This window comes from Nyctereutes procyonoides, unplaced genomic scaffold (assembly GCF_905146905.1).
Source record: "Nyctereutes procyonoides isolate TBG_1078 unplaced genomic scaffold, NYPRO_anot_genome, whole genome shotgun sequence".
Lineage (NCBI taxonomy): Eukaryota > Metazoa > Chordata > Mammalia > Carnivora > Canidae > Nyctereutes > Nyctereutes procyonoides.
In genome coordinates, this window is record NW_026575131.1 from 52,036,400 (window position 1) to 52,279,478 (window position 243,079).

Sequence of the window (243,079 nt, forward strand, 5' to 3'; positions counted from 1 at the left end):
GGAAGCTCCCAACTGTCTTAAAGTTGCTTTTCTCTCTAATAAGCCATTAACATTAACAATGGCAAAGGCTCCAGTATCTTGTAGGTCCTCTTTAGCCTATGTAAGTTCTTTTGAAAACTTCCCTTTTCCTTACCTCCCCCAAGTCCCCCAAGTATATAATCAGTCACCCCTTACAACCCAGGTGCAGTAAGCTCCTTCTGCCCACAGGTCCTGGCCCCATGCTCTAATAAAACCACCATTTTGTTAGGAAGACCAACCATAAGAGACTCCTAACTCTGGGAAACAAACAAATGGTTGCAGAACGGGAGGTGCATGGGAGGACAGGGTAACTGGGCAGCAGGCATTAATTAAGGAGGGCACTTGAGTGGATGAGCACTGGGTGTTATACTGTATTTTGGCAAATTAAATTTAAATAAAATAAAATTAAAAATACATAAAATCACCATTCTGCACCACAGACTCAAAAATCTCAAGAATTTTTTCTTGGTTGTCTATTCTGGACCTCACCCCACCAAACCTCACCTACATTCAAAAACTACATCAATAGCAAAGATTGAGTAGATGCAATAGAGACCATATGACAAGCAAAGCTGAAAATATTAAGTTAAACCATGTTTTAAAGTGTAAATGAATGGAATTCTTTTAAAAAACACCCTGTCCTTTAGTGATTAAAATATAAATATCTCCAAAAATATACATCTGGAGTAAAATTTCATTCAGAATCCAAATTTTTCAGAAATTTTTAATCCTTAAATGGAATCATTGATTTAATGATTAAAATATCAAATTCTTTAAAAATATTTAACAGCAATACAATTTCAATCAGATTCTTAATTTTTTTCAATTGCTGGAAAGATAGAGTAGAAGGGATGAGTGAGCTCAGGAGCCATGGACATATTGAGACCAATGCATATATTGCAACTCTCACCAAAAACAACCTGACACCAGCAGAATAGGTCTTCCACAGCTAGTCCTAGACATAGGCCACATGGAAAAGGTAGAAAGGGTAAAGATGTAATTGGGAACCAAACAAAGGAGCAAATGGCCACCAATTTTCTTGCCCTCCTCCAGCCTAGATAGCCAACTGCTTGTGGGAACAGAGAACTGAACCAAAGAAAAAAGAGGCCAGGCATCAACAGAACAGGCAACACGTTGTTTTCAAGTACATGTTGAACATTGTCCATTAGAGATGGACTAACCGAGAAAAAAACAGGACTCAAAATCAGAAATGAAAGAGAAGTTACAACTGATACCACAGAAATACAAAGGAACATGAGAGACTGTGAACTATGAACAATTAGTTATATGGCAATAAACTGAATAACCTACAAGTAATGTATAAAATCCTAGAAACCTACAATCTTCCAAGACTAAATCATTAAGAAACAGAAAATCTGAATAGATTACTAGTAAGGAGATAATAATAATAATAATAATAAACCCAACAAATAAAAGAGACCAAAGACTCCAAGATGACATCAGTCACACCAACAAAGGAGAAGGAGCTCATTGATGTCAAAATTAGAGAGCTGCCAAGCTGGATACTGACTCAGGATTTCACCACTGAAGGCATTGCTGGAGTGTTTCTACAGGTATTAACAAGTATTTTAATGTAAAGAAAAGGAGCATTGCTGGGATTTCTATGGTACTGGCAGTGTATGTGTTTTTCAGCTACTCCCATTCTTAACAAGGAACTCAAATGTGAGTGGCTGCACAAATAACACTGAAGAGGGCCCAGGATAGAATGTGCACTCTATATTCCTGACCATAACCTTTGCCTGGCATTCCAAATCCTTTCATGTCCTAATTGAACATTAACATCCAATAAAAGATGACTGGCACATGGGGTGGGGGGACTCCCAACAAACAAAGGTCAAAGACCAGATGGATTCACTAGTGAATTCTACATTCAAAGATTTAATACCTATCCTTCTCAAATCCTTCCAAAAAATTGGAGGGAATGCTGCCAAACTCATTTAACAAGGTCAGCATTACCATGACGCCAAAACTAGAAAGAAACACTAAAAGAAAAGCAAGTTGCAAGCCAATACCCTTGATGAACAGAGATGTAAGCATCCTCAACAAGGTATCAGTAAACTGAATTAAAAAAAAAAAAAAGGATCACACACCAGACCAAGTGGAATTCATTCCAGAGATGCAAGAACGGTTCCACATCTGGAAATCAGTGTGCTAGATAACATTAACAAAATTAAGGATAAAAATCATATTTCAATACATTCAGAAAAAACATTGGACAAAGTACAATTATTTATGATAAAAACTATCAACAAAGTGGGTGTAGAAAAAAACATATCTCAACATAAGAAAGGCCATAAATGACAAACACAGAGCAAATACCATGCTCGATGGTGAAAAGCTGATAGCTTCTTCTATAAGATAAGGAACAAGACAAGGATGCTCACTCTCCTCACTTTTATTCAACATAGTATTGGAAGTCTTAGTCACAAAAATTTCGCAAGAAAAATGAATAAAAAGCATCCAAATTTTAGGTATTTCCATGGCATGGACCATGGGAATGTGGTAAAAAAGCAAGCAGATGAACATATGGGAAGGAGGAAAAGAAGAAAAGAGAGGGAAATAAGTCATAAATGACTCTTAATGATAGAGAACAAACAGGGTTGATGGAGGGAAAAGGGTGGGGGATGGGCTAAATGGGTGATGGGTATTAAAGAAGGTACTTGGGATGAGCACTGTTATATGTAAATGATGAATTACTAAATTCTACTCCAGAAACCAATATTGCATTGTATGTTAACTAATAAAATTTTCAAAAAGTCAATTTAAAAAAGTTTTAGGGGCACCTCTGTCCACTGAGCATCTGCCTTTGGCTCAGGTCATGATCCCAGGGTCCTGAGATCAAACCCCATGTCTGGCTCCCTGCTCAGCAGGGAGCCTGCTTCTCCCTTTCCCTCTGCCATTCTCCCTGCTTGTACTCTCTGGCTCTATTTCTCTGTCAAATAAAATCTTTTTTTTTTTTTTAAAGAAAGCTTTAAAAAAAATTATAATTGTTCCAAAATCCAAATAACTCCATTTAAAAAAATAGGCAGAAGACAAGAATAGACATTATTGAGAATGTGGGCCAAGAGTCTCCCTGTTGGAAAAGAGATTTATATATAAGGAAGTGGGAAGGCTAGAATAATCTGTGGTTATTAGATTGGAATTGAAAATATCAAGCGATGGCTTTTAACATAAATAGAAGATACACATAGATATGTATAAGCATATGGATATGTATAGATGTTTAAATATATACCTATATATTTTCACATATATACATATATACACATACATATGCATTATATATACATATATACATTATGCATATAATATACATATATTTATACAACATGCACACAAATAAGTTGCTAAGTGTGTACATATTTATGTATAGTCATATGTATAAATACACATATTTTTTACTTTGTTAAGAGAAAAACCCAGAAAAAAATTGTTCCCAGTATCAATAAATACCCCTAGCATCTAGAGTTGGTTTATATATATCATTAAAAAGTGACAGTTCTTAAAAGAAATGGCTGATTCCACGGCTGAGGCAAGAAAAGGACAGAATGAATCTGAATCAATTTATTGTGCCAGAAGTAGGGAAATGCTCAAAAAAATAAGGGACACCTGTCAATAGGATATAGAAGCACATCAAAGAGACTCCTAGCCTGATCTAGGATAATTTGAAAAACATAATATAGTAAATGAATTTGAACTCTTTGATTAAAATAAGATTTCATGAATCCATGCTGAAATAAAACATAAACAAGTGGAAAGGAATATACAAACTCTTGCTTACAGTAGAATGCCAGCTATTACATATAGAAGGAACAATGGAATTAGAAAAATCCCCGTTTTGCAGTCATTGCAGTAATATAATTGATCAAAGTATCAGTTGCTGCTAAAGTAGTCAGTGGAATTTTGATAAGAACAGGATAATAATATACTTTCAAAGTATCTCCCTACAAATTGCTTAATTAAAAAGGGTAAGATAGCAACTTGACAGTGAACCAACTTGTCAGACAATGCTTTAACCAAGTCATCCCAGTTAATACAATTCATAATGGAGGCAAGTCAACATACTATTCCTTTTGCTATGATGTACTGAGAAAAACATGACATAATTTATACCAAAAAATAAATAACCCTGATCTAATCCTAAGTAAGTACCCGTCCAACCTATTTGAAGAACATTCTGCAAAATTCTACAAGAGTTGGCCTTCATGCTTCAAACATGTCAGTTATGAATGACAACGAAAAACAAAGAAACTTCTAGATTAAAGGAGACTAAAGAGGACAGAGGTAATTCTACAAGGTGATGGCATTGGAAGATCCTGAACTCAGTTTCTCCCATAGACACACCAAAGCCACAACTATATATGGCTCGTTTTTCCCTCTGAAAAAGATCTCAAAACTAAATGATCCTCTTCTCAAAAAGAAAAATATATATATATAAATACCACATCAAGGGATCCCTGGGTGGCTCAGCGGTTTGGCGCCTGCCTTCCCCCCAGAGTGTAATCCTGGAGTCCCAGGATCGAGTCCCACATCCGGATCCCTGCATGGAGCCTGCTTCTCCCTCTGCCTGTGTCTCTGCCTCTCTCTCATGAATAAATAAATATTTTTTAAAAATACCACATCAAGATGAATAGGAGAGGCAAAGACACAGTCTCACTGAAAATGCCACCGATGGCATGGAAACCCAAAGTAGGGAGGGATCTCACAGTCCACACTTCTCCTAGAGAAGTGTAGAGTTGATGCTCACACATTAAGCACCCCAACCCCTGGCATCTGCACTGGAGAGATGACTCCCCAAAACATCTGGCTTAGAAAACCAAAGGGACTAACGTCTAAGGGACCTAAATTTTCATAGGAAACTGAAATTCCCCTTTAAAAGGGCTTGCCTGGGGCATCCCCGGTGGCTCAACGGTTTAGCGCCTCCTTCAGCCCCAGGGCCTGGTCCTGGAGACTGGGGATTGAGTCCCACCTCCGGCTACCTGCGTGGCGCCTGCTTCTCCCCCTGCCTGTGTCTCTGCCTCTCTCTCTCATGAATAAATTAAAAAAAAAAAACTTTAAAAAAATTAAAAGGGCTTGCATGTACTCTCACTTGCCCCTAGCCCCAATGAAAAAAAAAATAGTTTAAAAAATGCCTAAATTATGTGTTAAAAGAGATTTATTTGTTGATCTAAATGCATCTGCTTGAAGGGCAGGGAACGGCTGAAGCTCTCCCCAGAGACAGAGACTCTGGTGGACGCCATTTCTGCACTCCACATACCCTGTAAGCACAGATGTGTGAGCTTGGATGTAGTACCCTATTGCCACCTTGCTAAAACATGTGGGGTTGAATGGCACAGTACTTTCATGCTGCCTTGCTGACAAGAGAGAAAGGACAGTTGCAGCACTCCCATACTCAATCTCTGGTTGGGGCTGGCAAGTGTAAGTGGTCATAGCCTTCTCCCCCTCCCAGCCTAAAGCCAGCCTGCACTCCCCTGGCTGCATTCTGGAAACCTATGAGAACATGCAGTCAAGACATTTTCCTGCTGTCTTTCTGAAGCCAATAAGCATGCCTCACTTTCTATCTTTCCAGCTATCTAGCTAAAGCAACCAGGTACATGCATTCTATATGGAGGATGTCCCTTGATTGCCTGGCCCTGTGGCCAAGGAAGCTGGTGTTCCAGAGTTCCATGGGACTCTAACAGTTAGACAATTCTAGGCAGGTGACTCCAAAGACTGACAGAAAATCAGTCTTCCAGTGAAAAAAGGCCTATTTAATTAGCCTGGAGATTCAGCCTGAGGGGCAGGCTTCAGCTTCCCACATATCCAGAGGCTAAGAAGATACTCTCAAAGAATGTTTGCAAGTAGACACCATCCTTGTGCACCCCCAGCCTCATTACAGCTTAACAAACCTCCCAGAAAGGAGCTTATACACTTGCCTGGAGACTCAATTTTTGCAAATGTCACCTAGATGACGACACCTGATATCTTGGTCTGCAGGTGAATAAGGATTACAATTATGGCCCCACAGGATTGTATATATTTGCATACTTAAAAAAATTACTGCCTGGGGATTTGGTTTCTGAAAAACTTGAAACTAAATATTAAATAAGATTTCCTCCCTTTAAAAGGAGAGAAAATGAATGAAAATATCAGTGAGGGTGACAAAATATGAGAGATACCTAACTCTGGGAAATGAACAAGGGGTAGTGGAAAGGGAGGTGGGTGGAAGGTTGGGGTGACTGGGTGATGGGCACTGAGGGGGGCACTTGGCAGGAAGAGCACTGGGTGTTATGCTACATGTTGGCAAATTGAACAACAAAAAAAGATTTCCTCCCTTTAGAATACTGACAACGCATGGCATACCCTCCACAATGGAGGTATATTAAAAAAAAATCAGGCAGTTTAGGCAATCACAAGGTAGAGAGGTAACAAAGTGCTAGGACAAAGTTGTACAAGAAGGACCATCACCTATGCAAAGCCACTCACTTTAAGACAGATAGTAGGGCACCAGGATGGCTCAGTCAGTTAAATGTCCAACTCTTGGTTTCAACTCAGGTCATGATCTCATGGATCATGAGATTGAGCCCCACATCACACTCCATGCTTAGCAGGGAGTCTACTTGAAAATTCTCTCCTTCTGCCCCACCCCTCCTCTTAAAAAAAAAAAAAAGACTGATAAAGGAAGTTGTTTGCCTAATACACAGAAACAGAATCAGGCAAAATGAAGAAACAGAGAAACATGTTCCAAATGAAAGAAAAAAGACAGAAAAAGGCCTTAATGATATGTAGATACCAATCTACCTGATAATTCAAAGTAATGGTTATAAAGATGGTCAATGAACTCTGGAGAAGGACGAACAATCAACAAGAACATCAATAAGGAGAAAATGTAAGAAAGCACCAAACATAAGTCACAGAGCTGAAGAATATAATATCTGAATTGAAAAATACACTAGACAGTTTCAATAGCAGAGTGTATTAAAGAGAAGAATGAATCGGCAAGTGGGAAGAACTTGGAACTCGCCCAGAGCAGCAAAGAGGGAAAAAAAAAAAAGTTTTTTAAAATGAAGATAACTTAGGGCACTTATAGGACAACATCAAGCATAATAAAAAGAAGAGAGAGAAAAGGCAGCAGAAAACTTATTTGAAGGAATAATGGCTAAAAACTTCTATAACCTAGGAAAGGAAACAGACATCCAGGTCAAGGAAGCACAGAGAGTTCCAAATAAGATGAACCAGAAGAGATCCACACCAACACATACTATATTTAAAATGCCAAAAATTAGAGAGTAACCTAAAAGCAGCAAGACAAAACAAATTTTCAGATACAAAGGAAACCCCTCAAGGCTCTCAGCAGATTTCTCAGCAGAAACTTTGCATGCCAGGAGGAAGTGACATTATGTATTCCAAGTGCTGGAAGGAAAAACTTCCAACCAAGAGTACTTCACCTTTCAAAGTTATCATTCAGAACTTGAGAGATAAAGAGCTTTCCAGATGAGCAAAAGCTAAAGCAGATCATCACTACTAAACTAGCCATACAAGAAATGTTAAGAGTACTTCTTTAAAGCTGAAAAGAAATACCACTAATTAATAACAAGAAAACATAGTAAAGTAAAAACCTATTGGAATAGGTAAATATATAATAATGGTGCTTTTTCGCAACGGGTTTGCCGCCAGAACACAGGTGTCATGAAAACCACCACTAAACCTAAACCAAAATGGGAAAGGAAAAGACTCACATCAACATCGTCATCATTGGACACGTAGATTCGGGCAAGTCTACCACTACTGGCCATCTGATCTACAAAATGTGGTGGGATCGACAAAAGAACTATCGAAAAATTTGAGAAGGAGGCTGCTGAGATGGGAAAAGGCTCCTTCAAGTATGCCTGGGTCTTGGATAAACTGAAAGCTGAACATGAACGTGGTATCACCATTGATATCTCCCTGTGGAAATTCGAGACCAGCAAGTATTATGTGACCATCATTGATGCCCCAGGACACAGAGACTTTATCAAAAACATGATTACAGGCACATCTCAGGCTGACTGTGCTGTCCTGATTGTTGCTGCTGGTGTTGGTGAATTTGAAGCAGGTATCTCCAAGAATGGGCAGACCCATGAGCATGCCCTTCTGGCTTACACACTGGGTGTAAAAAACTAATTGTTGGTGTTAACAAAATGGATTCCACTGAACCACCCTACAGCCAGAAGAGATACGAGGAAATCGTTAAGGAAGTCAGCACCTACATTCAGAAAATTGGCTACAACCCTGACACAGTAGCATTTGTGCCAATTTCTGGTTGGAATGGTGACAACATGCTGGAGCCAAGTGCTAACATGCCTTGGTTCAAGGGATGGAAAGTCACCCGTAAAGATGGGAATGCCAGCGGAACCACACTGCTTGAAGCCCTGGATTGCATTCTGCCACCAACTTGTCCAACTGATAAGCCCTTGCGTCTGCCTCTCCAAGACGTCTACAAAATTGGTGGTATTGGTACTGTCCCAGTGGGTCGAGTGGAGACTGGTGTTCTTAAGCCTGGTATGGTGGTCACCTTTGCTCCAGTCAATGTTAGAAGTAAAGTCTGTTGAAATGCACCATGAAGCTTTGAGTGAGGCTCTTCCTGGGGACAATGTGGGCTTCAATGTCAAGAACGTATCTGTCAAAGATGTTCGTCGTGGCAACGTGGCTGGTGACAGCAAAAATGACCCACCAACGGAAGCAGCTGGCTTCACAGCTCAGGTGATTATCCTGAACCATCCAGGCCAAATCAGTGCTGGATATGCACCTGTGCTGGATTGTCACACAGCTCACATTGCTTGCAAGTTTGCTGAGCTGAAGGAAAAGAAAGATCGTCGTTCTGGAAAGAAGCTGGAAGATGGTCCCAAGTTCTTGAAATCTGGGGATGCTGCCATTGTTGATATGGTTCCTGGCAAACCTATGTGTGTTGAGAGATTCTCTGACTATCCTCCTCTGGGCCGTTTTGCTGTTCGTGACATGAGACAGTTGCTGTGGGTGTCATCAAAGCAGTGGACAAGAAGGCAGCTGGAGCTGGCAAAGTCGCCAAGTCTGCCCAGAAAGCTCAGAAGGCTAAATGAATATTATCCCCAATACCTGCCACCCCAGTCTTAATCAGTGGTGGAAGAACGGTCTCAGAACTGTTTGTGTCAATTGACCATTTAAGTTTAATAGTAAAAGACTGGTTAATGATAACAATGCATCGTAAAACCTTCAGAAGGAAAGGAGAATGTTTTGTGAACTTTTTTTTTTTTTTTGTGCGTGTGTGGCAGTTTTAAGTTATTAGTTTTTAAAATCAGTACTTTTTTAAATTTTTTTTAAATCAGTACTTTTTAATGGAAATAGCTTGACCAAAAATCTGTCACAGAATTTTAATACCCATTAAAACAAAAGTTTAATGAGAAAAAAATATATATATAATAATGGTAGCAGATTAACCATTTATAAAGCTACTATGGAGGCTAAAAGACAAAAATAGTAAAATTAAAACTGCAATAGCTAAGGGATACATGAAATAAAAAGATATAAATGTTAAATTAAAAACATAAAATGTGGAGTGGAAGAAAAAAGTGGAGTTTGGGAAGGTTTTTGAATTTAAGTTGCTGTCGACTTAAAATAGTTGGTTATAAACATAGGACAATATAGAAGAACCTCATGGTAAACATGAAGTTCTTGAAAACAGTATGGTGGTTCCTCAAAAAGTTAAAAACAGAACTATCCTATGACCTACCAATTACACTACTAGGCATTTATCCAAAGGATACAAAAAGAGTGATTCAAAGGGAAACATGCACCCCCAACGTTTATTGCAGCAATCTCCACAGGAACCAAAATGTGGAAAGAGCTCAGATGTCCATCAGCAGATGAATGGATAAAGAAGATGTGATAGATGATAGGCAATAGATGATAGACAATAGACAATTGATAGATATAATGGAATATTGCTCAGCCATCATGAAGAATGAAATCTTGCCATTTGCAACAATGTGGATGGAACCAGAGGGTATTATGCTAAGCGAAATAATAGAGAAAGACAAATAGCATATGACTTCATTCATATGTGGAATTTAAGAAACGAAACAGATGAACATAGGGGAAGGGAAGGGAAGACAAAATAAGATAAAAACAGAGGGAGACAAACCATAAGAGGCTCTTAACTATAGGAAACAAACTGAAGGTTGTTGGAGAGGAGGTGGGTGGAGGGATGGGGTGACTGGGTGATGGGCATTAAGAAGGCCACTTGATGTAATGAGCACTGGGTGTTATATTTAACTGCTGAATCTCTAAATTTTACCCCTGAAACTGATAATATACTGTATGTTAACTAAATTGAATTTAAATTAAAAAAAAATTTTAAGTGCTTCTATCTACATGAAAGAAAAAATAGTAAATACAGTCAAGCAAATAAGAAAGAAATGTATACATAACACTAAAGGAAGTCATCAAACCACAAGGGAAGAGGCAGAAAAAAGGAATAAAGAGTAACTACAAAAACAGCCAGAAAAACAATGAACAAAATGGCAATGAAGACATATCAATAAGTTTACATCTAAATGAGCTAAATTCCCCTATCAAAAGACACAGAGTGGCTGAATGTATTTAAAAAGAAACACATATACGCTGCCTACAAGAAAAATCACTTCAGAAGTAGATACACAAAGAAGGGATGGAAAAAGATATTCCATGTAAAAGGAAATGAAAAACACCTGGGATAATTATATAAAATAGATTTTAAAACAAAGATTGTAATAAACCAAAAAGAGAGGCACTAAAAAATGATAAAGGGGTCAATCCAGCAAGAAGATATAATATATATAAGTATATATCGATTAACAGATGTTAAACTATCTTCACATTGCTTTCGTTAAGACTCTCTTTGTTTCATTCTTTTTTATGGCTAAGTAATATTCCATCATGTATATGCACCATATCTTCCTTATCCATTCATCAGTTGATAAACACTTGGGTTGCTTCCACATCTTGACAAAACAAACAAAAACAAAAAACAGACTTTAATACAGAGAACAAACTGCTGGTTGCCAGAGGGAAGTAGGAAATGGATAAAATAAAGGGAATTAAGAGGTACAAATTTCCAGATGTAAGATAAATAAGCCATGGAGATGAAAAGTACAGCATAGGGGATATAGTCAATATTTTAATAACGTTGTATGACAGGTGATGACTACATTTATCACGGTGAGCGTTTGTGATGTGCAGAATCGTCAACATGTTGTATACCTGAAACTTACTAGAATATTGCATGTCAATTATACTCCAGTTTTTTAAAAGGCTATAGAAAATGGATACATCAAAAGAATGAATACATTCATGAATTGAGAACAATGGTGCACTACTTGTCAGTGTCTTTGGTTTCCTTTTCATTAAGAAAGAAGTAACAGGAATTATTATAGGGTAATCATGAAGTTTAATGCCTGTAGGATTGGAAATGTCTCTCTCTGGGCAAAAAACACAAGCAAGACAACACATAGGCCTTTCCTTCTTGTGGATTGTTTCTGAATTCCAAACTACAACTCTGGCTACACATAAATTTAGGTGTCTAATCTGGAAAATAGAGAATCATTGGTCATAATTTTACACATTATTGTATCCATGAGAGGATACCTAGATTTCTCCCATAAAGAGAGAGAACATTTTACCTGTCATTACATCACTATATCGCCTTCTAGCCCCACCTTGTTGATATTATCTAAATAACCTAATTATAGATTATTAGGTTTTGTTTCCTCTATTTGCAAAGAACCAAAATTTTACCAAATTATTTTATCATTTTTATTTCATACGTTATGGGCAACATAACTTGATTTTCTTTTATTTAACCACTTCATCCAAAAATTCTTTCAATGTAGATATATGTGTGGTCATGATACACTGGCCGTCTGTGCCCAAGAATATGTTATTATGCTCTCATACTTAAACATAACTATCATTTATACATAATGTATATTATGTATATGTATACATGTGTATAGGTATACGTGTATACATGTATACATATACATTATACGTAAACATAACTTATCATTTATAAATCAGACTCAGGGTATCTGATATATCCATTAAGTTCATTGCACTTTCACAGCCGCTACATGAATAGATATACTCAAATTAAAAATAATAGCATATGCAAATCTGCTTTTTGTAGACATTGACTCAGAATACCTGTAAGATTACATAGTATGAAGATGTTGCATTTGAAATGTGAATTTAGTGCTGAGTTAAGTGAGCGTATACTTCATCTCATTTGAGGATTCTGCTCTGATACCCTTACGATAAGTACATCTAATCTTGAAAAGATGTCATATCTCTTTGAATACAATAGGCCATTCTATCATCTCTTCATTGATGACCAAGCCTTGATCATATAGACTATTAGAGCCAAACTCTCTCACTTTACCCAGGAGCCCAAGACCAGCAGAAGAATTCAGTGTTCAGCATATCACATTGCATCAGATGGTTTCTTTCCTTATCTAAGGACATGTGCTCTCTGGCGCTGTTTCTAAATTGGATTTTATTCAGGAATAGGAGCAGCTAGTGGAGAGCAAAAATTGAAAAAGATAGCATTCAAATTAGAGATTGAAGGCTCGTGCTTAAAAAGCAACCTCTTCTTTCTCACCTCCCCACCTTCAGGGTTTCTTGATGATAGAAGCCAAGTTGTGTTTGGGTGTTTACCATCTCATGGACTCAAGTGAAATAAACTTTTCCTCTCGTGGTAAGACCAATGGGAAAGGAATAGAACATAATCATGACATGGCTCAAAGCATGGCTTAGTCAAGGGCTTTGGTGCAACCCTGACCCATAGTTGGCTTGGAGCATCTGGAAGGAAATACCTGTATTGTAAAAGGATTATAATATGGGAATTTTTTCTCTTACTGCATTTGGACATTTTTGGCCAAGAATAGGATTGTCTATGACCATGGAGAGAATCGTCTCACTATGAGAGTAAATCTACAACTCCTCAAGTATTGATGAGGTTATTACCTTTTAATCCTTGAACCAGGGTGGTTCTTGACATTGTTGTGGGAGATAATTAACTATTTTTTGAACTAAAGTAAAATTCAAATAATATAAAATTCACCACCTTAAAGGGTACAGTTCAGTGGGTTTTAGTACACTCACAATGCTGTACAATTATCACTACTGGCTAGTGCCAGAATATTTTCATCATCCCAAAGGAAATCCCATACTAATTAAACACTTACTCTCCATTCCACCCTAAATCCAGCTGCGGCAACCATGAATCTACTTTCTATCTAGAGATCTACCTGTTCTGGACATTTCATATCAATGTAATCATAAAATTTCTGTTCCCTTTGTGTCTAGTTTCTTGCACTTAGCATAACATTTTCAAAGTTTATAAATATATCAGTAATTCATTTCTTTTAATGGCTGAATCACATTCCATCACATAGATAAACCATATTTTGTTCATCCAGTTTCAGTTGCTGGATATTGGGGTATTGTTTCCACTTTTGGCCATTAGGCACAGTTCTGCTATAATTATGCATATACAAATTTTGGTTTGGAGACCTATATTCAATTTTTTTGTTGTTGTTTTTTGGGGTTTGTTTTTTGTTTTTTGTTTTTTTGTATTTGCACATTATTCAGTTCATTTTATTTTTTTTATAATAAATTTATTTTTTATTGGTGTCCAATTTACCAACATACAGAATAACACCCAGTGTATATTCAATTTTTTTGAATAAATATCTAAGAGTGGAAATGCTGGGTCATCTTTTTCTATGCTTGCTTTTTTAAAACAAAATTGACATTTTATTTAAGTTGAAATAAACTACATAAAATTGATGCTCTTCACAAAAATAATAACAGTATTTTCTGTATTATAGGTAAACCAAAAAACACTTAATTTTGTAGGTTTTCTAGGTTTTGCTTAAAAATCAAGATAAATCAATAAATACAGTCTTTGGGGGGAAAAAGCAGAAAAGACATATTGGTTGGCAGTATCTATGGTCTCTGATTGTATCTTGACCATGAAACATCAATATTCAACATATATCTGCTAAAAACCTTATGAAGATATACGCTCAACAAAGGAATGTGAACAGCAACAACCAGATAAAGCATTTGTCTAGTAACCCTGAAGACTTCCTGTTCTTATTAATTAATTTTAATTATTCTATTAGGGCTATTCTTATTATTTTTTCCTATGTATGGACCATCCTATTTTGTCTCTTTGCATGCCTTGTTATTTTTTGTTGAAAACTTAATATTTGGAATACTATAATGTGATATCTATGGGAATCAAGCTCTCCCCCAACCCAGTGTTTGTTGTTGCTGCTTATTATAATTGTTGTTTGCTTAGTGTATTTTCCGATCAAATCATGTATATTCTGTAGTCTTTGTCATGGGTGACCACTGAAGTCTTTGTTCCATTAGCTTAGTGATCAGTTAGGAATTTTTAAAAATTCCTTAAATGCCATTAAGCATTTCCCTTGTTGTAAGCTTTTTTTTTTAATGATTTTATTTATTTGACAGAGGAAGAGAGAGAGAGCACAAGCAGGAGGAAGCTGCAGAAGGAGAGGGAGAACCAGGCTCCCCACTGAGCAGGGAACCCAATGTGGGGCTTGATCTCAGGACCCTGAGATCATGACTTGAGCTGAAGGCAGATGCTTAACTGACTGAGCCACCCAGGTTCCCCTCCCTTGTTATAAGCTTTTGATTAAATGTCAAAATTCTGAAAAAAGTTAATTCTGACATTTTGGATCTAGCTTATTTTTTAATTTTTTATTTAAATTCAATTTCATTAACATATAGTGTATTATTAGTTTCAGGGATAGAACTTAGTCATTCATCGGTTGCATGTAATACCCAGTGCTCATTACATCAAGTGCCCTCCTTAAAGCCCATCACCCAATTACCCCATCCCCCCGCCACTTCCCCTTAATTTTTTACTTTTTTGGAAGGACACACTTTAAGAGTTCTCTGCCATTTTCCCTGACATCCAATTCTTATTGTTTAAGCAACAGATGTTTAAGTTTTCAATCACCTTGGTAGAAGCATCCTAAATAATCCGGACTCACATCTATGAAAGTCATCTTGGAAAGGCCTCTTTCTTTTCTAAGAGTGAACACTAGGGATCCCTGGGTGGCGCAGCGGTTTGGCGCCTGCCTTTGGCCCAGGGCGCGATCCTGGAGACCCGGGATCGAATCCCACATCGGGCTCCCGGTGCATGGAGCCTGCTTCTCCCTCTGCCTATGTCTCTGCCTCTCTCTCTTTCTCTCTCTGTGACTATCATAAATAAATAAAAATTAAAAAAAAATTAAAAAAAAGAGTGAACACTAAATGAGCTCTAAGGTATATATCAAATATTACTGTTGTTAATAAAAAATTAAAATCAGCTAGTAAATTAACTTTCTGATACAATTTTACATGTACATGTTTGCTTTAAATTTATATGAAAAGATACTAAACTTATTTGACCTGATAAATTTATTGAATTTAATTAAAAAAAACTTGATTAAATGCATTTTTCCTTTGTGCATAAAAACAGAAGTTCCTAAATATAGAGGAGTTATGGATTCAGATATGCCTGGGGCAAAATTCTGACAGATTCATTTACAACCTGGGAAGATATCCTGAGTTTATATGCATCATTATTGTTGTCAGAGTTAAATATAGGATCACATCCCTGCTCTCATGTTTGTTGCAGGTTTTGTAAAAATGTTCTGAAACTGGTCCATGTTCCATGGACCATGTAGAACATCATGTAGACACTTGGGTTTTCACCAAAATAATTTCATGGGACACTTGGACCACAACATACATAGCATTATAGATGAAATAGCTGGAGTCAGGTGTGGTCATTATTTCAGTATTTTCTGCCATTGGATGAATTCCCAAAAAGAGTATAGATTTTACTAACTTTTAATTCCCTTACGCTTCATAGCATTTTTTTTCCTACATTAGGAAATATTTTTTGGTATAATTTCTAATTAGTTTGAAATTAAAGCCCCCAATGGTAGAATTCTCAAAATAAATGTGACAATTATAGATAAACATACAATCAATATGCAAGAGCTACCCATTTGCCTAATCCTGTTGACCTTGAGACAAAAAATATAGTCATGATGTTGTATCACAAGGAAATACCTCCAGGCAGCAACAGGTTGTCTATCTACATCTGAAGAACAATTACCTTCCAGGGAAGAAGCATAGGTTATCTACATCCCTTATAGAACCTACTTCTGTTTCCACCAAAAGCATTGATGGAGGGCTTGGGCCATGGGATACACAGCATCATAGATGAAATAGCTGGAGTCAGACAATGGCATTAAGTCAACATCTGGCATAAACTCAAAGAATTTTGGCTCCAATTTTTCCACATAGTGATCAAGCAAGCAAACAATCACACATTTCAAGCCAAAATTTAGTGAGGTTAAAGTCTTCTGGATACTGGGAAGGATTGTTCAAAGGTTGCCTTGAAAAGTGCATAAAAGCCAGGATGTCCCTCTTCTGGGTGAAATGAGGAACTTCCATGGAAAGAATGCAGTATGTGGCCCATCTTCTACAAAACAATATTGCACTCCGCTATCATGATCCATGCCTTCTCCAAGTTTAAATAGACTTCTACCATCCTGCCAAGGGTGATGAAGCTTGCTACATCGCCCTAAATTACATGCACCTTTGCAGATGAAACTATGGTCTTTGTCATGAAATGTATACCACTTGGTCCCTACATTCTCTTAGCGGTAGAGAGTTTCACTATAAAGGCACACATACACCATTCTGTGCCTTCTCTGCTTACAGGTCCTCAAGGGGCAGCTCCCCTTGCCTATCACCAGAGAAAAAGAGTGCCACCCAGGTCCAGCCAAAATGCAGCAATAACCAGATTATTCCATGAAGGGGAGAGCTGTTCCTGGGGACCATGTGATAGAGAGATGGGAACTGGTCTTTTATCACTCAGGATAGGATCAAAAAGGACCATTTAAGACCTGAATAAGAAAAGGAAAATATGATTCTGAGCTTAGTGGACTTTGGGATGTCTTCCTTGGGAAGAGGGTGAGCAACTTCTCTATGTGAGAGGAAAAGTGACCAGATTATTTGGTGAAAAAAAGGGGGGGGGATTCCAGGGGACATTATACAGTTCTTATTTCATTCTGGGCACATAGAAGACCAAGACCATGTTTTCTAGACCCCTTGCTTTTAGACTATGTGGTTAATTCTAACCAATGGTATCACTTTTAAGCCAAAGAATAAAAGACGATGTGTGATATCCCTATGTGCTTTTTATCTCCTTCACTGGCATGAGTTCCAGATCATATGCCAACAAGATCATGGTATGTCCATAAGCTTTGTCCTATGTGGCTTGTAAAGAAGTCCAATGTTTGATGCAACAACTCTTTACTTATTAAACTCTTAATTATTGGACTTATCACCACAGCATTACCTAGGTTATCCTACCCTCTCAAATTTTCTAAAAAATATTTTTTCCAGAACAGAACTCTTTTAATCTAATGCTGCTATGTTCAGAAGCAATGTCCCCCTATTGCTGTTGGTCACAGATAAGTCCCTGGGAAGACACTCAGAGAGTTCCCGTGGGAACTGAGCAAAGGCAGGAACAGAAAGGAGAAGCTGAATCACAAAATAGTTGCAACTGAGGGTCAACCAATCCCCAAAATCTCTGGACAGGGACAGCCCTTCAGTGTTGCCCAAATGAAGTCCAGAGAAACAAGCTTCATATTCCCATGTCTGCCAGACATTGGCCTTGGGATGGTCCCTAAGAGAGTTGCATCCTTGGGTAAGGTCACTCCCAATGATGTGGGCACTTCCTTTGGGGTAGAGCTATGAGCTGTCATCAGTCAATAATCTCAGTAGCTGTGAGATGGATGCCTCAGCCCTGAGCACAAACCTGGGCTAACACTCAAAGTATCTATTGCATTTCTTCACCTTCTTTCTCAACCCAGTTAATAATCTCACAATCTGAGAAAGTCCCTGGGATGGCATACATATACACAACTCCTCCCTTTTCTTTTGATTGGGTGAGAGGGAAAGGCATTGGGGAAGAGCAAATTCTCTCTCTTCAGAACTCAGGCCCACTTAGCTGTGGGCTTTTGTAGAGCCCTAGGAATGTTCCAATCTCAGCTGAAAATTCCGAGGTTCTTCCTGGAACAATAGCCATAGGTTTTTATATGTGAATCTCCTTATTTTTCTCAATTACATTAGCTAAAAATATAGGTTCTTTGATATTTAAAATATTTGACTTTTTTTGGTATTTCCTAAAGAATTAATGTTGCCTTTCTGTTAGTTCCTGTCTTCTCCTTTCCTTGAGAAATACTTTGGTATTTTTCTAATCATGTGAACTTCAAACCGAATTTAAACATTCTAAAAGTCGGGATCCCTGGGTGGTGCAGCGGTTTGGTGCCTGCCTTTGGCCCAGGGCGCGATCCTGGAGACCCGGGATCGAATCCCATGTCGGGCTCCCGGTGCATGGAGCCTGCTTCTCCCTCTGCCTGTGTCTCTGCCTCTCTCTCTCTCTCTCTCTCTCTCTCTCTCTCTCTGTGACTATCATAAATTAAATAAAGTAAAAAATAATGATAAAAAATAAATAAACATTCTAAAAGTCAATTCTTGGTTGTTAATAAATTATAATAAAATATTTTCACACAAACAGCACTCTGGCTATTTTCTAGTGGTTCTTTCTTACATTTTTTCAATATTATGATTTTCTAGATAATGTACAAAATTTTATTTTCGGTTAATTCTTTACCTAAATATCATGAGATGTTGTTTTAGTAGCTCCTAAGTAGTAGAGTTATATTTCAAATTAAAATCTGTCATTCCATTGTATTCAAATAATTTTATTACTTCTACTTTGGGAATTTTAGCTTTTCTTCTGTTGCCTAAACATGTGGCCATCTTATTCCTCTCCAAAAACCCTTAAAAGAAAACTGTATACAGTATAAATAGAGGACAGACTTGATATATATAAAATATAGTTGACCCTTGAACAACATGGCTTTGAACTGCACAGGTCCACTTATTCGTGGACTTTTAAAATAAATTCAGAACAGTACTGTAAATATATTTTCTCTTTCTCACGATTCTCACTGACATTTTCTTTTCTCTAGCTTATTTTATTGAAAATATAATACATAATACATATACAAAATATGTGTTAATTGACTTTATATTATTGCTAAAGCTTTTGGTCAACAGTAGGCTATTAGTACTTAAGTTCATGGAGAGTCAAAGGTTGTATTTGATTTTCAACTATGCATCGGTTTAGTGCCCTTAACTCCCACATTGCTCAAGGGCCAACTGTATATACTCTGCACTAATTATCCTCTTAAGAGCTTTCTTCCCCTTAGTTTCATGTATTTCATGAACAATCGTATACTAGAAGAGCTGAATTCACTTTTTTTTACTTTTAAGATTTGCCTCATATTTTCTTTTCTTTATGGGGGGAATCTTTTTATTTGCTATTAGAGTATAACACCTGAAGACAGCTTTAAAGTGTACTTGTTTCATTATCTATCCCCCAGATTTAACCTGTCAAGTGTTCAGTTCATGATCTCGTGCCTAATGGGTAGAAAACCTGAAGAGATTCATAAACATCAACAAGGTTAGATTTGTAATCTAATTTTCCACACAGCACACAAAGCCACAGATAGAGATTGCTTTACCAATAGTCTTTAATAAATTTCAGGGTACATATAAAGTGCAAGTTATAAAACTTATGCCAGAAAATGAAATGAAGGATTCCCTTACCTATTTTCTTGAGGCTAGAATGACCATGACACAACTCCAGATGATGAGGAAATAATTTTTGTCCCATTCCACTGATAAATCTAGATGTGACCATTCTACAAAACACATTAGCTACTAAAATCCAACAAGATACTAAAAAAGAATAACATTGGGTGGGAGGAGTTAAGGTGGCAGAGGAGTAGGGGGACCTTAAGTTTGTCTCATCTCTCAAATACAACTAGATAGTTATTTATCATATCATTCTGAACACCCAAGAAATCAACTGGGGATATGAGAAAACAAATGCTACAAGTGTGCAAGTAGAAAAGTGACCACCATTTGTAACATGGGAGGTGCAGATACTTGAATCATATGTGATATAGTAGAAGATATGGCAGTAAGGAGGGAGCCTGCGTAAGGAGGCTACCACAGAATCAGAACTTTTAGAAGTCTACTACAGTGGGGGGCATGCCTGGCTTAAAGGTGCTCAGATGGTAAAGAGGACCGAATCCCAGGTGCGAAAATGTGGTTCAGGATCTCCAGAGTCACAAGAACAGGGATGCCTGAGTACAGCAGAGTTCCCAGGCAATAGGAGCTGGGAAGCCAGCTGAGAACTGTGCATCTAGGGGCTGGCTTTCTGCTCTGCGTTGCCATAAACTACAAACCACTGCATGGCCCTGCGACCATTTTCCTGGGAGGGATCCAGCCAAAGGCAGAAGCATGGTGAAACACGCTTCCCCGCTACCTAGGAACAGCGTGGGTAGACATTGGCAGGAGTCCCAAAAATGTGGAATTTTGAAACTCAGTTGTGTGCCTGAGATAATGCTTGGTCACAAGCCAAGTGAACACAGAGTTCTGATGGGAACTGAGGAGACAAGAGTGGGTGATTGCTTTTCTGTGAGGGCTCACTAAAGAGTAGGGGACATGAATTTTCAGATCTGGGGCTAGAGAGCAGGGAACCCCCCTACTCATCCTGCCCATCAGTACTGAAAGTTTCAGGAAGCAAAACAGCGCCACCTAGGGCCATCTAGAGCCACTTACACTGAGCCCCGCCTCTGTGCACCTGAGGCGCATCTCCACTAGGGCTAGTCTACCTGAGAATCAGCACAACAGGCCCCTTCCCTAAAAGAGCAGCACAAACAGCTCGTTCTCACCAAGTTTACTGACCATGGCTGCAAATCTTCACTCTTGGGGAAAACAGTGTATAGCAATCTTTGTATTTTTATTCTTAAGTCTCAGTTATTTTCTCATGTTTTCAATTTCTTTTTTTTTAATTTTTATTTTTATACATTTTATTTTGTTTCTTTTCATCGCATTTATATGTGTGTGTATATATATGTGTGTGTACATGTGTGTGCGTATGTTTGTCTTTCTTATTTTGAGATCTAGTTTCTTTTAACAAGGAGACCAAGATACACCCAGGATCTAGTTGCTGGTTTTTGTTTTTGTTTTTTCCTGTTGCTGTTGTTTCTTTCTTCCTTTCTTTTCTGGACAAAGTGACAAGATGGAGAAATTAACCCCAAAAGAAAGAATAGGAAGTAGTAATCACTGCCAGGGATTTAATCAATATGAATATAAGGAAGATGTCTAAACTAGAATTTAAAACAATGATTATAAAGATACTAACTGGGTTTGAAAAAAGCATAGAAGACACTAGAGGATCCCTTACTGTAGAGATAAAAGAACTAAAAATCTAGTCAGGCTGAAATTAAAAATGCTATTACTAAGATCCTGACACAAGTGGAGGCCATAAAAATGAGGATGAATAAATCAGAAGAGTGAATCAGTGATATAGAAGATAAAGTGATGGGAAATAAAGAAGCTGAAAAGAAGAGGGAAAGAAAACTATTAGATGACAAAGGTAGACATAGGGAACTCAGCAATTCCATAAAGCAAAATCATAACTATATTATAGGAGTCCCAGAAGATGAAGAGTGGGGAAAAGGGGCAGAAGGTTTGTTTGAACAAATTATATCTGATAACTTCCCTAATCTGGGGAAAGAAACAGGCATTTAAGTCCAGGAGTCACAGAGAAGCCCCCCCCCCAACAAAATCAACAAAAGTCAATCAACACCTCGATATATTATACTGAAGCTTGGAGCTTGGAAATTACAAAGATAAAGTCCTGAAAGCAGCTCAGAACAAGAGGTCCTTAAACTACATGGGTAAACACATAAGCTTGGCAGCAGACCTGTCCACAGAGATCTGGAAGGCCAGAAAAGACTGGCATGATATATTCAACATGCTAAATTGGAAAAATACACAGCCAAGAATACTTTATTCAGCAAGGCTGTCATTCAGAATAGAAGGAGAGGCAAAGAGTTTCCAGGACAAACAAAAAGTAAAGTAATTTGTGAACACTAAGCCAGCCCTGAAAGAAATATTAAAGGGAATCTTTTGAGCAGAGAGTCCCAAAGTAACAAAGACTGGAAAGGAACAGAGACAATCTACAGAGACAGTGACTTTACAGGTAATACAATGGCACTAAATTCATGTTTCAATAATTACTCTGAATGTCAATGGACTCAATACTCCAATCAAAAGACATGGGATATCAGAATGCATTAAAAAATAATACCCATCAGGACACTGATGAGTGTCTGCCTTCAGCTCAGGGCATGATCCTGGTGGTCCTGGATCAAGTCCCACATCAGGCTCCTGATCAGAGAGCCTGATTCTCCTTCTGCCTATGTCTCTGCCTCTCTCTGTGTGTCTCATGAATAAATAAATCTTTTTTTAAAAACAAGCAAGCAAGCAAGCAAGCAAGCTGGGATAGCAATGCCCCGATCAGACAAACTAGATTTTAAACCAAAGACTGTAATAAGAGATGAAGAAACGATGTCATGATAAAGGAGTCTATCCAACAAGAAGATTTAACCATTATAAATATTTATGCTCCTAACATGGGAGCAGCCAATCATATAAGCCAATTAATAACAAAATTAAAGAAACTGATTAATAATAATACAATAATACTAAGGGACTTTAACATCTTACTCACAGCAAAGGACAGATAACCTAAGCATAAGATCAACAAGGAAACAAGGGTTTTGAATGACACACTGGACCAGATGGACTTAACAGATATATTCAGAGTGCTTCATCCTAAAACAGCAGAAGACACATTCTTTTTGAGTGTACATGGAACATTCTTCAGAATACATCACATAGTGGGTCACAAATCAGGTCTCAACCAGTACAAAAAGATTGAGATCATACCATGCATATTTTCAGAACACAATGCTATGAAACTGGAAGTCACCCACAAGAAGAAATTTTAAAGGACCACAAATACATGGAGATTAAAGAATATCCTACTCAAGAATGAATTGATCAACCAGAAAATTTAAGAATTTAAAAAATATATGGAATGAAACTGAAAACATGACAGTTCAAAACCTTTGGGATGCAGCAAAGGCAGTTCTAAGAGTGAAGCATATAGCAATGCAGGTCTTCCTCAAAAAAACAAGAAAACTCTCAAATATACAACCTGAATTTATACTTAAAAGAGCTGGAAAAAAAAGGCAAGTAAAGCCTAAATCCAGCAGGAAAAGAAAAATAATAAAAAGTAGAGCAGAAATCAATGATACAGAAATTTTTAAAAAACAGTAGAACAGATCAACAAAACTAGGATCTGGTTCCTTGAAAGAATTAGTTGTGGAGGCCAAGAAAATTAAGGCCATTCCACCTCAAGTTTAGCATTAGCACAAGTACAGCCATCTCAGGCCCCTATGAATAAGAGCTGAACTTTACAGGAAAAACCGCAGAATGCCCTTGACAGAGAGTCCCATATCAGAATGAAAACAGAGCTCAGAACACCCTTGACAGAAACAGAAAGTCCCGTATTGGACTGAAAACAGATCTTAAGAAACTCCCCCACCCTTTCCCCCCATATCAGAATGAAAAAATTCTTCCACGCCTTCTGAAAATCCCCTAGACTAGCCCATAAAAACCCAGCTGTAACCCACCTCGGGGTCCAAGTCCCTGCTCCGCTGTGTTGGGTATACTTGGACCCAAGCTCCAGCTTGTTAATAAACCCTTGTGTACTTGCATCGGTGTCAGCTCCTTGGTGGATTCTCAGATTCGCAATCTTGGGCACAATATAGTAAGTTTGACAAAACCCCTAGCCAGACTTATCAAACAGAAAAATGACTGAGATAAGTAAAATCATGAATGAAAGAAGAGAGATCAAAACCAACACTGAAGAAATACAATTATAAGAGATTATGATCAATTATGTACCAAGAAATTAGGCAATCTGCAAGAAATGGATGCATTCCTAGAAACTTATAAACTACCAAAACTGAAATAGGAAGAAGTAGAAAACCTGAACAGCCCTGTAACAAGCAAAGAAATTGAATCATTAATCAAAAATCTACCAACAAACAATAGTCCAGGGCTGGATGGCTTCTCTGAGGAATTCTACCAAACGTGTAAAGAAGAATTAATACCAATTTTTCTGAAGCTGTTTCAAAAATAGAAATGGAAGGAAAACTTCCAACCAAACTCATTCTATGAGGTCGGCATTACCTTGATCCCAAAACCAAAGACAAAACAAAAAGAATTGTAGACCAATAACCCTGATTAACATGAGTGCAAAAACCCTTACCAAGATACTAGCTACTAGGATCCAATAGTACATTAAAAGGATTATTCACCATGACCAAGTAGGATTTATTCCTGGGCTGCAAGGGTGACTCAATATCCACAAATTAACCAATGTGATATACCATATTAATAAAAGGACAAGAACCATATGATCCTCTCAATAGATGCAGAAAAAACATTTGACAAAATACAGCATCCTTTCTTGATTAAAAAAAAAAAGCCCTCTACTATGTAGGGATAGAGGGAACATCCCTCAACAATACAAAAGCCATATACAAAAGACCCACAGCAAATATCCTCAACATGGGAAAACTGAGAGCTTTTCCCCTAGGGTCAGGAACAGGACAGGGATGTTCACCCTACCACTGTTGTTCAACACAGTACTGGAAGTCCTAGCCCCAGCAATCAGACAATGAAAAGGAATAAAAGGCATCTAAATCAGCAAAGAAGTCAAACTTTCACTCTTTGCAGATGACATGATACTCTATGCAGAAAACCTGAAAGACTCCACCAGAGAATTGCTAGAACTGATACAGGAATTTAGCGAAGTCACAGGATGTCAAATCAACTTACAAAAATCTATTGCATTTCTATACATTAACAAGGAAGCAGCAGAAAAAGAAATAAAGGAATCGATCCCGGTTATAAATGCACCAAAAACCATAAGATACCTAGGAATAAACCTAACCAAAGAAGCAAAGATCAGTCTCTGAAAACCATAGAACACTTATGAAAGAAATTAAGACACAAAGGAATAGAAAAACATTCCATGCTCATGTAGTGAAAGAACAAATATCATTAAAATGTCTGCATTACCCAAAGCAATCTACACATTCAATGCAATATTTACCAAAATACCATCAGCATTTTTCACAGAGCTGGAGCAAACAATCCTAAAATTTGTATGGAACCTGATAAGACCCTGAATAGCCAAAGTGATGTTGAAAATGAAAACCAAAGCCAGAGGCATCACAATTCTGGACTTCAATGGAACAGAATAATGAACCCAGAAATGGATCCTCAACATTAAGGTCAACTAATCTTCAACAAAGCAGGAAAGAATATCCAGTGGGGAAAAAAGGAGTCTCTTCAACAAATAGTGTTGGGAAAATTGGACAGCCACAGCAGAATAAAACTGGACCACTTTCTTATACCATACACAAAAATAAACTCAAAATGAACAAAAGGCCTAAATGTGAGACAAGATCCATCAAAATCCTAGAGGAGAACATGGGCAGCAACCCCTTTGACCTACCTCAGCTGCAGCAACTTCTTGCTAGGCCCATCTCCAAAGGCAAAGGGAACAAAAGCAAAAATCAACTATTGGGACTTTATCAAGATAAAAGCTTTTGCACAGCAAGGAAACAGTCAACAAAACTAAATGGCAACCTACAGAATGGGAGAAGATATTTGCAAATGACATCTCAGATAAAGGGTCAAAATCTATGAGATTTATCAAACTCAACGCTCAAAAAACAAATAATCCAATCAAGAAATAGGCAGAAGACTGGGTAGCCCAGGTGGCTTAGCGGTTTAGTGCCGCCTTCAGCCCAGGGTGTGATCCTGGAGACCCAGGATCGAGTCCTACATCGGGCTCCCAGCATGGAGTCCTACATCGGGCTCCCAGCATGGAGCCTGCTTCTCCCTCTGCCCCCCCCCTCTTTCTTTCTCTCTCTCATGAATAAATTTTTTGAAAAAAAATTTTTAAAAAAAGAAATAGGCAGAAGACATGAACAGACGTTTCTCTAAAGAAATCATACAAATGGCCAACAGACACATGGAAAAAATGTTCCACATCACTTGGCATCAGGGAAATACAAATCAAAACCATAAAGAGATACCACCTCACGTGGGTCAGAATGACTAGATTTAACAACTTAAACAACAGGAAACAACAGATATTGGTGAGGATGCAAAGAAAGGGGAACTCTCTTACATTGTGGTATGAATGAAAACTGGTGTCGCTGCTCTCAAAAACAGTATGGAGCTTCCTCAAAAAGTAAAAATAGAGCTAACATATGTATGACCCAGCAATTGCACAACTAGATATTTATCCAAAGGATACAAACATAGTGATTTGAAGGGACACATGCACCCTAATGTTTATAGCAGCAATGTCCACGATGGCCAAAATGTGGAAAGAGCTCAGAGGTTCATTGACATAGGAATAAAGAAGTGGTATACAGCTGAATATTACTCCACTTACAAAAAGAAGGAAATCTTGCCATTTGTAATGACATGGATGAAACTAGAGAGTATTATGCTAAGCAAAATAAGTCAGAGAAAGACAAATAGCATATGATTTCATTCATATGTGGAATTTAAAAAACAAAACAGACGAACATAGTGGAAGGAAAGGAAAAATAAAATACGGTAAAAAACAGAGGCAAACCATAAGAGACTCTTAACTATAGGAAATAAACGGGTTGCTGGAGGGGAGGGGAGTGAGGGGATGGAGTAATTGGGTGATGGACAGTAAGGAGGACATGTGATGTAATGAGCACTGGGTATTGTATCAACTGATAAATCACCAAATTCTACCCCTGAAACTAATAATACACTATTTGTTAACTAAATTTAATTTTAAAAATTTTTAATAAAATTTTATGATATAGTAAAATGTATCCCAGAATCCAAGGGTTAAAAGAAAATTTATGACTTTTCCCAAATATTTCTATACAATTCTATACAAACTCCTCCAGAAAACAGAATAAAATGTAATACTTTCTGACCCATTCTATGCAACTAGCATTACCAAAATATCAAAACCAGAAACCAGAAAATAATACCACAGCAAATGCCTTTCAGTAACTTAGGTGCAAAATTTCTTAACAATATTTCAGCTAATTGATTCATATATATATTTGATAATGCATGACAACTCCATAGTTTATCTTAGGAATTCAGGGTTGTTCTAACATTGAAAAAAATCAATGTAATTTACTATATTCTCAAAAAAAAAAAAAACCACATGATCATCTAAGTATATGCAGATAAATGTGTAGCAAAAACTCTGGCATTTTTTACTAATAAAATCTTAGCAAATTAGCAGCAGAGGGAATTTCCTCAACTTGGTAAAAACACATCTACAAAAAACTTACTACATAGATCCTACCTCATGGGAGCACCTAAATATATTAATACTAACAAATCAGAAGGGAGAAATAGACAATACAGTAATCGTAAAGAACTTCAACACCACACTTTCAACAATAGACCATCAAGACAGGAAATCCATAAGGAAAGTAAGTGAAAGAAGCCACTCACAAACGACTGCATATGACCTAATTCCATTTATATGAAATGTGCAAGATAGGAGAATGCATAGCAACCATTGATTAGTGCTGGGAAGAGAAGGAAACTGAAGGAAACCAGTAGCAGGTATGGGATTTCATTTGAGGGTGATGACAATATTCCATAGTTAGATAGTAGTGACCGTCACACGACTCTGTGAATATACCAAGGACTATTGATTGTACACTGCACAAGCCTGGATTTTATGTTATGTGACTTATACCCCAATAAAGTTTATTTTAAAGGGTGCCTGGATGGCTCAGTAGTTGAGCATCTGCCTTTGGCTCAAGTCAAGATCCCAGGGTCCTGGGATCAAGCCCACATCAGGCTCCCAGCAGGGAGCCTGCTTCTCCCTCTATGTCTCTGCCTCTCTCTGGGTCTCTCATGAATAAATAAAATCTTAAAAATAATTAAAGCTTATTTTAAAAATTCAACATTGTCGTAACTCTTGAGTTCCGTGAAATAATAAAGCAGAAGTAGAAAAATAAAAGACTTAACTATATAAATGTGAGCACTTTTTAAATTCTCCACACCATCACACAATCAAATGGCAAAACAGAAGCTGGAAAGAAACAATTAAATCCATGACAATGGGCTCAGGTCATTATGACATAAAGAGTATGATGGATAAATAAGCAGAAGACCCAACACCCCAGGAGAAAGATCATTAAAGATAAGGGCTATGAATACTTATTCACAAATACATACGATGACCTATAAACACAGGGAACAATATTAAGTTCTTGGCAATATTGCCTAAAAATGTAGGCAATAATATTTGTACCTCAGCAAAGAGGCACAAATTAAAATAATGTCTCTCAAGTGATGCAAAAATTAGAATATCTAGTTTGGCAAGAATTTAGGAAATGTCTCCCAGGTTATACAGAAAAACAGGATATCTAGTTTGGCAAGAATTTAGGAAATGGGTGACTCTACTTGTGGCATTATAAACTGCTGTTTCTCCCAGCTGGCACTTGGCAACCCATACCAAAGCTTTATGTATGTTTCTTCGGATCCAACAATTTTACAAATATCTACATCTGAGAAATGTTCAGAGTTTATTAAAAAGAATTGATCATAATTTATTTACTGTCAACATAAAATAAGGAAGAATGGTGAAATAAATATTGGCATATCCATTTGAAATGACATTGGAAGGTATTAAAATAATGTAAATTTACTTAAATTACGTTCATAATGTATTATTATGCATGAGAAGCTACTGATGCAATGAAGTTGACAGTATTTACCCACATTGTAGCCCACAGACTTTAGGAAAGGAATATTCCAGAGCTTGACAATCGCATGATGCCTGGGGTGCCTCTGCCCAGGAGATGGTGTACTGTATGGATGGGGGTTTCTGGGATGCGTCCTGCATAACCCACCCACCCCCCACCCCCCGACCTGCATAGAGCAGGCAGGCTCAAGAATGTTGTGAGACTCATGCTACATAAGTGACCCTGGGAGCCTGATTACTTAACATTAGCCGGTCAAGATTGGGCCTTCTGGTCTGGACGCCAAGAGCTATAAATCTTGCCTTATATCCCCTCCTGCTCCAGGCTGGGCTGCCCTCCCCCACCCCACCCCCAGAATGGAATCCAGGAGGGAAGGCAAGCACCCGTAGCCCAGGCTCCTTGAAGATGTAAAGGCATGATGACACAGAAATGCAGCCCGCTCCAAACTCTAAGAAGTCACACAAATGTTTAACTTCAGACCTGGCCACCTGCCCTATTAATATGCTCAGTTGGAAGTCTCCCCTGGGGGAGGACACGCTTGGCCCAGGTCTCTCAATCAGGGCTCCAGCCCAGCTGTCTCCACGGGGCTTCACTGGCAAATGAGGCTGGATGTTGTAAGTACCCCATTTGCTGTAACTCTTTCTTATTCTCCTTTACTTCATACAATTGCCCCATCTATATGCAGATTTCCCTTTTTTCTTCTTTCTGCTTCTATTCGATTTTTCCCCCTTCAAAACCAAGAGTATGGGGGGGGGGGCACCTGGGTGGCTCAGTGGTTGAGCGTCTGCCTTTGGCTCAGGTCGTGATCCCGGGGTTCTGGGATCAAGTCCCGCATCAGGTTCCCCCCAGGGACCCACTTTTCCCTCTGCTTATGTCTCTGTGTCTCTCATGAATAAATAAATAAAATAGAAGAAAAGAAAAGAAATAAAAAGGAGAGGGAAGTGAGGGAAGGGAGAGAGAAGGGAGAAGGGAGGGAAAGGGAAGGGAGAGGGGAGGGAAGGAAGAAAGAAGATACTGGAAACCCTAATTCATAGGGAGCCGTGATGTTTAGGGAACAAGACCCAGCTGTAGCCTGGAAAGCTGCATCACAAATCACTCCCTCTGATAGGGAACAAACAGGAAAAGGAATTCAGAGGTCGTGGACAAGGCTCCCAGGAGACTCACATGTAGGTAAAGGGTCAATCAGGGAGCCCCTAGAGGGGCCTGAGGATGGAAAGTCCTGCTCGCCCTCCCGCTGGCCTTGTTCCTTCCCCATGCACATTCTGACCTTCCTTTTTTTTCTCTCTCTCTTGTTCTTTTTTCGTTCTGACCTTTCTATATTGTTTTCCCTTACTGCTGATGCAGTTCCAGAGGCTGAGTGAGGAAACCACGGTTTCCTAATATTTGGTCCAAAGGAACCTCAACAAGAGAAGCAGAACATGCTCCCCTGTTTCTGGAGCTGCTGCAAGGCCGTCACCATCCTGGTGCAGGACATGGCCCTGCACTATTTTTCAAGATGCCCACATTTCGGTGGTCGCTGCTCTGCCCAGGAAACTGCCTCCGACCTCAAAATCCCAGGAGTTCTGAGGGGCCATCTCTGCTCCTGAGCCCGATGAGAGACACTGAAGTGAACCTGCCCCCAGAGTCAGGGGACTTAGGTGGTCTTCAGGAGCCAAGGGCTGGCCCTTCTCCCCAATCAGCTGATGTCCCAAAAGATTCTTTTTTAAGATTTTATTTATTTATTCATGAGAGACACAGAGAGAGAGACATCCAGAGGGAGAAGCAGGCTCCCTGGGGGGAGCTTGATGCGGGACTCGATCCCGGGACCCCAGGACCACGCCCTGAGCCAAAGGCAGATGCTCAACCACTGAGCCACCCAGGTGTCCCATAAAAGAGTTCTTAATTCAAGGAGAAAGGTGAGATTCTGTATGCCTAACAAATGAGCCCAGGAAGTGAAAGAACCACACCACAACTCCCAGGCTGTAAAGAAACAAGCCTCTAATATTTACAACTTACAACAAATGTTGCCCCTCCCGGGGGGAGCTAGGCACCGAGGTAGGGATGTCAGGGAGCTGGGGCATGGTGGTCCCCACACTCACGATGGAGGAAACTGTGTTCAGGAAGGTGAGGGGGATCACCCATCATGGGACTGGTGAAGAGAGGAGCTAGGGTCCCTGTGCCAGCTGCCAGAAACCCCCGACCCACCCCCCGCCCAGAGCCTTACTGAGCACCTGCATTCAGCCGCGGTGGCCAGGATACTCACTCAGCCCCCCACTTGAAGATGGCAAGTTCTTCTCAGCCCTGAAGAACCGCCCAATCTTGCTGACCCACTGGCAGGGGCTGTAGCTGCAGCACAGAGGGGCACCTACCTGTGAGCTACCAGGAGCCACACCTCAGGTGGCCCTCCCAGAGCGTGCCGCCGTGCAGCCAGGTCTCGGCTGTGCCCGGGCCACAGCCACAGGCTCTCTAGAGCTGGCCATCAGGGAAGGTCCACCCTGCCCTCACCGGAATCGTGTGCAGCCTCCCCTCTCATCCTCGCTAGGGGGACACCAAGCCTGAAGCCATGCCCCCAACTGCTCCTTAGCTCCAGGTTGTAATAGTTTGCAAACTGATCTCCCTAATTATTCCTGGGGCAGAGAACAGGGTGTAGACCCAAGGAAGGAGGCCGGAGAAGATCCTCCCCCAGGAGAGTCTGTGGTTTCCATACTCCACTGTCCGTGCAGTGAGGCCACAGCTGCTGACCTCGCTGTTTTTCTAGAAGTTGATCATTTTCCCCTGGAAAACCACATCCAGATTCCATCAGAAACGGTCCCCTAGCCCATCACCAACCAGTATCCTCACTGCTTCTTCTGTTGCGCTACATCCAGGGTCCATCAGGGGGCAGGCACGTGCAGAGACGGGACACTACCTGCTGCCAGGCTCTGGGCTTGAGAAGGGGGAGAAAGGAGCTGGGGTCCGGACCTTCCAGCTCAACCCTCTCTGATGACAGACAGGGAGACTGAGGCCTCAGACAGAAAGGGGTTGCTCGCCCACTGGTGTGCTTCCTGACTTTGAAGGCCCTGGCTTCACTCCTCTGATGGCAGGGCCTGAGGGAGAGGCCAGGTCCAGCTCGGACACAGCCTCCTGCAGCTCTGCAGTCAGGCAGCACTGAGCTCCTTCTGCCCCGAGAACCAGGATGGTGGCTTATGTGGGCCCTCCCCTCACTCATCCCTAAGATGGGCATGACACCCCGGCTTCCAGGATAGCTTATGAGGTGTTGAGGGGCCCCAGAGGCCACAGGCCCTGTCCTCCTGTTCCCCTGCCTTACCCACCCCCAGCCCCATCACTAACCAGGGGCCCATCCTCTGGGTTCTTGATGGGCATCCAGGCCCCCCAGCCAGGGAGAGGGATGGGGTGTCAAGAGGTGCCTGGCTGAGTGGCTCCTGCCTGCCCCAGCCCCCCAGGGGTCTCTAACCCCAATCAAAGCCCAGAGTCATGCCAAAAGCCTCACCTCCCTAGGAGTTCCTCAGGGCTTTCCCTGCATAGAACCCTTCCTTCATCCACTGAGGAAAGAGACCCAGACTGCAAGAGTAGGGGGTGTCCAGGGTGTGGTAACCCTTCGCTTCCTCTTTTACATGGAAAGTTCTGACTTCCCATCAGGAAGGATCCATTAGGAATCTATCCATTCTGTGGATACTTCTCATCCCCATGTGGGGGCTATGTCATTGCCAGCTAGGCACAGGCTGAGACTCCCACTGGGATTGGTTAGCAGTGACTGGTACAGGGGCAGAGTGGGCAGCTGCGGAAAGCGCTGTCCCATGTCAGAGATTCAGACCCAAGGCTAGGCAGGCTCTCTGCTCCCTGGCCCATGGGATCCCGCAGCACCCATCCCTGGTGTAGGCAGTGTGCCCTCCCCTGGGGTTTCAATGAAGACAGAAGGAGGAGTGGGGGCCTGCCTTCCTGAGGACAGAATGAGCTGGCTTAGGAAGAAAGGAAATCAAGCCCGCCCTGTCCACCCACCAGCCGGGAGGAAGATAACTGCCAGCTGATGGGCCGGCATGGAAGCCAGAGACCTGCTAATTCTGCTAACTTCTCACCCTCCCGGAGCCATCCAGCCAACACCACTACATCCCACCACCAGGGCCTCCTGCTCTCAAACTGCTCCCATGTGCTCAGGACCAAACACACCCCTTTTCCTGTCAATCCAGACAACACAGACTAGATGTCTGGTGTGAATGTCTGACTGTCCAAATAGAATTAGGGCCCAAGAACTGTGTCTGCCTCACTCACTGAGTTATGCTAAGTGTCTAAAATAGTGTCTGGATGTAGGGAGTGGGTACTTAAGATATATTGTTGACTGAATTAACTCCAACCAGAACCTTCCCAGATATCTGAGTGGGCCAGGAGCCCTCTGCTGCCCCCAGAGATCCCAAATCTGGCCACACCACGGACAAGGACCAGGACCCGCTAGATAAAATCTCAAACTTCTTTTACTCATGGGGAGTAAACTTTTCTTAAAAAATTGTTTTCCGTATGATTTTCCAAACTTGGAAAGGCCACAGGCCAGTGATGGCTTTTCATGGGGAAGAGAGAAATAATAACCAAGAACAACCACAGCACGTCCAGTAGCCCTTTATGCAGAGCCAAGCACCAGGTAAGCACCTTCCGAGGATTATCCCATTAGTTCCTACAAGAATCCTTTGATATTGATCATCTGTGACCCTACTTTCCAGAGGAACAAACTGAGGCTCAGAGAGATGCAGTGATGTTCGCAAGACACACACACAGCATGCAGTGGGCAGAACCACCACTATGCAGAGGAGGGGCGGGTGCTCACCTGGTGAACAGCGGGGTCCACACCTGCTGGGTGGTGTTGAAGGCTGGGCATGTGAGCAGGAAGGTGGTGATGGAGAAGACTAGCACGATGGGCTCTCCCATTTTCCCCATAATGCTTGCCCATATCTTCAGGTATCATACATGTTCAGGATGGACCCATCTTCATAGTGGGTAGGACAAGGAGAGACCTAATGTCAGCAGCATCACCATGAACCCCCAAGAGGATCATGACCTGGAGTCTACCCAGGGACTCCCAGCCCCACAGTGATGTAAACAGGAGGTAGGACAGGAGACCTCACAATGATACAGGTTCTAGGCTTTAGAAGAACAATTTAAATTTAGGGAGAATGTTTATACAATTAGACCCTTCAAGGCATTTCGTGAGCTGGGGAACAAGAGCCCTCCCTGCATTAATAGCTTGTATTAAGAGCATTGTCCAAGTGCATCTTCAACAAACATCCCCATTATAGAGAAGAGAGCACAGAGGCCTAATTCGGGATGTCAAATGGCTGCTCGCAGTTCTGTGGGTTGGAACTGAGACCACCCAAACCAGAGTTGCGCGACATCCCCCTCTAAGCTGAGGGTTGATCTGCCCCTGACATGGAGGGAAAGACCCTCCTCAGTGTGGAGATGGTGTACAGGGTAGACACACTCTACGTGATTCCTGCTGACTTTAAATAAAGCCACTGGTTTTTCTTTCACATTAAAGGGAGTTTTGAGACCCTCAATCTGGAGATCCCAGAATCAGAAAGAGAGCAAACTATGACCCAGCAATTGCACTGCTGGGGATTTACCCCAAAGATACAGATGCAATGAAACGTCGGGACACCTGCACCCTGATGTTTCTAGCAGCAATGTCCACAATAGCCAAACTGTGGAAGGAGCCTCAGTGTCCATAGAAAGATGAATGGATAAAGAAGATGTGGTTTATGTATACAATGGAATATTCCTCAGCCATTAGAAACGACAAATACCCACCATTTGCTTCAACGTGGATGGAACTGGAGGGTATTATGCTGAGTGAAGTAAGTCAATCGGAGAAGGACAAACAGTGTATGTTCTCATCATTTGGGGAATATAAATAATAGTGAAAGGGAATATAAGGGAAGGGAGAAGAAATGTGTGGGAAATATCAGAAAGGGAGACAGAACATGAGAGACTCCTAACTCTGGGAAACGAACTAGCGGTGGTGGAAGGGGAGGTGGGCGGGGGGTGGGGGTGACTGGGTGACAGGCACTGAGGGGGACACTTGACGGGATGAGCACTGGGTGTTATTCTATATGTTTGCAAATTGCAAACCTACAAAAAATAAATTTATAAAAAAAAGAAAGAGGGCGAAATTCAAAGATACTCATGCCTTATTGATTTATTTGTTTATTTTTAAGATTTTATTTATTCATGAGAGACAGAAAGAAAGAGAGAGAGAACGAGAGGCAGAGACATAGGCAGAGGGAGAAGCAGGCTCCCCACAGGAGCCCGATATGGGTCTCGATCCTGGACCCCAGGATCACACTCTGAGTCAAAGGCAGTTGCTCAACCGCTCAGCCACCCAGGTGCCCATAGTTGCTTATTTTAAAGTGAAAACATTATTTTTTTTCTCTACTATTCATATTAATATGTGAAAAGTATCTTTCCATTCTCCCACATAGCTGGTGGGGGGAGTGCAGGTGCAGCCTCCCTTGGGAGTAAGACCATGAAACTGTTGAAGAAACCCTAGGAAGGCCCAGAAGAATCCCCAGATTTGGGGTTCTGGGCCCTGCTCATTCATCAGAGCATCCTGGGTATAGAGACTCGGCCCCCGCTCTCACCTCAGTCCAACCCTGGCTGCTGGTGGTGGCCTGATGCACCTGCCCCCTGAGATGGAATAGTTGAACCTATCTACCAGCTCTTTCTTGATCTCCTGGGTGGAGCTCTGCCAAGACAGTGTCTGGTAGCTGAGGAGGAGGCTTTAGAGGCTTGTGTAAACACCTCCACAGGGGGGCTACCCCACCACAAATTCTTCTTTCAAGATCCAGCACAGAGGAGCATCTGCATGGACCTCCAGCCAGGGAGGGAACAAGATGACACCTTGAGTGTTGGGTTTAACATGTGGGTGGAGGGGCTTGGTGCTCAGAACCCACCTTTCCATCCTGCCAGCCATGAGCTGGGGAATGAACATGACAAATTGCCAGGTTTCATTTTTTTTAATTTTTATTTATTTATGATAGTCACAGAGAGAGAGAGAGAGAGAGAGAGAGAGAGAGAGAGGCAGAGACATAGGCAGAGGGAGAAGCAGGCTCCATGCACCGGGAGCCCGACGTGGGATTCGATCCTGGGTCTCCGGGATCGCGCCCTGGGCCAAAGGCAGGCGCCAAATCGCTGCGCCACCCAGGGATCCCGATTGCCAGATTTCCTACACCTAATAACCTGCTCCTGCCCAGGAAGGCACATCCCACCTCATTTCCTGCCTTACCCCCATCCCTTCCCTCACCCCACACACAGAGGAAAGGGCAAAGGGCATGGGGCTGCCCTGGTGGGAGCACAGCTCTGGTCTGGCCTGGACTGACCTGTCCTGGGCTGCCCTGTGTTACCTTATAGTACTCTGTACCAAACAGCCAGAGGTGTTGGAAATCAGAGCTGAGCCAAAGTCTACAGTGACTGATAGGGCTCTTACTCTTGGCTCTCCTGAGGCCAGAGCCTTGGAAAGTTAGGGAAACAACAGGATCACATGTTGCTCTGTTGAGCATCTCTGGTCAAGTGAGTTGGGTGAGGGGCTGTCTCTCTAGAATGTGGGTGCCTCATAATGAGAGTTCTAAGTCCTATTGGGGGTCTGTTACCAAGGAAGTGAGGTTACTTTTTCAAAGTTCCACTAATTGGGCCCCTTCTGTCATTGAGACCCACCCAGAGCTTCCACTGGGTTGTTACCCTCCTTGGCTGTGCCATCTCCATAACTGTACACAAATGTCCACCACAGCCCGCCCTGAGAATGTAACCAGAGTCCCAGCTTGGTGAGGACAGAGCTGAGTTCAGCCCTCTTTTTTTCTCTGTTAGTTCTCTGTCCTGGAAGAACCTTTGTGCCACTGGGGGCCTCTTCAGCCTCTTAACCTGCTCAAAAGACATCATGCTAGAAACTTCTTGCTAGCAACATCTTCAGGTATATGTGACATAACAAGTACAACACCTTTGGGCTAGTGTCACATGTGTCTGATAAGGACCCAGCAGAATGACTGCAACCACTTTGTTGGCTTTCATCCCCTCAGACCTTGAAAGTAGGTCTGAGCCTGGGTGGCTCAGCGGTTAAGCGTCTGCCTTCGGCTCAGGGTATGATCCTGGAGTCCTGGGATCAAGTCCCACATCAGGCCCCCTGCATGGAGCCTGCTTCTCCCTCTGCCTGTGTCTCTCATGAATAAATAAAGTCAAGAAAGAAAGAAGAAAGAAAGAAAGAAAGGAAGGAAGGAAGAAAGGAAAGAAAGGAAAGGAAGAAAGGAAGAAAGAAAGGAAGGAAGGAAGAAGAAGGAAGAAAGGAAGGAAGAAAGAATGTCTGAGAAACTACTTTCTATTTAACTCATGGAGTGGGAAGGGTCTGCATTTGTAGAGCCTTTTAGGCAAACAGTGTGTTCCTAAAAGCTGAGTAAAAATTGAATCTCTGTAAATCAAAGGAGAATGATGTCAGCATCATAGAATAAGAGGCCACTCATTTTTCTCCCTTTACTTCCCTGCCTACAATAATTTGGCATCCATCCTTAGACAAAAGTGTCTTTATGGGAGCAGTGAGATCCAGAACTATACAACAAAGGACCTGGAAGGTGCAGACAGAACTTGGTCCCAGGTGTGGACCCTACAATGCTTAGATCATGTCTTAGACTATGACACATAGTTAAGAGCCCCTCTGTGAAAGTCCAGGTTTCCAGAGAGGTTTCAGCACACAGTTAAGCAAAACTATATGAGTTTGCATATGGTGAAGACTTTGGATGCATTGGCAGATGCACTGGTACTCCTGGAGGGCTTTAGAGAGATGCAGGTCCTATACTAGCTGCATTGATGACTCCCTCCGGAAGCCCACCCATGTGTCACTTAAAATGACCCAACTGGAAACCCCCAGTTGGATACCCCCAGTGCTCTGTGTGCCTTATCCAAAGACACCACCCTAACTACTTGTGCCCTATAGGTGCTCCCAACAGTGGCAGACAAGGCGAGTTTTGGCAGACCGCTAGTGAACATGTACAGAAAGCTGGCCCAAATCTGCAGGCCAGTGAAAGACCACAAACTTGAGCTATCACATCACTTTTGGAAAAACAAAAGAAAGGCTGTCAGCACCTGATGTATCACCAGATGTATCAGACAAGCTGAAAAATTCTGCCATGAAAAACAACAATGAGGGATCCCTGGGTGGCGCAGCGGTTTGGCGCCTGCCTTTGGCCCAGGGCACGATCCTGGAGACCCGGGATCGAATCCCACATCGGGCTCCCGGTGCATGGAGCCTGCTTCTCCCTCTGCCTATGTCTCTGCCTCTCTCTCTTTCTCTTTCTGTGACTATCATAAAAAAAAAAAAAAAACAACAACAATGAGCATCGAGGTATATCCATAGTGGGCCAAGCAACCCAGGATCCCTACCAGGGCTGCGGAAGGTATTTCTCTCCTGAAATTAGTTAGTGAAGATTAGAGGATGTGACTGCTACTTCAATACAAAGACAGCAGTGCAAAACTTTAAGGAACATAAAAAGCCAAGGAAACTTGACACCAATAAAGGATTACAATAATCTTCCATTAATTGATCCCAAATACATGGAGATGTGAGATTTACTGGATAGAGAATTCGAAATAGCTGTTTCAAGGAAACTCAATGAAATAGAAGATAACAGTAAAACAATCAATGAAATCAGGAAAACAGCATAAAAATAAAATGGAAAGTTTAACAAAAAGATAGAAATCATTTAAAAGAACCAAATAAACCTTCTGGTACTAAAGAATACAGTGAACGAACTTAAAAATGCAATAGAAAATATCCACAGCATAGGCTGCCTGAGTGACCCAGTTTGTTAAGCATCTGCCTTTGGCTCAGGTCATGATTTCAGGGTCTGGGATTAAGCCCCACATCAGGCTCAATGCTCTGCAGGAAGTCTGCTTCTCCGTCTCCCTCTGTGCTCTTTCTCTCTCACTCTTGCTCTTACTCTTTCTCAAGTAAATAAAATCCTTAAAAAAAAGAAAAAAAAAGAGAAAATATCCACAGTAGAATGGATCAAGCAGAAGAAAGAATCCATGAGGCAGAAAACAGGAATTTTGAAACTATCCAGCCAGAAGAGAACAAAGGAAAAAGAATTAAAAAGAGTGAGAAAAGAGGAAATGGTCTACAGCATACCATCAAAAGAACCAACTTGTGAGTCTGGAATTGGAGTTGCAGAAGGAAAAGAAAAAAAATTTTTTTGGCAGAAGGGGCTGAAATCATATTTAAAGAAGTAAAGGCTGAGAATTTCTCAAATTTGGAAAAAGATTCGGATATCCAAGTTCATGAAGCTCACAGGTCATTAAACAAACTCAACATTATAATAAAACTGTCAAAAATTGCAGACAGAGAGAGAATCTTAAAAGCAGCTTATAAGTTACAAGGGAAACCCCCTAAGGCTATCAGTGGATTTTGCAGCAGAAACTCTACAGGCCAGGGCAGAATGGAATGACATAGTCACATAGCTAAAAGAAAAAATCACTAACCAAATATATACTCCATCCAGCAAAGTTACCCTCTTCAGGAGGAAGATTGAGACAGACTTACCTAGACAAATAAAAGCTGAGAGTATACATCACCATTAGGCCCTGCTTTAAAAAGATGCTGAAAGGAACTCTTCAAGATGAAATGAAGGAATGCTAATTCATAATACGAAAACATAAAACACACTGATAAAGGTATGAAATTCAGAACACTCTAATAATGTGATATATTAACATGTTAAGATTCTAGTCACTTCTCTAAAACTGTAAAATTTCTAGTAGAAAACAGAGAAAACACTCACTGGTATCGATCATGGCAATGAATTTTTGGATACAACATCAAAAGCACAAGCAACAAAAGCCAAATTAATAAGTGGGACTACATCAAACTAAAAAGCTTCTGCATAGCAAAAAAACAATCAAATAAATGAAAAGACTGTGGATTGAGGGACAAATATTTTCAGATCATATATCTGATAAGGGGTTAATATCAAAAATATGTAAAAACTCATAAAAATCCATAAAAAATCCAATTAAACATCAATAGAGGAATGAATAGATTTTTTTCCAAAGAAGAAATACAAATGTCCATCAGGTACATGAAAAAGATGCTCAACATCACCAATCACCAGGGAAATAAATCCAAGCCAGAACCACATATCACCTCACACCTGGTGGAGTGGCTATCATCAAAAAGACAAGAAGTAACAAGTGTTGGCAAGAATGTGGAGAAAAGAGAACTCTTGTGCATAGTTAGTGGGATTGTAAATCGGTGCAGTCACTATAGAAATCTGTTTAGAAGTTCCTCAGAAAATTAAAAATAAAACTACTACATGATCTGGCAATCCTACTTCTGGGTATATATCCAAAGGAAATGAAACAGGAGCTTGATGATTCATTTCAGCATTATTCATTTCAGCATTATTCACAATATTCATTTCAGCATTATTCACAATAGCTGAGACACAGAAACAACCTAAATGTCAATGAATGAATGGACAAAGAAGATATTGAGTCATATCTCAATAAAAGTGGGGAAATTTTTTAATAAATTAGTAAGTAAAAATGCTGAGATTATACTGGTATAGCACTTCAAAAATAAACATATTTTTGGGTTCCTGGGTGGCTCAGTTCCTGGGTGGCTCAGTCAGTTAAGCACCTGCCTTTGGCTCAGATCATGCTCTCAGGGTCCTGGGATTGAGCCCCAGGTCAAGCTCCCCACTCAGTAGAGAGTCTGCTTCTCCCTCTGCCTCTCTCCGCCCCACACTCATGCACGTGTGCGCACAGTCTTTCTCCTACACTCTCAAATAAGTAAGACTCTCAAATTCTCAAACTGTTCATGTGCACTCCTTTAGGTACTAATGCATGTTCTTTTTTTCCTTTTCCATGAGGCATCATTCCTTCTTCTATGTGTTCCTTTAAAACTTGCTTTTCACATTTATAACTACAATCTGCCTTCTAATGACTTTTGTGGATGGTGTGAGCTAGGATTAAAGTCATTGTTTTCTCCATGCAGATAGCTAATTCACCCAACACTGTTCATTGAAAAGTCTTTTTGTTTTCCCACTCCTCTTCAATGTTTCATTGTCATAAATCAGATATCCATATATGGGGCCCTATATGACTAGTTTGCATCTGAACTTGCCATTTGTTTATGGCAAGTCTATCCTTATGATGAAACCATCCTACTGTGGTGGTTTAATACTTAATATCATGAGGAATAAGTCCTCCCACACTATTCTTTGTCTTCGAGATTATCCTAGCTATGCTTTGCCTTTACCATTTCCGCATGGATTTTATAACTTGTAATTTCCACAACAAAACATGAGACAATTTTTACTGTAGTTGTGTTAAATCAGTAGATCAATTTGGGCAGTACAAAACTAGATTCTATTACATTATTGAGACTGCACAATATTGAGTCTTTCAGCCATGAACATTGTTGATCCCTCTGCTAATTTCAACCTCTATTTTTCTAAATGCTGTTCTATAGATTTGTAGACAGAAGTCTTTCAAATTTTATTGGATGTATTTCTAGGTATTTCATACTTTTAAAATGTTGTAAAAATAATCTTAAAATTTAAATTTCAGAGGTGCCTGGGTGGTTCAGTCAGTTAAGCATTAGGCTCTTGGTTTTGGCTCAAGTCATGATCTTAGGATCATGGAATCGAGCCATGGGTCAGGCTCATCTCGACGGGGAGTCTCCTTGAGGATTTTCTCCTTCCCCCTGTACCCCTCTCTAAAATAAATAAATAAATATTTTTTAAAACAAAATTAATTTTCAAATGACTTGTGACTGGTAGAAATAAAAATTTGTATATTAATCTTGTATTCAGTCACCACTAAACTCAGTTGTTAATTCATTAATTTATCTGGATTGTATACTTACACACCTGAAAATAATGCCAGTTTTATTTCTTCCTTTCCAATGAATTATTCCTTTTATCTCTTCCTGACAATACTGCATTGGGAAGCATCTCCAGTGTAATGTCTAAGAGAGGCAGTCATATTGAACATTCTTATCTCATCTTTGCTTTCAACACTGTACCATAAAGTTTGATGTTTGCTTTACTATTCTGTAAATACTCTTTATGGGATTAAGGTAGTTCCTTTCTATTCCTGATTTGGTAAGAGTTGTTTTTGTTATAGTTTGTCTTTAAATCATAAGTGAATGTTGAATTTTATTATGGTTTTTCTGCAGTTATTGAGATTATTTCTCCTTTTTCACAGACTGGTATACTGAATTACATTGTGTAAACCAAAATTGGTCATGATACAGCCCTTTTATAAAATACAGCTGGATTTTCATGTTAATTTTTTTAAGGTGATGGGAATTTAGTTCAAGATGGAGAGTGTAGGGGCACCTGGGTGGCTCAGTGGTTGAACGTCTGCCTTCAGCTCAGGTTGTGATCAAGTCCCACATCTGGCTCCCCACAGAGAGCCTGATTCTCCCTCTGCCTGTGTCTCTGCCTCTCTCTCTCTCTCTCTCTCCCTCTCTCTCTCTCTCTCTCTCTGTCTCTCATGAATAAATAAATAAAATCTTAAAAAAAAAAAAAGGAGAGTATAATTTTCCTTTCCTATAATGACCTTGTTAGATTTTGGTACCAAAGTTAAACTATTTTCATTCAAGTTTTCCCATTTTTCATATTATGGAAGAGTACATTATTTCTTTTGTAAATGTTTGATAGAATTTACCAGTGAAATTGAGGATTGCTGGAGAGGGGGGTGGGTGGATAGGGCTACTGGGTGATTGATGGGCATTAAGGAGGGCACTTGATGTAATGAGTGCTGGGTGTTGTATACAACTGATGAATCACTAAATTCTACCTCTGAAACTAATAATACACTATATTGAATTTAAATTGAATTTAAATTTTAAAAAAAGTTTTAAAAAAGAATTTACCAGTGAAGCTGTTAGCCACAATAAAATTTTTGTGGGACTGTTTTAAACTATGCATTTGATTTCTTTTTTTTTAAGATTTTATTTATTTATTTGAGAGAGAGAGCTAAAGATACCACACGCAGGGGGCAGGAAGAAGGAGTAGTAGTCTCCCCACTGAGCAGAGAGCCTGACCCGGGGCTTGATCCCAGGACCCCAGGGTCATGACCAGAGCAGAAGGCAGATGTTTAACCAACTGAACCACCCAGGCACCCTGTTTTGATTTCTTTAACAATTATGGAACTATTCAGATTTATCATTTCTTCTTGAGACAGTTTTGGTAACTTTTATTTTCCTTGGAACTTGTGAACTTTATTTAAATTTTCAAACGTTATCATTTGAAAATTTATCATTTCCTATCTTTGGGACTTCTCTGTGCTTAGTTTACTGTTGTTTTTCTAGCTAGTGCTGAATGTCTGGAACTTAGAACGTCAGCCTTTAAAAAAAAAAAAAGATTTTACTTTAAGTAATCTCTGCACCCAATGTAGGGCTCAAACTCACAACCCCAAGATCAAGAGTTGCATGCTCTACCAACTGAGTAGCTAGCCAGGCACCTCAAAACTTCAGCCTTTCTTAATCAAATATACATAATATATAAACATATAAAATCTAAGATTGCACATTTCTCACTAAGAATAGCTTTAACTCCATCTTATAAGATCTGTTAAATAATATTTTCAATCAGAAAATAATTTATAATAATTTAACTTTATAATTTCTATTGTAGTTTATTCTTTAACTTAGGAGTTGTTTAGAAGTATACTGCTTATTCTTTTGGCATGTAGGAACTGAGGTAAGAGAATGCGATGTTCTTTGTAACTGCACTTAGAACATATGCCCAAACTTATACAACAAATGTCCACATGGTACCTTTACCCAAGTTGATTATATGCTGGACTCTATCATCAGTCTCAACATAATTTTTTAATTAAAATCATACTAAGCATATGCTGAAGTTAAGCTACATATCAAACACAAAAAGAAAATCAGAAAATGTCATCAGAGGTGATTCTTAGCATTGCACCATTTAATATCATGCATATGAGGAATCCCTAGATGTTAATTATGGTATAAAAAATTGTTAATACTTGTTTTCTGTCTCTCTTCTATACTCTATTCTAACGCCCATCTTCACATTCTCTGTGTTCCAGTCATGATGAAACTTTTTTAGGTTCACTGAATATTAAATACAACGCTAATTTGCCTTTTTTGTCATTTATAATAATTTGACCAATAATTTATCCCCCCCCTTAATTAGGCTGATGTAATCCTTAATGCTACTGCTTCTACTAAGAAGTCCTTGACACTCTCCACAAAATGTAGATACTGTCACCTATTTTATCCCACAGCTCTCTGCATACGATTATTGCAGTTCTATTTCATCACCTTGAATTCACACCACTGTATTTTTTTTATTTCATTTATTTATTCATGAAAGACACAGAGAGAGGCAGAGACATAGGCAGAGGGAGAAGCAGGCTCCCTGTGGGGACTCCAATGCGGGACTCAATCCCAGGACCCCAGGATCACGCCCTGAGCCAAAAATAGACAATCACTGAGCCACCCAGGTGCCCCTCATATCAATGTAATCTGTCTCCTCTACTCACCTGTGAACTTGAGACGATCAGGGACAAAGTCTCTCATTGAGAGCATGTTGAACCATAGGTACATTTTACACCACAGAAATATCTATTTTTTCCTGTGTTATATTAGTTTTACATATAAGAAATACCTATTTCTGGCTGCAGCGCGCACGGCGGGGCCGGAGCAGCTCGGAGGGGCTCGGGCGGAGGCTCCGCGGAGGGGGCTGCGGGGCGGGAGCGCGAATCCACCAGCGCAGGCCCCGGAGCACAGGGCGCCGGGACACAGCCCAGGATCCGGCCTCCCCCGGGACAGGCAGAGGCCGGGAGGGCCCAGGACAGCAAGGACGCTCCTGCCCCGAGCTGAGCAGATCAGCGGCCCCGCCCCGGAGCCTCCAGGCCCTGCAGACGGGACGGAGAGCCCCGGAGTTCCTGCGGGGGCTGACTCCAGGGCTGCAGAGCTGGCCCCGCCACTGGGGCTGTTCCTCCTGGGGCCTCACATGGTAAACAACCCCCACTGAGCCCTGCACCAGGCAGGGGGCAGAGCAGATACCCCAAGTGCTAACACCTGAAAATCAGCACAGCAGGCCCCTCCCCCAGAAGACCAGCTGGACGGACCAGTTCCAGGGGAAGTCAAGGGACTTAAAGTCTACAGATTCAGAAGATACTCCCCCGTGTTTTTTGTTTTTTTTTTTTCTTTTTTCTTTTCTTTTTGATTTCTGATTGCTGCCCCCACCCCCCTTTTTTTTCACCTTTCTTTCTTTTTCTTTCTCTTTTTCTTCTCTTTTTTTCCTTTCTTTTCTTCTTTTTCTTTTTTCTTTTTCTCTTTTCTTTCCTTCTCTCTCTTTCTCTCCTTTTCCCAATACAACTTGCTTTTGGCCACTCTGCACTGAGCAAAATGACTAGAAGGAAAACCTCACCTCAAAAGAAAGAATCAGAAACAGCCCTCTCTCCCACAGAGTTACAAAATCTGGATTACAATTCAATGTCAGAAAACCAATTCAGAAGCACTATTCTACAGCTACTGGTGGCTCTAGAAAAAAGCATTAAGGACTCACGAGACTTCATGACTGCAGAATTTAGATCCAATCAGGCAGAAATTAAAAATCAATTGAATGAGATGCAATCCAAACTAGAAGTCCTAACGACGAGGGTTAACGAGGTGGAAGAACAAGTGAGTGACATAGAAGACAAGTTAATGGCAAAGAGGGAAACTGAGGAAAAAAGAGACAGACAATTAAAAGACCATGAAGACAGATTAAGGGAAATAAATGACAGCCTAAGGAAGAAAAACCTACGTTTAATTGGGGTTCCCGAGGGCGCCGAAAGGGACAGAGGGCCAGAATATGTATTTGAGCAAATCCTAGCTGAAAACTTTCCCAATCTGGGAAGGGAAACAGACATTCAGATCCAGGAAATAGAGAGATCCCCCCCTAAAATCAATAAAAACCGTTCAACACCTCGACATCTAATAGTGAAGCTTGCAAATTCCAAAGATAAAGAGAAGATCCTTAAAGCAGCAAGAGACAAGAAGTCCCTGACTTTCATGGGGAGGAATATTAGGATAACAAAAGACCTCTCCACAGAGACCTGGCAGGCCAGAAAGGGCTGGCAGGATATATTCAGGGTCCTAAATGAGAAGAACATGCAACCAAGAATACTTTATCCAGCAAGGCTCTCATTCAAAATGGAAGGAGAGATAAAGAGCTTCCAAGACAGGCAGGAACTGAAAGAATATGTGACCTCCAAACCAGCTCTGCAAGAAATTTTAAGGGGGACTCTTAAAATTCCCCTTTAAGAAGAAGTTCAGTGGAACAATCCACAAAAACAAGGACTAAATAGATATCATGATGACACTAAACTCATATCTGTCAATAGTAACTCTGAACGTGAACGGGCTTAATGACCCCATCAAAAGGCGCAGGGTTTCAGACTGGATAAAAAAGCAGGACCCATCTATTTGCTGTCTACAAGAGACTCATTTTAGACAGAAGGACACCTACAACCTGAAAATAAAAGGTTGGAGAACCATTTACCATTCAAATGGTTCTCAAAAGAAAGCAGGGGTAGCCATCCTTATATCAGATAAACTAAAATTTACCCCAAAGACTGTAGTGAGAGATGAAGAGGGACACTATATCACACTTAAAGGATCTATCCAGCAAGAGGACTTAACAATCCTCAATATATATGCCCCGAATGTGGGAGCTGCCAAATACTTAAACGAATTATTAACCAAAGTGAAGAAATACTTAGATAATAATACACTTATACTTGGTGACTTCAATCTAGCTCTTTCTACCCTTGATAGGTCTTCTAAGCACAACATCCCAAAGAAACAAGAGCTTTAAATGATACACTGGACCAGATAGATTTCACAGATATCTACAGAACTTTACATCCAAACTCAACTGAATACACATTCTTCTCAAGTGCACATGGAACTTTCTCCAGAATAGACCACATACTGGGTCACAAATCGGGTCTGAACCGATACCAAAAGATTGGGATCGTCCCCTGCATATTCTCAGACCATAACGCCTTGAAATTAGAACTAAATCACAAGAAGAAGTTTGGAAGGACATCAAACACGTGGAGGTTAAGGACCATCCTGCTAAAAGATAAAAGGGTCAACCAGGAAATTAAGGAAGAATTAAAAAGATTCATGGAAACTAATGAGAATGAAGATACAACCGTTCAAAATCTTTGGGATGCAGCAAAAGCAGTCCTGAGGGGGAAATACATCGCAATACAAGCATCCATTCAAAAACTGGAAAGAACTCAAATACAAAAGCTAACCTTACACATAAAGGAGCTAGAGAAGAAGCAGCAAATCGACCCGACGCCCAGCAGAAGAAGAGAGTTAATTAAAATTCGAGCAGAACTCAACGAAATTGAGACCAGAAGAACTATGGAACAGATCAATAGAACCAGGAGTTGGTTCTTTGAAAGAATTAATAAGATAGATAAACCATTAGCCAACCTTATTAAAAAGAAGAGAGAGAAGACTAAATTAATAAAATCATGAATGAGAAAGGAGAGATCACTACCAACACCAAGGAAATACAAACGATTTTAAAAACATATTATGAACAGCTCTACGCCAATAAATTAGGCAATCTAGAAGAAATGGACGCATTCCTGGAAAGCCACAAACTACCAAAACTGGAACAGGAAGAAATAGAAAACCTGAACAGGCCGATAACCAGGGAGGAAATTGAAGCAGTCATCAAAAACCTCCCAAGACACAAGAGTCCAGGGCCAGATGGCTTCCCAGGGGAATTCTATCAAACGTTTAAAGAAGAAATCATACCTATTCTACTAAAGTTGTTTGGAAAGATAGAGAGAGATGGAGTACTTCCAAATTCGTTCTATGATGCCAGCATCACCTTAATTCCAAAACCAGACAAAGACCCCACCAAAAAGGAGAATTACAGACCAATATGCCTGATGAACATGGATGCAAAAATTCTCAACAAGATACTAGCCAATAGGATCCAACAACACATTAAGAAAATTATTCACCATGACCAAGTAGGATTTATCCCCAGGACACAAGGCTGGTTTAACACTCGTAAAACAATCAATGTGATTCATCATATCAGCAAGAGAAAAACCAAGAACCATATGATCCTCTCATTAGATGCAGAGAAAGCATTTGACAAAATACAGCATCCATTCCTGATCAAAACTCTTCAGAGTGTAGGGATAGAGGGAACTTTCCTCAACATCTTAAAAGCCATCTACGAAAAGCCCACAGCAAATATAATTCTCAATGGGGAAGCACTGGGAGCCTTTCCCCTAAGATCAGGAACAAGACAGGGATGTCCACTCTCACCACTGCTATTCAACATAGTACTGGAAGTCCTAGCCTCAGCAATCAGACAACAAAAAGACATTAAAGGCATTCAAATTGGCAAAGAAGAAGTCAAACTCTCCCTCTTCGCCGATGACATGATACTCTACATAGAAAACCCAAAAGCCTCCACCCCAAGATTGCTAGAACTCATACAGCAATTTGGTAGCGTGGCAGGATACAAAATCAATGCCCAGAAATCAATGGCATTCCTATACACTAACAATGAGACTGAAGAAAGAGAAATTAAGGAGTCAATCCCATTTACAATTGCACCCAAAAGCATAAGATACCTAGGAACAAACCTAACCAAAGAGGTAAAGGATCTATACCCTAAAAACTATAGAACACTTCTGAAAGAAATTGAGGAAGACACAAAGAGATGGAAAAATATTCCATGCTCATGGATTGGCAGAATTAATATTGTGAAAATGTCAATGTTACCCAGGGCAATTTACACGTTAAATGCAATCCCTATCAAAATACCATGGACTTTCTTCAGAGACTTAGAACAAATTATTTTAAGATTTGTGTGGAATCAGAAAAGACCCCGAATAGCCAGGGGAATTTTAAAAAAGAAAACCATATCTGGGGGCATCACAATGCCAGATTTCAGGTCGTACTACAAAGCTGTGGTCATCAAGACAGTGTGGTACTGGCACAAAAACAGACATATAGATCAATGGAACAGAATAGAGAACCCAGAAGTGGACCCTGAACTTTACGGTCAACTAATATTCGATAAAGGAGGAAAGACGATCCACTGGAAGAAAGACAGTCTCTTCAATAAATGGTGCTGGGAAAATTGGACATCCACATGCTGAAGAATGAAACTGGACCACTCTCTTGCACCATACACAAAGATAAACTCAAAATGGATGAAAGATCTAAATGTGAGACAAGACTCCATCAAAATCCTAGAGGAGAACACAGGCAACACCCTTTTTGAACTTGGCCACAGTAACTTCTTGCAAGATACATCCACGAAAGCAAAAGAAACAAAAGCAAAAATGAACTATTGGGACTTCATCAAGATAAGAAGCTTTTGCACAGCAAAGGATACAGTCAACAAAACTCAAAGACAACCTACAGAATGGGAGAAGATATTTGCAAATAACATATCAGATAAAGGGCTAGTTTCCAAAATCTATAAAGAACTTATTAAACTCAACAGCAAAGAAACAAACAATCCAATCATGAAATGGGCAAAGGACATGAAGAGAAATCTCACAGAGGAAGACATAGACATGGCCAACATGCACATGAGAAAATGCTCTGCATCACTTGCCATCAGGGAAATATAAATCAAAACCACAATGAGATACCACCTCACACCAGTGAGAATGGGGAAAATTAACAAGGCAGGAAACAACAAATGTTGGAGAGGATGCGGAGAAAAGGGAACCCTCTTGCACTGTTGGTGGGAATGCGAAGTGGTGCAGCCACTCTGGAAAACTGTGTGGAGGTTCCTCAAAGAGTTAAAAATAGAGCTGCCCTACGACCCAGCAATTGCACTGTTAGGGATTTACCCCAAAGATTCAGATGCAATGAAACGCCGGGACACCTGCACCCCGATGTTTATAGCAGCAATGTCCACAATAGCCAAACTGTGGAGGGAGCCTCGGTGCCCATCGAAAGATGAATGGATAAAGAAGATGTGGTTTATGTATACAATGGAATATTCCTCAGCCATTAGAAACGACAAATACCCACCATTTGCTTCAACGTGCATGGAACTGGAGGGTATTATGCTGAGTGAAGTAAGTCAATCGGAGAAGGACAAACAGTGTATGTTCTCATTCATTTGGGGAATATGAATAATAGTGAAAGGGAATATAAGGGAAGGGAGAAGAAATGTGTGGGAAATATCAGAAAGGGAGACAGAACATAAAGACTCCTAACTCTGGGAAACGAACTAGGGGTGGTGGAAGGGGAGGAGGGCGGGGGCTGGGGGTGAATGGGTGACGGGCACTGAGGGGGACACTTGACGGGATGAGCACTGGGTGTTATTCTGTATGTTGGTAAATTGAAAACCAATAAAAATTAATTTATTAAAAAAAAGAAAGAAAGAAATACCTATTTCTAGGGGCACCTGGGTGGCTCAATCAGTTAAGCCCCTAACTCTTGGTTTTGGCTCAGGTAATGATCTCATGGGTCATGGGATTGAGCCCAGAGAGACATCGGGCTCTGTGCTCAACAGGGAGAGTCTGCTTGGGGAATCTCTCCCTCTGCCCCTCCCCCCACTCATGTGTACACTATCTCTAATGTAGATAAACAAATCTTTTTTTTTTTTTTTTTAAAGATTTTTTTTTAAATTTTTATTTATTTATGATAGTCACACACAGAGAGAGAGAGAGAGGCAGAGACATAGGTAGAGGGAAAAGCAGGCTCCATGCACCGGGAGCCCGATGTGGGATTCGATCCTGGGTGTCCAGGATCGCGCCCTAGGCCAAAGGCAGGCGCCAAACCGCTGCGCCACCCAGGGATCCTAGATAAACAAATCTTAAAAAGCAAAACTATTTCTTAAGTCAAATACAAACTTTCTGAGCACAAACTTTCTGTGCAGAAATATTCTGTGTCAAGAACAGTACCAGGCACTGTAAAAATAAGGGTGCTTAAGATCCATGTCTTCAAAGGAGTTTTAAGAAGATGAAAAGTGGGTACTTATAAATACCATGGGTTAAATTTCATGATGGAGATGTTACCTGGAGTTGTCAAAAGAGCTTCCTTGAGAAAATGTCTGCTAAGGCTGTAAAACAATGAGTCAGGTAAGCTAATTCAAGGCAGAGTGTCATTGCAGGGGGAAATATTGGTTTATAAAAGTTTATAAACCAATTGGTTTATAAAAGTTAAATTATTACACATAAGGAAGCATTTTGACTCTTGCAGTCCTCATCCAGAACCTTCCCATTTTCTTGGGTGGGTGGAAGATATAAAAGAGATGGGGAATTTGTCTAAAATGTACACTAACCTGTTGCATTGGAAATCTCATTCTCTGGACAGGGGCTCCAATTAAAACAGCAGGCAGCCTTCCTCTCCTGAGGAGTTTTCCTGAATCCAGGACTATAGTTCTCACTGCATGTGGAGTGGGGAAGCTGGGGAAAACCAGATACCTGGTGGTAACAGCTGTGACTTTTACCTTGTTTCCCAGTAATGAATGTGTTTTAGATTATTGGGCCACTGACAAATTTAATTTTTTTTAATTTTTTAAAAAGATTTTATTTATCCATTCATGAGAAACACACACAGAGAGAGAGAGGCACAGAGACACAGGCAGAGGGAGAAGCAAGCTCCATGTAGGGAGCCTGACATGGGACTAGATCCGGGGTCTCCAGGATCACGCCCTGGGCTGAAGGTGGCGCTAAACCACTGAGCCACTGGGGCTGCCAGACAAAATTAATTTTTAATATCTAAAATGATTGATTGGATGCTGTGTTTACTGCATGATATGGAATGTGCAAACATTCAGAAACATACAGTTGAATAAATACGTTCTATTTCTATCCATCAGATAACCGGTAAATAAAATTCCTCAGAACACCTGGGTGGCTCACTGGTTGAGTGTTGCCTTTGGTTCAGGTTGTGATCCTGGAGTCCTGGGATGGAGTCCCACATTGGGCTCCCTATGGGGAGCCTGCTTCTCCCTCTGCCTGTGTCTCTGCCTCTTTCTGTGTCTCCCATGAATAAAAAAAATCTTTAAAAAAGATTCCCTAAGTTAGAAGTGAGTTGTTAAATGCCCATGTGTGGCCATTTACTGAGCTCTGAGTGGGCACAAGATTTTGGTTACTTATGTAGAGTGCAAAGCATTGTGCTAGCGTCCAACCCACCTCAGTAATTCTGGAGACCCTTCTATCACCTCCTCATCCAGAGGAGATAAAGATAATTCTTGACCATGTGGAACATGTGGTGTCATGGAAAAGCTTCATGGGAGACATCTGGATAGTTCCTATTGCAAACATGAAGTCGGCAGGTTGTTGAGACATTCTTTGTAACATCAAGCATTGATACTGACTCATAGCTTATTTCCTCCTTGCCACTAGCATCTTCTTGATGACCATCACTACCCAGGATTAGTGAGTTTTCCTCCTAAAGAGGGAAACAAGCACAAAAACTCTTGTGCTTTTGGATAAAGATTCCCAACTATTTGGTTTGAGCACCTGTGGAACTCCTTAAGAAAGTCACATTTATGACAGTCTGTGCCGACGTTCCCCCTTCCAGTTGGCTGCATTCCCGATGGTTGCCTCCTCCTTTCATTCTTTTTAGGTGCCAAAGGAGACATGGTTTAAACTCTCCCTATCCCACCCAGACTTACCTGTGAAAACTTGTAGGGTTCCAGCAGTGCTCCAATCTGGGCGGAAATTGCCCACATTGTTCCTATAAGTACTGCTACAGACTTGCTCTCTCTCCTACAGGTATACTTAGGGATGCCCTTGTTCAGTCCTGAGAGCCAAATGAGGGAATCCTCCAATGTTCTCTGTTCACTGTGCAGGGCATTATGGAGATCAAATCCCAGAGACAATTTGGGTAAAAGATGGGGGTTCCTATTGATTTCCTTAATGGTGAAAACCAAGGCCAGAACATACTGGTTGTTCTTGAACTAAACCTGCATGGAAGGATAGGGATCCTTAGGGAAAAGGATAAAACCATGGTTATCTTTTTATCTAATCCAAGGATTTAATTAAGGATGAATGCCAGGCACCTGAGTAGCTCACTGGGCTAAGTGTCTGCCTTCGGCTCAGGTCATGATCTCAGGCTCCTAGGATGGAGCCCTGTATCTGGCTCTCCACTCAGCGGGGAATCTGCTTCTCCCTCTCCCTTTGCCCCTCCCCTCATTCATTCTCTCTCTCTCTCTCTCCTCTCAAATAGATAAATAAAATCTTTAAAATAAATAAATCTATGAAAATTAAATAAAATGAAACATTCCATTCTTTGATCCTATTAGCCTTATTTCAATTGCTCAGTAAATACTTGTGACTGACTAGCGACTACAGTTGATCCAGAATATGTCCATCATCGTAGAAAGTTCTGTTGGAAAACCCTGTCGTACTCTTCCTTGCTCTTTCTCTTAGGAGTAGGTCTTGCAAACCAAGAGCAGCAAAATTTGTCAAGCATGGAAGATGGGTGATGGGTACATGGGTGTTGGTTGTACTATTTTCCCTACCTTTGAATGTCTAAGTATTTCTATAATAAAAAGTTATTAGGATATGTTTGGGGTGACTTTCCAAACCAATCCATGTAGACCTAATTAATACTTTTGAACAGCTGTGTAGTTTCCATTGTGTCCATGGGCATTAACTGTCCCAGAGATGGCTTGGTAGTCAAAAGTCAAGCAGAAACTCCATACTCCCCTTTCCATGGTCTGGAACTGTCACTAGCAGGCAGCTTACCCATCACAGGCTAATTTCCCAGCTCACCTTGTGTCCAGGTATGGTCATATGACTGTGACCAAATAGGACATGCATCACGCATATTCCCTTCTCCCATGGTCCACAGAAGACTCCGAGACCCTAGCATGACTGAGCCACAAGACAGAAGAAGTCCAGGTCTCTGAATTACTACTTGGAGGAAAGCCTCTCCCTCTGCTTATGCTGTCAAATAAATAAAATTAAATCTTAAAAAAAAAAAGGATGAATGCCCAGTGAGCCCATTGTGTCTGTGGCAATAGTTGACTCCTGAAGCCTTAGAATTTAGAACCACAGAAAATAACATAACTTAGGCTCTGGAAGGTCCTTACTGAATTCAACACATGGAGGGAAATGACTGAGTTTCAACAGGGCATTTCCTTGACTTCCAGCTTATGGTGGTGGCTTTCAATCTTTGGGACTCCTTGGCTTGTTGCTGATCACTCCACTCTCTGCCTCTGCCTCACATAGTGTTTTCTTATAAGGACACACTAGTCATACGGGGTTGGGGGTCATCCTAATGACCTCATCTTAACTTGATTACTTTTGCAAAGTCTTTATTTCCAGATAAGCTCACATACACAGGTACCAGGAGTTATCACTGAAGTATATATCTGCGGGGAGACAATTCAACCTATAACAAGACCTTTACCTCAAGTGAGTTTGAATGCTGGAAGCTGAGGCAGGATAGGGGGCAGGGAGGTGGAGGACACTGTTGGACAGGGCTGTCTCACTAAGCTTCCACTCCTGAAAAGGGAGAATGGAAAGGGCAAAAAAGATAAAAGAAAAAAAACATAAAAAATTCTCTTCCTTCCTTTGAAGGAAACAACAAAGTCAGCAGGAAGAGAGGAAATTAATTATGGACAGTCTGGGACACAGGAGTGCAGGGGAAAGGACAGAACAGGTGAAGGAAACTGCAGGACCAGGAGGAAGGTGAAAATCAAAGAGGACATCTTAGAAGCATCTGCAAAGTCCTGTCTGTGTGAACTGCGGGGCAAGTGGCCCAGAAGTACATGTATGATGCCTAAAATTGGAAATATGAAAACATAATATATATTGCTTGACCCAAACTGAACAGTTATTAGATAATTGACAAATTGGAAAGTAGTGAGACATGTGCTGTGAACACAGAATAGTGAGAAAGAGAAGAAAAATACAAAAGAAAAGAATTGGGACTTCATCAAGATAAAAAGCTACTGCACGGCAAACAAAAAACAGTTGACAAAACCAAGACAACTGACAGAATGGAAGAAGATATTTGCAAATGACATAGCAGGAAAAGGGCTAGTACCCAAAATCCATGAAGAACTTATCAAACTCAACACCCAAACAACGAATTAATCCAGTCAAGAAATGGACAGAAGACATGAACGGACATTTCTCCAGACATACACATGGCCAAAAGACACAAGAATAAACGCTTCACATAACTTGGCATCAGGGAAATACAAATCAAAACCACCATGAGATATCACCTCACACCAGTCAGAACATCTAAAATTAACAAGACAGAAAACAACTCTGGGTGTTATTCTGTATGTTGGCAAATTGAACACCAATAAAAAATAAATTTATTATTTAAAAAAAAAGACAGAAAACAACAAATGTTGGTGAGGATGCAGAGAACACTGTTGGTGGGAATGTGAGCTGTACAGCCATTCTAGAAAACAGTAGAGGTTTCTTAAGAAGTTGAAAACAGAGCTACCCTACCATCCAGCAATTGTACTACTGGGTATTTTCCCCAAATATACAAATGTAGTGATCCAAAGAGGCACCTGTACCCCAATGCTTATAGCAGCAATGTCTGCAATAGCCAAACTGTGTAAAGAGCTGAGATGTCCATTGAAAGATGAATGAATAAAGAAGATGTGTTGTATATATACCATGGATAACTACTCAGCCATCAGAAAAAAAAAGAAAGAAGAAAGAAAAGAAAGAAAGAAAGAAGAAAGAAAGAAAGAAAGAAAGAAAGAAAGAAAGAAAGAAAGAAAGAGAGAGAGAAAGAAGAAAAGAAAGAGAGAAAGAAAGAAATCTTGCCATTTGCAATAATGTGAATGGAACTAGAGGCTATTGTGCCAAGCAAAATAAGTCAGTCAGAGAAAGCCAATTGTATCATCTAACTCATATGTGGAATTTAGGGAACAAAACAGAGGATCATAGAGGAAGAGAGGAAAAAATAAAACAAGATGAAATCAGAGAGCAAGACAAACCATAAGAGACTTAATCATAGGAAAGAAACAGGATTGCTGGAGGGGTGGGGGGTGATGAGACAGGGTAACTGGGTGATAGACACTGAGGAGGGCACATGGTGTTATGTAAGACTGATGAACCCATGACCTCTACCTCTGAAACCAACAATACATTATATGTTGATTAATTGAATTTAAATAAAATAAAGAATGAAAAATAAAATAAAATTAAATTAAATAAATGAAATAAAATAAATAAAATAAAATAAAATGAAGTGAAATATCCAGGGAGTGCTAAGGAGAATAAAAATCAATCCACCCACAAGTATAACATGGTGAGTTTGCTGAGTATGAAGTATAGCAACTATAGAGAGAAAACAGATTACCTACAAAATGTCAAAGAGTGAGAAAGTGAAAAAGAAGAAAAAGTTGGCAATGAATTTAGAATTTAGGAAATTGACAGAAGGATTTAATTACCTTATTCGGCCTTGGATAAGTGCATTCTCCAACTATTTGTAAATATTAAAAATAGTAGAAGATGACAGGCATGTGAAGTGCCACCCTTCCTTTAATGCCAGAAGGCTGGTGACCATCTGGCCCTCATTCTGTCCCCTCTACTTGACCCTGAAATAGAGGGCCATCGAGGCTTACTGCCTGGTGGGTAATTAATCACAACGATACAGTTTTTGTCAATTACACCATAACAAAGCTGGGGGGGAGGGGAAGAGAAAGGATTTAACATTTTACTTTTGCAAATTCTACAAAATATCTGACCATATCAGCATAGGGATGAGCTATTTCATAGTTGTGTCTTCACTGCATTACTTTTTATATCAAGTAATTTAAGTTATATCATTAATATTTGCAAGAAGTGTCCCCAAGAAAATATAATCTCTCCCTTCTTGGAATGCCAAGAGCACTGCACTTTGCCCTTAGCACTGGTGGGCTGTCTTGTCTAGCGCTATAACTTTGCCAACAAATTGTTCTCACATAAATGCTGCCCTTCTGGAGATCAAACTGCTTCATTTCTCTTCAGGGGAATTTAACAAAATGTCTTGCAGAAGTAGATCTTCTCAAACTTCTAAACTGAATTAATATTTAGGTTTTACATTTAGGCTTAATCATTTACAAAATAAATGTACTTGACTGCTTCCCTTGGAAGATAATTACTATAAACAAATACTACTACAGATTTGTGTTTTGCAAAAATATGAAGCAATACACAAATTCAACATGAGAAGGATAAAACACATAGTAACCTCAATTAGTTGAAACTGTTAATCTCTGGAGGCTCATTTCTTCATCCCCAATGACTCCTAAATACCCTTCAGGTCTGGAGTTTTATGGTTGTATTACTACTTATCTACATTTCTAACTTAATCCTGTTATTGTGGCTATCCACTCCAAAATACATTGACTTGAAAATATCTGTGCATTTAAAAAGATAATAAATGCACACTGCAAAATAGTCCCAAACAACTTTGAATGGTTGGATTATCATGAGTTTTTCTCAGTTTCTTCATATTTTCTTTAGTACTTTGTATTTCTTTGCTATTTTGTTATCACAGAACCACTTTGTTTCTCATTTAATTCTGGTCGCAATTACCTGTAACCTGATGCATATCTTGCGATATTTGTTTATGATTCCAGTAATCCTCTTTGCTCATCTTTCGTGCAGATCTTTCCCTACAATAATTAATATAATGACACTTTCCTGTTATAGAATACTAAATTGCTGAGATCACACCTCTATTCCAGATCAATTAAAAGCTCAAAATCTAAGAAATGGATCTATAAACTTCTAGAGGAAAAAAGTAACCTTTTATATAGTCATGGGTTTTATAAGATCTAAATTTGATGTGAAATCCATAAGCCATTGAGGCAAAATTTGATTCTATAAGATCTAAAGACTTCCTTTGTCAGGAAATTCCACGATAAAATGAAGAGGCAAATGACATCTTGGCTAAAAAAATAAAAATAAAAATAAATCTGGCAAACACAGAATGTAGATTAATAGCATTGATGTGTTTTGGACTCTTACAAATCAATAAGGAGGAGTTAAGAATCCAAAAAAAGGGACAAAGAAGAAATAGAACTCACCTGTGAATATATTAAAGTACACTTACCCTCAAAGAAATGCCTTTTCCAACCATTTGCAAATATTAAAAAGTGATAAGACCCTTGTGTGCAGAAAGTATGCGGACACACTCACACTAGTTTTCATTCCTGATGGGAATATAGAATTAAATAGCAATTTAGAAGTCTTACTTATCAGAAGTCTTAAACTAAACATACCCTCTATCTAGCTATTTTCTAGGGGCTTCCCCAAAGAAAATAATCCAACAAATGAGCAGAAATGGAAGCTTACTGATGTTCATTTCAACCTATTATTATAATACTGAAAATTTCCCAAAATTCCAAGTATTGATAGGATGCTGTTTAAAGCAACAGTGATAAGTTTGAAGGACTCCAGACATTAAGAACCACATATTTATGAATATGGGGGAAAGTTCAGTCTATTTTTTTTTGAGCAAGAACTTAGTTATTATGCAATATCAGCGCTGTGTTTGTTTATACATATAGCAGGAAAATCGCCTAGAAGAGGATGCACCAAAATGTCAATAGCAAATACCTCTTAAAGATGAACTTATAGTTAACTTAGTTTTCATTTTTTTCTTTCCTTGTTTACGTGCATTTCTAGCAAAATGATCACACAACCTTTGGGTTTTTTTTTTTTTACAACCTTTGTAATAAGGAAAATCATGTATTGCTTTACGTAACTAGATCATAAACCCTGACATCCCTGATAAAACATGAGGGAGGAATCTAGGATCATGTGTGTCCCCGACTTTTGTCAAATAGCAGCTCCAAAACTAGGACTGCAAGAGTAATCTTGCTTTTCTGGAGTAAGAGTTTTAAATAGCTTCTTGTCTGCCCAAACAGAAAAAAAAAAATCTAATATGTAGTTCAAGCCTACAGATAAAACAGCCTAAAACACAGTTGTTAGGAGGCCTCTCTTCATCTTCTGCTCTCCTTTTTTTTTTATAATAAATTTATTTTTTATTGGTGTTCAATTTGCCAACATACAGAATAACACCCAGTGCTCATCCCATCAAGTGTCCCCCTCAGTGCCCGTCACCCATTCACCCCCACCCCCCACCCTCCTCCCCTTCCACCACCCCATCTTCTGCTCTCCTAACTTGCAGCACATCTTTTGTCCGGGTCCATGCACCCCTGCTGTTGGCACTGGCATGAGTAATGCTTTTGCTGTTGGTGTTGCTGTTGCTGGTGGTGGTGTGTGCGTGTGTTGGGGTGGGGGGTGGGGGTGGAGGCTAGAAGAGAGAAAAATGTTCTGCGTTGTCCGAGTCACCTTCCTCCCCATCTACCAAAGCACCAAGCGCAAAGTCATGGTGCTGGTGGAGATCTCAATCTTGGCTCCAAGTGCTGGATTACTGGGCGGAATCTCTGCCCCAAAGTGCTGCATCATCCTAAGACCCACCCAGCACACTTCCAAAGATTTAAGGAATAAATAGGTCGCAGGAGAAATAAGCATTCTTAGGTTTGATCTCATGGGTCTCTATCACATATTTAGGTCTTTACACAATAAACCACCCCGGCTTTTCACTCAGATATTACAAAACTATTCTCTTTATTTATGAGATTCTCTCCTCTATTTTTTTTAAAGTTTTATTTATTCATGAGAGACACACACACAGAGGCAGAGACACAGGCAGAGGGAGAAGCAGGCTCCATGCAGGGAGCCCGATGTGGGACTCGATCCCAGGTCTCCAGGATGAAGCCCTGGGCTGAAGGCAGGTGCTCAACCCCTGAGCCACCCAGGCATCCCTCCTTTAGAGGCTTTAATTTTACCTTTCCAATATATTTGGCACTTTTTCCTGAAAAATTCAGTTAAATTTTAAATGTGTACTATATACTCCTCAAACCATGATTAAATCATTTCCCAGCTTCTGAGATGCTAACTTTCTCACATATCAAGCTTCCATTATACAAGGATTGTCTCTCCACCCACGGTATTCCTCTTTCAATTGGTTATTTTCGTTTTGGGTTTTTTTCCCCCTCCAATAACAAAAGTTAGAGATGTTTCGGTATCTCGCTTTTTCCATATTCCCCTCACGGATTTTTGTCAAAAAGTTGTCTTTTCTTGTTCACTAAAAAAAGTAAAGCATCAAGGCCTGAGACCGGGCCTCCCGCTGCCCTACCCACCCCCCCACCCCACCCCCCCGCCAGCCCCAGAGGCCCACCTGCCCTCGCAACCCCCTCCCTGCCCCTAGGCGCCCCCGCCCCCCTGGGCCCAGACCCCTCTACCAGCCAGCCCCCCACCTCCCCCCTCCACCCGCCAGCCCCCGCCGCCCTATTCCCTCCCATCCTATCCCCTCCGGGCGTCCCCCGTCGTCCCCGCCGTCCCCGCCATCCCCGGCCTCTGCAGGAGACCCGGGCCGCCCCTCCGACCACTCTGCGCGGCCCCCAGACTTCTGGGCCTGTCGGGGGACAGTGCGGTGGTCACATCCTGCATCTAGAGGGCAGTGGCCAGGGATGCTGCTCCACATCCCCCGATGCACCGGGCCACCCCCACGACAAAAAAATCACCCCTCCGCAGTGTCCCTAGGACCAAGGTCAGGAAGCCAGCCCTACCCGGGGCCTTACGTCTCTGCAGTCCGTCTTGTGCAAATCAAAATCAGCTGAGTCACTAATCCGATGGGCCCCTAAGTGATGAGCCCAGGAAGCTGCATCCCAAGAAACAGGCTGCGCAAGGCGAATGCACAGCCTGAGGCCGCTTTCCCCCACCTGGGAGCAGACGGGGCTGGGAACCAGGCGAATTCAGTCGCTGCCAAAACAGGCTGGGTTTTGCTACATCTTAAAATCAGTAAATTTTAAAAATGATGTATTGGTGTTCTTTCTATATCCAACAACTATTATTTTCTATATAAAAGCTTCCAAAGCACTCTTCCTGCCGTTATTTATTTTTCCCCCAGGCAGGAGAAGTGTCTCTCCAGTTTGAGTTTGTGTTGAAACCAGCCTCGAGTTCCACGTGTCCTCAGGGATCCGTGGATTTCTGTGTGACCAGGTGAGTACCCTGAGGAACTTGTAGAAACAGGTCCCAGCTGCTTCCACTGTGCAGCACTGCTGAGGGGCCCTTTATGTGCTCAGGTGACACCAGGAGTCCCCAGGAGTGAGGGTTAAAAAGTAAAGTATTTCACTTTCTTCTAAAATACTCACATGTTTAAAATTCTGGTTAAAATTTTTCTTTGCATTTGGTTCAAGACCAAGACGATGATACGGGGGCTCCTGGGTGGCTCAGTCCGTTAAGCATCTGCCTTTGGCTCGGGGTCCTGGGATAGAGCGGTCCTGGGATAGAGCCCCATGTGGGGCTCCCTGCTCAGCAGGCTTCTCACTATCTCTGTCTCTCTCTCAAATAAATACATTTTTTAAAAATCTTAAAAAACCAAGATGATGTGAAAAGGTATATGTTACAAAATCTTGCCCTCACCTGTTCTTCCATCCTATTCTTCCCTTAGCGACCTATAGGTAATGACTTTTCATGCTTTATCATGCATTATACTTCTAAGTTTTCAACTGAATATAAGCAAATATATTCTTGTTTCCACTTTACTCATACAAAACATTGTAGTACCGTGTGCATTTTTCTTTGTCTTACTTTTTTCCCCTTAACATATACTGGAGGTTTTTCCATTATTAGTTCATGCTTTGCTCCTTGTAGTGGTGAATATGTTAAAAACCAAGATCTAAAAAAACAAAAAAACAAAAACAAAACAACAACAGCAACAACAAAACAAGATCTAGATGCCAAGTATGCTAACTAAGTGGCCCTGGAGTAGCATTCCTTCTAGGACTTTCCTTGGATATAGTTAGGAAATATATGTGTGGTTTTGGCAGGAGGGTGCTGTTGTTGCTTAAGATTTTATTCTTAAGGAACTTCTACACCCCAGGTGGGGCTCAGACTTACAACCCCAAGACCAAGAGTCCCATGCTTTACCTACTGAGCTAGCCAGACACCCAGGAACTAAATGTTTTTTAAAATCAGGAGTTTAGGGGATCCCTGGGTGGCTCAGTGGTTTAGTGCCTGCCTTCGGCCCAGAGCATGATCCTGGAGACCTGGGATCAAGTCCCACATCGGGCTCCCTGCATGGAGCCTGCTTCTCCCTCTGCCTGTGTCTCTGCCTCTCTCTCTATGTCTATCACAAATAAATAAATCTTTAAAAAAAAATCATGAGTTGAACATGGTATTTTTAATTCAGTTTTAACTTTGCAGTGGTGTTTCTCCTTAACTTTTTAATTTTATATTAATTATTTATATGTCATATTTAGCATATTGGCTCCTAACAACTTTGATTTATTCACTGAATGGTATTCTCCTGCACTATGTATAAAGGATGACACTCAGAAACATTGCTACACATATCTAGCAGCCCCACTTCTGGAAATACACTGTGCATGTCAACCTCCCAAAATACAAGACAATATGAAGTTATTCATGGGAGCATTATTTCCAAACAGCAAAAGATGAGAAAGAACTCGTGTCCATCAGTAGGAAACAGGCAAAATTAGCAATATACTTTGTCCCCAGTTGGTAAACGGTTGTGCTTGGGAATGTGTGACGACCACCTGGATGGGAAGAAGGTGCCCTGGGACCCAGTGAAGCTGGGGACTTGAGTGGGGTGGGACAGGCATGTGCTGGTCGTACCGGTCAGGACAGAAGAGGACAGGTTATGCCTTCACATGCCCTGCGCCCATCACCTGCTAAGCAAAGTGAAGACCCAGGACTGGAGAGCGCACTTGCATTTTGAAGGAGGACATGGCGGGCAGGCTGAGGCAGGTTCGTCCTCAGGAGAGGGAGAGGGAGAGAGACTGGGAAGGCTTCCTGTTTCCCGTTTCTTCCAGAGCCTGGCCTGCGTGCACTGTGGGGACAAGAGCACGAGCATCCAGGTTCTCTGTCGGGGTCACAGGATGGCGGCCATGGTTCTGTCTCCCACCTGCGGTAAGTTGGGGGCCCCCAGAGCCCCGGTGTTAAAGGCGCCTGCACCACAGAGCAGGAAAGGAGGGGCTGAGTGGTGAGGCAGGAGTAGAGGCCCGAATGTCCGGGGGTCCCTGGGACCCCAGGTGGTTCTTGGGATTTGGGGATCTGAGCGTCGCAGGGGTGTCACCTGTGTGGTGAATGTGGGAGAGCCTTTGAATTATACCTTTCATTCTTTCTATAAACTTGATAAAGTAACAGTGCTGTCCCTTGAACTTCAATCTCCTCATCTGTGAAATGGGAATAATAATGTCTTCCTCCAGGGCAGTAAGAGCCTTGGGTCTATTTTCTGGCCCTGGTGAGACAGGGCTGTGCCCTCGTGTCCTGTGAAAGCTGTGTGTGTGTGTGTGTGTGTGTGTGTGTGTGTGTGTGTGTGTGTTGGGGTATGGCCAGTTACAACTAAGTGGGGGAAGCCTCCAAACTGGTGAGTGCCAGAGTATAGAGCAATCCTAGATTCTTCTGACCCATTTCTTCTTCTCCAGCTCAGCCTTCCCTGTACTCGGCCTCCCCTCAGAGAGGATGCGTGGAGGGGGAAGGGTTGGCTCATGGCTTCCTGACAGGCTGGTTACCGGTGAGTCACATACTCGTTTTTACAAATGATTATTCTTTTGACTGGAAGTTGGACTTACCTTTCTCAGCCTGGAGCCCCACCACCAAACCAGGTTCTCAGGCATTCCAAGATCTTTGGCATCTGATGGTGGATAAAGGGCTGCTCAGAAAATGTTAGTGTTTGTCAACATTTTCTGCATTTTCATAGCTTCCTCCAGGGTCACTTTATACATTAGATTATGCTGAGAGTTTTAAAAGAAAAGACATGACTGTGTCCTATAGTCAAGCAATTGATGAAGGCCACTGGGGAGTATTTCTCTGACATCTACCATGACCCGATCTTATGCTCAACCCTGAGGTTGAGGGAATAAGACTGCAGTGTCACCGTCTCACTGGAATAAGAGAATCACCTACGTGTTAGAGGTACGTTTAGCCTTAGGAGTGGGAGTAGGTTGACAGGAGAGGAGCACTGCAGGCTGAGCTCCGAACCGCACCCAGGCATCCTGTGCTTTGGGTTCCCTGTTTCAATCCTGTCATCCTCCTGTTAACTTGGTGGGGGTGGTCCTTGGCTAAGCCATGATGTTTGTGACCACTCAGGACTCGGTGACCTTCGAGGATGTGGCGGTGGAGTTCAGCCAGGAGGAGTGGGCCCTGCTGGACCCTTCTCAGAGAACACTGTGCAGAGATGTGATGCGGGAAAACTGCAGGAACCTGGCATCTCTAGGTAAGCCTGACCTCAGCCCTGCATTTATTTCTTGACCCAAGTAATAACTTTTTTAAAAATTCATGTAACACTTGGGGATCCCTGGGTGGCTCAGCGGTTTGATGACTGCCTTTGGCCCAGGGCGCGATCCTGGAGTCCCAGGATCGGGTCCCGCCTCGGGCTCCCGGCATGGAGCCTGCTTCTCCTTCTGCCTGTGTCTCTGCCTCTCTCTCTCTGTGTCTATCATGAATAAATAATAAATAAATCTTTAAAAAATTAATGTAACACGGAACAGAAAATATTTTTAACGACTATTCAGTGATTTTTAGTAATGCCACAGTGTTATGCAATGATCTTTAATTCCAGAACATTTTGCACCAAAAATAAACCCTGTAATCATTAAGGGGCCACACCCTTTCCCACCCACTCCGGCCATTGACTACCATGGATCTACTCTGTCCTGTGATTTTACCTATATTGCATATAAATGGAATCATACAATATATAGTCTTTTGTATCTGGCTTCTTTTGCTTCGAATAATGTTTTCAAGGTTCAGCCATGCTGTAGCATGTAACAGAAGCTTATTCCTTTTTCTGGCTGAACATTATTCTATTGTGTATAATAACCACTTTTTGAGTACCCCCTCATCAGTCGATGGACATTTGAGTTGTTTCCATCCTTTGGCTACTGTGAAAAGTACTGTGCTATGAACATTCACGTTTTTGCTGGAACATTTTCTTTTTTTTTCTTTACATATAGCTAGAAATGGAATTTCTGGGTCATATGGTCATTCAGTGTTTAGCTTTCTGAGGAACCTCCAAACTTTTCTTTTTCTTTTCTTTTCTTTTTTTTTTTTTAGATTTACTTATTTATTTTAGAGAGGGAGGAGGAGCAGAGGAAGAGAATCCTCAAGCAGACTCCCTGCTGAGTGTGGAGCCCCATCTTGGGTCTCAATCCCACAATGCATGAGATCATGACCTGAGCCAAAATCTAGAGTCTGACGTTCAACTGACCGTACCACCCAGGCATCCCCCAGGTGAGACCTCTGTTTTAACATTTTCAAACTTTTCCCCATGGTACCTATGCACCATTTACATTCCCATCAGCAATGTGGGAACACTTGGTTATTTGCATTTCCCCAAAGAAGATGGATGGATGGATGGATAGGTAGGTGGGCAAGCAGATGGACAGACTGATGGATAGATGAATGTGTGAAAGAATGGGAAATTGGGTGATGAGTGGACAGGTGGATGGATGGATGGATGGGGTGAGACTGTGACCGGAACACCCACCCAGCCAACACACAGAACTGTGAGAAAGAAATGTTTGCTGTTTTAAGCCACAAAGTTTTGAGGACATTTGTTACACAGCAACAACTAACATGTGAAGTCATGTGACTCATTCAAAGCACAGGGAGCTGAAGGCAGGGAGTCTATCTCCTTACCCACTGCACTCTGTGTATAGTTTGTGCAAGGCTGTTCAAAATATTCTTTCAATCTGTGGTCCCCCACTGACCACCCACCCTGGGGTCAGGTTCATGTTGCCAGGATGACATTAAAAGTATTCAATAGGTAAGTCTTCAGCATGGTGGAATGGAGTAAGATCCTGGAGATTCCCTTGTACTCTGCAGTGAACCCCTTAGTGCTTGCATCATGGGTACTGATTACTTACCAACTGGTATGTAAATAGTTCAATATTTAAACCACCAGTTCAACTGTACAGGTATGTACCAGCAGATCATCAGCCCTGATTATAAAATATTTAACCTCCTGCTTCATTGTTCTGTAGAACCCATAGTTTTGTTCCTTCTTAAAACAGATACCCATAACTTCTAGATTTCCCTTAATACAGCCCAACCCATAGCCACAACCCCACACAGTTCACAGGTCCTTGCTTGAACACCACGCAAAAACAAGTCTATTCTCAGATAATTTATTCAGAATTTTCATATAAACAGGTAATTATCCCATATTTTACATGCAGAGCAATTTCAATATTTCAAAAAAAAAAGGCATATTCTGTACATGGTGCTACTTGGCTCTTGTAGGAAAACATTGAAAAAATAATTGAGCTTGTGGTGGGTTTTGTGTTTCTGAGCTGTTTTCCACATAAGCCGAGGCACATTTGATCCTGTGCAGCTGACAGCAGATGGGAAGTGTCTGCTGCTGACATGCAGGGCCAAGACCCTCCAGGCAAACAAAGTAGAAAGACTAAACAAGCAAGCCATTCCTGAATGTGTGCATAGATGCACACTTATCTTGGAAGTTGTTCCTTCCTTCTCAAAGGGAACCAAGAGCCTCAGATTCATGATCTTGTTTTTAAGAAGGACTTTTAGGGCCTATATCCAAATAAGTATTTGGCTGGAGATTGGTTCTGGACCCTAACAGGTATGAGTTGTCAGTGAGCTCAAAAAGTCAATGTTTCCCTCTGCTTCTGGGGGACCCCTAAGGAAACATTCACTTTTAGCTATAGCCCCTGAAAGTCCATCACATTCTTTCAAACACAGGAACAAATCAGCATTTGTTCTTTCCATTTCAACTTCACCTCTGGTGTAAAGCAATAGTGTAAAGAACATTCTGGAAGGCTCTCTGAAGGGACACCATTCTACATGTACCGTTTATATACAATCAGCATTTCCCTGTTCCCTATCCCCAACAAAATCATAATTCTGAAGAGCCTGAGGTGTCAGAGACTCGCCAAGTGGTATCCAAAAGACATTTAACACCAAACTTTCACTCACCGTGAAGTAGAAAAGCGATTGTACCTGGGACTACAGCACATCCATCACCTACCCAGATGACTAGCATGGACCATGCTCTGAAGGCAGTGCTGCCCACTGACCACTGTTTTGACAGCTACAAATGAACACCTCTCAACCCAACAAGCACGTTTTATGGCAGATTGCTCTGGTGGGAGAGAATGGAAGATTTGTCCATCAATTGGCAGCAGTCTCCGACAGTCCCAGGATTGCATGTGCAGACCCTTGCATCAATTCCCATACTTTCTCCCTTGTGCTCAACATCTCTCCAAGAGAACCAGCAACATTTCTCCCTACTAGCTTGAATAACAGGAAAGCACCAAGGATAGCTCCCAGAATACAAACATTTCCAGAAGTGTGTTTGACATCACTGGTCCTGGGAGAAAGTAATGTGCTTGCTATTCTCCTCCCGGAAGAAGAAATTACTATGTGGATTAGGCCACATTAATGAAAACGGTTTTAATAATAATGAGACATCTTTAAAAGCAAACAACAAAAAAGTGTCAACTTAAGCTGGCTGTTGCCTTTTTTATAGCCCATCACTATAAGTCCCCCCCAGTACATCCCATCACTGCAAACCCCCTCCCCAGGGCAGCCATGACTTTCCAGGACCAGAGCCATTGTTAGTCAACATTATGTGATGAAAAAGGCTTGGGACCCAATGGCTGCTTGCTCTTCTCACTGCAGTAGTAGAGGCAGCTAAGGAAAATAGATGAAATCCCATTTGTGCAAGTGGGCCCAGCTCTCTCCTCTACCCCCCCAGGGTAAGTGCAGAAAGGTAAGTAAGCCTGTGGGGGCAGTGTCTGAAAGTATGACAAGGGACAGTGAGGTCTGGCAAGTATGACAACAGCCCTGCTGGTCCTTCCCAAGCTTACACATGGGTTCTCAAAGCCCCACAAGTTCAAAAAAGCATTGGCTTGAAGTCAACCAAACACAGGGGTCCAAGGTTTTGTTGCTAAAAAATATACCCAGCATGCTGGTGGGTTTTGGATTGGAGTTTAACATTCCCCTTTCCACTTAGAGAATAGAAATGCTACATCAGGTGTTTGTGTGTGAGGTGCCCACCAGTGCAATTCGTCATTCCACTCCCAAAAAGCATCTGAGCTTAAAAGGAATAGGAACAAGCCATGGGGAGCCCAGGGCACCTCTGTGCTCACTTCAGGGGGATGCAGTGAGACAGTAGGGATGGTGGCTTTGCACCACAGCCTCTCTTTTCCCCAGCAGGAGATGGAGTATCCTCTCCTCACCAAAGGAAAGTAGCTCAGGCCTGGGAACTGCACACATCAGATACATCATGATGGCCTGAAATTTTGCTCATGTTTGGGAGCATGGTGTCAATGGATGGAGGATCAAAACAAAGTGGAGGGGGATTGAATTCAGAGAAGACTATCAGCCAGAAAAAAGATCAATGCTCACATGAAAGCCACACTTTATCCCACTCCCTCCCTCAAAATTCTTACTGGTCCCTGGCATTTGGAATCAGCTGATACAGATTTTCCCTGATTCAGATTGGATCCAGGCAGAATTCTGAAGTCTCAAAGATGTCCATTATTGAACCACATCCTAATGATACACTGAGGTAGACTGTGCTGGAAAAAAAAAATCATTACCCCACATTCACCTGTTTATTTTTCTTTTGATAAAAATTTACATGCACTCCATTTTTTTTACGAAAGTGATTTTTACAGTGATTTTTTATATATTAAAATAAATAATTTTCCCCTAATATAAGAAAACCTTTCTGAATTAGAAAAATGTGAAAATTGTTGCTAGTTTCGTATATGGCCACTACAAATTTACTATGAAAAGAACAAAATACCTAGATCTACATGTTTTCAATTTACGTACAGACCCTCTTATATGTACAAAATAAATTTGGCGAAAATAATTTCTGTACTCTTGTTCCTTGTACCCAATCATTGAGGCTCCCCAGAAATATTTCATGTGCTGTAATTTCTCAAATCATATAAATAAGAGAGTAATAGGCAATTGGGATTTATGTCTACCTGTGTTCTTAATCAAGAAGGTTCAGAGGTCGCCATTGTCTCTATCCTGTTCTTAAGCCCACAACTTTTAAGAGAAGAGGAGAAGGAAGCAATCAAAAACTCATGAGAAAATGCTCTCAGGGATAACCCGTGGGTGATGATTTTGATGAACCAAGGTAATGAGTTCACCATGTTCTTTATTTGAGCAGCTGTGATTCTTTCCCCCAAAGGGAAGAAACTGGATTCACGCCCATTCAGAAGTTCTCGGTGGCGTGAAGGTCCTTAGCAGTTTCTCCTCCAGGCTCTACTCTCTTGGGGACTGCAACATCATAAGCACCTGAGAGTTCTGCTCAGGCCCCACATCTGGCCCAGCTGAGGTCACTGGGCACAGAGCAGCTTCTGGGAGGTCATCTCTGAGGACAGTTGGATGCCCTGAGGGTGGAGGGGACCAACAGGTGCATCTCGCTTCATATTGCTTAGTGTTCTCAAAGTCCATCTGGGCTGTCGCACTTTGGGATTTGATTCGGTTGTTTGCGCAATAATTGTAGGCTGTGCACACCCAGTTGAGGAAGCGTGCGAGGTACACACAAGGAACCAACAGATCCAAGAGCCACAAGTATGTCTGAAGGCAGGACTCAGCTCCAAGTGGCTATCGGCTTACCCAAACAGAAATCAAACCATCCACCAAACCCAATGGCCCACACCCTCAGCATGGCCTCATCACGTCCAAAAGGGTCAGCAGCTAATGTGGCTTTATTCCCAGAAAAGTGGATGCCTTTAAGACCAAACAAATCAGCCACTGGTGCCTCGCACGCACCCCCTCTGCACACAGGCAGACCAATCCACAAGCCCTCCCCCCACCCCAGGAAACAGGGTAATAACTTATGAGGCTGACGTTGGAGAGTTTTAAAAAATTAAATATGTTACAATATATCCTCAAAACTCTTAATCATCTCAGTTCTTTTTTTTTTTCTTTTTTTTTTTTTTCTTTTTTTATGTCCTAGCTTTGTTTGGTCTTGAAAAGATCCACTATCACTCCAAACTACTCCCTTGGCTCCCGGAAAACATTTTTCACCAAAGTTAAGGGAGAAAAGACTCCTGAGACTAGGCTTGGGGCAGAAGAATCTGTGGAGGGCACAGTCTCCCAGTAAATAAGAAGGAAGGAGATGGGAGGATCAGGAGCTCGAGAAGAACAGAACCTTCATGAGCCGACCCCCAAAGCATCAACTCGGCATGAACACTTTGCACACGCATGACTGTGTGCACATACACACACACACCAGCCATGTCTAGCCTGGACATACACACACACATATACACACAGACACACGTGAGCCACACGCTGGGACTGCAGATCCTTATCAAAAGTATAAAAGCAGCAGCTATTGGTCAATTTGAGGAACTGATTTTTGTGAAGAAAAAAAAAAATCCTTCAGCCTGGATGAGAAAAACCTTCCCAAAGCCCGCTCTGTAAAGCCTGAAATTCTACTGGAACAGGGTTGGCTTTTTTTTTTTTTCTTTCTTTCAAACTTTTGTTCCACAAACAAGTTTTATGCTTTATACTGTAGCTCAGATACCAGGAAAAAAGAAAAAAAGAAAAAAAAAAAGAAAAGAAAAAAGAGATTTGTAAAAACAGGTGCTTGCTTTCAATCTACTAAAAAAAAAAAAAAAAAAGTAACATCCTGGCTTAAAACCTCAGTTGTCTACAAGGACAGCAGCCAAGGAAACCCCTTCTCTTCCAGGGTCACAGTTAAATTCTCCGACAGCTAGTCAAATTGGCAATCAAACAAATGTGTTTTTAAGTCATAGATGAACAGCAATGGATAGTAATGATCTCTGAGCTCCGTTTGACACTGTGGCAGATTCGTATGAGAATCCTGAGTTTTCTGGAGGCCTTCAAAGCAGAGGAAAGTGAAGACGGGATCCCCTCCCCCAAGACAGGCGCTGTTAGGAAGGATTCGACCTTGGCAGAGTCAGAATCCGTCCATTTTTCTTGCCCCCGTTCATGTGAGTGTAGGGGATGTGCTCCTCGTAGCTCCGCTTTAGGCCCAGCGAGGACCCTGCATCCCGGCCCCCGGCCTCCTCCCGCTGAGAGTGTGAGGCCCGATCCAGGGGGACACTCTCCATGTCCTCAAACTCCATCTCCAACTCCTCGCTCTCGGGTGCCTTGTTCTCCTCGCTGTGGAAGAAGGAAACTTCTGGAAAGCTGGGGTGCAGGTCATCCTTGAGCAGGTCGACGATCTCCAGGAAGGTGGGCCGCATCTTGGGATTGAACTGCCAGCACATGCGCATCAGGTCAGTGCTGCAGGACAGAGGGACACGTCAGGAATAGCCCCGGGGCATCCGGCCAAGCAGTCCCCACCCCGACCCTGTCCTCTGTGTCCCACACCCATGATGACAAGTTCCAATATCAGAAGGCGGCCACCAGCGCAGGCAACGAGCAAGACAGAAACAGGACTTCCCAGGTGAGATCAAGAAGGGCCCCTCTTGATGCAGCCACATGTTTTTCTTTTTTTTTTTTTTCTAGTTTTTTTTTTAATATTTTATTTATTCATGAGAGACACAGAGAGAGAGGCAGAGACACAGGCAGAAGGAGAAGCAGGCTCCATGCAGGGAGCCCAATGTGGGACTCGATCCAGGGATCCCAGGGACTCGATCACTACCTGAGCCAAAGGCAGACACTCAACCACTGAGCCACCCAGCCATCCCCATTTGGTGCATTTCATAAAACTTAATACCTACTGGGGCTGTTGAAAGGCTCCCCTGTGCCAATGAGCACTCTTTCTAGGGTCCAAGATCCTTCAGGGTTGAGATGCTTGAGGCTTGATGGGGCAGCTAAGTGGACTGAACCTAGCGAACCAGGGTCTCTGAGCAGCCATCCTGCAGGCCTAGCACTCGTGACTTGCAGGGTGCTGGCCAGGGGTTACAAGAGCACACAATACAGGTGCTGGGGGCTTGGGATTTCTATTTTACCGCTTCCTCTCCCCACTGTAACTTCTAAGGCAGGGTTTGACAAATTTCCCACCCGTGGACCAAATCTGGCCCCCTGAAGTGTTTTTGTAAATAAAGTTTTATTGGCACACAGCCACACCTATTCATTTATGTACTGTTCGTGGCCATCTTCATTCTACAGTGCAGAGCTGCATCACTGCAACAGAGAGCCACATGGCCCACAAGGCTGGAAATACTTATAATATGGCCCTTTAAAGAAAGTTTGTGGGGATGCCTGGGTGTCTCCGTCAGTTAAGCATCTGCCTTTGGCTCAGGTCATGATCTCAGGGTCCTGGGATCGAGCCCCACATCAGGCTCCCTGCTCAACTGTGTTGAGTCTGCTTCTCCTTCTCCCTCTGCCCCTCCCTGCCGCTTGTGCTCTCTGGCTCTCTATCTCTGTCAAATAAATAAAAAGAAAAAAGAAAATTTATGTACCTCTGCCCTAGGGCCTACTTCATTTCCCTGGTCCTGAAACTACAGCCAGCTGCTCGTGGCTAGGAAAGGACTTTCACGAAGCAACATTTAGAAATAACTGCTCAGAGTTTCTAAATAACTCTGCTTCATACTTTTTCCTATGAGGTCCCCTTCCAAAAGAGTTTTCTAAATTAACAGTCTTATTCTTTGGTGGATGAAGCCTCCAAATGGTCTTTCCCCCTGGATTTTCCAGGAGGAGAAACTTTTTTCTTAAGAAACATTGATAAAGGACATTATATGCAAACAATCTCGTTGTAGAACCAAAACATGAAGAAAATTTAGTCTGCACTCAACTCTCCTACAGATCTCACCTCTTTTGTCTTTTCTATCTGGAGACATTTGGAAACAATAGATGCACACTTTTTACACTTAACATTTTAACATAGGCTTATCCACCAAGTTGTAAAATATTTTTATAAGCATCATTTAAAATTTCAATTGCTACATCATTTTAATTTATAAATTTACTTGGCAGTTCTCCTGTTGCTGGGTATTTAGATCACTTCAATCTTTTTGAGACTTTAAATAATATTGCTCAAGGGGCACCTGGTGGCTCAGCCGGTTAAGTGTCTGCCTTCAGCTCAGGTCGTGATCTCGGGGTCCTGGGATCGAGCCCCATGTCGGGCTCCCTGTTTGGCAGGGAGTCTGCTTCTCCCTCTGCCTCTGGCCCTGGTCATGTGCTCTCACTCTCTCAAATAAATAAATACAATTTTAAAATAACATTACTCTGAGCAGCTATTAACAACAGGCGGATAAAAATGATTATCTCGCCAAACCACTGCCAGCACAGAGTATTAAAGCTCTCTTTTCTTTCGTTCTTCCTTCCCTTTTTTTTTTTGCTAATTTAGGAAGATAGTATTTTCCTTCATTTTACTTTATGTTTATCAGACTATTAGTAAGACTGGACGAGCCTGGAAGTGTTTAATGGCCTGTTTGTGTGTCTTGGTCCTATAACAAAAAAATTGTTTTTTCTATGACTAAAATTTACAACAAAAATTGGGGGAGTGGGGAGATAGGTAACACATCTCCCTGACCAAAAAATAATTCTAATGTTTATGCTTAAGATTTTTTTCCCCAATTCTGTTGAGATATAATTGATATGTCAGATTATATTAATTCCCTGACAAAATGTAAAGTATATAAAGGATCGAGAGTTAAACAGAAATAGAAACCCACCCCAGCCACCCAGTTGCCTTCTCCCGTGGTAACCACTGCTGCGGGGTTTCTTTATAGCCTTCCACAGACATGATATGCAAGACAGCATACGTGTAAAGATGTGACGTGCATACATGTAGCATGATGTGCAAAAAAGTGTCCATGCGAAGACACAACATGCTAACACCAGCTCACGTGTAGATGTAAGACACACAAACCAAAGGGCGATGCCTTTTTGATGAAGAGCCCGCGCACTGCACTCTTTCTACACTTACACTCTCTCCGGACAATTGTCAGGTTGATCCAGATACCCTCCGTCCATGACAAATTTCAACACCTGTTCATTAGACAGGCCTTGGTAAGGCTGCTCTGCCAAGCTGGTGATTTCCCAAAGGACCACGCCAAAGGACCTGGCAACGACAGTTGAAAGTAGTAACAAAAAAGCCATTAGAGCGCACGCACACACACACACACACACACACACACACACACGCCCCCTTTCTTGGTTTCCTAGAACGCGGTTGGCCAGTTAATTAAACAATTCATGCTGCATTCAGAAATGCCTATATTAGTGTCAATCGGATCACAAGTAGCCGTGCAAGGGTCCTCAGACAGGACATCCCCTTCACTTCCCAGATCAAGAGCCTATGAGGAAGGAAGGCGGGTTTTAACTGGCCCCCTCTTGCCGGTCACACTGGTGGGAGGACCTGGTATTCAAGCCCAGCATTCTGTCCGCCAATCCATGCACAACTCACCACATGTCAGAAGAAGTGGTAAAGACCCCGTCCTTCAGGGACTCCGGTGCCATCCACCGCACGGGGAGCAGACCCTTGCCTCCTTTCCGGTAGTAATCCGTCTCATAGATGTCTCTGGTCATCCCAAAGTCTGACAACAAATGATTCACATGGTCTTAACCCTTAGCCTACAGTCCAGGTGTCTCCATCTTTACTGCCCCATGCCTTGGAGAACCTTCAGATGGGCTCACCTGCCCCAGGTGTATGCTCACCTAGGTGGCGGTCAAGTCCAGTGAGAATGGATTCTGAGGGTACTCACGGGGAAATGGAGAAGGTGGACCACCAGGTAAGGGGAAGGATAAGGAAGCACCAAGTGGCCAAGAAGCAACATTCTGGCCCACAGCCTGGGAATCCCATTCTCAGCAATACTTCCTTCCCACCCATGACCTTGCAGTTATCCCAAACCGAAGTTTTGGGTCTCTGCAGCCAACATGCTCTTCTCTGCTAGGTATGGGCCCCCCACCACCCAGATGCCCAGCTTAAAACCCAGGATTGGGTCCCCTTTTGACCACCCCTCTCTCCTCATACCCACATCTACAATAGCAGCGCGTCCTACACACTCTTCTTCCACATCCCGCTCTAATCCAACTCTTCCTCTCCATCACTCCAGCCCCGCCCCAGGCTCACTGCCAGTTTCACCTGCAGGACCTTCCCCCCATCCTGACCCCAACAATCCACTGCACAAGAGAAGCTACAGGATCATACTATTTCTTGCTTCCCATGGCTAAGGGAGGAGGTCTTTGGGGATTATAAGGAGGATGCCACCACTTCTGGCTTCCCTTGCTGATAATGTCGTTTTGGGGTCATAAATAGGATCACATCACTTCTAGCTTCCTACTGGCTCCTTGGGATGATACCTCGGTGACTAATTGACTAATAAGGCCCTTCCAGGTCTGCCTCCTGCCTCTCTCCCTAACCTCACATCTCATTCTGGTCTGTTCTCCTCCACGTTCCTTTAAATTCACCCCACATCAACCATCCTTCTGGCCTCAGGCCTTGGCATATGCTGGAGTGCCCCCTGGCATGCTGTCATTCAGGTCAACTCATCCTACAAGTTTTGGCCCAAAGCCTGCCTCCCTGCAGAGAGAGGTGTCTCCTCTCTACGAAGGAACTCTGTTTTCCCTTCAGGACTCCTTTCCCAGCCTTCCTTATCTTGTTTATACAAGCTCTATGTTACTGTTCACCCTTGAATGGCCCTGTCCAGTGGAACGTTCTGTGATGATGATGAACACGGTCTACGTTTACACGGCCCGATATGGCAGCCAGCAGGCTCAAGGTGGCGACTGAGCGCTTGAAATGTGGCCAGTGCACCCAAGGAACACATTTTCAATTCTATTTAATTTAAGTTACCTTAAATGTAAACGGCCACAGGTGGCCAGGGGCTACCCAGGGGCTGGGGGGTGCAGATAAAGAGCACCTGCTGCGGGAGGGCAGGAAAATCGTGGCGACTTATCCATCACCAGTCACATCTATGGGCTCCTAGAGTGGTGGCTTCCACCGACGGGGAACACAGTTACGCAGAGCAGTAAACACGCACGCCCACGTGCAAATGCAATTAAACTACAGTGTGAGGACCAGAGGCCCGCTCTGCACTACTGGAAAAAGCTGAGCTGCTTGGGTCAGACAACCCCTTCCGAAATCGAACCTGGCCTGGGCCACATGCTTCAAAGCAGAAGGCCAGACAAACCTCCAATTTTGACAGTGAAATCGTGGGCGACCATGCAGTTTCGGGCTGCTAGATCCCGGTGCACAAACTTCTTGGCGTTCAGGTAGGCCATCCCGTCGGCGATCTCCGCCGCCATCTGAATCATCTCTTGCAGGGTAGGCGGAGGGCGGCCGGGGTTATTCTAAAGTCAAAACACGGGTTTGGGTTCAGGGTCTCGGATGCCCGTGGCCAGTGGGGGGGAAGGGGGCGGCGCCCTGCTGGGTCCCCAGGGCCAGCTCACCTCAGCCTCCGGCCGCAGGGAGCGGAGGTAGCTCTTCAGGTCTCCGTGAGCCATCAGCTCCATCACCACCAGCGTCGGTTGGCCTTTGGACACCACCCCCAGGAGGCGGACCTGTGAGGCAAGCACGGGGGTCATCTTGGGTGAGGGCCTGGGGAAAGGTTTCCACCCACCAAGGTCTCCCCCGTCTGACGTCTGTGTTGCACACGGCACCCCATGTGGGGGGCCCTGGTCTGTCTGGCTCAAATGCCAGGGTCAATGCCTTGCTGGGACGGGGGAGGGAGGAGGGATTCTGGACTCGTGGTCTGGGGGGGGAGGAGCAGACAGCAACACTCTGAGGCGGCCCCTCGGAGAGCTCCTTGGTGTCCCTGAGCACATAAGGCATGTCCCCACCTCCAAGGCTTTGCACCTGCTCTTCCCTCTGTCTGACTCTCTGGTCCCTGACATGTCCATATAGCTCAATCCCTCCATCCTTTTTTTTTTTTTTAAGATTTTATTTATTCATGAGAGATGTGGAGAGAAAGGCAGAGACATAGGCAGAGGGAAAAGCAGGTTCCTTGCAAGGAACCTGATGTGGGACTCGATCCTAGGACCTCAGGATCATGACCTGAGCCAAAGGCAGACACTCAACCCCTGAGCCACCCAGGTGCCCCTCAATCCCTCCATCCTTAAAACACCTTCCCTACCCCCACATTCCCAGTCCCCTGACTCTGCTCTGCTGTTACATCCTGCCACAGCATTGACTCCTAACATCCTCCATAAGGAACCCATGGGTTTATAGTCAGACTCCATGGCTGTACAGGAAGCTCCACAAGGGCAGGAATTGGCTGCATCCAAGAGACGAGAATGGGCCTTAGCATGGGGCGGACCCCCTTTAACAACGCACGGTGAGGAAGGACACAAGGCTCATGGAGAAGCAATGGGACCGCCATGGGTGCAGAAGAGCATGAAGAGGCTGTGCTGACTTGGGGGGGATGAGGTGAACCGCATGAGGTGGGGAGGGCCGCTGTGGCCTTGGGGGGCTCTGCTGCCACCCTGTTCTCCCAAGCCTCTCTTTCCCTCCATCCCTCGCCCCTCCCCCACGCTGTGCCCACAAACCCGCCAGCCAGCCTTGGTGTCTATACAAGGCCGCTTGTCACTGCGGTATTCCTGTCCCCCTCCCCCAGAAGCCCCTCCTTGTTCCTTGTGAACCTAAACCTAATAAAATTCTGAGCAAATTGAAAAAAAAAAACACATGAGGTGGTTCACCTCATGTTTAAGGGTTACAAGGGGGGCCAGGAAGAGGGAAGACACAAAAGATTCTGGAGAGCAATGGGATGAGTCTGGCTCCGGGCAAGGTGGGAGAGGATGGGATTAGAGAAGGACAAAGGGGGCGTCTGGGTGGCTCAGGGGTTGAGCATCTGCCTTCAGCTCAGGGCATGATCCTGGGGTCCTGGGTTCGAGTCCTGCATCGGGCTCCCCGCAGGGAGCCTGCTTCTCCCTCTGCCTGTGTCTCTGCCTCTCTCTCTGTGTCTCTCATGAATAAATAAATAAAATCTCTAAAAAAAAAATGAGAGAAGGGAGAAGGTAGGCACCGGCCCCCACACCTTTAGGATGCTTGGCAGAGTCGGGGCCAGGCCGGTGGCAGGCTGGTGTCCTCCTGCACTGTGCAGTCGGAGGAGGGAGGACGGAAGAGGTGGGATGGGGAGCGTGCACGGAAGGAGGCCTCTGGCCGCTTCCAGGGCAAATGCAGGACTCACCACGTGGTGACAGGTGAAGCCCTTCATGACTGATGCCTCGTTGAGAAACTCGATCCTCTCTCGCAGGCTGGCAGACTCGTTGACGGTCTTGACGGCCACGCGGGTCTCGGGCTCGCCCTTGACGATGTCCCTGGCGTTGCCCTCGTACACCATGCCGAAGGAGCCCTGCCCCAGCTCGCGCAGGAGGGTGATCTTCTCCCGCGGCACCTCCCACTCGTCCGGCACATACACAGAACATGGAAACACTGCTCCTCATTTATCTACGCGGCATCCTCGGCCGACCCGCTGGAGGGACCCCCAGCTGCCTCCCACCTGAGCCCCCCAAACCACCCCCCCGGCAAAGGTCCACTAAGTGACTTCTGTGGTCCAGGACCTGTGCCGGGCACTGGGCACAGAGCCAAGGACCGGACAGGTGTGGGGCTGTTCCCTTCTCAGAGGGGACAGCCAAGGCTTGGGAAGGAGCCACAACCCATCCAGGGTCCCCGCCAGGAAGTGCCGAGCTGAGCCTGCCTCCTCATCCTTTCGATCTGATCTCAGAGCCCAGCCACCGAACGACCCTACTTCCCGTCTCAGGCTGTCGTTTCTGTAAAGCGCCAAGGGGATGGGAGGCCACCCAGCCTGCCAACCCCTGGACATGTGACGGAGGCCATGCAAGACCACCCAGCACCAGCTGATGGGTCAGCAGGCAGCCTGCAGCCATGTGAACGAGCCCCAACGAGACCAAAAGATTAGCCCAGCTGAGCAGATCCCAGGTGGCGGACCCACCAAATGGTGAGCTGACAGATGCCGGCTGTTTTAAGCCACTAACTCTGGGGTGGTTTGTTACACGGCCAACAATTTGCAGACGAATGCACAAAGGCCTCATAAGAAAAGCCATTTAAAATGGTTCCTGCCTTCTTCCAAACGGGGGCTAAATTGTGTGTTCCCCCCAAAAAAAATTTATGTTGAAGTCCTAACCCTGGTAGCTCAGAATGTGACTGTATTTGAAGACAGGGCTGGTCAACCAGGCCCAGACTGTACACCCCAGAACCCACTGAGATCATTCAAAATAGCCAGTCCTCGATCTCACCCTGCCTTGCCTTGCCCTCCTGAGGAGACCACAATGAAGATGCTCATCCACCTTCTCCCACACTCCCTCTGCCTCCTGCCCGACCCCAGGGCTTCCCTGTGTGGTGCCCCATGCCTTATCAGACCTGATCAAAACAAATCCTGGGTATCCTTAAAAACATCACCCCTGTATCCCACGGCAGCATCCTGCCAGGCAACAGTGCCCATGCCTCAAAAGTCACCTTTGGATTTTTTTTGGCTGCATGAAGTACTTTGGAAACATAACGTGACACATGCTTTCTCCTCTGAAGGAACAACCAAGCTTTACCTCTAGGGGCTGCTCAATGCCCTTTGGTACAATCAAGGGAAATTGAGTCGGTCCTATACTCCCACCACCAGCATCAGCGTCACATCTGTGTTTGGCTACTGCTAGCAGCAGGTGTGTCCCCGGCACCCACATGGTCCCCTGTCTGCCCCATCTTACCCTTCATTCTTGTCCTTCCCACCCCTCATCTCCCGTCTCTCATTTTGGCTTCCGACTCCCATTGACCAGCCTGGATGGCAAGTCCATACATGGCTCTCTGACTCTGACCCTCGGCACCGTCCCTGGCACAGGTCCCAGGATCCACACTCCTACAGCTGAGACACTAGATTCTCAGCCCAGTTCACGGGTCCCAGACCAGCTAGACCAGCCCAGCCATACACCAGGTGCTTGGCTGCTCAGAGTAAGGCAGTCTGCAAGGGGCAGGTCTGCAAGGGGCAGGTCTGCAAGCTCAAGTGAACAAGAGAGCTTGTGTCAGCCTCCCCCGGGTGTCAACCCCTGACTCCACTTGACAGGGATGGCCAAGGAGCCCAAAAGGCAGGATTCTGGCCACCGAGGGGTAAGGGGATGGTACTCACCATCACTGGCACTGAGGTACTCAGGGTTTGAAGAAGCATACAGCGGTCCCAGTGGCCCATCCGGCTGCCTGGAGGAGAACAAGGAGGACATCCCAGCTTGATATTCTCACAGGACTCTGGGTCACTCGCAGGGGGAATATAGGCTCCTCAATGCAAACGGCAACCCTTACCAGGAGCATCCATGTGATCCTGGATACGGTCCAGGGTGTTAGGAGTGGGAGCCCATCACATGGCTACTTCAGTGCATCAACATAGGACCACAAATCATAACTTACGGTTGCCCATATAACACCTAAAGGCCACTCACCCTTTACTGTTCTCATCCCAGCTCATGAGAAACAACTGCTAAATTTTCAGGAAGTTTGAGAGCAGGCTTTGAATACAGCCATCGTCCAAAATTACATGATATCAGCTTATAATTTAATAAAATGACATTAAAAGCAAAACTCACCACTTCCTAATTATCATGTTACTTCTTACTACCATCAGCGTCATGTCTGTAGCTTGAAACTGGCCACAGTGGGAATATTTACATCACAGAAAGAAACAGGAATGCTACAAACCAAGACTCCATCTATCATTCTGTTGTCTGTCCAGGTTTGAGGAAATGATGGCAAAAAAATGTAGACAATGCAGAATAAGCGTAAAAGTGTGTCATTTCAGGGCTCCTGGGGGCTCAGTCAATTAAGCAGCTGACTCTTTTTTTTTGTTTTTTTTTTAAGATTTTATTTATTTATTCATTAGAGACACACAGAGAAAGGCAGGAACACAAGCAGAGGGAGAAGCAGGCTCTCTGCGGGGAGTCCAATGTGGGACTCGATCCTAGGACCTCAGGATCATGACCTGAGCCAAAGGCAGATGCTCAACCACTGAGCCACCCAGGCATCCCAAGAGGCTGGTTATGATCTCAGGATCCTAGGATCGAGCCCTGCGTTGGGCTCCCTGCTGAGCATGGAGTCTGCTTGGGATTCTCTCTCCCTCTCCCTCTGCCCCTCCTCCTGCTTGCTCTCTCTCTCTCAAAGAAATAATCTTAAAAAAAGAAAGCATGTCATCTCCGTAGCCACGATGTTGCAAATGGCAAAAAATTTTTGAGAAAATGTTCCTCTGGCATTTAAGAGTTACTCCTTGATTGAGTGAAGTCACCTCTCTATTGATGAACCTACACATCTTAGTTCATTTTTCCCTTACTCTTTAATGAAAATAAGACATCAACCAACATTCAGGTTGGAACTACACTCATTCATCACCCGCAGCCATAGGTGGACTGTAGATACAAAGGTTCGGGGAGGGGAAGAAAATCAACCAAAACATTTGGGGAGAATCAACCAACTAGAGGGAATTTATGATAAAGAGCATTATGTACTGTATTATGATCATTACCTGTACGTTGTGTGCTATCTGTATCCCTCGTGTCAGCAACATTTTGGGGGGAGGGGGTCAGCAAAATTTATAATGAGCTTAGCTATAGCTCTCTCTGTATCTAGGCATACTTTCTTTTCTGGAGAGCCAGTCTTTCACCATTTACCAGTGCACCACTGTACCCACCTCTTTCTCAGGAACAGGTAAATACTTCCAATCACAACACTGAAGAGAAAGACAAAGATGAGGGGGCCGATGATAATTTTTGCAATATTCGATGGGACATCTACTGAAATGGAATAAGAAAATATATAGTTCGCATCAAAATGTGTTCACATCACAAATCACACCTATGCCTATAATGGTGGGAGCCACACACACCTGCCCCTTCTCTTGTCCCCGAGCCTCTCTGCTGGTCTCCCCAACTCTTCTTTTCCAGCAGTCCTGAAACACCGGCTGGCTCCCAGAGGCCCTGACCCCCAGACCACTGCCCACTGTCAGTCTTCTCCCCCCATACCCCACAGGGCCAGCTTCACAGACACATAGCCCACGCCATCATCCAAGTCCCCACACTTGGCAAGGCACTGCTCCCTAACACTCCACTGTCACCATCTTGAAAGTCTTAATAATTTTTAGGGGTGCCTCAGTCAGCTAAGCATCTGCCTCGACTTAGGTCATGATCCCAGGATCCTGGGATCAAGCTCCAGATCGGGCTTCCTGCCCAGTGGGAAGTCTGTTTCTCCCTCTCCCTCTGCTGCTCCCCCAGCTTGTGTTCTCTCTCTCTCTTTCTCAAGTAAATAAATAAAATCTTAAAAAAAAAAACACCCAGAAACAAAAGACTTGCCAATCCGATTCGTTAAAAATTACATGTTGTTTTAATTTGCTTCTTTTTTCTTTTTCTTTTTTGATGTGATTTTGGTTGGACATTTTCTTATGTTTTCTATCTTTTATATTTCTTTTTAAATTGGCTATTTATAAAAAAAATGGCTATTTATGTTCTTTGCATATTCTTGTGTTGGGATTTATATATATCTTCTACTCACATACTATATATCTATATATCTATAATATAGATATTCATTTTATATCAAGGAGATTAAATCTTTGTCAATGACGTTACAAAAATTTTTCCCATTTTAATATTTTCCTTGCCATTTTATTCATGGCGTCCCTGGTTCTTAAGCAAGAGACTCCAAATCCTTGAAATGTCCTGGGTAATAGGAGTGTTTTTGTTATTGACAAGCTTCTTGGAACATACCTGAGCTTAGGCTATGAGAGGAGATGACCCAGGATGGGTGCTGGTCACCAGCAGACCAAGCATGTGATTGGAAGGTTGGGACCTGAGCCACCCTGACCTCCAGAGCACCGAGGGCCTGGGGATGGAGTTCCGTCACACAGCCAACGATGCGATCAGTACTGCGTACGCTAACGAAACCCTCAACACCAAAGCTCAGAGGAGCTTCCTGGCTAGTGACCACATCAGAATGCCGGGAGGACAATGGGACACATCCTGATTCCAGGGAGAGAAGACTCAGGAGCCCAGTGTCCTGGACTCTCCTGGCCTTCCCCTATGTGTCTCTTCATTTGGGTGGTCCTGACCGATAGCCTTTATAATAATAACATGGTCATTGTAATATAACACTTTCCTGAGCTCGGGGAGCTGATCTAGCAAATGACTGAATCTGGGGGAGAGGGTCATGGGAACCCCTAAGTTTGTTGCCAGTTAGAAGTTCAAGGGAGCTTGGAGAACCCCCAACTTGCATCTGGCATCTGAAGGGACGGCAGACTTGCTGGGATCCCTGCTCCTAACCTGGCAGGGTCTATGCTAACTCTACTAGGCACCATCGGAATCATAGCATCGCACACCCAGCTGGTGTCACGACGCTCATCGCAGCCCTGACACTGGCCAGCAAGAATCACTTCCCACTTTCCAAAGCCCCACTGTGCCCAGTATGTTTGAAAATCCAGCCAGCCAAGCAGGAGCCTTGTTTCACCCCTCCCACCCAAGCTCCCACTCCTCCTGGTCTAGAATCTTCCCTGCTTCTCAATCATTTGTTTGCTTGCTCATTCAAGTGTCTAGGCTCCTACCGCATGCCAGGATAGCCATCTTCTTTTGTCCCCACTTGTACATTCTTCTAGGTCTGGGTCAAGATGTCACCACCTCCAGGAAGCATTCCTTGACCAGCTCAGCCTTCCCCAGCCTCCCACCCTGTCCAGTGTACCCTGCTCACCCAATGGCAGCACTTACTGCCCACATATCAAGAACACATCTGAGACTAGCAAGCTCAGCAAGCTCCCATGTCCTCCCTTGGAGAGCACAACCCATGTAAAAACAAATATTAAGACACTAGTAACAGGAGCTAATGTTAATCAGACATGCTCTGTACAAGCTATTTGACATTCATAATGTCACTGAAATCTCCTTTCACCTCCAAGGCGGGGAGCAGTGGGGATCTTATTATTATCCCCATGGTCAGACGAGGAAGTACAGGCTCAGAAAGGGCAAGCACATTGCCCAGGTCACACAGCACCAGCCAACAGACCCAGAGGTCCAGGCCACGGCCGGCGGGCATGGCCTCCACGCTTCCCCAGCCATCCTCTGAAATGCTCTGGCATGCAGACTTACAATAGTCTGTCACGTAGAAGTAGGTGGCTTCTGTCCAGGAGCCATTGCCCGCCAGGGAGGTGGCCCGGACTCGCACGCTGTAATTCCCCGGAGGCAGCCCGCGTAGCCTGCAGCCACGCTCCAGAGCAAAATGCCTCCGGGAGACACACAGGTGCAGCTCCTGGAAGACAAGAAGAGGAGAGAGGGCAGGTGTGAGGGTTGTTCTTTGTCACTCGGGAATGTCCATCCTCAGCAGGAATGTCCCCTGCTCCAAAATGACACCGAGGAAGGAAGCCACAGTCCGAGTACCATGCACATGAGCCACGCTGGTCCGGTCAGAATCTCCGCATTCTGGCTCTCCAGGTAAGGAAACTCACGTGGAAGCTGTCGTTATTGATAACAGCCACCCCTTCCTAAACCACAAGCCAGGTGTTTGATCTGGATCATGTCATTTCCCTCTTCCGACAACCCCACTGGGGCTCAGCCTCATGTCAGAGACCAGAAAGAGGCGACCAGGGCAGAGGTCAGCAAACTTTTTGCCATAAAGGGCCAGAGAGCACATGTTTTTGGCTTCAAGGGGCCAGGCAGTCACTGGGACCAACTCAAATGACCCACTCAACTCTGCTGTTATAGCACAAGAGCAGCCCAAGGCCAATCGCCAACCTGTAGCATCCATCCACAAGCAGATGAGGCCATGAGCCCACTGAACACGGCGGATGCCAAAGCTAAACTTCGCCCAGGTTGACATGGGTCATGACACTATTCCCCTCTCGATGTTCTGAATTCTTTTTCCAGCCATTTGAAGATATGAAAGCGATTCTTAGATCTCGAGCTGGACAAAAACAGGCATAAAAAGTTTGCCGACACCCCTGGTTGAAGAGATGACATGGTTGGTTGGAGATCTTATAGCTGGTACATGGCAGGGCCAACCCTTGAATACAGAACCATCTGGCTCCTGAGCTTTCTGAAACCACTGGGGGACACAGTCACCAGGCCTCTAGAAAGTCCAAGAAGGTCGGGGAAGAAGAGACCTACATGACCTAAACCGAATTTTAGGCTTTGCCACCCACCTGCTAGCCTCAGATCCAAACACATGAATGTACTTTATGTCTTAAGGACACATTTTATTTAAGATTTTTAAAATTTTATTTATTTATTCATGAGAGACAGAGAGAGAGAGAGAGAGAGAGAGAGAGAGAGAGGCAGAGACACAGGCAGAGGGAGAAGCAGGCTCCATGCAGGGAACCCATGTGGGACTCAATCACGGGACTCCAGGATCACACCCTGAACTAAAGGCAGATGCTTAACGGCTGAGCCACCCAGGCGTCCCAAGGACACGTTTTAAAGCTCCTTCCCACCTCTAGATTTGATTTGACTGATTTGACCATTCTGAAAAAAAGAGATGGGATCTACCTCAATCTCTGAAAACAGAGAGAAGATAAGTAGAGCATACACAGCCCAGTGATAACCGTGTAAACAGAGATCATCCCAGAGCTTTCTCAGGAGAGGCAAGATCACTGGGAAATGAGACCATGAAACCTGCACGAGTCAGGCCAAATTTTAAGAACTTTCCAAAACAGCTCCAAGTTCCTGGGCTTATCATGTGACAATAGCAGCCAGAAAACAGATCAGGCTGGATTGGGCTGGCAGCAGGGGTGGGGGCTCTGATCCAAAGGTTCTTCCAAGTAGAATGAGTCACCAAGCAGAAAGGGACAAATAAGCAAATATAGCAACCAAAGGTAGCTGCTATCAGGAACAAAGTGGAAATGCATCCTCCAAGGCTGGCAACAGGTCCCACAAACCTCAAGGGGTGAGAGGACCAGGAAGGGAGCATGATGGAAGGAACAAGAACCCAAGGCGGCTGTCTTTCCATAGGCACTGAGAAACAAAAGCAAAAACGAGAAGAAAAAAAAAAAAGAGAGAGAGAGAGAGAGAGAAGCAAAACCTGACAAAGAGCAAAGAAGCCAAATATATGAAAGTTTGTGCCATCAAGAAAGAATCTCAAAACTGTGAAAGATACTGAAACCAAGGACAGGAGTACACCAAAGTTCAACATCGATGCTCCTTCCAGGGAGGGGGTGGTCCCTGGGGCCAGGGTCTCCTGGGAAGAAAGGGGATGAAGTAAGAGGGCAAATGACTCCAGCAAGATGCTCAAGGACAGAGAGATTCGAAGGTGATGTAGCTAGAGGGAATTTCAGTTATTAACCTACAAATACCAAAAAAAAAAAAAAAAAAAAAAAAAAAACACCTCCCACCAAATGCTGGAGAGAATTTTGTAGAACTGGCAAATTCATACCCCAACAGTATTAATGGTATGCTTAAAAAAATTGGGGTGCCTGGGTGGCTCAGTGAGTTAAGTGTCTGCCTTCGGCTCAGGTCATGACCTTGGAGTCCTGGGATTAAACCCCAAGTCCGGCTCTCTATTCAGTGGGGAGCCTGCTTCTCTCTCTCCCCCTCCTGCTCCCCCTGCTTGTACGCTCTTGCTTTCTAACAAATAAAATCTTTAAAAAAACTATTTTTACATTATTTTCTTACTTTATCAAAGCAATGCCAGGTAATAAAGGAAAATGTTGGAGATAATCGCCATCTTGTCTATGACAAGGTTTTGTTTTGTTTTGTTTTTGTTTTTGTTTTCAAGAATGTTTTTTTAATAATAAATTTATTTTTTATTGGTGTTCAATTTGCCAACATACAGAAGAAATATAAATAATAGTGAAAGGGAATAGAAGGGAAGGGAGAAGAAATGGGTATGATATATCAGAAAGGGAGACAGAACATGGAAGACTCCTAACTCTGGGAAACGAACTAGGGGTGGTGGAAGGGGAGGAGGGCGGGGGGGGGGTTGGCGTGAATGGGTGAGCACTGGGTGTTATTCTGACAAGGTTTTTTAAAAGGTGACTGTAATCTTTCACTGTCTCCTATTTTCCCCCCATCTCTCTGTTCCCCTAATGGGCAAACAGGGCCAGTCTGAAGGGAAACAAAAGCAAAAATGAACCATTGGGACTTCATCAGGATAAAAAGCTTCTGCACAGCAAAAGAAACAGTCCACAAAACTAAAAGACAACCTACAGAATGGGAGAAGATATTTGCAAATGACCTATCAGACAAAGGGCTAGTATCCAAGATCTGTAAAGAACTTAACAAACTCAACACCCAAGAAATAAACGATCCAATCATGAAATGAGCAGAAAACATGAACAGACATTTCTCCAAAGAAGACATAGACATGGCCAATAAGCACATGAGAAAATGCTCCACATCACTTGCCATCAGGGAAATACAAATCAAAACCACAATGAGATACCCCCTCACACCAGTGAGAATGGGGAAAATTAACAAGACAGGAAATAACAAATGTTGGAGAGGATGTGGAGAAAGGGGAACCCTCTTGCCCTGTTGGTGGGAATGTGAACTGGTGCAGCCACTCTGGAAAACTGCATGGAGGTTCCTCAAGAAGTTAAAAATAGAGCTACGTCACAACCCAGTAATTGCATTACTGGGGATTTATCCTGAAAGATACTGATGTAATGAAACACTGGGACACCTACACCCCAATGTTCATAGCAGCAATGTCCACAATAGCCAAACTGTGGAAGGAGCCACTATGTCCTTCAACAGATGATGGATAAAGAAGATGTGGTGTGTGTGTGTGTATATATATGTAGGCCTCTCTTTTATATATATATATATATATATATATATATATATATATATATATATATATATTATGTTGAGTGAAATAAGTCCGTTAGAGAAGGACAATCATCATATGGTTTCACTCATACACTGAATATAAGAAATAGTGAAAGGGATTATAAGGGAAAGGAGGGGAACTGAGTGGTAAAAATTAGAGAGGGAGACAAACCATGAGAGACTCCCAACTCTGGGAAACAAACAAAGGGTTGCATAAGGGGAGGTGGGTGGAGGAATGGGGTAAGTGGGTGATGGGCACCGAGGAGGACATTTGGTGGAATGAGCACTGGGTATTAAACTATATGTTGGCAAATTAAAATTTTTTTAAAGATTTTATTTATTTATTCATACAGAGAGAGAGAGAGGCAGAGACACAGGCAGAGGGAGAAGCAGGCTCCATGCAGGGAGCCTGACACAGGACCCGTCGATCCCGGGTCTCCAGGATCACACACCGGGCTGCAGGTGGTGCTAAACTGCTGTGCCACCAGGGCTGCACGGCAAATTAAATTTAAATTAAAAAAATGTGAACAAACAAAAATGAATAAAATAAAATAAGTATTTAAAAAAATAGGGCCAGTCCGTCCGGGATTGGTGCTCGGCCATGTGGGGCAGACACTCTTATGGGGATTCCTACTGGTGACCCTTGGGCTCCAGGAACAGGGGAGGCAGTCCAGTCAAAGGCAGCTGGGAGAATTTAGGGTTAAGCCAATAGGGTAACCAACTGTCCCAGTTTGCCCTGGACCAAGGGGTTCCTACGATGTAGGACTTCAGTGCTCACTACTGGCAAATTCCAGGCAAACGGGAAAGAGTTGGTCACAGCAGCACAAATAAAATCAAGGAGGGTCTGCAGTGGAAACATGCTGCCCACTGCAAAGAATCCACATGCTCCTCCTTGCTGCCCAGAACATCCCAAACTTCTTTTGGGAGCTGACCCTTCCCCTTGCAAAGCTCCTGCCTCCCATCCTCAACCCCACCCTGGTTCTAGGGCTGACCCTAACTTCTGCCTGCAGCAGAAGAGCCCCATGGGTACATGGAAGAGCACAAAACTCAGGCCCAAACGAGCCATCAGGAAAATGCAAACCAAGACCTCGATGAGATACCACTGGCACCCACCAGCATGGCTCTAATCAAAAAAATTAGCCCAGAACAAGTGTTGGAATCATAGGAACTATAAAATGGTGCAGCCACTGTGGGAAGAGTGGGCATTTCCTTAAAAGAGTTAGCACGGGATCCAGGGACCCCATCCCTTGACATGCACCCAGGAGAACTGAAACCACACATCCACACAGAAATGCTCTGAGCTCTTACACACAAATGCTCTGAGCAGGATTACTCACAAGAAGGTGAAAATGACCCAAATGCCCATCTATGGATGAGTGAATAACAAAATGTGGTCCACCCATATGATGGAATATTTCTCAGTCATGAAAAGGAATGAAGCCTGGACACACACCACTGCATGGACGGGCCTCAAAAACATGATGATGATTATAGAAGCCGGTAACAGAAGGCCATATATCGTATGATTCATTCATAGGAAGTGTCCAGAACAAGCAAATCCATAGAGAATTCAATAAAATTTTACAATAAAATCGTAAAAATCTTTTTTAAAAATGCTGAATTATATATAACTCAATAAAACTTTACAATAAAAAATTATAAAGTTCTCTAAAGGGCAGCCCGGGTGGCTCAGGGGTTTAGCTCCGCCTTCAGCCCAGAGTGTGATCCTGGAGACCCGGGATGGAGTCCCAACATCAGGCTCCCTGCATGGAGCCTGCTTCTCCCTCTACCTGTGTCTCTGCCTCTCTCTGTGTCTCTCATGAATAAATAAATAGAACCTCAAAAAAAAAAAAAAAGAAGGAAGAGATCTCTAAAAAGACGCCATTGAATTATACACAATAAAATTTTACAACAAAAATTGTAAATATCTTTTTTAAAAAAACCACTGAATTGTATACAATTCAATAAAATTTTACAATAAAGATTGTAAAGATCTTTAAAAAGACGCCATTGAATTGTATACAATTCAATAAAACTTTACAATAAAAATTGCAAAAGTCTTTTTAAAAAATACCATTGAGTTGTGTATTTTATTTTATTTTGTTTTATTGTAAAGATTTTATTCGTAAGCAATCTCTACACCCAATGTGGGGCTTGAACTCACAACTCTGACATCAAGAGTCGCACGCTCTACAGACTGAGCCAGCCAGGCACCCCAAATTGTATATTTTAAATGGGTGTATTTTATGGTATGCAAATGTATCACAGTAAAGCTGTTATTATAAAAAACAAAACAAAAAAAAAAAAACCTCATGCCCAAGCCTGACTCTATGGCTCCCAAAACTAAAAACTTCAGGGACCCCTGGGTGGCTCAGTAGTTGAGCGTCTGCCTTTGGCTCAGGGCATGATTCTTGGGTCACAGGATGGAGTCCCACATCGAGCTTCCTGCATGGGGCCTGCTTCTCCCTCTGCCTGTGTCTCTGCCTCTCCCTCTCTGTGTCTCTCATGAAAAATTTCAAAAATCTTAAAAAAAAAAACTAAAAACTAAAAACTTTAACTTTCTGGCCATATATAGAAAATGACCTCTGACCTAAGTGACTGCCCTCAGGTGTGGATAGCAGACTCCAGAGCCCAACAGTCCAGTTTAAGTCCTGAGTCCGAGCAAGTCCACTCAGCTCCTCCAATGTCCATGCTCCTGCCCAAAAAAGGAGGCACTAACAGATCCCACCTGGTTGGGTCGTTGTGAGGTTCACATGGATGGTTGCAAAGGACTCAGTGCAATGTCTGGGACGGGGGAAGGGCTCAGTCAAACCCAAGGAGGTGAGGTGACTCATTTGCTCAAAGTCACACGGTAAAGGGGAGAGTTGTCCCTTTAGATTCAAGCCCCCACCAGTGACTCTGAGCAGCCCAAAGCCCTCCTAGGGACGGAAATCTACCCCCACGGTAGTTACAGGCGTGGCTTAGAGCGCCAACTGGCCAACTCCAGCCTGCTGCCTGTTTTTGTAAAAAAAAATGTTTCACTGGCACACGACCATACCCATTAGTTTACACATCCTCTATATGGTGGCTTCCGAGCTACAACAGCAGAGTTAAGTATTTGCAACAGAGACCATCTGGCTGCAGAGCCAAACATGTTCACTCGCTGGCCCTTTACAGAAAAACAGTTGCCAACCCTTGGATTAGAACATCAGATAGTCTTGGGTTTGAATCCTGACTTTATTCTCATGGACCCTGGACAAAACTATTTAAATTCTGGCTGCCTCAGTACCAAGGTCACTGGGCTATTCTGAGGATTTATCGCATTTCATCGGTCCTGAGAGGCATATTATTTTCACATTTTGGCATTTCTGAAGTTGCAATGCATCTTATAAGCAACACAGACTTACAATTAGAATTGGCAGCGTCTTTTTTTTTTCTTTTTTAGCAGTCCACAAAAATCATGGGGCTGCTTATCATGCCTTGGACGGGATAAAACACGATAAATGAGATACTACTGTGTGTTCCCTGCCTCCTGTGTGCAAGACACCCAGTAGAACCCTCAGGATAGCCTGGACACTTTTTTGTTCTCAGGTTACATATCTTGCACATCTCTGTGTTCACACACCACCCTGCACGGTGTCTGGTAGCAAACAAAAGGTAGCAAACAAAAAATTACTTATCAAGATCTTAAGTGACTTGTCCCCAGACTCAGATAACTCTGTCTAAAGGGAAATGCGTCTCCTGCCGTGTCAGGAGGGACACACCATCATTCATCTTGTAGGACAAGGCTGAAACGTGAGAAGCAATGTGGGAAACAGGAAATAAATAAGTTTATAGATTGGCACTTCTGAGCCATCGCCCTGGAAAGTTGTAAATCTGAGGCTTTGAGTCCTAATGACAACACATCTGATAGGAGAAGTGCTTGGGCCAGGGTTAAGAAGAGGAAGGAGGGATCCCTGGGTGGCGCAGCGGTTTAGCGCCTGCCTTTGGCCCAGGGCGTGATCCTGGAGACCCGGGATCGAGTCCCACGTTGGGCTCCCGGTGCATGGAGCCTGCTTCTCCTTCTGCCTGTGTCTCTGCCTCTCTCTCTCTCTCTCTCTCTCTCTCTCTCTCTCTCTCTCTCTCTCTCTCTCTCTGTGTCTATCATAAATTAAAAAAAAAAAAAAAAAAAAAGAAGAGGAAGGAGGTCCCAGTGACAGCTTGGAGGCCCAGGCCCAAGCATCAGGAGTCTTACCTCATCGCCATACCGTCGGTAACTCACTTCATAAAGCACAATCAGACCATTGGGTTCCTTTGGCTCCTGCCACATCAAGTGAACGACATTGTTCTCGAAGATTTCGTGGGTCACGGGGCCAACGATGTCGTCTGCCTTGGCTGTGAGGAGCAGTGGTTAGAGGCAGGCACCTAATCCCTGGACCCGATCCCACCTCCACCACCTACCAGCTGGGCAACCACCCTCAAGCTGCTTGCTTAACTGTCCTGTGTTCCACTTTCCTCGTGGAAAATTTCCTACGTGTAAAACTCACTTCTCTACGGGACTGCCTATGTCCCTATCTCTCCATCTGTCTATCTCATATCCCATCGGTTCTATTGCTCAGGAGAACCCCGATTAATGCCATACATCTATGTATTTCTTAATTTCGCTTTATTTTTTCTTATGTGTATATCTGCGTGTGTAGATTTGTTAACATTTATATAATGGCTATGCACGACTCGTGCAATCAAATGATCATACAGGCAATATGGACAGACCCTCAGGGCATTCTGCTCAGTGAAATCAGCCAAACAGAGAAAGACAAATACTGTGTGATCTCACTCATATGTGGAATCTAAAAAAAGCAGAACTCACAGATAACAGAGTAGAATGGTGGTTACCAGGGGCTGGGGGGACCTGAGGGGTAATGCAAAGATATTAACCGAAGGGTCCAAACTTCCAGCTTAGACGATGAATCAGTTGTAGGGATCTAACAACATACAGCTTGGTGACTACAGTTAACAATACTTTACAACACTCTTGGAAGTTGCTAGGAGAGTAGATCTTAAGTGTTCTCACTACAGAGAAAGGAATGTAATCGTGTACTGGGATGGAGGTGGGAGCCAACGCTACAGTGGTAATCACACTGAATACGCACGTGTATCAAATCCACACGCCGTACACCTTACGCAATGTTATATGTTAATGGTATCTCAATAAAGCTGGGTACGAATAAAAATAAAAAATGACAAAGACAAATAAGTTAAAGTACACATCTCCGCTGCCTAACGGGTGGAGGGCTTCCCCTCGGTCAGCCTGGGGCTCCTGGGGCCACGATGTGACAACCCACCTTCAGGCATGGTCCTGGCGCTGACATAGGCCGCCACGCTGCACCTCTCCTCGGGGGAGTCTTGGTTGCAAGCCTGCAGCTCGATGCGGTAGCCAGTGAAGTGGCGCAGACCGGAGATGACCAGGGATTCTTTGTTCACCACTTTCTCGAAGGGCTTGTGCTCCTCCGGGCTCGTGGGCGCGCTGGTCGAGGTGTTGGGGAAACCGGGAACTGTGGGTATAGCTGCTGTCACGTTGCCAGCATCACTGAGCGCCCTGCGTTTCCTCGACGGCCTGTCACGACAACAGGACACACACGGTCATGCAATCACCACCCTGAAGACAAAACGCTGTGGGGGAAATCAGAAGGCTCAAAATCACAGGCTGGTGCAGTGGGGATGCAGGGAGGCACACAGATTAAATGCAGGTTGCCAGGAATTACAACGCGGAGCAGCTTCCAGGATGCCCTCCAGGCGGGGCAGGGGGCAGGGGGGACTCCAGGACCATCTGCAGAGGACACACACCAATATTCCCCCTCAACATGCTTGATTTCAGGTCGTCATTTTGCAGATTAATCAGCCACCCAGGGTCAGTGTTAAAGATAAGATGCCCAAAGCATGGAAGAGTCTAACTTTTCATGAACCCTGTCAAATGGCAGGAGCCCAGCAGCCCCAACTACTGGCCAGCATCAGTGGTCTAAACAGGAAAAACGCATCTTCTAATTCTTGTGACCCTATAGGACATCTTGATCATAGTAGTGACTAAATTTCAATTGTTGGGTGAAAAAAAGAGAAAAATCTTATCACTCAGGTCGGTAAGGGTAACTCCAAAAAAACAAACAAAAAACCCAATGCAGTCAACACACATTTCCCCCCAATTAATTAAGAAGAAATTAAGAAATGAACCTAATGGCCTAAAAATGTATAGACACGCATACACAAAAAGCATAGAGAAAATTTCAATTACTCATCATGCCACCGCACACTGTTTCCTGTGCGCAACTTGGTTTTTTTTTCTAGAAATATTATGAGTAGGTATAATGAGGACCAAGCTAGTTTTGTACGCCTTTGTTCGCTTGTGGAAACATTCATCAAAGAGCTTCCTTAAACCATAATGCCCTAAGTACTGAGCATGGAATTTATGTTTTGTCTTTTGTCAATGTGGAAGTTTTCCTTCCCTGCTACAAATGTTCACCTCAGAAAACTTGGACGACGAGAAAATATTCAATTGATGCATGAGCCATAAATGACTAAGCATCGTCCTCTTTTATTTCCTGCACACACACACACCTCATTTTATTGTACTTTGCCCTATCGTGCTTTGCAGATCCTGCACGTTTACAAATTGAAGGTCGGTGGTGGCCCCACATCGGGCAAGTCTACCAGCACTCTTTTTCCAATAGCTTTTCCTCACTTTGGGTCTCGGGGTCACCTTCTGGTGATTCTCACACTGCTTCAAACATTCTCATTATTATTGTGGTTGTTGCAGTGATCTGTGATCTGTGATTACGACTCAACGAAATCCCAGATGATGGTTTGCGTTTTTTAGCAATGTTTTTTTAATTAAGGTGTGTATGCTGACTTGTTAGACATAATGCTGTTGCACACCTAATAGAGCACAGTCGAGTCGCACGGAACATTTATACGCACTGGGAAACCAAAACTCACGCGACCTGCTTTCCTACAATATTCATCTTACCACGGTGGGTCTGGAACTGAGCCCTAAGTACCTCTGTACATGGATGCCCGCATGAGGGCATCCACAGGGCTTTTTGCTATTATAAATTATTATAATATTATAATAATTATAATAAATATTGCTATATTTAATATTTAATAAATGTTTATAATAATATTATAAATATTGCTGTGATCATTGATTATCTTAAGAGATCCTAAAACTAGACTCTTTTAAGAAGGGAAATCACCGGACTGTGCCAATTTGTCCATAGGGCAAAATTGCTCTCCAGGGCCTTTAGACTGACTGGGGGGGGGGGGGTCTTACCAGTAGCCTCTGAAACTGCACCTCAGGGTAACCTCATCAGTGCACTGGGTTAAAGGATACTTTGGGATTTGTTCGTTTGCAGATTTTCAGCACAAGAGATTGACCAAAAAACAGGCACTGCTGCTTTGTTTGCATTTCTTAGAACCATTCTCTGTGAGCTTGTCTTTCCTTCCTCGGTTCCTCGGTTCCTCGTGTTTCTCTAGGGAAGTGCCCGTCTCTCTCCTCTGTTTCTGGGATGTTCTAGCGCTTTCTTCACTGTTCCTACTCCTGCCCTGTTTATTCACTAAGGATATTAACACTATCAACCATGCTGCACAATTTACCCATCTGTCGATCGCCAGTGGGTTTTCTTTAAGTGGTGCGAAAAAGTCTCCCACACGTATCTGGACAATCTTAGTGCTCGCCAGACTTTAGAATTTTTTAATTCTCCACTGGGTTACCAAGGTGGTAAGGCAATTACGAAAGGGGTTTTCTCTGTTTTCTAACTATTGCTAATATATCGACTGGTTTTTTGTTTAATTTTATTGTACCTTCTTTCCCAAACTCTCTTCTAAGAGCTTCAGAGCTGAGTTTTCAAGGAACGTACTAGAAAAAGAGTCGGCTAACTTTTCCTGTCAATGGTAGAAAGTAACTATTTTCGATTTTGCGGGACACGTGCCACACGCACTCTTTGTCTCAACTCTCAATGGCTTTCCAGCTATTGTAGCTTGAAAGCAGTTGTAGGGATCCCTGGGTGGCGCAGCGGTTTAGCGCCTGCCTTTGGCCCAGGGCGCGATCCTGGAGACCCGGGATCGAATCCCACATGGGGCTCCCGGTGTATGGAGCCTGCTTCTCCCTCTGCCTGTGTCTCTGCCTCTCTCTCTCACTGTGTGCCTAGCATAAATTAAAAAAAAAAAAATTAAAAAAAAAAAAGAAAGCAGTTGTACACAAAATTTAAACAAATGGGAGCAGCTGCATTCCAATAAAACTTCATTGACAAGAAATGGGTGGCCAGCCTGTACGCCGTAGCCCATAGCGTGTTTACTACCCTTGCGCTAGGCTGTCTGCGAATATCAATGACGTTATTTCCTCACAATCCATTCTTTGCTATTCTAATTTCTGTTTCTTGTCTTATTGCATTGGCTAGACACCCAGGGAAATGTTAATTAGCGATGATGACACCACGACACTGGGGTTCCTTCTAAATATAACAGGGACAGTTTAAGTACAATGTTAGGTTGGCTATTGGTTTCACTCAAGTAATATTTACCTTGTAGCAGAAGTATCCTACTCCCATTTTTATAAAAGGCCTCTTTTTTGCTCATTTCTGTAAATTAGGAATTCTTCATTAACATTGTCAAATGAGATTATTACGTGATTTTCCTTACTGGGTCCCTTGATGAACTATTGTATCTCTCTCTGGGTCATAAACCATCCTTGCACTTCTGAGTTAAATGATACCATCAGCACACGGTTTCATTTAGGATGTTTGGATCTAAAGTCTCATGTTAGCTGGTCCTGGGGTTTCTGTTGCAATGGCATCTGCATCAGGTTCTACTAAGGGGTGTTATGTTAGCTTCATAAAATGAGCTGGAGGGACCCCTCAGTGGCTCAACGGTTGAACATCTGCCTTTGACTCAGGTCGAGATCCCAGGGTCCTAGAATCAAGTCCCACATCAGGCTCCCCGTGGGGAGCCTGCTTCTCCCTCTGCCTATGTCTCTGCCTCTCTCTCTGTGTCTCTCATAAACAAATAAATAAAAATATTTTAAAATAAAACAAAAAACAAAACAAAACAACCTAGAAAGATTTCCATAGATTCCTATGCTCAGAAAAGTTTCTATATTACAGAGTTTGAAATAACTCATCTATAAAATTCTCTGGGTCCAGGGCCTATTTGAGACATAATTTTTAGTCATTTACCAAAGAAATTAGAATATTTAATTTTTTCTGCTTTGTCTTGAATCAGATCAAATTAAGACTTCACTTCTCACCAAAAGCTTCAAATTGGATAACACGAAATTGTCCAGAGACAGTTCAACATTAAAATCTTCCTTGGATCCAGTAGTATATCATCTGCTTTACTTCTAGTTATTTGTGGTTTCATCCTTATATTTGCAAGTTCAGCAATCTTGATTTCCCCTCCCCTGCAATACATTTCTATTTTTACCTTTTCAGGTTTTTTTTCTTAAGTCACAAAATCATTTAAGGCTACTAATTTGCATCAGAGCCCAGTTTTTGGCAATATTCTACAAATTTAAGCTATGTGATATTCTCCTTCCCACTATTTTCCAAGTGGACTTTAATGAAAGTCCCCACATCTGCCTCTCCCAAAAGGTATAAAAGTGATCGACTTTAAATCACCAGGAAACACTTGTCATTTCAAATGTTTCAAGTCAATTTTTAGTTCCTACTGCACTGTAGTCAGAAAATAAATCCTGGTGGGGGTGGGGGTGGGGGGTATACATTAAGATTTTTTGCATGGTCCTCTCATATGCAAAGAGCAGTGACGTTCCTGGACAAAAAAACAAAGATGGGTCCATGTTAGTGAGATTCAGAACATTTCCATCCACGCACAGGTGGGGTTCCCAAATGACCATGACACAGTGCCTCATGAAGAACCACTGAGAAATGGCTGTCCGGACCACTAGAAACATGAAAAGGTCTCATCAAAGAAGCCGAATGTACTTGCAGTCATCCCCCCTTATCTGTAGTTTGGGGTTCCCACAGGCTCCACTGCTTACACACCCCACAATCTCATGCCAAACCAGTGGTCCTCAACCAGGGGTGGGTCTGCCCCTCACCCCACCACTGGAGGACATCTGGCATGTCTGGAAACATTTTTGGCTGTCGCTACTTGGGGAACGCATGAACTACTGGCATTGTGAGACCAGAGACCAGAGACCAGAGATGCTGCTCAACATCCTACCACACCCAGGGCAGGCCCCGCTACTAAGAATACTCTGACCCTAAATGTAGGTCCCTCTGAGATGGAGAAACCCTGATCTGGACCAAAGCCTTAAATTTCTAGGCCTTTCTTTTCTCCAGATTATATTCCAAATGGCCACTAGATGTCAGATCGGGGCCACACAAACATGCCTGAAAACAAATAAAGCAAACCTTCACTGCTGAGAGCATAAAATCCCTCCACATGGCCCGGACTGGCCATTCCAGTCTCCTGGCTGGTTCCGGGCTGGTTCCTCCCAAAAGCCCGTGATTCACCCCAGGGCCTCCCTCACCCCAGCTTCTCTCTGCCTGTCCTCCCCTCCAGGACAACCCATCCCCCTTTGCTCTTCAAGACACAAGTCAAAGGCAAGCCTGCCCGTCCTCCGTGGACTTCAGTGACATGCACACCTGTGCTCACACCTGCAGTCCCACATTTGTCACCCCAAATAAAAAACGTTCTGCTAGCAGATCAGGCTCTCCCACTACCTGCTGCATGTGGCTTCGACTCTGGGTGTCAGGCATAGCTCTGCCCACACCGTAGGTGTTGATAAATGTTCAGCGAATGAATGCATGGAGGGACATGTGGGGCATCTAAGAGGTGCCCAGAAAGCTTTTCTATTCTACGGTTTGTTTTTTTAAGTAAACTCCACCCCCAACGTGGGGTTCGAACTCATGACCCAGAGACCAAGAGTCACAAGCTCTACTGACTGAGCCAGCCAGGTGCCCCTTGATTCTATGTTTTAGTAAGAATGTGTTAGTGAAGATTTGTTCCCAGCATTCATGCCCAGATCCCATTTCAGGGCGAAGGCAGTTAACGTTTGGATTCACGAAGCCTCTGGTGTCGGCAGAGCAGCCCATCACATGCATTAAGCCACAGAAGCCCCCGGAGTGTCGAAGGCACACAGCGTGCTTCCTGCCCTGCCTGGCCTGGCTCTGCACTGAGCAGCCACCAGCGGCCACGCAGACGTCCTGCAGGTGAGCCATACCTAGTGTCCTCAGCACCAGGGCTCGAAGAGGATTTTCTGTGAAAACAAAACCAACCACTTTGAGGACACACAGAACTCTTGCAGACCGACGACTTCCTTCTGACACCCTGGAAGCCACATTCCCTCCGAGCAGCCCAAGGGTGCCCTGCCCTTGACTGTGGACCACTTTTCCCAACACTCAATTCACATCGGCTCCGGCAGGTGCAGAGAACACAGCAAGAAGAATATCAGAGAAAATCCCCCCTCCCCGCACCCCCTGCCGGAGACCTGGCCAGCTGGGGTTCCCCCCGGATGTCAAACCTGACTACATTTAAACATCACAACTGACTCAGCCATTTCCTTGAGACCGGCCGTATTTTGTTTTTAATGGGTAAAACAGTAACTGCCTCCATGCCTGGGCTTGACACTTAGTACTCTTGGACTCAGGGTCATGGGGTGGGGGAGAAACACAAGGAAAAGAGGGTTTTTTAGAATTTTACACACCGATGGCTCTGGAAAAACATCTATTTGTATGAGAAGGGGTGGAAGGCATTTGAAGGGACCCATCTTAGCATCTTTTTTTTTTTATCCCAACGTCAACCATGTGGGGTTTCGATCCACTTTGGAAACCTCCCATTGCATCAGATATTCCTGGGTGGCCCGCCTGCTGAGGGCTGTAAGGGGAGCGGGATAGGAGGTGGCTCACCAGCTACCGTAACTGGATCACTCGCCAGCTCAGAAACACTGGCTTTGGACCCATGGAAGGGAGGTGACAAGGAGGTCGGTAGGTTACTATAAAGATTCATGAGCTGATATGATGCATACAGAGCTGTTGACATCAGGTGGGTCGAGGCAGGGATGCTGCTCAACATCCTGCAGCGCAGAGGACCACAGCCCCACAGCAGAGGAGGAACTGGCTCTAAAGGTTGGCAGGGCTCAGGCTTTACTGTGAAGCCTGAGCGACTCACGTGCTCTCACGTTCCTAAAAAATAGGAGCTATTATTGTCTGCACTTGGCAGATAAGTAAACTGAGGCATCAAGAGAAATGTGCCATTTACCTAAGTATCTCTGCCCTGGGAAAGGCAAAGACGGGTGAGTAGCATGGGGTCACTACAAACCCTCTCAGATCAAATGTACATAAATAAATCCCTTCATTCACTAAAGGAAACTCAACATATTTAAACAGGAGAAGCCTTGGGATATTGAAAATGCCATAGAAATTTCCAGAACGGTTGAGAAGGCTGTGGAGACGGACAAGTCTCGGAGTGCACCGAGCCTGAGACTTGAAGGTAAATCAAGCATGGGGCCAGGTGGGCATCCCTCAGGTTGTGCCTCAAAATCTAATGGAGCTCGTCTAAGAACGCAGATGGAGGCCTGAGGCTGGGACACAGAGGTTGGGCCACGTAGGGAAACAAATATTAGGTGTTTTTGTTTTTTTTTTTTTTAACCTTTCCCCATTTAGGGTGTTTATGTACTCTTCCTGGCAAGGTTGCTACTGAATCTCCTCCTTTACCCACCTGCCCACCCTCTGGGTCCCCTCTTCATCCTCTTCCCCAGGTAATGACCCCCAACACCGAGCCTAGGAACCGTCCTGACCTGGGGACGAACACCACGTTGTGCAGGTAATCCTCAAACGTCTTCCTAAAAGAGGACTCCTCTAGCTCCTTGAGGATCTGAGAGTCCGTTTTGGGGCAGGAGCAGCATTCGCCGGCAGACTCCTCGTATTCACTCTGGTTGTGCTTCTGGGAGCCCTCGGCCTCGAACGGCGGAGACCAGGTCCGGGAGGGCAGCTTCAACCCTAGAGAGAGGCAGGACAGGTGGCCTCGGCTCTTCCTCCTGACCCCGCAACACACACACACAGCAGAGGGGGCCTTCTCAGAGGGGCCGGGCATGTGGGACACCTGTGCAGCTCAGCGTGTTCCAGAAACTGTAAGACGCCGTGAGCACGTTGGGCTGGGAGACCTAAGGTGCCCAGGTATGTCCCTGCCCCATGGAGCTTACAACCCAAGGGATGAGAGGGGCAGTGGGCGGGAGGGGGGAGCTGCCGGTTGCTGCCACACAATAAACACAAATGCCTATGCCATGGGTCAGCCAGCAGGGTAAAAGCACAGAGGATGTCGGGCGTGATGCTTTTCCCGGGGTGGTCTCGGAGAAAGTGACCACTGAGCAGTCCCAAATTAAGTAAAGGAATGAACTACCCACGTATCTTGGTGTAAAGCAGTTCAGATGCAACAAAAAGCAAGAGCCAAGGCCCCATGGTAGGAATTTCCTTGGCCTGCGGAGAGACACCAAGAACCCAAAGCAGCTCGAAGGACAGCATGGTGGGAGGTGGGATTAGAAAAAGATGGGGGGGGGGGACTGGAGGGTGAGTGACAGTTGCATGAATGAATCAACCAGCCAATCAACCACATAAAGTGACGGGAGGCCACATGAAGGATCCGACCGACAGACCCAGTGGTTACAAACCAATGAATCTACAGTTCATTCGGGAATCCCAAAGTCAGAGTAGAGCAGTGGTTCTTCCCCAGGGTCAGGGGAGGGGTGACTCTGCACTGTCCCCCAGCCCAGGACACTGGGCAAGGTCTGGAGACATTCTGGGTGTGATGAATAGTAGGGAGGGAGGAGACTCTGGCAGCTGAGGGGTGAGGCCAGGGGTGCTGCTCACCATCCGACAGGGCACAGGACAGCCTGCCCCGCCCCAGAGAGAGACCTGGCCCCAAATGTCAACAGTGCTGAGATCAAGAAACTCTGGACTAATGACATGAGGGGAGACGAGGAGGGAAGATAGTTTTCAAAGAAGCACAGAAAAGGGAATTGAAAAAAGAAAAGAAAAAAAAAACAGAGAAAGAGAGAGAGAGAACCCCAACTTCTAGAGGGCTGTGTCCTAAAAACACAAAGTTGCGAGCAGCCCGGTGGCTCAGCGGTTTAGCGCTGCCTTCAGCCCAGGGCCTGATCCTGGAGACCCGGGATCAAGGCCCACGTCAGGCTCCCTGCACGGAGCCTGCTGCTCCCTCTGCCTGTGTCTCTGCCTCTCTCTCTCTCCCTGTGTCTCTCAGGAGTAAATAAATAAAAAAATAAAATAAAATTTAAAAAACCCACAAAGTTGCTTTTTTGAGTACGGGTGGAACACAGCCACACTTCTGGGATGACCATGAGGATGGATGCTCCTCTCTGTGGGCAAAAGCCACCAAGGGCCCTGGGGTGCACCTCTCCTGCCACCAGCCCTCGTGCCCACAGCCTCCTGGGGGCTGCTGAGCACTTCTTTCCTCTCCCCTACCATGGTCCGGGAGACAATGGGCTCAAAGGGCCTTCCCGTGACTGGCTGAGTATCCACTCGGAAGCCAAGTATTTATACAGCTGTCAAAGCCTACCAGGGACTCTTAAAAAATATTTCTGATATTTATTAATAGACACAGGCTAACCTGGCTGGATTAACCATTACGGACCGGTAATGGCATTAGGGGTGGGAGAAAAAGGTTGGGTTTCCTTAGTGAGGGAGGATCCTGAGAATTTTCTGGAGAGGAAAGGACTTTTGGATCAGGCCAGACACAGCTCCTCGATCCTGTTATTCCTTCTGGCCCCCACCGCAGGGCACTTAGAGTCCTGTGGGTTTTTTTCTGTGACTATGTAGTAAAAGTATAGGTAATGAGTTGCCTCGGACAGTCCTGTCCACAGAGATGGAGGAGATGGTGGGAACTGGTGGGCGTGAAGGCCAAAGTTTCATAGGGACAGAGGTTCAGGTCGGGGGAGATGAGAAAGTTCTGGAGACAGGTGGTGGGGGCAGATGCACAGCAATGCGAAGGTGCTTCTTGTCACTGAGCCACACACTTAAAAATGGTTAAGGGACCCCTGGGTGGCTCAGTGGTTGAGCATCTGCCTTTGGCTCAGGGCGTGATCCCCGGGGTCCTGGGATCGAGTCTCGCATTGGGCTCCCCACAGGGAGCCTGCTTCTCCCTCTGCCTGTGTCTCTGCCTCTCTCTGTGTGTCTCTCGTGAATAAGTAAATAAATCTTTTTTTAAAAAATGGCTAAGATAGTCAATTTTATGTTATATACATTTTACCACAATTTTTAAAAATGCAGTTGATAATGCCGAGCTATAGAACTGAAATATGCTAGGGGCGTAGAACTTAAACGTTCTCTCTCTCTCTCTCTCTCTCACACACACACACACACACACACACACACAAAGTCAAAAATATGAGATGATGGAGAATTAACTAACTACCTGGGAGAAACGCCTTTAGAGCATACAAGCAAACCAAAATCATCCCGATGGGCACGTTCAGTATCTTACAATTTTACCTTTCAATATCTTATCATTCAACCACACACCAATAAAGCTGGGAGAGAAAAACCCCACTGGTGATACGAATAGGAAACCATCACAAGTCCTAGTTAGAAAGCTTATTTATTTTGTGCATTTTTTTTCAAAATTGTGGTAAAATGCACATGACATAAAATTCACCATCTCCATCATGTCTAAATGCACAGCTCAGCGGCATGAAGCACAGTCACACCGTCTACACCCACTCCCACCATCCATCTCCAGAACTTTCCATTCCCCCACACGGAGACCCTGTCCCCCTGAAACACTGACTCCCCACTCCCACCCCACCCCCGGCCCCCCACCATCTGCCTCCTGCTTCTTTGGACAGGACTCCCCTGGGGACCTCCTGTGGGTGGAATCCTACAATATCTGTCCTTAGTTTATTTTTAACTACATAAACTTTGTGGTCATTACAAATTACGTTTAAATAGGCACATTGTAATGATAGATTCAGACTTCCAGAATAAAAGCTGTTATTCTTTAAAAACAAAAAAACAAAACAAAAAAACGAAAGCACTGCGGGCTGCTCCTGGTGGTGGTTCAAGCTGGTGGTTTCGGTTACTCGAATGCAGGGCCAACAGCTCACAGCTAAGCCGAGGCCTGTGCTCGCTCTTGAGTTATATAAAGCATCTGAGGAGATAAATCACGTTTGCAAGCCTCAGCTCAGGCGGGAGATGAGGTCACAGGCATACATATAGCACATGATCTTAGAGTTGGGACGGCTCCCAGAGATCATCTGGCCTCCTGCCCCTTCTCCCGAAAAGGAGGCAGCCAGTGACCAGCTCGGTGACTTGCCCAAAGCCCTACAGCAGGTCAGAGGTCCAGCCAAGAGTAGCCCGCAGGCTCGGGCCTCATCCAGGCCTCGCCAGCAGACACTGAGCCTTTGCCTCCAAGGTCAAGAGCTGAGGAAATGATGAACTCAAAACCAGCCACAGAAAAATAAATACAGACAAACGTAAAAAACAAACAACAAACAACAAAAACCCAAAGGGGGAAAAAATGACATCTGTTTCTCCGGTTGGACAGGATGGTTTTTTAATTCAGTTTTAAATTTTTAAACTAATGTATACAAACCAGGTTGAGGCTCAAATAATTTTCTGTTTTCCTGCAAAGGGATGAAGCCTATTAAGTAAACAAGATTAAAGACCGTGTGGGTGGTAAATCATCACTAGTATGAATTCTTCACGGAGAGCGTAGAGGAAAACACATGATCACTCCTCGCTACCTCAATCCTTAAAACTTTAGTGTCTAAATGTAGCGGCTAATTGGATTTAAATAAAATAAAAATAAATAATTTTTTTAAAAAAAGAAACGTAGGGGATCCCTGGGTGGCTCAGCGGTTTAGCGCCTGCCTTTGGCTCCAGGATCCTGGAGTCCCCGAATCGAGTCCCGCGTCGGGCTCTCGGCATGGAGCCTGCTTCTCCCTCCTCCTGTGTCTCTGCCTCTCTCTCTCTCTCTCTCTCTATGTCTATCATAAATAAATAAATCTTTTAAAAAAATTTAAAAAAAAGAAATGTAAAAAAAAAAATGTAGGGCCTGAAACTCTTCCCTGGCTTCGTCAATAGCCTCTCAACTCCTAGCTTAGCCCTAAAATCCAGGGGATTTACAGAGCCGCATCCCCAAAGCAGGGAAGGAGGAGGAGGAGAACATTTCAGAAGGAAATGGTGTCAAGACATGGGAACTATCTGGTTTTGACATGAGTCTTCATAGTGTCATTAGGTGAGGATTTTTTTTTTTAAGATTTTATTTATTTGAGACAGAGCATGGGAAAGAGAGAGCAGGACAGGGGGAAGGAGCAGAGAGCAGAGGGAGAGGAAGAAGCAGACTCCCTGCTGAGCAAGGAGCCCAACACAGGGCTTGATCTCAGGACCCTGAGACCATGACTTGAGCCAAAAGGCAGACACTTAACCGAAGGAGCCACCCAGGCGCCCCCCTGGGGATGTTTAGAAATGTGTCTGTGTGTTTTTGCACAAGAGCCAATGGAGTGTGTGTGCAGATGCCCCGGCACCTCCCAGCCCACCCCTGCTTCCACTGGGAAACAGGATGTGGAGAGATGCTTCCCTGGGAGCAGGACAAAGTGGCTCATCTGCTCCCCACACCTGCCGGCACTCACCTTTGAGGCAATAATCCAACTCATAGAGCTCACTGTCTTCGGCCTGCCTCTCCCAGAAAACCAGGTAGTGTGTGATATTGCCATTGGGGTCAGAGGGAGGCTTCCACTTCAGAATAATCTGGGACGAGGAATTCGAAACCGAGATTGGATCCAGGGGACGGAAGGATCTGCAAAGGAGAGAGGAGACAGGTCCACCGTGAGCGGGGGGGACTGGCTGTCAGGCGGGCCTAGGAAGGAACACAGCAGGTAACGAAATCATGAGGATGTTCACCGCAGTGTTATTTAACATCAGAGAAAACTGAAGATGCGTGGAAAGCTCCCGGGGCAGGTGCAAGCGTTACCCAATCACAGTCCATTTGTACCACAGATCATCACACAGCCACTCGTTCGTTCTTTTAGGCAACACACATTTACGCACAGAAGGCCCCAACTGTGTGCCAAGCTATCTCTGTGCAGAGCACCGGAAAGACGCTGGGGCAAGGGAGGATAGTGGGGAGAGACAAATAAACTCACATTTTCTGGCTAATGTTTGCTCCAAATTGAACCCAGTTGCAGGGCAAATGCCAGTCATCCGTTTCACGGAAATGGCATCTCATTCTGACATCCCCCGAGACGTGCCACCTTTGAGCTCCACAAAACCTGCCCCTCGAGAATGCAGGTGGCTGAGGGAGTCAGTGAGGTGTGGGGGTAGGGGGCCTCAAGGCAAAGAGCATTGTGTGTATACAAAGATCCGGAAGCTGGAACTTTCCAGAAACTGTGAAGTCCTTTGGTATTGCTGGAGGATACGAGATGGCGGGGGGGGGGGGGGGGGGGGAGGAGCCCGACTCATAAAGTCTGGACTATATCCCATGGGACAGGGCTCCTCGCTCTCAGTACTACAGACATCTGGGGCCAGGTAATTCTTGGGTATGGGGCTGTGCCCTGTGCATCGCTGGATGCTGAGCAGCATCTGATGCCGGTAACCCCACCTCCACTGTCATGACACCCAAAACTGTCTCCAAACCTCACCAGATGTCCGTGGGGGTGCAGAATCACCCCTGGATTGAGAACTTCCACCACAGGAGAATGACTTAGGCTTTATAAAAATACAAATACAACTAAATCGCTATGAAATATTCCAGGCCCCCCCCAAAAAATGGAGGGGGGTAGGGCACAGAAATGAAATAAAAATAGCACAACACTGTAATTGTTGAAGCTGGGAGACAGTCCATGGTGTTCATTTTTTTTCCGACTTTTGTGAATTATTTGGAAATTTTCCAGAATGGGAAGGAATATTTATAGACTCCTCAGGTGGCTTGTTGCTACTGCCTTGTCTTTTGAAATTACAAAAGAACAGCCGATGCTTTCAGAAGCCAATAACCACATAAAAGAGCACTTCCTACAAATGTTACTGTGTCGACCCGTTCAAGGCAAGATGTCCAGGCCACGGAAGAAACACTTACTAGTGGCATCTGTCTGCACATAGATGATGTCACTCTTGGCTCCATACGTGCGGCGTTCATCAGAAAAGGTGACCAAGGTCTTGACAAAGATGGCATATTGGGTCCAGGGCTTGAGACCCCGCATCAGCCACCCCGGGTGGTTCTGCGATTTGGGGTCGTTGGACCGCAGAGGTGGGTCAATGTCCACCACCGTCCAGCTGTTGGAGCCACACGCATCCTGCCCATCAAACTCGGTCACATTCTGATAAGGGCTTTCAAGACAAAGCAGGAGAAGGCAGGTATCATTCCATGACTATGGCTCTGAGGACAGATATGCAGCAGGGGAGGTGACATCCTATAGGGTTGTCTCCTGTTCACCAAAAATCTGACGCCACCAGGAAAAATGACATAGGTCCCGAAGAGAGGGGACTCTTCCCCTTATCATTCAACTTTCCGACTATTGTCAGTAGTGATGATGACACCAACTACCTCGCTACCTATTGGTAAGACTGCATGAGAGGGGCACCTAGGGGGCTCAGCCGTTAAGCATCTGTCTCTTGATTTCAGCTGAGGCAGTGATCTCAGGGTTGTGAGATCGAGCCCCATGTCGGGCTCTATGCTCAGCACAGAGTCTGCATGAGATTCTCTCTCCCTCTCCCTCTGCTCCCCCCCCCCCGTGTGCATGCTCACTTGTTCTCTCATAAATAAATAAATAAATAAATAAATAAATAAATAAATAAATAAATAAATAAAATCTTTTAAAAAGAAAAGACTGCATGAGAGATTGTGTGCTACTTCTCAGCACACAGACACATGATAAATCTTCAGAGATGGAACAAGTATTACTAGGAATATAATCACAACTTCCACCATCTCCCTTTAGAATTTCAGGAAAGTCAAGGATGCCTGGCTGGCTTGGTGGGTGGAGCGTGTTTAACTCCTGACCTTGGGGTTGTAAGTTCGAACCCCAAGTTGGGTATAGAGATTACATAAAAATAAAATCTTTTTTTTAATAAAATCTTTTAAAAAAAGAATTTCAGTACAGTCGTATATAGTAGACCCTTGAACAACATGGGCTGGACTGGGTGGGCCCATTCACACATGAATTTTTTTAAAGTACAAGGCCATAAATGCATTTTCCCTCCCTTACGGTTTTCTTAAGAACATTTTCCTTTTACTACTACTAGCTGACTTTATTGTAAGAATAAGTCAATAATACATATAATATACAAAACACATATCAAACGGTTTATGTGATCGGTGAGGCTTCCAGCCAATGGTAGGCTATTAGTAGTTAAGTTTTAGGGGAATCAAAAGTTATATGCGGATTTTTGACTTGGGTGGTGGTCAGTGCCCCTAACTTCTGCATTGTTCAAGGCTCAATTGTACTCAAAATGAACAAGTTTTGCTTTTTGTATTTTTGTGGTTTTTTTTAAGATTTTATTTATTTATTCACGAGAGATGCAGAGAGAGAGAGGCAGAGACATAGGCAGAGAGAGAAGCAGGCTCCCTGTGGGGAGCCCAATGCAAGATTCGATCCCAGGACCCCAGGATCATGCCCTGAGCCGAAGGCAGATGCTCAACCACTGAGCCACCCAGGTGTCCCAAAATGACCAAGTTTAATGGAGACAGTTTTAGTTTGAGAAGATGAGAAAGTTCTAGAGATGGATGCTGGTGATGTTTGCACAACACTGCAAATGTACTTCATGCAACTGAGCAGGACACGTAAGCATGGTTCAAATGGTCAATTTTACATAAGACATGTTTTGCCACAATTAAAGGTTGGATTTGCTTCGACATGAATGGAACTGGAGGGTATTATGCTGAGTGAAATCAGTCAATCAGAAGACAAACATTATATGGTCTCATTCATTTGGGGAATATAAAAAATAGTGAAAGGGAATAAAGGGGAAAGGAAAGAAAATGAATGAAAATATCAGTGAGGGTGACGAAACATGAGAGACCCCTAGCTCTGGGAAATGAACAAGGGGCGGTGGAAGGGGAGGTGGGCGGGGGGTTGGGGTGACTGGGTGACGGGCACTGGGGGGGGGCACTTGGCGGGATGAGCACTGGGTGTTATGCTCTATGTTGGCAAATTGAACTCCAATAAAAAAAATAATAAAATAAAAATAATAAAAATGAAAATAAATTCTTTAAAGGTTGGAAAAAAATAGAAAATGGATACAAAAATAAATTTTTAAAGACCCACTCAGCGAACTGAGCAAATTTTGTTAAGGACGTCTTGTTGAGGTATATGAGGCAAAATGGAATATTGCCGTAGGAACTTGGCCAAAAGAAACCTGCTTCAATTTCTGGTTTTGACAAATGAGGATGTTACTAACTTCACATGCCATCAGCTTGTGAGATGATAAAAGGGAACCTGTAATCGCTATTCCACAAGGAAGAGAGAGATAGAGGCACCTCAGAGGGGAACCTCTGAACACACAAACCCACACATGTCTATACCCTTTACTTACGCCTCTTTGTAGAAGAGCATGAACCCCAGGAGGTCTCGGAAGTCGGGGGGCCAGTAGGGCTCCCATTTCAGCAAGATCTTGTCATAAGACGTCCGAATGTAAGAAAATTTAAGTAGTTCGTTTTCACCTAGAAAAGTTTAAAAACAAAAACAAAACAAAACAAAACAAAAAAAGCTTAAAAACATTAACGACATCAGCATTAAAAACTTGTTTCAGGCCCCAACAGGTGACCCAACATTTCCAAGAGCATCTGCGAGAAGGGAGGTGTCGGCCTGCTGCTCCCCGGATGGGTCTCACCCCCACAAGCCTCCTCCTGGTGTTCAGAGGCAAGAACTGGTCACGCGAGTTGGTCCCCACGCAGCCAGATGCTCAACACAGGAACAGTAGTCAGCACCGAACTGAGAAGGACAACTGGCTGATAATTATTGGGAAAAGTGATTTTTCAAGAGTAACGACTGTCCTGGCACAATTTTCTCACACATGTGGACTTTCAAGCCTTCCATGTCGGAATATATGACTCCAGTGCAAACTGAATATGGGCCAAGTGAGTTTAGAGAGCACGCAGGCCTTGGAGAGACGATGCCTTAGAAAGAGTGGGATGCAAGCCCCCCCTAAGCTCCACCCCAACCTTGCTCTCTCTCCCTCTCCTGAATTCCCACAAATCTGTGGCAAAGACCCAGCTCTTGGAAGCCTTGGCACCTCGCTGCTCTGATATTCCCTTGAGAGAGAACCTGTCAGAGGAGTGAAGTCAGCTGGTAGCCTCCAGCTATGCAGCAGCTGCAGGACCTGCTGGAGCACTAGAGCCAAGGTCACCTATAAGGAGAATTCCATTCATTCATGCATGCATTCATTCATTCATTCATTCAATGCAGATGTGGCATCTTCCAAAATCAGGCACTGTCTCTCTGAAATCACAGAGATATGATAGACCTGTCCTTGGCATTGCAGAAATAGAGCTCTGAGCTGCTTTAGCTTGTGGGGGGCAATCACACCTGCCACCAACTCCACCCCACCCCACCCCGCTGAGGACCCGTGCAGTGCTCGAGGAGAAAGGCAGCCGCCTTATCTGGTCCTCGGGCTGGAAGGACCAGGACATCACCACTTACAAGACGCCTGGTCCCCGTTGGTCTTCAGGGCAATGTCGTTCCTCTCCTGGCGCCCCTTGGTTCCTGAGACTTCCTCCATCTTGTGGATCTCAGACAAGCAGAGTTTGGGATTATAGTGGAAGAAGAGTTTCCCCTGAGTGATGGTGAGGTTGTGTTTGCTCCAGTCCCATAGCTGCCTTAGGTTCTGGTTGTCCAAGGCATAGAAAGAGTAGTTCCTACGGGAACACACACAAACCTTGTCATTCCCTGGCTTGTCACAGGCAGAGAAAGAATGTAAGAAACCTCCTCTTTCATTTTCCTAGTTTGAGTCCACGTCAAAATAACATCTCAGATGGAACAGTTTCAGTAAAATGCATTATTAAAATTCACTTCCCTGATTCGTTTTGAAGACTTTAAAATGTGGCCACTGGATTATTTAAAGTCACTTGTGTCACATTTCTTTCTTTTTTTTTTTAATCTTATGGGGAGGTACTTTGAGACTCTGTAAATATCCTGTTACTCATCAAATTTTCACCATTTACTATCTATTCATGTCTGAATTGATTATTACTCACTGATTTTTTTTTTTTAAAGCAGGCTCTGTGCTCAGTATGGAGTCCAATGCAGGGCTTGAACTCACAACCCTGAGATCAAGACCTGAGCTAAGATCAAGAGTCAGACTCTCAACAGACTGAGCCACCCAGGCACCCCTGACTTGTACCATATCTCTAGTGGATGGTACGGGTCTAGTTCTAGGACACCTATGTAGGGGGTCATAAGAACAATCCAAATGAAAGGTCTAGACCTCAGCAAACAAGGCAATTTTATGGCAGAAAAATCAGCATGAGCTGGTGAATGATTCAAGAAGGTGGTCTAGGGGATCCCTGGGTGGCGCAGCGGTTTGGCGCCTGCCTTTGGCCCAGGGCGCGATCCTGGAGACCCGGGATCGAATCCCACGTCGGGCTCCCGGTGCATGGAGCCTGCTTCTCCCTCTGCCTATGTCTCTGCCTCTCTCTCTTTCTCTGTGTGACTATCATAAATAAATAAAAATTTTAAAAAATCCATATTTAAAAAAGAAGGTGGTCTAAACAATTCAGTGCAGTGGCTTCTCAAATGCCACTCATAGTCCCCTCCCGCTTCTCTGACTTCCTCTACTATACAGATTGGAAAAGGTAAATATTCATGCATCCAGCCTTCCTTGCAACTGGGAGCAGCCACTTGACCCTGTTCTCGCCAAGGAGACATGAGAAATCAGTGTTGGGGTTGAGAGTGTGGAAGGGTCCAGGCAGGGTTTTATTTCTTAAGGAGACATTCTCAATTGGCATGGGCCTTTGTCCTTCCCCTTTTCCCACTGGTTCCTCAGTTGTGAGGCTGGAGGCGAAGCAGCCATCTTGAGACCACGAGGAGCACAAAAATGGACAGAACCTAGATCCTAAGTTGGGGTATCTGGGGAGCTCAGTCAGTTAAGCATCTGCCATCAGCTCAGGTCATGATCCCAGGGTCCTGGGATCAAGACCCACATCAGTCTCCCTGCTCAGCTGGGGAGTCTGCTTCTCCCCCTCCCTCTGATGCTCCTCCTGCTTGTGCTCTCTCTCTCTCAAATAATTAAATACTTTTTAAACACCCTAAGTTATATCATTGTAAGTATAGTTAATAATACTGTACCGCATATTTAAAAGCTAAGAGAATAGATCTTAAAAAAGTTCCCAACACAAGAAAAAAATCCTGTAACTATATGGGGTGATGGTTCTTAACTAGACTTACCCTGGTGATCATTTTGCAATGTATGCAAATATCAATATATGCAAATATAGAATCATTATGTTATCACCTGAAACATAATATTACATGCCAACTATACCTCAGTAAAAAAAATAAAAAATAAATAAATAAAAACTAAAGTTTTCTCGCCCCACCCCCAGTTTTATTGAAATATAACTGATTAATAAGACTGTATTAGTTTCAGGCATACAATATTACAATTGATATCTGTAGATATTACAAAACGATAAAAAAAAAAACCCACCCTAAGTTCAGTTCACATCCATCACTTCACAGCATTTAAAAAAAAAAAAGTTTCTGGGGCACCTGGGTGGCTCAGTGGATGAGCGTCTACTTTCAGCTCAGGGTGTGATCCCAGGGTCCTGAGATCGAGTCCCACATTAGGCTCCTCACAGGGAGCCCACTTCTCCCTCTGCCTGTGTCTCTGCCTCTCTCTCTGTGTGTCTCTGATGAATAAATTAATAAAATCTTTAAAAAATAAATTGTTTCCTGTGATGAGAACTTTTAAGATTTACAGTCTCAGCAACTTTCAAATGTAAAATACAGGTTGGTTAATTACAGTCACCGGGTGGTACATCACCTCCCCAGGATGTATTTATTTTATAACTAGAAATTCGTGCCTGTTGACCCCTGGCACCTGTTCCCCTCCACCCAGTCCCCCCACTGACCCACGGTCCCCCAACCTCTGGTAACCGCCAATCTATTCTCTTATCTATAAACCTGGTTTTGTGGTTTTGTTTTTAGATGCCTCACATAAGTGAGATCCTACAGCATTTGTGTTTCGCTGACTTATCTCACTTGGCGTAACATCCTCAAGCTCCGTACATATTGTCGCAAATGGCAGGATTTCCTCCCTTTTTATGGCCGAGTGATACTCCACTGCGTGTGTGTGCCACATCTTTATCCATTCATCCGTCCATGGACACAGGTGTTTCCACGTCTTGGCAAAAATCCCTAAGTTGTTTGAACTCACAAACCTCCCAGGGAGCATTCAGGACACACCCAGAACCGGGCCACCTACCCGATCTCCAAGGTCTCCCCTCGAATCAGCCGTAACTTCCGGAAAAAGGAAAGAGACACAAGAGCATAGGATCTCCGGATTTTCAGGTACCCGGAAATCTCTTCAATGAGTCCGAGGTTGGCCTCCAGCTCAGCCGCCAGGTTGTCTAAAGAAAGGAGAGAATATCCAATGAGCTTCTACAGAAATACTTTAATCTTCCCATAACTTCCCATAATGAGGAGTCAACCTATAGGCTGCAGATGACTTCAACATACCCTGATCAAAATGCATCATACTCAGAACAAGAACCCCAAGCCTGTACCGCAAGGTCTGCAAGTCCCTATATAAGTGACCAGTGTTTTTTTTTTTTTTCTCATCCTTTACCTTGTCTACCCTCCTCCAGACACACAGGCCTCCCTGTCATTCTTTAAACAAGCCAGGCCTCCTTCTGCCTCAGGACCTTTGCACTGGCTTCCTCCTTTGCCCAGACTATTATTCTCTCATACATCTGCTTGGTGTGCTTCCTCTCAGCTCAAAGCATCCCACCTCAGACCATAAACCCTTTGAAAACAGCAAACCCCTTATCCTCTATTTCAGAGGTTGGCAAATGACAGCCCAGAGGCCAAGCCCAGTCTGTTTTGTCAATAAAGTTTAATTGGAAAAGTCTCGCCCAGTTGTTCACAAGTTCTCTACGGCTGATCTTCCTCTACGAGAGCAGTAGTTATGGCAGAGACCATCTGGCCTGCACAGCTGAATATATTTATTATATGGCCCTTTATAAGAAAGAGTCGCCGATCTCCGCTCCCTCCGTTACCTCTGCTTTACTTCCTCCTTTCGTAGTGGGATCCACCCCAGGTTTACGTTCTATGTACGATGATGGGCTTATTCGTAAGCTCCATCACACATGGGCTTTGCTTTCTTCACTGCGAGTATTTGGTAAATGTTTGCTGAATAAGTAAACAGAGGGATGCCTTTTTGCCTGCCATGGTATTTCTGGAAACACGGTCCCCGACCTGCAACGCGGCAGGCATGCTGCCTACTTGTTTAAAAAAATGCAAATTCCAGGGGGCATCTGGGTGGCTCAGCAGTTGAGCATCTGCCTTCAGCTTAGGGCATCATCCCAGATCTCGGGTCCAGGGATCGAGCCCCACATCGGGCTCTGTGAGGGGAGCCTGCTTCTCCCTCAGCCTGTGTCTCTGCCTCTCTCTCTCTCTCTCTCTCTCTCTCTCTCAGGAATAAATAAATAAAAATCTTTAAAACACAGAAAACAAATTTTTTTAAAGATTGATTGATTGATTGATTTATGATAGACGGGGGGGCGGCAGAGACACAGGAGGAGGGAGAGGCAGGCTCCATGCAGGGAGCCTGACGTGGGACTCGAACCCGGGACTCCAGGATCGCGCCCCGGGCCAAAGGCAGGCGCTAAACCGCTGAGCCACCCAGGGATCCCCAGAAAACAAAATTTTAATACATAAATAAAAATGCAAATTCCCGCATAGAAACATTAATTTCCAACTTGGAAAATTAGAATCTCGGGGCAGCTGGGGCCAGGACTGGGCTGTGAATTTCAGGTCTGGAAGCCAACGCCTCAAGGGACTGACGTGTGTCTGGGCAGGTGGGTCCCGGCCTGCTGCAGCCCCCCCCAGCACCCCCCCCAGCACTCACTTCCCCCTCGAATGTTGATGATTAGACTTCCGTTGACAACAGTGCAGCCTCGAAGCTCCTGGGCAGACGTCACTGAGTCGATGGTCTTCTCGCCTTCCAGAATGTGGCAGACCTTGGGACAGGGGCCCAGGCACGGAGTGCACATCAGGCTGAAGAAAGAGCGGAGAGAGGGGGTCAGGGCACCCAGGACCCCATGCGCGTGGCAGGTTACACCCCTACCCTGAGGCTGGGTGCTACACCCACGGCACCCTGACATCTGGGCCCAAGAATTCTCCGCTGTGAGGGTGTCCTGTGGCATCCCTGGCCCTCACCCACTTGCTGCCAGTAGCACCTGCCCCGACGGCATGACAGCCAAAAATGGCTCCAAACATTGTCCCCTGTGGGGACCGGGGGCAAAGCACCCCCTGCCAGGCCTCCATGGTGGCAAGCCCAACAGCATTACCCCGAAGTCAGGGGACTCACACTTGCCCCCCAAAACAATGGGGCTCCTGCCATACCCCAGAGGAATGGGATTCACGCTGCCCCCCAGCCCCCATGGAGGATCACGCTCTACCCCGAAGAGACAGGACTCACACCATCACACTGAAGGGATGGGGCTTGGCTGTCACCACAGTGATGGGAATTATTCTGAGCTCACGGGCCTTTCGGGGGGCTTCCACTGCCCCCCCAAGGCAGATCTCAGGCAGCTGCCCCAAGGAGATTGGGCGCTTGCTGTTGTGGGGATCTGACGTGCCCACACCTAGAACACAGCCTCATGCAGAACAGCATGTGACAGCAGCCTGTGGCTTCACTGATGACAGCCGAAGGTCCCCGAATACACAGCCCCCAGGGATCCCTGGGGAGCCAGCCCTCCCCCACGCAGGGTGCAAGGTACATTCTTGGTGAGCGTGGCCCTCGTAGGTCCAAGTAAGACACAGGGTCCGGGCCAGGCAGGGCCCCATCTTCCATCCCTCTGGGTAACGGCCTAAATCCTGTCACTCTCATCCCCCTGGTTCAGAGGTGGGCATGCACCCAAGTCAGCCCAGTGAGGGTTTTACCAGAACTTCCCAGAGGGAGAAACCGTCTAAAGCACTTGGCACACAGAAAACAAGAATCATCAGTTCTTGCTCTGATGACCGCTTTTTATCAGTGGTATCGTCGTTGCTACTGGTGTTGGCTACACACCCCTGGCATGTTCAGTTCTTCAGAATGACCTTTGGGGTGGCAGTCTCAGGCCCTGGCACGGAGCTCCAAAGGCCCTTGGAATTTTCTGCGAGGTAGGAGCATCTCTGCTATGCTAGTGAGGTGACGGGTGGTGGTCCCATGCAACTCTAGGATGGGGGCTGGTCACCCAAAACACCAATGATAGGATTAGATCTGTGGGTCTTTCAGCCACTGGAGACGGAGTTCAATCACGTGGTCAAGGATTCGCTTGATCGCACACCTATGTGATGAGACCCCAGGAAAAATTCTGGATACCCACTCAGTGGCGCGTCCTGGACAGTGAATGCATGTAGGATTCCACAGGGCAGAGCTGGGGCTCTCTCCTTGATAACATGTGCGTCCCTAATAATAAAGCTGCAGTTGTAATATGGGTAGTGTAAGTGCCTGATGGTAAGCTTTGATTGCCAAGGCATCCACTTCCTAAGACATCCCTCTGGAATAAATGTATGGCCAGTTGCAGGACACGTCGGAGCAACACGGCCGATAAGGAACCTGGCTGCCCGGCCATGAAGCTCCCTCTTCCAGAAAGCCCTGGGTGGCCTAGAGAGTTGCCTGCCCGAGTGACCCCACTTCCGTCCCGCCCCAATTCCTCTTCTTATGCTTTAGATTCACCAGTAAAGAGTGATCCCATGAAACCCTGGACAGCCCACTTCGGACCCTAACAAAGGCGGAGCCCCCAGTCCACACTGTCAGTCCTCTCTCTCTCTCTCTCTCTCTCTCTCTCTCTCTCCCCGTGAGCTCACTGTGTGGCCCATGAGGGTGCTGTGAGCACTCTGGTGAGGCCTTGTGAGTCATAACCCTCCTTCCTCAAGGGTCCCAGATGGTCTTTGCTGAAGCACGTGTGGCGATCGTAATGAGAACCACCAGGGCCGGCCCAGCCATAAACAGGGGCCCTGATGGGGAAAGGTCTGGAGCTCGCCACATGCGATGCCTGCCTCCTGGGAGAGCCCTGTGGGCATCCCTAACCAAGGATGCTACCGTTAACAGGCTCGGGACGGACTGAACAGCATGGCTTTCTTTTCTTTTCTTTTCTTTTCTTTTCTTTTTTTTGTAATGTAAATTCCGCAACTTGTTCGAGCAAATTATCAAACCTAAAACGGATACGTGGGATCCCTGGGTGGCGCAGCGGTTTGGCGCCTGCCCTTGGCCCAGGGCGCGATCCTGGAGACCCGGGATCGAATCCCACGTCGGGCCCCCGGTGCATGGAGCCTGCTTCTCCCTCTGCCTGTGTCTCTGCCCCTCTCTCTCTCTCTCTCTCTCTCTCTCTCTCTCTCTCTGGTGTGTGTGTGTGTGTGGGAGACTATCATAAATAAATAAAAATTAAAAAAAAACGGATATGTGAGAACCCCTATGTTTATAGCCAGCTGATGAGAAGTACGGGTGGCCTGGGTACCCCCAAAGCGTGGCTGGTATCTGGAGTGAGGGCAGTCTTATGAAGGACACAGTGTGATGCTCACTGCAGGAGGTGGAGAGGGTCAGAACTGCATTGCAGACACCTGGTTGATACCAGAGCAGCTGGGGTGGAAACCGAAGAGTGACCAAATGTTTGGGTTCTTTTGTTGATTCTGCAAATATTCACAGAGCACCTATTATGTGACAGGTGATATTCTAAGCCAGGGGTCGGCAAACTCCGGCCTGCAGGCCAAAGCCAGCTGGCCACCTGTCTTTACAAATAACATTACGCCAGAGCCCAGACACACCCGTCGGTTTGTGTATCGTCTATGGCTGCTCGCATGCTATAGGGGCTGAGTTGCGTAGCTGCAACAGAGACCATATGGCCCTCAGAGCTGAAAATATTTACTATCTGGCCCTTTGCCAACGCCCGTTTGAAGCTGCAGGCACACAGGAGTGAGCAAAACAGACGACGTACTTTCCCTGTGGGAGGTTATAATGGCCACAGGTTGTTTGCAGCCCATCCCACCAAGAAGTGCGGTTTACTCCCCCATTCAGTGAATCTGGGCTTGGCCGTGTGACTTGCTTTGGCCAATGGGACGTTAACAAATGTAACGCAAGCAGAGGCTTGAAAAGTACTTGCACACACATGGGGGCAGCCCTCCCTGGCTGCTGGGCTGAGAAACCACATGGAGGGAGGCCTCGGCTGCCCATCTACGATATGAGAGGCTTTGCCATGCCATCCAGTCCAGGCTGGCTCGGCCCAGCCAGACAAACCACCCGTCAACCCACGAAATCACTATAAATCATAAATGAGTGTTGTTTAAGGTCACTGAGTGTTGGGTGGTTTGTTACACAGAAAGAGCTGACCAATACACTTGTGAAACATACGGTCAGGTTGGGTTAAAATGAACAAATTGGCAATTAAAATATCAATTAGTGATATCTGAATCATTGTGATATCAGTTGGTGATATTGAATCATTTATCAAATATCATTGATCAGAGTGAAAACTGTGTGATATGGCAAGAAGGAGCTAGATGCTAATTCAGACAGGGCGGTCAGATAGGGAAGAAGGGTTCTCAGAGGAAGTGACTTTTCGGCTGCGACCTGGATGACAAGAAGCCAGCCACACCAAGATCATTCTAGGGGATGCCCCACACCTGCCGCACTCTTAACAGTCACTCAAATATCGAGCCCTCCTCGTGCCAGTAAAGGGCACCCTGGTGCTCCCACCAGGTACCTCAAAGGGACCATAGACAGTGAGGCTTCTTAATCAATCACGTGGGTTCCGAGACCTCTGTTCTGAAACTGTCAGACACCAATTTCCCAGATAAACCACCAGACTGGAAGAAAACATATCTGGTCCTATTTGATATCAAACCACATTAGAAAACGAGGGCCCTAAAGTCTTTCATAAAATAAAAAGCTTCGGAAGGAAAGCTATGGGGCACCTGGGTGGCTCAGTGGTTAAGCATCTGCCTTCAGCTCAGGGTGTGATCCCAGGGTCCGGGGATCAAGTCCCGCATCGGGCTCCCTGCAGGGAGCCTGCTTCTCCCTCTGCCTGTGTCTCTGCCCCTCTCTGTCTCTCTCATGAATAAATAAAATATTTTTTAAAAAATGGAATGCTGGTAATTTTTTTTAAACCAACAAAGTAAAATATTGCTACAACAAGTTATAATTGGCGTCTCTCACTTTGCCCTCCTCCCCTCAGTAAAGGTCCCAGACATCACAGGACGTGCTGCCAGTTTCCCGGGGTTTCAGTTCTAGGGGCTATTGTACCATCAGCAATCGCATCAAAGAAATCTCCTCTACATCTCAGGTCTCGGTTATGGTCAGGGAAGCAAAAAAAATACCTTTTATGTAAAGCCAGTGTCTTTTAAACAAACATCTCAGCGGAAGATGTTAATATCCATGCTTTATTTCAAACATGGAAAAACAAAAACAAAACAAAAAAACCCCAGATACGAATCAAAAGGAATATAGTCGTTTTCCCAACCTGACTGATAAACTGGCCAGGAAAAAAAAAAAGAAAAAAAAAACTGTCTGGCATGCAAAGGTGATTTATAGAAGCCTATTTTTGACCAACAAAGCCACTTGATAGGTTTTATCAAAAACAAGTAAAACAAAACATGTTGTACTTGCAGGTTTCACAAACACTCCAAGAGAGGCTCCTAAGGACTGAAATAAAGATTGTTTTCCTTCCCACCCACTCCACCCGGGGAAATAAAATTTCCCACCAGAACACGCTCGCTTGGCTAATTCTCAAGTCTGAAGAGGAAGATTTTTTACGTAAGCAGATCAGCTCAAGGCCCCTTGACGTGCGTCTGTTTCTGATTTGGTTTTTGTTGTTTTGTGAGGTTTTTTTTTTTTTCCAACCCTCCGCACAAAAACCAGGAAACAGATTTTTTAAACTTGGTTACAGCCCTGAGACACCGAAATAGCTCATCTGAGAAGCTAACAACATGAACAAAAAGTCTGTGATGTGCGTAGGAAATCTGACTCACCGCCGAGGACAGAAAACCGTATTCCTCACCCGAACAGGAGGAAACAGTCTGATGGCACCGTCCTTCAAAAAGAGGTGAAGTCCTGAGAATAGTCTAGAATGGAGTCTCTTCTTCCTTGTGATCCAGGCTAATCTCAGCTCGCTGCCTGGCTCCGGGGTGCAGAAAACGTAAAAACCTCAGCTCTGCTCTTGGTTGTAACGCCTGGGCAGCTCCATCACTGCGGACAGTCCTGTCCACGTGAAGGATTCTAGCAGAAAACCAAGCGCTCCTGCTTTTGCATCTTCTATTCCCAAAGCTAAGCACAGGAAACCTTTATAAAGGGGTGTGCAAAGGTGTTGAAAACATTTACCTCTACTCTCTCGTCCTTTACAGAAAGCTAGTCGACTCCTGCTCCAAAGGCCAGGATGGAAACAGGAGGCAGAAACAGCATCCGACAGACCCAAGAAGCTGGCCACTTGCTCGTAGCCAGTTAACTCCTGCGTGTCACACAGTTTTAACAGGTGCCACCCCCACCGCCAAGCCCGCGCCGCTTCCCCCTCTGTGCCGCACCCCCTCCCTCCCCGGAACCTGCGCCCAGGACTCACTTGCTGGAATTCATCGTGTAGCCAGAGGGGCACTCGGGGATGCACTTGTTATTGTGGATGACGTACTGGTGGCAGCCCTGTCTCCGGGAGTTCTTGCATTTGTTGTGCAGGTCCTGGCAGAAGCTGAAGTTCACGCAGCGCCAGTCTTGGAAGTGGTAGTACGGGGGCGGGCAGGTCTCCACGCACCTGCCATCCAGGTAGAAGTTGCGACAGGCCACGCACTTGGTGGGGTCGTCGGGCTCGGAGCAGTTGCCTAAACACTCGCTGTGGCAGCAGAGGCCCTCGGCGGTGCAACCATGCGACTTGCAGATGGTCGGACAAACTGGAGGGGGAAAGAAAACAGCTGGTCAACAGCTTCGCCCAATTGCTGTCTGCATAGACGGCAGGTCTGGGTGAGGGAGTGCAAGCCAAACAAAATAGTAACGGGAAGAGTCTCACTTCTACTGTACTTGCTCCATGCCACGCACAACTAACAACTCGTGTCAGCCCCCGAGCCAGTGGCGTGCTCCTCGGTGTTTAGGAGCACTTCGGGGGGCACCTGGGTGGCTCAGTGGGTGAGCATCTGCTTTCAGCTCAGGGCGTGATCCCAGGGTCCGGGGATCGAGTCCCGCTTCGGGGTCCCCGCAGGGAGCCTGCTTCTCCCTCTGCCTGTGTCTCTGCCTCTCTCTCTGTGTATCTTTCATGAATGAATGAATTAATTAATTAATTAAACAATTTACTTAAAAAAATATTTTATTTATTTATTCATGAGAGGCAGAGACATAGGCAGAGGGAGAAGCAGGCTGCCCACAAGGAGACTGACGCAGGACTCAATCCCAGGAACCCGGGATCATAACCTGAGCCAAAGGCAGGCACTCAACCACTGAGCCATGCAGGTGCCTCAGATGTTTTGCTTTATTTTGAATTTACTTTTTTTTTTTTTAGATTTTATTTATTTATTTATGAGAGACACAGGCAGAAGGGGAAGCAGGCTCCCTGCGGGGACCCGGGACCCCGGGATCACGCCCTGAGCTGAAAGCAGATGCTCAACCACTGAGCCACCCAGGTATTCCTGTCGCCTCCGTTTTTTTGTGTTTTTTCTTTTTCTTTTTTTTTTTTTTTTACCAGATTTTGTTAATTATAAGTCTACAGCACATAAACTTCCACAGCGGCTTCTTTAATCACCAGTTCACGAATGTCCTGTCAGTGTGACCGTGGGCTCCAGCAAGCTGGCTCCAGCACGCTCCTACGGGACTGGTAAAAACAGACGGTATTTTGTCCATTTCCTCCACGTTACAAGGGGGGAAACCAAGGTACAGGAAAGTTAAGCCAATTGCCCAAAGGTCATTTATCACTTCAACAGACATCCGATCGCCTCGATCTAAACGTTGCAGCCAAAGAACAAGGAAGTGCAGGGCCCAGGTGGCCACAGACCCTCCCTGCGGCGCTGCGCAGGGTCTAAGGGAAGAAGCAGGTTAGTCACTCACTCACACAGCTGGGCAAGTGCCTAAGCAACAAGCACGGAGCGGGAGGTTAGGGGAGGGGTGTTTCTGGTCCCTGCAGGTGGGGAGGCCAGAAGTTGGCCTCTGATTTCATGGCCCGGGGAGCTCCTGGCTCCACACAGCTGATCTCGCCTCCCCAGGGCTGGACTCTGGCCTGGCTTCCCCCAGCAGCTTGTCACCCATCCCCTAAATACACACACCCCCCCCTTGATTTCAGTCTCTCAGCATCCAGCCTGGTCCCTAATAACCAGCCTGGTCCCTAATAACAGGGCCTCCCTTCCCAGTCTGTGGACAAATCTGTCCATGGACCAGGGGCTTCGCTGAGGCTGGACAGACCTCGACCGTGACCCCACCGGTCCTTGGAGTCACTTTCTTCGCTCACACACTCTGCAGGGCCTGAAGCACACTTTGGACGCTGGTGAGTGCTACTGACCCCAAGCCCCTCTGGCTCTTTGCTGCAGTGACTTTAATTAAGGCCCCAGCGGAGCCCAACAAATCAGCCCCTGCAGCCGCGTTCCCACAGGAGCAGCACCATCTGATGGAACTTTCTGCGAGGACGGGAATGTTCTCGAGCTGCGCTGTCCAACACCAACACGGTAGCCACTACTCCCCTGCGGCTCTCGTGTGTGGTTAGTGCAATGAGGAACCAATTTTTTTTAATTGTGGCAAAATACACACAGCATAAAATTGACCGTCTTAGCCATTTTTAAGGGCACAGTTCAGTGGCCCTTAAAAGGGGCCCAAGGTATAACCACCACCACCACCACCACCGCCGCCGCCGCCACGGCGACCAGCCATTCCCTCCATCCATCACCAAACGTCCTCCTCTTCCCAGACTGAAACTCTGTCTGTATTTAGGACACTGATTCCCAGGCACCGGGGTGGCTCGGTGGTTGAGCGTCTGCCTTTGGCTCAGGTCATGATCCTGGGGTCCTGGGATCAAGTCCTGCGTCGGGCTCCTCGCAAGGAGCCTGCTTCTCCCTCTGCCTGTGTCTCTGCCTCTCTCTTTCTCTCTATCCCTCATGAATAAATAAATAAAAATATTTAAAAAGTAAAAATAAATAAAATCAAACACTGACAACCCACCCCCTGCCTAGCCCTGAACTCCCCCCATCTCCTCTCTGTCCGTGTGGACGGGACTCCTCTGGGCACCTCCTGGGAGTGGAGTCATATACCACGTGTCCTTATGTGACTGGTTTATTTCACTGAGCATAATGTCTTCACGACTCATCCATATTGTACCAGGTGTCAGAACTGCTCTCCTTTTTAAGGCTGAGTAGCATTCTACAGCGTGCATATACCACATTTTATTTTTTCATTCATCCATCAATTGGCACTTGGGTTGTTTCCACCTTTTGGGGCATTGTGAATAATGCTGTGAAGATCATGGATACACAAACCTGTCTCCAAGACTCGGCTTTCAATTCTCCTATGTGTACACCCAGCAGCAGAATTGTTGAATCATAATGGTAATTCTATTTTTAATTTTTTGAGGGACTGCCATACTGTTTTCCACAGTGGCTGCACCATTTTACATTCCTAGCAAGCGTACCCAAGGGTTCCAATTTCTACTGAAGAATTAAACTTTTCATTGGATTTCACTGGGTTTTTTTTTTTAAAGATTTTATTTATTTATTCATGAGAGACACGGAGAGAGAGGCCAAGACACAGGCAGAGGGAGAAGCAGGCTCCATACAGGGAACCCAATACAGGACTCGATCCCAGGACCCCGGGGATCACACCCTGAGCTGAAGGCAGACGCTTGACCACTGAGCCCCCCAGGCATCCCTGGATTTCAGTTTTAATTTTACCATAGGTAGCTACTGGCTCCTGCATTGGACAGCAGAGGCTTTGAGAATGAAAATCAAGTCCTTGCCAAGGCTTCCAAGGTCCCTTGTGGTCTAGGCCCCTTGGAGTCCTTCTCCTAGACTCAGGCAGCAACCATTTGGGTCTCCTTTCTGCTCCCCCCCACTGTACACACACACACACACACACACACACACACACACTCCTACCTGAGGACCTTTGCATCTGCTGTCCCCACTGGCTGGAGCGCCCTCCCCATTACCTTCCGATGACTGGCTCTTCTCGTCCTTCAGGTCCCAGCACTTTAGAAAGACCTTCCCTGACCTCCCCACTGGAAGTCACTCCCCCCTTCTTAACCATGTTCTAACACAGTATCTGATGACATTTTTCTTATGGTATTTATCACTCTCAAAAATTATACTGGCTGTTTGTTGACCATCTGTCTAGGAGGAAGGCTAGAGGGCAGGCCATGTCTGCTCCATTCACAGCACCCGCTCCTGGGACACCCAGTCCTAAGACGGGGCTTCCGCCAGCAGGAGCTCAGGAGGCACAGCTCCAATCACACAGAGAGGAGGCAAAAGGAATGACTCTGGAGCAGTTCCAGGCACCCAACTTTTAGCCACTGGCCCAAGAATGCATCCAGGACTCATCCCCCAGTTGCAGGTGCTCCACAAATATCATGAATATTTACATGCAAATGCAAAATTTGGAGCATCTCTGCATGGTACATATTCTGACTTTTTACTCTATTGACCCAGAAAGAACTAATAAGTTATAACAGGATAAAGGCAGGTGGAACATCTGGGTGGCTCAGTGGTTGAGCACCTGCCTTCAGCCCAGGGTGGGATCCTGGAGTCCAGAGATCAAGTCCCTCATCGGGCTCCCTGTAGGGAGCCTACTTCTCCCTCTACCTGTGTCTCTGCCTCTCTCTCTCTCTGTGTCTCTCATGAATAAATAAATATTTTTTTAGAAAAGAAAGGAAGGAAGGAAGGTAGGTGGGTGATGGAAGAAAGTCTGTGTAGGTTTTTTAGGGATTACGTACCACCCATTAGATTTTCACTTAATTCTAACAAAGACTCCAGCAGAGAGAGGGGTAGGTACTGGTATCTCCATTTCACATTGGCCAGACAACAGGCCCTTTTGAGAAGCAGCAGGGTCAAAGCTAAACCCTTGATCTTTTGGCTCTGAATCTGATATTCCTGGGTCTAAAGAATCACCATGGCCATTCACAGGGTCCGTGCAGCCAAGGGAAGAAGTGACCCTCATTCAGCTTTGGCAACACGGCGCCCGCCACCCCACAGGCCCACCATAAAGATTTCCTTAAAGAAGCAACAGCCTCCCTTTTCTTGTTTGTAAAATGGGGACAGTTTGTAAAATCCCTTAGCTTCTCACAACTAAAGATGGTGTGGATAAAGCACTGGATTCTTTGGGGTCCATTTCCATTTAGATTTTCATTTAGATTAGTTTTTATTAAGTAGGCTCCACACCCAGCATGGAGCCCAACATGGGGTTTGAATTCACCACCCTGAGATCAAGACCTGAGCCGAGATCGAGAGTCAGATGCTTAACAGACTGAGCCACCCAGGCACTGGATTCTTTGATCAATGGGTAGGATTGATACAAGTTAGCTACTACGGATACTATTATCATGATCGCCATCGTGATTAATGAACCGTCTGCAGGGACCCAAGGGCTGAGGGTCAATGGCAGGAAGCAATATTTAAGGCAGACAACAATACCTAGGACCCACAAAGACCCCACCCTCTGGGAAGGCACATGTGAGAACAGGAAGGGCTCTATTTCCTGGGCTGGGGCTGTGTCTGAGAGTCAGCCCTTGAGTTCAAAAGAAGCATTAGCAAAGACCCAACAAAAACTTCCCAAACACATAAGCCTTCCGGCCTAGACAATGCCAAGAAAAAATACTCCACACTTGCACACAAGGCCGGAGGCTGAGAGCAGGAGTTTCCAACTCTATGCTGGAGCCCACCTGAGAAGTACCTCCAGTTCCAGCACAGCAGCCGGCAGGCTTTTTCCGCAAAGAGCCACAAAGCGGCCCCCGAGAAGGTGCATGCGTGCACAGGCATGGTTGTGCCCCATAAAACTTTTACAGAAGCAGGCAAGGGGCTGGATAGACTGCCAGCCCCTGCTCAGGGAAGCATACCTGTGATTGAGTTACCATCCCTATCAGGGCCTAGACTCCGGGGGAGTCAACATCACCTCATAGATGGATACGCTGTAAGTGACTTTCCTCCACCAGCAGACATAACCTCCCAGAGCTGCCAGTGTTGTGGCCCCAAAGGACATGAAGCGCCCTATAGCTAACTTTGCAATTCTATTTCAGCTACGACAAATGCTTTGCCCTCCTGCAGGTCTCCTCACCAAAGAGTTAAAAGGAATGGACTGACTGGTGGTGTTCCTTTGCCTTCTTTTTTTTTTTTACTTAAAAGTTATGTTTTTAACTTTTGAAGACTATGTTTTGATAACGATAAGCCACCTCTGGGTGTCTCCCATTCTGTTTCCAAGTACTTGATCTTATTTAATAGAAATGCCGCTGGGCCAGCCTCTGCGGCCCCCCACCCCTCCCCAGGCTGAATTATGAAAACCACAGGTTGTGCAAGAGGAAAAATGACCAGATGGAGGAGGGGGATGACTCTCTCCACGACCTGTGCTCGGCCGCCCCCTCTCATAAACACCAAATGAGCCCCAGCCCCAGCCCTCTGAGCCACCCCCCACCCAGCCTGTTTCTGTTAAAGGCAATAGCAGCCTCTTTGAGAAAATGTCAAGCAGTCCGGGGGGGGGGGTGGCTGCCCACTTTCCCAGGACAGGTGCAGATGCACGACGTGTCATAAGGAACATCCACCCAGATCCCCCAGAGACACCAAGCACCAGTTCCTCCTCCTCCAAACACACGAGTTCCCTTGTCCATCCATCTCCCTCTTCCCCACATGGTGCCGTGACCGCTGGCCTCAATTCCCTCCCACTTCTCCCTAAAGGTTCCCAAAAACCCCTGGCCGCCAGTTACGCTAAAAGCAGCAGCCACAGCCTTCCTGAAACTTTACCTCAAGTGGCTTTCCCACTAGGCCGTGTTGAGAAGCTTGATAACTGCACCCTACATAAATCCATGAAGTGAGGAGGTGGCTGTGTCTGATTCCTCTGATTGGATCCTAGAAGTAAGTGCAATGCTCCCCAGAGGGAGATGGACAGGAAGGTCAACTTATTTAGGAAAAGGTGATTCAAAGCGAAGGAGGCAAATGCAATTTGACCCAGTATTTCTCCTGCTAGGAACTGCCCTGCAGGTGAGAGAGAACCTGGGTACCAAGAAACCTGGAAAAGGATTGGCTTCACCCTACAGGACCAGTTGGGTTTATAACAGCAAAGGACTGGAAACACCCGAAAAGTCCATAGCAGGAGACCATGAGAATCAATTACTGGGGCTCAAGGAGTGGAATAGTATGCAGCTGTAAAAAAAAAAAAAAAAGACGGCATTCTGATGTTGGAGTAAGTCAAACAAGCAAGATGCAGAGAGCAGTGTCTAAAGGATGTAACTCCTTTGTGGAGAAAGGAAAGAATCAAACAAAGCAGGAACGCAAAAACCAGGGCAGCTCATTTGGAAAATAGTTTGGTAGTTTCTTACAAAGTTAAACGTATACTTCTTCTTCTTCTTTTTTTTCTTTTTTTTCAGATTTATTTTAGCCTGGATGGCTCAGCGGTTGGGTGTCTGCCTTCCACTCAGGTCATGATCCTGGGATCTAGTATCGAATCCCACATTAGGCTCCCTGCAAGGAGACTGCTTCTCCCTCTGCCTGCGTCTCTGCCTCTCTCTGTGTCTCTCATGAATAAATAAATAAAATCTTTTTTAAAAATTAAAAATAGAGGATCCCTGGGTGGCTCAGTGGTTTAGTGTCTGCCTTCGGCCCAGGGAGTAATCCTGGAGTCCGGGGATCAAGTCCCACATCGGGCTCCCTGCACGGAGCCTGTTCCTCCCTCTGCCTGTGTCTCTGCCTCTCTCTCTGTGTGTGTGTGTCTCTCATGAATAAATAAATAAAATCTTAAAAAAAAATTTTTAAAAATTAAAAATAAAAATAAATAAATGGGGGGGGCAAGGAAAGGACAAATGAAACATACACCCCTCTGGAACGGACACAAGAAATATGCCCCAAAACTGTGGGGAGGGGAATGAACTTGGAATAGAGGGTAAGTAGGGCATCCTTACATACCAGCAAATTAGGTGGGGTAGGTTTTGGGGGTTTGTTTTTTGTTTTTGCTACATATATGTACCTTTTAAAACCGACATGTATTGAAAACACACTTTTTTAAAAAAGATTTATTTATTTATTTATTTATTTATTTATTCATTCATTTATTTATTTATTTATTTATGATAGACGGGCGGGGGGGGGGGGCAGAGACACAGGAGGAGGGAGAAGCAGGCTCCATGCCAGGAGCCCGACGTGGGACTCGATCCCGGGACTCCAGGATCGCGCCCTGGGCCAAAGGCAGGCGCTAAACCGCTGAGCCACCCAGGGATCCCCAAAACACACTTTTTTAAAGCCTCTAGCAGGCAATTAATAAAGTACTGTTGATCAATTATACAGTTCTACCCCCAAATACACCAGTACCACTACATTAGAATAGCTGCCTGCCTTGATTGGGAGCTTTTACAAACATTCTCTTAAGATCACTTTTGCCTTTTAACAGTCAAAGCAACTAAATAAGAAGTGTGGTCCTAGATCCAAAACAGGGTCGGGGGTCGGGGGGTGGGGGGGGGAATAGTATTGATGAAGACAACACTGGCAGGAGGGATGAGAGTTCTACACGAGGCTGTGGATTAAAATATTGCATCAGTGTTAACTTTCTGACCGTGCTCATTACACTGCAGCTGTGCAAGACAATTTTCTTGTCCGTAGAAAACCACTGAAGAATTACGAGTAAAAGTAATTTTAAGTCCGCCTGCGACGGACTCTCCAAAGGTCCAGGAAAAAGAAAAAGAAAAAAGAAAAAAAGCAGTATATAATGAATGTACCTAAATGCTTAGAGATAAAAACAAATGGGGGAAGATGTAAGCAACTAGGGAATCTGGATACGATTCCTGCAACTTTTCTGGAAACTTGAAAACCACATCAAAATAAAAAGGTTAAAATAAATCCAAATAAAGAGGGGGAAAGGCTAGCGCAGGCTGTTAGAAAAAGACAGCCACCCTTCTTTCTCCCTCTTTGCCTTTTTAAGTTCAAATCGGTTTCACGTTCCTTCATGAAGCAGCTATATGGTAAAAAGCAAAACAAAGCCCAAGGGGAAAAAGCCACTGTGTTTCCATAGCACGACATATGTTAATAACATTTTGGTACATTTCTTTCCAAAGCCTGTAGTTGGGGGGGGGGGGAGAAAAAAAAAAAAAAGACACACACCACTCAAGATTTATTATTCCCCAAATTACTGCTTTCCAGAAATTTCCAAACGGAACAGTTGCGTCATGGGCCTGCAGACACATTCCCCACAGGGCCCCGTGGCTCTCCCTGAAAGTGTGAATTTTATAAACTGCAGAGTCATGCACTCGGTCTGCATCCACAGATCCTCTCCGCCGCTCCCCGCCCCGGACGCCAGCCCCGGACCCCGGGGCGGTGGAGGTTCGAACCCCTGGGGCGCCCCGGCGTCCCGAACGCAGGCAGCCGCCCCCCTCCCACCCCCTGGAATCCAGTGGATGATCTGAGGGTGCAGCCAGCTGGGTGGTCGACAGACGCTCTGCGGAGCGTGCGATCCACTCCAAGCGACGACCGCAAGGACGCGTGTCCTTGAAGCAGGGCAGCTCCCGCTCTGCTGCCCCGACAAGGCCGCCCCCACGCGCGCCGACCGATCGGCTTTCCAGATGCCTTTGGAGTCCAATTGCGAAGCTCTTAGGAGACCTACGGCGCGCGCCGGTCAGGAAGGGGGCGGGCCCGGGGAAGGGGCGGGGCAGCGCTGCCCGCGCAGGCAGCCTCGGGATTGGTCGGTTGCGGGCAGCTGCGCGTGTTGAGTTCCTCACGGGCGGGCCGAGGGCGGGGAGGCCCCGCCCCCTCGAGCCAGCGGCGGCCGCGCGCCGCACAAAGCCCGAGGCGCCCGAGGCGCGGTCCGCTCCGTGGGATCCAGGCCGGGCGGTGGCGGCGGCCGCAGCGCCGCCCTCGCGCTCAGCCAATAGGCGGGCGTGTTGCCGGAGCTGTGGCCCCGCCCCCGGGCGCGCGGGGCTCCGTCGGCCCGACTGGCGCTCGGGCCGTGACCGCCGCCGGGCGGCCCGCGCTGGGGGGGACGGGGGGGGGGGGGGCGCCCCGGGAGGGCCTCCCGGCCGTGCGGACCCCACGGGACGGGCCTGCAAAGACCCGACTCGCGGAAAAGCTAAAAGCAGCGGTGCAGCCGAGTGCGCGGGCCGCCCGGGCAGCCACCGCGCGCGAGCTGGGCGTGTGCCCGGGAGGAGATCGGGTCACCGCGTGGCAGCGCCGGGGGTGGCCGAGGGGTGCCCTGGCCCCGGGCCTCGCGCGCTCGGGGCCCAGAGAGGGGCAGCGGCTCCCAGGGTCACAGCGCGCCCCCTCCGGACCGGAGGCCAGCGGGAGTGGCGAGGGCAGAGCCCGCGGAGCCGGACGGCCGGACAGCCGGACAGCGCTGCCCCGGACCCTATCCCGGGTATTTCCAGCCATCACTCGCCCAGAAAACCCAAGGCCCTACTCCTAAGTTACACTTCTCAGGAAACCTACAGGCTGTTTGGGGGATGCCTTCCAGCCAGTGTTCCCTGTAGACGTGAAGACCTCAGACCTTGGGGGCTCGGCGTGTATTCGCAGTTCCAGTAAAGCGAGGCCCCCATTAGGCATGATCTCTAACCACCACCACCAAGAATGCAGTTTAAAATGTGAATTCCGTCTGCAGAATACAACGCTCAACCCACAAGGGTTAGAAGATATTAATCCCATTGCTCAAACAACCATCTCCTTCTGAGGCACAGAAGGGCTGCCTTGCTAATGCCAACCCAGCTAGCAAGCAGCAGGGGCAAAACCCGAGCCCAGGTCTCCCGGGGAGAATGGGGCTGCGGGTGGCATCACGGAGTTCTGTGGGTTCTATTCACCTGTCCCCCACCCTGGCCCACCTGGATCGGACCCCTCGTGGGCATTGGTATGCAGACGTGAATAGAGACACTGCCCCTCCCTCTCTCTCTCTCTCTCTCTCTCTCTCTCTCTCTCTCTCTCTCTCTCTCCCAACATGCACAACAGACAGGTAAGCTCTGAAAAGGAGGACCTTGCCTGACCTACACTGGGTCCCAGAGCCATGCACACAGTAGGTGCACAGTAAAGCTCATAGGAGGTAAAAAAAAAAAGTGGGGGATCAGGTGACTGACTGGCTTTATCCCATGGGGGAGGGACAGTACGTGCAAATGCATGAATCATCGGGGCTGCCTTTAGGGAACTATAAACAGTTCAGAGTTGATGAAGGGCAAAGTACAGGGAGAGGCATGGGAGGTCAGGGCAGACAGGAAAGTTAGGGAGCCCAGGGGCTTGGACTTTGCGCTACCGAAGAAGCCGAGGAAGGGCCTCAACCAGAAAAGACAGCATCGGATCCAGGTTTAGGGCAATTTTCTAGCTGTCTGGTGGACGGCTGAGCAAGGCAAGGGCAGAGGCGACTGGAAGGAAGAGACTGTTCTGAAACCACCAGGGAGGTGGAGCCTTCAGGACTTCTCTCCCAGATGGTTCCCAAGTATCTACCTCGGGCAGCTGGGCACGACCCATAAGACAAACGACAGACAAGGAAGCTGGGTGCTCAGACTTCCCTGACCCGGGCTTGAACGTGTGCAATCGGGAACGTCAGGGCCTCTGCACTCAAGTGATTGTGCCTGTGCTCGCTAAGCCACTCCTCAGCCCACACTCTTGCAAGGTACAAGGACCCCTGCTTGCTTGTGGTGGGCATTTTTAAAGTTTTCTCCATTTGTGTATCTAATACATACACGTGGTAGGCGGTTACTCTAAGAGTAATAACTTTTTAAAAGCTGTTTCCACCTACTCAGATTTTTTGCTTCCTGAGCCAAAGTAAACTTTACAGGCTCTTCGGAAGTTAGCAATGACAATGGCACAGCTTATGAGATTCAGGCATAGCTGCTCTTCGGGGCAAAATCAGAGCCTTAATCTCTTCCACGAGGTACTGATCAATCTAATAAAATAAGTGCTTAAAACACTGAGTGAAGAAATTTCAATAACATCCCCCAAAAGTATTACCAGAGCTGTCTATATTTCTTTTATTGGGTTTTAAATTACATTTCTATTTTCATTCTTAATTTTATAATATCTGTCCTTCCCCCTCTTTTTTTTTTTGTTACCTTACTTTATAAATTCTTTGGAAAACAGCACTATCCTATAAACTTTCTGCATTGACAGGAAAGTTCTGTATCTGTGCTGTCCCAATTCACGAGCCACATGCAGCCACGGAGAGCCGGAAATTTGACTAACGTGACTGAGAAACAATTTTCACGTGGCTCGTGGCTACCTTCTTGGGTGTTGTGGCTCTACAAGACCCAGCTCTCGAATAGGACAGTTCTGTTCTCTAAATCACTTTGCCCCTGTTAATTTATCATTTCCTTCTTCTGGTGTAGACCTGTTCTATTATTCGTCATGTCATTTTTGTGATTTCTGTATGTGATCGCTTACGGCCCTGCCTTGGTCTCTGCACCCACTCCGCTGCCTTCTAAAGAGTCTATCCTTACAGCATCCAGATCCTCCCAGCCCAAGTTAAGAGTTATGTTTTGTGTTTAATCATCACATGGTAGGAGTTTGTTTCGCATGCTTGTTCAGTTAAGCTTTTAAAAATTAATTTCCACTTACATTTACTTGTAGCAACAGATTAGGGCCAGTGCAATGTCTGCTTTTTGGACCCTGTTTGGGGTCCTTTTTGGTTGTGGGGGTTTTTTTTGTGTGAGATTTAATAGATAATCTCTCTGAATATTCCAAGAGCACTTTAAAATGTGTATCAGTCGTAGAGTACAAAGTTCAGTCTGTATCTGTTATCACGATCTTATTTGACCACATCATCCAAACTCCTTGTTGCTTAATTGAGGTTTATCTACATGATCAAGACGGTGTTTGAGGTTCCCCAAAGGTTTCTCAATTCTTGTGCTTCCTACAAATTACTCTCTGAAGTTTGATACTTTGCTAGTGGACCTTCAGTAAGGATGGTCCCTTCACACAATGCAAAACCTCTCCTTTCCTCCCTACTAACACCTTTTGCCTTGAGTTCCTTCCCTATTTTTCTCCGTTCCACACACGGTCAAGTTTTCCGTATCATTTTTGGCATTAGGTATAACCATTTTCTAGTGGGGGGGGAGGGGGGGGGAGAGAGAGAGAGAGAGAGAACTGCAGCCTCCATGGAAACAAGGAAGTAGAGATGGGGAATGTCAGAGTTTGAAATCTGTCACAGTGGAAGGTCTCAATTGTAAGGAGGGTTTCCCGGGGACAATCTCCACCATAAAAAAGTCCCCTCATTCACATGACTGATGGCTTTTCAATAACAAGTACACGAAAAATTAAAAAAATAAAAATAAATAAATAACAAGTACACGGTGGTCTTGAATGTACACATTCGAGTTTCCCGGGAGCTGCTACACACGTGAGCTAGCAGAGTTTAGACCCAGCCACAGGGAACGGGGAAAATCTTCTCGACTTCTCAAGGACAAAAGTAAACAGCACAATGTACTGCATTTCTGCAGAGGCACACCACAAAGGAGAATAGAGTTAACTCTGAAAAAAAGAAAACACACCTATATTGCAAATTCCATCGTGACCAAAGGAGAGAACTCGTGGCGTATTTCCTGATTGAGATGGTCCCTAAAGCCAGTCTGGCTGCTTTATTTTCTGTCTAGAAAAGACCAGAAGCTCCAGGTGTCCTCTCCACGCCAAGAGCCCCTGTGGCTGTTTTGGGACACTACAGTGTGTATGCCTCCAACACTACTATGCTATTTGGGGTGGGGGGGATGGAGCTCTCTGATTTGGGGGAAAACCCATTTCCTGCCCATGTATATTCCAACCCCAGAAAAGAATGGCTTTGCGCCTTGGTCACTGGATCCTCAGACTTCACTAGCTCTGCAGATCCACTTCGTAGCCCTCCATCTACCTGAGCAAACAGCCCGGACACCTGCAACTCCCTGGCTCCACCTCTATTTACGCTGCCAAGTCTGGGCACACGCTTAGGGAAAGTGCATGAAGGAAAATAAAGTCATGGGAATGCTCTCCCGTCACACTGGATGCCCGGTACCATCTAAAACTTAGATGGGGAGTTCCTCAACACCCACACTAAGTCACCTTTTCTCTTGGTGGTGAGAAAGCTTATTGGCCTCTTTTACACACATGCTATGACCACAGAGGGACGGTGCTTCCCCACCAGGATCAACAACATCCACGCCCTCGCTCTCCGGCCAGTATTTATTCACAGGTGGATTGTTTTCGGCACCATGGAGATGCCCTGGAAACCCCTTCGACCTTTAGAGATGGGCTGCCTGACTATGAACTCTTTGCTTCTTAATTAAAAAGTTCACTAGGTAGCACAACACATCCTGATGCCAGGCCCCCCGCCCCCATATCCCTTTAGGTCCCTTCAGTCCACAGATCTGAGCACCTGCTGAGCCGCAGGCACCCTCCTGAGCTCCGACACCAGCTGGGGAACAGCAGAGACAATTCCACACCTCTCGGGGAGGCGGCCGAACGGCTCAGGAACATTTAGTTTACGTATCAAGAACATTGAGTTACCACTGGTGCTGATACTCTAGGCAAAGTTCACAGGGGGCTGTTAATTTCCTTGGCCGGTTATTCTGGAAAAGCTCAAGTGTTCCTTTCTTGGACTCAACGGCCAAAGAGCTAAATGCCGTCTTCTGGGGGAACCCTGTCCTGCCTCAGCCCCCACGGGCCCCCTCTCCGGCCTCACCGTGCAATCAGGCTGCTGTACAGCCAGCCCGCCCCACATCCCGGTCCCTCAGCCACCGGGCCTGGATTGGGGACCGAACGATGATACGATGAACGGGCATGGGGGGATTTCTGCATTCTCTCCAAATCTCTCTGGAGGTTTACTCATCAGACCCCAGACCCACAGCTTCGTATCACCCCAGCGTGGAGCACACAGAATTATGACTTCTGGCAGACCTGGGTTTTTGAGCCGATGCACGCTACTTCCTGGTCTTGTGACTCTGTGGCCCATGCCTCAGTTTCCCTGTGTGTCTCCACAGGGATAGTAAGAGCAGCTTGGGCTGTCTCGTGGATCAGATGGGATGATGCATGAAACATGATCTGTGTAGAAGAGCCCAAGGAAGGGGCTCCGCGGGCGTCCTCAGCCACCAGCGACCATGCCAGGCATCTCATCTGTCCGGCCTTGACTCCTCCACAAAGTAGTGGACCTCCTCGGTCCCATTGGCGGGGAGGCACTAGATTTGGATTAGATGACCAAATCGAAAATGCGCCCCAAGCAACTTTCATCTCCTCCCCCACCCCCCCACCCCGCCCCTAAAGAGTTCTAGGGTAAAGTGTACCGATCCGCATGTTTGTAGCCTGCCATCTGCTAAGGATGGGGCAGGAGTGGCAGCAGGGGACGCAGACTGAGATCTGACATCACTGGTGACCCTGGAAACCCAGCCCATCACCGTGCTCCTTTCAGTTCCCCATGTTTGTTCCCCAAACATCCACCCGCTCCATGTCAGGCGGCCGGAGGCCAGGCGGGCATCCAAGGCAGAAAACACCGGGGCCCGTGCTCTCCAGGATCCCACGGCCAGCACAGGCAGGTCCCCACCAGACACTTGTGTGTCCATTCGAAGCCAAATCCCCCGTCTCTCCACCTTCCCATCAACCCCCCACTCCCCTCTTCCCCTCAAAGAACACAGCTAACATGATTGTCCAGGGATCATAGTAAAACCCACGACGTGCTCTTTCTAAAAAGCCCAGCAACGTCATAAAATAACCACACTTCCCAATGGTACCTAAACAGCCTTCGGAACCACTTGGAAGTTTCTAGAAGGGCTCACCAACAGTAGCAGAACACTGGAGACTAAAAGGGAGAACAGAGAATGCCCAATTTTCCTCTCAGGAATCAAGATTTAATAGCCTCCGAAGGAAACCATAATTGGAGGGCTTTGGGGCACATTCCTCCCTGAGGCCTATGATTATGAAATGCTGGGAAAGGTTGGGAATTTGCGCCTCAAATGACTTTGGGTTCAAACTTAAAATGAGTAAGACCCAAGGCAAGAGGTGTAACTGTGTCCCTTCACACAGACACACACACACACACACACACACACACACACTGAGAGAAAGGTTGGGAGGAAGGAAATCCTCAGGCAGATAAAGAAACCTACAGTCTCCACAGGGACACAGCTCCACCTTGTTGGGTGTCCCCTTTGCACCCCCAGGAAAACACCTCATATTTGGCTCACAAACCTCTACTTCCTGGCACTGCTCTCAGGCAATGACAGTCACCCCTCTGTGATGTCACTGGGCTGGTGCCGGAACTCGCACACAGCCCCTGGCCTTCCTGAGTGCGCCCCCCACCACCCTCACCCCCAGCTCACCTGGCCTTTCCCTCCAATGGCATCTGAAGATCAAAGATGTACCTTGGTTCTCAGATATCCCCCCCACCCCGAATTTCCTTCCTATCTGTTTCCTTGGCAGTCCTCACCCCCCGCTGCCCATTATTCACAGAGTTCCACAGGATACAAAGATAAAAATTAATGCACTTTTCCTTAGCAACCAAAAAAAAAAAAAAGAAGCAAGAAAGAAAAAAACCCACCTTGGAAATTTAGACAGCAGGTGCCCAAATAGAAACTTTACATTAGAGAAATGGGGTCTAGGGGCCCCTGGGTGGCTCTATGGGTTAAGCGTCTGCCTTCGGCTCAGGTCATGATCCCAGGGTCCTGAGACGGGGCCCTGCATTGGGGAGTCTGCTTCTCCCTCTCCCCCTACTTGTTCTCTCTCGCTCACTCTCTCAAATAAATGAAATCATTTAAAAAAAATGAGGTCTAACACACACAAGCATTAGAATCTTGATTAGCTTCAGAGAACAATCATTACATGTGTGAGAAACCAACAGCCATGGCTCTAGGGAAATGGGGGTGAGAAGGGGCCAAGATAAGCCCTGGCCCACTGGTGCCAGAGCCAGAGACCCCGCCTGAGAGAGGCAGGGGGGGCAGCTGCTGAGCTGACCGAGGGGGTCTAATGGAGGACTGTGAGGCAGTGCTGTCCTTATACCCACATGGTAATCTATTCAGAGAGTGCATGCCACTGGCTAGAAGCTCAGGGCAGAGAGTAAGATCCAAGGTAGAATCTGCCACTGCCTGACTCTGGCCTCCTGGGCAAGTGTCTTGACCTCTCTGAGCCCACATCCCTTTCTGCAAAATGGAGGATCATCTGGCCACCCACTTGCAGAATTGCTCTGAGCTTCATTCTGCGCCTCTGCTGTGGCACTGAGTAACCAGGCAATAAAAAAAAAAAATGATTCCTTAAAAAACATCAGGCCACCCCAGGGCCTTTGCACATGCAGATCCAGCCACCAAGAAGTCACTTTGCTCCCCACTGCCTCCCGTGGCAGCTTCCTCTCAAAGGGACTCCCTTGACCTGTCTACCTCCTGGAGCCTCCACTGGCCCTGGCCTGTCTTGTCACTCTGATAGAATTCCTTCCTAGGGCTTATCACCGACTTGAAATTATCTTGTCCATCTGCTTGTGGACGTGTTTACCGAACACCAGGCCCCCTGAGTACGGGCGGCACGAGAGCGGGTGCCTGTGTCTTTCATCCACTGTCCCACGCCAGCGCCCAGCAAAGGCTAAAAGCCATAAAACGGTGGCCACTGCTTTTACGAACATCCTCACGTGCATGGGCTGGGAGCCTGCCCAGCCACGGTGATTCAGGGCCAGTCCTGAGCCTGGAGGTGACAAGACTGCGGCCCTGTAGGTGACTGGCTGGGCCTTGGGCTAAGGCCAGGCCTCAACTCCCTGTTACTACCTGGAAATGCAGCTCAGCACATTTGGGGGGGGACACAGGGTTAGGGCCACAGCACCCACACACGTCATCAGTGACACAAAATAATACAGGAATAGGATAGAAAAGAGTCACACCGTTTTGCATGCAGTAACTGGCTAAGAGCTACGCGACCACTACCAAATACGAGGCACTGGACCTTAGAAAAGACCTAAAGCTTGCCTGTATGCAAGAGGGTGGCAGAGGGCTGTGGCGCAGGTGGGGGTCAAGAGGCAGAGGGAAGGGCGTCAGGAACCCCGATGTGAAGGCAAAACCCCAGATGCGGGGCGGGGGGGCAGCGGCTCATAACCTAGGAGGGACCCGGAGGAACCGGCCCAGGTCGGGGATGCAGGTGCGCATTTGGGTAAGCCTAGGGGGCTTGGTTGGGCAGGCTGGTTATCGGAGTTCAGGTCCCCAAGTGTGTCTCAGAAATAAGATCGAGGGACGCCTGGGTGGCTCAGTGGGCTTTTGGCTCAGGGCGCGATCCCGGGGTCCTGGGATCCAGTCCCACATCGGGCTCCCCGCAGGGAGCCTGCTTCTCCCTCTGCCTATGTCCCTGCCTCGGTCTCTGTGTCTCTCGTGAATAAATAAATAAAATCTTTTAAAAAGAAGAGACAAAGAAAGAAAAATGAGATCGGGCCAAACCAAACATAAAACTTGCATCCGGCTCACCCGGCTGCGCCGCTCACCATCACGTCTTCGTTGAAGCTCCCCCTGGGGCATGAGCGCAAGGCTGAGAGCGCACCCCCGCACCCCGGGGACAGGTGAGACCAGGTGGCGCACTGAAGGTAATGGCCCACACCTGGCGGTGCCTGCAAACCCACCTGAGCCTGGGCATCACCTTAATAATTAAGGCTTAGTTCCTCCAAGTACACCGTGCAGCGAGCAATGAACGTATAACTCCCACCTCACCCCCGACAGCCGGAACAAACCAGACATGTATTTGGAACCTCTCGCTTCTGCCCTTCCGTGGATGCAAACGTGGAGATCAACTCTGTAGAAGTTGTGCATTTTACCCCATAAAAGATCCGTGTGGGACTGAGGACAAAAATAATGTGTGAATAACTTACAGGCTTAAATACAGAATGTTCTGAACCGCCCCATCTTTGCACACTACTTCACCCACCCTACTGCAACCCCAGAGCAAGGGCTAGGATGCTCTCAGCCCTCAGGATGGCAGCTCCCAGAGAAAAATTCTGTGCATCTCAAGGATGAGGACAGCCAACTGCTTCACTGTTCACAGCAATAAAGGGCCGGGAATGTCCATCGATTGCAGGTTGGATGAGTCCATCACAACTGACGTGGCCACAAAAGAAAAACATGTTAAAGGAGAAAGCCGAGGCACAGAGCATAGAGGAGAGTGTGTTTGTGCACCAACGGGGGCAGGCAGATGTGAGTGGCATCTACACTCATATGTGCACACAAGTCCCCTCTGGGGTGAATAAGAAACTCAGAGGAGTGATTGCTTCTGGGAAGAGGACAGACGTGGGAGGACCTTACTTTTCCCTGTACCCCGCTTTAAGATGATTTTGATCGTTGCATGTTTAATCCTTTTTTAAAAAAAATCAGTTGAATAAACAAAATGTGATTAGATAGATGTAAATATAAATGAATAAGTAGACACACACAAAAACATGCATAAAGCAGAACATTATTCAACCTTAAAAAGGAAGGGACCCTGCCACCTGCCACCACATGGACAGACACCAAGGACATCAGGCTCAGGGAGAGGAGCCAGACCGAGAAGGACCCCTCCTGCAGGACCCCATTCCCAGGAGGTCCCCAGAGGAGGCCCGTCCATAGGGACAGAGAGGAGATGGTGGGAGCCAAGGGTGGGGCAGGGGGTGGGGGTGGGGGTCCGTGCTTCATGGGGGAGTAAGGGGGACCTGGTCTCCTTGTGGGGAGATGGAGGGTTCTGGAGATGGATGGTTGGGGTGGTGGCACAACAATGTGAATGTGCTTCATGCCCTGAGCTGTGCACTTAACAATGGTTAAGATGGTAAATTTTGTTATATACATTTCACCCTGATTAAAAATAATAAGTAAAAAACACACACACACACACCGGCCGAAATCTGATGGTTTGAGCACTTACGTGACAAGGTTTTATATAATTCATGTAGCCCTGATTTAATTCAAGGTAAAAACCAAAAAGAAACAGGGGTGTCTCTCCTTGTAAATAAGCAGGAGAAACTCTGGCCTCCCAAACACGCACAGTTATAGGAAGTCAACAAGAAGCTAAAAGCCAGAAAAGTCTGGATTCCGCGGTCCAACTGCTCAGGATCAAGTCCCTGCCCCAGTTTGCTGGCTGAGACCCCAGGACAGAAACTCAGCCCTCCATAGGCCTCAGTTTCCCCATCTGTAGAACAATCTGAGAGAACAACCCAGATTCCCAGGGTTGGGACTGGGATAAGGTGGGCGATGAGGCACTCACCTCAGGCACAAATGTTAAGTGGATGCCAAACCACACAATCATCAGAACAAACATTTTTAAAAATCATAATTAAGGCCAAAAGGGATGCCTGGATGGCTCAGTGGTTGAGCATCTGCCTTCAGCTCAGGGCGTGATCCCGGGGTCCTGGGATGGAGTCCTGCATGAGGCTCCCAGCAGGGAGCCTGCTTCTCCCCCTGCCTCTGTCTCTCTCATGAATAATAAATAAATAAATCTTTAAAAAAAATTAAGGCCAAATAGTCCATGGTGCATCAAATATCAAATTTTTTATTAAAATCAGGATTCAATAGAACCAAGACTGGGGTGAGGTAAAAAAAAATAATAATTATAAAAAAAGATTGGGGTGAGGTGAGCAGGGTCAGATCCCATTTTTACTTAAAATTTTGAAATCTGGGGGCGCCTGGGTGGCTCAGTAGGTTAAGCATCTGACTCTTGATTTCGGCTCAGGTCATGAACTCAGGGTCATGAGATGATAAGCCCCATGTCAGGTTCCACTGAGCACTGGGCCTGCTTAAGGATTCTCTCCTTCTCCCCTCTGCCCCAACCCCCCGGCCCAGATCATGAACATGTGCACACACTCTCTCTAAAAAAAAAAATTTTAAATTTTGAAGTTTTATTCATCATAAATACTTTGGCCTTAAATTTGACTTTTTTTTTTCAAATACAGCATCCAAGTACTGAATATTTTTGATGCCGCCTTAAATTTTGTGCCCCTACCCAGAGACCTCAAACTGTCCTTGGTACAACCAGGTAATTCTAGAAAAATTGACCCCTTGGGTTCGAGTTGTTGCTTTAGTCAGCAATCAGGTAAATTCTGTTTTCAGGAAATGTTGCTGTTCCGGAACAGGGGGCGATTTTACTCCATCCTCTGCTTTTTTCCAAAGCCAGCCTTTGAAAAGCTCATGCATGCCACCAAGCTTTCTCAATGACCTGGGGCTTCAGGGCCAGGTGAGTTCCGGATTTTATTATTAGTAACAAATTAAATTAACAGCGAAAGGAAAGCACACAACCCAGTGACCCTCTGAACCAAAACCAAAGTGCACAAACACATTTTACACAGGAGCAGAGCACTGAGCTGGGCAGCTGCCTCCTCTCCCACCGACAGAATGCTGCAGGGCCAGGAGCAGGAGACGAGGACGCTGTCCCCAACATCACGATCCGGAACAATCCACAAAGCTTATCACGAGAGATACCACGGGCAAGAGGCAACAAACACATCCTCTGCCAAACAGAGCTTTGGAGGGGGTACCGGCCCTTGTGAGGCAGGACGGGACCACCTGCTAGCTCCTCCTTCCTTGCCAAGCGCACACCTGGGAACTCTGGGGCGCTTTCCCACGTCACAGGTTTGGGAGATCTGGGACTGATCTGGGGCTGACAATCCCACCATCACTGTTGTCTGGGACCAGGTTTTCTCCACCGCAGCACAGCGGACATCAGGAGCTGGATCATTCTCTGTCTTGGGGGTGGTCCTGCGCAAGGGTGGACAGTGAGCAGCAGCCCTGGCTTCCACCCTCTAGATGCCAGTAACACCCCCCCTTCCAGTCATGACCTCAGATGTGCCCAGATACTGCTAGAGTCACCCTCCAGTGAGAACCCCTGCCTTGGAGCGTGACCTGTGGCAAAGACAGAAGGAAATCACACAAGGGAATGGGCCTGAAATTGCAACGTTCGTCTGTCCCTCCAGCCCTGATTTACAGCTGCAGAGGCTCCAGCACCCCTCCCTCCCCTGAGTCACACGGAAGTTTCCAGAGTCCCCATAACCCACATCTCATATCTCCAGCTGGGCTCTCAACCTGCACACGCGTGTGCAATCCACTGCACCATCCACCTGCAGGAGTTTCACTGAGGGTCGGCCACGTGCCAGGCCATGGGGGTCCCGTTGCCACTGCCCTCATCATGCTACCAGCCAGCAGGCAGGCAGAGCCAGAGAGAAGCTTCCATTTGATTCCGTGTCATTCTCTGCCAGTCCCTGGTCCCTCCATGAATTCCTGAAGCCCCAGGCCAGCAATGGGGGCCCTTCCTAAGCTCCATTTAAAATGTGAGGCTTGGAACAACACTGAGGATTCCTTAGACCACTACGGGGCACTGCAAGAGCCCACCCTCGGTGAAGCACGCAAAGAACCAGTATTGCTTTGCTTTTTGCTTCTCTCACCAGTGAATGCTCAGGGTCAGTCCTCCCTTATGGGGGTCTCAATGCATCAAGACAGAGAATGTCTCAGGGAGGATGATTTCAGAAGCAAAGAATCTGCACACCTTTAAAGCTGGATAATCCAGAGCCCGGTGCCTGGGCCGCTAAAGTCACTCACAAAGAAAAGCATCACCATCAACAACCCAGATCCAGCAGGGAAAGACCTGGGAAAGACCTGGAATAGGAAAAGTCAAATAGCAAGTCAAGCAGTCAGAACCATGGTGTGAGAGGAAGGGAGCCCGCCCTCGGAGGTCTCTCTGTTTGACATGTTCAGAGCAGCTTCACATGTTTTCTTTCATTCCATCCCCACACTCATCTCGGGAAACAGGTCGGATGTTCTCACTTCTCGTAGACAGACGGCTGAAGACCCACACGGCCCAGAGATGGAAAAGCAGGCTTTCCACTGGACAGATGTGCAACGGAAAACCTACTCGCTGTCCATGACCTGGGCACACATGAGCAAAATGTCAGCGTGAAGGTGGGTTTTAAAACCCAGGATGCACGGTTGCCTGGGTGGCTCAGTCAGTTGAGCCTTTGACTCCTGGTTTCAGCTCAGGTCATGATCTCAGGGTCGTGAGATGGAGCCCGCGTCTGGCTCCACACTGCACAGTCCGCTTGACTCTCCCCCTCTGCCTCTCCCACTTGTGCTCTCTCTGAAATAAATAAATAAATAAAGCTTGAAAAGAAAAGAAAGAAAACCCAAGATGCACCATTGATGGATGATGGATAAACACAAGGGGGCCCATCTGCACACTGGATTATTCTCCAGCCTGAAAAAGGAAGGACACTCTGACACCTGCTACCACGTGGACGGACCCTGAGGACACCGGGCTCAGACAGGGGACCCAGACCCAGAAGGACTCCTCCTGCATGACCCCACTCCCAGGAGGTTCCCAGAGAAGGCCCGTCCACAGAGACAGAGAGGAGGTGGTGGGAGTCAGGGGTGGGGCAGGGGGTGGGGAGTCAGTGCTTCCTGGGGATGGGGTCTCCATGTGGGAAGATGGAAGGTTCTGGAGATGAACGGTGGTGATGGCTACACAGCAATATGAATGTACTTAATGCCACTGAACTGGACACCTAGAAATGGCTGAAATGATCGATTTCACATTATGTCTACTTTACCACATACACACGCACACATTCAAGGAGCGAGAGCCAGCCCCACGCCAGGCATTGACTAAGAGGTCTGCATCCTCCCGCTAACCACATCAGGTACAACATCATCCATCTTTTGTCAATAAGGAAACAAAAGATTCAGTAATTTGCTCAAGGTCACACACCAAGGGCATGGTGGAAGGAGCCAGGATTCGAACCCAGTCTGGCTCCAGAGTCGGAACTTCTAATGTTCACATTGCAGGGTCTTCAAATTCAGGATTCCCGATGCTGACTTTCTGCCAATACCCCCTCTGCCTTCCAGTAAATTCCTTCTACCTCCTGCGTGGTTCTGCAAACACTGTCTCTCTGACCATGATCACCAAGACGACTGATGGGCGCTGTGATGATCACAAGACCCCCAGCCAAGCCACAAACACACATGGCTTCTCTGGTTGGCTTGGGCTGGGCCCTGGGGACACAGAGGGGCTCACACTTCCCAGCCCGTGGGGAGCAGGACAGAAGGGATACCAACTAGGACTCAGAGGTCAGACTGGGAGGTGGGGCTGACCCAGAGTTGACGATCAAGTCTGCCTTTGTGTGAAATCAGGCAAGTGAGCCAACTTACTGGGGCCTCAGTTTCCCCATCTGTAAACAGGGGTTAATGAGTAACAATCCCCACCTTACAGCCCGTTAGAAAATTAAACCTGCTGACGTGCATGGAAAGGGACTAACCCAGGCCAGGTCCTAAGAAAACCAGAAGCCCTGGAGAAACAGAAGATGCTACTCTTACTAAGTGTCACGTTACAAAGAAGTCAAAGTCTCTCACCGTCCCGGTTACAGGAGGAACCTATGCGCTAAAACAGGACCCAGAACAGAGACAGAGTTCTGTAAGCCTGAGAGATGATTCTGGAAGAGGGACCTGTAAATGCGGGGCTTTTTTTTTTTTTTTTTATTCATGAGAGACACATAGAGAGAGGCAGAGACACAGACAGAGGGAGAAGCAGGCTCCATGCAGGAAGCCCGACGTGGGACTCGATCCCAGGTCTCGATCACACCCTGGGATGAAGCCAGACACTAAACTGCTGAGCCACCCAGGCGTCCCAATGCGGGGCTTTTTTACAGAACCAAGGACACGGGACACAGGCACTTGAACTTTCTAAAACCCGGGCCGGTCGGCTATTAACAGCCTGGCCAAACATTATATAAATCAGCTCCTTTCAAGGATTATCAACCCCATGAAGGTGTTTTCTCGTAATCAGACTACATAGGCGTCCAATGTGGGGGGGGGGGGGTTAGGATTCAGTGTACGAAGTAAACCGGGTAGGAGAGGACACATGTGTCCCCAACCCCCCCGACCCGAGGGAGGCAGGCAGTGACCTCCCTCCCTCCGCGGGCCCTGAACCAGGCCCTGAACCCGTTTCTTCCAACGACCCCCTTCATGGAGGTCCATCCACCGCAGCCCTGAGGAGGCAGGTCTGGGTCATGTTTCGCCTGTGCCCACCCCCCCCAAACGGTTAAGGAACAAATGCACCAATGGGTTGGAGGCAACAAAAACCTCAAGACGCCTGGGCCGCCAGCCGCCTGACCAGAGAGAACTGGTCTTCAGCACTCAAGTTAAAAGTTAAAAGCCTCCCCAAGGTCACCGAGCCAGGTCTCTCTAACCCGGCTAGAGGTCTTCATTCCTCGCTACTGAGCCTACCCAGGATTTAAAACAAAAAGCAGGACCTCTCTCCAGATGGGCACAGGTTGGGGGGTCTCAATCCCCCATTATTAGAGCCCGAGGAGAAATAACGGGGGGCCAGCTCCCTGTGAGGCACTTGTGGTTAGGGACCTGTAGCCACTGTCTTGTGTAATCCCCTCGACAACTGGATGAGGCAGATACAATCATTTCCCCCAAGGTTATAGAAGGGGAAACAGAGATGTTAAGCACATCCCAAGGGCACACACAGCCAGGAAGTAGCAGAACCAGAACTGGAACCCAGGACTACAGGCTGCGGTCCAGGCCCGTTCGGGGGACCACCAGGGAGCTCGGTCGGGCCCAGCCAGGCCTCTCCCGCAGCGTCGGATGCTTCCAACAAGGACACAGGGAAGGTCATGGCTCCTCGTATCTGTCCTCTGTGTCATTGTCTAAATCTGGGGGAGAGGATCACAACCGAAACAGCACGATAATCTCCCAGATTCTCGATCCAGGCCGAACAGGCAGCCGCCGCCACCGCTACCCACATCTGCTCGCACAAAACCCCCTCCACTCCGGCTGGACCCCAAGGGCTCGAAGCGCGCGACTTTGCCTGGAGTGTCGGCGAGCCCCGGAAAGTGCTGAGCCCCCCTTTCCCGATGACCTTCCCCATTTCTGCTTCCCTGCCTTCCTTCTAGGACATGGTCAAACCACAAGGCCCAGGCTGGTTGGGACTTTGGTGAAAACTGAACAGGTTCCTGAAGCCCACGGCCGCATTTTAAGGGAAAGTGGGTAGAGAACACTTAGCCCTGGGCCCGGCCCAGACTAAGCACCCGATGAACATGCATGGCTATTATTTTCCTGCAGAACACCAGCGAAGAAAGGCGGCATCAGGGTCCAGGGTGGGTTGGTGTCTGAGCCGGTGTCCTCAATAAATGAGCAGGGATGGGACGCCTGGGTGGCTCAGTGGTTGAGCATCTGCCTTCGGCTCAGGTTGTGACCCCGAGGTCCTGGGATTGAGTCCCGCATCCAGCTCCCTGCAGGGAACCTACTTCTCCCTCTGCTTGTGTCTCTGCCTCTCTCTGTGTGTCTCTCATGAATAATTAAATAAAATCTTTAAAAAAAAAAGTGTCAGACTCTTGATTTCAGCTCAGTCATGCTCTCAGAGTCGTGAGATCGGGCCCTGCGTCAGGTTCCGCGCTCGGCGGGGAGTCTGCTTGAAATTCGCTCTCTCTTCTCTTCTCCTGCTGTCCCTCCCCCTGCTCATGTACTTTCTCTGTCTCTCTGCAAAATAAATAAATATTTATAAATAAGTAGACAAATAAAAATAAGTGAGCAGGGGTGGCTGCTGCTCAGCAGATAGCAGCAAGATAATGGAAAAGATGGGGGCAGCAGCTGGAAGGAGAAGAGACTCAACCAACATCTGGCCCAGCTTGACGCTTTGGGCTGCAGCCAGAACTCAAATGCCTGGCCTCTGATGACCTTCGGTTGTCTTGGCCCTGAGTCCTAACCCTGAACCTGTTTCTTCCTTGCTCCGCTAAGAGCTAACACTCGACACTGCCATGCCGCCCCGTAACTCGGCCACGCATGTGGCTGTTCCCTAATTGACGGTGATTGGGCCCACCCCCAGCTCCTTGGGGAGGACCAGGCTGGAATGATTATGCTCCTTCAGAAAAGGGTACAACAGGGCAGCCCAGGTGGCTCAGCGGTTTAGCCCCGCCTTCAGCCCAGGACATGATCCTGGAGACCCAGGATTGAGTCCCGTGTTGAGCTCCCTGCAGGGAGCCTGCTTCTCCCTCTGCCTGTGTCTCTGCCTCTCTCTCTCTCTCTCTCTCATGAATAAATAAAATCTTTAAAAAAAAAAAAAAAGGAAGAAAAAAAAGGGTACAAGGAAGCCTGCTGGATTCAGGGACAGGGTGTCAGCCCCTATGGCATCAAAGAGGACAAAAAGGGCTAAAACTGCAATGACTAAAACCAAAACGGGCTGCCATGTGCCAAGTACTCTGCGTAGCTCATCACAAGCATTAAGTACCTCATTTCATTATCACCCGAGCCAAGAAATGGAAGGATCTAGACCAAGAATTCTGGCATGAAGATATAAGTGAGCATTTTGAGAGATGAGCATGGTTGGGGACATGTTAAAGAGGATTCAGCAGACCTCCGGGCTCTGTGTCAAATTCTGCTGCTGGGTGAAACCTAGGGTGACCAACGGTTCTGGTTTACCTGGGACCAATGGGTTTCCCAGGAAGCAAAGCTTCCTAAAGTGAAGACAGTCCTGGGAGAGCCAGGACAAGCTGGTCACCCTAGTAACCTAAGTATGGCCCCCAGGGTAGTAGCCTCTAGCCAATTCTAGGAGGAACAGGAGGCCAAGATCAGTATGGGATAGGGGGAGTCTTTTTCTCAAACTCCTATTCAACCATCAAAACCCAGTACAGGGATCCCTGGGTGGTGCAGCGGTTTGGCGCCTGCCTTTGGCCCAGGGCGCGGTCCTGGAGACCCGAGATCGAGTCCCACATCAGGCTCCCGGTGCATGGAGCCTGCTTCTCCCTCTGCCTGTGTCTCTGCCCCTCTCTCTCTCTCTCTCTCTCTCTCTCTCTGTGACTATCATAATTAATTAATTAATTAATTAATTAATTAATTAATTAAAAAAAAACACAGTACAAAAGGTCCCTTCCTCTGTAAGGCCAAGTAGAGCAGGAAAGGCTGGGTTTCTGGAGCCAGACCTTAGGCTCAAATCCAACCTCTTTTGATGGTTAGGAGGGCCATGTATCCAGTAGATGGTGCCTAATAAGTAATGGCTTGTGGGTATTCCCAGGTGCTCCCGAGCCCCTCATCTGCTATATCTGTTATCCATCCTTGTCCTCCATTAGACCCAGAGTTCCCTATTTCCCTTCTCTGAACCACCAGAACAGACTGACACACAATTTAAAAAAAAAAAAAAAAAAAAGATAAGATCTTGTAACATGTGCAAACCAGTCCATGCAAATCTCCATTTCGGTTTCCCTCCATCACCCTCAAGCCCTGACACCAAGCAGGGCTGTTTTCCACTTGGCTTTTCCTCTCCCGATGATTTCACAAGAGCCCACAGAGAGGCGTGCAGTGAAGTAAACAAGAGAAGCTCTGAAAACCCATTCATGGGCAGCTCAAAGGTGCCGGGCAGCCAGGGTGCGCAGCCAAGTCTTCGGCCGTGGGGACAAGGAGCCTCCGTGAAGCCGAGGAGACTCGCCGACGGCCCCACTCCAGGCGACCAAGCCACATCTCGACCAGAGGAGCAAGAATGCACAAAGGAAGACACTGTCGCCACTGGAGGACGAAGGTCTCGGCCAGTACCTGCGAGGGGCAAGGAAGCCCAAAGACGGGCAGTCCCGAGGACACGGGCCATGGTTAAATATAGCAGAGGGTGTGCAGATGAGGCTCGTGTCTGACAGCGGGGACGGTCCCAGCTAACCAGTCGCAGGTAGGCTTCTGCACAAACGAGCCCCGGGCCTTTTTTCACAAAGGCACAGGGACAGAAAGAAGCCTCTAGATTCCACTAAGCATCCAGGTTGCACTTGTCTCTTGAGTTGGCTGGCTGGCGAAGAGCAAGCGAAGCCACAGGGGTCTGGGGTGGGGTGGGGAGGTCACAGTGGGTGGACAGACGTGGAGACAGGCGAGTGCCCCACCAAGGCAGCAGGCGAAAGGACAGTCTGCCCCCGTCACCGCCCCCGGGTGGTGTTTCGGGCACGCCAAGCACCTTTCCAATCGATGATCAATCGATTCCTCCCAACGACCTTGGGCACTACTGTCATGCCCAGTTTACAGATGAGAAAACCAAGGCACAGAGAGGGAAGGTAAGCCACCTGCGGTCACACAGCTAGTGAGTGGCCGAGCCACAGCGAGACAGTGTTGCTGTGGGCCAGTCGCCGACACCGGTGGATGATGCCTTCCTATTGTGTCCTGCTGTGTGTGGCGCACCCCGGGGAAAATGCTGAACACTGCCTTCCTCGGCTCTGCTTCTAGACCCCGCCCCAAACCAAATAACCCTGCTGCTGCATCCTGTGCCCTTCCTGTCTACGATGTCCCTAATCGGGTATTTAACAGATGGCATCCAAGAGCGTGGTAACCTGTTTTGCTCCCTAGCGCTGCGCCCTCTCCCCGCAGCGCGGCACCTGGGAAACCCATAAACCCACCCGCCGTGGACCGTAATCACATTTCCTCAGCTTCTTTGGTCCCCCTGGGGTGGAGACGTGGTTCTTGTCAGCAGGCAGCACCGCAATGCCAAACTACTGGTTCTACACACACGTGGCTGACAGCTGGCTCCAGGTTTCCATTTTGCCATGAAAAGGAGAAAACTGTGCAGTGCCCTCCCCCTGCCAGATCCCACTGTCGCAGCCCAGTGGTCCTCAAACAGGGGACGGTTCTGTACCCCTTGCCCTCCCAGTGGACACTGGTGGCAACTGGAGTTGTCACAACTCTGGGGAGGGGGCCTGCCGGTATAGAGGCAGTGAGGCCAGGGGTGCTGCTCAACACCCCACGGTGCCTGGGGAGTCCCCCTCCAGAGAATGGTCCGGCCTTGAACGTCCTACGTGCCAGGGCAGAGAAACCCTGCCCCAGAGTGACAAGATCCCCCTCACAACTGCATCAAAGTCAAGATCTAAACACCTCTAACTTTGACACAAATTCAGGGAAAAAGTCTTGCCTGGCTACAATATACACACACACAAAATTAAAATTTAGAAAAAAAAAATGTTGGGGCGCCTGGGTGGCTCAATAGGTTAAGCATCTGCCTTTGGCTCAGGTCATGATCCCGGGGTCCTGGGATTGAGTCCCACATCGGGCTCCCTGCTCAGTAGGGAGTCTGCTTCTCCCTCTCCCTCTCCCTGCCCCTCGTGCTCTCTCATGCTCACTTGCTCTCTCTCAAATAAATAAATAAAATCTTTAAAATTCAAAAAAAAAAAAAAAGAAAAAAAACCACAAACACAATTTTAAATGTCCAAAGAAGAGATAAATCCTAGAAACCAGCCCAGTTTTTCCTCACCTTCCTAAAGAAGGAAATGCACCCACATTCCAAACAGGTTTCCATATTGCAAAAACGTGGATAAAACCCCTCGGGCTGACATGACGCACGCTCCCCCCCGCCACCCTCCTGCTACTCTTGAGCAACATCTCAGCAGCTCCACTTGGACACTGGAAATATATGCCAGAGGAGACTTATTACACTAATTTCCTTCGGTAAACAGTTCAAATCTTACCTTGGAAACCAATGAAACAAGGAAAGCTGGCCACGGGGCCACGTGGAATCCCTTCCTCTCAACGCCAGCCATCAGGCGCTCGGCGACTGTGACTCTTACTTTCGAAGTGGTAAACGTGGATGTTGCTAGAATGGCTTGGGGTTTCCAGCACACCCCGTCTCCCGTGTGTGTTCAGTAGGCTCGGTGTGAAAGATCAGACGACCAGGAAAGAAGCAACAGCGAGGATTGGAAGATTAGCGAACGCGCAACCCCGTCTGGGACAAAGGAAGCTGCGCTTCGAAGCGACTGTGTCATCATTGGGGGGGTGGGGGGGTGGACACCTGCATGTTTGCCCGAAGAGCACTTGTGTTTCCCAAAGTGCTCTAGAGCTCTGCATGGATGCTAGCCGGCTCAGAACAACGGGGATGCGGAGCTCCGCTTTTCACCAAGAGCACCAGCAATTGGGATCCCTGGGTGGCGCAGCGGTTTGGCGCCTGCCTTTGGCCCAGGGCACGATCCTGGAGACCCGGGATCGAATCCCACGTCGGACTCCCGGTGCATGGAGCCTGCTTCTCCCTCTGCCTGGGTCTCTGTCTCTGTCTCTCTCTCTATCACTATCGTAGATTTAAAAAAAAAAAAAAGAGTACCAGCAATTACCACACATCCCCTTGCCCTTGCACAGCAGGGCAGTGTTTGCACTGAGCCACGCGTGGCTGGGGTTGAAAAAGCAGCCCACCACCATGAGGACCACAGTGGCCACACAATCATTTCGGTTTGGTTTTGAAAGCTTTCTCCGCCCCCCCCTCCGAAAACAGACATGTATGGCCAATTATTTAAGATTTTATTTATTTATTCATGAGAGACACTGAGAGAGAAAGAGAGGCAGAGACACAGGCAGAGGGAGAAGCAGGCTCCATGCAGGGAACCCTATGTGGGACTCGATCCCAGGACCCCGGGATCATGACCTGAGCCAAAGGCCGATGCTTAACCGCTGAGCCACCCAGGTGCCCCTTGTTTATTTATTCATGAGACACACAGAGAGAGGCAGAGACGTAGGCAGGGGGAGAAGCAGACTCCTCGCAGGGAGCCTGATGTGGGACTCGATCCTCAAACTGAGATCACACCCTTAGACAAAGGCAGACGCTCAACCGCTGAGCCACCCAGGTGTCCCTATTTCTCTGTTTCTTATCATACCCAGAGCACCTTCGCTCGAAATGAAATAGGTGCTTCCTATTTCAACAAAGGAGCTAGGTTGGCATCACCTGGAAAAAAACCTCTGGCACACCTGGACCAGACTGTCCCAAACCTGGGGCCTCTACAACTCCCCAAGGCCCCAGTGGGACCTGTCACAAAGCCAGCTTTTCTCCGCCTACCATCGTGCAGGGCAGTTCTGAGACCTACCCTAACCCCAATGAAGACACAGGGTCCCAAGAGTTCCCAGGCCTGAAGCCCACAGTGGGCATGAAGGCCCTCCATGAAGGCTCTAGAATGAACATGGCCATTTGGCAGGAGGTGACAAACTAACACTCCCACCCTGCTTGAAAACTGGGGTGGGGGCTTCAAGGCGGTTTTAACAGGTTAACAGCTTAACACATTGAATCTGCCGTCCTTATACACGGGCAAATGCCAGGTGGATCTCTTGGCTATATGAGACAGTCAAGAGTTCATGATCACACCCCATTTGCTAACGGAGGCTAAAAACAGGAAGGTCAAGAGTCTTAACAATTATATAATTATCCGCTGCAGTAAAACAATTGAGGCATTCCACTCCAATGAGGAGGGCGCCTGGCTGACCCACGTTCTACTCTGTCATTTAACGCTGTTCCGAAAGTTCCTGCCGTAACAAGGTTAACAGCAATAACTGGCATAATTATTGGTAAAGGGCAGCAAATCATCATTATCTGCAGGTGCTATGATTACAGAGTTGGAAAATTGAAGGACATTAACTCCATGGCCTTTAGAATTAGTACACACTTAGTAAAGTAGCAGTGAATAGAGAAAACACAATCCCTGTCCCATATTCTGGAAAATTGCCTCATTTAATACTTTTTAAAAATCTCTCCCACAGTAGACAGACAGATAGGTAGGTAAAGAGGTGGATGAAAAGGTGTACAGATGGATGGGTAGATGAAAGAATGGGTGGGAAATAAAAAGAATGGGTGGATAAGGGGTGGGTGAGTGGGTGGGTAGATGGATGAATGGATAAACAGATGAGATAGATGGACGGACGGACGGATGGATGGATGGATGGATGGATGGATGGATGGATGGATAGATGGAGGAACAAATGGATGGTTGGATAGATGGCTGTTGAAGGGATGGAGAGATAGAAAGCCAGTCAACCTAAAAACCATGCTCATAAGACTCATATTCTATCTGAAGAAAAATCATAAGACATTTCTAAGAATACAAAAGAACTCTTGGAAAAGTAAAAGGTTACAAGCAAATAGTGCCAAGATGCCACTTCTCTCCAAATCCGTTTACAGACTTATCATCCCACAGTAAAGCCCACACAGAGCTTCCAAGTCTGGGTTTGTTTGTTTTAATTTTTTTTAAGATTTTATTTATTTATTCATGAGAATACACAGAGAGGAGAGAGAGAGGCAGAGACACAGGCAGAGGGAGAAGCAGGCTCCATGCAGGGAGCCCGATGTGGGACTCGATCCCGGGTCTCCAGGATCACACCCGGGCTGAAGGCAGCGCTAAACTGCTGAGCCATCGGCTGCCCATTTTTAAATTTTTTTAAAAAAATTTTTCTCCCTCTCCTTCTTCTTTCCGGGAACTTGGTTACATTCTCTACATTATAAGAAGAACAAACAAAGCTGTGGTGCTTTCAAAAATTAGGAAGGAAGAATTATATGGAAGATATTTTATGATCATTTTACAATCATTATAGTTTTGACATGAAGTCAAGAAGTGCAAAGATTGATGCTTTTGAATAAGAGGTTCTTTAAAAAAAAAAAAAATTGGGATCCCTGGGTGGCGCAGCGGTTTAGCGGCTGCCTTTGGCCCAGGGCGCGATCCTGGAGACCCGGGATCGAGTCCCACGTCAGGCTCCCGGTGCATGGAGCCTGCTTCTCCCTCTGCCTGTGTCTCTGCCTCTCTCTCTCTCTCTCTCTCTCTGTGAGTATCATAAATAAATAAAAATGTAAAAAAAAAATTTCATTGGGATGCCTGGATGGCTCGGTAGTTGAGCATCTGCCTTCGGCTCAGGGTGTGACCCTGGGGTCCCAGGATCAAGTCCCACATCGGGCTCCCCTTGAGGAGCCTGCTTCTCCCTCTGCCTGTGTCTCTGCCTCTGTGTGAGTGTGTGTGTGTGTGTGTGTGTCTCATGAATGAATAAATAAAATCTTTAAAAATAAATAAAAATTAAAAATATTTTATTTAGGGATCCCTGGGTGGCGCAGCGGTTTGGCACTTGCCTTTGGCCCAGGGCGCGATCCTGGAGACCCGGGATCGAATCCTACGTCAGGCTCCCGGTGCATGGAACCTGCTTCTCCCTCTGCCTATGTCTCTGCCTCTCTCTCTCTCACTGTGTGACTATCATAAATAAATAAAAATTAAAAAAAATATTTTATTTACTTGAGAGTGAGAGAGTATGAGCAGGGGTGGGCAGTGGGAGAAAGAGAAGCAGACTCCCTGTTGAGGGACCCGCCCCCACACACACCTGGGACTCAATCCCAGGACCCCAGTATCACGACCTGAGCCGAAGGCAGATGCTTAACCAACTAAGCCACCCAGGTGCCCCTGGAATAATGGATTCTAACATCAGATTCTCCCAAAACCAAGGAAATATGTATGACCCCCTCTCCATGACATGGACCATTCAACACCCAATGCTGACAAATTTGATTACTTGTCAGAGGTCTCACCTCTTGGCCAAGGTGTGGGAAACCCCAGATGTGTATGAAAAGCATAGAACTATTAAAAAAAAAAACTAACATATGGATAGCTATTTCCTACACGTGGTAGGAGAAAATTTTTTCAGAATACGGCAATAAGGGAATCACAAACTGGAGGGCTGATGGGAGCACCGGTCTAAATTTAGAAGCCTGAGGGCCTGTAAGTATAAACTCCAAACCCCATCACATCAACCCTTTTGAGGCTTTCAACCCACTTCCGTCTAGAGATGGACCTTGTACAAACGTGCTGGGGCCGCTGCGACAAAGGACCACACACCACACGACTACGACATCAGAAATGTTCTGGAGGCTGGAAGTCCAACATCAAGGTGTCCTCAGAGTTGGCTCCTCTGAGGGCTTTGAGGGAAGAGTCTGTTCCAGGCACGCCCTTTCACTTCCAGTTGACCATCTTCCCCCTCTATCTTCACATCATCTTCCCTCTGTACACATTTGTCTGTGTGTCTGCCTCCCAACTCTTCTTTTAAGGACACCGGTCATTCGGACCAGGACCCACCCTAATGACCTCATTTTGACTTGATTACTACCGGAAACAGTCTATTTCCAAATAAAGTCACACTCAGAGGTCCTGCGGGTTATGACTCCAGCATCTCCTTTTGGGGGACACACAATCTAACCCATAAAAGAGCCCAGTGGGGCCGCAGTGGCAGGTAGGGTCTCAGAACGTGCCAAATGCCACCTCTTGGCCACATTAAGCCCACCAGTCCCAGAACACAAGAACTCTCTTCTCCACTTGCCCCACAGCAGCCCCCTGGCCCTGGGCACACTCACTAGCATCCACTTCTTTCCCCCAAGACACTTGAATTCCTTCCTCCTTCATGCATTGAATGTCACTGCTGCCTGCCACGTTGCAGCCACCAGGCAGATACTGAAGACACCAAAGATGAAAACGCCACATAGCTCTCCAAGTGGGACAAGACACTTCCGAGCCTGCCAAGGACTTTCCGACACACTGGAATGAAATCCCCACGTCTTCCCACAAAGACCTCTTTTCTTTCTTTTTCCTTTTTTCAATGGTGATAAAATATGTATAACATTTACCACGTTAATCATTTTTTTTTTAAGGACAGGTCAGGGACATTAGGCACATTCACAGTTGTGAACAGTCTCATCTTCCCAAACTGAACCTCTGTCCCCAAGAAGCCTTGACACCCCATCCCCTGCCCCCAGCTCCTGGGTTCAAGTGACCCTCTATTTTCTGTATGGACATGGCTCCTCTAGGGACCTCCTGTGAGTGGGATAATACTGTATTTGTCCTTGTGTATCTGGCTTCTTTCACGGGGCATGATGTCCTTGAGGGTCATCTGTGTCGTAGCCGGTATCTGAACGTTCTTCCTTTTTCAAGGCTGAATCGTATTCCGTTGTGTGGATACGTTCCACATTTTGTTTATCCATTCAGTGGTTGATGGACACACAGGTTACTTCTATCTTTCGGCCACTGCGGATAACGCTGCTGTGGACATGGCTATATGAACATCTCTTCGAGTCTCTGTTTTCAATTCCTTGGGGTGTGTACTCAGACATGGAACTCCTGGGTCATGTGATGATTCTATGGTTCGTTGAGGAAAACCAGAGGCTGCGCCATTTTACATTCCCACTGACAGCGCATAAGGGTTCTGACCTCTCCACATCCTCATCAACACTGCTTTTTTGGTTTTGGTTTGGCTTTTTTTTTTTTTTTTCATTTTAAAAAATATTTTGTTTATTTGACAGAGAGCAGTGGCGGGGGAGCAGGAGAGGCAGACTCCCCACTGAGCAGGGAGCCAGATGTGGGGTTCGATCCCAGTACCCTGAGATCATGACCTGAGCCAAAGGCAGACACTTAACCACCTGAGCCATCCAGGTACCCCAACACTGCTTTTTCTCTGATGTTTTGAGAGTTGCTGTCCTAGCAAACAGGAGGTGGTATCTCAGTGGCCTCCAGCTTATTACTGGCATCTACCCTTTCCCGGAGGGAATGTCAGTCTCACAAGGCCAGGAACCCGTCGTCACTGTCCTGGGCCGTGTCCTCAGAGCCTAGAACAGTACCTGGCACTTAGCAGGCAGACTGAAAGCAAAAGTCAACTGATGAGCAGCTTGGACACAGAAGACGGATTTGAGGCCATTTAAGGAGTTCAAGTGACAGGCCTCAAAGGCTGCTTAGAGGGATGAGGGGAGAGAGGTTTCCGGCCCTGGGCCCCGTCGGGCTGTGAGCAGGGGCAAGAGCTGCAGGCCATCTTGGCAGGAGCTGGGGCCCCCTGGGTGTGGTACCAATTTCTGTCCACGCCTCAATTTCTTCCTCCATGAGATGGAAATGATAATGGGGTCCACCTCGGGAAGTCACCGAAGCATCGGGACAAGAACTCATGCAGAGTGTCTAGCTTGCAACGGGGCTTACCACCTTCCACAAATGTGAGAGCTCAGAGCCTCCCCAAGGGGAGACTAAATCAGGTTGCTCCTCACACAGCAAGGGCCTCCAGTGTGCCCCAGAGCCCCAGAGGTCTGTGCAGAAGAGAAACTATCTAGGGAATGTGTTTTCAGCAAAGTGAACGCCAAAGGAACACGTGTCTAGGGCCTGAGCTATGGCCTTTAAAAGCCTCCAGCTTCCCCGCCTGGCTCAGGACGCGGGAAGCTCACTCCCTTGGCTGGCCCGAGAACTTGGGCGGCCCCGGGAGCAAGAGCCAGGAGCCGAGAGCCACAGCGGCCTGCTGAGTCCCAGAAAGTCTGAATTATTCACATCATCTGCACAGCCTGGAAAGCAAGGAAGGGGGGGGCAGGGGGACGAGGAAGGCTCCTGATCCCGACCTTGATTAAAAGGCTCCATACTGGGCAGCCCCAGTGGCCCAGCGGTTTAGCGCCATCTTCAGCCCGGGGTGCGATCCTGGAGACGGGGGATCGAGTCCCACATCCGGCTCCCTGCATGGTACCTGCTTCTCCCTCTGCCTGTGTCTCTGCCTCTCTCTCTGTGTCTGTCATGAATGAATAAATTAAAAAATCTTAAAAAAAAAGGCTCCATACTGTCTTGATAAAGTTCAGAGCCACTGGGTGTCCAGGGTGTATTTCTGCCACCACGCAACCTGCCGCCCACATCCCTCTCGCGCCTCCACCAAATCCTTGGTCTTTGGATCCTAACAGCTCATGGCAGTGAGTCTCACCTACCACCACCTGCCAATGCCTCTTAAACTTCTCCAGCAAAACTTGTCTTAGGCCTTGTCTGGCGTCGGGTCTCGCACTGTAGCATGAAACGCATGACAAGTGCAGTGACGGGTCGTAGCTGGGCCGCCTGCACCCTTCCCCCCACGCCCCACCCCACGGCTCCTGCAATTCTTTCTCCACTCTCCTCTTCTCCAAAGAAGAAACGGAACAACAACAATCAATAACGATGAATGTCATCATCAACAACAATGCCCAGGGATGGGAGGAATTCGTTGGGAAGGGGCACAAGGTGACTTCTGGGGTGATGACAGTATGTTCCATCTCGGTTTGGGTGGCAGTTGCACAAGTGCATATTTATCAAAATCAAAATCCACTGAACCAACCACTTAAGATCTGTGCGTTTTACAGTATGTCAGTTGTCTCAATCATTAAAATAAAAAGAATGACACAACAGCAACAACGTGAATACATTTATAATACAGCTCCAATAATAGCAACAATAACCAACTATAATCCTGCCTTACCTTATTTGATCCTGACGACTTTATGTTTCTTTTTTTTTTTTTCCAACTTTATGTTTCTATTCCCATTTTCCAGGCAAGGAAACTGAGGGACTTTGGAGAATTCGAGTAACTCGCCAAGCCTCCCACAGTTAGGAAGCGGCAGGGCCTGGTTACAGATCACAAGGGCTCCCCGTGTGCCCGGGGAGGTGCTGGCATGCGTTTTATTTGATTACAGCTTTTCAAGAAAGTTCCACAATGAAGTCCTAAAGCCAAGCTCCGCAAATGCCACCGTCAATGACAGAAAGTCCACGTGCACACGGACACGTACACACACACACACGTACAGGCACGCTGCCCACTGAACCAACCTGCCACCTGGCCATCCGACACTTTCAAACCAAGGATGGCAAGTCCCTGCAATTTTGAGCAGCTCAGGAAAGCAAAACATCTTTTAGCTTTCTCCTAATATTGAAAGATCCATTTATTCTGGCTCTTAACAAGGTTCTTCAGTAATCCAAAGCTAGTGAGTATACGTATGTGTGTGATAATCTTAACAAAACAAATATAGACAAATGGGTTGTTTTTTTTTTCACACATTTGACGTTCAACTGCTTCCCCCTCATACTCTTCAACCTGTACTGTGATGTCCTCACTCTAAGTGACTCCCTATTATGTGCTAAATGTTTTAGGTGCATCATCTTATGATGACTCCATGAGGAAGCTCGGATTGTATTTTATCTTTTACAGGTGGGAAAACAGAGGCCTTTCTTCTTTTCAAGATTTTATTTATCTATTCAAGAGAGAGGCAGAGACATAGGCAGAGGGAGAAGCAGGCTCCCTGAGAGGAGCCTGATGTAGGACTCGATCCCGGGACCCCAGGGTCATGACCTGAGCTGAAGGCAGCCGCTCAACCACTGAGCCACCCAGGTGTCCCCTTTTTTTTTTAATCCCACAAGAATACACAGCCTGCCCAGAACTGTTGTGAGTTAACAGTGGGTTGAGATTTAAACTCATCTGAGCCCTTAATCACAACGACAAAGTGTTTCCTCAAACATGACTTCCAAGCTGTTTTGCTTTTAATCTTTCATTTGGATAATTTGATGTCTGTGGAAACAACCCTGTTGATGGAAACTCCTGAACAACCTTTACAAAACAGAGCCTTGTATTCTCCATCAGCTCCTTTACGAAGCAGGGCTTACTACTTTGCACCTTTGCTCCAGACCTCCCTGGACCCCAGAACAGCGTCCCCTTTTAATTACGTACACACGTTCTTTTTTTTTTTTAAGATTTATTTATTTATTTATGATAGACAGAGGCAGAGACACAGGAGGAGGGAGAAGCAGGCTCCACGCCAGGAGCCCGACGTGGGACTCGATCCCGGGACTCCAGGATAGCGCCCCAGGCCAAAGGCAGGCGCCAAACCGCTGAGCCACCCAGGGATCCCCACGTACACATGTTCTGTGTTTGAAATGTGTCTGAAGCCACTGTTAACGTGGGACCCTCGTAGAGATCCAGTCAGTACCTGATATATCAAAAGAACAATCAGTAAAAATCCACCTGCAGAGTTTTGTACAGTGAGTAAAACGCTGTTGATCCATTCAAATGTATGCAGCGCTGTGTTAGCTCAACATTTAGTTAAAAATATGGTCCTGGCAGTCAGCTTTTAAAAGTTACCTCTGGGGAGAGGAAGGCAGTTATGATTGGAAAAGGACATGTGAGGGAGTGTGAGGGAGCTTGCAGGGAGCCCACAATGTTCCGCTACTCGACCCGATCCCGACTTTCTTTATAATGACTCGCTAAACCGGGCAGATGTTCCGTGCACTTTCCCGTGGGCATGATCCTTGGTACAATATAGTCGGGAGGGAAAGCAACTGGGAAAATTGACAATTCAGAGTATCAGGACCTAAGGATAAGATTTCAAAATGCCTTTTTCACATGTTCTAATCACGGAAACGAGGGCTGGGGGCAGTGGTTCTTCGCCTCTCGTTAAAATATTTCTGGGGGATCCCTGGGTGGCTCTACGGTTTGGCCCCTGCCTTTGGCCCAAGGCATGATCCTAGAGTCCTGGGATGGAGTCCCACATCAGGTTCCCTGCACGGAGTCTGCTCCTCCCTCTGCCTGTGTCTCTCTGTGTCTCTCATGAATAAATAAAGAAAATCTTAATATATATATAATATATGTAAGATTTATATATATTAATATATATTATATTATATTATTATATATATAATCCAAATATATATATATACATACATATATATAATTTCTGGAAATAGATTGTTCACAAACATTCCTGAGAGCACATGCCAGCATCGGATCATCACTCCTGATCATTCAGCCCTAATTCCCACTGTAACCCTCCCTTGTCGAGCTTTAAACCTGGTCCACAGTCTAAAAACAAGGCAAGGTTCAACCTCCAGCTTTCCCTCCCTTGAAAGATCCTGAGAAGGTCATTAGACCCCTATTACGCTTCTCCCTGTCCAAGGATAGTCTTTAATTTCTTAAATTCTGACTCCTTATACTTACAGACAGAAAACCACTCTAATATCTTGGCTCCAAACTCACATGAAAGAGTTCTAGCACGCTACAGAATAAAGTTCTGGGAAGGAGGGGTGTGCCTGGGTGGCTCAGGTGGTTTAAGCATCTACCTTCAGCTCAGGTCGTGATCCCCAGGTCCTAGGATCGAGCCCCGCATTGGGCTCCCTGTTCAGCGGGGCTTCGACTTCTCCCTCTGCTCCTTCACTTGCTTGTGCGCTCTCTCTCTCTCTCTCTCTCTCTCTCTCTCTCTCACTCTCCCTCAAATAAATAGACAAAAATCAAAAAAAATCAAAAAAGGGATCCCTGGGTGGCGCAGCGGTTTGGCGCCTGCCTTTGGCCCAGGGCGCGATCCTGGAGACCCGGGATCGAATCCCACGTCGGGCTTCCGGTGCATGGAGCCTGTTTCTCCCTCTGCCTGTGTCTCTGCCTCTCTCTCTCTCTCTGTGACTATCATAAATAAATAAAAATTAAAAAAAATTATTTAAAAAAAATATTAAAAAAAAAAAAGTTCTGGGAATGAGGGAACTGGAGCACAGGCAGTGAAACCACTGTGTTTGACACTGACGGTGGATAATGATGCCATTATCCATTATGTCCCAACCCAGAGGATGTCCACCCCACATATGAACTTGGATGTAAACTAGGGACTTTGGTTAATAATCCTATATTAGCTCATTGATTACAACAAATATACAGTAGCCGCCCCCCCCCCACGGTTTCAGTTACCCACGGTCAACCATGCAGTTAACCACATGATCCAAAGCACAGATTCTTTCTCTGCCGCTTCATCAGAAGGTCCTCGGTGGCCTAACGTGACGTCACAGTACCTGTGTCACTCCCCTCCCGGGCATTTTATCACGTAGGCATTTTATCATCTCACATCATCACAAGAACAAGGGTAAGTACAGCACAGCAAGAGTCTTGAGAGACAGATGACATTCACATAACTTTTATCACATTATATGGTTGTCACTGTTCTGTTTTGCTGTTAACCTCTTACTGTGCATAATTTGTAAATTATACTTCACCGATGGCAGGTGTGTAGAGGAAAAGGCATAGTATAGACAGGGGTCAGTACTATCCACGGTTTCAGGGATCCGCTGGGGGTCTTGGAACAAACCCCCCGTGTATAGAGAGGGCAGTATTAATGTACCACATTAATGCAAGATGTTAATAATAGGGGAAGCTGTGTTGGGAGGGGGAGGGACTCTACAAGAGTTGTTTTTTTGTTTGTTTTTTTGTTTTTTTTTACTTTCTACTCAATTTTTCTGTAAACCTCCAACTGGCCTTAAAAACAAATGCTATTTGGGCAGCCCAGGTGGCTCAGCAGTTTAGCGCTGCCTTCGGTCCAGGGTATGATCCTGGGGACCCGGGATTGAATCCCACGTCAGACTCCCTGCATGGAGCCTGCTTCTCCCTCTGCCTGTGTCTCTGCCTCTCTCTCTCTCTCTCTCTCTCTCTCTCTCTCTCATGAATAAATAAATTTAAAAAATCTTTTTAAAAATGCTATTCATAAACAAACAAAAAAGAATAAAATCATGCAAAAATCATATATCTGGGGCTAGAGCTTCAGGAGGATTCTCAAAGCCACGACTTGGAGCTAATTAAGTTAATAACATCACCTTAAAAACTGGCTGCTCCTCAAAAGGCATGGTTTAAAAAAAAAGAAAAGAAAAGAAAAGGTTAAGCCAGTAAATGGGAGAAAATATTCACAACACCTCTCTCTGACATCATTCTTGATTGCAAAATGTTCAAATAATGAAACAAGGAAAAAAAGAAAGGGCAAAGGATTTTAACAATCATTCCACAAAGCATATACAGATCTCCAATACATCTGTGAAAAGATGTGCACCACCACCGGTCATCAGACAAACGCAGATGAGAGCCACAATGAGACATCAGTTCACACCCACCAGAACGGCTAACGTGAAAAAAGACTAACAGTACCAAGCGCTGGTGGGGACACGGAGCCACTGAACTCTTGGTACGTCGCTGGCGGTGTCGTAATGTGGGAAACTGTCCGGCAGTTTCTTAAGGTTAAACCTAGATCAACGTGTGCATGCCGCTCCTAGGTGTGTATCCGGGAGAAAGGAAAGCATATAGCCACACAAAGGCTCGGGGGCACACGTCCCCGGGAACACAACCCGAATGCTCTTTACAGGGAAATATGAAATCTCAGATGCCCACACAATGGATTTCTCCTCCACGATCTTAAAAAGGGACGAGCTACTGGTAAACTCAATAACGTGCCTGAATGTCCGAACACGAGCTCTCTCTCCAGGAGCACGCAGCAAGGAAGGGCCGTGAAGGTGCAGTGAGAAGGCAGCCCGCGTGCAAGCCAAGAAGCGGGTGAACAGAACCTGTCAGTGCCCTGATCTGGGCCTTACCAGCCTCCAGAACTGGAAGAAATAAATGTCTATTCTTAAGCCACCCAATCTACGGTATTTTGTTCTAGCAACCCGAGCTAAGACACCTGCCCAAGGCCAGCAGGCGTCTGCTCTGCCCCCATGGAAAATCCTGACTTGCTTTACCCCAAATGCCAGAGTCCAATGCCAGGGAATGCCAAAATTCCAGCCACCCACCAAAGGGCAGTGCGGCTGCCACCCTCCTGGCCCTGTTAGCTTGGGATTTTCTCAACAAGGACCCCAGGGCACAGGGCGAGCAAGGCAGGTATGTGTCAGATAACAGTGCTCAGCTGAGGACTCCGGGAAGCCGTGTGGGAGAGCCCCAGGAGTTGGTAGCTAGCGTAAGAGGTCCGTGTCGCCATGTGACAGCCCCAGCCAGAGTGACGAGGGCACCTGCAGATCAGAGACCCGCCCGGGGCCGCCCCTCTGCAGAACACAAACACCTAACCACCACAGGGCACGCCTGGCCTCCTGCAGAGATCCAGAGCCCCTGATACCTGCCCTCAGATCCTATCACCTCCGTCTCAGAGAGAAGAGTTACGCAAACCGTAACAACACAAAGTGGGAGGACGCGAGCCCTGTTGGGTTTCAGCTCGCTTTTGTACAGGATTTCACAGAGCTGACCAAGCAGCTTCACGCTGCACATTGCAACCGATTCCAGCGACAGCCCTGCAAGGCTGGCGGGGACCCAGCCAGCAGCGGTGGCCGTCCACATGGGGACACCAGCGGAGGGATTCGCTGGAAGAAGGTGGGTAAAGGCTGCCACCAGGCATTGCACATGATAGGCACATGCCACACTGCACAGAGTGGGCCCAGAAGCTGCCACGTTGGTCAGGCCACCCTCTGGTGCCTCGGTTCCCTCTTCTACAAAACGGCGAAGCTAACATCTTATCCCTCAGAGGGTCGTCCTGAGGATTGGCGTGCTCATCAGCACACAGTAAGCATCAAATACATGTCAGGCCTTTGAATCCTGCTGCTGTAGTTTTCTTCCTTCTGATTCAAATCTTTCACAAGTCCTTCGGATGCCCAAGGCCCCAGTAATCACAAGAGGACAGTCTTATAAGACAGGATGGAAACAAAATCTATCTGCTAAAGCTACCTTCCCAGATATGAACACACAGAAGCGAGGTCTGACTTACCTCGACCAGCACCCTGAATGAGAAAAGTTCATTCCAACATTCATGGGGTGCCCATGGGATGCTCAGCTCCAGCCTGGGTTGAAGGAGGAGCTGCAGGGGAGAATCAAGCCAGTCCCTCGCTCAAACTAGCTAAATAGGGTGATACCAGGCACTGCCCCTGAAGGAAACATCCAGGGGAAAACTGACGCTAAAAGCAGAACTGCCCAGGGACAGTCTGATGGAGGTATTTGGGGTTGGAACCATGTGGGGGCTGGTGGGGTACAGAGCTCTCACTTCTGAAAGATGCTTCCAGTCAGGAACCAAGTGGTTAGGAATTAACTGCTGGGCACCCCCCACATTACCAACTGACCTTAACAACCCACTTGCGGAGGTACCACTATCCCATTTTATAGATGAGGAAACTAAGGCTTGCAGGTGTTCAGCTACTTACTCACCCACGATCTCAGAAGCGTGAGAACTAGGAAAGCACAGGGAGACGAAGGAAGACTGCAGGTACTGGCTGTGTGACCCTGGGGAAACTACTTAGCCTCTCTGGAGTCAGTGTCTCCATCTACAGAATGCGAATAACAGCAGCACCTACTTTTTTGGGTTGTCAAGAAGATGAGATGCATCAATACCTATAAAGCCCTAAGACTAGCGTCCAACACAGTGAGCACCAGGTATATACTTTTGCCAAAGCTCTTTGCATTATTTTGTTCAAATATGTGCATTTTGGAGCCTGTGGGTGGCTCAGTCAGTTAAGCATCTACCTTCCGCTCAGGTCACAATCTCCCCCCCTCATCGGACTCCCTGCTCGGTGGGGAGCCTGTTTCTCCTTCTCCCTCGGCCCCTCCCCATTGCTTGTATACTCTCTCTCTCACTCTGCATTCTCCATAAAATTTTAAAATGTGTGCTTTTTATTGCTTGCAAATTATATCTCAATAAAATTGTGAAAAAATAAAAGCTGAAAACAATCAGAGAAGTAAACAAACGTAAACATCAGAATCTCTGTCACAGCATGATCTCACGCCAATGATACACTGGAAACAACCTTAAAATGTCCACCAATACAGGAATTTAAAGTATGAGATAGGATCATATTTATATAGAATTAAAGGTATAATATAGATTCATATTTACATACAGAGAGTAAGAACAGATCCAAGAGGGAGGAAGAAAAGCAGATTGCAACACAGGCATCAGATGGCATCATGTAACCTCATTTTCTTGAACGCATAATAGGATTTCAATTGACACACATATGTTTGCAGCGACAATTAGGAAAGATTTCTCATCAAAATTAAAAAGCCAAAAAAAATTTTTAAAGCCATGTGTGGGGGTGGGAGTGGATTTTAGGGTGACCTGATACTTTTCCTTTTATCTATATTCCTCAGAAATAAGCACAGATAACTTAAGAAATAAAAAATATCCATTTTTTAAAAGATCTAATACATTTTTTTTTACATGGGCAAGATTAAACCACAGCATCTAGGGATTTACAATGCGATCGACGGTGGTGCCCCTCTTACCCATGGAGGACACATTCCAAGATCCCTGCAGGATGCCTGAAAGCGAGGATCGTACCAAACCCTATATATTTTGTTTCTCCCATACGTACGTAGGTGTATCTTAGACCTTAGACACGGTAAGAGATGAACAATAGTCAATAATGAAGTAGAATAATTGTAACAATAGACTGTAACAAAAGTCACGTGAATGTGCTCTCTCTCCGTCTCCCTCTTTCAAAATATCGGACTGTGCCATACTCATCCTTCTTGTGATGGGGTGAGATGATAAAATGCCTACGTGATAGGACATAGGTGACTCGTGACCCTCTGGCATTCATCAGGAGGATCTGCTTGCTGCCAACAGCTGACCACAGGTAACTAAAACCACAGGAAGCAAAGCCATAGATAAGGGGGACTACTGTATACAGAAACACAAGGCAATGATTATTCCAGGTCAGGACAATGGTTATTGGGCAGGGAGGGGTGGGGGGAGAGGTAAGAGAGACTGGGACCCTTGGCCCATCCAGGGGCTTGAGTGGGAACCAGCAAGGTGCTATTTCTTGGACTGAATAAAGGTAACGAGGATATTCACACTAGAGCAGTAGCTCTCGACCAGGGGACATGTGGCAGTGATGCCTGCAGACGTTTTCGGTTGTCACAACTTGGGACAACGCTACTGGCGTCTAGTGGGTGGAGACCAGGGATGCCGCTTACCATCCTTCAATGCACAGGACGGCCCCCACAACGCAAAATTATTTGGTCACAAAATGTCAGTAGTGCTTGGATTGAGAAACACCTGCCTAAACTCATCGCGTTTAAAAAAGAAAAAATTAAAAAATTAAACATAAATAAAATAATAAAAAATAAAATAAATAAAATAAGGGACACCTGGGTAGCTGAGCGGCTGAGCGTCTGCCTTCAGCTCAGGGTGTGATCCTGGAGACCCCGGATCGAGTCCCGTGTCGGGCTCCCTACATGGACCCTGCTTCTCTCTCTGCCTCTGCCTGTGTCTCTGCCTCTTTCTCTATGTCTTTCATGAATAAATAAATAAAATCTAAAAAAAAAAAAAACAAGTTATTAAAAATAAAAGGTTTCGGTCAAAAGAAAAGAACTGCTCCAAGGAAGGACTCCTTAGGATCAGCACTCGGCTCTCAGCCTCCGCCTGCAGCCACGACAAAGAAAATTAGGTTTTGGATGCTGGACCTTCTTCTCCCGGCAGATAAGAACCGCTAAACCACCCCCCTCCACCACCACCACCACCACCGAGCCCAACACCACTCTAGTCATGAACAATAAAAAGCGTAAGGAACACAGACTCCAGATGGCAGATTAAAACCTTTATTAGATTTCAAACGAAAACTCCTACTGTAATACTTCTAACATGATACAGCCCCGTAAAAATAAAGATGAATCACAGACCATTTTAAAGGAAAGGTTTGACCACGTGACGTCACGACAAGTCACACTGCCTTGTAGCATCCTCATGCTGAGAGCAAGACCCAGAAATAGCAACCAGGGCCAAACAGCGGGGCAGCCCACAGGTCAAGTTCAGCACTGGCCCAGCCCGGGCTCCTCCAAGCCAGCATCACAAAACCATAAGCACATAATGACAAAAGGAGAAAGTGCCTTTGCAAAAACCAGTTCCAGCTGTCCCAGGAGGCAGGGCAGCTGGGATGACACAGCCAGCGAGCAATAAGAAGGCGTCCCAGCTCTGGGAGGCCAGAGACCTTCTGTCAGTGAAGTGAAGTCTTTAGTTCCACACCCCACGTGCATGTCCAGCTCAGGGGACATTTTTCTGGTGGCAGGGTAGACTGGGAGCTCTGACTCTACATTTGCCTACACTGGCGGCTCTGAGCAGCATTCATTCGTAGGAGCTGTTCATCCGTCGAACAGTCACTCGGCAACCAAGAGGCCACACGAAATGCAGCTACTCTACAAGTCATGACAAGTTAAATTTTTAATCCCATCAACTGGAGATTGAGACGACCCATTAAGCTAAACAGTTAATTTTTCTTTAAACCCTAACGACTAGTGATTAAAACTCACTCAACTGGAGAGGCCCCGTAGCAGAGTCACAAAAGGCACGTGGTTCAGAATCAAAACAGACCCTGGGCTAGATGCCAGGCCTAGCCCCACCCCTACCCTTACCTGCATGACCTTGGGCAAGTCACTTTCCCTCCTGTGGCACTCTCGGTTTTTCATTGGCTGTTAAAATCAGCTGTAAAGCAAGGACAATGCCTAGAGTGCCGATGAAGATTAAGTCAGAGCATTCTCATCACTTAAACCGATTGAAAGTGAGTTGGCCCTTATGAACTGCTTTCCTAATAGTGATTATCAAAAATAACAAATCAAAATTATATTCACAAATTCTTTTGAAAACAAGAATGTTACATAGCCAAAAGGTTGGAGGGCGGCCAAAGCCATGTTCGGGGTTTGAACTCATGGCCTTAAAAGCTTTAATTGTATTCAAAGAACATTATCAAATTCTTTACTCGTTCATTCATTCAATTCCCCAGTTTATTTCAAAAAGGATTTGGGTGTCTGGTGAGTCATCTAAACATTTAACACGGTGGTGGGCGGGGAGGCAAAAGCATGGCTCAAAATAATATAAAAATGAAAAAAATAAGATTCCTTTAAGTAACTAATAAATTGTGAAGAAAGAATTTTTTTTTTTAAAGATTTCATTTGGGATCCCTGGGTGGCACAGCGGTTTAGCACCTGCCTTTGGCCCAGGGTGCGATCCTGGAGACCCGGGATCGAATCCCACGTCGGGCTCCCGGTGCATGGAGCCTGCTTCTCCCTCTGCCTATGTCTCTGCCTCTCTCTCTCAATCTCTCTCTGTGACTGTCATAAATAAGTAAAAATTAAAAAAAATAAATAAATAAAGATTTCATTTATTTATTAGAGACACACATACACACAGAGACAGACAGACAGACAGGCAGGCAGGCAGAGGGAGAAGCAGGCTCCATGCAGGGAGCCCAACGTGGGACTTGATCCTGGGACTCCAGGATCATGGCCTGGGCTGAAGGCGGCGCTAAACCACTAAGCCACTGGGGCTGCCCTGGAGAAAGAATTGATAAATAAATCCAACATCTGCTTTGGGGGGGGGGTGTAAAACTGGGAAATCTAAATAGATGTAAGGAGAATATACAAACAAGAGTATAGCAAGCATAACAGCATGCCATTAAATCCAAAAATCTCAACAAAATGATTGCTAAGAAAACACAGATCACAAGGGTGCCTGGGTGGCTCAATGATTGAGCATCTGCCTTTGGCTCAGGCTGTGATCCCAGAGTACTGGGATTGAGTCCCACATTGGGCTCCCCACAGGGAGCCTCCTTCTCCCTCTGCCTATGTCTCTATGTCTCTCATGAATAAATAAATAAAATCTTAAAAAAAGAAAAAGAAACTATAGATCACAAAAGCTGACTCAAAAAGATCTTACCAGAGGTTAAAAAAAAAATTAAGCTGATTTCTCTAACACTGTAATATGAAAATTTTCAAAGGTTCTCAAAGAATTACTTTCCCAGAATGTTAGATAACACCATGTGATTTTTTCCAATAACTGGTTCTTCAAGTGAGTATTAGTCCTGATGCCATAATTCTAAAATATGTAAAATGGAAACTTGCCTACTTCGTATTATGTGGCTAGAATATCAGATAATAAAACCTAATGAAGAGATTGCAAAATCAAACAAACCAAAAGCTTAGCACAATTTCACTCATGAACAGAGATGGCAAAAATCCCCCCAAAGTAATAAAAACTAACCAGAACAAGGCAAACCTAGCAAATCAAATTCAACATTATGCTATGTGAATAATTCACCACAACCAAGTAGAGTTTACTGCAGGAAAGTAAGGATGATTTTATCTGACGATAACTGCTAACCATGGATGTCAGGTAATGCCACTGTTGAATATTTATTAGTCGTGAGGCCTAAGTTAATAGAATAAGATAGATTGATTTAAGATTTTGTTTATTTATTCATGAGAATACACAGAGAGGAGAGAGAGAGGCAGAGACACAGGCAGAGGGGGAAGCAGGCTCCATGCAGGGAGCCCGATGTGGGACTCGATCCCGGGACTCCAGGATCACGCCCTGGGCTGAAGGCGGCGCTAAACCGCTTAGCCACCTGGGCTGCCCAATAGAATAAGACTTAAAACTAAATTGAGAAGCACAACATTTAGACAGGGTTAAAAAAAAAATGACCAAAATTTGTAGAGGATAAAATTGCACACATTAAACAAAAAAAATTAAAACACAACTAATCAATTTCACTAAAGGATCTGGATTTGGGATAAATATGCCCATTCACAGTAGCAACACTAAACAACAAGAACTCTACATACAAGGATGCCTGGGTGGCGCAGTCGGTTAAACATCCAACCCCTGATTTTGGCTCATGTCAGGATCTCAGGGTTGTGAGATCAAGCCCCCCATCAGCTCCCAGCTCAGTGAGGAGTCTGCTGGAGATTCTCTCTCTGCACCTGCCCCTCCCCCAGCTCATGAGCACACGCGCTCTCTCTTCCAACCTCTCTCTCAAATAAATAAATAAATAAATAAATAAATAAATAAATAAATAAATAAATAAATAAATAAATATTTGCCAAAAAAAACCCCTACAATACAGGAATTATCATAGCAAGAAATATAGAGAATAAATATTTTTAAAAGAACAATGTAAAAAGATTTGAACAAATGGCGAAACTGATTACACCCCTGAAGGGAAAGGAAAAATATTAAAATACTAAGGTATACGTTCTCAAACTGATTTACAGATCTAATAATTTTTTAATAAGAATCTCAATGGGTTTTACATGTGCTGGAGGAGGTAGATTTGGAGATTCTTGGGTGCAATCAGAAAAATAAACACTTTGAAAAAGTCCAATAGGAAATGCTAGATCTACCACTAATAAAACAGGTTCTAAATCTACGGTAATTATATCAGTATGATACTGGAGTAAGAATAGACACAGATGAAAAAAAAATTTTTTTAATTAAAAAAAAAAAGAGGGACGCCTGGGTGGCTCAGTGGTTGAGCGTCTGCCTTTGGTTCAGGGCATGATCCCAGAGTCCTGGGATCGAGTCCCACATCAGGCTCCCTGCATGGAGCCTGCTTCTCCCTCTGCCTGTGTCTCTGCCTCTCTCTGTGTGTGTCTCTCATGAATAAAAAAAAAAAAAAAAAAAGAATAGACACAGATGAATGAAACAGAACTGGTATCCCAGAATCAGGCCACTGGTGTTTGGTTGAATTTAATAAATGATAAAGAAAACATCAAGAGTAATTTTGGGAAAGGAACCGATTATTCCATCATTGGAATTCAGGAAATTAAATAACTGCTCAGGAAAATCATTTTAGGTTCTCAGTTACACCACACACAGTCTTGGGTGTTTGATCAAGCTCTACATCCTGGCTAAAATGTCTCAAGAGTGCCACGGCATTTCCCGCCCTGGGGTTCTGTGGTAGATGGCAAAAACCACCACACATTCCTCCCATCCAACCAGGGGATGGAGTCTATGCTCCTTCCTGCCTCTAGCTTGCCCCAGCCATGTGACTTGCTTTGACCAGTAGGAAATTAGCACACATGAAGCAAACACAGACTTGGAAAACACTTGTGCTCTAGGGATTAATCTCTTGCTACTTTTGGAACCTCCAGACCATCATGTGATCCAAGTATAAGCCAGCCTACTGCAGGATGAGTGGCCACAGGGAGGAAAACCAGTTGAGAGCCCAGCACCAACCACCGGCCATGTGACTGAGGCCATGCTAGATCATCCAGCCACAACCCATGCCACCAGCTGGTCCCAGACTCAGGACAGAGCTGCCCAAGCCTGTGTCTGTGGTCAGCTGATGGGTCCAGCCCAGAAAACCTGCCCCACTCACCCCCAGAATCGTGAGCAAAAGAAATGACAGCTGTGTAAAGCCATTATGTTTCAGGGAAATCTGTTACACAGCAAAAGCTAGCTGATACACGTTCCAAGAGAAGGCCCTATGTCCTCCCAATAAACCACCTGCCCTGCACCATAGTTTTAGTTGGTCTGACTAGATTCCCATCACCAGCGATTATGAGTTGACTGAGATGCTCAATGCTGAGCCAGAAAAACAAAATCAAACTGGCGTCCCCTCCCTCAGTGCCTTCCCCATCTGGAGGCTACTTCCTCTTTGCTACACCTGCTCTATTCTGCTTACACTGAAAAGCACTGTTCCCTGTTCCCCTGGGAGAAAAGAGAAGCCAGGAAGGAGCTGACGTATCCCCCATCCTTGATGACACTCTCATGCCGCACTCCACACACCTACCCCTTCCTTGTTCCTCTTCTCATTCATATATACCTAGAATAGCCCCTTTGTTATGTGTGCAAACTTCCCAAGTCTCTCCTTCCTCTCTTCTATAGGCTCTCAAGGAGGCACAAAGTTTGAAAAACAATTCAATGTTTTATTTCACAGTTAAGAGTGGGGGAAAAAATCAAAACCAAAAAAAGAGCAGAGGAATAAGATTTTTATTTTTATCAAAAGAGAGGATATCAGCTATAAGTTGTGAAAAAAAAATGATGAGAGTTGGGTCCTTTGCCATTCCCTCCTTTCAGAAGGGGAAACAGGGACTCAGAAAAGCCAGTCGACTTGTCCAAGGTCACACACAGAGACAGGATTCAAATCCAGGTCTATCTGACCTGAGAGCTATATCTAACCACAGAATGAAAAGCTCTAGAATGATGGAAGTGCTCTAGACCAATGCTACCCAACAGAATGTTCTGGAATGATGGAAGTTAGAGTGACACTGCCCAACAGAACGTTCTGGAATGAGAATGCTCTAGAACAACGCTGCCCAACAGAACATCCTGGAATGGTGAGAATGCTCTAGAACAACGCTGGCCAACAGAACATCCTGGAGTGATGGGAATGCTCTAGAACAACGCTGCCCAACAGAACATCCTGGAATGGTGAGAATGCTCTAGAACAACGCTGGCCAACAGAACATTCTGGAATGATGGAAATGCTCTACATCTGCAATGGCTGAACGTGGTGAGTGTAACCGAGCAATACATGTTTCATTTCATCTCATTTTAATTCAGTTAAGCTTTGAGCCATGTGAACAGCAGGGCTACCTTAGGGAGAGCCCAGCTCTGGAATTCACTACGTTGGTTCTCCACTGCCACCAGAGGTGGGACCGTCAGCAGCCTTACCCCTGCTGAAGCCCACCCACCCATCCAGGAGAAGCAGCAATTATAAGACATTCAGGAGAACAGTGTGAGGCAAGCGGGGGTTACCCCCAAACCTAGGAAAGCCTTCTAGAAATACTCTGTCCTCTAAAATAAAACAGCCTGCCATGCCGTCGTGCACTTATGCATTCAGCAAGAACAGATCCCTAAGAGCTGATCCCCACTGAGCATGCCTGGCTGGCTAAAGCCTTCTCGAGCTCTCCTTTGCTAAGTCGGGAAAAACAGCAACGTGTCTTGTCTCTGTGCAGGCAATATTCACACTGTGGGTCAAGGCGGGGTCATTGTCATTCTCTGGCTTCTGTAATCCAGAATTTTTTTAAAAGATTTTATTTATTCATGAGAGACACGGAGAGAGGCAGAGACGTAGGCAGAGGGAGAAGCAGGTTCCCTGTGGGGAGCTGGACACGGGACTCGATCCCAGGACCCAGGATCATGACCTGAGCCAAAGGCAGGCGCTCAACCACTGAGCCACCCAGTGCCCCTGCGATTCAGAATTTGTAATTTTTATGATCTGGGTCCACCTTAGCTCCCTGCCTCCCTCCTCCCAAGACCTCAAGGCCGGCCAGTGTGCCACAGTGCCCTTCCCTCTCTCGTGTCCCCAGCTCCTATTTCTCATCCTGCAGATGCCCATGTTGCTATTTGCCACCCTCAACGTGAGAGACTTGTAAACTCCCCATGGCCAGAAGTCCCCAAATCAAGTCAAGCAGTGCACTGGACTTGTGGCTGTCTTTCAAAGGCATCCTTTCAAAACTGTGGGAAAAAAAAAAAAGTCTGTGAAGAATTATACCCTCCTCTAAACCACATGGGCTTTTTTTTTTTTTTTAAGAGAAAGAGAGAGAGAGTACAGGCAGGAGCACAGGGAGGGACAGAGAAAGAAAGAGAATTTTTTTTTGAAAGATTTATTTCAGAGAGAGAGAACATGAACGGGAGAGGCAGAGGGAGAAAGAATCTTAAGCAGGCTCCGTGCTGAGCATGGAGCCTGACGTGCGGCTCCATCCCAGAACTCTGAGATCACGACCTGAGCAAAAACCAAGAGGTAAAATGCTTTTTTTTTTTTTAAAGATTTCATTTCTTTATTTGAGAGAGAAAGAGAGCACATTAGCAGCAAGGGTGGGGGGCAGAGGGACAAGTAGACTCCCGCTGAGCAGGGAGCCTAATGCAGAGCTCGATCCCAGGACCCTGAGATCACGACCTGAGCCAAAGGCAGACGCTTAACCCACTGAGCCACCCAAGCACCCCGGGAGAGAGAGTCTTAAGCAGGCTCCATCCCACACCCCTGAGATCATGACCGGAGCCAAAATCAAGAGCCAGACACTAAACTGACTGAGCCACCCAGGTGCCCCCACCTGGGCATCTTTAAGACAATTCAACTTTTTTTCTTCATCAAATTCATCCCCATTTGGGGAACACCTGGGTGCCTCAGCAGTTATGTCTCCCTTCAGCTCAGGTCATGATCCTGGGGTCCCAGGATGGAGCCCACATTGGGCTCCCTGCAGGGAACCTGCTTCTCCCTCTGCCTATGTTTCTGCCTCTCTCTCTATGTCTCTCATGAATAAATAAAATCTTTAAAAAACCCAATTCATCCCCATTTGGAACATCTCTCCTTTCTCAGATTTATCTGTTGTCTTCCCTCTGGCATGTGTTTCAAGGTCTTATCCACTCTGTCTTCCATAGAACCACGAGCCCTAAGATCAACTTCTTGGGGCTTTTTTTCCCCTTGCCCTTGTAAAAGTCCTTTGCAAATAACCTTCATACCTCGCTCACTTATAAAAATAATTTTCTTAGCGAAAGTTGCCTTCATAAAGAACACAAAGTTTCATCACCAAGTTCAGTCTGTCCCTTGTTTATTATACATTAAAAACAGAGAGACCAATGAATACCATTTTACTACAGAAGAGAATTTTCAGACTTTAAAAAAATATATAAATTATCAAAGAGCCACAGCCTTGCCCAAAGGGAAGGAGCAGCCATTAGGCCATACATTCACTTTATTTGGTTTTCTGAATCTGTGTCTTCTTTGATAATTATTTTTTAAAAAGAGGGGGGCGGGATCCCTGGGTAGCTCAGTGGTTTAGAGCCTGCCTTTGGCCCAGGATATGATCCTGGAGTTCCACGATCGAGACCCAGATCAGGCTTCCTGCATGGAGCCTGCTTCTTCCTCTGCCTGTGTCTCTGCCTCTCTCTCTCTCTGTGTCTCTCATGAATAAATAAATAAAATATTTTTTTAAAAAAAGAAAGGAAGAAAAAAAAGAAAGAAAGGAAGGAAGGAAGGAAGGAAGGAAGGAAGGAAGGAAGGAAGGAAGGAAGGAAGGAAGGAAGGAAATCTTGATTTAATCTGTTAGACAGAATTACTAAATGACCCAGCGATTCCACTCCTAGATATATACCCCCCAGGAGAATTGAAAATAAGTATTCAAACAAAAGCTTGTACACAAATGAATGTTTGTAGCAAAACCACTCACAAGAGCCAAAAGGTGGAAACACCTCAAATGTTCATCTGTTGGTAGATGGAGACACAAGACTGGTATATCCAGGCAATGGAATATTATTCAGCAAGAAAAGGAATGGGGTCCTGATACATGCTAGAATGTGGGTGAACCACAAAACCACTAGCTTACTCCTAGTGAAAGAAGTAAGACATAGGGACACCGGCGTGGCACAGGGGTTGAGCATCTACTTTTGGCTCAGGGCATGATCCCAGTCCAGGGATCAAGTCCCATATCGAGTTCCCCGCGGGGAGCCTACTTCTCCCTCTGCCTATGTCTCTGCCTCTCTCTCTGTCTCTCATGAATAAATAAATAAAATCTTAAAAAAAAAAAAAGAAAAAGAAAAGAAGAAGAAGACATAAAAAAGCCATATAGCACGTGATTCCATTCATACTGAAACATCCAGAATAGGTGAGCCCACAGGGATAGAAAGCAGATTAGTGGGGGCTGGGGAAGGGATGGGGGATACATCTAGAAGTGGAACTGATGGATCGTTTAGTAATTCTTTCTAACAGATTGAAAACAGACTGTTAACAGACACAGCTCCTTTGTCCAATGATGAAAAGTATAAAGCGGTGATGGTCACACAGCACCGCGAATGTACCAAATGTCACTAACTGTAAATATAACAGTTTTTAAAGTGCACTAACGTGCATTTTACCATAATAAAAAAAAATTGTTCTTTAAAGAAGAGAAATCTTGAATGCTTGAAAGCAAGCAAGCCTGTCTTGCTTTTCCGTATCTCCTGCTGTGAGAGCCAGCAGTTTTTTTGCAAAGGTGAAAACCTTTAACCTCCACACCACTAATAAGGTAGCTATGGCAGGAATCCATTTGCCCAGGGACAAGCGTTGCAGGTGGTCAAGAAGCAACACTGGGGCTGTGCACACTCTGTGCCAGTGTGACTTGGTGTGAGTACTTGAAACCCGGCCCTTATCACATCTTCCAAGCAGAACAGTTTCTTATAGGCAAGCACTTGGAAACACTCTAGAAAAAGCTCATCAAGGAGCCTCCCTCTCTAGACAGCAGCCAGCAAGCCTGGGGAGGTCATTCAAGACCCAAGACCCAACCTGATGAGACAAAAAAAAAAAAAAAGAAGCAAAGAAACTTCTCTAATAAAAAGCTCAAAGGACCCTCTACCCCAAACCCTCCAGGCACTTGACGACTGTGGGCTTTTATCTACCAGATGCCCCCCAGCGCCATTTGATCCACGCTTCATCCCATGCCTCTCTGTCCCGTGTCTGGGGCTTAAGGCTGGCTTGGGAGATCTTGGGTCACTTCCCAAACTCAGAACTGAAGGAAATTAGCCCAATGGCTGCCACTCATATGGCCCCACACGTGACAAACAATGGGGCCCCAGAGGAAAGTAATTTTTTTTGTATCCTATTTAACAGTATTTATCTCTGAGTCTGAGCTAGCACAGACACCCTCCAAGCCTGAGAGAGAAGAGAGAGAGGAAGAATGGGGGGCAGGAGAGGAGAGAGGGGATACAATTTTGAAGCTCTTCACTGGGAAAGGGAATGTTCTATCAGGGACAGATGTGTGGATAGAAGAAGGACAACTGCATGGTGCTGGCTTCTGAGCCCCATATGACCTGAGGTCCCCGGGAACTCCCTGGGGACATTTCAGGTGTTCAGTCACAAAGAACAGATTTTAATCCTGACAAAGGGTCTGGTGACACGGTGGGAAATAACTGGTCAATGAATTTCGTCAAGGAGGAGGGAATAAAAGAAAAACTTGTCAGACCAGTTACCAAGTTACTAGACGGCCACCTTTCCATAATTATGTATTTAACTCTACTCCACCTTCTTCCAAAAGATTGGGCCAGGGCAGCCCAGGTGGCTCAGCGGTTTCGCACGGCCTTCAGCCCAGGGCCTGATCCTGGAGACCCGGGATCGAGTCCCACGTCGGGCTCCCTGCATGGAGCCTGGTTCTCCCTCTTTCTGCCTGTGTCTCTGCCTCTCTCTGTGTGTTTCTCATGAATGAATAAATAAAATATTTTTAAAAAAAAAGGATTGGGCCAATTTGCTTCTCTATGCGATAAAATAGTTCATTGGACTCCCCTAAGCCCCCTCCAGGAAGCCGGGCACTCATTCAAACTTCATCTGAATCTTCACTACTAAAGATTTCAATGCGGTCAACTGGTCTACCTTCCTTCAGTGCATGCTCCAGCCTCCCAAAACACTTTCTGCCTACCTAGCTTATAACTTTATAGTGACATCCTTGACTTCTTCCCCAACTCAGCAAGGACTCTGAGGTCCCAGCAACATGCCTGGTTTGGCACAGCTGTTTACTCACTATCAGTGAAACAGGCCACCCTGAACACAGCCCCAGTGTAACCTTCAAGACCTCTCCCTCGAGCCACAGGAAAACATCTGGCATCCAGAGCATGGGATGGTCCGAGCCTCTGCACAGCATGAGGCAGCCTCCTTAATCTTGCCCACAAAAGGCATCTATGTTTTTTGTCATTGCCATTCAACCCATCTGGAACACCCTTCCTCCTTTTTTTTTTTTTAAGATTTTATTTATTTATTCATGAGAGACACAGAGGGAGAAGCAGGCTCCCTGTGGGGAGCCCAATATGGGACTCAATCCCGGGACCCCAGGACCACGACTTGAGCCAAAAGCAGATGCTCAACCACACGGAGCCACCCAGGTGCCCAACACCCTTCCTTCTTACCCTCTTTCTAAGCATCATTTGCCAGTGGAACCAAACCACTCCAACCTTCCACAAATGCCAGTGGCGACTTGTCATCAACCCTGGGGAGGACCAGGAGCACTTGCTCCTTCCTGCTATATAAAATCCAGTCATCCTCAAAGCCAGAAGTTCATTTTAAAAATTCCAGTCATCTCCATGATAAGGAAATTACAATGACCCTGGATTTTTTTTTTTTTCAGTTCGGTGCTTTTAATCCTCTCCTAGATTTTTTAAAAGACTGTCGACAAAACAAAAAGGAATATGGATGAAAAATTCAAATGGCCCATTATGCTACACAATCCACCATATTTTATTATTATCATTATTATCATTATTTTATTATTATTCAATACCCATGTGCACAAGTTAGAGTTTCCTGTTTTCTGCAGAGACTACAGTGACACAGCCACAAAGGAATTTAATTTATCAATATTCTGCAACGATATTATCTAGAGAACATCGTGATTTCCAGGTGCTCTGGCTCCAGACGTATCTAGAACCACCAATCCGATGACTCACTTGGAGGGGAACAGGAAAGGGGGCTGGGTGGCCTGCCTGCCTTGTGACGTCTCCTGCCAGCTGGGCTGCTTTGAGTGGGTAACTCACTCCTGCCTTTTGACTCCCCAACCAAAACAAGAACTCCTGATGTAAAGTAAGGTGAGGACGGCACCCCATGCCTCACAGTCCCCTCCCTTCAGTGCCAACAAGGGGCAGGAATACCGTGTTGGCCGGATGCAAGGATGCTCCCAATTTCTAACGACAACAGCCTCTACCCCCATCTTTATAAGGTATGTAGCCAAGAACAAAGGTGGGCACAATTTTTTCTGTAAAGAGCCATACAGTCTCCGTTGCAACTATTCATGGCACTAAAGTAGCCACAGGCATTATGTAAATGAATATACGAGCGAGCCTGGCCATGTTCCAATGAACCTGTATTTTGGGACACTGAAATGTGAATTTCACAGCATTTTTCACCCTTCGTAAAATATTATCCTTTAGATTTCCACACACACATACACCCACACACAACTTTGTAAAATATAAAAAGCGTTCTTAGCTCATGGGCCACACATAAATCACTGATGGGTCAGATGTGGCCCACAGATCAGTTTGCTGACCTCCAGGCAAGGACACCAGACAAGGCTGAGGTCAAACCATTCCCCAGCAAAGTCTCCAGGAGCAAGTCTCTTACTTACTGCTCTAGCCTCAGAGTCCCCTTCTGTAAAATGGGAATCCCATCCTCTAGCAGGCTGGCTGTGGTGAGGATTCCATGAGGCAGCGCTAGTCAAATGCCTACCGCTTAGCAGGTGCTCAATAAATATCAGCTGGGACTGAGTGGTCAAAGATACCATTGCTTATCTATATGACGGGTGCTGGGACACAACAAGGAGAGCCACCGTCGTCGCTGTCTTCAAGAAATCTTAGCCTGATGGAAGAGGCAGCTAACTTAAGGCAGGATGAAAAGAGCTATAAGAAAAGGCAGCCAGGGGCACCTGGGTGGCTCAGTGGTTGAGCATATGCCTTAGGCTCAGGGCCTAACCCCAGGGTCCTTGGATCGAGTCCTGCATCAGGCTCCCTGCAGGGAGCCTGCTTCTCCCTCTCCCTCCGGGTCTCTCACAAATAAATAAATTAGGAAGGAAGGAAGGAAGGAAGGAAGGAAGGAAGGAAGGAAGGAAGGAAGGAAGGAAGGAAGGAAGGAAGGAAGGGAGGGAGGGAGGGAGGGAGGGAGGGAGGGAGGGAGGGAGGGAGGGAGGGAGGGAGGGAGGGAGGGAGGGAGGGAGGGGTGGGCGGGCAGCCAGAATGTTGGCAGCGAAAATTATAGGGGATTTCCCCCTCCCCTCTATTCCTTTGTCTTCTGTACTTCCCCAAATCTCCACCTTGGGTGCAGGAGAGCCTCATGGTGAAGAGCTCAAACTCTGAGCTTGAACACCTGGGTTTCCAGTTGGAATCCCATCTGTACTGTTCACTAGCCACAAGATCGGGGGCAAGTGGCTTATCCTCTGGGGGCCTCCGTGGCCTCGTCTGTGAGAAGCAATTAGAGGAGGACTCAACGCAGTGCTACAAGCAAAGCACTTAGAGCAGTGCCTGCCACAAAGTAAGTCATTTGTGACCAAGAAGATTCTGATTATTAAAATGTCAAAGGCAAGGGCACCTGGGTGGTTCAGTGGTTGAGCATCTCCCTTTGGCTCAGGGCGTGATCCCGGGGTCCCGGGATCGAGTCCTACATTGGGCTCCCCGCAGGGAATCTGCTTCTCCCTCTGCCTGTGTCTCTGCCTCTCTCTCTGTGTCTCTCATGAATAAATAATTTTTTTAAAAAAAAGTCAAAGGCAGAATTAAATATTCTATATTTAATCTAAATAGGGCACCCCAGTGTTCAGAGAACCTGAAACAAAGATGTATCAAACCCGGGGAGGAGAGACCTGCCTCCCTCCACCGCCTGCTTCTCCACTCCCGCCCATGTCATATGTGGCATCGTGGCCAGTTTCCTGGCACCCTGCATGCCCCGGCCTCACCCACTCCTCTGACTGGCAGCAAGCAGCTGGGGTGGCCTCCCAGAAAAAAAAATGCCAGTAGGTTTGGCTAGGGCAGCTGGTCAAGCAAGCTCTGTGGCTTCTGATGCCCCCAACAGCCCAGAGCTGGAGGTCTGGAGCATGTGAAGACACCAGGTGGGCAGAGGGGTCTTCCCCTTGGGCTGTTGGTCCAGCACCCCTTGTGGGCAGGTCGTACAGGGCGCTCTCCTCTTCTTGCCCTAAGCCCCAAATCAGAACTGGAGCCAACCCCTGGCAAGTATTCACCCAGAGGCTGGTCTGCTCAGAAGGGTAGAGGACCCATGGCGCCCCCCAGGAAGCTTCTAGAACACTCGCAGAGTGCCAGGTGCTGGGTTCAATGCACCCCCTGTACCAGCTCACCTACTCCCAAACCACAACTCTGACAAGCAGGTCCCGTAATTGTCCCCATCTTTTGGATCAGGAGACAGAGGCTTGACCTGGCTCATGACCAGTGAGGAGCAAAACAGGTCTCCAGGCAGTTCTGGAAAAGGGTCGGTGAGGCCAACCTTCGGGGTCTTAATGACACAATGATTTGGGGGAAGGGAGATATTCTAAGGCCCAAAGGCAAATTTGGGGCTTCGACCCATGCTCCCACCCACAGAGAGCCCTCGCCTAGAACCCTCCCGGCAAGTGTGCCTTGTCACATAGTCCAGGGCAATATTAGCCACCAGGGGAGCCTGGGTGGCGCAGGTGGTTAGGCATCCGCCTTCGGCTCAGGTGGTGGTCCCAGGCTGCTGGGGTCGAGTCCTGCATCTCCACCCTGCCCATCCAAGGCCTGTCGCACTTGGCCTCCCCTGGAATCTGCACCCCAAACCCGCGGACAGGGTGATGGAGAAGAAGCACTTCAAACCCCACATCACAATTTTTTTTTCCCTTTCATTACCTTGGCCTTCCTTTAGCCTTGCTTTGCTTTCTCATTGAGAAAGCATCATTGAGAACAGGATGAAGAAGGGACACTGTGGAGAATGCATAAACCGGGTCCAGAGAACAATTCGACACCGTCATCCCAAGCACTGGCCCTGACCCTAAAAGCCTCCAAAGCCTGACAATCAGGCAAGAAAAAGACAACGGCTCTCGACGTTCCGGGAAGCATTTGAGGGGGCTCTAGAGAACTAAACGAGTTGATGGATAGTTTTTCACTGGCCATGGGGCTGTCGCCTGAGAGGGGGGAGCATCCTCAAAAGGCTCATTTTGGTCTGTTTTGTGTTCGAGTCTCACCGGACATTAGATAAGCCTTCAAAAGCCAGGGCAGCAAGGAAGCATAAGCATTTAAAAAGCCAGAGATGGGGGCACCTGGGTGGTTCAGTGGTTGATCATCTGCCTTTGGCTCAGGTCGTGATCTCAGGGTCCTGGGATCGAGTCCCGCATTGGGCTCTTCGAAGGGAGCCTGCTTTTCCCTCTGCCTGTGTCTCTGCCTCTCTCTGTGTGTCTCTCATGAATAAATAAAAATCAAAATAAATAAATAATAAAAAGCCAGAGACATACACCCACATTTGCAGCAACCTTACTCGCCATAGCTAAAATGTGGAAGCAACCCAAGTGCCCATCCATGGATGATGATAAATAAATGTGGTCCAACCACACAATGGAAGATCACTGAGCCTGAAAAATGAAGTTCAATGCACACACACAACGTGGATGAACCTGGAAGACATACTCAGTGAAATAAGCCAACGGCAGGAGTCCAGACACTATAGGATTCCACTTCTTTGAGTCCCTCAAGAAGTCCCATCCATATAGACAGGAAGTAGACGGTGGGAGCCAGGGGAGGGGAGGGAGTGGAAAGTCAGTGTTTCATGGGGACAGAGTCTCCGTGTGGGGAGATGAGAACATCTGGAGATGGAGAGTGGGGATGGTTGCACGACAGTGTGAGTATATTTAATGCCACTAAATTGTGCACCTAAAAATATTTAGGATGGGCCCACACCCGGCTGGCTGAGATGATAGTGCATGCGCGTGACACTTGATCTCAGGTTTGTGAGTTTGAGGCCCGCATTGGGTAGAGAGCTTACTTAAAAAAAAAATCATAAGAAATAAAAAGCCCAAATCTTTAAAAAAGAAGAAGAAGGGATCCCTGGGTGGCGCAGCGGTTTGGCGCCTGCCTTTGGCCCAGGGCGCGATCCTGGAGACCCAGGATCGAATCCCACGTCGGGCTCCCGGTGCATGGAGCCTGCTTCTCCCTCTGCCTGTGTCTCTGCCTCTCTCTCTCTCTCTCTCTCTCTCTCTCTCTCTCTCTCTCTCTGTGACTATCATAAATAAATAAAAATTAAAAAAAAAAGAAGAAGAAGAAAACTTAAAATGGTGAATTTTATATTATGTGCATTTTACCGCAATAAAAGGAATTAGGGGAAAAAGAAGAGGCCAGGGGCACGGGTTCCAAGAACAATCATTTCAACATCTGCTACTAGGAGAGGACGATGCTTCGCCGAGGGGTCCTCAGCTCTGATCACGCACCCGGAGCAGCTGACAGCAAGGCCAGATGCCAGGAGCCACGTACCTCAGCAGGTGGTCACAGCAATATGTGCAGAGCCACACCCTCCCCCATGACAAAACCCCCAGTGCAGAAAAAAACAAGGCTATTCTCAAAAGCAAGAGATTAGGAAAAAAAAAAAACAAGCAAAAAAAAAAAAAACTGCTCACATCAGGAACATTTCTGCAGATAATACCATTCTGGATATTTTGACGAAAATGTGTACAGAAATAAATCCACAGAGGAATGTCTTAAATTATATCTCAAGACACAAGAGCCCGGAGCATTTCAAACAAGAGACCTAAATTTGGAGACCTCAGCATTGGAATAATAAAAGCATGTTCCCTATTTCCCTGGTGCCCCAACTACAAGTGGCTCAGCCATTTCTAAACCGAGGGTACAACCTTCCCCCAACCCTTGCCTTTTTTGTGTCTCGGCCTTGGCCCGAACCCCAACTGTCTTTTATTAGCTGTGTGGCCTTAGGGAAGTTAAGGAACCCCTCTGGTCTCTAACATGAGGATAACAGTGCTCCCCTTGCAGCCGTGTGCCCTTGTGACATAGATCCTGAACATCCCCTTCTCCCCTCACCATCGTGAATGCCAACCCCCCCCCAAATCCATGGCTCCCAGTTGATCCACCCATACCTGCTGCCCACCCACGCGTCGGAAGCTTGCCTGTTCTACAAAATTCCAAACCCACAAGTAGTCACTCGACTTCTGCTGAGACTTTGCCCCAACTTTGTGATTTCGACTCTCTCTGTCCCTGACCTGCCAACGTCTCCAAGATTGCTCCACAATATAATAATCATCGTACCCTCCTCCATCCTCAAACAACGAGGCTCTCTTTCCCTTCCCCGCCCAGCCTTTCAGAAGAGGTGTGGCTTTCACTCTCACCTTCTGTTACCCCACAACCCAACACCTGGGCCTCAGAGGGGCTCCTCCCCAAGGCTCAGATGGCTTCTCACTGACAATTCTGTGGATTGTACTCAGGACTCACCTTGTGTGGCTTCCCAATAGCTTTGGGCTCAGGGGAGAAGACCCTCCTTTGTCCCTTCCCTTGTATCTTTAGTGATACAACCGTTAAGCCCCCCCACTCACTTTCTCCCACCTCGATCTCGTGTTCACTAACTCTTCCCAGGGAATTTCATGATGTATGAAAGAGTCAAAACAATAAAAAAGTAACGGGTGTGTATTTGGAACATGTTTCCCTGGTTATGAAAACATTATAAAAGTACAGTGATTAGAACAGGAGCAGCCTTGGTGCAAGGAACATATTTATGGACATCCAGAAAGAGACCCCAAATCAAAGACAAAGCAATAAATTTCTGCAATAAACAGCAGTGAGACCCCCGCAAGTTATTTTGGGGGAAAGGGGCATCCTTTTGAATCATGCACATAGATCCCAAAATCCCAGATGAATTTTTTCTTAATGATAATTAAAATTAAAATAGGAAATTTGGAAAAAAGAAAAAAAACATTCATTTTACAGATGGAAAAGGACTTTCTAAACATAAAGTAACATGAGAGGCACGCAGAGATCCAGCTCCGGACTCCATAAACATTTGAAGCTTCTCTGGCAACTGACATCCAGAGCGTTTTCACCACTGAATAAAAATGTCTGAAAATACAATTGGCAGAGGGTCAATGGCTTTCATCTATGAAAACCACGCATTGACTAGGATTTCGAAAACCACTAACCTACTAAAAGATAACTGGACAAAGCATATGAACAGGAAGAGAAAACCCAAATGATAAACATGTTTTAAAAGGCTCAACCCCAATAGCAATCAAAGAAATGCAAATACAAACAATGACAACACCTCGGCCCCTCCCTCCAATAAATTATGAAAGAGGTTTCAAACAACACTCAGAGCCGGCCAAGGTGTTCCCTGTCGGCCAATGCTAGGAGGAGCGCCCGTCAACACGACATTTCCGCAAAGTCATTTGGCAACTGGCATCCAGAGCCTCTGGCCCAGAAATTTCACTTCTGGAGAAGCAAGGCCTAAAGAAACAACTGCTCGATAAGGCTCTGATCCCAAAATGTTCATCCTTCTCTTGAGAACTGGAAATCACCTCACTGTCCAAAGACGGGGAGAGGTAAGTAAATAAATAAAGACACGAGAGAACCACTAGAAGGAAGTAGCCCCACTAATGGTAGAGTAAGGACCGTGGCTGTGCTTCCTTCCTTGACCCATTTCTTTTCCCAAACATCTACCCTGAGCGATCTTACTTCTATAATCAGAGAAGAAATAAACTTTTTCTTTCCCCCCCACAACGAAGTTCGCACACATCACCTCTACCCGCCTTCTCAAGCAAGAGGAACATTCCACTGCCCGGCCCAGGAGTTGGCAAAACCTGGCCCCCAGCTTGGCTTGTAAATAAAGTTTTATTGAAATGTAGCCATGCCCACATGTCTATGTGCCATGCAGACCACTTTCCTGCCACAAGGGCGGCGCTGAGGAGTCGTAATGGGAGACCACACAGCCTGCAAAGTCGGAAGTGCTTCATATCAGAGGTCCCTCCACCCCCCCGCAGAGAAAGGGTGCCACCCCCTGGCCCCCACGAAGGCCTCCAGCTTCTCCCTAACCAACAAGGCATGAGAGGCGACTCAGAGCCCTGCACCCCCCGCATACCTTTCTGGCAGTGGCTGTGTGTCCAACACCGCTCGACAAACTGCCCATTGATGACAGTGGCAGGGCAGTTGGTCTTGCCCTTGGCAGTGCCTGGACAGATGTCCCCACACTCCTCGTTGTCGTCTTTGTTCAGCACGATATAATTATCCTCCACAGAATCCAGGATGCGGGACCAGTCGATGGTGGCCAGGTAGCAGAGCTCATTGTTCTTCTCGATGCGGACAGAGCCCCGGGTGATGTTCATCAAGCTGTAGAGGCCAAGCTCCTTCAGGTGGACCATCTCGAAGATGACCAGCGCATAGTTGAAGAAGAGGCGCGAGCCCCGGATGACCGTGAGGTTGGGGAACAGGTCCTTCAGGCTCTCCAGCCCATAGACCCGGAAGAGCAGCAAGTAATCAGTGATCATGATGAGTTTGGGGAAACTGAGGTCTCGGAAATCCTCGGGCCTCGTTTTGAACATTAACAGTATCTGCAAATGTCCTTCAATGACCGAGCAGTTGGCCAGCTCATGCAGCCTCGTTAGGTTGTTCCGGATATCCATGCCAGGACACACTGGAAGGAAAAACAAGCAGAAAGCAAGACAGGTGAGCAAACATGCCACGGATGGGTTAGAAGAAGTAGTGGCAGGGCCAGCTTCGCAGGTGTGCAACCTGAGTCGCGAGACCCACTCAGAAGGGCCCTGCCTGGGGCTCGGGGCTCTTCCATCTATCTTGAAATCCTTAATCATTTTTGAGCAAGGGGCCCCATGTTCCCATTCCACACCGGGGCCCCACAAACACCATAGCGAGCCCCGATGCGTGGTTTTCTCTAGAGGGTCTGTCCCTAAGTCACCACTTGCAGAAGGCAAAGCACGTAAGTCCTTTGGCGGTACTGTTAGCGGCCTTAGAGCCACCCCGTTGAATATGACGTGGTGGAGACACTAGGACTACGTGGGATTGAGTGACACAGCAGGTGCAGAAGGGGCAGGGGAGCCGACCCCGGCGAGTCAACTTTGGAGAACTTCAGGAGATGATTTTATGGGCCCTGGGGGGCTCAGTGGTTAGCTGAGGTCATGATCCCGGGGTCCTGGGATCAAGTCCCACGTCGGGCTCCCCTCAGGGAGCCTGCTTCTCCCTCTGCCTGTGTCTCTGCCTCTCTCTGTGTCTCTCATGAATAAGTAAATAAAATCTTTTAAATAAATAAATAAAATCTTTAAACACACACACTATTAAGAAAGCAAAGAGAGGGGTGCCTGGGTGGCTCAGTGGTTGAGTGTCCACCTCTGACTCAGGTCATGATCCCGGGGTCCTGGCATCAAGTTCCACATCGGGCTCCCCACGGGGAGCCTGCTTCTCCCTCTGCCTGTGTCTCTGCCTCTCTCCATCTCTCATGAATAAATAAATAAAATTTTAAAAAAAAAGGAGATGATTTTATGAGGATAAAGTTGCGTGTGTCAAAATGGGGCAAGGGGAGTTGAATTTGTTTTGTCAATTCTCCTCCCTCAAGGACTCTCCTTCCTGACCTGCCCTCCTCCCAGGCACAGGGTCACAGCCTTGTTCCCTGTCACCTGGGTGTGGCAAGGGCTTCCCAGGGCGTCTACTCTCCCCTGCACAAACACCCTACACGCCCATCTCCCAAAGACAGTCCTTCCCAGACTCCAGCACCTTCTCTGGCTCCCCGCCACCCTGCACGTCTGCCTCCCAGTCCTCGGGGATCCGCCCCCCCCCCTCACTCCCCTGCACCAACTGAACAGGCTGCCCACAACTCGCACAACTCCAAGGCTCCATGTCCTCCCCCGGAGCATGACCTATGAGAAGCAGTGAGCGGGGTAACACAGGCATTCGAGCAGTGCCCAGCACACAGTAGGTGCTCAATTAATGCCAGCTATCTTCCTGTTATGTCTCCCAAATGTATCACAATCATCTCGGGGCTCTATGCCTTTACTTCCCCAGCTGAGATAGGAAATACATTCAGCTTTGGGGTCACACGGTCCGTGCAGAAACTACTCCACTCTGCCACTGGGGCTCAAAAGCAGCCAGAGACAGTATGTGAATGAGTGGGTGTGGGTGTGTCCCAATAAAACTTTATTTACAAAAACGGGTGGTGACCCTTGCCCTGGCCCAATGCTGCCCAACAGAACTTTCAGCACTGACGCAAATGTTCTGTATCTGTGTTGTCCACTATAGAGGCCACCAGCCATTTGTGGCTCTCAGGCATTTCAAATGTGGCCCATAAGACTGAGGAACTGAATATTTAACTTCACTTTAGTTAATTTAAGTGGAACTAGACACATGTCGCCGGTGGCTACCGTATTGGACAGGGTGGCCCTAGCTCTGTTGGCTCTCAAAGCCCTTTATGCCTTAGCTCCCAGCCCATCATCCTTCGAGATCCAGTCAGGGGCCCCTGGGTGGCTCAGCGGTTGAGCATCTGCCTTCAGCTCAAGTCGTGATCCTGGGGTCCTGGGATTGGGTCCCACATCAGGTTCCCTGCAGGGAGCCTGCTTCTCCCTCTGCCTGTGTCTCTGCCTCTCTGTGTCTCTCAGGAATAAATAAATAAAATCTTAAAAAAAAAAAAGATCCAACTCAAATGCCACCTCCTCCAGACACCCTTCTCTGATTTCCTTTCACCCATATACCTACTGGAAGCTTTCCCTTCTCCTTGTGCCCCTTAAACTTGAGTTAACATTCATCATAATCAAACTCCTGAGGCCGCTTCTCCTTGCCAACATACAGACACACACACACACACACGCACGCACACGCACACGCACACACACCCCACCCTCCCTCAGCACCTGGAATATAAAGCTCAATACACAACTTCTACTTATTGTATTCAGAGACACTAACCTGTCCCCCAATATCTTTAAGGCAAATAGATGATTCTAAAGAATAGAAAATCCCCCTAAAAATCTATCCTGACTGGAGGAGCCCTGGTGGCTGAGCAGTTTAGTATCTGCCTTCAGCCCAGGGCGTGATCCTGGAGTCCCGGGATCGAGTCCCACGTCGGGCTCCCTGCATGGAGCCTGCTTCTCCCTCTGCCTGTGTCTCTGTCTGTGTGTGTGTGTGTGTGTGTCTCTGATGAATAAATAAATAAAATCTTTTTAAAAAAAATCTATCCTGAGAACTCTAGAGCACCTGAGGGGCTCAGTCAGTTAAGCGTCTGCCTTCGGCTCAGGTCATGATCCCAAGGTATTGGGATCGAGTCCCACGTCAGGCTCCCTGCTCAGCGGGGAGTCTGCTTCTCCCTCTGCCCTTCCCCCTGCTCTTGCGTGCGCACTCTCCCTCTCTCTCTCTCTCTCGCTCTCTCTCAAATAAATGAATAAAATCTTTTTTTTAAAAAAACTATTAAAAAAACAGCAAAGCAAACAATCAGGGGAATATAGCTGTAATGCCTCTTAGTCACATTCTATGTAGATTAGGCTAAATCAAGGCAAAACACACAAACACACACACATACATACACACACATGCTCTCATCTACTCACCAGGAAGTTGGTGACAAGGACACAGGTTGCAGCCCCACACACTCATGCCACCCAAGCCCCATGTAAGGCTCCCAGCTGAGGTCACATTCACAGCACCCATATACAGGGGTCAGTGCGGGTACGGCGCCACTGACACCTCCCACAAGCCCTGTCCCCACCTACCCAGTGGCAGGAAGCAGTGCCAGATCTGGCAAATAAAAATGCAGGATGCCCAGTTAAGTTTAAATTTCAGATAAGCAACAAGTATTTCTTTTTTTTTTAAGAGTTTTTTTTATTTATTTTTTTTATAAATTTTATTTTTTTTCTTCTTATTTATTATTTATGATAGTCACAGAGAGAGAGAGAGAGAGAGAGAGAGAGAGAGGCAGAGACACAGGGAGAGGGAGAAGCAGGCTCCATGCACCGGGAGCCCTATGTGGGATTTGATCCCGGGTCTCCAGGATCATGCCCTGGGCCAAAGGCAGGCGCCAAACCGCTGCACCACCCAGGGATCCCTTTTTTTATTTATTCATGAGAGACACAGAGAGAAAGAGGCAGAGAACAGGCAGAGGAAGAAGCAGGCTCCATGCCAGGAGCCTGATGTGGGACTCGATCCCAGGTCTCCAGGATTATGCCCTGGGCCAAAGGCAGGCGCCAAACCACTGAGCCACCCAGGGATCCCCGCAACAAGTATTTCTTTAGTATAACTCTATCCCATGCAATGTTTGGATACTTATTCTTAGAAACTGTTGTTTATGTGAAATTCAAATTTAGCCAGGTGCCCTTTTATCTGGCAACATATGGCTTAGGTTTGGCCACAGTTCTGGCCTTCTCAGGTCTGAACCCCATACTATGTTTTACACACACACACACACACACACACACACACATTAAAATTGGTCCAGGAGCAAAAAACACCTGCCTGCCATCCTCCCCAGGCCACGGCAAAACCAGATATGAATGTTCATTTAAGTATTGGACACCAGGGAAATGCAAATCCAAGCCACAATGAGATACCACTTCACTCCCACTAGGGTGGTTAAAATCAGAGATGGACAATAACAAGTGTTGTCAAGGATGCAGAGCAACTGGAACCCTCCTACATTACCAGTAAGAATATAAAATGATGCAGCTGCCATGGAAAACAGTCTGGTGATTCTTCAAACCATTAAGCAAAGAGTTACCACATGACCCAGCAATTCCACTCTTGGGTAAATACTCCAGAGAAATGAAAACACAACCACACAGAAACTTGTACAGGCATACCTCGAAGATAGTGTGGGTTCGGTTCAAGGCTACCGCAGTAAAGCAAATATCTCCATAAAATGCATCAAATGAATTTACTGGCTTCCCAGTGCATATAAAAGTTACATTCAGGGCACGTGGGTGACTCAGTTGGTTAAGCATCCGACTCTTGATTTCGATTCGGATCATGATCTCAGGGTCGTAAGATCAAGCCCCTCATCAGGGGCTTGTGCTCTACACTTGTGCTGGCTGTAGAGCCTGTTTAAGATTCTCCCTCTCCCTCTGCCCCTCCCTCCCCCATCCTCTCTCTAAGGAAAAAAAAGTTATATTCACAGTATACTATGTAAAAAAAAGTTTAGTAAGCATGCAATAGCATTATCACTAAAAAAAAAGTACTCCCCTTCATTAAAAAAAAATGGTGTATTGCTAAAAAAAAATGCTAATGATCATCTGAGCTTTCAGTGAGTCATCATCACTGATCTCTGATCACCAAACAGAATTTTACAAAAGTCTGAAATATTATGAGAATTACCAAATGTGACACAGAGACACAAAGTGAGCAAATGCTTTGTAAAAATGACACGGAGAGACTTGCTCGACAAAGGCTTGCCACACACCTTCAACTTGTAAAAAATCACAGTATCTGCGAAGCACGATCAAGTGGAGTGCAATAAAACGATGTGTGCCTGCCTGTATACAAATGGCCACTGGCGCAGTATCCACTAATAGGCAAAAAGGAGAAACAGCCCAATGTCCATCAACCAATGAACAGATAAACAAGCTGTGGCATCGCCATACGATGCAAGGTGGCTCAGCCTCAAGAGGGAACGAAGTTCTGATATGTGTGACCTGGATGGAGTCTGAAAGCATGATGCTCAGTGAACAAACCCAGTCCCAAAAGACCACATGCACCATGATTCCATTTACATCAAACATCCAGAACAGGCAACTCTACAGAGACAGAAGTAGATTCGTGGTTCCCAGGGGCTGGAGAGGAGGGATTCAGGAGGGACAGCTAACGAAGACGGGGTTTCTCTTTGGAGTGATGAAAATGTGCCAACATTGGCTGGGGCGATGGCTGCACAGCTCAGCAAATGGAGTAAGAGCCAAGCGAATCGTAAACTGTAAATAGGTGAATTGTATGGGATTGAATCACAGCTCCATAAAGTCGTTATAAAAAATTAAACGACTGCAATAGTAGGGAACAATAAAGAGCTGCTTTCTTAAAAAATCTCCCATGAATCTAACTCAACTCATTAAAGCTGTGTGTGTCCCTATTAGTCCAAACAATAGAGCAATTTACTGTTGGGACAGACGATATCCCGAGGATGTTAGAAATGGTGCCAGAAATAAAATGTAGGGCCTTCTGCTGGCTTTTAATACCTCGGGGGGTGGGGGGGTTCAGGTTCTTGATGAGTGGTACACGTGGCTGATCACCCCCTCTATACGCTGGGAGATAAGGACAACGGGGAGCAGAGCGTGCAGGGGAGCCAGCGACAGCCAATACAGTAGTCCCCTGTGATCCCCAGGGTCCGTTACCCGCGGTTGACTGCGGTCAGAAAATATTAAATGGAAAATCCCTGAAATAAACAATTCATCAGTTTTTGAATTGCCCACCATTCTGAGTAGCGTGATGAAATCTCACGCCATCCTGTTTCGCCCGGTGTGTGAATCATCCCTTTGTCCGACCCATCCACGCTGGGTGTGCTACACGCCCGTTAGTCACATAACGTAGGTATGTGTGTATAGAAAATAAATAAAGCATGTGTGGGGCTCAGTACTATCGCGGTTTCACACATCCACAGGCAGAGGGGGGGGTCCTGTGGATAAGGGGGGGCTACTGTGTTTTCTGAGCACTTACTATGTAAAGTAGCTGGCCTCCTCTCCGGCTCCCTGAATTCTAAAAATAATCCCCAGAGGAGGTGCATTTTCACACCCATTTGTGTGACAAGCAAATCGCGACTCACACACGCTGAGCTTTCAGTGGTGGCACTAGGTTCGCAGCCCTGCGACTACCTGCCGAGTCTATGCTGTAGCTATGTTCCAGTTTTACCATCTTTGTTCTTTCAAAAACACGCCTAAGGAAGAAGCGGGTGCATGTGACATAAATCAGGAAACAGTGAAACAGTTTTCATGCAGTGACAACACAGAGAAAGCCTGTTAACGATCGTTTCCCCTGTCCACTCCCTCAGCAAATATCTGAGGAGGATTGGCTCCGTGCCCAACATTGTTCCAGGTATGGAAGTGCCATCGGGAATAGGACAGATCCGGATTCCTAGATCTCTCAGACTAGTTAGTCGCTATCAACAGCCTAAGTCAACTTAAAATATAACCAAGAGGAAGCCTTCAAGGGGAGCTTCACGGGCCAGAAGAGATCATAGAAACGAGCTATTTGATTTGGTCTGGACCAGGGAAGGAGGGCTTCCTGGAGGAGGTGGTTACTAGGACTAACATCTACACAAACGGTGCATTAAGAATTATTCGGTTCGGGATCCCTGGGTGGCGCAGCGGTTTAGCGCCTGCCTTTGGCCCAGGGCGCGATCCTGGAGACCCGGGATCGAATCCCACGTCAGGCTCCCGGTGCATGGAGCCTGCTTCTCCCTCTGCCTGTGTCTCTGCCTCTCTCTCTCTCTGTGTGGGACTATCATAAATAAATTTTAAAAAAATTAAAAAAAGAATTATTTGGTTCTGGGGATGCCTGGGTGGCTCAGAGGTTGAGCATCTGCCTTTGGCTCAGGTTGTGATCCTGGGGTCCTGGGATCGAGTCCTACATCAAGCTCCCTACAGGGAGCCTGCTTCTCCCTCTGCCTGTGTCTCTGCCTCTCTCTCTCTGTCTCTCAAGAACAAATAAATAAAATATTTAAAAAAGAGAGAGAGAGATGAAATTAAGTATATTTTAATTAATGCAATGCATCCAAGAATGTCACTTCAACATTAAAAAATTATTAATGAGGGATGCCTAGGTGGCTCAGCGGTTTAGCACCGCCTTCAGCCCAGAGCGTGGTCCTGGAGTCCTGGGACCAAGTCCCACATCGGGCTCCCTGCATGGAGCCTGCTTCTCCCTCTGCCTGTGTCTCTGTCTCTCTCTCTCTCTCTCTGCATTTCTCATGAATAAATAATTAAAATTTTTAAGTAAATTTAAAAATAATTATTAGTGAGGTACTCTATAGGATTTTTTTTCACAGTAAGCTTTCAAAATGCCATGCAGTATGTCTCAACTCAGATGCTAAATCTGCAGCAGAAACACTAGACCCGTATATATAGATTTCCTACAACGATCATTGAGAACGTAGGCGCATTTCCCCAACTTGTTCCAAATGTACTAAGGGGTTTTCCAACAACAGAATCAAATATTGACTTTTTTTAAATATTTAAATGAACTAAAGGAAAATAAAAGTAAAGATTCAGGCACCCTGGCCACAGCCTCAAGAGCCTCGCGTAGACCATGGCCACCATCTCCCTGAGAGCGACACATTCTTTTGGACAACACTGGTCTAGAACTTCCTTCCGGGCCTGAGAAATCTGAGGATTTTCCAGAAGAGAAGACGTAACATAAAGGCCATCTTGGAAAGTGTCCCTTCTCCCTGGTTGTCTCTCCACCATGAAAGCAGGCAAGACGTGTAGAGGGGCGGGGAAAGAAGTATCTAGAAGGTTCTGAGTGATTTCCAATGCTGAGAGTTTTACACATTCTTGTCCAATCGTGAATGCACTCGGTCCTTAGTCTCCACATTCTTCAAATGCTCCCTGGTGATCTATCCTGGGGCCACACACTCATCTCTGCATTCTTGCCAGTCTTAGCACCCCGAAATTCAGGGGTCCTACACCAACGAGCCTTGGGTTAGGTGTCCGGCCACCACCCATACGAGTTCTGGGCCGTGCTAGAAACCCACCAGATCTGGCTTCCTACCCTAGCACCTACCAGCTGTGTAATCCTGAGCCACCTCCTCAATCTCTGCCTCAGTTTCCTCACTGGGAACGATGGCAGCACGTGATAAAAAGGCTATGAAGAACAGAGGAGAACTGGAACCTGGCCGTGTGCACGTGTTAGTTCTCTGCCCCGGGCTCACGGAACCAATTCCTAGATTTATTACCTTCAGAAATGAGAATTCGGGCACACCGCGGTATCAGACATCCTGAAGATTCTCTGCCCGCCCGGAAGACTGGCTCTTAAAATGGACCTCCTCAGACAAAGAGAAATGGGGGAGCTGGAGCAGGTGGCCAGTAGAATCAAGAGACCAGCAAGTCAGCAAATATGGAAATAACTCTGTTATTCATTCATCCCAATGTTGGCTGGGCATCCCGGCACACCGGGCATCACGCTGGGCACGGGGACTATTAAGATGGATAAGGTTGGAGGCTTACAGCTCATAGAGACACTGAAATTACTGCCACGAGCTGCCATCAGAGTGCGCTAAAGCAATGAGCTGACAGCCTGATGGCCCCAGGTGCAAATCTCAGCTTTGCAGATTGGCAGCTGTGTGATTTAACCTCTCTGGGCTTCAATGTTCCTGGCCCCATGAGGTGGGAAAGCAGGTGCACAGAAGGCAATAGAAACAGAAGTAATAGGGAGCCAAATAAGTATCAGAGAGAAGCCAGCTCAGACAAGATCTAAGGGGCTTCACCTTAGGCCCTGGGGGGGGGCCTATCCTGACAACGTGGGGCTGAAGGGTGAGGGATGAAACCACCAAGGCTCAGGGCAATTTTATAAACACAGATGCCCCTGGACCAGAGAGTCCTGTTCTGGAAGTCTGCTGCAAATGGGTCCACACACGCGACTCGGGGAGGCTTAGGGGTGGACCAGGAGGTTTATGGGGGAGACTAAAGCACTATAGTTTTTTCCAGCAAGTTCCTGGTCAAAATACCAGTGAGAGAAGCAGCAGCCCCAGAGAGGAGACCTGAGGGAGGGGGTCCTTGAGCCCAGCTGGACGGAGGAGGAGATGGGGGTCCCTCAGATACTTGGGAACAGAGGATGCAGGGAGCAACAATGGACCATCACACGTGGATGATGGAGAAGAAAACCGTGAGCAGAGGACGAGAGGGAAAGATGGCCTTGATGGGACATTCGCCATGCAGACCATCATCCTTCTAGAAACTTCTCAGAGTCTTGGAGGATGCACCAACGGGATCTCCTAAACAAACCAAGAGCCTACAAGGCGCTGATGTGGAAGTCGGAGAAAACTCCGGGAAAGATGTAACTGAAGCTCCTACAGGTTCTCTGTCCTCGGGAGAAGGCAGATGCCTGACTGTGATGTCCACAAGGCATCAAAAGGCCCGAGGCGATCCGTGAATTCCTCAGACAGGGAAGATAAGCTCTGGAAAACAGGCTTTCAGAAGGTAGCCGCACTAGGCCACATCAGCCACAGCATGTGAGTGGGGCTCCACCGGAAATTGCTGGACACAGAGGGGTGGTAAGTGCCCCGAGGGGGGAGGGTGCACAAGGTTGGAACACAGGTGAAACGCCTGTGCACGTGTTGCCCAGACAGATTTTTCTAGAAGAGGAAAGCGCCGGAGGCTCAGAAAGGGCTGTGTCCTCCCCAAGGCCACACAGCAAAGGTGAGACAGAGCTGGGACCTGAACCCAGTCCATCAGCCTGCTCGGGCTGCCGGAACACAGAACCGCAGACTGCGGGGCTTACACACCACACGTTAGTTTCTCACAGTCTTGGAGTCTAGGGGCCTAAACTCAAGGTGTCAGCGGGGCTGGTTTCTGCTGAGGCCTCGGAACGACATACCATCTACCCATCCTGGCCCACCTCTCCAGCCCGGGTGGGGAGGGGCCCCCACCCCCATTCTTCTGGCCCACTGAGAACTCCACTCCAGGATCAATGCCATCAGACACCTTCTTTGGGGCTATTGACTGTTGTTAGAGAGAACCCCATAAGCTGGGGCACCTGGGTGGCTCAGGGCTCATTGGAGGTGGCCTTGGGCTCAGGTCGTGACCCTGGGGTCCTAGAATCGACTCCTGCCTCAGGTTCCCCACAGGGAGCCTGCTTCTCCCTCTGCCTGTGTCTCTGCCCCCCTCTCTCTCCCTGTCTCTCATGAATAAATAAATGAAATTTTAAAAAAAGAACCCCCTAAGCATGGTGGGCCACCCCAACAGTTTCAAAGAAATCTGGACCCTCACCCAGTTTATCTGCCCAGGGCCCTACCGGCTGTGCTTCAGAGCCAATTCTGACGTCAGTTCTCATCTTAGCTAGGTCGGCCATAAGAAACTACCACAGATCGTGCAGCTTACGCAACAGGAATTTTTTTTAAGATTTTATTTATTTATTTATTCATGAGAGACACCGAGAGAGAGGCAGAGAGACACAGGCAGAGGGAGAAGCAGGCTCCCTGCGGAGAGCCCGATGTGGGTGGGACTCGATCCTAGGACCCCGGGATCCCGACCTGAGCCCAAGGTGGATGCTCAGCCGCTGTGCCACCCAGGTGTCCCAAGCAACAGAAATTTATTTCTCAGGGTTCTGGAGGCTGGGAGTCCAAGATCAAGGTGAGTTTGTGGGGAGAGCTGTCTTCCTAGCCTGCAGACACTGCCTCCTCGCCCTCCTCACATGGTCTTTTCTGGTAGGCACAGGCAAGAGGAAAGAGATCCCTCTCCTCCTGTCCTCAGGAGGCCACCAATCCTATCAAATTAGAGTTCTACTCTTACGACCTCCCAAGAGCTCCAAATACAGTCCCATCGGGGAGTTAGGACTTCGAGTATGAACTGGCAGGGGTGGGGGCTACAGGACTCGGCTTCCTGCTCTAGACAAACCCGTAGCAAGCAAGCCCTTCTCCAACCTACATTAGAGCACCATCTCCTCTACCCACGTAGTCAAGGCTTCTCTAGAACGCGTCTCTGATGGGCAGACCAGTGTCTACAGGGACCCACACGGATACTGACCACCCCCCACCCCCCCCACCCCCGTCTGTACTGAAAGGGAAGGAGGGGGGTGGAGGATGAAGCAGGAAAGGGAAGGACGTTCTGAACCGTGCACTCTAGCTGAGAAGTAAGGGGGCCTATCCCGGGAGAGGGTACAAGGAGGGAGACACCAAGGAACTACCATCGCTGCGACTTGGTACCTGGGGTACCCGGAGCTGTGGAGGAGGAAAGGGGATGGGAGAGGAGGGGCCAGTCACTAATGAATGCAGAGACACTGAGACAGGACCAGTTTGGGGTGTTGTGGACAGCAGGCACAGTGGGGGGCATGCGGAGTCCCTGAGGGCTTTGGGGCGCGCCAGGAACAGATGTGGGTCTGGGGCAACAACAACAACACAAAGTAGCAGGTGGCTGCGATACAATGTAACCGCATGTAATTAGGAAGGAGCACCTCAGAGCTCACCCCCTTTCTGATCTGGGAGGAAAACAGGGTAACATCTTTGAAAACAGACTGGCAACAAGAAATCCCAGAGAGGCTGCAGGAACACAGTGGGAGCTCTACTCTCTTTACCCCTTTGTGTCCGGGCGCTACCTTTTTTGCACACTGTTAGCAAACACAGTTTTTGAAAAGTACCTATGTTTTCCACATTCCCACAAAGGCATGAGAGAGAAGCAAGAAACTCCTGCTAACGGGCTGCTATTCCTGAACACGAAACAGAGGCTACCATACAGCCCTGATGTGACACCCAACCCGTAGGGAATTGGAAGAAAAACCCAGATGCGAAATCCAATTTTAATCCTCATGAGTCTGCCTTAAACTCCAACTGGAACTCACACCCAGGCTGCATCTGGCAAATCTTGCTGTGCTGGAAACAAACTCTCTTTTCTATGGGACGCCTGGGTGGCTCAGCGGTTGAGCATCTGCCTTTGGCTCGGGGCATGATCCCGGGGTCCTGGGATCGAGTCCCCAGTTGGACTCTCCGCAGAGAGCCTGCTTCTCCCTGTACCCGTGTCTCTGCCTCCCTCTGTGTGTCTCTCATGAATGGGTATATAAAATCGTCAAAAACACAATAAAAATAAAAATTTTTAAAAATAAAACCCCAGGGATCCCTGGGTGGTGCAGCGGTTTGGCGCCTGCCTTTGGCCCAGGGCGCGATCCTGGAGACCTGGGGTCGAGTCCCACGTCGGGCTCCCGGTGCATGGAGCCTGTTTCTCCCTCTGCCTGTGTCTCTGCCTCTCTCTCTCATTCTATGTGACTATCATAAATAAATAAATAAAAAAAAAATTAAAAAAAATAAAAAAATAAATAAAAAAAAAATAAAACCCCAAAAGCCACTGGAGCACTCCCTGACACCAGGGTCAACAGAACACGGGGGACCCCTCCTCGAGATGAAGGCCAGGGGGTCTGGTGCCATCTCCTGAACTTTCCAAGATATAAACCAAGGATTTTTTGCACAGATCAAAACAGGACCAAAGGGGCATGTGTGTTCCACGAGATTCTACATGGGCACTGGCAAACCCAAATTCACAAATTTTAAAGCACAACGACAGGAAACCACCCTACAGCCCATTCTCAGTTTCAGCAGTTCTGTCTCTGGGGTCCCCTGGAACGTGGAATCGGCAAATTCTGCGCCTCCGTCCCTGGGGAAGATGGGGTTAGGTTCCTGCAAGCCTCTGGCCACAATGTTTTTGTCAATCAATTAATCCATAACCTTGCCTTATGTGCATTTCTGTTTAAATACACCTTATTTAATAGACAGTGTTGATTCATTAACTTTGAATCACAGCCAACAGCACTAGGCGCGACAGCTCCTGGCCTGAGCCAAGCTTATCTAGCCCCGTATTTTCTCCATAAGGCACATCACAGCCTGCCTGCATTTATTCTTGCGCTTATACTACACAGCACGTCCACACTATGGGCGAGGCCCTCTCAAAACAGCAAAATCACCAACAAAACATACAAAAATGCTGGAAATGTGGTGCTATATGCATCGCCCAAGGAGAGGCTTGTGTGAATCCGGCACACCAGAGCTGAAGCAAGCAGCACGACCACATGTGACCTCAGCTGGGAACGGGCCGATGCAGCGATTCAAATAATTTGATGCTCCACGCATGTCCAGGAACAACCACAAAAGTGCACTGAGTATTGATTTTAGAGTTACAAATTCATTTTAGCGACTAGGTGAGTTCACAAATAAGGAATCCGTGAACAACGAGGAGCTTATGAGTGCTTAAATTAAAAATGCCGAATGTTGGGATGCCTGGGTGGCTCAGTCAGTCAAGCGTCTGCCTTCGGCTCAGGTCATGATCCTGGGATCCTGGGACTCAGTCCCCCCTCGGGCTCTGCGCTCAGCAGAGAGTCTGCTTCTCTCTCTCTCTCTCTGTCTCTGCCTCTCCCCCATGTTCGTGCTCTCTCTCTCCAATAAAAATCTTTCTTAAAAATATTAATTCAGTTGTAAGATATGTTTTAAAGTCTACAGAGACAACAGTAACAATGGAGAACATATCAGTGTTGCTGGGATTAGGGATGGAGAGAGCGTGACCATAAAGGGGTGTCCAGAGGGAATTTGGGTGATGGGACTGTTCTGTATCCCAGTGTGGGGGCAGTCACACAACTCTATCTAAGGGTTAAAATTCGGGCAGCCGGGATCCCTGGGTGGCGCAGTGGTTTAGCGCCTGCCTTTGGCCCAGGGCGTGATCCTGGAGACCCAGGATCGAATCCCACGTCGGGCTCCCGGTGCATGGAGCCAGCTTCTCCCTCTGCCTATGTCTCTGCCTCTCTCCCTCTCTCTCTCTCTCTCTCTCTCTCTCTCTCTCTCTGTGACTATCATAAATAAATAAAAATTAAAAAAAAATTAAAAAAAAAAAAATTCGGGCAGCCTGGGTGGCTCAGCAGTTTAGCGTCGCCTTCAGCCCAGGGGGTGATCCTGGAGACCCAGGATCGAGTCCCACATCGGGCTCCCCGCAGGGAGCCTGCTTCTCCCTCTGCCTGTGTCTCTGCCTCTCTGTGTCTCTCATGAATAAATAAATTTTTTAAAAAAAAGACGGCTAAAATTCACATAACTGTGCGCGCACACACACACAGGCAATTTTTTAAGATGCAAACAAAAGCACAGTCACTTCCCAGGAGAGAAATGGCATGATTTTAGGGACAAAGTGTTGCAGGGGGACTTTGGTTTTTTCCTCTCCAGGTTTTTGTAAATGTTTTTGCAATGAGCATGCATTACTTGTTATTTTAATTAAAAACCCATAAATAGGGGATCCCTGGGTGGCGCAGCGGTTTAGCGCCTGCCTTTGGCCCAGGGCACAATCCTGGAGACCCGGGATCGAATCCCACATTGGGCTCCCGGGAAGCAGCCATGGAGCCTGCTTCTCCCTCTGCCTGTGTCTCTGTCTGTCTGTCTGTCTGTCTCTCTCTCTCTGTGACTATCATAAATAAATAAATATATAAAATTTAAAAAAAATAAAAAATAAAAACCCATAAATAGGGTCCCGTTGCAAAACATAAACCAACATATGTATTCTTTTTTTTAGAAGATTTATTTATTTTAGAGAGAGAGCAGATATGCATATGCAGCGAGGAGGGGGGCAGGGGGAGAAGGAAAGAATCTCAAGCAGACTACCCACTGAGCAGGGAGCCCGCACCGAGGCTCCATCTCACGACCCTGAGATGATGCTCTGAGCCCAAATCAAGAGTCTGACCCTCAACTGACTGAGCCACCCAGGTGCCCCTAACGGATGTATTCCTTTTTAGGATTTTATTTATTTAATAGGGAGAGAGCACAGGCAGGCAGAGCGGCAGGCAGAGGGAGAGGGAGAAGCAAGCTCCCTGCAGAGCAGACGCGGAGTTCAATCCCAGGACCTGAACCCAGGGCAGAAGCGTAATGGACTGAACCACCCAGGCGCCCCTAATGTGTGTACTCTTAATAGAAAGTAACACCAGGGGTCTTGAAAGAAAATCGCACAGCAGACACCACTTTCTTTTGAGTTCTAGACACAAAGCCGACAGCGAGGGATCCTCATTCAATACCAAGATGACTGTGCAAATAAATAAATCTTGATACCACAGACACAGCTAAGGAGGGGACGTCATGGTATGTTCTCCCCGTTGGAACCCATATGTTCAGAGAGCATACATGTCTCTGTAAAGGGGAACACGCCACAGCATCCCCAAGCATTCCTGATGCGCTCATGTCGTACCAGGGGCCACGCAAGCGATTAGGCATGTCATCATGATCCTCAAGGAGTCTGTCATAAATCAGGAGTCCGAAAACTCTCCCCAAGAAGGACCAAGGTACACACATTTCTATGGGCCATGCAATTGCAACTACTCAACTCTGCCATTAGGGCACAAAAGCAACTGTTAGGATGATGCCAATAAAACTTTATTCACAAAACCAGGTGTGGGCAGGCGGGAGTTGGCCTGTGGGCCACAGTTTGATAGCCCCTCTTCTAGATGAAGGAGTTTGACTACGTAAATTCACAACTGGGCTGAGAGTGGATGGCAGTAGGGATTGGCCCTCTAGGAAGAGAGAGCTAACATCTGAGCCCAGGGAAGGGAGCAGAGAGGATGGAGAGAGAGCCAGGTGCAGGTGAAAACTCTGCAGGAAACCGTGCCTTCCTGCCCTCCCCGAGGGGAGGGAGTGGACAGTGGCAGGCCCAGAGAGGTCAGCTGGGGTGAGGCGACAGGAGTCACACTTGGGAGGTGAGGGATTACCTTCACAAGAGCCATCGGCAAAGCAAAGCGATGGAGACATTAGCCAGATGCTGCGGGCAGCACAGTGGGCCAGAGGTGAGAGGGAGGGTGGTTAGAGCCCACCGGGGGAGGCTTGGCAGGGGGAGGCTGGAGACGGGTGGTGGGCTGGGGGTCGAGGGGCGGGGTATTGATCCTGGAACAAAGAGAGCAGGGACCCAGGTGGGTAAGTGTCCTAGACGAAGAAAAAGTTATCTTCCTGAATGTGGCTGTTCTCCACTGGGGCGGCTGGCAATGCCCAGAGACACTCTTGATTGTCATGACTGGAGGGAGGGACGTGCTACTGGCATTTTGTGGGTGGAGAAGCCAGGGATGCGGCTCCACTCCTCACAATACACAGGACAGCCAGCCCCCCCACAACCGGGAACTGTCTCAACCCAAATATTAAGAGCGATGAAGTTGAGGGGATCTACTCTATCCAGGTTGAGTCACTGACGGAGTGGGCTGCAGTGGGGACCCCAGGGAGCCCCACCCCAATGACCTCCATGAGTGAGTGGGACAAGGATGGTGGGCAGGGCTCCAGGAGGGAAGCAAAAGTTAAGAATAACCTCAGGGAGGTTAGGAAGTAGGCAAAAGTCCTGCTCCGAGGGCCCCCAAAGCACACAGGAGGACACACAAGAGAGACATCCGAGGCCACCCTTGAGAAATGAGGAGTGCCCGAGAAACCAGGGCACTCTGGAAGCGAGCCCCTCACACCTTAATTAGCCAACTCGCTGGACTCCCCCCGAAGCCCCGCAGGTTTTTCTTTTAATTAATCCCACATTGTCTTCATCCTTTAACTTTGCAATGCCCCCAAGTAATCTCAGGCCACAGCCAGCCAGTCCGAGGAGAAACAGAGGGGGAAGGCACTGCCCATTTCAGCAGAGCAGTAGGGACTCCACGGGAGAGCGGTCCAAAGTAGCACATCCCATAGGACATCCCCCCCTAAGAAAGCCCTTCACTTCTTAAACATCACACCGCCACCACCCCAACCAAGACGCCCTACAGGTTGACATTAGAGATTAATGATCTGTAAAGTTTCTCGAGGTTTCCGAACCTCTGAGGGGCATCACATCTCATTTATTCAATAGGATTTTGTTAACCATTACCACAGGTCGGGGGGGGGGGGGAGGGAAGCTCAAACCCAAGAGAGCAACCCTTTATGAAGAAACCAGTGCTCTGCAGCCAGGCCAAGTGGGGTCCTCATCCCAGCTCCGCCGCCTAGTCAAACTGCCTCACCTGCGAAAAAGGATAATAAACCCCACCCCACAGGGCCGTGGTGGGGATTAACTAAGATTATATACTCGGAGCACATGGAAAAGCCCCCGCCAAGAGCTTGCTCTTATGACTATGTCGAAGTTGGGTATTATCCGAGGAATAAAAAAGCCATAGCTTGGAGTACTGGTGAGAACACGAAGAATATGAGCTGAACCAAGAACAAATATTTTAACCAAACACCTTCTATGTGCCAGGCACTGTTCTAGGCTCTGGAAACGTCGCAGTGGACGAAAGAAGCATATGCCCCTGCCCCTGTGGAAACTGTAGACGTGTAAAGAAGCGGTAAATCGGGATCCCTGGGTGGCGCAGCGGTTTGGCGCCTGCCTTTGGCCCAGGGCGTGATCCTGGAGACCCGGGATCGAATCCCACGTCGGGCTCCCAGTGCATGGAGCCTGCTTTCTCCCTCTGCCTGTGTCTCTGCCTCTCTCTCTGTGTGACTATCATAAATAAATAAAGAAAAAAATATTAAAAAAAAAAAAAAGAAGCGGTAAATCCACCTCCTGGGCCCTGGAAGCCCAGGCACAAGTCCACAATAAATTACCAAAGCTACGAGGAACGGAAGAGCAGGGAACCACACACACACACATGCACGTGTGCAGACGCACGCACATACATACATACACAAATCCTAGACTAGTCCTAACATTTGTCTGGAGTTTCTTAACAAGAACCCAAGCCGACTGCCACCTTTATTGAGCGCCCGCTGTATACCAAGCACTTGGGCCTCGGAACCGTGGGGTAACTGGGAGAGGAGCTCCGCAAACCTGGATTGTCAACGCCAGAGCCTGTGTGTGCTTTGCCGGGGACCTCATTCCCCATCAGGGAGCTCAGGAGCTGCTTTCCTTCCCTCCCCGACCCCTTCCTCACCATGACTGATTTCCTTTTATGGACAATTCTGAAAAAGTAACCCAACAGATATTTTTAAAGCGGGGCCTCAGACACCAGTGGGGAAACTCCAGCCATGTTCTCTTAAAGGTTCTTCATTTCTTGCCCCACAACCAGAAAGGACGGCGACCAAGGCCGATGCTGGAGTTGGGGTTTGCCTCCATCTGCTGCCAGCGCAGGGAGGCTGGGGAGGGAAGTCCATGGGGCTAGGGGGTGTGAGAGGCTCTCCTGAGGTTAGAGACCTCCCTGGACTGGCAGGTAAAAGAGCCCTTGTGAAAGGCAGAGCTGGAGGGGGTGTGTGGGGGTTATGGGGAGACATGGGACATGCAGCAGCAGTCCAGAGCCTCCCCAGGGCACCACACAGAGAGGTTAGAGTCCTCCTTCTGGCCCTGACTTTAGGGCAAATCGAACCGTCTCCTACCTCAGCCTCAATTTACTCCTCTATGAAATGGGTAACGCGTATGGACCTCCGGAGGCCACTGTGAAGGCCCAGAGAGATCAGCCCGGGGCATTTGGTGACCCTAACTATAATAATCATAATAAAGACCACCTCCCCCCACCCCCAGCCCCCGCCCCCTTCTGCTACAACAAAGGCCCTGTTGCCAAGGCGCTAGAGTTTGCCTCCGGACATCTGGAAACAGAACCCAAAAGTGTAAACATGGATCTGAAGTCCGGGTAGCCACCGGCCTAGGTCCAAGCAGAGGGGTGGGATTCTGCAGTGCCCCGCCTGGGGCGCCCATCAGCGGAGACCCCAGGGGCCCCGTGCGCCCGCGGCACGCGGTGCTCCCAGGTCGCCCGGACCCGGGGACCCAGCGGGCACCCGGGCCGCGTCTCCGGGGCGAGCGGGGCTTGGAGAGGGCCAGGCACGGGTGCGAGGCGCGTCGGGAGAGGCGCCCGCGGCGGGGCGGGCACTGGGGCAAGGTTCCTCGGGCCCGGGGCCCCGCACGCGGGCGCAGGACCGCGAGCCCAGGCGGGCAAAGGCCAAGGTCAGCGGCTTCCCGCCGCGGCCGCCCGCGCCCCCACACGCGCCGGGGAGGGCGCGGGGTCCCCGGGGGGCGCCCCCCCACGGCGCCCGCCCGCCGCCCCTCCGGGCCCCCGGACTCACCCTCTCCGGGGTACAGGTGGCCCGCGGCACCCAGCAGCAGCGCGGCCACCGCCAGCAGCAGCGGCGCGGCGGCCGCCCCCCGCCCGGCCCGGGCGCCCATGGCTGCGGGAGCGCGGGGTCCCGGCGGCTCAGAGCGCGCGGCGCCGGCCCGCGGGGGTCATGCTCTGCGGCGCCGGGGCGCGCGCCCTGCTCTCCGCGCCCGCGGCCCCGCCCGGGAGGGCCCCCGCTCGGCCCCCGAGGGGCGCGGGGCCTCGCCGCTGCAGATCCCGCGGCGGCGGCGGCGGCGGCGGCGGCCCCGACCCGGACCCCCGCGGCCCGGGCCCCGTCCCGCGATCTCAGGGCCCGGAGCCCCTCGCTGCGCCCCGGCCGCCCGGCTCTCCGCCCCGAGCGCGCTGGGCCGCGGTCTGCGAACGCCGAGACAGACGGACGCGCGGACGGACAGACGCGCGGACGGGCGGGCGGGCGGGCACCTGGGCTGGCGAGCGGCGGGCGGGCGGCGGGAGCGAGGGCTGCTCGGCCCGTAAACAACGCGGCCCGTCAGCTGGGCCCCGCGCGGGTCGCGGGAAAAGGCGGCGCGGATCGAGACTCGGAAGGGACTCGGCGCCCGGGAGAGGCCCGGGAGAGGCCCGGGAGGGGGAGGCAGGACGGCCGCGGGGAGGCGCCGCCCCGCCCGCCGCCCTCGCCCGCGCCCCCCGCGCTGGAGGCGCCCCCGCCCCCCTCGCGCCCCCGCCCCCCCGCCCCCCCCCGCGCCCCGGCGTCTCAGGCCTCGGGGGCGCCCCCGATGCCGACCCATCCGGACGGATCCCTTCCGTAACATTTTCTTGCTATTTCGTTTCCCTTGTGGACTTTGGGAGGTTCGGTTTGATTTTTTTTTTTTTTTAAGATTTCATTAAAACGCTGTTTATCTTGGTCCCCGGGGTTTCTGGTACTCCCGTAAATGTTGCGCTCGCGTCACCCTCGTCCCAGTCCTGCCAGCGCGTCTCGGACTAGACGCGAGGGCGCCCCCGCCCCCCCCCGCCCCCCCCGCGCCCGGGGCCCTGGGGACGGCCACGTGCACGCGCGCCCGGGGCGCTCCGTGTGCTCCGTGGCAGGGGCGAGGGAGGGGGGCCTCAGGCGCGGCCTGGGGTGCAAGTCGGAGAAGAGACACCTGGGACGATGTGCAGAACCTCGCAGAAGAGCGAACCAGGCCCCACAGAGCCGGGTTCCAGCGCAGGTGGACACACCCCGCTTCCAATGCACAGACCCACAGTCCCTGTGTGTGTCTGAATGTCCAGCAAGTGGCATTCACGAATAGGGCACGACAGCGGCCAACCCACCTTCCCGAGCTGGGGGAAGGAGCCTTAGGTATAGAAAGCCAGCACCGAGTGGAATCTGGCTCCCCCTCCCCTCACTTCCTGTGTGGCCTTGGACGTGGGACTTTACTCTCTGGCTGGGTTGGCCTCGGCTCTATAATGCCTGTGACAATCCCTGCCGGTCCGATTTGACGAGGTGCAAGAGCAATAAAGCATAAGAAAGCGCCCGGCACAATTCTAGGCAGAGGGCGCTCATTCTTCCCCTGGTCCATTAAGCAAATATTAGTTAGCCAGGAGCTGAGCCCACTGTTCCTCTAAGGCACCAAACCTAATCCTGCCTCCTGGCTTTCACTCTGGCTGTTCCCTCTGCCTGTCCCTCCAGTGGCTGGCTGCCCCTCGGTGCCCCAGTGAGCCTTCCCTGATCACACTTTGCAAACGCCGCCTCCCCCCCCCCCCATCCCTTTGTTCTGGTCCCTGTTATTTACATCGCTCCAGTATGTCCTGAAATTCTTTGGGTTTTTTGTGTATGGTCTCCCCACTCCATGAAGCAGAAATTGTGTCAATCTTCTTCACTATTTTACACCCAGCGCCTGATAATCTGTTGCTTAATAAATATTTGTTGAATGGAAGAACCAACATGCAATAATAAGTAATGAGGATTTACAGTGAGCAAAATAAACACACTCGGTTTCCCTATAGACCTCACAGTCTGGCGAGAGAGGGGATCGTTGATTAAACAATCCTGGGGCCTAACGTGGGGTGGGGGTGGGGGGTAGGGAAAGGATCCTCCCAAGGAGGTGAGTTGAAGCTGAAATCTGGAGATGAGGAGGAGTCAGCCAAGGAAGACAGGGGGGAAGTGTTACAGGTTGGGAGCCCAGCAGGAGCAGGGGCCCAGAGGTGGACAGGCAGGTGTTCCCCCAACTGACCCAGGCACTGGAGCTGGAGCACAGACGGAGGTCAAGCAAGCGAAGGTGGACTCAAAAACAGAATTAGAAGGGGAAGAGCCTTGGATAGATCATGTTAAGCCCTCTCCCAAAACACCTTCATCTTAAAAGCAATGGGAAGCTACTAGAAGGTGTACACAAAAGGGCTGACATAATTTGATTTTCTTTCCAATAATATCTGCGATGGGGCAAACATAGACCCAGAGAGAACAGAGTAGCTGCAGTCCCGGAGTATCAAGAATTGTAGGTTCAATAAGTGTTGTTCCCCTTCCTTCTTGTGCAAACCTGTCCAGAGCTGTGGGCTTCCCTCTGACCCGTGGGAGCCCCCAAAATCACCACCTTCCCAGACAGGAAGTGTGTGCTGAAAACCACGCGGAAGGAAACACGCTGTCCTCTGGAAATCCTTCAGGACAAGGACTTGCGTGCTGGACCTAAGTCGAAAGAATCATTTCGACTGATCATTTCAGTTGTGACCTGAAAATGAAGACACCACCACTTCCTGAAACCACTCACTGTTTCTTTCGCAAAACCCTCCAAGCCCTCCAAAAAAACAGCCATCTAAAAATTGAAAGTCAACCCCTGCCTTTTATTAAAATCATTGGAACAGAAGCAGAGACACCACCATCTGGCAATCTCTGACTAATTGATTCGGGCGAGAACCCTCTGTGCATGCCAAAACTAACGGTTGGACTTTTAAGAAGCAAATATTTCCACGGTCTCCAAGTATCTCTCTGCAAGATACTTGTTCATAATAAAGGAAAGGAAAAACAGTAGCTTCCTAGAGGAGAAAGCTGGCGGACATCACCTTAAATTAAGTGATCAAAGTTGCTTCTGGATTTCCTTTTGCCGTGTAAGACATTTCCGGGACAACTGGGGAAGACTTAAAAGGTCCATCAATTATATTACTATAGTATTGAATTAGTATTGAATCAATAGTAATTTGATCGTCGTGCAGAGACGGTGTGAGAGAACGTCTTTGGTTTTAGGAACTACATACGGAATGAAATATGGAGGGATAAAGGGCAGAATGTCTGCAACCGGCTTTCAAATCATTTTGAAAAAAAAAAGAGAGAGAGAGAGAGAAAGAACAAAGTAGATGTGATCAAGTTTGATAAAATTTGTAACTCTGGGGCACCTGCGTGGCTCAGTGGTTGAGCATCTGCCTTGGGCTCAGGTCAGGATCCCGGGGTCCTGGAATCCAGTCCTGCATCGAGCTCCCCGCAGGGAACCTGCTCCTCCTCCTGCCTATGTCTCTACCTCTCGCTCTGTGTCTCTCATGAATAAATAAATAAAATATTTTTTAAATAAATTTGTAAATCTGGTGAAGAGTGTGGACATAGGGGTTCACTGTACTATTCATGCAGCTCTGCATGGAGTCCAACAGCATATCAAAATCAAAAGTTTTAAATTTTGAAAAACTATTTGGGGTAGGGCTCCTGACTAGCTTAGTGGGTAGAGCATCCGACACTGATCCCCAGGGCTGTCAGTTTGAGCCCCACATTGGGCGTGGAACCTACTAAAAAAAAAGCTATTTGGGGCTTTTTATTTCACTTTGTTTTTGTTAGATCGGCTTCGGTTTGACATTTAAACACATTGTACTCTGAATGCATAATCTAAAGAGAAAGAAAGGTTGGTTCATAGTTCACGAATAGAGGCAATGAACACTTCTGCTGCCCATCAAAGAGGGCTTGGGGAGACGTCCCCATCAACCTGCTGGGGGTTTTCTCTTAACGGGTCCTTCTGGCGGGAAATCTCCTCAATCTAGCTGTTTTCCATTTCATTGAAGCAGGAAACCAAATGTAAATCCAGACTCCTATGTTGTCATGGAAACCCGCTTTAATACATTACATTTAGAGTCAGGAGGGAAAATAAGAAAGTACAGACTGAGTTCATTTGTGAATAACAGTGCAAAAACCCAGCATGGAGAATTTACTAACAGAACCAGGCAAATTAAAACACACACACACACACACACCACCACCACCACTAACAGCAGGATCAAGCGGAACTCAGCCCAGGAGTGCAAAGATGGTTCAATGCTAGGAAGTCTAGCCACCAAGATTATTGTGGGTTTTTTTTTTAAGATTTTATTTATTTGGGATCCCTGGGTAGCTCAGCGGTTTAGCACCTGCCTTCAACCCAGGGCGTGATCCTGGAGACCCGGGATCGAGTCCCGTGTCGGGCTCCTTCTCCCTATATCTCTGCCTCTGTGTGTGTGTCTCTCATGAATAAATAAATAAAATCTTTAAAAGATTTCCAGTTATTTATTTATTCATGAGAGACACAGAGAGAGAGGCAGAAACATAGGCAGAGGGAGCTTGATGCAGGACTCAATGCCGGGACCTTGGGATCACAACTTGAGCCAAAGGCAGATGCTCAACCACTGAGCCACTCAGGTGCCCCCAAAATTGTTTTAATAGATCCGAGGAGAGAAGGCACATGAGCCTCTACTGCGATACTACAAATGTATTTGATGAACTGCAAAGCCATTCAAGAATGAAACCATAAGACTCTACAGTGGGGAAATACTATCTCATAACTTCAAAGCAGAGAATATCTCTTTAAGCAAAGCACAAGTCCCAAATCTAAAAATCCAAAAATAACAAAAATTTGGCTATGTAAAAACTAAGATTATAAGAATAGCAAAAAAAATCATACATACAGTCAAATCTGATTTGTAAAAGTGAGAAAAAATTTAAGTGAGAAAAGAGTAAATAAATGACAGATAAAGGACATGCATTATGCTATATTACAAAATATACAAAACATAGTACTGAGATAAAACCCCAAACTTTTGTTTGCCAAAATTTACCTGGTAGAGGACATGAATAAGCAGCAAGTATGTGACACAGAAACAGACTGCTGAAAAGAAAAAAAAAGAATACAAAAGGTATTTAAATATATGAGGATGTTTAGCTTTCTTCATAGTTAGAGATATGCCCACGTCATTTTCACCGAATTTGCCAATAATCAGAAAAACGGGCAACATGATATGAACATCTGTGAGAAAGTAGACACTCTCATAATCACTGATACAAATCAGGTCAATCAATGAGAGGTGATTTGGCAATGACTTTCAACAAGTAAATTTCACTGACCCTTTCCACCTTTCATCCCATTTCCAGGAATTTATATGCTGCACAAGAATACTCCCATAAGTATAAAAAATATATATATATATGTTCACAAGGATATTCACTATAACAAAACCTACAATCAACCTAAACAACTTTTCTACCCAAGAAGCAGAGGAACCTAGACACTCCTCCTCAAAATACCTAATCAATTTGAATATTTCAAATTTTTCTTGTTCTTTCTCTCTCTTTTCTTTTTCATCTCTTAAACCATTCACACAGGGTTTGCCCTGACAAGTTACAGTGACTTGCAATCTTCTTTTATATTTTTTCATGGGTTTTATTTTTTTCCTTTTTTTTTTTTTTTTAAGTTTTGAGGCCATAAAGGCAGTGTGTGATATTGGTATAAGAAAATGATCGGGGGATCCCTGGGTGGCTCAGCGGTTTGGCGCCTGCCTTTGGCCCAGGGCGCGATCCCGGAGACCCGGGATCGAATCCCACATTGGGCTTCCGGTGCATGGAGCCTGCTTCTCCCTCTGCCTGTGTCTCTGCCTCTCTCTCTCTGTGTGACTATCATAAATAAATAAAAATTAAAAAAAAAAAAAGAAAAAAGAAAATGATCGGGGCAGCCCCGGTGGCCCAGTGGGTTTGGTGTCGCCTTCGGCCCTGGGCATGATCCTGGAGACCCGGGATCGAGTCCTATGTCCGGCTCCCTGCATGGAGCCTGCTTCTCCCTCTGCCTCTCTCTCTCTCTCTGTGCCTCTCATGAATAAATAAATAAAATCTTTAAAAAAAATCCTTCCTTTAAAAAAAAAAAGATCGTTTTGGGGGTGCCTGGGTGGCACGGTCGGTTGAACATCTGACTCTTGGCTTCAGCTGGGGCTGTGATCTCGGGGTCCTACGATGGAGCCCCCACGTCCCAACCCCACCATCAGGCTCTGCACTCGGCACAGAGTCTATTTAAGACTCTCTCTCCTTCTCCCTCTCCCCCTCATCCCCACAGTCTCATTCTCTCTCTCTCTCAAATAGATAAATCTGAAAAAGAAAAGAAAAAAAAAAGAAAAGAAAAGACAATCGCCTTAAAACAATCATGAAAATAGAGAGTAGAATGGTAGTTACAAGGGGCTGGGGAAGGAGGAATTGAGGGAAGCCAGTTAAGGACATAAATTACCACGAGTAGATAAATAAGCTCTGGAGCTCTAATGTATGACAGAGTGATCATAGTCAACAATGCTGTGTTATAAACTACAAAGTTGCTAAGAAACTAAATCTTAACCATTCTTACCGAAAATAAATATGCGACATGATAAAGACGTTGGCTAACGCTGCTGTATTAATATTGCAATATAGAAATGCATCAAACTCACCCACTGCACAACTTAAATTTACAAAATATTATATGTCAATTATGTCTCTATTTTTTTTTATCTAAATAGAAAAAAAAGAGAGAGAACAGACACACTTGAGTAACTTGATGTCTGTCAGTCCTGCTCCCTTTGAGGGTATGTTTTCCACTTCCATGGAGCTGTTATTCTTAAAAACCTCCATTTCTGGGGCACCTGGGTGGCTCAGTGGTTAAGTGTCTGCCTTTGGCTCAGTTCGTGATCCCGGGGTCCTGGGATGGAGTCCCACATCAGGCTCTGCGCAGGGAGCCTGCTTCTCCCTCTGCCTGTGTCTCTGCTTCTCTCTCTGTGCGTCTCTCATGAATAAACAAATAAAATTTTTTTTAAAAAACCACCTCCATTTCTGACCCATATTCAAAAACACTCAGTTACCGTTTTGAATTTTTTTTAATTGTGGCAAAATGCACATAACCCAGAACTTACCATTTTAACCATTTTAAAGTCTATACAATTCAGGGATGTTTAGTATATTCATAATATTGTGCAACCACCATATCACTTCCAGTTTTTTTTCCTTGCCCCAAATAGAAACCCCATACCCATTAAGCAACCACTTCTCCTTTCCCCTCCCATCAGCCCCTGGCAACCACTAATCTATTTCCTGCCTCTGGGGATTTGCCTATTCTGGACATTCCATATAAATGGAATCATATAACATGTGACCTTTTGTGACTGGCTACTTTCACTACTTAGTAAAATGCTTTCAAGTTGCATCCATATTGTAGCATGGATTAGCCAGCTCTTCATTCCTTTTTATGGCTGAATGATATTCCATTATCCATTGGATTTTGAATGGTCAAACCTGCCCCCAGGCTCCCATCTTGAACCTACCCTTGAACCCACACTCTCTGAAGTCTGCAGTGTCTGCAGACCTACAACCCCCACCCCGGGTATTTCTGAGTAAGGGGCTCTCCTGGCTTCTGAGGCTATTGCACAACTGTTGTCAAGACTGTGGCAGTTTCAGAGAATTTAGATAGGAACTGGATTGAATGAAGAAAATGCTTAGAAGATGGAAAAAGCTTCTGTGGGAAATTATTTGTACCTGAGTAGACCAAAAAATATATTTTTTTATTTTTTATATTTATATAAATTTAAATACATAAATAAATATATATTTATATTTATATATAAATATATTTATATTTATATATAAATTTATATTTATATATAAACCTACCCTTGAACCCACACTCTCTGAAGTCTGCAATCTGCAGACCTACAACCCCCACCCCGGGTATTTCTGAGTAAGGGGCTCTCCTGGCTTCTGAGGCTATTGCACAACTGTTGTCAAGACTGTGGCAGTTTCAGAGAATTTAGATAGGAACTGGATTGAATGAAGAAAATGCTTAGAAGATGGAAAAAGCTTCTGTGGGAAATTATTTGTACCTGAGTAGACCAAAAAATATATTTTTTTATTTTTTATATTTATATAAATTTAAATACATAAATAAATATATATTTATATATTTATATTTATATATAAATATATATATATTTATATATAAATTTATATTGTTATATATTTTATATATATATATGTTTTTTTAGGGAGCACTGTCAACTCTTCTGCAAATATAACAACTAAGATGTTTGCCTCTCCTACTTGCCTCCCCTCCAGGGCTGCTTCCAAGAAAAAGACACAAAATATTTTTATTTCTCAAAAGCATTTCTTTTCATTGCTGCAATGTACAGGACTATTTCCTACTGGCTGAGGGTGAGTTACCTGACTTCGGGGAGAAATACAGTACCTCAAAAGTTATAATTAGCAGAAAATTGTTCTAACATAAATAATGAATGGGAAAACAGTCAGTGGGACACCATAACCTTTTAGCAAAAGGATGAGTTCAATCTACGTGTACTAAGATGAGGAAATCTGCAAGATATATACTATTTTTACACAAAAAGGTTAAGTGAGGAAGAGTGTAAGGGAAATGCGACCTTTTGTGTTTTGAAAGAGAAGATGAGATACCGCAAAATAAATTAACATATGCCTATTCCTGACATTTCTAGATTCATGAAACGTCTCTCAAAGAATACACAGGAAACTGGTTAACCTTTTTCTACTTGTTTGGATTGTTTAAACTGTGTACGTTAATTCCCTTTTCAAAACTCAGCATAAGACAGAGACATTTTTTTAAAAAACAGCATCACCCTATCTACAACAGGAAAGAAAATAAACACAGAGGAAAAAAATTAACTGCCTCTGACCCACTAAAAAAAACAAAACAAAACATAGTACTTTAGAGGGCAATATAAAGTAAAACATAAAAACAGAACACTGTATAAGGGCATTCCCTCTGCCAAAAAAAAAAAATATATATATATATATATAAATCCAATTAAATATCAAAATTTATATCTAAAAGAATATATGAAAGAATATATATGAAAAGAATATATGAAATATATGAAAAGAAATATATGAAAGAATATATGAAAATTATTCTGAAGTTCATCTAGGGGAGGGTTTCTCAACCTTGGAATGATGGACACATAGAGCCAGATAATTCTTTGCCGTGGGGGCTGTCGCACGCACTGTCGGATGTTTAGCAGCATCCTTGGTCTCTATGTCACGCCCCAAGTGTGACAACCAAAATTGTCTCCAAACATTGCCAAGTCTTCCCTGGGCGGCAAACTCCTTGCTGGGAACCACTGATCTAAAAAGTAATTAAATCAGCACTGGGAAGAAAATCTGGAAACAAACGGTAATCTGGACGACAATAACATTTTCCGATGTTAAAATATTAAAAAGCTAAAATGAATTCAAAGAGGCACAAGTATAGGCAGGCAGTTGGATCAATATTTCAGAAGGACTACCCTGGAAAGATTCCCCATTTTTAAATAATTTATCTTAAAGATGCCTCCCACAGCTGGAAAGAGAAAAATTTTCTCCAATACCATCATTCAATAAAGGGGGCTGAGATAATTATGTGGTAATTTCAGAAGGAAGTCTATACAGTCTTTAATGAGTGTATTTAAAACTAGATCTAGGGGTGCCTGGGTAGCTCAGTGGTTGAGCATCTGCCTTTGGCTCAAGGCGTGATCCTGGGGTCCTGGGATCGAGTCCCCCACATCAGGCTCCCCGCAGGGAGCCTGCTTCCTTCTCTGCCTATGTCTCTGCCTCTCTCTGTGTGTCTCTCATGAATAAATAAAATCTTTTAAAAAATTTTTTAAATAAAAGCTAGATCTAGGGGCAACAGGTGGTTCAGTCAGTTGAGCATCCGACTCTTGAACTCTGCCCTGGGATAGACACCCTCATGGGGCTCTGTGCTCATCCGTGAGTCCACTTAAGGAGTCTCTCTCCCTCTCCCTCTGTCTCTCCCCACACCCCTGCTCATGTGCACTCTCTCTCAAATAAATATATTTTTAATAACAAAGAAATAAAAGCTAGATCTAAAAAAGAGTTTAGGGGAGCCTGATGGCTCAATCGGTTAAGCCTCTGCTTTTGGCTTGGGTCACGATCCCTAGAGTCCTGCGATCAAGCCCCACATTTGAGTTCCCTGCTCAGTGGGGAGCCTGTTTCTCCCTCTGCCTGCCTCTCCCCCTGCTGGTGCTCTCTTTCTCTCTCTCAAATAAATAAATAATGTCTTTATTATTTTTTTAAAGATTTTATTTATTTATTCATGAGAGACACACACACAGGCAGAGACACAAGCAGAGGGAGAAGCAGGCTCTATGCAGGGACCCCGATGTGGGACTCGATCTCAGGACTCCAGGATCACACCCTGAGCCGAAGGCAGACACTCCAACCACTGAGCCACCTAGGAGTCCCAATAAATAATATCTTTTTAAAAATGTATAAAAAAATAATAAAAATTAAAATTAAAATTTTTTAATGTATAAAAAAGACTTTAAGTCGCATTTGCCACATTAAAAATTTGCTAAACTTAAGATTGTTCTAGCCTGTCAGAACAAACTAAATGAGTATAGAAGTAGGCGTGTATCAATCTTCCAAGAGAAAGCACTTGCTAAGCATAATATCACCAAAAACCGGATAATAACAACATCAGGATTTCACTTCATGAAAATAAAAATGTCTGCATATCCAAAAAGAAATGACCAAAATGAAAATATAAGCAACGGAATGGGGAAATATATTCCACAAGCAAGATACCAAAGAGGTCCATATCTATATATGGACCCTACACATATAAAGGGTGTTTTGAAGTTGATAAGGGTTCCACCTTCCAGATAACAAGCAAATGGTATCAAGGGACTGTTTCCAAGAGAAAATAAAACTGCCAAGGTGCCAAAGGTTCGGTTTTACTTCTAACCAAAGAAACATGAGTGAAAATAACAGGTAGATGCCATTGTCCACCTAGTAAATTCACCAGTTTAAATATAGGGTGCAATAAGACACGAAGATTACTGTGTGATCCGGTAATCCCACTCTAAGATATACACCCCCAAAAGAATTAAAGGAAGGGACTCAGGTGGTTTTAACCAATGTACACAACAGCATTGTTCACAGAAGCCAAAAGATGGAAGCATGGGGATCCCTGGGTGGCTCAGTGGTTTAGCGCCTGCCTTTGGTCCAGGGTGTGATCCTGGAGTCTCGGGATCGAGTCCCACGTCGGGCTCCCTGCATGGAGCCTGCTTCTCCCTCTGCCTGTGTCTCTGCCTCTGTGTGTGTGTGTGTGTGTGTGTGTGTCTCATGAATAAATAAATAAAATCTTTAAAAAAAAGATGGAAACAACCCAATGTCTGTTGATGGATGAAGGGATAAGAACACAGTGTGGTCCATCCATACGTGTAGTATTATTCAGCCTTAAAAAGGAATGACGTTCTGGCAACTGCTACAACAGGGGTGAATCCCAAAGATATTATGCTGAATGAAATAAGCCAGACACAAAAGGACAAATTGTGTGTGATTCCACTTGTACAAAGTATCCAAGGTCTTCAAATTCACGGACACAAAGTCTATTAGAAGATACCAGGGGCTGGAGGCAGAAGGGGGATACTGAGTGGTTGTTGAACTACATAGAGTTTTGGTTTGGGATGATTTGAAAAAAAAAAAAGCGCTCTGAGAATCTGCTAAGAGAGTATAATATAAGCGTCCTCACAACCAAAAAACAGAACAAAACAAACAAGCAGGGGATCCCTGGGTGGCGCAGCGGTTTGGCGCCTGCCTTTGGCCCAGGGCGCGATCCTGGAGACCCGGGATCGAATCCCACGTCAGGCTCCCGGTGCATGGAGCCTGCTTCTCCCTCTGCCTGTGTCTCTGCCTCTCTCTCTCTCTCTGTGACTATTATAAATAAAAATTTAAAAAAAAATTAAAAAAAACAAGCAAAAAACATAACTATGTGAGATGATGGCCGTTAGTTAACCGAGTTGTGGCAATCATTTCACAAAGTATACGTATGTCATCACATTGTATACTTTAAATATAGTTAATTTTACTTGTCAATTATAATCAAGAAAGCTGGAGGAAAAAAACTCTGGAAATGGGTAGTGGTGATGCTTGTTGCACAAATATTGTGATGTATTGAATGCCATTGAATTGTACGTTTAAAAATGGTCAAAATGGCAAGGTTTATATTTAACATGATATTTTTAAGCAACAACAACAATAAAAAAAAAACCCACCTAAAAGGAGGGACCTTAAATACATATTGCTGAGTGGAAAAAAAAACCCACTCTACAAAGTCTACATGCTGTGTGATCCCAACTACATAAAATCTTCTTAGAAACTAAAATAAAAAAATAAAAAACAAGGAAGATACAACATCAGGAGTAAACCTTATGTAAACTATGGACTTTTGTTAATAATAATGCATCAAGTTGGCTCATCCGTGTGACAAATGCACCTAATGCAAGATGTTCATAATTTGGAAAATTGAGAGGAGAGGGGAAAATGGGGGTAAAAGTATTTCTTCTATTTCCTGCTCAATTTTTCTGTAAACTTGACACTATGCTAAAAAGTTTTTATGATAAAATTATTTTAGACTCTTAAGATGATTGAAAAATGAAGAAGAGGGATGCCTGGGTGGCTCAGCAGTTGAGTGTCTGCCTTGGGCTCAGGGCGTGATCCTGGAGTCCCGGGATCGAGTCCCACGTCGGGCTCCCTGCATGGAGCCTGCTTCTCCCTCTGCCTGTGTCTCTGCCTCTGTGTGTGTGTGTGTGTGTGTGCGTGTGTGTGTGTCTCATGAATAAATAAATTAAATAAATAAATAAATAGATAGATAAATAAATAAATAAATAAATAAATAAATAAAATAAAAAAAGAAGAAGAAATAGAACACACTTTGGACACTTTAGCCAGCCAGCATCACTGGGATGCAGAGAAAACAGCAGTTTGGGGGGTAGGGGGTGATCAAGAAACCCCTTTTGTGTTTGTAAACTGTTCCCACGGAGGGCATTTGCCAGCTTTGCCCTTGAACTCCACAGCCCCTCACGCCCAGTGCTGAGGGTTGACCTGACCCAGAGGTGACCCCCAGTGACTCCATGATCCCCACCCTACTCCTGGCTGCCCAGCAGCCCAGTTAACTTAAGGTTTACTGTACCATCTCCAGTTCTGAGTCTTGAAGTCACCTGCCAATCATTTGTTTAACAAATACTAATCGAGGGGTGCCTGGGTGGCCCGATGGGTCATGTGTCCGGTTCTTACATTTGGGCTCAGGTCGTGGGATGGAGCCCCACGTCAGGCTCTGTGCTGGGCATGGGGTCTGTTTAAGATGCTTTCTCTCTCTCTGCCCCTCCCCACCCCGCTCATTTTCTCTCTATCTCTCTCTCTTAAAAAACATTTTTTTAATTAATTGAGCACTTACTAGGTGCCAAGCTGAGTGTGTCCAATTCCTATTGCTACTGCAACAAATCACGACAAACTGGGTAGCTCCAGACAACACATTTATTATGTCACAGTTCTTCTGGATGCCGCAAATCCAAAACTGTCCAGCTAAGCAAAAAAAATCAAGGTGTCCACAGGTTCTTCTTCCTTCTGAAGGTTCTAGGAGAAAAGCCGTTCCTTTGCCTTTCCCATGTTCTAGGCGCCTCAACTCCTAGATCATTCCTCCACGTTCAAAGCCGCCAATGTCAGGCCAAGGCCTTCGCACGCTGCCAACCCTCTGGCTTCCTCTCTCCTGCCTCTTTCCTCCACATTTAAGGATGCTCGTGACTACAGTGGGATCCCGCAGATAATCCAGGATCATCTCCCCATCTCCCCATCTCCGGGTCAGCTGATCACGCAACCTGGCATGTTCGTGGGTTCCAGGGATTGGGAAGTAAACATCTCTGGAGGTGCCATTATTCTGCTTTCCACGTTGCGGATGTGACTTCAAGTAAAACAAACAAGATCTCTGCCCTTGTTTGTACAGGTGACAGTCTAGAAAGCCGGCAATAAACCTGGGGCAATAAGGAAGATAAGGGCAGATCGCAGTGAGTGCTGTGAACAAAATAAAACAGCAGGATCTGATAAGAATAAAAAGACTGGGGATCCCTGGGTGGCTCAGTGGTTTAACACCTGCCTTCAGCTCAGGGCGTGATCCTGGAGTCCCGGGTTTGAGTCTCATGTCGGGCTCCCTGCATGGAGCCTGCTTCTCCCTCTGCCTGTGTCTGTGTCTCTCATGAATAAATAAGTAAATCTTAAAAAAAAAAAAAAACTACCTGCCGGAGAGTCGATGATGAGCCCTGTGCCACACCACTCGAGACCTTCCTGCGGTGTGGCCAGGCACTGAAGGTGTGGCATACAAGTGTGGCATCCTCTTGTATGCCGCTTTTACGTTCCTGCTGCCACCACGAGTTTAGAAGTATAAGACATCAAGCCCGCCCCCCCCCAAGCATACAATCTCTGATGACAGTAACTCTGCCACCATCTCTACTTACAAAGAAGGTCTCTGAGAATGGAAGCAAAAAGCCACACGGAAAGGGGGATGGGGTGGAGGTGGGGGCGTGCCCAGCAAGGAACAGGTGCACAGGCGTCCAAGGTGGAGGGGAGGAAACACGTGGGCTTTGCGTGCAAGGCTCAAAGAGGAGACTGGGAGGGAGGGTCACACACACACACACACACACACCACCCTCCCCACCCCCATAGATGAGGGGATGGGGGAGTGGTCTCAGCCTGCTGAGTCAGAGAGGGAGGGTTGGACAGAACCCTGAGTGTGATGGGAAGCCAGCTGCAGGAGGAACGAACGCCATTCTGCCCACTGTGCTCTGGTCCCGCATCATCCTTCCCGTCTGGGCCCGTGGAGGCTCCTCCTTTCCCATTGCACGGGCCCAAATAGTCATTAGGGCCACCTTGTCACCCCCGCCAGTCCTTCAGACATTGCTCCTGCTGCCACCTGCAACATCCATCTAGAATCTAAACGCTTCTCACCAACTCTGCGGTCTCCAACCTAGTTCAAGTCATTATCATCATCGCCGGGGGGGGGGGGGGGGGGGGGCAGTACAGACACCCCACCCCACCCCCAGCCCCATGCCCCCCCGGGGGGGGGGGGGGCTCTTAAATCCCAGGGTTGTCCTCCCTGAAAAAGCCACCAGAGGGCGCCCGTGAGCACCCAAGTTAGGTCCTGACCTCTGGCTGAAGGCCTTCGAAGGCTCCCACTGTGGGGGGCAGGGGTGTCTGAGTCCTCTCTCAGCCCACAAGACCCTGTAGGACCTTCACCCTGTCTCCTCCCTGCCTCACCCTCCTCCCCGTCTCTCCCTCACTCACTGCGCCAACCACACAGCCTCCTCCCTGTTCCTCCAACACACCAAACTCTGTGCTGCCCCAGGGCCTTTGCACAGGGCTGTGCCCTCTGCCTAGAACACTCTTCCCATAGATACCCACAGGGCTCCCTCCCTCCCTCCCTTCTGATTTCTGCTTAAATGTTAACCTCAGCAAGGACTTCTCTGGCCACCCTTTTTTTTTTAAGATTTTATTTATTCATGAGGGAGAGAGAGAGAGAGGCAGAGACCCAGGCAGAGGGAAAGCAGGCTCCATGCAGGGAGCCCGACATGGGCCTCGATCCCGGGACTCCAGGATCACACCCTGGGCTGAAGGCAGGCGCTAAACCGCTGAGCCACTCAGGGATACCTGGCCACCCTATTTTTTTTTAATATTTTATTTATTTATTCATAAGACACACACAGAGAGAGGCAGAGACATAGGTAGAGGGAGAAGCAGGTTCCCTGCGGGGAGCCCGAGGCAGGACTCGATCCCAGAACCCCTGGATCACGACCTGAGCCAAAGGCAGACGCTCAACCACTGAGCCACCCGGGTGCCCCTGACCACCCTATTTTAAAATCTGCATCACACCCTCACCCGGTGATTTCTGTCACCCTCTCTCTGTCTCTCTCCCCTGTAGTCATCACCATCTGAGGACACCTTGGGTTGTATATTTTCATCACGTGTTGCCTGGCTCCCTCCTCTCAACCATAAGCTACAGGAAGGTGGGTGTCTCTGTGCTGAACCCCACTAACCCCAGAGCACAGTAGGTGAGTGAGAAGCTTTTATGGATGAGGGGATGGATGATTCCTGGTCTGAGATCCCGCTGGCTGTGGGCGGAGAACGCGCCATGGGCCAAGAGTGGACTCTCAGGTAAAATGGTGTAGCCACCGTGGAAAACATCTTGGCAGTTGCTCAAAAAGTGAAACCTTGTGTAACACACGATGAATGCAACAATCTCGGTTCCGGGCAGATACTCAGAAGCCTTGAAGCCAGGGCCTCAAGGAGATACCCACACACCCACCTTCATTAGCAGCGTCAAACGTCTGTCGATAGATAAACAGATGAGCCAAATGTGGCCCATTCGCACGATGGAATATCAATCAACCTTGAAAAAGGACATTCTGACACCTGCTACCAACAGGGGGAACCTGCAGGACACTGTGTGCAGGGAAACGGGCCAGACCCAGAAGGACCCCTCCTGCACGACCCCCCTCCCAGGAGGCCCCCAGAGGAGTCCCATCCACAGAGACAGAGAGGAGGTGGTGGGAGCCAGGGGTGGGGCAGGGGGCGGGGGTCAGCGCTTCCTGGGGACAGAGGTTCAGATTGGGGAGATGGAAAGTTCTGGAAACGGATGGTGGGGGGTGGCTGCGCAACCACGTGAGTGTGCTTAACGCCGCGCGGCCATACAGCTACAGTGGTTTCGGTGATAAATGTTAAGTTACGCACATTTTACTACACTATGAAGCTAGAAATAAACTTAAGGGATTCAAGTGAAGAAAAAATTACCAAGTAAATAAGAGCGTGGTGGGAGCCGAGGAGGAGGTAAGACTCCCTGACACACATGCTCGTGGAGTGAATAACGCTGAGGGGGCGTTCACGGGGCCAGAGCCTTGAATCCTCATGAACAGCGTGCTGTGGGGATCCTACTGTTGTTCCTATCCTACAGACGGGGAAACTGAGGCATGGCGGTGATGTTCACACAGCTGGCAAGGGAGCGAGTGCGAAGCCTGGGTTCTGAATGCAGGCATCCTTCACCACCAGGCCCTGGGCCTCCTTCCTCTTCTCTTCTCCTGCTATCCGCTCATTCTGAAATTACTGGAGGCTTCCTCGCGTGCTATGCATTGAATCAACCCCTTAGCATGCATTACCGTATATATTCCCGCCAAGGTCCGTATGTGGCAGGTAATATTATTATTCCCATTCCGCAGATGAGTAAATCGAGGTTCTGGCCTCCTCCACAGGGGCTCGGACCCCAGCACTCCCCAGCTGGAAACCTCCTGTGGCTCTCCAGCGCCCTCAGCTAAAATCTAAGTCTACCTTAGCACAACCGGCAAGGCTCCTGGCCAGCTGGGAATCTTATTTTCGCCTCTCCCCACAGCACAGGCATCCTGTGCTCTGGCCATTCCCGACTCTTTGCAGAGGTGAACAGAACAAAGGTTTTCCAGCCTCAGAGCATTTGCACGTGCCGTTTCTCCTGCCTACAAAGTTCTCTCTCAAAAAAAAAAAAAAAAAGTTCTCTTTCAGCCCAACTAACTCTCCTTTGCTTGTTTACTGATAACCTCTTGGGAGAAGATTTCCCCGACCAGCCCCGAGCTCGCAGCTCAGTGAGTGAGCTCCCTTCTGTTCCTACAACGCCTGATGCTCACCTCTGTCCCAGGTAATGCGGCTGGGCAGCCCACTCATCAGCACATCCACGGAGTTTGTAAGCTGGGAGCAGAGGCGTCAGTTCAGATACTATCAAGCTGCAAGTGTTAGAAACCCCATCCAGAGCACTGGGTGTTATTCTGTATGTTGGTAAATTGAACACCAATAAAAATTAATTTATTAAAAAAAAAAAGAAACCCCATCCAGAAGCGGCTTAAATCTGAAGAAATGAGTACTGTATGATCTCACTTGGGGCGCCTGCGTGGCTCAGTGGTTGGGCATCTGATCTGCCTTTGGCTCAGGTCGGGATGCTGGGGTCCTGGGATTGAATCCCGCATCAGGCTCCCCGCAGGGAGCCTGCTTCTCCCTCTGCCTGTGTCTCTGCCTCTGTGTGTGTGTGTCTCATGAATAAATAAATAAAATATTTTTTTTAAAAAAAGAAGTGGCTTAAATCTTAAGAAACGAGTACTGTATGATCTCACTTACAAAGAATCTACAAAGGCTGAACTCATAAAAACAGAATAGAATGGTGATTACCAGGGTCCAGGGGCGGGGGGAGCTGGGGAGATGATGTTTAAGGGTACAAACCTGCAGCTAGGAGATAAATAAGTTCTGGCGATCTCATCCACAACATAGTGATGATAGTCAACAATCCGTGTTATAAACTTCAAGGCTGCTTAGAGATTAGATCTTAATTGTTCTCACCACAAAAAAAAAGAAATTATAATTAGGTAACATGACGCTACCGGTGGTAATCATATTGCATTACATAAATGTATCAAATCAACATGTTGTACACCTCAAATTTACACAATTATATTTCATTAAAAAGAAAAACCCTAAGGGGACATATTATGTCTTGGAAGGAGGAGTTTTGATGTTGGGTGGCTCCGGGGCTCTTCAATTCAGCAGAGTCAGAATTCCGATTCTTTCCATGTTTCTGTCCATGCATCTGCAGCATGTCAGGTGAAGGAAGATGTTGAGTCCAGTTTGGAGATATGCTAAGTGGGGGGGGGGATGCCCAGAGGGAGTTATCCAGCTAGATATTAGAGCCCAGAGTGAGACAGGAGACAGAGTCATCCCTACACCACGGCAGAGGATGAGCAGACCCCGGGAGGGTGTGTGGAGTGAGAAGCTGGCTTTGCCCAGCATTCATGAAGCACCTGCTGCATGCCTGCACTAACGGGGCTCTGGGGATTCAGGGATTCCATGGGGTGGCTTCTCCCAGAAGCAGACCCCAAGCCAAGGATTTGGATGCAAGGGTTTATTAAAGAGACGCTCCCACCCTGTGGGGAGCTCTGGAGTCTAAACTGTGTCTCAGAGTCTGTTCTGTCTCCATGGGAAGCAGTTGAGCTTTGCGCTTCTGCACCAGTCAGTTGATTCGCTATGGGCCGTGACAGGTAAGGAGGTAAGGAGGCAGGGAGGCTTCCAGGCACTTCTGGCTCAGCTCCGCAAGAGCCACTCCAGACCAAAGGCGGCACTGAAGGCCACAGGTGTGAGCTCTCAGTAGGAAAGTGTGAGTGGGGGATGAGCCCCCAGAGCCGGGACAGGGACCTGAGTGGGCACCAGCAAGTCCATGTCCGAGTCCACTGGGCCACTTAGCTCAGCGTGATCTCAGGTCCCTTCACGTCTCTGGACCCCGTTTTGCAACAACCTTCTCTTTAAAACGGCACTTACCTGGTACATTCACTCTGCAAATATTATTGAGCGCCTACTGTGTGCCAAGACTGGGGATCCAGAGGTGGACACAGCAGCGGAAGGAAGCAGAAAACGTCCTTTTCTCGTGCGGGCAGAGGGCAACACACAAGAAGCAAAATGAGTGACGTATACAGAGTCCATCAGTCTGGGATGTACGCCACGGAGAAAAATAAAACAGGGATAGAGACGTGGCTGGGGGGCGGTTTAGAGAGTGAAACCTTAAAGAGGAAGATCCAGAGCGCCTCTCTGAAGTGGCAACACCTGAGCAGAGATGGGAAAGGAGGGGTGGGGGAATCGTGTGGGTATCCAGAGGAAGGGCATTCTAGGAAGAAGGAACACCTGTGCAAAGGCCCTGAGGCAGGGTGGTGATGGCTTGTTGGAGGAACAGCAGGAGGTGATGATGCGGCTGAAGCAGAGTGAGAGGCGAAGGTCGGACGGGTGAGGGGTGATGCTCACACACCACAGGGCCTCATCGCCCAGCGTGAGAACTTCAGATCTGGCCCCTAGGTCTGTGGGTTATTTATTTAATGAGGATTAAGTGAGACAAGGCAGGCTATGCACTAACACAGACCCCGGCATATAGCAAATGTTCAGGAAACACCAGCCCAGGATTATTTCTAGAGACCATCAACGGAAGAGAAGATGGAACCTTCTATAAATTGCATTGAAAAAAATGGAACATCGTAAACCGCCCTAGACATAAAATAATTATCTCCCACCATCACCATCAGACTATCGACAGCCAACAAAACTTCTAGAACTCAGCCCCAGCCTTACAGTCCTCCTCTGTGGCCTGGCTCCTGGTCCAAGGAATGGGCCTGAGACCTCGGTGCTCATTTCCAGCCCAGGAGAACCCAAAGGGCAGTGGGAAGTCACATCTGCTGTGACCATCGGGCAGGTCTGAAACAGGCAGTAGCTAATAAACCGGCTTTATTCTGAGTAGGTTCCCACTCCCGGCCCATCCAGCCCTAGGTGGAAAAACCGTTGTCTCTCCTTGGCTGAGAAATGTGAAGGTGCTCAATGGCACACGGCTGGGGGGGGGGGGGTGATAAAACGATACCAGGTGAGGAATTGAGCCGGTTAGGATCGTCACTTAGGGTAAACTGCAACATTCTGGTCCTGTCTTGCCCACTTTCATTACTATCTCTCAACCTCAGTTTCCACATCTGTAAAATGGGCTCTCTTGGGTTGATGAACGATGATTCAGAGACAGCCCCTTCCACCCCGTGCCTCTGCCATCCCTGGGATGCCTGCACATGTTTGCTGCAACAATCCTTGAAGGGGGAGAGGGGGGAAACCCAAGGATCCATTGCAGGGGACTAAGTAAATAAATACTAAAGAACCTTCACGCTGTAGGCCAAGGGTCAGCTTTTGCAAATAAAGTTTTATTGGCACAGAGCCACGCCCATTTGTTTCTGTTTGGCCTGTGACTGCTTTTGCGGGGCCGAAAGCAGAAGCGAGTGGTTGCAACAGAGACCATTTGGCTCTGCAAAGCCTAATTATTTGCTCTCTGGCCCTTGAAGAAAGTTTGCCAAGTCCTGCCACAGAATATAATACCACCCTTAAAAGCAGCATGCCAAGTCCTGTTTTTCAGATAAGGACATGGGAGGATGCACATGACCTATTATTACAGAAAAAAAAATGCAGAAAATAATGCATAGTACAATTCCATGTTGGCAAAATATATGGGTATTATTTATTTGAGTATAGACAGAGAACCTAAGAAAATATAGGTACAGGTGCGTCTGGGTGTTTACAGCATCCTGGGACCGTAGACAAATGGTAATCGCTGCCGTTGGAATCACCACAGGGAATTCTGCATTCTCTATTTTGGGGTTGTTGGGTTTGGGTTTATTTATTTATTTATTTATTTATTTATTTATTTATTATTTTACAATATGTACTACTTTTTTTTCCAATTTAAACAATTGAACACTGTTTAATTGGATTTTTTTAATTTAATTTTTTTTAATTTTTTTTAATTTATTTATTTATGATAGTCACAGAGAGAGAGAGAGAGAGAGAGAGAGAGAGAGGAAGAGACACAGGCAGAGGGAGAAGCAGGCTCCATGCACCGGGAGCCCGATATGGGATTCGATCCCGGGTCTCCAGGATCGCGCCCTGGGCCAAAGGCAGGCGCCAAACCGCTGCGCCACCCAGGGATCCCGAACACTGTTTAATTGTGAAGAACAGTTTAATTGTGGCAAAGAAGCACACATCACAAAAATGTACCATTTTAACCATTTTTTGAGGTGTCCGGCTCAGTGGCATTTGGTACATTCACGCTGTTGTGCAACCATCACCAGCATCTATCTCCAGACCGTGTTCATCTTCCTAAACTGAAACTCTGACCCCATGAAACACTAACTCCCCATCCCCTTCCCCCAGCCCCTGGCTCCCACCATCTACTTCCTGTCCCTATGAATTTGATGACTATAGGAATCATAGATATGATTCCATATATATATAGAATCCTACAGTAGCTGTCTTTTTTTTTTTAGTAGCTGTCCTTTTGTTTCACCAGGAATTAGATCTTCAAGTTTCAAAAAAAAAAAAAGATCTTCAAGTTTCAGCCATGTTGTAGCAGGTAACGAAACGTCTTTCCATTTTTGCTGAATAATATTCCATTATATGGATACACCACATTTGGTTTCTCTGTGCACATCAATAGACTTTTTTAATTTAAAAAGATTTTTAAGATTTTATTTATTTATTTGTCAGAGAGAGAGAGCCCAAGCTGGGGGAGCAGCAGGCAGGGGGGAGCCTGATACGAGGCTCGATCCAAGGACCCCGAGATCCTGACCTGAAGGCTGACCCTTAACCAACTGAGCCACCCAGGTGTCCCATCAATAGGTATTTGAGTTGCTTCCACCTTTCGCCTATTGTGAATAATGCCCCCTATGAACATGGGTGTGCAACTATCTCTTCAAGCCCCTGCTTTCAATTTTTTGGGGTATGTACCCATAAGTGGAATTGCTAGATCGTATGGCATTTCTATTTTTAATTTTTTTGAGAAACTGCCATATTGTTTTCCACGGTGTCTGCAGTATTTTAAATTCCTACGAGCAATACACAGCTTTTAAAATGAAATCCAACCTCACCATCCTCTGTTCCGAGCAAAATGAATGTTACACGTTAGATAACATTTTAGAAAAAAAAAATGTGCTGAGCACAGAAGTGATGAAGACAAGGATGAATGGGTGGCTCAGCGGTTGAGCATCTGCTTTTGGCTCAGGTTGTGATCCTGGGGTCTTGGGATCGAGTCCTGCATCGGGCTCCCTGTGAGGAGCCTGCTTCTCTGTCTGTGTCTCTGCCTTTCTCTGTGTCTCTCATGAATAAACAAAATCTAAAAAAAAAGAAGTGATGAAGACATAGTCCTTGCCCTTACGAATTCATGTTTTAGTGAGGAAGACAGACCATAACCACAAAAATAAATAAGTAATTTTCAGATTGTGCTGGGTGACAGATGCTGGACAGAGATTAACATAAAGTAATGGAATTAGAAATAACTAGTCAGTTTTCTCTAAGTCTATTTTTCACAAATAGAAAAACTCTTTAATGAGGTTAGACTTTCAGTCTTGCAAGATTAAAAGCTTCTGGAGATGGATTGCACAAAAAAAAGTGAATATACTTAATGCTGCTGAACTGCACACTTACAAACAGTTAAGATGGTAAATTTTATGTTATATTTTTTTGCCACAAAATATTTTTTAAAGATTGTATTTATTTATTCATGAGGAAAAAAAGATTGTATTTATTTATTCATGAGAGATATAGAGAGAGGCAGAGACATAAACAGAAGGAGAAGCAGGATCTCCTGATGCGGGACTTGATCCCAGGACCCTGGGATCATGACCTGAGCCAAGGCAGATGCTCAGCCACTGAGCCGCCCAGGCATCCCTTGCCACAATATTTCTTAAGATATTACACTCTGGTGTTATTTACAGGTAATTTTTTAAGTACAAAAAATACAGTAAAAATACAAAATAAACCACCATGCTCTCAAAGAGTATTGAAGGTCTGTGAACAGGAGATATTTAAGAAGAGACCCGAATGATCAGAAGAGGCTGGCCTTGGAAGAACTGCAGAAAAGAACACCATGGGGCAGCCCGGGGGGGCTCAGCGGTTTAGTGTGCCTTCAGCCCATGGCATGATCCTGGAGACCTGGGATCGAGTCCCACGTCGGGCTCCCTGCATGGAACCTGCTTCTCCTGTGTCTCTCCCTTTCTCTCTCTCTATCTCTCTTCTCTCTCTCTCTCTCTCTCTCTCTCTCTCTCTCTGTGTGTGTGTGTGTGTGTGTCTCATGAATAAATAAATAAAATCTTTAAAGAAAGAAAAGAATACCATGGGTAATGGTCATCAGGTGGGAATGATTCCAGTGCATTCTGAGAGGGAACGGAAGGACGGTGAGTGCAGAGCATAGGGCATGAGGGTGAGAGAAGCAAAAATGAGTCTGGAGAGGCTCTGCAGAACCTGAAACTCACGACGCTTGACATCATTAGTAGAGGGAAATGCAAATTAAATGCACGGTGAGCTGCCACCCTGCAGCTGCCAGGGTCCAAAATTAAAACCAAGGACACTACCAAGTGCGGGCAAGGGCAAGGGGGTGGAGGGACTAGAATGCCATACACTGACGATGGGGGCGTAAAATGATACAAACTTCTTGAGGCAGTTTGGCGGCTTGCACTCCCGAGTATTTACCCAGAAGAGGTGAATGCACAGATCCACACGCATATTTGTGCGTGAACATTCATAGCTCCCTCTGTAGTTGGCAGCAAGCCGAAGCAAAGCCAGTGTCCATTCTCAGGGGAGTGAATAAGGAAGTTATGGTGTCCAGCTGCTGGATGTGATTCAGTAAGGAGACAGAGCAAACTCCGGACACACAGAACAATGTGGACAAATCTCAAAATCATTATGCCAGGTGAGATCTCACACCCAGGCGAAAAGAAAGAAAGAGAGAGAGAGAGAGAGAGAGAGAGAGAGAGAGAGAGAGAGAGAAAAGAAGAAGAAGAAAGAAAGAAAGAAAGAAAGAAAGAAAGAAAGAAAGAAAGAAAGAAAGAAAGAAAGGAGGGAGGGAGGGAGGAAGAGCACATACGGTTGCTTCCACTTCCACGAAATGCTAGAAAGTGTACATTCGTCTACACGGGCAGAAAACACACCAGTGTTTTTTATTGGTGACCTGGGGTCAGGGGTGAGACAGAAGGGAATGATTATGTAGGGACAGTCGGAAATTTAGAGGGTTGACCATACATTCATGATCTTAATTGTGATGATGGTCTTACAGGTATACAAATAGGTCAGAACTCATCAGCCTTTTTTGCCTTAAATACATGCGACTTATTGTGTATCGGTTTGGGTCCTAAGTACTTTTGCCATAAACATCTGTAGAAATCCTGTAGACATTTTCACCGCAAACGCTTTGGCCACATCACTAATTGGCCACAAGGCAATTTTACCATAAAAGGTTAAAAAAAAAAAAAGAAAGAATTGGTTGGCAGTTTGGTTTGGCAATTTGGCTTCATCAAACTGGTTAACAGTTTTTTTTTTCCTTTCTCCATTGACACACGACTCCTATTTTCATGTTGAATAAATCTTAGCCCTCATAATGGTCTATACAGTGGCACAGAGTTTTGAGCCCATGTGTCCCATAGAATTTTGGAACAACGGACCTGAGACAATGTGTCAAAAACAAACAACAGTGCAGAAGGCTACAGGATGCCATACAAAGCTCAGTTACAAATACACGGACTACAGTTAGGAAAGGGATATATTTCTTTGGGGAGGGGCAAGGAGAAGAGGGTCTGGCATCTTTAGCAACCCTGAGCTCCTGACCTGAGATCAAGAGTCCGTCTCTCTTTTTTTATTTTTAAGATTTTATTTAAAGATTAAAGATCTTTTTATTTATTTAAAGATTATTGTTTTATTAAAAGATTTTTAATTAAAATAAATTTAAATAAAATAATGTAAATTTAAATTTTTAATTTTTAAATAAAATTTAATTAAAATAAATTTAAATAAAATAATTAAAAGATTCTTGTTTATTTAAAGATTTATTTAAAGATTAAAGATCTTTTTTAAAGACTTTATTTATTCATGAGAGACACACAGAGAGAGGCAGAGACACAGGCAGAGGGAGAAGCAGGCTCCCCGCGGGGAACTCGATGTGGGACTCATCCAGGGACTCCAGGCTCATGGACAGAGCTGAAGGCAGGTGCTTAACTGCTGAGCCACCCAGGCATCCCAAGAGTCTGTCTCTTAACAGATTGAGCAATTCAGGCATTTTCCCCCATAACCTTTTTTTTTTTTTTTTTTTTTTTTTTTGTAATCTCTACATCCAACACCTAGCTTGAACTCCAGATCCTGAGATCAAGAGTCAAATGCTTTACCAACTAAGCCAGCCAGGTTTCCCTGGATATCTTTTTTTTTTTTTTTAAGATTTTATGTATTTGTTTGAGATAGAGAGAAAGGGAGAGCAAGAGAAGGGGGGAGGGACAGAGAGAGAGGGAGAAGCAGACTCCCCACCAAACAGGGAGCCCTACATAGGGCTCGATACTAGGACCCTGAGATCATGACCTGAGCCAAAGGTAGACGTTAACAGAATGAGCCACCCGGGCACCCCCCACACAATACCTTTCTTAATGAAGGATGAAATTTTAGTGGAAAAAAAAAAGTGGGATACGAAACGAGAAGAATCAACAAACGCATACATGTACAATACTACGAATGCAAGACCTCAAAGACAGGTCCTTCGGTACCATCCACAAAATAAAAATCGGATATTTGCACAGCATTGCCATGGGTCTACACTATACATGTAGAATGTATTCAAATATTTCCCATTTCACAATAAAGCCTTTTTAATTTTGTTCTTTGTTTTTCATGTTTCATTATGTCCTTTTTATGTCCCTCATTTATTTATTTATTTATTTATTTATTTATTTATTTATTTATTTATTTATTTAATTTTAACTTCCCGGGCAAAACTGCCTTAAGGTCAATTAGTCAAGTGGCAAAGATTTTTGCAGCAAAGATGCTTACAATGAAAATATTGGACCTGGTCACTTATGCCTCAACGAAGCCACTGAAAATAAAGGTAATGTGGCCCCTTTCAATCCAAGGTAGTTGTATTGCACACGCAGCTGGCTGGTACCCCCCAGACTCTGCACACCCTTTGCCTCCCACCTGTACTTCCTCCCTGACCGCCCAGGTTCTGCTCGTGCCCCCTAGAGTCTGTTCGCAGCCCTGCAGCCCTGAGGCTTTTCCTCTTCAATGCAACACAGTCCACCGGGTGTCCAGGGCTCAGCCACTGGCAAAGCCCTCACGGCTGCCCCTGCTGACCTCCCACCACACACTCTCTGGCTCCCTACGTTGCAGCCAAATGAAATCTTCCAGCACCACCCATCAGAAAGGCTCTGTTCACTACTGTGTCCCCAGTGCCCGGAATAAGGCTTGGCAGGCTGCAGGCCACCGTGGGAAATCCTTATTTGCTCAATGAATATTTATGAAGCCCCCCATTTTGGGCTGGGTCCTGCAATTGGCCCCCAGAAACAGTGGTCTCTGGACGCCTGGTTGGCTCAGCGCTTGCGCATCTGCCCTCGGCTCAGGTCGTGATCCCAGGGTCCTGGGATCAAGTCCCACATCAGGCTCCCTGAAGACAGCCTGCTTCTCCCTCTGCCTGTGTCTCTGCCTCTCTCTATGTGTCTCTCAGGAATAAATAAATAAAATCTTTAAAAAAACACACAGACATAGTGGTATCCGTAATCCTCCATGGAGCTCACAATCAAATCAAATAATCCCACAAATGTATTAATATATTATATATTAAATTATATAATTTATAAATACACTAGATAAATATATTATTATAAATGCCACTCATTTGCTCATCCGACTGCACCATGCCAGTAATCATTTCTAGCACGCGGCAGGTCGTTCAGCCCTCCGTGGCTCATGTCTCAACTGGAAAAACTTCTCTAGCTAGAAAACTTCTATCCATCCCTCAAAACACAGCCTGAAGTTTACTTCCCCTGACTCTCCTCCCTCCTACATTGCATAAAATGAACACCTCTCTCTACTGAGCTACTGTAGAAATAAATAAACTGCTGAAGCATTCAACTCAAGAGTAGGAATAGCCAAAGCTGAGAAAGTAATTTGTAATGAATTTCAAAGATCTTAATCAATTAGAACACAAAAAACACACAAAAGGAATTTGGAAACTGAAGAGCCACATCTCTAACCAGTTTAAGAAAAAGAAAGAAAACAAATGCTATTTTCTAAAACTACATAAAAAGGGTCTTTCTGGGGGGAGCCTGCGTGGCTCAGTTAGTTAAGCATCTGCCTTCGGCTCAGGTCATGATCCTAGGTCCTGGGATCGAGTCCCACATTAGGGTCCTGGCTCAGCAAAGAGTCCACTTCTTTTCCCTCTGACCCTCCTCCCTACTTATGCTCTGTGTGTGTGTGGTGTGTCTCATGAATAGATAAATAACATCTTTTAAAAAAATAAAAATAAAACCTTAAAAAAAAAGAAAGGAGTAGAACACCTAAATGAGTCAACAAACATAAATGAATAGACTAAAGGTATTATCAAAAATAACCTCTCCAAAAAAGGTCAATCCCAGAAAGTCATCCCATTGCTCCACCTTCAAAAGTTCAAGAAATGGGTAAAGATTTCCCAAATAGATGGAAAACTTCTCAGTCATTCTATAAACAGCCCAACCCTGAAACAAAACCCAACAACCTAGAAAAAAATGTTAAGATCAAGCTCACTGAAAAAATATATATAAAGAGAGAGAGCAAAAGTATCAAATAAAACCCAAGTTCACAGAGTCAGCCATAATTCTGAAACCAAAAAAAAAAAAAGCTCTGAACTTCTGGTAAGTTGGTAGCCAACTTGACCCAAAGTGATGGGAGCCTCTTTATAGTGACTGCATCATGCATTTTTGCTGCTAAAATATTAATGTGCTTGATTAAGGGTCCTCCTGCACACCCCACTAGTTGTGTTCAGCAGCCACGCAGTATATGCCATCTACCACACGTGTGTGTGTGTGTGTTAATTTTTTTGTGTGCATGTGTGTGTGTGTTAAATTAATAATTTGGGGCAGCCCCGGTGGCTTAGTGGTTTAGCACCGCTGTCAGCCCGGGGTGTGATCCTGGAGACCCGGGATCGAGTCCCGCATCGGGTTCCCTGCATGGAGCCTGCTTCTCCCTCTGCCTGTGTCTCTGCCTCTCTCTCTCTCTCTCTGTGTCTCTCATGAATAAATAAATAAAATCTTTTTAAATTAATTAATTAATAATTTGCCATGACCTTAGAGGTTACTCACTCCCAGGAATGCAAGCACAAATCAATGTTGGCCCAAACAGAGAGCATCTCCTCCTAACCCCCCACTCCGCGATACCACGGTGGTAGCTCGAAATCATCCATGGCAGGAGTATTTACACCACAGACACTGGCAGGTGCTTCAGGACTTATTTTTCCCCGTCTGCCAGCACTCTGCTGAGCACTGAGGTCTTTTAAATGAAATCCACTAGGGAAGCGAAGGAAAACACAGTGCATGTTCATCTCCAAAGTCAGGTATTTTGGTTTTTCGTTTTGTTTTGTTTGTTTTTGTTTTTGTTTTTTTCAGAAAGGTATTTTGATAAACTCTTGATCCAGCCCTGATATAGAAATTAGTAGCCAGTTAGTAACAAAAGGAGGTTTTTATGGTCGGCGTAGATACAGCGAGACACACAGGCTCAGAAGTTCTATTACCTGCTTTCAGATCCTGATTCCTCCCTTGGCTGATTGTCCTTGAGCTCTCTGACCCCAAGTTTCTTCCTGTATTATAATCACACCTTACCTCTGAGGGCTGTTTTCAGGAATTAAATGAAACAATCCCCCTAAAATGCTTAGCAAAGTCAAATATTAAGAACCTACTAGATGATGGCTCTTGCTATTAATTGTTAAATATGGGGGGGGAATACTTTCCTAATAAGAAATTGTTTTTATCTCAATGACTGTACCACGCTTAACAGGGAAACGCCAGCTTACTTGTCACAATTGACGGAAAGAATATGTTGCCATTATTAGAATAACTGTTGTCGTTGTTACTTAGTATTCGGATGTCCTAACCATCAGGATAACAAGAAAAAAATATGGGGAAAAAAGCATTAAGAGAAAAGGAAATCAAATAATGTTTCTCTACAGGAAATAACCTTATTTACCCCTAGGAAATCTAGCCAAAAAAACTATTACAGTTAATAAGAATTCAGGAAGGCAACAGGATACAAAATAAATACATAAATATGAACAGACCTGTGATTACCAGGAAACATAATGGGGAAATGACTCGTTTTATAACACTCACCCCAAATATCAAAAATCTATGAATTTATTTCATAATAATGGTATAAGGGTACATAGGAACAAAATCATTAAATTTTTCAGGGGTATAAAAATACTAAACACACACATTCCTGGTTGGGAAGAATATTACGAAGATGTCACTGTGGGACAGATAATAAAAAAGATCTATAGAAAAGAACAGAAAATCTTTACACAGACCCAAAGATAGATAATTATTTGGTATTTATAAATTAGGAACTTCACATCAGAAAGCAAACGGCTACTCATCCAATAAGTGGACCTGGGACAACTGAGTCATCACTTGAAAAAAACAAAATTAAGTCTGACAAGCCTGCACATCAACTCTCGCAACCAAATAAATTCCAGATGGACAAAAATGTGAAACCTAAAAACACTGCAGTAACACTGGAAGAAAATACAAGATATGTTTACCAAGTGTATAAATAATAAAGGAAAAGACTGAAATATTTTACTAGATTTTTAAAAATTTAAACTTCTGGGGGCTAAAAACCACTTTTAAAAAGTTAAAAGAGGGGCACCTGGGTGGCTCAGTCAGTTAAGCATCCAACTCTCAATCTCAGCTCAGGTCTTGATCTCGGGATTGTGAGTTCAAGCCCCACATGGGGCGTAGAAATGACACATAAATAAAGCTTTTAAAAAAAATTTAAGTTAAAGGAGAAAAGAAAAGCTAGGAAAGAATGTTTGAAATGCATTTGCCAAAGGATATTTTTTCCACAAGAAATCTTAAAAGTCAATATGAAAACACAAAAAACACAATGCCAGGAGATGTGTGAAAAACTCAACACTTTAGGTATCAAAAGTTTATAAATTAAGGGGCACTTGAGTGGCTCAGGGTGTGATCCCAAGGTCCTCGGATCAAGTCCCGCATCAGGCTCCCTGCATGGAGCCTGCTTCTCCCTCTGCCTGTGTCTCTGCCTCTGTGTGTGTGTGTGTCTCTCATGAATAAATAAATAAAATATTTTCCAAAAAAAAATGTTTCTCAGCCTCAGCACTATCAACCGGCATTTGGGGTTGTATACTTCTTTGCCATGGCGGGGTGAGGGGGGGGCATCCTGTGCTTTATAGGATGTTTAGTAGCATCTCTGGCATCCACACACTAGAATGCAGAAGCACATCCCCCTGGCTGGTGCGTCAACCAAAAATATCTTCAGACACTGACAGACGTCCCCTGGGGGGGAAATTGCCCCCTCATTTGAGAACTAGAGGCTTAGAGTCACCCAGGCTTGGGTTACACCCCGCCTTCCTGGGTCTCTCTAGCTCTGGACCAGGGACCAATTGATACTGCCCCTCAGAGTGCGCTGAGAATTTGGTGTCATAACCTTCCAGATGCGCCACCCAATACAGGACAGCTGTCCCACGGATCACGTTTATCATCCGGAGCTGTGTCTGAACTTGGCAGCGGAGTCGTGGAGGTGGATCCAGCCCCTAATGTCCCAGCATGTATGGTCCCAGCTCCCATCCCTGGGAGCCAGGGGCCGCTTCCAAGAAGACTGTTCCCACTCCAGACAGCGCTGGATTCCTCCCTGGGAACGGCCCAGAGGCCTCGAAGCTGCCAGAAGGAACTTCCTCCGCTCCATGCTGGTTCTTTGAAGGCTCATTTGGCTTGGGGGGAGGCCAGAGGGGCTGAGGTCAAGGCGAGGAAGAGAAACGGAGTCTCTGTGGGCCAAGCTCTCCTCTGGGCTTGCACACACATGCGTAAGCACACGTTTGCACATTAGTAGGCACACAGGCGAGAATACATTCAAATAATATTCATGCAAATGCACACATGGACAAGCTTGGGTGCACATGAACACCCGCGTGATCACACACTCAGATGTACTCCAATACACTCATGTGGGCACACACACAGGCGTGCTCAGGCACCCACACGTGTCCATGGGGCAGACCTACACAGATGCAGGTGTGCACAGGTGCGCCCATGTGGGATGGCACACAGAGACGTCTTCCAGGCACACAGGGATTCGTGTGGCATGCACGCTTAGACATGCTCCGCACATGCGAGCACACACGTGACACTCAGAGCTCTGTTCAGACCCACACGCAGCATGGCCACACGTCTTCTAGCCCCAGGATCCTCTGTTGCTCCCACCTCTTCCCAGTCCCTGGCTCTGTACACAGAATCATGTCCCCAAATGTCAGTGGAGCACTTGTATATGTGTGGGGCTCTGTGCTTGGTTCTGGGGCTCTGGCTGGGGGACTTATAAAACCCAGACCAACCTTCCCTCCAGGAGCACCCAGACCAGAGGTGAAGCCAACACCTCAAACCCAGCCACCGGTCAACACAGACCCAAAGTGGGGAAAGAGCCTAGGGGGACAGCAGGATTCAGAGGTGTCCCGGGGGGCCCGGGGCAGGTGCAGGCAAGGGGGCTCAAACTCCACTAGCGAGTTAGGAGAAGTGGGGTCAAAGTGAGCCTCCCACAGACACGGGCACTCGAGCTCAGGGGCTCATGCACGTTTGCACCCCCCACCCCCCGTCTTCCCACACATTCCCCACAAGGTCTATTTACCACCCAGGTAAAGACAAGAGGCCAGGAGGACTCCCGGGGCGCTGATGCCTCCGGGGGGCACCTCCAGGCGCCTCCCTAGGACCCCAGCTCTTCCACCTCCCACCTCTCCCCGCCCCGCGGTGGACACCCAGCCTCTGACCTTGCCCGCTGCACCTGCCCCTCCTGTTCCCCAGTTCCACCTTCTCCGGCACACCCCGGTGCTAGGCCAAAACCCTCCGAGCGTCCTCACCCACAGGCTTTCTCTTGTCACGCAGTCTGCCCAGTCTTCCACTGTATCCGATCTCAAATCTCCCCATGTGCCCAGTCTGCAAAACGCACCCAGAATTCGAGCACCTTCCCTCCTCCCACTGCCTTACCTGGTCAGTTCCCATCATCTCCCACCGGGACTGGTGCAGTCCCCTGCCCTTGGTCCCCATGCTCTCACCCTCATCCCTGCAGTGGCCTCCAGAGGGGAGTCAGGTCCTGCCTTCCTCTGCCCACAGCCCTTCGGGGCTCCCACCTCCTTCAGGGTAAAGGCCCAAGTCATCCCAAGGCACACAGATCCTGCTCCCATCCCCTCCCTGCCCTCATCTTCTCCCGTTGTCCCCCCTCACTCACTCTGCTCCAGCCACAGGGGCCTCCTCTCTGCTCCTCCATCACACCAGGCGGGGTACTACCCCAGGACCTTTGCACTGGCTGTTGCCGCTGTCCAAACTGCTCTTCTCCCTGATATTCCCACATCTCACTCCCTTACCTCCTTCAGGTCTTTAGTTTTATCCTCTGTCCCCTGTCACTTGAAAACACCACCCAAACCGGGTTGTCTGTCGGCTTCATTCTCTACCAGAGCCCTAGTTCAAAAAGTTCAAAATGGCATAAATATGGCCATAAATATCCCTTAAAAACTGAGTAAATTTTAGACACTCTTGTGGCTATTGTCAACCTATTACTTGTCTCTCATTCCCCTATAGCCCCCCTGGGGGCAGGGGCTTGCTCCTTCTTTCAACAAATGTTTATTGAGCACCTACTGTGTGCCTAGTGGCAAAGGAAATAGATATAAATCCCCTTTCCCCAGTGAAAGTGGCTTTCAGGGACGCCCGGGTGGCTCAGTGGTTGAGCGTTTGCTTTCGGTTCAGGGCGTGATCCCTGGGGTCCTGGGATCGAGTCCCGCATGGGGCTCCCTACCCCCCACAGGGAGCCTGCTTCTCCCTCTGCCTCTCTGTGTGTCTCTCATAAATAAATAAATAAAATCTTTTTTTAAAACATGGCATTTAAATGCAGAATCTGTTGAATGCAGGAGACAGATCAAAGTGTATAAACCAAGAAATGATTGCAGAGAACAGCAAGAGATTACAGATACAAGAGAAAATAAAACATGGGGAGGTTTGGAGGGTAGCAGAGGCGAAGCAGATTTCCCCAGGCAGGTGCTGTTTGAGCAGAGGCTGCATCGTGAAGGGCCAGCTGCGGGGAGATGGGGGCGGGCGGGGGGCTTCAAGTCCAGCTCTCGTGGTGTCTGAGCTCCAGCTGTAATGGGCAAGTGCGTAATGGAAGGAACACACAGACACAGGCAGGAGTTCTCCAGCAGGCAGGACATGCACCCGGGTGTCATGCACACGTGTCCAGATGACCCAAACAGGGACTCCCCAGCCCCCCACCTGGGCCTCGAACTCCTTGACCTCTGGGTCCAGGAGGGCATGGGAAGAGAGGTCCCCATGGCTGAGACACCCTGCCCTTCCTCCAGGGTTCCCAGACGCCCTGACACAGGCTCCCCCAGAGGAAAAGGAAGAGCGTCAGCCCGGGGCAGCCTGCCTTGTGGGTCAGCTGCTGGGGTGGGGGACGTTCTCCCCAGCCCTCTTCCTCCCAGGTGACCAGAGGGGCTGCTGGAAAATCCCAGGCACAGGAAATGAAAATGGGCAAGTGATGGGAAGCAGGCAGAGAGGTCACACCCATGGATTCGCAAACGAGAGGGCCCTCCTTCCCAAGCGCTGACCCTGGAGCCTCCTCCAGGGCCTGTGGACCAGGGAGCCAGGCTGAGAGCCAGGAGGCGTCCTCACGCCCTACCTCCCACGGCTACACAAGATCAAGCTCATTCTGCCTTCTGAATCCCCTTCAGAGCCACCCGCCGCCCTCTGTCCCATGCCTAGGCTAAGCCACCACTCTGTCCCCCAGGTAACAGCACTGCCCCCTAACCAGCCTTCCAGGCTCCAAGAGTGCACCCTGTACTCATACTCCCCCAACACCCCCCCATCCCCAGTCAGAGAGATCTTCCCAAAACAAAGCCCCTCTTGCCATCTCCCCCTACATACAGCCTCTCATGGCTCCTCATTGCCTTTGGAACAAAACCTAAAGCTCTTCCTAAACCCGTGTCTTGGAACCCAGCACACACTGGCCTCCATCTCCAGCTTCCTTATTCTGGCCATTTCACCCCCCGCCCCATGGCTTTTTTTGCTGCAGGCAGATGGGGACATTTTTTGTCCCCACCACAGCCCTGCACTGGTCACAGGGTCCCCCGGCCTCATCCATCCTTCAGGTGTACCCTGAGCATCACTTCCTAAAAGCCTTCCTGGACTCCAAGTTCACCTGGGCTCCCCCTAGACCACAGGCAACATCGCTTTGTGCTTACCAGTTTGTCTGTTTCCCGGGGGCAACTGGGCTCTGCAAGGGCCTCCCACACCTGGCCCAGGGTCTGGTCCCAGACAGATAAGCACGTGATGTCTTGTGCAAGGAGGCGGGTTGCATCAGCCCACTGCTATCCCACCCTGTTGCACAGTCGAGGGGGTTGGGCAGTTACCAGGCACTGACTAGTAGTCCTTCATGGCTCACATTGAGGGTGGACATAGGTGATCCCCTCCTCTGCTCTCTTAGCCAAGACAAGACTCATGGGCTAAAAAAGCAACCTTCTCGGTGGCGCCCAGGGTAGAATTAGAGTCTAATAGTTATAAGCCTGGGTCTTCCTAGCAGGAGACTTGCACGATCCTGGTGTTGGGTCACTACGTTTCTCTGGTGATGACCGCGATCATTAGAAGGCAGCATTGGGCATCAACTCCCTCCAGACACTGTGTACCCCACCCAGCAGCTGAGAATGACCCCTGCCCCACCCCCAGACAAGCCTCCAGGTGGAGCTTTGGCTGGAAGAAGAAGCCACCAGACCGGGGACCCGGAGTGACAAGACTCTGATGAAGGACAACAGTGCCTCGGTGTTTTCCAGGAAGGCTGGAGTCCCAAACTGGAGGAGCCACATGAAGAATGCAGTGGTGACAATAGCCAAACTATGGAAAGAGCCCAGATGTCCATCGACAGATGAAGGGATAAAGAAGATGTGTGTATATATATGCATGGAATGGAATATTACTCGGCCATCAAAAAGAATGAAATCTAAAAAAAAATAATGAAATCTTGCCATTTGCAATGACATGAATGAAGCTAGGAGGTATTATGCTAGGTGAAATAACTCAGTCAGAGAAAGACATATACCACATGCTCTCACTCATATGTGGAATTTAAGATACAGAACGGGGGGCGGGGGGCGCCTGTGTGGCTCAAGGGTTGAGCATCTGCCTTTGGCTCAGATTGTGATCCCAGCGTCCTGGGATCGAGTCCTGCATCAGGTTCTTTGCAGGGAGCCTGCTTCTCCCTCTGTCTCTGCCTCTCTCTGTGTGTCTCTCATGAATAAATAAATAAGATCTTAAAAAAAAAGAAAAAGAAAAAGAAACAGAACAGATGAACATAGAGGAAGAGAAGGAAAAATAAGATAAGATGAAAATAGAGAAGGAGGCAAACCATAAGAGACTCTTAACTCTAAGAAACAGACTGAGGGCTGCTGGAGGGGAGGTGGGGGGGAATGGGGTGACTGGGTGATGGCATTAAGGAGGGCACGTGATGTGATGAGCACTGGGTGTTGTATGCAACTGATGAATCACTAAATTCTACCCCGGTAACTAATAATACAATATATGTTAGCTAAATTGAATTTAAATAAAGAATTTTTTAAAAAAAGAATGCGGGGGTGGGAAGGGAACTGCTGGGGAATGGTGCTGTGTCCCCTGACGTGTCTCCCGGGGGTGCAGTGGTGGACTGAGGCCATGCAGGTCCCCAGCCACATGAGTCCCCATCACTAGCAGAGACAGGCAGGGCTAGGAATACAGGTGCATGGACGGCCCCCGGCCCCAGGGGCTGACGCAAGGGCTCAGAGGCTGTTCCTCGCAACATGTCTTTAGCTAGGCAGGTGTTGTAAAGGTTTCAGCACATGGCACCCCCCGGGGGGCTCACCTCGCCGAGCCTCGGGGTCTTCGGCTGCAGGATGGGCCCAATGGAACCCATTTCCCTGGATGGCCGTGAAGATTAAAGGACAGAAATGAGCCATATAGAAAGTTGGCAGAGAGTGGTGACCCCTCCTCCGTGATTCATAAGCAGCCCTGGGAGCCACTTCAGGACGCATCTGACAATTGAAGGTACAAAAGGACACCGCGGTGCGCTTCTGTGGGCATCTTGTTATGAGAACGTTGGTTTCTTGGGTTATATTAAGATGCGGTTTTCCTGTTCGAGCCTCTGAAATCCCCTGTGGGTTCTCTGGGGGTTCAGCAGCAGGGGAAGAGGTAGGTTCTCAACAAGGAGTGGGCAGGAGGAGGAGGCCTAGCCTCCCCACACTTTGTGTTGCTGCCTGGACTTAGGAAACCAGCTGCTAGAGGTTTGGGGGTCACCATGAAGGGTCTGCAAGCAGGGCTACCACCAGTAGCAAATAAAAGCAATAAGAGGTCCAGGGGCTCCTGGCTGGCTCAGTCGGTTGGGCGTCTGACTTGTGATTTCTGCTCAGGTCATGATCTCTAGGTCCTGGGATCAAGCCCTGCATCAGGCTCTGCACTCAGCAGGGGCGTCTGCTTCTCCCTCTCCCCATGCTCCTCTCCAACTGCCCCCATCAGGCTCTCTCTCTCTCTCTCTCAAATAAATAAATAAAATATTTTCAAAACAAAATACAAACTGATTCAAGGCATTAACAGCTTTTTGCTCAGGCACATACACACTTGTGCACATGCACACACAGAGTGGTGCAGTTGGAAGGGGACCAGAGGAACATTCCAGCAGAGGGCTGCAAGGGGACGGGGGAGGAAGCCTTGAGAAGGCCTGGCCGCTGCCTGTGCTGTGCCAGACCCTGTTCCAAGCCTGTACCTGCACCATCTCATCAAAGCCCCTGTCCTGGGAACCGACGCACAACAGAGGGCTGAACTGCAATGTAGACAGAGCTGCTTGCACACCCAGGATCCACAGCAAGTGATTGGCACAATCAGGAGTTGGACCTAGAACCCCACCCTCTTAGCTCTGGCACTCTACTGCCTACACTCTCCGGCCAGGGTTATTATAAGCCCCAGTGGCCGCTACCCCAGTTTTCTGATGTTATTAAGGGGCCCTCACGCCCCAAGACCCCACTATACAACTAGAATGGCTAAAATTAGCAAAGGGCATCCCTGAGTGCTCTTAATCCTTGCTGATGGGAATGCTTTTTTTTTCTTCCTTCAGCTAAAACAACAGAAGAGATGATTTATTGTCCAAGTGTTACATTCAGTCACAAATGAAAACAGAATATTAGTCCCAAAAGTCACAGGTCCAGGGCAAGGACCAAATGGAACTGTTTTGGTATCAGCAAGGTGGGTCTCTCCAACGCGGTCATTGAGATCACATGGTGATGGATGTGATCTAGATCCTTTTTTTTTTTAAGATTTTATTTATTCATGAGAGACACACAGAGAGAGAGAGAGAGAGGCAGAGACACCAGCAGAGGAAGAAGCAGGCACCATGCAGGGAGCCCGACGTGGGACTCGATCCCGGAACTCCAGGACCATGCCCAGGGCCAAAGGCAGACGC

The 243,079-nt window shown here is 46.3% G+C and overlaps 1 protein-coding gene and 1 long non-coding RNA gene across 3 annotated transcripts; one reads left to right on the plus strand and one right to left on the minus strand.

Annotated features, from left to right (window-relative positions):
• Positions 1-62,752: 62,752 nt before the first annotated feature.
• On the plus strand, positions 62,753-64,119 carry LOC129521675 (uncharacterized). The gene is made up of 3 exons (XR_008666848.1): positions 62,753-62,861; positions 63,380-63,468; positions 64,044-64,119. It is a non-coding gene; the product is annotated as an uncharacterized LOC129521675 (long non-coding RNA).
• A 4,400-nt stretch (positions 64,120-68,519) lies between these two features.
• On the minus strand, positions 68,520-205,138 carry INSR (insulin receptor). Of its 2 annotated transcripts, XM_055343358.1 has the most exons (22): positions 204,953-205,138; positions 185,408-185,959; positions 120,324-120,645; positions 114,638-114,786; positions 112,994-113,138; positions 110,212-110,426; positions 109,106-109,232; positions 106,646-106,900; positions 105,208-105,374; positions 100,363-100,564; positions 98,788-98,823; positions 92,897-93,168; positions 91,807-91,946; positions 83,922-84,081; positions 81,482-81,584; positions 79,937-80,004; positions 77,990-78,234; positions 76,254-76,364; positions 75,995-76,154; positions 74,269-74,398; positions 73,789-73,923; positions 68,520-71,195 (listed from the first exon to the last, which is right to left on the minus strand). In XM_055343358.1, the coding sequence occupies exons 1-22, from the start codon at positions 205,050-205,052 to the stop codon at positions 70,841-70,843; spliced, it is 4,149 nt and encodes a 1,382-aa protein (XP_055199333.1). In that variant the 5' UTR covers positions 205,053-205,138; the 3' UTR covers positions 68,520-70,840. The 2 variants fall into 2 exon arrangements, with proteins under 2 accessions (XP_055199333.1, XP_055199334.1); XM_055343359.1 differs by lacking the exon at positions 98,788-98,823 and having other exon boundaries at positions 204,953-205,137.
• Positions 205,139-243,079: the final 37,941 nt, after the last annotated feature.

Bases quoted from the DNA above. Each gene is read 5' to 3' on its own strand.
- INSR (XM_055343358.1), bottom strand. From the start codon at position 205,052: ATGGGCGCCCGGGCCGGGCGGGGGGCGGCCGCCGCGCCGCTGCTGCTG. The intron at 113,139-114,637 runs GTGAGTGCTGGG...TCCTTTCTTTAG, and splicing joins CATCAACATTCGAGGGGGAA to ACAACCTGGCGGCTGAGCTG. The intron at 100,565-105,207 runs GTGAGTGCCGGC...GCCTCTCTCTAG, and splicing joins GTTGGATTATTGCCTCAAAG to GGTTGAAGCTGCCCTCCCGG.